At 62.2% G+C, this 277,343-nt stretch overlaps 1 protein-coding gene and 1 long non-coding RNA gene across 3 annotated transcripts; one reads left to right on the forward strand and one right to left on the reverse strand.

Moving 5' to 3' along the window:
* Nucleotides 1–18,534: 18,534 nt before the first annotated feature.
* LOC140695932 (uncharacterized) lies at nt 18,535–24,867 on the reverse strand. The gene is made up of 2 exons (XR_012071781.1): nt 24,342–24,867; nt 18,535–19,582 (listed from the first exon to the last, which is right to left on the reverse strand). It is a non-coding gene; the product is annotated as an uncharacterized lncRNA (long non-coding RNA).
* A 35,553-nt stretch (nt 24,868–60,420) lies between these two features.
* COL5A1 (collagen type V alpha 1 chain) lies at nt 60,421–207,247 on the forward strand. 2 transcript variants are annotated; one of them, XM_072960518.1, is made up of 66 exons: nt 60,421–60,945; nt 97,476–97,643; nt 103,399–103,612; nt 104,569–104,731; nt 123,642–123,773; nt 124,849–124,986; nt 125,551–125,802; nt 126,747–126,914; nt 127,062–127,118; nt 131,525–131,566; nt 131,742–131,804; nt 138,595–138,669; nt 139,450–139,542; nt 140,932–140,988; nt 141,747–141,800; nt 142,116–142,169; nt 144,424–144,477; nt 145,807–145,860; nt 146,982–147,035; nt 148,640–148,684; nt 150,160–150,213; nt 150,780–150,824; nt 151,158–151,211; nt 151,412–151,456; nt 152,277–152,330; nt 156,200–156,244; nt 156,561–156,614; nt 158,988–159,032; nt 160,887–160,940; nt 162,993–163,100; nt 163,740–163,793; nt 165,698–165,751; nt 170,862–170,906; nt 171,038–171,091; nt 172,114–172,158; nt 172,630–172,683; nt 173,668–173,721; nt 176,137–176,190; nt 176,877–176,984; nt 178,155–178,244; nt 178,337–178,390; nt 179,648–179,755; nt 182,001–182,108; nt 183,033–183,086; nt 184,117–184,170; nt 184,262–184,369; nt 185,217–185,270; nt 185,371–185,478; nt 186,496–186,549; nt 187,278–187,385; nt 187,919–187,972; nt 188,216–188,269; nt 189,065–189,118; nt 189,693–189,746; nt 190,562–190,669; nt 190,791–190,844; nt 190,938–190,991; nt 191,333–191,440; nt 192,586–192,639; nt 193,494–193,529; nt 193,857–193,910; nt 195,069–195,327; nt 196,194–196,306; nt 199,076–199,144; nt 202,695–202,928; nt 206,535–207,247. In XM_072960518.1, exons 1-66 carry the CDS (start codon nt 60,819–60,821, stop codon nt 206,679–206,681), a joined length of 5,550 nt encoding a protein of 1,849 aa, XP_072816619.1. In that variant the 5' UTR covers nt 60,421–60,818; the 3' UTR covers nt 206,682–207,247. The 2 variants fall into 2 exon arrangements, with proteins under 2 accessions (XP_072816619.1, XP_072816621.1); XM_072960520.1 differs by lacking the exon at nt 199,076–199,144 and adding an exon at nt 199,206–199,274.
* The last annotated feature ends 70,096 nt before the right edge of the window (nt 207,248–277,343 follow it).

A 277,343-nucleotide genomic window follows, 5' to 3' on the forward strand; every position in this document is an offset into this window, starting at 1 on the left:
CAGGTTTCTCCTTCAAACAGCAAGCTAATTTTCTTCTCTTTTTACAGAAAGGCCTGGGGATGGGGGAGGGTGTAGCTCAGTGGTAGAGTGTGTGCTTAGCATGCCCAAGGTCCTGGGTTCAATCCCCAGTACCTCCTTAAACAAAATAAATGTTACTGGTGGCTGGGGCTCTGGAGATAGGTGAAGGGGCTGTGGTAGGAGGGGCCCACGGGTTTCCAGGGGGGCGGTCACATCTGCAGCAGCCGGGACCTGGATGCCAACGCCTGGCCACATACTCCATGGTCATTCACTGAGCAATGCTTTTTTGGTTTCTGCACTTTTCTGTAATGCACATCCCATTAAAAAAAAAGTTTCAAAGAACTTCCAGGGTACATTTTACTAAAATTCATTGTTCTGAGCTGGAAAGTCTAAACTGGGGAACATCTGGATTTTCCAGTTCTCAGGAAATTACAGGCCGAGCTCGGGACACCAAGGACACGGCCGCCACATGCAGCAAAGACGGAGCGGAGAGGGAAAGCGTTTCTCCCAGGCCTGGCCCAGCGGCGGGGCCGTTTCTTTTCCTGGAAAAGTCCCCGAAGATTATTTTTAGTGTCTGAAACTCATCTTTCTCTCCTAAATTTGAACTAAATGTTGCAAGGAAGCATGTGTGGGTCCCATCCCCCGCCCCAGGACTGAGGCTCAGCTGAAGTCACGGAGCAGCGTCTGTGGCCTCCGCCAGCGAGAAGTCAGACTCCCTCGTGCTTTCAGCTGGTTGAAATTTCCTTCTGATGAACCAGTGCTGCGGTGGTTTGGCCCGATGTCAGAGCCCAGACACACGGCCAGCGCAGTCCCACGCCCCTTCTGCCTCTGGGAGGCTTTCAAGCGGAACGACCCCGAGGTTCGACCTGTGGGGACCCTCCTGCGGGCAGCAGCTCGGAGGCTGGGCAGTCCACACCTTCTCGGGTTGCAGGGAGAGCGGTCCAGCCCATCCATCACGTTCCCCGCAGACCGGGAAGAGGTCTGGCTGACGGAGCAAAGAGCACCGTGCGCTCCTTCTGGTGGGCTCTGCATTCTTTCCTAGTGAAGTATTGTGCATGGAAAACCAGAATATATGGGCAGCATTCTTCCTATAAACAGAGCAATTGTACATTGTGGAGGAATTGCTTAGCGATGACTGGGGAGGTTGCCATGGTTACCCTTCCCCCGCCCATGCGGTCCTGGCGGCTGCCTACGTGGAACTGGGCAGTTCGGTACCCGACCCACATGTGGCTGCAGAAGCCCCGCCGTCTTGCAATTCCGTTTCCGGCGGGGACCTCGCGAGAGCAGGGCCGTCATTCTGTGCCCACATGTTTTTGACTTTCCTCGGCCACAGGAAGTCCCATGTGGACATCCAGGAGGTGAGCGGGACCGAGGTGGGTGCTCAAGGGGAGCAGCCCCCCCGCCCTCAGCCTCTGAGGCCCCGCCCCATGGGGCTCTGGGACCCCCTGTTTGAAAGCTGCAGACCCTGGGCATCCGCACAGAGGCCCCCCGTGCCCCAGGCTGCACTTGAGATGGTCCACCTCCGGCCCGTCTAGATCCACGCAGGCCGGAGCCCACTCCAGCCTGAGGCTGCTGGTGTGGACACGGAACCGCTTCTCCCCAGTCTTCAGGAGAACCCCAGGTGTTTTCCTGGAGGAATCTGGGCCTGGCTCTCTCCCTTTCTGCAAATCCCAGGCCAGAATCCCACATGCACACGGGGAGCCAGCCCTCGTTTACGTGCAGCTAACGCCCCAGCCCCCTCCGGAAGGGAGTCAACAGTCAACCCCATGATTTTTTGGTGCCACTAATTAAACACACACTCACCCCGGGACAGGCTCCCGCTGCCGTCCTGCCCCTGCCTGCTGGAGGGAGGGTCGGGGGACTCTCAGGGACAGCGGGTCACCAAGCGCCCCACACCTCTCCGCCAGTGCAGGGGCAGGCGGAGCCCCGGGCCCCCCCGCCCCACGTCTGGTCGTGGAACCACCGGGGCCGGGGCCGCGCTTCTTCCTGGAGGGTGGAATCTCTGGAAGCCTCGGAAAGGCAGAATTATGTGCAGATGGTTTGGGGGAGCTTTTGGGAGCAAGGCCTGAAATAGCGAGGAGCACGGGCCTGGGCAGAGGGCGGGCTGGGCTGTGATGCTTCCGGATGGCGCTCTGCAGCGGGACGGCAGCCGAGGGGAGGCCCCGAGCCTCTGTACTCTGTGTGATGAGTCAGGGGACGCAGGGGGCCCGGGGAGGGGTGACCTTGCACAGCGGTCTCCTCTGGTCCAGAGCAGCTGCCGGGGAGATGCAGCTGCAGCTGCAGCACGGGGTTGAGCACCAGGCTTGAGGTCCAGCGTCCACTCCAGTCACCCTGGGGCCGCAATGCCTGCTCACTTCACGAGATCCACACCCCACCTGGAAAATCAGCTCCTCCCGGGCTGGGGGTGAGCCCCTTCCCGGGGACACTTGACAGAACAGTTCGGGGGCCAGCACGGCATGCATCCCCCTCATCCCACTGCCGCTCATAGAACAGGAACCTGCTGGTCACCGCTCTGTCTCCCCACCTCCCAACCTTGATCCCTCCCAGCCTTGACTACAGCCCCGGCCCAGGCGTAGGTCTGGAGGGGATCCCCCGAGGGCCCAGAGCCCAGGTCACCACACACACACACACACACACACACACACACACACACGGTGGGGGTGTGCCCGGAGCTGGCTCATCCTGGGTCCCTCCCTGCCCCCACTGTGGGACCGTGCACTCCAGGCCTCCCTGGCCCCCCCGCGGGGCCGTGAGTCCTGGTTAACAGGCCAGTCACCTGCTGGTGGGACCACTTCCCTCCCGACCTGCGGCTCTCTGGGTGCACGGAGCCTGGCGTTACCAGGAGGTGGTCGACGGGGACGTTGTGGGGAGCTCTTACTGCCCCTGGAGAAAGTTTCTCTCTGGGACCCTGGAGTTAACGTGCCTAGGAAGACAAGCTCCCCACTTAATCCCTGGGAGTGCTGGTGGCAGGGACCCCACCGCACTCCCCTTGGCTCTTAGACTTGTGTTGGCCATCTTGGGAACAGGTCGCTGGCCAGGGTGTCTGCTGTATCCTGGAGGGGCCCGTCCTCACGCTCGCAAGGTGTCATCTCCAAGCTGTCCCCTCGGCTGCATCTTGAAAAGGCCCCTCCGTGGCTCCACCAGGCCGCCGCTCCGGGGCGCCGTGGCGTGGGCTCCGGCAGAGTGCCGGAGCCGCGGACTGGCCTGCCGGAGCTGACGGCGCGCCCTCCCGGCTCTGAGTCAGAGACAGCGCGCTGGGAGCTTGCAATCCAGCGAGGTGGGAATAGTTATGCCGTGGAAATCAGCAAAGGCTTCGGGGGGGCTGTCCTGCCTCCAGTGCCCCGAGCTGGTTGTTGACCACTTGCTGGCACAGAACTCCAGCGCCCACGATCTCGCTCCCTGCGCTGGGCGTGCGCATGCACGCGTGCGTGGATGTGTGCACCATATACATGTACGTTACTGTCTTCCGCCCTCACTGCAGCCCCGTATGTGATACAGGCATCCTGTCCCTCTACTGACGGGGACAGCCGGGTGCAGAGAGCCCAAGGGACTCCCCAGGGTCACGCAGGAGCCAGGTGTGTCCGACTCCCCACTGTGCCTTCTTAGAGCCCCTCTGCCCTGGGTGTGTCGGCTCTGCCCCCCACCGGCCGAGACCCAGTCTGTCGCTGGTGCTCACTCACTCCCGGCCGCGGGGGCAGTGGCGTCCATTCTTCCGTAAGTCCCTCCTTGCCGGACGGTTCTGCCGGCCTCTCCGAGGGTGAGTGACGGCAAGCAGAGCCTCCAAACTGCTTGGGCGCCCACTGACTTCCCCGGGCAGCGGAATCCGTGGAATCCCCGAGTGTCCCAGGCCAGCCCCGTAGGAGGGAGCCCGGGCCCTACCGAGCGTTTCTGCCCGGGAGTCCCGCCCGCCCGGCCGGCAGGAGCCACTGTGCCGGCCGGGGCTGGGGTGGGCACGGCGCGCAGAGGACGGGGCTCTGGTCCCCGAGAGGAACTGAGGGCCGTCGCTGAGAGTCCTTGGGGGTGGGTTGCAGGAGAAAGCCGGACTCCCAGGCCTGTATGGTGCTGAAACCAATAGGAGTTCGTAGTACACACACTTAGCAAGCCAGGGACACCAAAACTAATTCTCAAAATATTTCGTAAAAAGCACTGAGGTAGTCACTGGGGAGAAAGTGAAGGTTTTATTGGACTTCTTCCCCTTATGTTAGTGTACGTGATTGTTTTGTTTAGAACTGCAGCCTGGGGCCGGGGGCAGAGGCGGGCGGGCGCTGCCCTCTGCAGCGCCGGGCCCCTGAAGGCCTTGCTCAGGCCGTGGGGGCTGGCCTGGGCTGCCAGAGCTGGGGGGCTCCCTCTGACTCTCCCGGGGGCCTCGTGGGGACCCCCCTGAGCGGGCCTCGGGACAGTGTCCACGGGGGCTCTGGCCCAGTGTCTCCTCTGCCTCTTGCTGCTTGTCGGAAGTTTGGAATATTCATTTAAAGTGCCTGGGCCAAGTTCATGCTCTGCCCACCACTAAAAAGGAAGATTTTTCTGTCTAATGACAATGACTTTCACTGTAAGCCACTGCCCTTCACCTCTGGTTTGTTTGGGGACCCTGCTTGGGGGCAGAAGGTCGTCCTGCTGGCTGGGGGTGGAGACCTCACTCCCTCACAGCCTCACATGTCCAGCCCCTTCTTGTGTCTTGGGGGCCCCAGGGCCCTGCACTCAGCATCGTGCACTCGACCAGCACTGCCCAGCCGCTCCGGGTTGGCCTGGTGCAGGCGCGGGGCGCCCAGGGAGGGCTGGGCCAGGGCCCCTGCTCAGCAGCATGGGCAGACGTGCAGGCTGCGGCTGCTGCCCGTGGGAGACCTCGCCCCCAGGCCCCTGGGGGTCATCTGTGCTTCTTCCCCAGAACTGGGACCCAGCCCACTGGCCACAGTTCCTGTGTGATTGACACCATAGGCCCCGCCTTCTTGGTGGGGGGTAGGGACCAGGGGAGCCCCCACATCACCAGCACTCACGTCTCTGCACCGAAGCTGGCTCCCTTCTCGTGGTGCTGCTGGCTGCCGGTCCGGCTCTCAGGCCCCAGGACCCCCAGGCCCAGCCTTCTCTGTGCTCACCCAGCCCTCCTCCCAGGGCCAGGGGCATCTTCGGGCTGTGCCCAACCAGACATGCGTGGTGAGGGGGGCAGGGCAGGGGCCGTGGCAACGGTCTGGTGATGGGCTAGACGCCCCGCCCAGGACCATCCCCGTCCATCTCCGTGTGGTCACCTCTGCCCAGCCGGGTCCCGCTCCATTCAGGTCCCACCAGCCTTGCTGCTTTGGCCTCCCCCAGAGCCCCTCCTTCCAGCTCCCTCCTGCCCGAGGGTCTGGACGACCGTAGCTTCGGGTCCCCTCTACTGCCGCCTCCGAGAGCTCAGGCAGGTCCCTGCCCTTCTCTGCTTCCCTTTCATCTCTGTGTGGAGCCACGGCAGAGAGAAGCACCCTCAACAGTCCCTCTCAGTTACAGGAGGTGGACTGCGGGCTGCGCTGAGAAGGGCTCCCGGCAGGCCCTCGTCCCAGGAGGGAGGGCGGTGGTGGGACCCGGAGGGAGCGGGGCCAGATCGGGGCGGCGCCCGCCCTGCGCTGTCCCAGGGCAGACAGCGCGCCATCGTCACCGGCCCCCTCTTGTTTCGGGGCTGAGGGATCCGCGGCCTGGGGAAGCTACGTTCCCGGGCACACAGCCACGGGCAGAGCTTGCTGTCAGGCTGGAGTGACGGTGGACGTGGGGCTCCATCGTCCAGAAGACGGAGGCTGGGTCACTGAGCTGGCAGGTCTTGGCTCTCCGCCCCTCACTCCAAGCGGAGGCCCCTGCAGGAGCCCCGGTGGCGGCAAGAGGGAGTGACTTTGTCCGGGACAGGGCAGGGAGGGCTGGTGCGCCCGTAGCCGCCAGGCTCTGTTGCATCAGCCTCCCCAGCCCCGCCCGCCGCTGCCCGGCTGGGAGGACTGCGTAGGGAGCGATGCCGTGCGGCCCCCGCGGCCCCGAAACGTAAACAGCCAGGTCAGATGGGGCCCTCTCCGCCTCAGCCCTGCTCCGCAGGCTCGGAAGGATATGTCCACCGTTCTTTAGATCCGGAACTTTCTTTTTCACACACGTTGCCTGTTCTGCATAAGAGGTTTCTCTTATTCATCGCTTGACACTCACAAGCCTGGGCACAGGCTGGGAACACAGAAAAGCCACTTCTGTGACTGGTTTACATCCCTCGTAGTGAGGAGTTGGGGCCCCAGAGACACCAGCTGGTGTCAGAGCCGAGGGAGAGCCCCTCGCATCCTGACTGATAGGAGCATGGAGTCTTGCTTGTCCCTCGTCTCAGGGAGCAGGCTCCTCCTGGAGATGGCCGGGGGCTCTGCACACTTCCTCTGACCCATGGTTGGTCTGGGGCCCCCCGCCCCCTCCCTCTACCCAAGTCTCTCTTAGACCCCCTCCCTGCCGACTCAGCCCCAGCCGAGAAGAGCTATAAATCAGCCTTCCTTCTAGGGCGATTAAAAAAAAATCACTCTATTAACAGTTGACTCACGGTCTAAAAATGTGCTGTGGCATAGCTGTGGCCACCGCGCCTGGTTTGGTGGGACCAGCCCCGAGCCTCACTCGGCCGGGCCCCTCCGGGCGGGACTGCCGTTTCCACGTGCACACCGCCGCCAGGGCCTTCCTGCCCACCCCCCACCCGTGCTGCTCCTTCTCCAACTTCAGCCCCGGGGTTTGGCCAGAGACCCCGGTAGAGGGGATGGAGGGAGGAAGCCATCTGGAGCTGAATCCGTGTTCAGACGAGAAAGGAAATTGCCCTGAGATGATTGAAATGGAAAGAAGGGGGGACACCTGGACGGCCGAGTTAAGTAGCTGGAGGCCCGGGGGGGGGCTGGGGTCTGTGCCCAGCAGGGCTCTGGGACCCCGCCTGGCCCGGCCACGCAGTCCTGGCGGACAGGGCTTGGGTGGGCCTCCCTGAGAGCAGTGGGCCGGGCAGCATGGGCAGGAGCCCCGGAGACGAGGAGTGGCCTCAAGGAGATGTGACCCGGGCATTCTCCCATGTGACCTGAGACAATCCACACTGCCTTGGAGGGACCACCAGCCACACGCTGGGCACCACTCCCAGCCTCTCAAGCACCGTCTCCTCGGGGATCCTCTGGGTGCTGTCTGTCCCGTTAGCAGATGAGGCAGCTGAGGGTCTGCTCCCGCCCGTGCCCGCACCCCTGCAGGCAAGCCTGCCTGGACCACGGCTTCCCTGGGGCAGGGCCGACCGGCCGCGCCTCAGGCGCTTGGTCAGCATTTGGAAGGATAAACGCTGAGCTTAAGAAGCTTCACATGTTAGACTCTGACTTTACTGAGGCCCCGACCAAGCACATCTCCCTGCGGCCGAGCCAGCCTGCAGTGTCTTCCCTTCAGGCAACGGGAAGTGACTGGTCAGGGGTGGGCAATGACGGGCACTGCCATCAAGCCGGGTGGGTCGACTTGGCAGGGACGACGGCTGCCCTGGCTGTGCTCGGCGACCGGGCCTTCAGCGGCTGTCCTGGAGCCTGGACAGTGTCGGGGTTAGGGACACAGGTCCCCCCAACACCTCCTCCTGGTTCTTCAGTGACGTCGCTGCTGCTCAGAAGCACAGGCAGCTGCTGTCCGACCCGGAGCAGCAGGAGCAGGGGCGCTGCCCTGAGGGCACCGCCATGGCCTGTGGGAGGAGCGCCGCCCCAGCCACGGCTCTCGTCACCAGACCTGCACACAATGGATGTTTCTGGAATGCCTACGGCCTGCCAGGCGTGGTGCCGGCCGGCGGACCTGGCAAGTGGGGACCAGGCTCCACGCTGGGTTGAGAGAGAGCGCGGAGGCAGAGCCCCCCGCCCCGCGGTGCCCCTGGGTTCTCAGGCGGCTCTTAGCGAGCTCCCCTGGGAGCCGGGCCATGACAGTGAAGATGGCACTCCTGGCCCGCAGGACTTGGCAGGCACACAGAGGGGCCGCGTCCGTGTGAGCTTTTCCTTCGGCCCCCTGGTGCCCCCAGAACCAGCTCAGCCAGGTGCATGGTCAGAGCCTTCAGGGAATTTCCCACACATCCCTGGAAGTTTCTAGGTCCCTCTGTCGCCACCAAAAAAAAAGCACGTTGCAAATGCACCTGGTGACAATGGTGACACCTCTCTTCGCATGCCTCTGATGAGATCTCGTGCTGAGAATGTCTCTGTCTCCTTACACTTTCTTGCTGAAAGCCGCTGCAGGCAGAGGAGAGTCGGGGGGTTGGCAGGTGGGGAGGGGCATTTTATTTCCCTACAAACAGACAGAGTGCTCCAGCCGCAGAGGGGCACCAACCCACCTGGGGGGCTCGGATGGTGGTGGATCTTGAGGGAGACACAGAGTGCGCTGGGCCCCGCAGGCCTGAGGGGGAGAGCCAGGTGTGGGAAGGTGGAGCGGGCACTGCAGGTGGCCAGGTGAGCAGATGCACTGGGGGTGGAAGGGGTTCGGGGGGCTCGAGACAGATGTGCAAGTTGGGAGATGAGAGTTTAGGGTCTCAGGATGCAAAACGAGGTGTAAGGACTGAAGAGGGTAGCCCAGCCCAGCCCAGAGGAGGTGGGGAGCTGCGGCAGGTGGATGGTGGGGGTCTCAGACCTCGCCCTCAGAGAGATCTGGGTTTGAACCTGCCTTACTGTTACGTGGTCCCTGGGGTTCAGTTCTCACCTGAGACGGGGCAGACTCCTCCTCCTCGGCCTGGGGGTGGGGGCGGGTTGGGTGGCAGCAGTTCAGGTGTTACAGGGTCCTGTCCATGTGGACCCCAGGGGTCTGCTTTGGGGAGCTGTCTGTGAGCAAGGAGCACGGCCCTGGCAGAGCCCTGGACTGAGCATGGATCAGGAACCAGCAGACAGACTCTGGAGGCGCCCAGGTGGTCACCTGGTAGGTTACAGGTGAGCCCGTCTCCGTTCGTGGCAGGGCAGACATCATGGATCCATCCCAGCTCATTCCTGCCCAATCGAGGCCGACCTTGCTCTGTTCTCCTGTCAGCCTCGTGGAGCCACCCCAAGGGCACACACGGTGGCATCCACTGGCCGTCCTGGCTGTGGGCTCAGCTGGGACGGGCTGAGCAGAGAGCAGGCACACATGCTGTGTGACCTTCGTCTTCTGAGGACAAGCTGTGGAATTGTGTGCTTGGGGCAGGGATCAGAAGAGGCCTGGGACCAGGGCATCTGGAGAGCAGACGTGAAGGCAGAGCTCATTCGCATGCTGGGCTGGCGGCTCCCACGAGGCCCCAGGAGCTGGCCCAGGCTGGGGTGGGGCTCAGGGTGGGGCTCCAGTTACCCAGAGGAGCTCGGAGGGTTGGTGTCCCCAGGTGGTGAGCCCCCCATGGGGAGGGTGTCTAGCAGCTGCAAGGGCTCCTGCACAGTCAGGGGGCCCTCAGATGCTCTGAGGACAAGAAAACCAGGCCCTCAGGACGGCGCCGGACGTGCATTTAGGTGGAGAGGAGGACTCAGGGCTGAGTCCATGCCATTCACCATGCTGTGTGGTCTTGGGCAGGTTGCTTGCCTTCTCTGGGCCAATGCTCCTCTGGGATGAATCTGCCATGTCCCTTGGTGATCGCTGTCACATGCACGCTGCTCTCTAGGCTAACATTGTTAAAACCGCACAGAGGAAGGGACGGCCGGGGGCGGGGATGTGGCGTCCGGAGGTGGAAATGGGCTGGAAGACATCGAAGAGGACGGTTGAAATCTCGGGAACTTCCTCTCTCAGTCATAGCCCTGGTCAGGGTGGGGAGGGCTTTCCAAAGCCTTTGATAAATCACTTACCACGTCCTGGAAGGAAGGCGCTGAGAACCAGCTGGGCCTGCAGATGGACTCAACCCCGCTGGGTTCAGACGGGAAAGTGAGACTCAGAGATGGCAGGGTCTTCCCTGGGGCCCCAGGAGGCTGCCAGGTGGGGGCTCTGATTCCAAAGAAGTAGGTGGCGGGCTTCTCCCTGCGCCCGGCTGCCGTCTCGCTGGCTGTTTCTGCTCAGTGCTCTTCCCTCAGAGAGCCTTCAGTCTCAAGTCAGAACCGGAGGTCTGTGCCAGCAGACTGGTGGTCAGTGGGAGTGTTTTTGGAGCACCTGCTGTGTGCCAGGCCATGTCTGGAACTTGGGAGACACTGGAGTCAGCCCAGCAGAGGCCATGCTCTCTGAGGGGCCCGTCCACCCGCCTGAAGGGGTCCGCGACCTCACACGGTCAGGGTCCAGGGAACCGTGAAACGTGGCCATCGGCAGAGATGCTCACTCCTCACCGAGTCCTCCCGGCAGCTCGGGCCGCCCGGACCGCCCAGTGCTATGGATGGGGAAACAGGCCCACGGGGGACGGCCACCTCCTTGGCGAGCGAGGGGCCCAGTACTTTTGAATCTAGGTTTGCCCAAGGCCCCGGCGCCTGCTCTGTGCCACTGGGCTAGGCGCCCACAGCGGAGGTGGACTCTCCCCCAACTTGCAGGGGCTCCCTGGGGCTGGACTTGGGGTGCCACCTCTCCCTGATGGTGGCTGGACGGCCTGTGGGAGAGCACTCCCGCGGCCTGCAGCCGGCTGGGGGCTGCCGGGACCACGTCAGCCCTGTGCCTGCAGGGCCTCTGGCCCAGGCCTGGCTGCTGCTATACATTTTGTGTCTGCCGGAGCTGTGCTCTGCAGATTCACGCCAGCACACTGGGGCTCAGGAGCCCCCGGGGGGATGTTCTAATCGGCAGGAAGTGAGCTGGAGCTGGGCTGCGCTCCTCACGCACTGTGACTGCGAGACCCGGCCCAGCCAGCCCACTTCCCGGAGCAGACACTTGGCCTGCAGATGTGTGTGGAAGACGAAGCCGGGGCCCGCGTGTGGGAGGGCTGAGCCTGGCAAAGGGCAGAGGCTTCTTCTCTTTCAGATCCCAGAGCCAGCCTGCTCCCAAGCTGTCATGGGGCAAGTCTCCCGCCGCCATATGCGGTCAGGTCCCCAACGTGTCAGTCTGTGCAACTCTCCCAGGTGAGGGCGATGATTTCAAGGCCTCTGTGTGGTTTGCAAGGACATGTTGGAAAAGATGAAAGGTTAGAAATGTTTGCAGCGTCCCCTGTAACGTGGCTCCTCTGCCCCTCTCAGCCTGGCCCCCCTCCACCCCAGCCAAGGTCCTCCTGCAAAGAGCCGGTCTCTGGGTGATGGAGTTTTAATAAAGCCGGGGCCGGGAGCCCAGCAGGCAAGGCCCCAGCGAAGGCATCAGACCTCGCACCAGTCTTAGCCGTGTGACCCTGGGCAGCCGCAGGCCCTCTTAACTTTGACCCCCTGGCTGAGATGGTGGGTTACTGCAGCCTGTAGGTGGAGTCCGTGTTCACAGGATGTGCCCCCGCCCCCCACCCCAAATCCCAATATGGCTTCAGTAGGACCGGGACAAGGGGTTGCAGCTTTGGGTCAAGCGCCAGTCTCACCTCCCAGGGGACCTCAGTGGTGGTGGCAGGTTGCTGAGATCCGAGGACAGAAACATGGAAGGACCCTTGGAGATCCTGGGGGGCCTCTGGCAGCGGCAGGGCTGTGGGGTGCAAGGGCAGGGTTGTGGGTACAGGGGCGGTGTTGTGGGTGCAAGGGCAGGGTTGTGGGTACAGGGGCGGGGCTGTGGGCATAGGGGCGGGTCTATGGGCCCAGGGGTGGGGCTGTGGGTGCAGGGGTGGGGCTGTGGGTACAGGAGCGGCAAAGGTGGATGATGTGGTTGTGACCTTGACAATGTAGCAACGGCTGTTCGGGTCAAACGTGTCGCAGACACTGTCCTAGCGCGTCCTGTGTGTTCTCTCTGGACTCGGGACAGCCCACCAGGTCGCTGTATTATTATCTTCCTTTTGCAGCTGGAGAAACTGAGGCACAGAGGCACTGAAGCCGCTCACTGCAGTCCCACGGCTGGTAAATGGTGGCGAATGGATTCAAGTCCGGAGCCCTGGCCTCTGTGCTTTCACCCGGAGGCTGGGTGCCCGGCTGCGGAGGCCTGGCGGAGAGCTGGCTTACATGGAACTTTGGGTCTTTCTGCTTTTTTTGTTTAGTGAGAGGTATGGGTTGGAGTTGGCTGTCTTTTGCTGTTGTTGCTTGCTTGCTTGCAGTGGATACAACTGTTCCAGCACCAGCTGTGAAACCGCCTTTATGTTATTGCCAAGTATCCGTTGACTAGCACCAGCGAACAATGAAGTACTCAGGGTCAACTTAGCAAAGCACGTGTGGGGTCTTCACGGAAAAAGCACAAAATGTGTTGAAAAAAGAGGAAGAAACTCTATCTGGAGACAAAAGACAAGCCACAGACGGGGGGAGGGGGGAAATATTTGCAAATCTTACACCTGATAAGGACTTGTATTTTGAATGCAATCAGAATCCTTCAAACTCGGGAGGAAGAAAACCACCCGATTTAAAAATGGGCGCAAGAGCTGAACAAACAAGGAGTATGAAAAGGCGTGGAGCCGTGCGCTCGTTTCTTGCCGGTGGGAGCGCAGAAGGGCGCAGCCGCTTTGGAAGACAGTCGGCAGTTTCTTCCACAGTAAAACGGAGACCAAACGCGGGGGCCGGAATCGCACACGTACGTGGCTACCTAAGTGAATCGAGAACTCGTGCTCATAGAAGAGCCTGCAGGGGAGTGTTCAGAGCAGCGGGATTTGGAATCGCCGAAACCTGGAAGTGACCACGGTGACCTTGTGGGACTTCGGGACAGCAGCACATTGTCGAGCAATGAAAAGGAAAGGGCTGCTAATTCTTGCAGCATCGCAGGGGAGGCTTAAATGCATTCTGCTAAGTGAAGGAAGCCAGAGCAGAAAGGCTGCACACTGCAGGATTCCATTGATATGACGTTCTGGAAAAGGCAGGACTGTAAAGATAGGAAACAGATCAGCGGTTGCCAGGGGCTGGGTGTGGGGGTGGGGGGTGGAGAGGCACAGGGGAATTTCTGGGCTGGCGGGGTCGATCTGTTTGGCACTGGGTGGTGGATGCATGACACTATGCATTTGTCAAAACCTACACAAGCTTGACAGCACATGGAGTGAACTTTAATGCTTAAACTTTTAAGAAATCAACCAAGAGCTGAGGGGATCCCGGGATGGAATGTGACTGTGACGAAAGACTCTAACTGTGTTGCAGGCACATGATGTAACTCTCTGAAAGGAACTCAGTAACTGTGGGAGATGGTATTTTGGTTAGAAATGGTAAGAGTAAAGCTGAAAGGAACGGTACGCAAATGCTGTGCTGGTTGGTAAAGTTGTTTCCTGTGGGGGTCTGGGTTAGCCGTTCTGAGGTCGCAGTCCTTGCACCCTGGGAGGGAGCAGATAAATGGCCACAGGGTGAGCAGTGCAATCTAGGCTTCTCGCTGCTGGCGGGGGGTTACAGACAAGCAAAGGGGAGCGCTCCAGCGGACCACGTGGCACTGGATTAAAGTCGGAGACGTAAGAATGAACTTGTGTTAGCGTAACAGAGGTGGTCAGACACAGAAATAATTACAGATAAGTTTGCACACACGGCTCAGAGAGCACACGTAGACCCCCTGGCTCTTCTGCTGGGAAGAGTGAGAAGCAGTGACGCCCAGCCGCACTGAGCACCTGGCGCCCGCGTCCTGGTTTCTAACACCATCCTCCAGTGAAAAGAGCCAGGGCTCCTTGGGGACATGGCTGGTTCTAGGGCTGGGGCAGGAAACACACATGAGGAGCCTGGAGCATCCTGTAAGGACAGAAGATCGGGGTGTGCTCAGAAAAAAGGGGGTCACAGGAGTCACCCTGACCAAGGTGCCAACGGCCAAAGCTGCAATGACTTGAGTAACAACAGACATGCAATTGGAGCAGAACGCCGGTGGTAGCACGCACACCCACGGCTGCACACCGACACACACGTGCGATTGACTAAGGAATAAACCAGGAGAAGAGACGACTTTCCTGCGCAGGATTCCAAACCCTCGTGTGTGCCCTGCTCTCTCTCCCACCGCCCTGAGAGGGCTGCACGTGGCGCCTGCCGTGCGAAGGGGCGCCTCACCGGGCCAAGCCTGGCAGGCGCGCCCTTAGCCGGGCGCCACCGGCAGCGGAGACTGACGTCACGCGGACGCCTTGCACCCCTGGGGGCCGGGTGAGAGGGCGCCTCACCTCTGGGTCCTCCCCACAGAACCCACCACCCCAGTCTAGCCATGAGAAGAACCCGAGGCGGATCTCAGTCCGGGAGCTGCCCCCACAGTACCTGCCTGGACCCTCCCCCCGCCCCAAGCCGCCAAGTTCATCAAAAATAAGGACCGTCTGAGAAACGGGCTCAGCCCGGAGGAAGCCGGGGAGACATGACTAAATGCACTGTGTGTCCTGGATGGGATCCTGGAACAGAAGGAGGACACGAGGGGAAGCTCAGTGAGCTCAGAACAAGATGCAGCTTCGTCAGAGTGTCCCAACCAGCGTAGTTACAGACGTTCCAATGTTGTCTCTTCGTTTGGGCAAACGTGCCGTGGAAACGTCACATGCTGACGGTGGGGGACCTGGGTGCCGGTCTCTGGGAACGCTTTGGACTGTCTCTGCACTTTTCTGTAAATTCAGAGCTGTTCCAAAATTCGTAGCGCATTTCCACAGAGCAGGTGTGTGCGTCTGTGGCTCTCTCTCTGGGTTCTCTTGCTCCACAGAACCCTGTGTCTGCCCTTTTTCTGTAAGCAGGTCTGTGGCTCTGTAACGTGTCTTCAAATTGGGCAGCGCGTGCCCTGCAGGAGAGCAGGACCAGGATCGTCTCCAGGTCCCCGGAGCCCAGGGCGCGTGGAGAGGCACAGGCCCGCGCGTCTGCCTGCCGGCTGTAGAGACAGAGTGCCTGGGTTTGTTAGCTGTGTGACCTTGGGTAATTCACTTAACCTCTCTGTGCCGGTGTTTTTGTCTGTCCAGAGGGAAGGTCACTGTGCCCTCCCTCAAGGCGAGCCGGCGCTGTGTGGGCGCTGGGGACGGCACCTGCGTGGGGTCGGGGCCTGACACGCAGCTTTTGATGGCCCGGCGTCCACTTCAAAGTCGTCCACCTCCAGCAGACGCCTTCCCAGCTACACAGCGGCCCCCTCATCTGCTCTCCTGTTAGGAGATCCCAGGCGACCTTGAGTGACCCTGCCTTTCCTTCCTGAACCTCAATTCCCACTCTGAGGTTTAAAAATCGCCAATAAAGAGTGTCCCCGGGAAGCCCTAGGCACTGCACCCTGGACCCCAAAAAACGCAGAACCCCCAGTCCACAGTCTCTCTCCCTGTGACCCTGCCGTGTGGCTGTGGCCGCCATGGCCCCCAGGACCTGTGAGTGACAGATCCTGTTTTCTCAGGGTCCCTGAAGGTTCTTGCCGACGTGTGTCTTGCAGTCGGGTGCAGCCGCAACGCAGGCTCCGGTGGGGAGATGTCTGCAGAAGCCCATGAGCAGGAGGGGCCCAGCGGGCCTCCCCTGGCCAGCAGCCCCTCCCTGGCCAGCAGCGTCACCACCACACCAATAAGCGGAGGCCGACCCAGACCAGCCTGGCGCACAGGCATCAGCCGCTCTTACTCAACATTCGGTGTGTGATGAAGGTGCATGGAGGAATGAGTGGACGTGGGGCAGCACCTGACTCCTGCTTCGTCAGAGCCACTCACTCACCAGAGGCCCTGGCCATCAAGTGAGAGTCGGGGGAGCTGGCCGGCCAGGCTCACCGCCCGGGAGGCGCTCTGGTCCCCGCCCGTGGTCATGGACGGTGTGGTGCGTTCACCCCGTCAGCTCACGGACTGTGGAAGGCAGGGGGCAGGGGCCAGACCTTGGGGTTGCGCTCAGCCGCACCTGGGGGGATGGCAGCTGTCCTCTGGCTCCGTGACCTCATCACACAGGGAAGACAGGGGCTGTTACGTCCCAGCCTTGCTGTGGTCACGGACATGACAGTGGTAGCAGTAAAACCAGGATGAGAAGGGAGGAGCCGTGGAGCAACAGTGTGCTTCTGGATGCGAGCGGCGGGGCCGTTATTCAGCGCTCTTTACTACTCATCACGCCCGTGGAAACCAGCTGTGAGATGCTGTGGAAACCAAAACCACAGTGAGGCACCGCGGCGTCCCGCCAGCCAGACGAAGAGGGGAGCGCCCGCCAGTATCACGGGCTGGCGAGAACGCAAAGCTCCGAGACGTTTAGCCCCTGCCGGTCAGAGCGGGAACGCGACACAGGGGAGGCGTGGGTAGACATGCCCCTCCGGCGGAAAATGGTGAAGTGTGGTGTGTGCACGTGGAGGAATCGCAGACAGCACAACAAGCCAGGGACAGCAAGCAGGGGACCCACAAAACCCACACACGTCCACACACGGACACACTGCGCTCCACGAAGCAACACAGATACACCCAAGGCATCATTTTGGGAGCGGGGGGGCCGAGACATGAAAGGACACTTACTGCATGATTCCATTTATATAACATTAAAACCCAGACAAAACTAAAGTATACCGTTAGGGCTGCATAATTAGACGGGGAAGCGCAGCAGGGAAAGCAAGAGGCAATTACCGCGGACGTCAGGGCGGTGGCCCCCCCGGGGCCCGGGCGGCGGCGGGCATCTGGCTGTCGGCTGCCGTGCGTCCCGACCGGGCTTGTGGGGACACAGCCATCTGCTGTGTGATAATTTATATGCTTTCTTGTACCTTACATTTCGCATTAAAATAATCAAAAGAGAACTAAGCTATGCGGAGACCCGAAGCAATCTGAGTGACCTCGAAAAAATCTCTTAACAAATAATTCAGGGAGGCCTCGGGGACCTCTTTCCACAAGGCATCCTGGCATGTAAGAAAGGGTGAGCTTTGGGAATGAGATGGAAGAGGGTTTGAACCCTGGTGCTGCTACTCATTAGCTATAAGGCCCCCAGGAACCTCAGTTTACCAATCCATGAAGTGGGAATGAAAGTCCACACCTGAAAGGGCAGATGCCCTCCACCTGGTGCAGAGTCAGCCCAAGCCAGTGACTTCCGGGTGGCTGGCGCTGACACTGTGACCAGGGTCCAGGGTGGCCACTACCCCTTCCTTCCTTCTGCACATTGATGCCACTGCCCTGTCGAGGGTTGAGGTTCCTATCCCCTCCCCCGAGCCTGGGCAGGTCCTGTGAGCACACTGACTGATAAAACGTGGCAGAAGTGATGTCCAAGACCTTGTGCATTCTTGCTGAAGTCCACACAGGGGGGCTTCCCAGGGGCCTGGTTACCTTGCGGCTGCAAAGCCAGCTCATGGGGAAGTGGGTCCCTGGTCCATGTGGCGCCAGGCGTCCCCAGGGGCCTCTGGGAGCAGGTGCACCGAGGACCAATCGGAATAGGAACATTCCGGCTGAGCATGCAGCCTGAGACGCTGGTCCCAGCTGGGTCTGTCCTGAGCCTGACTCGTTTCCAGGTGTTTGTGAGCACAGGCGCGGGGCACACGGCTGCCGCAGCCCTGAGGGTGCGGTGTGAGCACGCCCTCCACCCCTCCCCTCGCAGAGTTTACCCGTGTGGAAGAGCTCGGGTGAGCGCCACAGACGCAGGCTGGGGCCGGCCCTTATCCCAGGTCTGGGGGACATGCCGGAGGAGCCACTGTCCTCACGGCCCAGCAGGGAGACGGGCAGAGGGACCAAGGGGGAGGATTATAGACTCACAACCGGACACCTCCACCTTTGCCAGCCTGTGGGTGGGGTCAGCAGGAAGCAAACCCCATGACCTTGCGCCCACTGCTCACATGCGAAGTCCGGCCCCTCCCCACGTAAATCGGCACCATCTGTCCAGAAGGAAATTTGGCACGTTTTCCCGAACCTGGAGCGGCACGCTGTATGACCAGCAAGCCCGCTTCCCAGGCCCAGCCAGGCCCTCTCCCATGTCTTCCAAGACCCAGGTGTGGAAACCCCCATTGTGACCAGTCCGCAGTGCAGACCCCTCTAGCTGAGCACTCGTCCGCAGGAAGCGGCTTCAGTGACTTCGGGTGCGGCCCCGGATGAAATGCTGAACAGCCTAGGGGAGAAAAAGAGCGAGGCAGGGCCCCCCTCACGGGAGGGCCCTCAGCGTCCTGCAGACGCCCTGCGTCGTCGCCTACTGTTTCCACTCATTGGGGTGCCCGTACGATGTCAACGAGGCCTGCGTTGGTTTCAGTGGCACTGGGTAAGCTGAGCCCACGATGTGCACAGCTGAGTAAGGGCCGGGGCACGGCACCCCCAGAAGCTGGAAGAAGGCAGTCGAGTTATTTGCACTTTAAACTGCCAAGTCTTATAAAGTGAGAGCAAAAAAGAGAGAGAAGGGGGTGTTGCTGTAGTGGCGGAGGGGCCGGCCCGTGGGTCAGCGCTGGGGCCCCGAGGCCGAGCCGCTCACACAGGGAGCCTCGCCAGGTGGCCCAGGGATGAGCTATCCCGGGGGGCATGGCCAGCAGACGGGGCTGAGATAACTTATCGGGGAAGAGAAGACATAAAGTCGGGTTTGACGTCACGTTGCTTGCAAATGATAGATCCCAGGTGGGCTAGGGGCCTGATGTGGGGGGCCTGTCTGCTTTCCCACAAGAGTCGGAAGGGTGCTGTCTTGAATGGTCTCGGGGTGGGGAAAGATTTCTTAAGCAAGACGCAAAAAAGATGCACAGACCGAGAAAGGCTTATAATGAAAAATCTCTGGTTTATAAAGATTTATAAGGTTAATAATTTTAAAATCTCTGATCATAAAAAAGAATACCATGGACAGAGCGAAAGGCAAGCCATTTCCATCATCTGTGCAGTAAAGACCGGAGTCCGGAGCCCGTGGGTAACGTCCGTGTCTCAGGAAGAAAAAGGCCCTCTTCCTTCAAAACCAGGGAAAGCCGCGAAATGTGTGAACAGGACGTTCGCGGCGGCGGAGATCAGCGTGGATAAACCGACAAGCAAGCAAGTCAGTTCATTCCGCGAAGGAAGCTCGGCCTCCGCCTAGTGGGGCCCCGTAAGGCCCAAGCCTGCGACTCCCGGCGGGGTGCCGTCTCAGCGGGTCCCCACGGCGGCACGCGGGCGCTCTCTTGTGGTCCCGGCAATCAGGGAGGGCGGAGCTCTGCCTCCGTGAGCCCCCACCGTGTTCCCCGTGGTCGCCAGGGTTCACGTCTGGAGGTGCCACTCCCTGGTGAGGCCGTGACCCAGCCCTGACGGCGGGGCTGGCCTTGGGAGCGATGTGGCCGTACCCGGTGGACTTAAAGAGGCGCGTCTCCAGCCCGCCCGTCCTTCTGAGAGCAGGTGAGCCGGGCAGCCGCTGTGGGACAGTGTGGCCGACCCTCACGCAATCAGACAGGGCTACGGCGTGGCCCAGCAGTTCCGCCCGACAAGGAGACACGCCGTCATCACTCACGCTGCCTGGGAATGCTCTGCGTTACCTGCGACAGCCGGGCTGCAGGGACAGTCCAGAGACCCGCCAGTTGTCGCGTGTGTGAGTGAAGTGCGCTATTCCCAGACGACGGAACATCGCTTGACCGTCAAAAGGAATAAAGAACTAACACGCTGCCACCCGGGGGTTCCGGAAAACGTGCTTCACGACAGCAGCCGGCGCAGCAGTCCGTGTGTCACATGACTCCATCTGCACGAACGTGCAGGGTGAGGAAGTCCGTAGAGACAGAGAGTCGCTTGGTGGCTGCTCGGGGCTGGGGGCTGGGGGGATAGCCGTCGGGCTCTGAGCTTCCTCGGGTGCTGAAAATAGTATAAAATTGTGGCGATGTTCACACATGTCTGTAAATACACTAGAAGCCATTGAACTGTACACTTTAAATGTGACTCATGTGGTCTGTGAATCATAGCTCAACGAAGCATTTAAAAAAAGTAAGTGGCAGGCATGTCACTAGGAAGGTGGGTAGATGTAATTTTCAGCTTCACCCCCACCCCAGCCCCTCTATCAAACGCTTTACGAGAACAGGTTTTCAGGACTCTCCTGCTGGATTCCACTGAAACCACCAAAGAAGCCACTAGTGTGGCTTTTAAAGCCGAGGGCTCCGTGGTCACGGCCGACTCGGCCAGGCTGCTGGGAGGCCTGGGCGGAGCCGCGGCGTCTGCGGGAGCCCCGGCCCGCGGAGGCTCTGGGCTGGCCCGGGCTGGGCCCCAGACGGGCGCGTGAGGGAAGGTGCGGGTGCCTCGCCGCCTCTCTGTTTTCTCCATTAGCACGTCTTGCAGGGACTCCCCTCCTCCACCTTTCCTCACCCCGACATGTCTCTGTGGGAGTCCCATTGCCTGGAATGTGGCTTCAAAAGCTGTTTCCAGCCACCGTCCGTCTCCCTTCTGGGCAGGGCCGCTCCAGGCAGCTTCCGCCCCAATTGGGTCCAGCTGGGCCCTGGCTGTGCTGCGTCCCACAGCCCTCAGCCGCCCCTGAGTCAAACGTCTCTGGTGCAGAGGAAGAGCTCTGGGCTGGGAGCCGGGGCTCTGCACGGTGGCCCAGCTGTGCTGGAGATCATCGTGCGACCTCAGCCGGAGCCCTCTTCTGGGGCTCAGTGTCCTTCCGTGTTCACGAAGGATCCGGCCGGAGGGTGGCAGGGCCAGCCCTGACAGCTCCCACAGGCCGTGGCTGTGGTCTGGGGAGCCACGTGGTGCCTGAGTCGTGTTTCCTGGCACCAGAGATAGACTCCTGTGTTCACCCCCAGATATCTGGGGGCTGGGTTGCAGGACCCTTGGCCTGGGGTTGATGCGGGGGGGGCCACAGCCCAGCTCCGCTTCAGGTCAAAGGACTGAGCGAGGATGGGACAAGAGCCAGGCCCTCGGTGGCCCTGGACTGCCCGTTTCCCAAATCAAGCATTTTCTTGTATTTTGTGACCCCCTAATATGCCTGTGACCCCATGGATGTAGCCCCAGCCAACTCTAAGCCTGGGGAGTGGGTTTAGTCTGTTTGATTAAAATTTAAATAAATAAAACTAAACACACACACGCAGAGAGTCTCCAACAGTCTCGTTTGTAACTACTGGTTCCAAATGCTCAGCCTATGGCTCTTTTTCTTTTGGGGAACCCTGAACAAGATCAAATTTAGAAACCACAGCTGACTGTACCCAGCTGAGGTTGCTAATTCCAACACTGACCCTGAAGTCACAAGGTCGGTGGCCACCAGACTGGGTTGCTTCCGCGTGTCCGCTGAGTCCGTGCCTGGCTCCTGCACAGACACGCGAGGCGCGGGCTGTCTGAAGGCGTCACAGAGGATCGCACGCTTCTCAAGAAAAAAGTTCACTTTTGAAACGTTAGTCTGTAGGAAATTCATGAAGAATGTTGGCAAAAGACCAAACGAAATGAACGAAAAACAGTCTGAAGGAGGAGATTAATTCAAAGAAGATACACGAGGAAAGGTGAAGATGGCTGAGGAACAGAGGCGTCACTCGGGGGAATGCCGCAGCGTCACCGTCTAGGTGCACGGCAAGGTGACCGGGACGCCCCTGTCCCTAGATTACATTCTTGGATTAAAGGTGTGTCTCCCAACAGGAAAAATGCTCACCAAAAATGAAATCCAAGACTCTGTAAATAAAGTCCTCCCTGAAAGTAATACATTGCATTTTCCAAAAGAGAGAAAAGAATAGAACAGACGAAGACTACTGATAGAGGAGGAAACACAAAATGAAGGGACCTCCAGTCGGGATGGTGGCGCGGAGCTGGCGGCCCCCAGCACCCCGCCCAGGGTCTGCGCGTGGGCGTGTCCAAGCAGCCAGTCACCGTGAGCCATGCGGGGGATGCTCAGAGTGATAGGGAGCGTGTCTTGGTCCTTAAGGAGCTTCTGCGCGTCAAGGAGACGGCGAGGACGCCTGCCGGTGACACCAGTCTCACATGGACTTCCTACGACTTGGAGCGTCCGGAGCTATCAGGCCTCAGAGCCACCCAGCCCGTGTCCTGAGTGTGGGAGCCATTTCCACAGGTCCACGCGAACAAACCACACAAGGACAGCACGCCAAGTTTTTCACAAAGTGCCATTTATCCCGTGTCCGGCCGTGTCCTGTATTGTGAGGTCACATCCTTCCTGCTGCCGTGAAATGGAAGTGACACTAAGTGGTTAAAAGCTGGCAACTGCTGGGTCGCCTTCTGATTTAAAAAAAAAAAGTTCATGGATTGATAACACTTCTAAACGTAACAGCCCCGAAGCTGGCGGGGCGAGCGCCAAGGTGCTGGGGAAGGGGCAGGGACTCGCCAGGGGCAGGAGGGTGCTGAGGGCACAGCTGGGATGGTGGGGCTCCCGGCCTGCTCCTGGCTCCTCCCTGACTCCTTCTGAGCTGGGGCGTGGGGCCCAGTGGTCCCAGAAGGTGTTAGCTCTCAGCCTGTGATGCTATATCTTTGGGGCCGTCCACACAGTTAGCAGGTGGGGGCTGCCTGGAGAGGAGCCCCTGGGCCGTGCCCTCCTCATGGTCCAGTTCCCTCCTGGCTGCTTCCACTGCTGTGGACGGACCGTGGCCTCGACCCCCACAACACTTAGGATGCTGGCCAGCACGTGGAGAGGCTGGCTGCAGAGGTGGCCCGCGGTTGGTGGAAACGCATCACTCACTTGAATTAATTAGACTGGCCAGCCTGGCTTCTGCAGCGGTCTGAATAAACGGGCTGGTATGAGCGCCGCTTTCTGGCTTGGCCTGCACACCGGCACTTTGGAAAGGTGCGTGTCGGTTACTGCAAGTCCTCTCCGGAGGTCCTTAAGGGGCCAGGCCAACTAAACAGGGTGGGTGTGTTCCTTGCTTCTGTGCAAACAGTCAGGAGAGGCTTGGAGAGCGTGTCAGTGTTTGCGCAGACCTTCCGAAGGCTGCTTGGCGGCGCTGCCGGTGCCATGAGCTGCCCACGAGGAAGCGGTTTGTTCAGAAAAGGCCCCAGGTTTGCAGCATCAGAGTCAGTGTTGTCCAAGTGAGTGGGTGTTTGTGGGTTTTGTTTTACTTAATAGGGCCCCGAGGGGATGAGAGCTGCAGTAAAGCGTCAGGATTAAAAGAAACGGCCTTGGAACCAGAAACACAGCCTCTGAGTGACCTGGGGGCTCGCATGTGACAGGGAGCAGCAGGGCCTGGGCGAGGGCGGCTGGGCCCCGTGGTGCGGGAGCTGCTGTGCGGGCACGGCTGCCGTGGTGCTCTCTCCCTCCCGCGCGGGCGGCCGTCCACCAAGCACCAGGAGCCGTGGACAGTCACCTGCCCGCTTCTGCAGGGCCGGGGACGAGGGTCAGGCCAGCGAGGTGACTGGGACGCAAGCCTGAAGGAGGCGCTCACTCCCGGGGTAGCTGTGGCACCTGAGTTTCGGGCTGAAGCTGGAGAAAGATGGCTCTGGCTGCTGCTGGAGGAAGGGCCGGGGGCGCTCGTGCCTGCAGCTGGGGAGGCAGGCAGGGCCGGAAGCCACTGCGCGGCCCAGGACCGACACAGACATCAGAGGGTCGATGGGGCAATGCATGGTTTGGGGTGGTGTGGACAAGGGGGCGGCGGAGATGAGGGTGACCCTGGGCTTCGGCTCGGGCGATGGAGAAGACAGAGGGCCGTTCACAGAGGCAGAGCCTGCAGGAGCAAACAACGCGGACGGGGAGCCTCGGGGCACGGACGGGGCAGTGAAAGGTGGGGCTGTGGCCCTGCAGGTGCCGAGCCCAGGAGGGGCTGGAAGGGCGTGGAGGTGGGGACCCAGCACTGTGCGTGGCCCTGGGAGGTCTCAGGGCAGAAGACCACCCAAGACCAGGCTCTGAGGGCGCCCGAGGAGGGTCTGGGAGCAGAAAGAGCAGTTCATTTCAAGGACCAGGAGTGGCCCACGGTGTTGCGTCCTCCGAAGGGTGACCCAGAACCCCGGGCCAGACAAGCACCCGTCTGCCCGTACCAATCACATTTACAACTTTCGTGGCATCCTGGGGGCCCTGCTGGCTCAGGAGAGCCTGTCCCTTCCTGGGGGAGTGTCGATTCCTGGAGCCGGCAAAGAATCCCCTGCAAACACGCCTTTCACACACAGAGCAACAGTCCAGAGCCCACCCCGGCCCGTCTCTGACTCTCATACCAGCCCTGCCCTAAGCCCTGGCCAGGAGCCCCACGACCAGACACCCTGCAGTCCAGATTCCGCTGAGGAACTTGCACCTGCCGGCGCTAAGCCTGCCGGGCGGCACCTCCCCTGCCTGGCTAGCTCCTCCTGAGAAGCCGCAGTGGGGCTGCTGGGCCCCGGTGCTTCCCCGCGTGGCCCTGCGCGGCCCCTCCCCTCAAAGACTGTGCCCGATAAACTCTTCAGTGTCGCTGATCTCCCGGCGTCCTCAGTCGGCTCCTCTAGAACGTACCTCCCAGGAACACTCGCAAGACGCACCCGGGTTCCCCGTCCTGGGTGCCTGAGCCGGGTCCCCAACCCTGGCCCTCACGGACGTGCGGCCCGGAGCCCCGGCCAGGAGCCCTTCAGCACCCCGCACAGAGCACGTCCGCGGTGCGAGCGCGCGGTCCTCCCGGCCGCAGGGCCTCCCCTCCCGCAGCCCTGCAGGGGGTGCCCAGACACTTACTGAGTCTTCCCTGGGTTTTCCTTAGTCTTTTGGCCAAAAAAAATGCCCCAGGATAATGAAGAAATCTATTTACAGCAGCGATGCTTAGTCCAGCACCTTCTGGAGTGAGTTAGCCGCAGGAGAACCTCTGCGTGGGCTTTTCTCGACATGGGAGCGCGCTCTGGGCGGGCACCGAGGAGGCTCCCGAGGCCCTTCAGCCTGAACCCCGGCAGGGCCTGTCCTCCTCCTGCCCTGGGCTGCGGCCCCACAGAGCCGCCAGGAGGCCCGCGTCGCGGGCAGGCGGCCTGAGGGGGCGCGTCCGGGCCCCTGTGACCGTGACCGCGCCCGCGCCGGCGGGCCATCCGCGTTCTGAGAGCGGGCTATTTATATCTGCGCCTCAGCCAGGGCCCGCAAGACACCGGGCTGGCGGGCCTCCCCGGCCCCTCATGTGTGGCCAACTTCGAATAGACTCGGGTTCCTAGAACAAAACAAAACTTTCTTCACTTCAGATGTGCGCTAACTTCAGCTGGCCCTCAGCCCCGGGCCATGTGCCTCCCCACCCCCACCCAGGCCCCCTCTGGCGGGAGGGAGCAGAGGCCCTGAGCCCGGCCTCCGTGGGCCCGTGTCACAATGGCCCCACATCTGCTCTGACTCACTGTGCAAACATCCTCGGCCCACCAGCCTCGCTGCCCCCTCCCACCTGGCCACGAGGCCCCAGGGGTTCCCAGGCCCTGGCCTCAGGTTCTCAATGGGGGCCACTGGCACCCCCCGTGGACAGGGCTGTGTGAGGCACCGGGCCAGCGGGCCGACTGGCTCTGGAAGCCCCTCCTGGGCAGACTGAAGTCCACCCGGGGACCAGGTTCTCGGGAAGGAAGTGGGTCGCTTTACATCCGTTCTCAGGGCTGAGGCCTGGCTGGGGTGGACGTCCACATTCAAGTCAAGCCTCGTCCTCGTCTTCCTCCTCCGTATGCCCTCCTGGGGATGTGCCCCCACCTCCCTCCTTCACCTGGCTGGTCCCTTCTCACCGGGGACCACTGTCCGAGACCCTCACCGTCTGCTCCCTGCAACCCTATGCCTCCCCTGTGCTAACCCGGGGCAGCTCTGTGGTCAGTGGTCAGTGCTCGCCGTCCGCCGTCCGCCATCCACTGCCGAGCTCAGGCCCCACCCTCCGCCCATGCCCGGCGCACAGACGCTGTTGGATGAATGACTCGGCCAGACTCTCTGATAACCTGCCGGCCTCTCCCACGCCCTGGTTTCCTCTGTGCCCGGCTCAGGGGAGTGGGCGTCTTGGGCAGGGACTGTCTCTCCTTCCCCTTCCCTGCTGTCTCCCTCCCTCCTTCCCTCCCTCCCTTCCTTCCCTCCTCTCTGTCTGTCTGTCCGTCTCTCTTTTTAGGTTGGCTTCCCTAGTGCTTAGGATGAAGTTAACATACAAAACATGCTCCATCAGTGTTTATAGAATGACTGGGTGAATGAAGGCTTCGCAGGAGCCCCGGTGAGGACGCAGTCTTGCATTCAGCAAATATTCCAGAAGCATCTCCTGAGTGCCAGGCGCACACATGCTGTGTGCTGTGCTCGGGACACATGAGGCTGTACCCCACTGGGCAGCACTTGAGGACGCTCCCCATGCAGGACTGGCACAGGGTGACATTTCCTGCCCCACAGGAGGCGTGAAGGTGTCACCTGTCCAGTCCAGCCAGGTGGTGCCCGCAGAGACCCCATCTGTCGGGCCACGGGGTCCCTCGTAAAGGCCAGCAGGACGGCAGGGCACGGAGTAAGCTGGAGGTTCTGCCCTCTAGTGACCCAGCCCTGGCCCTGGGGAGTCACGAGGCTCACCCACCGTGCATGTGGGGTGGGGAGGGAGAAGCACTGACGGGTCCGTCTCAGCAGGTGCTCCGTGTAGGACCCTGGGAACCATCACCCTCAGTCTTCCCGTGAGGGCCCCGCCCTGCCCCCAGGAGGCCCCCACTTCAGCCAGTGCTCCCAGGAAGGACCTGTCGAATGGATCGATCCACTGAGGCCCTGCCCTTGGCCACCAAATGCCGCGCATGCCCAGGACTCAGGTCTATGCCCCCACCCCACCCCGTTCTAGCCGCATCACCCACCTCGGGCGGCCTGGGGACCACAGGCACTGGGGGAGAGCAAGCGCCTGCCTCTCCTCCACCCGTAGCCCGTTTGACTCTCTGTCACCATCCTGAACTCAGGGTCGATGTCACTTTCCAAGAATCCTTTCTCACCCCTGCCAGCCAGGCTAGTCATGCATCTTGGGGCGCCTCACCTCCTGACCGTGAATGAACGATTGTTCCGAGCCTGCTGGGTGCCCAGCACAGAGGTTCCCAGGACTAGCGCGTACCTGTCTCATCCAGCTTTGTGCAAAGGACCTGGTGAGGTGTCTGTCCCCCCAGAGGGCACAGGGTGGGGACTTCCGGGGGGCCTGGACCTAAGTGAGACCCCTGGGAGCGGCAGAGGAGGCAGAGAAGACGGTGCCCAGCCTCACATCCCTGAGTGGCCACGTGCTGGCCACCTGACCTGTGCTCGGGACACATGAGGCGTGTCCGCTCTGGGGCTCCGTTCCACCATCCATCCAGTGCAGGCCGCATCAGGACCAGACTGGCTGGTCCGCGTGTGGCGGTGCTAGAGCCCAGTGACTCAGTCACACGGGCGTCTGGGCGTTTTGTAGACGTGATGGAAGTTCAGAATCGGTTGACTTGCAATGAGGGCGAGCACCCTTGATAACCTGGGAGGGCCGGACTCCGCCAGAGCAGGGCTGAGGCTCCCCTGAAGAAGCACAGGTCCTGCCCCAGAGTGGACAGCTGGCCCCCGGCAGCCGGCCCTGTGGCTTTCCGGCTTGTGCAGCCAGTTCCCCGAGTCCAGGAGCCAGCGGCTCGTGCGAGGTAAATCCATCTGCACCTCCTAGTGCTGTCGCTGTGGCTGATGCTGACTGGCGGGTGCACGACGTGCCGCTCCATCCCCGCCCACAGCGGGTGCTCGCTGGGAGCTGCCCCTGCCGTGTACCAGGTCTGCATCGCATGAGGCAGGTGGCCTGATGCTCAGGGGCCTCACTGAGTGACAGTGGTGCATGTGCGGTCACCCACTGGCCCAGCGCTTGTTGATGAAATGCTCTGGCCCCCGGGGCGCCGCTGGCCCCAGGTCTCAGCAGATCGAGACCGCAGGACCCAGGCCTGATCTCTGGCTTTGGAGCCAAACGTGCCTGGAGTTTTGGATGCTATTGTCTGAGTGTGGTCTGGCCTCAGCCTCAGTGCTGCCCACCTGCAAACCAAGGACAGCAGTGTCCGCCAGATGGGCTCGCAGAGAGGACAAACGCAGATGGTGGACCTAGGAGTGGGTGAAGTTGTCCCGAGCCCATGTTCCGGGGGAGGTTTGTCTTCTCCAGGGCTCCTGGGCTTCACTGCTTTAACATTTGAATGTGTCACCTGTTTGTTAAGGGGACCCCCGGTGGCAGGGGGAAAACCCAAATGCAGGGCTCCAGTGACCAGCGGATGCCAGACTCAGGTTCAGTGTGGATGGCTGTGCAGGTTGTGCACTGCTCAACTCCAGGCATCTGTCCACAGACCAGGATGTGGCTGGTGCCCCCTCGAGGTGTGCGGTGGCAGTCCGCAGCTCTTACACAGCTGGGTGTTAGGTGTGGTTCCACCATTTCCACCGAGGAGCACCGGGGAGCCAAAGACGGTGCTTTGAGCTGAATGTCTATGTCGCTTCGGTTTCACATGTGGAAGCCCTAACCTCCAATGTGATGGCATGTGGGGGCGGGGGCCCTTGGAAGGCGAGGAGCGTCAGCTGCGGTCATGGGGGGGAGCCCCAGGATGGGATTGGTGTCCTTCTAAGAAGGGGAAGAGAGACTGGAGCTAGTCCTCTCCGCCGTGTGACTGAGGAGTGACACAGGTAGCAGGCGGCCGTACGTGAGCCGGGAGGAGAGCCCTCACCAGCCGACAGGTCTGCCGGCATTTTGGCCTGGGGTGTCCGGCTCCCGGGCGGGGGGACGACACGCCCGCTGTCTCGCCCGCCATTGCCCTGGCTTCCCCCCGGCAGCCTGAGCTGACTAGTCAGACAGTTACGAGGGGTCTGCCCACGCCTCGGCTCCACCTCAGCGGCTGAAGAAGCCACATGCTGGTTCTACAGTCCCTCCCCCTTTTCCCAGAGGGCTGAGATTTAAAGGGAACTTTCTAGACTAAAAGTCAGGAAGCTGGACAGAGCCTGGGCCGGCCACTCCCCTTGGTAAAGGAAGCCTAGAGTCCCGTCCGCGGCCCTCCCTGGGCCAAGGCAGCGTGCCTATAACTTGGAGGGGTTGGGACAGCCTCTGAGTGGCAGAGAACCCAGCTCGGACGCCCCTGTTCTGTCTTCCAGGCTGCCCCTGCCCTCCGCCCCATGCTGGGCTCTCCGGGGTCGGGGCAGGCCCAGAACACGCTCCTCCCCGCCCGCGGCCGGTGAGCTCCCAGCCTGGCTTCAGAGGGCGGAGAAGGAGAGGGAGCCTGTGATTTACTGATCTGCGCCTTTGTGAAAACACAAATCCGGAGTGATTTTCTCTTTCCTCCCCCCGTCTTCAAACTTTCTGCCTTGAAAACCTATTCAAACCAAACCGGGATCAAAAGGCATGCCCCTTTCCTGGTCTTTACTCCCGTTTGACACCAGCCTCCCTGTGCCTGCCCGCCCCCTTGTAAGCAGGGCACACGACACACACGTCTCCATCCCCGAGTGCTGGTGGGGACGCGGCTGCGGTGAGGCTCCGACAGATCGCTGGTTAGAAAAAGCCACCTTTGGGGCAGAAACTTGGATCAGGGCCACGTTCCGCCCTAACGCAGGGACACGTATGCGTTTGGTGTCTCCTGTGCCAAAGCTGGTCCCGGTGGGGGGGACCGGCCGGTGCGTGCTCGCCGGGATCTGGGGCACGTCCTCTGAGTCACGGCCCACGCGGGTGGTGAGCAGCCCGCAGGTCCCCCCCAGGCCAATTTGGAGAGCAGCGCTCGAACACGCCGACCTGGAAGAGGGAAGTTCTGTTCCGTCTGCCTGCGCCCAGGCTGGCTGCTCCAGCGGGTCTGCAATTGTCATTAGCTCACTGTCGCCAGCGGCCACTGCCAGCTTGTTACCGGGGCTGCTGGATGGGAAAGTACCCGTTTTCCATGAGCAGGGAGGTCTCTGGGCTCCGAGCGGGCGCTGATCCTGGGGCGCCCGACTGGTCACTGCAGGGGTCTGGGTGCTCTGTTCCAGGGGTGGGTGAGCTCCCTGGGGTAGCTTGTCCCGTCCTGCTCCTGCGGGAAAGACGGTGTCATTCTTTTCTAAAACACTTAAAACACGTGGATTCTTCAGCTACAACAAGCTGGCTGCTGGGGCTCCAAGTTACATCATCTGTTGTTGTCTGGGCTTAGGAGGGAGGGAGGGAGGAGAGGGACACAGAGACACAGACAGAGACACAGAGTGAGAGATGGGGAGGGCGACACAGAGACACAGACAGAGACAGAGACACAGAGGGAGAGACAGAGCTAGAGAGACAAGGGAAGAAACAGAGAGGGGGGATGGGACTGGAAGGCCCGGCTGCCCCAGCTCGGTTGACTTAGACTCACATTCCACTGTGGGGTTTTCTCTGGAAACCAGACTCTCCAACTTGAGTTCTGTTGCATCCTGGGCTTCAGATAAAAACAAGCTGACTTTTAAAGATCAAAAGCAACCAGGATTTAGACAATCAGACAGTCCTGCCTTGACTGGGTTGGAACATTCTTTCCTTCCACGGGCTTGTCCGCTGGTGAGCCCCAAGCAGAGGAGGGTCCCTGACCCACGTCGGCTGAAGGGAGTTGGGAAGTCGCCAGAAGGACCGCTGTTTGGCTGCACCGGCTGCATCCTCCCCTGCCCTTGCAATCATGCTCCTCTGGAAACGCCTACCACCTGAATACCCTCGGGCACCGTGGCCCCCGAGCCCTGCCAGGGGGTCTGCAGTGGAAGGAGCAGCATCAGCCATCACCCGGGCTAGCAGCCTGGCTGCCAGCTGGTGACGGGGCTGCGGGTCTGCTTGCTCCGGGACCGCTGCTCCTCTTGCCAGCCCTGGACGGGAGGGCAGTCATCCAGTGCTCACCTGGGCCAGCTCCCTCCATGTCTGGGTGGAGGGATGGCCCTTCCTCCCCCTTCGGACTGAGCACGGCCACGAGACTCAGTCCAGCAGGTGAAACACCAGTGGAGGTGACAGTTCTCACCTCTGAGCGGAGGCACCTGGAGGGTGTCTGGTCATCCCCCAGCCACGGAACCGCTGATGACAGGCCAGCGCCTGGGTCACCGAGTACACGTGTCAGGAGGTACGCGTAGCCTGAGGGAGAAATACTCTCTTGTTGTTTTAAACCGCAAAGATGTTGGGGGAAGTTTGTTTCTCAGCATAGCCAATCCTGTGCTAACAGATACAAGAAGGAAATATTCCCTTCTTACTAAAAAGGAGTGAGATGTCTTGAGGAAGGCGGTGGAACTGCTCAAGCTCATGGACTCCACTGACAGTTCCAGGCCATCTGTCCCAAGGCTGACCCTTGGCCCAGAGCAGGACCCTGGTTGCTAGGTGGGGCAGGGGTCCGATTTGCTCTCCAATTCCTGTGGAAATTACTCAAGACCCCTTCTTATGACTCCATCTTCATGGGATGGGGAGAAAGGAGCAGCAGCCAAGCTGGTCTCAGGATGTCTCTGCAACACAAACTGCCCACCGGGCCAGCATCCCAGTGGACCTGGAAGGCCGAGGGCCTGACCCTGAATTCCGAGCCTGGCCGTTGTGAGACGTGAGACGGCGGCGGAAAGGCACCCTCCCAGAGGGAGCCTTTCCTTCCAGAAAAATGGCCCTGACGGGGGCCCCGCAGCTGTGCAGGGCGCCCAACGGGGAGACTCCCCGAGGGAAGGTCGCGGTGAGGCCTGGCAGATCCGTTCCGTGTGAATTCTTGTGCCTTTGGTTCCAAAACTGAAAAAAAGCACACACTCCCTCAGAAGGACTTTCAGGAGTAAACTGAGGAGGGAGATTTCTAGAGTCGGTGCCTGTCAGTGGCTTGTGCCGTGTAGGGCTCTGGGGAGGGGGCACGGAGTCCTTTCCTCTCTTTGGGCCTCCGTTTCTCTGTTTATAAAAGGGAGACGGGCCTTCCGTCCTTGAGGGCCGCCTCACCCCACAGCTGGACTACCGGGGCGCCACTACTTGGTAAGGAGACGCTCCCGTCCCCCGCCCTGGTCTCTCACCAGTGTTCCGGTTGTTCGGGGCGATGATTCACTGTAGGGTTTTGTGTGCTTGCTTAAGGAAAGATTTTACTCTGGGAGCTCCGGTGCACCCCTGGAAATCATTTGCGGCACCCCAGAGGATTGTGGAACCAGGAGCCCACGGCTGTGCTTGTGGTTTGGGACAGTTAAGCAGACGAATCCAGTTTCTGGGACAGCTGACCTATGACTAAATGTTACCCGTAGCTTGACAGACCCTGACCCCCAGCCCCAGACAGAGCAGATGGGGGCCCAGCACAGCCCCCCTCGGCCGGCCACCACGCTGGGGTGGCCCCAAGCCTTCGTCAGCTTCGATTCTGCAACTTTTTCCAAACCCAAAGCATGATTCACATCCCAGACCCATCTGTGGAATTTCTGAAAGCCGAGAGCTGAAGAGTCCTTCCGAGAGGCTCCCCGGCTCCCACCTTCAGTGGCAGCCTCGAGAAGGAAGCTGGGAAAACACGCAGCGCATTCTTCCTGCATGAAGCACCGTCCCCATCGGGGAGGCAGTGATGCCAAGAGCCTGGGTCACTCCTGGCGTCTCAGCTGGCTCTCTGTAAATCTGCCTGGACTGACTTTATTGGACAAGCCCAGTAGTGATCTGAAGCCGCAGGACAGCTCACACTCCATAATCCTGCCGTTTGCTGACGAAGACCACGGGCTATCTGTCTCTGCTTCCTGTAACTGTCACTCTGTCTTCTTGGAGAAGGCAGGCCAGCCGGAGTGGAGGTGGGCGGAGGGCGGGGAGAGGTCCCCTCCCTTTCTAGCTGAGGACACGTTGCCGCCCCCCTGCAGGGCAGTCCCCTGGGAAGACTCACGCTGCTGACCCCACGTCCTGGCAGGGCTGGTAAAGCGACGAAAAGCTCCTGCCCGTTAATTGCCGCTGAGTTTCCCCGGGCCGATGGAAACACGCCATTTGCTGCTGCGCTTTTGTCTGGAGTGGGTCTCACCCCGGCCCCAGAGCGGAGCGATGAGACAGGAAGGCCACCGAGGAGCAGCAGTCTCCATGGGCCCCGGGGCCGTCGGGGGAGCAACAAGGCAGCCATTGTGCAGCCCACAAAGGGCCACGGGAGAGGGCCCAGTCAGAGGGAGGCCGTGCGGAGGAGCGTCCCCGTGGGGACCTGCGCGGCGCTGGGACCTGCCCCGGGCTGAGTGCTAAGGGGCATTGTGGGCACTTTCCCTGTGGCTAAATGGTCCCCCAGACCTGATTTCCCCCCTTTATGTTGTGTTTGTTTTTTTTTTTAGTTAATAAGCTTTATTTTTCAAAGCAGCTTTAGGGTCACAGCAAAACGGAGTGGGAAGCACAGAGATTTCCCACACTCCCTCTGCCGCCCACACCCCACTTACCTCCCACTACCACCGTCTCCCACCAGCAGGGCATCTGTTACAGCTGATGCGCCGCCTCGGACACGTCGTTATCCCGGAAGCCCACAGTTTACATTAAGGCCGCTCTCAGTGCTGTACGGTCACGGACTTGGGCAAACACACAGCGGCACAGATCCGCCATCAGGGCCTCGTACGGAGCAACGTCCCTGTCCTGCAAGTCCTCCTTGCTCGTCTCTCCATGCCCCTCCCCCCCGCCCCCACCCCCAGCAGCCACTGACTTCTCTTACCGCCTCTGTGTGCTGCCTCTTCCAGAACATCCGAGTCGGAATCGCACAGTGGGGAGTCTTTTCAGATGCCTTCTTTCACTCGATAATATGCATTTAAGGTTCCTGCGTGTCTTTAGTGCAGAGTATTATTTTGTGATCTGGATGGACCACCGTTTACTAATCCTTCACCCTCTGAAGGATGTTTTGGTTGCTTTCTGCGCCTCGGCAGTTATGAATAGAGGTGCTGTCGACGCCCGTGTGCAGGTTTCTGCGTGGACGTGAGTTTTCAGTTCGTTTGGATGAACAGCGACGGGCCTGACTGCTGGCTCACATGGTAAGAGTGTGTGTCCTCCTGCGAAGCCACCACGCTGCCTTCCAAAGTGGCTCCGCCACCTTGCACCCAGGCCAGCAGTGAGGGGGGTCCTGCTGCTGCACGTCCTCGCGGCGCTGGGCGCTGCCAGGGCCTCCGTTTGGCCGATGGGCCGCGGTGTCCCGTCTCACCGCTGTTTCAGCCGCGTTCCCCTGGCGACGTGGGAGGTGCAGCGGTCCCCACGTGCTCACTCGCCGTCCCGGTGTCTTTGGTGAGCAGACGGCGCACGGCTTTTCCCCATTTTGAATCAGGTTGTTCATTTTCTAATTGTGGAGTTTCAAGAGCTCTTTGTACATTTTGGACAACGGTCCTTTATCAGGTGTGTCTGTCAAAGCTTCCCCAGGCCGCAGCCCGGCTTCTCATTCTTGCCACAGGGAGCAGGTTTTAAATGTTAACAGAAGTCTAGCTTGTCGATGACTCCTTCCTGGCTTGTGACTTTGGTGTCGCGCCGGAAAAGTCATCTCTGTCCTCAAGGTCGTCTAGGTTTTCTCCTGTGTTATCATCCAGGGGGATTATAATTTTCATTTTACATTTAAGCCTATAATCTACTTTGAGTTAGTTTTCATAAAAGTCTGTGTTCACATTTTATTTTTGCACACGGAAGTCCAGTTGTTCCAGTGCTGTTTGCTGTAGAGAATATCTCAGTCTGTTGTGCTGTCTTTCTGATTTTGTCCAAAGTCTTATTTTTAATTTTATTTAGTTTTAATTGTTATTGAAGTATATTTAATATCTTGGAATAACCTACAATGGAAAAGAATATGAAAAGGAATGTATGTATGTACGTGCATGGCTGAAACACAATGCTGTACACCAGAAACTGACCACCTTGTAAACTGACCACACCTCAAAATTGTCTTATAAATGTTGGAAGGTACTAATGCCAAGCTTAGAGGCTGGCGCTTAAAAAGTGCTTGAGCAATTTGTGTTGCAAATTGAAAATATGATATGAATAGTAGTGTCTAATGAAAATGTTGGTGAATGGAAAGGAATGACATGTTAATGAAAGAAGCAGCCAAGAATTACAGATATTAAGGGTTCCCTTAAAAAGCCTTATTTTTAATGCTTGATTCATCATGTGTCATACCCTGTGGATACACCGTAACACGTTGGCCCAGGCTCTGTCTGGGAGGTTGGTTTTTGTGCGCTGTGTCATTCTGCTAGTAACAGACACGCCGTCGTGAGTTCACCTGGATCTGTCGCCCTTGGGGTACAGTTCTACAAGGGGGCTGCTGGGCCAAAGGGTGGGGGTACTTTGGTAGCCCTTGATACATAATGCCAAACTGTCCTCAGAAATTGCAATTCAATTTGCCATCAGGATAGGAAATGTCCATCCGCCCGACGCTTGTCAGCCCCGAGGGTCATCACTGAGAAATTCTCCCTGAGTCTGGACCCGGTGCGCTGTTCATGTGCACTTCTGTGACCACTAGTGACCTTGAATGTGTATTTCAAGAGTTTATTGAGCATTTTGGGGTTAAATTTTCAGTTCACATCAACCTCTGCTTTATTAACTTGTAATCGTTCTTTAAAGGCAAAGAACAAGAATCTTTGTCTTGTGTAATTTCCACATTTCTCCCCTTCGCCTTGGCCTTTAACTATGACTCATCATGTTTTTTCACTAAGAGATGCTTAAAAATATTTTTTAATGTCTTTTTCCTTTGGTTTTCACACATACAAATATTTTTCCCACCTGGAGTTTGTATAAATATTGTCCTCTACCTAAAAAAATTTGATCAATTAATTTTTATTTTATTTATTTTTTGCAGGGAAGGTGATTAGGTTTGTTTGTTCATTTGTCTGTTTATTTTTAACAGAGGTACTGGGGGTTGAACCCTGGACCTCTTGCGTGCTAAGCATGTGCTGTACCACTGAGCTATAACCTCCCCGCACCCCGTCCTCTACTTTTAATATTGTTTTATGTTTTCACTTTTTACATTGACTCTTTAATTCATCTGGACTCTGTCTGGGTATAAGATGGAACTTTAGCTGCCCTTTTTTCTAAATGACTCACTGACTATTCAACTATTGGCTCCTTGTTGAAGAATTCCATCTCCACTTATTTGAAAAGCTACTCTTACGGAGTCTGTTGCTAGACCTTTCATTCATTATTACTGATCTCTAGTTGTGATGTGAGCTGGTGCCAAGTATTTATATTATTGAGGAGAAATTGGCTCACATGATATGGAGGAAAAGAAGTTCCAGGATCTGCCTTCAGGCTGGAGAACCGGGGAAGCCAGTGTTGTAGTTCAGTCCGAGTCCAACAGCCTGAGAACTGGGGAGGATTGGGAGGGGCAGCAGTGTGAAGCCCACTCTGAGTTTCAAGGCCCAAGAACCAGGAATGCTGATGTCCAAGGGCAGGAGAAGATGGATGATATGGCTCAAGCTGAGAGTAAATTCTCCCTCCTCCATCTTTTTCTTCTATTCAAGGCCCTCGATGGATTGAGAGATGCCCACATGCACTGGGGAGGGCCATCTTCTTTACTCAGTCTACAAGTTTAAATGCTAATCTCTCCCAGACACACCCAGAAGTCATATTTTAATAGCTCTCTGGGAATCCCTTAGACACATGCAATGGTCAAGCTGACACGTTCAGTTAACCACTGCGATGTGGGACAGTGTGTGTCACGAGTCTCCACTATTTTTCCCACAATGCCTTGGCTACTATTCTCCATCATTTCTTTGAGATTACTTGTGGAATCACTTTGTCAAAATGTTCTCCTGGCAAGAACGAAGGGATTCTCTGAGGCAAAATAACTCAGTACAAGTGGACGTCTATGCACTAGAATGGTCCTTCACCACAATGATCTTAGGTGAACGTCAACTTCTGTGTTCATGGACTTCCGGGGGCAGGGGACAGTGAAAGGCCACATCCCGTCCAATGAGGAGATTCTAACAGTCTATTGCTGTGACTTCAAAGAACTCACAGCTGTGTTATTAGATGTACCCTCAACATGCCCCCAGGCAGCCAGGAAAACTGTCTATAAAGAATTTGGCACCGAGTAAAGAAAAGAATTCTCCCTGAGAATTTATAATCCCAAGCAGCCCACACATGGTTTACAGCCCAAACCATGGGTGCTCCAAAGAGTTCTAGCCTGAAAATTTAGTTTAGAGTGATCACGAGGTGAGTGGTTGGGGGTAAGTGGTCATGGGCTGGCAGCACTGTGATGGACCTGACAGAAGAGAATATAAACCCCTTCTGGGGAAACTTACCTTCCAATCAAGCCTCAGAGAATCTCCCAAATAAAAGCACTTCCTGGGGTTTGAGTCCACAGCCAAAACCCCATTACACACGGGGAACAGGGATCCATGCACAAGACCTAAAGGGAAAACAAAAAGCAAAGTGCCTCAGCTGGAGGAATCAGCACACTGGCCCTCACATATTGGAATTATTCAAAAATGATATATACAAGTGTGTTTAATGTGTTTAAAGAAATAAAGAAAAGATTGAAATATGGGTAAGGAACAAGAGAGCATTAAAAGAAATGAGCCAAATACAATCATTGAAAATGAAAATTATTTCAACCGAAATTAAAAGCTCAATGGATGGATTTAGCCATATCCCTTTACTTAGACACAATTAAAGAGAGAATTGATAAACTGGGAGATAGAGATGTAGAAATTACACCGAATGCAGCACGAAGAGAAAAAGAGCAGAAGGTACAACGAGAAATAAGAATTGCGGGACTAGAGTGAGGTTTAACTCCATTATAATCATAGGGAAAAAAGGCAACAGTGGGCGAAATAATGTCCATGAACTTCAAGAACTGATGAAAGACACCAGTCTTCACGTTCGTCAAGCCCATCAAATCCAAATCAGGACACGTGAAAACCTCTCTGTACTCGGAGGCATATGAGTGAAAACGCAGAGCCCTAAAGAACAAGAGAATATACTAAAAGTACCAAAGAGAAAAGACAAAATTTCCACAAAGGAATGACAGGTGGACTGACACCCACTTTGTCAACATAGACAGTGGACGCCAGAAGAGAATGGAATTGTTCTTTCATGGCAAACATGCAACCATTTACCTTGAATGTACACACCCCAAGGAAACACCTTTCAAAAATACTGGAAAAATAAAAATGTCTTTATTAGCAAACTTTTCCTAGAGGAAATTCTAGAGGATGTATGTCAGGCAGAAAGCAATTTCAGGTCAGAGATGAGAATCAAAGAGAAGTGATGGCTAAAGACAGTGGTACATATGTGGCAAACTAGACATTGACTGTGAAAAAAAATTTATCAAGCTAAAAAAATACAATAACAGAAAAGTCAGGAAGGAAAGGCTTGCATTAAGGTGTTTTAAACGTTTATTGTTTGGGAGTAGGGTAAATATATTGACTGACATTAAATTTTGCTAAGTTCAACGTATGTGTTGCCTTTAATAATATAAACACTATGTATAACTATAAAGGGAAAATTGGAATTAAAAATTCAATCAAGTAGAAGAGAAGAGAAAAAGAAACATGAAAGCAAGATAAATAAAAAATACAAAATACATGATGAAAATAAATCAATATTTCCACAAATCCACACATTAAAATGAATGTATATAGACTAAAAGCTCCATTAAAAGACAAAAACTGCCCAATTGTACTTTAAAAAAATTCAATTATAACCCGTTTAAAAGAAAAATATCTGAAACCTGAGGCTACAGAGAGGTGGAAGGTAAAGGATGAAAGTTAGTAGACCGAGGACATGGTAACAAAAAACGACTTATATTCATATCTGATAAGTAGACTTTAGGACAAAAACATCTTTACTAGAGTAACTCCCCCTCCAAACGCAAGGACTTCGTCAGTTTGACTCCGCTTACACCCCCGTGACCCGTGCGCCGTTGCTGCCTTGTGCTGTGCTTCCGCCTGCGTCACAGCACCAAGAAGACACTGTTGCCTCAGATAATCAGTGTTCGTTGCTGGCTGTCCACGTGTTGCCGTTCTGTGGCTCCACCTGGGACTACGCGCCACCTGGACCGTTAGCCTCCTTTTTTGTAGCATGAAAGCATCTTTATTTCATCTCAGCTTGTGAAAGACATTCTCACTGGCTGTAGAATTCTGCATTGGCCCCTTTTTTCTTTAAGTGCGTGGAAGACGTCATTGCAGTGTCTTTTGGTCTCCATGGTTTTGTTGAAAAGTCAGTCATCGCGCTTGCTGTTGCTCCTTTGAAGATAATGTGCTTCCTCGCTCCCCCCCTCCTCCACCTCCCCCCAGGCTGTTTTTAAGATTTTATTTATGATTTTTAGCATCTAGACTGTGATGTGCTTCAAAGACTGTAATCAATCAAAGATACACACTGCAGTTTCTGAAGTATTCATTTAACTGAAAGATTGATACAGGATGAAAATGGACTCACAAATTTATTTTTTGTCTTTTTAAAAAATGTAAATGAAAGCGCAAAGGGCCTAGAATAAATGGTCCAAGCAATTGTTGAGAAGAAGAAAGTGTTGGAGAGTTTTCACTCCTGAATTTCCAGACTCATCGAAAAGCTAACAGCCCTTGGGGCAGTGTGACTTTGGTGTAAGAACACACGTGGCCATAGAACAAAACGGACAATCCAGAAGTAGGTTCACAAAGGCACCAAGTGAATTCAGTTGGGAAGATTGAATTCTGTTCAGTAAACGGCGTGGAAGTAAATGGCTATTGATACAAACAAACAAAACCAAACCGAACCTTGACTCCCACTGCACCACCTGAACAGAAGTTATTTCGACATGGATTACAAAGCTGGGGTGAAAGCTAGAACCAGGAAGCCTCTAAAAGGGGGCGCCAGGGCCATCTTCATGACCTAGGTGTAAACAGCAGGACGCAGACAAGACACCGTAGGCACTGACCGTAGAGCTACTCATTGCTGTGTCAGATTTAATCAAAACTTAAAACCTCCCACGTTCAAAAGCTGCTAGGAAAGTGTAAAGGTGATTGACAGACAGAAAGAAACAGATCCATGTTAGGTGTACCTGCAAAGAATTCAGACCAGAATATACAAAGGACTATACAGCTCATGAATAAACAGATAGAAAACTCAAGTTCAAAAACTGACGAAACAATGAACAAAACTTCCTAATTAAAAAAAAATACATGGTACACAAAGCTTTACAGAAGCTTTATTCATAGGAGCCCCAAACTGGAAGCAGTACCCACAAATGCCCACCAAAGGGGGACGAGATACACACACGGGGGCACGTCCACAAACAGAAGGCCCCCAGGAATTAGAGGAAGGAGAAGCCGATCTGCTCACACACAGCGACGCGGCAGGATTTCAGAACTCTCCTCGGCAAGAGAAGTCAGACGCAAGCGCTCACACACTGCATCCTCTCGTCTATTTGTAGTACAGGAAAAGGCAAGACCGATCTTCGGTGATCGACTGGCGGTAGCAGTTACCTCCGGGGACGGGTGTTGCCTGGAGAGCTGCGACGGAGCCTTCGGGGGTGACGGAAAGGGCGCACGTTTGATCTGGGCAGTGGTCACAGGGGTGTGAACGTGTAACATGCGTTGAGAGGTGCGCTGAAAGTTTCCGCATAACTGCATGTTAATAAAACACCAGTCAAATTCACCATTAATAGTCATGCTTAAAATGTAAAGTACTTGGAAATGAATCTCACAAAGTATGAGGAACGCTTTTGGTGGACAAAACTACACATTTTATTAAGAGGCTTTGAAGAAAATCTAAACAAACGGAGAGACAGTCACGTTCGGCAATGACGGCGCATCACGTCGGTTCTTCCCAAATTCATCTGTCGATAATGCAATTCCAGCACGGCTCTTAATGTGCGTGTGTGTGTGCGCGCGCAACTTAAAAAGCTTCATATTTGAATATTTACGTAGAAGATCAAAGAATCGTACGTAACAGAGGCGCTCCTGGTAAAGAACAGCGTTGTGGAAGAATTTAGCCTTCCAGACCCGAAGGAGTGTTATGAAACTGAAGTACTTGGGTCTTGTAATGTTGCAGGAGCAAACAAAGTGGCCAACGGCACAGAACCGAGGTCTCACGGCCTACCGGGAGGTATTTTTTAATTGAAGGACGGTCAGTTACAATGTGTCAGTTTCTGGTGCACAGCACAATGTCCCAGTCATGCGTAGACATACATATATTTGTTTTCATATTATTTCTTATTACACGTTATTATAAGATATTGAATATAGTTCCCGTGCTGTACAGAAGAAACTGTTTTTTGTCCAGTTTTCTATACAGAGATTAACCTCTGCAAATCGCAAACTCCCAGGCGTATCCCTTCCCACCCCCCTACCCACAAGTATTTGGAACCTTGATTTGTGGACAAGACAGCATTTCAGATCGATAGAGCAAAGAATGGATTTTTATGTGAATTATTAAAGGGTGGCTGATCATCCAGACAAAAATTAGTTAAGTAAACTGGACCCTGTCTACCTCCTACTACTTAGAAAAATTAATTACAGGTTGATTAAAGATCTTAATTAAAAGGCGAAAGTGTACAAGCCTTAGAAAATAGTACAGGGGCGATGTGTAAGACTTCAGGACAGGAAATTTCATACACACGGTGAGAGGAGTGAATCCCGTGTGGGTAAAGCTGGATTTCACTGCCTGCCCCGCAGTTCAGAACTTTCGTTCATTAAACAGAGCACAGAGGGAAGAAGCTGTATTTGTAACCCATCTCATCAAAAAAAAGCATTTCTATAAATCAATAGAAAGACCAAAAAATATAGAAAAACAGTCAAAAGACTTGAAATACGCTCTTTACAACGCAGGACACTCGAATGGTCAGTTGGCACATGAAAAGACACTCAGCAGTGCCAGTCACGGGGCAGCGATGCAGACCAAGCCCGAAATGCTACCCGCTCTCACACGTGCCGTGTCGGTAACGTCAAAGTGAGAAAATCCACATGTGGTGAGCATGTGAAGCAGCAACATTCTTATAACTGCTCCTTGGAATATAAGTATATACTTATATATTTATAAATAAATATAAGTGCTTTGGGACACGCTAAGCGTTACCAGGCCAAGCTGAGTGGGCACTGCCCTACGGCCCAGCCATCGGGTCAGGTGCGCACCGAAGGACGGGCCGGCAGGGTGTTTCCAGGATGCACACCTGTGGGTGCCCACGGAGCAGTGTTTGCGGTGACAGATTACAAAAAATCATCCAGATCTCCATCAACGGTGGAACAGGTATCATTCACACAGTGGAGAACAGGACGAGAGCAAGGACGGAGGAACCGAGGCTGCATCCGACACCATCCACGAATCTCAGAAATAAAATGTTGGCCAAAGACGCAGCAGGGAGAGAAACATGCAGAGCAGGGCTCCATTTGTAGCCATTTCAACAGTGCGCAAATCGAGCCACGTGGCGACAGAGAACGTGGGTGAAGCCCTACAGAAACCATTCAAGGGTGCGGGTCCCTCGGACGGGGCAGCCGGCGGTGGAGGGCAGGAGGCTTGAAGGGTGACGTGGCCACGCTGGCCTGGCTGCAGTCCCTCGGGTCTTTGGGGACGTGTGAGCTCCCTCCCACGCCGTGGCCCTATCCCCGGGCCCCACGAGGGGATTGTCCTTACTTGCAACAAATCACAGAGATTCCCATCTTCTTCCGTGTAACTGGGGTGGGAAGGGCCGTGTTCTGCCAGAGTGAGGGTGGTCCTGGGAAAGTTCTCAGCTCTGGAAACAGTCCTCAGAGAGGCAGGCGTGTAAGGAGGCTTGGTGTTGCCTGGGGCCGAGGATGGCGGCGCAGAGAAATGGCAAGAGGCCAGGCCTCGGAGGTGCCCCAGTGCCACGGAGCCGCGTCGCCCAGCCCTCCTCTGTGCCCCGAGACCCCACCTCCCCGCCCCGGGCCCTGGCGCCCTGTGCTGCAGACAGGCCCCCGGAGCTGAGAGCAGAGCGCCTTCTCACGCAGGGGGCCCGCCCCTTCCTCCTGCCGGCTTCGCGGCCTTCTGGGTTCCAGGCCCCTGTCGGCTGTCTGCGTGTCCGGTCTCCTCTGCCCCAGAGACCTCGTCTCTAGCTCCTGGCTAGATCTGGGGACGCAGGCCCCACTCCCTGACCCTGCGGTCACCAGAGGGCCAGGCGGGGTGTCCCGGGGAAGGTGGCGCTGCGGGGCTGCCTGCGAAGCCCCCGCTCCCTCAGCCCTGCGCCGCTCGGGCCGTTTCCCGTCCTCCTCTCCAACTTAGAGCCAGTGGCTGTTACGAGCTTCCTGCAGGCCGGCACATGTGGACCGTCAGGGCTGGCTCCCCGCCTGATGCTCAGCCCAGCTGCTCCGAAGCCCTCCTTGGCTCGGCTCGGCCCTGTTCTCTTGGTTCTCCGGCCAGAAAGCGGATTTGCTGGTTTCCATTTCCTCCAGTTCATCGGCGTTTGTTTGTCCGAAGGCTGCTTCACTTCCCCTCCTTGGGACTCGCCGACGTGCCCAGCCTGCCTGACCACCCCGGGGACCAGGGTGGACGTGGAGGCCACGTGACTCCCAGGCAGGGACCCAGCCCCTGGCCCACCTCGCTCTGCACGCAGCTCGGGCCGATCTGGGCAGCGCGAGGTACCCGCGGGAGCCCTGGTCAGACAGGCAGTGGGGGTGGGTCCTGGACCCGGGAAGGATGCTCCTGTGTCCTTCATAAGGGCCTGGGGGAGAAAGCACGGGAAAGTGTGCTGTGCGGGAGGCAGAAATCGGGAGCAGGGAGGCCGGCCCTCGGCCCTGCGCTCCCACCCCCCGTCCCCTCTGTGTCCCGGCCCAGGGTGTGAGCGTGCGCTCGGGCTGGTCTGCTGACCGCCCTGCCCTGGGGGCTCGCCCCTCTTTCCACTGGGGTCCAAGGATGTGGTGACCAGCCTCGGCCATCAGTCCGCGGTCAGCGGCAGAGTTGGGGCTCACCTTGGTCTCCCCGGGCACCCATCTTCATGGCAAGCCTGTTTCCACGTCTCTCTCCTCGAGGGTGAGGCTGCACTGTGCCCACCGGGAACCCTAGATGGGGAGGCAGCGCCTTGGATTCCCAGCACTGGAGACCGAGCCGGGTCAGGGTGGGAGAGGATGCGGGCGCCAGGCTGGCGGGGGCTCTGTCCTGCAGGGGGGCCCCAAGGGACACGCAGGAATGCAGCGGTGACAGCGTTTGTGGTGCCCAGGCAACTGGCTTGGACAGGACGCAGCAGCATCCGTGTGGGTCTGAGGGTGGCCTCCTCCGTGTCGCCCAAATGCGGTCCACCTGGGTGGGACCAGCAGCCCCCCGGCTGCGCCTCCGCTGGATGAGGGTGGAGGGAATGCCCGTCTGGAAAGCTACACTATGAGCAGTGCGCCATCCCCCGACCTTGTCAAGAATCACCCCGAGACTTGCGGGATTAGGAGAAGTGCCGCCTCGCGCAGCCCGGACCAGGGCTGAGCCTCCCTGGGGAGGGCGGAGGGGCCCGAGACAAGGTGCGCCCTGGAGGGGCGCCCGGTGCTAGTTCAGCAGGGGCTGTGGGCGCTGGCGTCATCCTCACGCACGGGCTCATGCAGGGGCAGGGTGTGAACTTGTGCCAATATGGCAACTGAACCCTGTGATCTGGCCCCATCACCCCTTTCACAGTGGAGAGAAAGCCCAGGGCGAGTGACTGGCGAGCCCAGGGTGCCAGGCCTGACTTGCGGCCAGACGGCACTGTCAGCGGGTGCCTGTCTGTGTGTGGCACCCCCACGTGTGTTCCTGTGGCCCCCAGGCTTCTCCAGAGAGATGGGCATTGGGTGAGCTGGTGTCTTTATGGTGCATCCAGCTCTTCACACCGTCGGGAGATCCTTGGCAAGAGGCCCCGTGTCCTGTCTGTGTAGGACCCAGAGTGGGTGCGGGACACCCTGTGGACCCTGCGGGGTGGGGTTGGGCGCAGCAGCCACGGCACCCCGGGTCCCTGCGCCCCGCCTGTTCTGGCCGGCAGGGCTCGCCCACAGCTGCCTGGGCGTCCCCTGAGGCTGCTGGCCCACACAGCTCCTGGCTCCACCCTCGCCCACAGCCGACGTGTCCTGCCCTCGGACGAGGCCCCGGCTGCTGCCTGGGATCCTAATTGCGTCCCTGGTCAGCAACCCCAGGTGGGGGGCTGGCAGTTGTGGTTCTTGGCCCTCCCTCCGCTGACCGTCAAGTACCGGTTGGGAAGGGAGATTACGGACGGGGCAAAATTGCTGTCTTGCACAGGCCCCGGGGAGCCATAAACAGAGCAGCCTGCCCTGGCGGGGAGACTCCTCCTGGGGTGGGGTGCTTCAGATCAGTGTCGGGCTGTGCACAGACCCTGCCGGAGGCTCCTGCCCCCCGTGACGGAAGTGTCGCTCCTCCCCCAGACCTGCGGAGTAGCCCGGCTTCTGATAGACCAAGCGCCCCCAGGCCTCCCTGCCACCGCCGGTGACTTCTCTCACGGTGGGATTAACCCGGGCCAGTAAGTGTTCCAGCCTCTCCCGTTAACGTCAGTCCCTCCCACTGGCCACCAGATGCTCCCTCCCTTTCCAGGAAGAGTATGGTATTTCCAGCTCCGAGTGGGTCCCCGCAGAGGCCGAATGGGCCGAGCCCCGCCCTGGGTGGGGTGTGCCACCCCAAGGCAGGCCGCAGCCGCAGGACCGGGGGGCCCGCCCCCGCCCCCGCCGGGTTGAGGACAGGTTATGTGCTTGTGCTGCCCACGGGCAAATGAAGGTTTTCCCAATTTTTTAATGGTTAGTATTTTTTAAAAAGGGAGAAGACTGTTTTTTGACATACAAAAATGACACAAAATTCAAACATCAGGGTCCACAAACCAAGTTTCGCTGGAGCACAGCGACACGCACCATCGCTCGCCGTCCGTGGCTGTTTCCACGCTACAGTCACAAGCCGAGTGGTGGCCACAGAGCCCTCTAGCCTGCAAAGCCGACAGTGTTCACCGTCTAACCCTTTGCAGGACAAGTGCCTGCTCTCGGAACCACCGGGGGCTGCGGGCTCTGTGGGCACCTGCCAAGGGCACTGGTCACTCTCCCCAGGGTAACGCCTGGGCACGTGGGACACGGCCGAGCCCACGGCCTGGGGGTGTGGCTCGTCAGACAGGCCAGCCGAGGACCCCAAACCCGTGCATATCAGTAGTCTTCAACCAGGGCAGTTTTGCTCCCAGTGGACATGCGACAAGGCCTGCAGATGCTTTTTTTTTTTTTTTTTAACTGCAAACGGGAGACACCACTGGCTTTAGTGGGTCGAGGCCAGGGATGTTGCTAAACTTTCTGCAGAGCCCAGTACGGCTGCAGCAGACAGTTTTCTGGCCCTAAATGTTGATAGAGCTGAGGCTGTGAGATCTGCTATGAAGAAACCTGATTCCAGTCTGTGTATGCGTCCAGACCAGGCCTACTTGAGTGAGGAGGGGTCAAGGCGGGGCTGGACGGGGCAGAGGTGGGGACAGCCGGACGGGGAAGGAGGCAGACTCCGCCAGCCAGCCTTCCGAGGAGGCGCTCCGCAGCCCTGCCCCAGCCTGTGCCTGACCCTGCGGAGCGGGCTGGAAAGGAAGCTGGCCGGGGCTTTGGGTTCATTTTGATGACGGGGAGGAACAGAAACCACATCCACGATGGCGATCGAGGCCCGTCGTGGTTAACAGCCCACGCCCACTGTGGTGCCCTCGCCCTCTCCAGCCACGCCACACCGATGCCCACGCACGTCCCTGGGAGGCCCTCCACACTTCACTTGCTACTGGAGCTTCCGTGGTCCTTATTCTTCCGAAAGCCTCCCTCCGTCCCTCCGTCCTCCCTCTCCCTCCCCCCAGAACTGGCCTCGGTCCCCTCTGGGCAGGCTTCCAAGATGGAGATCTTGGGGTGCGCTGCAGGGAGCTGCTGACCGAGCCCCTCGGAGCAGGGCTGGTGCCCTGTCTGTCCCACTCTGCAGGGCAGTGTCTAGCGCCAGACCTGGCCCAGGCCCATGAGCCTCAGCTCTCTGGTGACTGAGTGGGGACCCTGAGCGACTGGACGTCACATGGAATCAGCGTGTGGTCACATGAGAGCAGCTGGCTTGGGACAGGAGGCCGCCATGGGCTCCAGGTAATGGAGGACAGTTCCTTGGCGATGGCCGGCCAGTGGCGGGAGGAAGGGCAGGGCTGCCCCGGACATCAGAGCTGTCCTCTGGGTCACACTGATGAATTTCCCAGAGCTCGAGTGAATCCGGCGCAGACTTGACAAGCTGTGAATGGACAGAAATAAGCATCAGTTGTGTGGCAACCAAGGGCCGGGCTCCAGCCAGCACGACATAATTCATTTCCAAGAAGCTAGCGCGCAGCGTCCCTGCCCGCGCTCTCTCCTCTCGAGGGCTGTTTCCGTTACAGCGTTCCTGGGGGCGGAGGCTGCGTTTCAGAGGATTGGACTCGCACGCGCGCTCTGGGACAGTTGCTGTCCTCAAGGCCCTGGTTTTCACATGGGGTGACCCGTTTCATCAGGCCATGTGCCCAGAGCGCAGCGCGCTGCAATCTGGAGAGGCCAGCGCAGCCGAGGGTGTGCGCCCTGACGCCCAGCAGACGTGGAGGCCTCGGCGGTGCGGGTGGGAAGGGTCTGAGCCTCCGGGGACTGCTCGGCTGGTGGGGGGGGATGAGCGCCCCCGGAGCAGAAGCCCACGGCGGGAGGCCTCTCACTCCCTAGGGGCTTTGCAAGAAGCTGCACTCAGCTGCCTCGTGGGCACAGAGGATGTCCATTGGTCAGTATGTCACGTGTCAGAATCACCCGGCAGCTTCTCCTGTGTGCACATCCGGGGCTCCTCGCAGCAGCACCTCCGGGGGTGGAGCACAGGGATGTGCATTTTTAACCCACATCCCAGCTGACTGTGGGCCCGACGAGGTTCTGGACCAATGCTGTGCAAAGCCCGAAGGAGTTCTGTTGCCTGGTGGAAACGTCCTGTGTCTGTGTTGTGTAATTTGTCGGCACTTGTCACTTGTGGCCATCGGATGCTTGAAATGGACCAGTGCAACTGACAAGCTGAATTTAAAATTTTAATTCTAATGAATTTTATTTTATTTTTTGAAAATTTTGATGAAATTTAAGTTGCTATATAAATGGCCACGTGTGGCTAGTGGCTACCATGCTGTACAGAGCTGCAGGCCCGCAGTCACAGCGCAGCCCTCAGCAAGGGTCAGGCGTGAATTTTACAGCTGAGTTTGCGGGGCACACCCTCCGCACTGGGCACGGGAGGAGCTCGCCATGTGAGTTATTCCATTTCATCATCGCCAGAGCCCAGGAGAAGGAAGCTTAAGTTCAGAGGGGCCGGCAAGCTGCTCGGGGTCAGGAGACCCACCAGAATTTCCACGCAGGGGTTGGTCAGTCTGTTTCTCAAACTGTTTGGAGATTTTCTCTGTGATAGAGGAATGACGGAGTAGGCTATTTTATGTGTGGGCATTCAGATTCTCTCAGAGAGAGTCTTTCTTCAGAACTAGAAATAAAAAGAAAGAAAAAGGAGAAGAAGAAGAAGAAGAAAACAACCTCTCCAGACCCAATGAAGAAGAATGGAACAAAGCGTCCTCTGGCCATCTGGTCTACCTTGTAAAGCCGCCCCGCACAAAGGGACTGCTGACTTTCTAGAAGCCTCCACGATGCTCCAGAAGCCCTGGAGCAGCCGCCACCTGGTCTCAGAGAGGCCGGCACAAGCCTCGTCTCCGGCGTTCTGCTCGACTTGACTCTAGTCCCGCTGCCTACGTGACCCTGAGCCTGCCTCTCCCAGCTCAGGGCCCACCTGCCTGAGGTCTGCAGGCTCCTCAGTCACCAGCCGGCCTGCCAGTGAGGCTGGCACGTGAGACGTGTCTGTGGATGTCCCCCCACTCCAGCCGTTGGAAACAGTGCTCTGCAGCGGACGGGGGCCGACCCAGTGCCTCCAGTGGCCCCCCCCCGTCCCCCCAGCACGACCGCCCGTCACTGAGGGTGACCGAGACCTTCCTGCCGCCTGCCTCCCGCAGCCTGGGGCTCGTGCACGTGAGGCAGAGTCTTTCTGGAGCAGTAAGTCTCATTCCGAAAAACAGGAGGGTGGTTCAGCCATTTGGATTAGGCAAACGGGTGGGCCCGACAGGCCCTCCTGCCTCTAAAGCCGGCACTTTCTCGAACAGACCCGGCAGCCTCTAGAGTGACACCTCCGTGGGCGCTTGCACACAAGTCTTGTCTACACCTTCCCTCCGAGCAAGCAGCATGGCTTCCCCTGACCCTGGCTCGGGCCGGCAGCTGGTCTCGGCGCCGGAGGGAGCCATCGCGCGGCCTCAGCCGCAGGGGTGCCCCGGCACGGGACGGAGCCCGAGAGCGCAGCGGGGAGACCTGGCCCACGTTCCAGCCTGGATGCCCCGTCCCTGCTCCAAGCCTCGGGTTCATCTACGAAGCAGCGGTGAGGGCATCCGGGAACCAGAATTTTTGCAAGAGTAAAAGGCGGTTTTGTGTCTTGGGGACCTACTCCACGGAGCCTGGCAGGCACCGGACGCTCAGTTCTTGGGACCTGCTGTTTCTACAGTGCCACCGTTTCTGTGTCTCAGAAGTGGCCATTCTACACGGGACAAAGGCCGAGCCGGTGGCCAGGAGCCCAGCGCTCCCACTCGGGCTTTGCCACACACTGCGCTGCAGTCTGGGCCAAGCCCCGCCTTTCGCCGTCTCCCTGCGGGTGTGGCGCAGAAGTAACGATGTGCTTGGAAGCGTCGCACGAGCTGCAGACAACCAGCCGGCAGAACGGATTTACTGCTCACTGCCCAGTACCCACCTTTCCCGGACTCCACCGTGAGGCTGATGTCCGGCCGTGTGCAGCCCACTGGTTCCCCCAAAAGGCTGTTAGCCAGCCCAGTTTTATTTCTGCTGTGATTGCTCTAATTTGTCGAACAAGTGAACAAAGCAGGACAGTGTGCTTTGTGTCCAGGATGTTCAGCTGATGGTCTGAAAGAAAGCCAATTAGTTCCAGGGCCAGCAAATGTGGCCCCAGCCCCCACCAGGGTGGGAGGTGGGGAGCCTCGTTGTCCCCAGGTGCCTGAGCTGGGGGCTGTGACGGAGAAACAGTCCTCCTCGGGTGCTGGCTGAGCGACAGAGTTGGTACCCAGCTCACCTCCAAGAGCCCGCCCGGCCCCGAAGCTGCATGACCTGACGCAGCCGTGCACGGGATTCTTGCTGCAGACCAGGCCTGTGCAAAGAGCGGCGCGTGTCTCCCTTTCCTGGAGGACGACTGGTGCTGAAGCCAGGAGGACTTGGCTGCGCCTGGCGAGTGGGTGCGCGAGGGGCTCGTTCACGCTGAAAATGGGCTGAGGTTTGAGGGGCCCTCAGGCCGGAAAAGTTCTGGGACGGCTCCCTGTGGCCCTAAGACCCACGTGGAGTGAAATCTCCACCCAGTGGCGTTTCTGCTGTGCTCTGGGCCCGTGTGGGATAACCCCTCTTCCACAGGACAGTCCTTCAAACATCTGAAGACAGCTGCTTGAGAAAGACAGCTTCTTAGGAAAGCAGACGGCCGCCCCACAGGAAATCTGAGCTTTTAAAATGGATAAGGGGGAGCATCTCCCTCCCGTCCTCCCCTGAGGGCCTGAGTCCTCGCTGGAAGTTTTCAGAGGAAGATGGCGGCCACCAAGTGGGCCTCAAGGAAGTGGCTTGAGGCCAGGCGGCCTCGAAGGGTGCAACCAGAGGCCTGCAGGTAAATATTTAATGACGAACTCTGTAAGGGAAAGGCCTGGCTCTGTGGAGTCTGCCAGTTTCCATGGTGTGAGTCCCTCCCACCACGGCTGACTTTGGGAGTCACGCGGCTGGCCTCTGTGCGCAGGTACCAGCCAGCTCCAGCCTCCACGGGGACTCTGCTGACACCTCGCAAGCGGACAGGCCCCAGGGACACAGTCAGCATCGAGCGCAGGCTGTCCAGGTGTGCAGAGGTGGAAGAGGGGCAGCCGGGTGGCCTGGTCCCTGGACTGTGGGGCAGGGGCTCCTATCAGCCCGGGAACACTTCCAGTGTCGAGGCCTCTGAGTACCCGAGGTCTGCATGCCAGCCAGCCTGGAAACATGCCCCCAAGGCCCCCCGCCCCGCTTTGGCTCTCTCCGGTCTAGCCTTATGTCTGACTGACATTAGTGGACGCACACCAAGCACTTCTGTGCGCCAGGCCACGGGGGGGGGGTGTTCTGTCTCACCCAGTCCTCACAAGAGCCCGTGGGGCTCCCACGATACAGATGAGGAAACTGAGGCACAGAGAGGCTGGGTAACTTGGCCAAGGCACACAGTCAGCTCACGGGGAGCCGGTCTGCCCTCGGTGCCTCCCCCTCATGGGTCGGGGACAAGTCAGCACCTGTCCCTGGGGTCAGCGCAGGGAGGGGGCAGCAGAGTGGCCGGTGGCACTGGGAGTCCACAGCAGAGGGTGGTCAGCACAAGGCCCCCTGCAGGGAGGGGCCCGTGCCAGGGAAGGGGGGGGAGATGGAGCCGAGGTCCCTTCTCCCCTGGATGCCCTCCCCCACCCCCCCACCCCCTACCGTGCACAAAATTCGCAGCTGTCCTGCCCGGGGTGGGAAGCCAGGCCGCGGCTGCCGAGACCTGCAGGAGTGGAAAATCTGCAGCCTTGGTTCTGCTGGTTCCCATTAAAACAAATCTCCTTGTTGACAAAAATAAAAGAGAGCCCAGTCGACGCCAGCAGGCACCGTCGGCGCGCTGCTTTTAATTCTCCCGCAAGGACTGGGCTCCGCGCTCCAAACTGGCACAGGCCCACGGGCTTCAAAGGGGAGATTCCTGACCGGGCAGGGGCCCTGGCGGGGTGCCCTGGAGCATGGAAGTGCCCCCCCCACCGGGGGGAGCGGCCCGGAGATGCCCGAGCCCAGGGTCTCATTAGCGCCGAACACATTCTGTCTCCCTATGCTTGGCACGGATTCTGGGTTCTTCTCAGCTGAGAGGTGGGACTTGAGTGCAGAATGGATGGTCCTGGCAAGCTCGGCGCAGAGCCAGTGTCTTTTGGGCTCGGGCAGCTTGGTGAGTCTCAAGTGCCACCGGAAGGCCGGGCGCCTGGGCAGGTGGGCCCCCTCCACGTCACCCCCAGTTCTGGTGGGGATCAGCTGGCCTTTGCATCTTGAGCTTGGGGTCTCTGAAGGGGACCTGGAGAGCCTGCCTCGCCCGGTTCACTCGCTTCCTGCATCTGCCATAACAAAGCACCACAGGTGGGAAGCGGGACATCCAGTGGGTGCCTAGAACCAGAGAAATGGGGCTCTCCGTTCTGGGGAGCTTCTGGAGGCCAGGAGTCTGCAACCAAGGTGTGGGCAGGCCGTGCTCCTCTGGCAGCTCCAGGGCAGGGTCCCTCCTGCCTCTTCCAGCTGCTGGTGGCTCCAGGCATCCCTGGGCTCGTGGCCACAGCACTGTGGTCTCTGCCTCCGTGGGCACCTGGCCTCCGCTCTTCACCAGTGTCCCCCCTCCTTGTGTCTCTTATAAGGACACTTGTCATTGGATTTAAGACCCACTCTCTGCCTCCCAGAGCCCATCCTCTTCTCCCTGGACTCCGGCCTGGGGCAGCAGTCGGCTCGCAGGCCCCACAGCAGGTTTAGGAATGGCCCAGGGCTGGCCCAGTCCTGGCGCCTTCTCCAAGACCCACCCCATTGGCCCAGCAAGGGGACAGGTGTCCAGGGGCCAAGTCACCGGGTCACATCAGCTCAGGAGCCTAGGCTCAAGCCAGACCTGCCACCGGGTGTGCCCCCCGGCCCCAGTCCCCCCACCGGTGCCCGTGCTCTGGGCCCACCTGCCTGGCCTGGAGGCCCCAGAAGACCAGCGTCTTCGTGTCCTGTGGTCGTCACAACAAATGACCCCAGAGCAGACGATGAAAACACAGCGACTCATTCTCTCCCAGTTTTGGAGACCAGGAGTCCGGGATCAAGGTGTCCGCAGGGCCGAGCTCCTTCCGGAGGCTCCAGCGGAGGGCTCTTCCTTGTCTCTTCCGGCCCCACTGGCTCCAGGTGTTTCTGGGCACGTGGCCACTTCACCCCGGCCCCTGCCTCGTCTTCCTACGGTCTTCTTGCCTGTGTATCTGTTTTCAGTCTCCCTCGGTCTTCCTCTTCTAAGAGCACTTTTGATGGCCTTTAGGGCTGACCCACTCTGGTCTCCTTATCTCAAGGTCCTTCACTTAAGCACATTCGCACAGACCCTCTTCCCAAATAAGGTCACGTTCGTAGGTTCTGAGGATCAGAGTGTGGGCCCGTCTCTGGGAGCCATTGTCAGCCTCCCACAGCCAGCCCTGCCCGGAGTCCCCAGCATCAGCTCTGCACCCCCTCCGTCCCGGTGCCGTGACGCCTCATCAGGCCCCAAGCGTCAGGATGGGTCTGATCAGCACTGTGTCTGCTGGAAGACGCAGGGAAGGAGGGTGCACCCCGGGCTGGACGGGCCTGGACGGGAGCCTGGCTCCTCCCCTCAGGGGCTGGACATCCCGGGACCCCCTTCTCAGTGCTCCGAGCCTGCATGCTTACCTGCAGACGGGGGATGCTCTTTGTGCCGCGGAGCGTGTGAGGGTTAAAGGCCTTGCAGGCTGGCGCAGCTGCCGTGTCTGTTCCGCCAGCATCACTGCCCCCACCACGCTCCCTCTCCACCGCCCCCCACCCCCAAGCCACTTGCAGCCCGGCGGCCGCTCCACTCAGGGACTGAGCTCAAAGCTTCTGAGGCACAAGTGAGCTTGGAGTCCGGGTTGAAGTCCACTTCGGGGGAGACTCGTTTTAAATTCTATATTCCCTTCTAGTTCCTCTTATGGAAGAAAATCTAATCTGGGAGCTGTTTCCATGAAAACCATTGGTTTAACAGTAAAAATGAGAACAAGTAGGACCAGCCCGCACTGGAAAAGCCAGCAGCCCAGACGGCGTGTGGCTCCCGGGCAGCGGCTGCTGCTGCAGGACCCCACGGGCGGCCCTCATCCTCTCCCGGCTCAGCCCTGCCAGGGGGGAAACTGCTGAACCAATGCGGGGAGCGGCCCCGGTTCTGTGCGCTGCCTCCGTGCTTGGACCACGCTGGCGCCGCTCGGCCTAGCGGGTGGGGACCTGAAACTCCAGGCCCTGAAGGCCCAGTTTCCTGGGCCCAGGAATGCGGTGGGTAGGATGGTGCCCGTGAATGTGACCTCACTTGCGACAAAAGCCTTTGCAGATGCACTGAATTGAAGTTAAGAGTCTTGAGATGAGGGGATCGTTCTGGAGTTCCCAGGTGGTGCCGAAATGCCACCACCAGTGTCCTTCTAAGAGAGAGACAGACAGAGGTTAAAGAGCAGACACACAGGAGAAGCCACCTGAAGATGGCGGCAGAAACCGGGGCAATGCGACCACAGCCAAGGATGAGCTGGGGCCGGCAGGTGCGGGAAGAGCCTGGACCAGCCCCTCCGCTAGGAGCCGCAGGGGAGGGCGTCCTCGCCGACCCCGGGTTGGGCTCCGGCCTCTGGAACTGGGAGCGGCTACGTTTCTGTCGTTTTCCACCTGGTCTGTGGTTGTTCATCACAGCAGCCCTAGGACACTGACACAGGGACCAAGGTGACGTCGATGGCCACGGGACAGGGGCCCCTTAAGCATGAAGCATGGCTGCTTGGAGGGACGGGCAGGTCCGTTTGCCCTGCCTGGACACTGTCCCACCCAGAACCTCACCACCACCCTGACGAGGAACTGAAGGTCTTGCCCTGTATTAGCATCTACTTTGCTTTCCAGGCACCCCCGCGGCCACTAAGCGTGCAAGTGCGCAGCCCACCCGAAGCCGGTGCTGCCCACCAGTGGGGGAGGAAGCTCAGGTGTGCGGCTGCCGCAGGGGCTGGGCCGAGAGGAGGGACCACCCAGCTCCCAGTCCCCGCGCACACGTCCTCCAGGTTTGGTGCTGCCCTCAGTTCCCGCGTGTGGCGTCGGTGGGAGGATGGGACGAGGTCACGTGTCCCCGGCCAGGACTCTTTAACCAGCAGGCAGCCCCGCTTCCTGCAGAGCGTCTGCCATCTGATCCCTTAGTGGCGGCGGTGCCGTGCCGCGAGCGCTGTCCGGCAGAGACGCAGCAGGACGTGGGGGCCTGCACGCCCCTCTCCCGGGGCTCTCACCTCTGAGAGCGGCCTTTGACTCCTCCCGAGACCCCGCCAGCGAAGTGTCCAGGGCCAGGCAAATGGGGTCCTGGAGGTGGCCGTGAAGGGGGCACCAGAAGGAGATGCCCGCATCGAGAACACACAGCTGGCGCCTGAGGTCCTGGTGGGATGAGGGCCCGGTGCGGCGGCGACCCTCCCTGGGCCTCAGTTCCCCATCTGCGGACGGGCAGGGAGGCGGCACCTCCCTCACGTGGGTGCCGGGGGCTCCTGTGCGAGGCGGCACCGGGTGTGAGCTCTGCAGCGGACAGCGTCCACGACAAGGACGCGTGACGGGCAGGTCAGCGCCCCGGCTGGGCCCTGGGCTCCCGGCAAGCCCCCCCAGTGCCTCCCCAGTCTCACCTCTGCCCCCGCTCTGGCCTCATCGTCCCTGTCCTGACCTGGCTCCCCCGCATCTGCTCTTGCCTCTCCGAGCAGATCTCCTCTCTGCAGCCAGAGATCTTTCCAGAACTCAGCTCTGAGGAACCTTCTCCTCTTAAAACTCTGCATGTGCCCCGTTTCTCCTTGGGAAGACTCCAGGCCCCCTGCCTGGACAAGGAGCCCCCCAGCCCTCGGCCTCCCCCGCTCTCCGCCCCACCCACAGCCCCGAAGTGCAGCCCACAAGTCTCCCTCTGGGCTCTGGCCTGGGCTGTGCGTTCCCGCTGTTGGTGGGGACGACCGGGGGACGAGGCCCTGAGAGGCGGCACCAGGCCCTGAGCGACTCCTCCGGGACTTTGAGGTCTGAGTTCCCGCGTCAGCTCCTCGGGGAGCCCCCCACCCCCCGGAGGTCGAGTCCTTGGATGCCTGTCCACAGCAGCCTCTGCCTCTCCACCAGGGCACCTGCTCCGAGCCCCCGAGCCCCAGACCCCAAGCCTCTGCTGCCCGCAGGGAGAATGGCCCTGGAGACGGTGTCTGGCCAGGCTCCTGATTCTGAGCCCCAGGGCCTGCACACAGGGGCTCATGGGGAGGGCTCAGGGAGTAAGCTCTTCCTGTGGAGGGTGACAAGCCCAGGCAGGGGTCCACGCAGCTGTGGCCAAGGCCCTTCAGAGCCGTTTTGCATCTATGTGGCCAGAGCTCGGACGTGGGGCCAGGCCCCCAGTGCCTCCACTCACTGGTCCACACCTTCGCCCCTCTGAGGTCTGTTCCCCGACCCCGAAGCCCAGGGAAGCAGGGTGGTGGGAGCCTCTCCTAAGCACAGTCCCCGCGCCATCCCCCAAACAATTACACGGCCTGCAGAGGGGTCTCTCCTGGCCCATTTTATAGACGGGAAGCTGGGGTCCGAGGCAGCTTTGCCCACCCGGAGGGCCCTTTGCGCCGGGCTCCATGGACACCTCTGCCCGCGCCTCCAAGGTGGGGTCCTGTGCGGGCCGTCGAGGAAGACGCCACCGATGCCTACTTCGTCGGCGCTGGCACGGGCAGCCGAGAAATGCCCTGGGGAGCAGGGGAGCAGCCCCTGGCCTCTGGGCAGCTCTCACCTGCACAGACGATGCTTTATGAGAATCAGTGGAGGTTTTTCCAGCCGACGTCTTCCTGAGCTGCGGGCTCAACGCTTGTCTGTAAAACACCTCCGGGGGGGGGGGTGACTTGCCCAGCGGGTCCCAGAGAGGGAGGTGTGGGGACACCTGTCGCGTGAACAATCACAAACTCGCTCTGTGTGTTCTAAGTCCGACTGGTGTCTGACATGGGCTGTTTCGCCTGGAAATTCCATTATCTTGAAAAGTTTACTTGGCCCCGATAGGAACAGGGAGGGCATGGCGTGGAAGCAGCCGGGCTGCACGGAGCGGGGAGAGGGCCAGCCACCGAGCGGCTGCCAGGCCTGATTCACCCGCCAGGTCTGCGTCTTGGCCGATCCTGGGCGATCTGCAGCAGGCAGGCTGTGCTGTGCTGTCCTGTCCTGTCCCTGCACTCGATGTGGGGGGCGGGCTTGGCCATTGAGAAACCTGCCTGCTGGCCCCCGACGACCTCTGCAGCTACAAGAGCTCCAGCCGCCGGCAGACTCGAGGCTCTGGTCTGTGTGCTGCCCGCGGCTGACTGCCGCCTGGGGTGCAGGTGCCGTCTCGGCGGCCTCCAGGCCTGGATGTGAGCTCCGGGCGGAAGAGCTCCTTTGCTGGACTCTGCATTGGCTGGCGGTGGGTGGGTGGAGGGGAAGCCCTCATTTGTTGGCGTTTGGAAGTTTTGACATGGTGGAGGGCAGCTTCATGGGTACCATTTGAGAAAGCCTGGAGCCCTGGAGTTCAAGTGACAACCAGGGCCAGAGCACACGCTCCTGGCTCCCTGTGCCGGCTCTTCCCCGCACAGCCCACATGCTCTCTCGTTCACCCAGCAGAGCTTGATTGAGCACAGACTGGGGGCCGGTCGTGGGATGCGGAGATCAGGTCCCCGTGCAGGGAGGCACCTGTGTAACCACGTGGCCTTCCGGGCCCGGCTCTGCCCTCTGTGCTTTGCTGTGCCTGCCGGCCCCCGTGCTTGTCACAGAGACTGTGGGCATTCCCCTGTGCACCCTGGGGACTCAGGCTGGGGACACTGGTTCACAGGACGGTAAGGGCGAGTGGCTGCAGGGAGGGAGGAGACCCCGGACCGAGCCTCTGCAGGGGCGGCTGTGTCTCAGCTGCGTCCTGCCCCCGGACCCCCCTCCCCTGCCCAGCGTGGACAGCGTCACAGAACAGACAGACCACTCTGCCTGCCAAAGGAGCGAGGTTGTCAGCTGGGCTGGAGGAACCGTCAGGTGAGATGCCATCTGAGGGCTCCCGCTGGGTGGGGTCCCCACCCCCACGGGCATCAGAATGCCCCTACTGTTCCGGAGAACAGCGTGCCTCCATCCCTGGGGTTCTCCAAAAGGCCTGCAGACTGGGGCTGCCAGGGCGTTGGGGGCTGAGCTATGCCCCCCCAAATTCACATACTGAACCCTGACCCCCAGCACTTCAGGCACGATTGTCTTTGATGAAAGGCCTTTACAGGGAAGATAAAGGTTAAGGAAGCCCCTGCATTTTAGGCTGGTTGTCCTTCCTGAACGTTAGGACGGAGTCACGCAAACGGCAGACGCGGGGATCAGACGGCCGTCTTCACACCCGGGGGCCGCCTCGGGAGAAGCAGCGCTGCCCGCGGCTTCCAGTCCCCAGGACGAGAGGGGGCGGCTCACTAGGCCGCCCGGCCTGGGGCGCCTTGTCAGAGCCCCGGGCAACCTGCTGTCCCGGGAGGCCTGGCGTCTCAGGTGTTGCCCTTGGCCGCCGGCCGGCCCACCTGGGCTCCCCCACAACTGTGTCAAAGTGGAGGTGGTGGAGCTCATGCCTCGTCCGAGGCGGGGGGAGCGCCCTGCTGGCCGGGTGGACAGGCAGCAGCCCTGGCTGCTGAGGCCTCAGCCCGCAGGGGGCGGTGGGCAGGGCCGAGGGCGGGAAGGCAGAAGTGGGGGCTCCTGGAGCCGGCAGGGCGGCCCTCCAGTGATGGACAGCGTCCCTCCTCCTGGAGAGCGGGCTCACATGGGGTTGAGGCCCGAGGCAGGAGCTGCTCCCCGGCCATGCGCACCACCTCGCTTGATCCAGTAAAATCCCTCCCCTCGGGACAGGAGGACCTGGGGCTCCAAGCGCTGAGACTTCCTGCTCCAGGCCCACAGCAGGGTGTGGCTGAGCCGGACTTGAACCCAGAGCTCCTCCTCATTGGTGAGGGGAGCCGTGACAGGGGTCCCTACTGTTATGTGCGACCTGATGCAAGTCCGTCTCTCAACTGGGAGGCACGGCCAAGGGCAGCCTGAGCACCTGCGGTGCTGGCCAGTGCCCCGGCTGCGCCCTCTAGAGTCTGGATCATGGTTACCCTCCTATGGTCCCGGGCAGAGGGGTCTGGCTGCTCAGGTTGGGGGTTTCTCTCTGAGTCTCCTGGTGGGACAGACCCCAGGTGTGCATGAGCTGGAAGGCCAAGCCACGGCGTTCCCGGCTCTCAGGAGGGGATGAGGTGCAGCCACCCAGTCCGCTCGCAGCCAGGAGGCCAAAGCCTTCTCGTCACTGTGAAGTCAGCTCTCCAAGGGACACTGGGAGCTCTTGAGGGACCAGCTGTGTTGAGCCAAGCGGAAGTTCAGATGCCCACTGTGAGCCCAGGTGTCGGGAGGGTGGGCTAGCCAGCACACAGGCACGTGTGAGGACGGTGCAGTTATCAGGGATGAGGGACGCAGCTCTGGTGATATTTCCAGTAAGGCACAATGCCTGAAGCATACAGGTACCATTTGAATTTTAGTTTTTAAAACATTTTTTGGCTTTTTTTTTGATTTGTTTGTTTTTTGGGGAAGTAATTAGGTTTATTTATTTATTTTTAATGGAGTTACCGGGGATTGAACCCAGGACCGGCTGCATGCTCGGCACGCACCCTACCACTGGGCTGTGCCCTCCCCCACAGAGGCATGTGTGACTGTCACTGAAGGTGCACCCCACGTCCTTGGGGAGAGCTGGAGCTCTGAAAGCTGTGCTGTCTTCTGCTGCCTAGACCCCTGACCTACGGTGGCCCCCAAGACTTCAGGAGAAGCTGGCCTTCCCAGTGTGGGGCGGGGCTGGGGGCTCAGGGAGAGTCCAATAGAACTTCTCTCTCACTGAGACATAGGACAGTAAAGGGCCAGCTCTCCAGCTGAACCAGCTCACACGACTCACAAGTCATACACGTTCCCCGGATCGTACGTGGGGTTTTACAGGGAGCAAAAACAACAGCAACGAGGAACCGTGAAAGCCAGAGGAGCATTTCTGCTGCACTTCATGTGTCTCGTCCTTTTCCGGTGCAATATTTAACACCTCGAAGAGCACACGGGGCAAACAGGGGGCCTGAGGGCCAGAAGCGCCCCAGCGCCCCACCACCCAGCTCAGGGGGCAGCATGGGGCCATCTCAGCAAACCTCCCCTCTACCCCCTCCCCTCCCTTCCTGTTCCCAGGGTGACAGGAATCAAAGGGCATCTGGGGAATTTCAGCCCGGTCTGGAGGGGTAACGGGAGACAGGGAGCATGGGGGTCCCCGACGTGCTTCGGTACCACCGGCTGAGTTATTTCCTCGAAGGGGATGGGGATGGCTTAGGGCTTGGAGGCCTCCTGATCCACCTCCATTGCTCTTTAAAGCTAGCCCTACTGCTCTTCCCAGAAGGGTTCTGAGCAGGGGGGCTTTCTGAGCTTGGGGAGCCTCATGGAGGGAGCTCCCACCTGCCACCAGAGCCTGGCAGGCTCCTGCTCCAGGGGGACCTCGCCAAGGCTCAAAGAAGTGGAGGCAGAAAGGCAGCTCCCAGAGGCTGTCCCAGGGCAGGGGCCCTAACCCCTCATCCTCTGCCTGCTGTCACCTCCCAGAGGGGTGTCTTCTTTGCTTTCCTTTTCGATGCAAAGGGGTCAGCAGACAGTAGGAGGAAGCGAGGGGGGAGGGGCTGCCGGCTAACTTCGCCTGATTAATATCCCAGATGTGTGGCATCCGAGCTCCCTGGGGACCTCCTGGGAGCCTAGACCTCAGCTGGGGCAGGAGAAGCTGGGGGGCGGTGGAGGGCGGGTCGGCTGTCGGGGTGGACATGTCTGCCACAGCCTTGGGCGCCCCGATCTGGCTGGATTGGAAGTTCAGCCTCCACCCAGAAGAGGAGCTCTGTACTCTTGCAAGTGAAAGAAAAAGTTAGGCGGGGGGAACTGCAACTTTTCTAGCCCCAAACGGTGGCAATCAGGGCCCCTCCACGCTGCTTCTCGGGCTCGGCCGGGTGCAGGCACCTGGGGCGGGGAGCGTGGGGGTCCCGAGTGGGCTGCGGGGCTCCGACCGCGCGCACTCGCCGAAAGAGCGGGGACGCCGCGCGCGCCCTGAGTCAGCTCCCGCCCCGGGCCGGCCCCTTCCCTGCTGCCACTCGCCCGCTGTCCCCACCCCCTCGCCCGCGGCGCCCAGTGGGAGGCGGGGGCCGGCCTGGCCGAGCCCAGCGCCCGCTCTGATTTGCTGCGGCCGTGGGGGAGCGACAGCCTCCGCGGGTGCCTTCCAGGGGAGAGGGAGGGAGGGAAAGGGGGAGAGTGCTCGGCGCCCAAGGCGAGGTCCGCACTCCTCGTCCCCGCGGCCGGCGCAGGACCTCACTCGGGCGGAGCGCCCACGGGGAGCGAGTCGCGGGGCGGCGGCGGCGAGGAGCAGGCGAGCAGGAGTTGGAGGAGGCGGGGAGGCCAGGGCGAGCCAGCCGAGCGGGGCCCGGGCCGCCCCGCGGGCCAGGGTCGAGCCCTCCGCCCGTGGGCGAGCCCGCCAGCCGACCCTCCCGAGAGCCACCGCCACAAAGAGAACGGGCCAGCGCCTGCTCCCATGACTTGCTAAAGTTGTGCCGGCCCCGCTGAGTCCGCTGCCCCGGCCGTGCCCCGCGCCCCGCGCGTCCCCGCGCGCCCGCCCCGCGCCCCGCGCCCCGCGCCCCGCGCCCCGCCGGCATGGACGTCCACACCCGCTGGAAAGCGCGCAGCGCGCTCCGCCCGGGCGCCCCGCTGCTGTCCCCGCCGGTGCTGCTGCTGCTGCTGCTGCTGCTGCTGCTGTGGGCGCCGCCTCCGAGCCGCGCAGGTACGGGTGGGCTCCGGGCGCTCGGGCGCTCGGGCGCGGCGGGCCGGGGGCCGGGGCGGCGGGGCGGCGGGCCCGGGCGCGCGGCCAGCGCGGCTGTCATCCCCGGGCGCCGCCGGCCTCTTTTGCGCCTGCACAACCTTCCCCCTTTGGCTGTGGAATGCGCGGGCCGAGACTCCAAATGCCATTAGCTGGGGGCCCCGGGGAGGGAGACACGCCGATACGGTACCCCGTGCGCCGGCGGGGCTGTCGGGGAGCCGAGGAAGGGCTCCGTGTTGGATCAGCCAGAGGGGCTGTCCACCCGGCAGGCAAACTTTTGTCCCCAAACTTGGCGTTCTCTGTCCCGCATCACCAGAGCGCTGCTCTGGCCCCGCTGCAGAGCTTCGTCTCCTGAAACCCGGGAAGGGTCGCCCCCTAGAGTCACAGAGGGGTCAGTTCTCCCCCGGCCTCCTGGGATGAGGGGCCATTGAGGGGCATCCCAGGAGCCGGGCCCCCAGCCCTGGACTTCTCCCGAGCATCCTCTCCCACTGCCTCCAGACTCTGCTGCCTCTCTTCCCAGGGAACAGGGCTTCCTGCAGTCCCTGCCACCTAAGTACTCAGTGAGACATACTGAGGGGCCCCAGGGGGTGGTAGAGCAGCCCTGCTCTTACGCCCACCTCCTGACCTCCTGGAAGGCAGTTTTTCTTGGGTTTGCCACCCAGAGACGGGATTCATGAAGGAAAGCGGGGAGATGGTCCTGGAGTCTGGGCAGTGCAGGGTTCAGATGATGTGCAGATGTGGGACCCCTCCTGCCAGAAGCCTGCCCTTAGAAGGAGCCGTCTCCAGCGGGCGGCCTCCACCAGGCGTGCCGGCACTGACAGCGGCCTGCCTGGGTGCCTGCAGCCCTGACTCGGTCCCCCACGGGGACCTCCTACGCCATCCCCTTTTGTGGTCGCCTGTGGGATGCGTCTTCATACACCCTCAGTCGCTGGCGCTCGAGGCCCCAGAGGTCCCCTGAGTCCCCATTAACAGGTGGGGAGATGAGGCTCAGAGCCACAGTGCGGGCAGAGGGATGGGGCAGTGGCTCCGTGCACAGCTGTCCACTGAGAAGGCACTGCTTCCCCATCCTCCCCCTTCTCTCCTCCGCTTCATACTTGAGGACGTGTGGGAAGCATCACTTCCCATGTTCCACTTGCCAGTTGAGCTAGTCCCTCTCTTCCTGGCTCTGCGAGTGCTTGGTGGGCCGAAGCGGGTGAACAGGAGTCGGAGTGTCTGGCCAATCAGGGGCTGGGGGAGGGGAGGAGAGAGTGGCATGGCCCTGGGGACCTGGGGTCTTTATCCCTAGCTGCCACCATCGTGCCCGTGGGCCCCAGGCTAACCGAGCCTTGTGTTTTTCCCGGGGTCACTGAAGCTGGGGACAATAGTAGACTCCAGGAAAGTGGTGTGGCTCAGGGTGGGCGAGGTGGTCAGGGGACCCCATGTTGGCCCAGGGACACAGCCCTGTCCCAGCTCCTCTGCTGGGCTTTCCTTCAGGAACTCAGGTAGGAATTCGTCCGGGGCTGGGTGCAGGCGGGGGAGCACACAGCGTGCGTTTGCCTGGGTTTGGGGTCGGCTGTCTGCCCCACCCCCCATCGCTGTCCCCCGTCCACCCCCACTTTCTCTCCCTGACTGAGCGTGGCACGGGGTAGCTGCCTGGACCGTGGCTGTGGAGTTGAACATGTTGCTTTTGTCCAGAAGATGTTGAGAGCCTGTGAAAAAGCCCCTTCTCTGGGTGGGTTTCACAGAGCTCCTCCGCCCTCCCAGGGTGGGACCTGTTTTGAAGTCATCCTCAGTGCTAGGCCAGCGGGAGCGGCTGTCCGCGGAGATGCAGGGGAGGCCGTCCTCCAGCAACTCGCTCCTCTCCATTTTGGGACTCGCCAGATGTTTCCCGAGTTCTCCCTGAACACGGCTCTTTTTCCTACCTGCTTCTTGGCCAAGTGTGTGAAGGAGTGAGAAGGAAGGTTGCATTTGGGGCCGCCTCACATTGTAACGGGCAAAGGGGAGTATGTGAAATGAAACATGACCCCAATATTTGGAAATTGAGGTCATCTCCTTGGCGTGTCATTGGTTGGCGCTGGTCACGTGACTGCCTTCTGCAATGATTTGGTGGGAAGAGTTGTCCAAGTTCTGTGGGGCTTGACAGGCAGCAAATGGTTAAGTTCCCTCTGACTCAATCAAGTTGGCTGGAAAGACAGCCTTTTCCATCTCCTCCTCCCACCCCCCTCCCGTAAAGGCACAGCCAGTGGGAGGGGCTGAGAAGCCAAGCTAGCTCCCCCAGGCCTCTCCCTCCTCTGGTCCAGACTTCGGTGGCTGGAGGCCTCGGAGCTGCCGTCACTGCCCAGCGCTGTGACCGCCGGCAGTGGCCGCGGGCGGGTGGGCCTTCCCCGTGTGGAGGCACGAAGTCCCCTCTCTGACGATGTCGCTCCAGGGCTGTTTCTGGGGTGCCAGCCAGAGCCTGCCCGTTACGCGCCCGGCGGAGTTTCTGGACTCTCACCACGGCCCGCCCTTAGCCGAGCACAGCTGATGCCCGCCTGCCCCGCCCTTGCCTTCTGGCTGTCTGGCCCTGTCCCCGGTCTCTGCCTCCTCCCCGGGTCACAGACATTGCTGGGTGGAGCCGAGGGGTGTGGGGGACAGACGCCCGCTGCCCCCGCCCCTCATTTACTGAGTGACAGTGAGCACAGGCCAGCTCTGAGCCCCCAAGGGTCGAGGTGCGCCACCCACAGCCCACGGCTCCGTCGCTGCGCCCTGGAGCCCGGATTTGCAGCAGGGGGCAGGGCGGGGTCCCAGCAGCTGGGAGATGGCACATGTGGTGGGTGCCCATAGGAATGGCCTGTTCTTAGCCATGTGCCCACACTGTCTCACTGGACCCTCACCCCGACCTGCAAGGTGAGGGGGGCTGGTGCTCTGAGCGGCCCAGGGAGCCGGGGGCTGGGACCCCGGATTCTGGGCACTTGGGTCCTGGGTGAACTCCATCTGTCTTTCCCCATCATTTACCAGCCCCCCTCCCCCACCAAGAGGCCCGCTGCCTGGAGCTGCGTTCGGCCTGGGGCTCAGCCCAGATGCAGCCCAGGGACAAGAGGGGCGGTCCATTTGGCCAGCAGAGTGTTTCTGTTTCCCTCGTGTCCCCCCTCCCTCCTTCCCTTGTCTGTTCCTCTCCTCCCTACTCCGTTTTTATCTGAAAGTCATCAACTTGCAACTGCAACGTGGCCTGCTGTCTCCACTTCTTCTTTTACCAGGCCCATGCTCACCTGCAGGACCTGCTGGCCTCCCGAGGCTTGCCTGCACTGGGCCGGTTGTGGGGAGGCAGAGGTGAAGGTGGCGGCCCTGGCCCCAGGGGCCGGCAGGCTGGTGGGAGGCACACACGTAGCCACTGTTCATTTCACTGTTCGTCCTCTGGCTGAACGTCGTTGAGGACAGTCGGAGGGTGGCCCCACTGGGGAGATCTGGGGCGGCTTCTTGGAGGAGGTGATGCTGAACTTGGCCTTTCCCCTCTTCCTCCCTTCCTTTTGTCCCAGAAGCACCCCAGAGTGCCTCCTTAGCAAGTGCCCTCATCATCCACCTCTGGCTTTGGTCTCGTCCGGGCCTCCTTCCTGGCAGGACATCCCCAGCCCCGCTCCACTGTTCTCCTGGGGCCACTTCCCTTGGCTGGAAAGCCCCTCATTAACTCGGTTGGCGGGGCGCCCCCGGCACTGCCTGGCCCGGGAGTGCTGTGCCAGCAAAAGTGGCCGCTGTGAGAATGAGGGGGCCTCTGAGGGGACAGGAGGGAGGCCGGGGCCTTCCTTAACTCTCTCTGGGCCCCGCACGGAGATGTTCTGACGGGCGCCGCCTGCCCAGGCCTGGGGGGTCCTGGCCACGTTGGGTCCCCATGCTGGGCGCAAGCAGCCAGCCGTGGGAGGGGCCAGTCCTTGGCGGTCAGATTGTTGAACCCAAGGCAGCGGGGATGGTTGGGAGGCCAGTGTGAGCTGAGTTCCTCTGCCCCTGAGGCCAGTCACCGTGCCTCGGCCTTCCCTGCCGGAAAACCTCTTTCTTGCTCTGAGGGTGGTTGTGGAGACCGGCTGAGTCAGTCCACGGGAACAGCGTGTTGCTGAGACACGGGAAACACCTGATGAATGGAGGGTCTTACGTCTGCTGTCTTGGGGGGCGGTGTTTACAGAAGGGAAAAGCACTGTTGCCACAATTCTTCTGTATTTAAAAAAGGCTTTAAAATTCCTCCCTTCTTTCTTTTTTAAACTGATGTATAGTCAGTTTACAGTGCACAGCGTCATGTTTCAGCCACATGCACACACATACATTCGCTCTCAGATGCTTCTCCACTGCAGTTACTGCGAGATGCTGAGTACTGTTCCCTGTGTTACGCAGTATGAAACTGCTGTTTGTCTGTTTTATACATAGTAGTTAGTGTCTGCAGATCTCAAACTCCCACTTTATTCTTTCCCACCTCCTTCCCCCAGTAACCATGAGTCTGTTCTCTATGTTGTGAGTCTGTTTCTGTTTCGTAGATGAGTTCACTCGTGTCTTTTTTTTTTAGAGATTTCACATATAAGTGATATTATATGGCATTTTTCTTTCTCTTTCTGACTTCACTTAGAATGGCAGTCTCCAGGTCCTTCCATGTTGCTGTAAATGGCATTACTTTGTTCTTTTTTATGGCTGAGTAGTATTCCATTGTATAAATACACCACAACTTCTTTATCCAGTCATCTGTCTGGACATCTAGGTTGCTTGTGTGTCTTGGCTGTTGTATGTAGTGCTGCTGTGGACACTGGGGTGCATGAGTCTTTCCACATTAGAGCTCCCTCCAGATACATGCCCAGGAGTGGGATTGCTGGGCCATAGCTACGATGCTCTTTGAATGCAAGTACTCCAGAGGGAGCCCAGTGTAGGGAGCATGTCTGTCCAAGGAGGCTCTGGGGCTGGTGAGATCCTTGGGGCTACATACGTGAAAATGCTTTACAAGCCCAGTCGAGGGTTGTGCACATGTGTCTGCGTGTATGTGTTGAAGCATGTGGGTGCATGTGACGTGCGGGTTTGTGTGGACCCACATGTGTGTTTGTGTTTGTGGGTGTACACAAATGTGCACACACACGTCCAGGCACAGGTACGTGTGTTTTCACCATCTGCCAAGGCAGGGCCTGATGTCTTGGCGGAACTCCTGGCGAGGCTGCGTCTCCCTCCTTATCGCACCCCACCCCTGCCAGATGGAAGAGGAGGAGATGGAAACGTGGCCGCGGAGCCAGCTGGGCGGCCGCGAGGCTGTGGGTCCAGCCCCGGGACAAGTGAGGTCCAGCGGGGTCTGAGAACCTGACGAGTCCTTTTTCACTCCTGGGAGGCAATGTTTTCTTAGAGCCTCTGCCTTTCCCTCTGTTTCTCCCCTCTAATCGGCTCATCTGATGTCTGCACTTGGCCAAATGTTAGTGTTAAGATTCTGGCCGGGCTCGTGGAGATACTGGTACCACCGGCAGAGCTGCTGGTGCCACAGGACGTGGCCTGGAGACACAGTGCGGGTGATCGTCCTGGGTGGGCAGCAGGAGCGGGATGGCCTGGGTTCACATCTCGGCTCCACTCCCACCAGCTGTGCAATTGGCCTCTTTCCCCATCTGTAAGAAGGGGTTTTGACTGTGGCTCCTGCAGGATTCTCAAGACTGTTCTGTGCACAGTGTGTACAAAGCACAGAGCAAGCCCCTCTCACTGTGTCACTGTTATGTCCCCCCCGGGCCCTGAGGCGGCAGGAGGCAGTGGGTTTGGGGCCCGGTGGGAGTTCCTGGCTCTGCTCACTGGCTGGCCTTATGAGTGGCTCCCTCTGTCCTGGGAATTTTCACACTGGTGCCTCCTCACGTGTAAGCAGCAGAGGTGACCCGGGCAGTGCCCATGGGTGGGTTTATCTGACCCCTTGCCTGAGCGTGGAACTTGCATCCTGGGGCAGTCATGGGACGTTTCATGGTCAGCACACCCCTCCCTTTCCCCTTGGACCACTCTCTACTTCAAGGAGGAACTGGGGCCCAGTGATAGGAATGGATGTGCCTACATCCTGCCTCCAGGGCTGTGGTCTTCCCTCTGAGACAGGACCGTGAGCGATGGCTGACCATCTGAAGGGCGCATCCAGGATGGGTCCCCGCAGGGACTTTGCTAACTCAGACGCCATTACTTTCCCAGCCCGGCCCCAGGCGGCTGGAACGGGGTCCATAGAATGAGTAAATTCTTGGTCAGATGTGTGTGGCTTCGCGGTGGGCGCTGGGGCACTTCGTGTCACGTACATCCCACGGTCTGGGCCATCATCCTGTTAGCTTCGACTCACCCGCTGGCTTTTCAGGCAGATTCCCAACCTAAGGAATAGCCCGCACGAGGAGTAATGTCGCCACTCTTTGGTGACTCAGACCTAAGAAATGGGAACACAGTCTGACCTACTTTTCTCCAAATTTCGTTACACAGAGCTCCAGGGGTAGGCGCCCACCCTGTTTCCTGTGATGCTTCTGCGGGTGAAATGGGAGTTCCTTTGTTTTCTGTTTCCTAGGCCTGTGTCCTTTTGGGAGGAAACCCGTTCTTCTGTCCTGTTGTTTCCTGCCAGCACCTTTGCAATAGGGATTTTACTGGCCTCTTTGATTTTTTAAGTAAATGCCGAAAGTGACATTGAAATGTGTGTACGCAGTGGGAGTGATCTGACTGTAAAAACTCTGACCCTTGTGTTGGAAAAATAGCGATCTGTCAGTGCAGAAGAGCGAGCATTTCAACCTGAATGGAGGTGGGAAGCGACTGTCTTGCATTCTGCCGGCAGGGTGACGGGAGGGTGGCGGGCGAGGCGTTAGCGGGGATCTTCCCTGGGTGGCGGCGGGGGACCTCAGGGGAGGCTGGCCCCTGTGTGGAGGACTCGGGGCTGACTGGCTGTGTTTCGAGTGCTTGTGGACCTCTAACACGAGTCAGGCCTGTGCCAGGTATGGGCAGCAGGTGCACAGGTGAGCAGGGGGCGAGCACCCCTGCCCTGGGGGAGCTTCTGGTGCACTGCGGGAATCAGACTCCTGAACAGGTGATTGTATCTGGTGAAGTGCAAAGTGGGAGGTAGTGAAACACTCACCAGCCAATCAGAGGGAGGCACCCGCCAGCCCCTGGGCCACTGGCTAATCAGAGGGAGGCACCCGCCAGCCCCGGGGCCACTGGCCAATCAGAGGGAGGCACCCGCCAGCCCTTGGGCCACTGGCCAATCAGAGGGAGGCACCCGCCAGCCCCGGGGCCACTGGCCATTCAGAGGGAGGCACCCTCCAGTCCCTGCGCCACTGGTGAATCAGAAGGAGGCACTGACAGGTCCTGGGCCACTGGCCAATCAGAGGGAGGTACCCGCCAGACCCTGGGCCACTGGCTAATCAGAGGGAGGCACCCGCCAGCCCCGGGGCCACTGGCCAATCAGAGGGTGGAACCCGCCAGCCCTTGGGCCACTGGCCAATCAGAGGGAGGCACCCGCCAGCCCCTGGGCCACTGGCCAATCAGAGGGAGGCACCCGCCAGCCCCGGGGCCACTGGCCAATCAGAGGGTGGAACCCTCCAGCCCTTGGGCCACTGGCCAATCAGAGGGAGGCACCCGCCAGTCCCTGGGCCACTGGCTAATCAGAGGGAGGCACCCGCCAGCCCCCTGGGCCACTGGCCAATCAGAGGGAGGCACCCGCCAGCCCCTGGGCCACTGGCCAATCAGAGGGAGGCACCCGCCAGCCCCTGGGCCACTGGCTAATCAGAGGGAGGCACCCGCCAGCCCCCTGGGCCACTGGCCAATCAGAGGGAGGCACCCGCCAGCCCCTGGGCCACTGGCCAATCAGAGGGAGGCACCCGCCAGCCCCTGGGCCACTGGCCAATCAGAAGGAGGCACCCGCCAGCCCCTGGAAAACCAGCCAATCAGAGGGAGGCACCTGCTAGCCCAGTGGGGCTCTGGCCAGGCGGATACCAGCCTGTCTTGTCAGGGTCTGGCTTTTGGGGTCCCACCCCATGAGTTTGAAGGGAGGTGGCGCTTGTGGACGCAGGTGGCGCTTTCCCGTGTGTGCCCTTCCCCTGGTGCTGTTCATATGTAAGCAGACCCTGCTCTGGTCTTACCTGTGGAGTCCCCGTGACCCCCACACCTGCCGGGACAGGCGCGGAGGCGGCTCTGTGAGCCCAGCAGGCCCGAAGGAGTGACGGTCGCCCTCCGCCTCCCAGGCGAAGGCACACCGGTTACCGGCGTGTGTGCTGCTATTAGCTGCCGTTGTCACAGCCAGGCCGGGGCTCTGGCAGCTCCTGGCTCCTGTTCGCTGTGGGACAGCCCCGCGGCGGCAGGGTCCTTGTGCTTCAGGAAGAGGCCCCCGGCCGCCACCAGCCGTGAGTAGCCTCTGCCCCTCCGCCTGGATTCCTCCTCCTCCGTTTCTGACGCGTAAAGCTGGGAGTGCGGCGTAGGCTCAGCTTGCTGAACGTCGAGGCCTTCTTTGGGAGGACAGCTGTGAGCCAGTGGGCCCTGGGGCCCTGGACCACGTGGGTCAGTGCAGGAGCCTGTTGGGTGGCAGGTGTCCTGCACAGGGGAGGGTGCGGTGGGGAAAGAGCGGCCCTGAGCCCCAGGCTCAGTTTGTGAGGGCCCCGCTCGGGGGGCGGTGTCTGCTGGGGTGGAGTTTCTGGGACCCGTCTTTACAGTCACGTCTCTTCTTTTGCACTCTTCTTTTTCCTTTGGGGAGAATCTGAAACCTTTCCTTCTTTGAGGCTGTTCTGTGTCCTCCTGGGACAGGAGGTCGAGGAGGCAGCCTCCATTGTCAGTGTTCAGTCTAGAATTTGCTCTTCTAGGGGGAGAGGGTCCCTCGACCGGTTGCTTTCATGCAAAGAAGGAGGAAGGGGGCTGCATCTTCCGTAGCTCATGGACCAGAAAACGTTCACGTTGAGCAGGTGGGACGAAGAGCATGTTCTTGGATGGAAGTGCAGGGAACAGGGTTTCTAAGTGTAATTTTTTTTTAAATTGTAATAATTTTTTAAAATTTCATTTAAAAAATTGGGGGGGGGGAGGGAGATAATTAGGCTGATTTATTTATTTTTAGAGGAGGTGCTGGGGCTGGAACCTGGGCCCAGGTCCCTGTGCATGCCGGGCCTGTGCTCTGCCACTTGAGCTACACCCTCCCCCACAAGTGTAATTCTTTTCAAGGGAAAATTTGCTTATGTTATTTAGGTTCATACTTTAAATGATGGCTGTTTGGGGCCATGGCTCCGTTTCAGTGAACTCTGGGATCCTATGGAGATTCCGGGGCCCTCAGTGTGGTGGCGCCAGCGCTCCGCTCTGGAGGGCCTGAGGTGGTGGTGCAGGGCTCACACCTGGGCAGGGCGGTGGGGCGGCTTGGCCCTGTGATGCCAGGGTCTCCGGGGGGGGGGGGGGGGAGGAGCTGGCGCCAGCTGGCTGAGTGGAGGGGTGTGGGAGGGAGGCCAGCGATCTTGCAGGACCTCTTCTCTCACCTGAAACAGGTGGAGTGCAGGTATCAGCATAAATGATGGGGTAGGGGCACCTAAGGGGGAGAAGTGCCAGGAGGGAAGCGAGGGAGAGGTAGGTGCTCCCTGACCCCGGTGTCCTCCCCGCTGTCTTCACGGCGCCCCACCTCTGGAGGGGCAGTGGTGCTTCACCTGCCTTCCTGCCTGGAGGGCGGGCTCGCCCTTCCCCTAAGGAAGGACTGCTGTTCTGCAGTAGCGCAGAACAGAGATCAGAAGACTGCGGGGCGGGGAAGGTGACCCTCGAGAGGAGGGGACGACTCGCGCTCAGCTCCAGAGCGTTGTTGTTGTTGTGTTGTTGTCGTCGTCAGGGCACATTTCAAACACAGCACAGCAGATCCCCACGATCCACGCAGGTTTGACAAGGATCGGCCCTTGGCCAGCCCTTTCCTGTGGTCCAGCCCCCACCCGCCCCCGTCCACCCAGTCACCGTGAAGTTGGTCCCTGACGGCACGTCCCACACAACTCTCATCTGCGTTCACAGCGTGTTAAGCACGTGCACTTCTGTCTTTGTGGCACCATCAGTGCGGGAGGGCATCCCCACCTAAGGGACACAGAGGGGCTCAGCCAGTCCAGTACACTGAGTGGGGAGGGAAGGAGTTGGCGCCACTGACCCCCAGGCTCTCAGCCCCTCTGTGAGCTGGGAGGGCAGGGACCTTGCTTCCTCCTCGTCCCAATGTGCCTGGGCTCAGTACAGGTGCTAAGACACCTAGAAGTGACCATGCCGCAGTCCTCCATCTGTGAAAGGGGCACAGACTGCACCTGTCTCACCGGCCGCTGCGGGGAACGCAGGCATTCAGCACGTAGGTTGCTCAGGGCCCTCAGAGCACTCGCGCTGGGTCTTGGCTTCATGCTGCTGTGAGTTTCAGGCACGAGGTCAGTGTTCAGGCGCCGTGGCTCATCGAGGGGCCTCAGGAGAGAACTCAGAGACCACCCTCGGTCCTGTACAGACCTGAGGAAGACCCGGGCTGGGCTCCTGGTGCAGACTCTGGACTCTTCTGCCAGTTACAGCCACGGAAGGGGACACTCCTGAGGCGGGACACCCCGCTGTCTGCTGTTGGGAGGGGCCTGGATTCACTGTGTGAGCTGCCCCTGAGTGACTTGACCGCAGTGATGAGTCCCTCCTCCCGGGCTCAGAGCTGGGCAGCTCCTAGTCCCCGGGGTCTCAGGCCGCCACCGAGAGTAGGCCGGGCCAAGCAGCAGAGGGGACAACGTGGGTCCAGGCCTGGCTCAGCCTGGAGGCTGTGGGTGGGGACCAGAGGGAGCTTTCTGCTCAGGGTCACTTCAGCTGGAGCCCCCAGGAATGTCCCTGCTGGAGGGCTGGCCCCAGACAGCAGCTTTGCTGGCATTTTGCTGAGGGTGGAGTCCTCCAGTTCCAGGACCCTGGCCTGGGGCTACCTGGGAGCGTAGGGGGCTGGTGGCAGGTCCGGTGTCCTGCCAGGTGGGCTGTGAGGGGGCGCAGCAAGGGAGCCCTGAAGGCAAGTCGAGCGTCTTACCGGGAGGCCTCACTGAGCCAGGGGGCAGGCCTCTGGCCTTGGGGTCGTTTTGCGGACAAATAAATTCAGACCTGGAGGACTTCGAGGTCCCCAGGGGCACAGGCCCCTGAGAAGCGAGGGACCGGAGTCCGGTGCCCTGCGGTTGGAAGCCGCCGTTGGGGCTGTGTTTGAGCCGCGCAGACCTGTTCTGAGACCCGCGGCCGGAGGGGCGTTCAGATCTGTCTCAGGGTCCCTCCTGTCCAGGGCAGAGCTGGCGCCCCCTGTCTGCCGGGCACCCTGTTGGGGAGCTTCCCCTGTGCAGGTGGCGGTGCCCAGATGGAAAGCACTGCAGCCCAGCCTCCAGGGCCGTGGGTTTAGCTCTTGTGCCACCAAACGTGGGCTTGGGGGCTTCAAGCTTCCGTGCTCGAAGAACTAAATTGAAAGCTGCTCTTAAGTGGAGATGTTCACTCCATTTTTCCTGTTCATGCCCTCCCCATGGCTTCAGCGCTGCCAGGGCCGCGGTGGGGCAGAGGAGGTGCGGGGGGCCGCCCGTCCTCACACACCCTGCGGCGCCCTGGGCCCCGCAGCGGGGACGGGCTCCCACCTCCCCTTCCTGGCCGGGGCCTGCCCGATTACAAACAGCTGCTTGGCCCGCGAGCAGGATTCGCAGACACTGGGGAGGACTGTTGTCGAGGGCGGGAAGGCCCAGGGTGGCGTGGGGGGCTTCTGCACCCTGGAGAGCTGGGAGCTGCCGGGCGGGCCAGTTGGCTTGGCCGTCCTGCAGGCCCTCGGGTGCATCCATCACTCTGCGAGCGCATGGAGATGAGCCTAAAGGATCGTCGTCAGCCTTTGGACCTGGGGGGTCCAGGGGCTGCTGGTCCGAGTCAGCCCTGGGGTCCTGGCCCCTCGGAGGCCTCGCCTTAACCCAGAGAACTGAGTAGAAGGAGTACGTGACACAGGAGAGAGGAGTGTCTGCCTGAGAATTTTCTCCGAAGGCGAAGAGTCGGATTCTCTGGGATGTTTTCCTTTCTTTAACTTTATCCTGAGTGTCTTTTCACATTGTTTTATCCCTGATGGCATCTTTCCAGCGTCTGAGGCATCCCCATTTTGCAGGCAAGAAAACTGAGGCTCACGGAAGCCCCACAGCTGGCAAGTGGCAGAGTTAGAGCCTTTAAAATGGCATTTGAAGGCGGGGGGAGAGTGTAGCTCAGTGCTAGAGTGCCTGCTTAGCATGCATGAGGTCCTGGGTTCAACCCCCATGGATAAATAAATAAACCGAATTACCTCCTCCCACTTAAAAATAATAGCATTTGAGTTGTCAAAATTGGGTATCATCCAGCCTCCTGGGAACTGGGCCTTTGGATAGCAGACGTCACAGTGAGCTTTGGCCCCCTCAGAGGCCTGGCCTCTTTTGTCTCTTAGTGAGGAGGGTGGTGAAACCTGGTGGCCGCCCACACTTGTCCCCTGGGGTCCAGGCTGGGGGTGGGTGCCAGGCCTGGGTTCAGGGGGATGCAGCGCTGCATTCAGCCCCCACTTTGCAAAGCCACCCTGAGTCCTGGGCCCTCAGTGTCCTGCTCATGCTGCTCAGATGAGACCTACAGGATTAGATCTTGAGCCCTGCATTCAGCTGCCAGTGGCATGTTTGTATATGGGGTCGGCGGAGGGGGGCCCTTGTTCTGAGTCAGTTTTTCCATTTTAGGGGGAAGGAAAGAGTGATGGGGAGGATGCTAGCCAGGTAAGCCCTGCCTGTTTAATGTCAGTTCACACACGAAGAGGGAGACCCCTGGGACCCTGTGCCAGCAAACCAAATGTTGCAAGAGGTGCAGGTGGGGAACACTCAGACCACTCCCCCTCGGAGGGCAAGGTCGGGGTCGAGCAGTTGAGCAGATGTTCCCAGGGTGAGGCTGGTGTGGCTCAGCCATCACCTCTTCCGGGTCAGGGCAGCTGGACCAGGACAGCATCCACAGCTTTAAACCATCAGCGTTTCCAAAGGAGACAATCAACCGCCCTGAGGGGAGCCTGCCCAGCGGCCTGATTCCTGAGCGCGCCCTTGTCGGGAGCCCGACGCCGGCGAGTCGGCGGCCTGCCGGGGACCGGGCGCGAGAGGCCTGTTCTCGGTTTTCCCGTGGGGTGGCTCCTGAGTCTTCGAGGACTGTCAGCATCCTCAAGTTCTGCTCCTGGGAGGCCCACCTCTCCCACTGACCGGGCCGGGCAGGTTCTGCTGGGAAAAGTTGGGGAGTTGCAGGGAATAGGGCTCAGCCTGCAGAGGTGGTCCCGGACATTTCTAGGTGTAGGTCACGTCAGTTGGCCGAGGTCACGGGAAACAACGGGGAGGCAAGACCCTGGCTCACTGTTCGGACGTCATGTTTCAGGCCAAGTGTGGTGCGCCCCACCTAGAGGCCCGGGGCGGTACTGCAGCCCAGCTCTGCGGGACCGACACCCGGCGTGGCGGGGGCGGGGCTGCCACGCTCCGGTGCCGTGACCTCCAGAGCGTCCTTTGTCCCGTGCCTCAGCCTCTTCGCGTGCAGGACGGAGCCGAGGATGTCTTCCTTGCAGGTTTGGGTGGGGGCTGAAGAGGCACAGTTCAGACCTCCAGGCGGGCAGCGTCTCTCTGGATCTGCCGCTTCCCGCGGTGCCCGCTGCCGGTAGGGCGGGGCTCAACAGAGAGCCAGGGATGGAGCTGAGCGTGCTCGGTAAACCCGGAGGGCGTCGGCCCACGCGGTGTGAGCGGCTCTCCCAAGCAGAGTGGGCGGGCGTGCGGGGGCCGGGCTGCTCCGGGGGGGATGGGAGGACCTCGCCCTCTGGCAGAGGCAGGTGTCCTGGCCCTGGTGCCCCTGGAGAGGCCAGAGGGGAGAGGGGGCAGGGGCCTGCCAGGGTCGCTCTGGAGCGCGGTCAGGCGAGCGTGGGCGGACAGCCGGGGGGCGGGGGCGAGCCCCTCGGCGTTCGCCGGGTGCAGTCTGCGGGCTCGGGGCTCTGCTGGGTGGTCGCACGCCGACGTCAACCTCCAGGCTTCGCGGGCAGTCTGGGCCACCCCGACCCTTCGCGGACGCCCAAGCAGATGGCCTGTTTGCGGCAGGGTGCGCGGTGCGTGTCAGGTGCACCTAGGCGGGTTTGAGCCCCGTCCTGGGGTCTCCGGTCACACGGGCACTGATGCGCTGGCCGCGGCGCTGGCCGCCTCCTGCATGTTGCGTGCCTGACACCCACAGTTCTTTACTTTACCCAACACGCCCCTGAGGTCAGTCGCGTGAGGATTTGTCCCAGTGACTCAGCAGACAGGGAAGAGGCTTTGATTTGAGCGCGGCTCTGTGCGGCACCGCGGCTGCCCCCTCCGAGAACCCCACCCGCCCCGCCCTCTGGGTAGTTTGCCCCGCTGTCACCCTGCTCCTTATCTGTGATCGCTCCAGATGACTCTTCGCAGGCCCTTTCACGCCAGGCTCCTTTCATTCCAGGATCAACGTCTTACCCTGTAAATAACTTCCAGAAACTCTTGCAGCCATGTTTTGGAATTCTTTACATACTGCCGGTCTCGGCCTGTTCTTCTTCACTTCTGAGCCCTCACCTCGAATGGCTTCTGTTCTCCAGGACTTCCCGGGGGGTGACAGCATCACTCACGCTGCCCTGGGACGCCGCCTCCTGCTTCTCCACCGGGAGCGCGGACGCCGGCGTCGTGAGCACCACGTGCTCAGAGCTGCCCTCCCCGGGCCGGCTGTTCTGTCGCGTCTGCCTCTTGGTTTCCACGGTCTGCCTTCCTGTGCTGAACTTAAGCCTGGACGAAAAGCACTGGGCTCCCGCAGTATCTGGGAAGGCGTGTCTGCTTGATATCTCGGCAGAAAAAAAAAAAAAAGAAAGAGAAAGAGAAATGCTCTGAAGAGGGGTAGCCTGGCCTTCTCCCTGTCACTTGCTACGGTGCTGTCCGGTCTGATTTCTGCAGTAGTGGCTGCAGCCGTGAATCTCTGCCCCCCCAGGGGCCCCGACATCCTGCTGTGCTGAGCAGCCTCCCATCTCTGGGGTGTGTCAGCTGCACTTTTAGTGCACTTTTCTCTGACGACCCACTGCTCCCCTCATCCTACTGCCCAGATCCCGCCTTCCACGCTGACTTCCTAGCGTCCTGGGAGGCCCCGGGCTGGTACTGTCATGCTGGTGCCAGCAGGACAGATGCGGCCTGGTGCTGGCCGGGCACACAGCGTTTTCTGTCTGGGCCTTTCCAGGCTCCCTGATGGGCCGTTCCTATTCCTGGGCGGCGGGCAGAGGGGCCGCCAAGCAGCAGGGCGGCCCGGCTGGAGAACTCCCCGGCTCGGTCTCCCCCTTGTGTCCTCGCTGCCCGTGGGACCTCAGCTCCCCCCAGCCCTGTTCCCGGCCTCAGCTCTCCCTCCTCAGAGGGACAGGGAGATGTGGGCACCCGGCAGCCTGGGTGGCAGGAGCTAACGTGTGTGGAGCACCCGGGCTGCGGAGGCGATGCCCGGGGTCTGTTGTTAATCACGTCTTCCCTGGGCCACAGATTCTGTGACCACATCTGTGACTCGAAACTCTGGAACTGTTGGCGACGGAGGAGCTCGCTGCCTCGTGAACTGAGCCTTGTTTGTGCCCGTGCGCACCTCTGCGTGCCCTGCCTGCTGGGTTAGGCGCTTGGTGGGAAACGCACGTGAGACGCTGCCTCTGAATTACACCCCCCTAACGTTTTTGTGGGCGCCTGCAGGGCTGAAGGCAGCGTGTGTGGCTTTGCCAAGGGGGTGGTTGAAGAGATCGTCATCCCCAAATGCAATTCAGCAACTAATGAGCACCTGCTGTATGCACACTGCTGTGCCGGGGCCATTGGATGTGGCCGTGCTGGGAAGCCTCACACCCTGGGCCCGGCGGGAGGGGGCGCCCTTGCCCAACACGGGCTGAGCCCCTGGCCTTGGAAACCAGGGCTCCCCATCCTGGGGTCAGTGAGCCATGACCCCTGGCTGTTCCCAGGCTCAGCTAGCCTCACTTCCCTTGTGCTGCTCCGTTTACATGACAGTCCCCGAGGAAGGAAGAGTCGCGTCCTCTGAGTGCCGGACACTGGAGGTCAGAGGTCAGTCAGACCCACGCTGACGGCATGGGCGGGGCCGGGGCCAGGCTGGGCCCTGACTGTCCAGCTCTGTGTCCCTCTCCTTCAGTGTCTTCCTCCGCCTTTTCGCCTTTAACTCTCTATACGTATATATGTATATATACATATATGTACATACATATGTTTTAGTGAAAAACTTACATGTTCATTAGAGGCATTTTGGAAAATCAGATAAAATAGAAAGAAGAAAATAAGGATCACCCATAACGCCCAGACTCCAACTCCGCTGGCTCTGCGCACAGAGAACAAGGAGGGAAGAGACCTCCCGGCGTCTGACCTGGAAGCTCCCGGGGGCACGCTGGGCCAGGGGCGCTGCCCACACCGGCACCCCCTCCCTGCAGAGGGAGGCCTCGGAGCCCAGCTGGGGCGTCCTCACTTTGCGTGGTACGGAAGGCACTCTGTCCCCACCTGTGACAGCTGGCAAACAGCCTAATTTACTTCAAGAGCCTCCCATTGCTGGGCGTGGGGGCATTTCCCACTTTTTGATATTGTAGGTGGCTGTGCTTTCATGAAGCACACCGATTCGGGCTTCACCTGACCTGCTTCCACTGTGGGGGCTCACACATACCGTCCTGGGGGAGGAGAGTGTCCTAGGGGGATGGGTGAGCAGCAGAACCTCCCTTCCATGTGGGACATGAAGAGGGTGCAAAGCCATCACTCTGGCCTTTCAGTCACTTAGAGTTTGATAAAGGTGACCTTTCACATTGGCTGGAAAAGAAAGGATTAGTCATTGAAATGGGCTGGGATCATGAAGAAGCCATCTGGGAAAAAGAACTTGGATGCTGCCTCACCCTTGCACCAAAACGTATTCCAGATGGATCAGTGATTGTGAACGTTAAAAACAAAACCATCAAACCACTAGAAGAAAATATGGCAGACTGGGCTTTATGATCTCGGGATGAGAAGGTCTTTCTCAGTATGACATAAGCCGGAGAAGTTATAAAAGAAAAAAAAACTAACTCTGTAAGATCAAGACTTTTCTCTCTGGCCAGAACAACCCCCCAAACAACCCATCGCCATAAGAAAAGAGTAAGAAAATACGTGTCTCGCAGAAAAGGGGGTGTCACGCTGTTATATTCAAAGACTCCTGCAAATCAGTAAGAAACAGCCAGGACCCAAAGCAAAAAAAAAAAAGAAAAGTGGACAGAAGACACCAATGGTTCTCAGAAGGGCCCAGGGGCTGTTGGACGTGTGGGGCTGCGCTTGGCCTTACTCGCCGCGCTTACAGGAAGGGAGCGCCGGTGAAGCCCAGGGAGACCCGCTTCTCCTCCGGCCCCGCGGGCCAAGAGCAACCACGGGGAACGTGCACTGCTGGCTCTAGCAGGGGGTGGTGGGTGTCCTCCTGGGCTGTGCGTCTACAAAAGGCTTTTGCAGTGTCTGTCGGAATCTTAAAATGCACATACTCTGACCGGCGACTCCACAGCTGGGGGTGCCTCCTGTCGATACGCGCACACGAGTGTGCAGACACCGGTGCTTAGAGCAGCCATGGAGCCCTCCTGCAAGGGCAGAGGGCTGATATATCCAGGTGCACATCTGAGAGCTGTTCAGACAAGTGACTGAGCGGTTCTGGAAGAGAACACGGAGCAGCAGCTACGAGAGTGGGGTTTAAATGCCTTCACGCTTCCTGAAATGGATCAGTCTCCAAGACACACAAGTAAAGGAAGGCCACGCGAAGAATGTGCCGCTCAGGATGAATCCACCTCTGTCAAACAGACACCGAAATCCAGGCCTGCATATTTGCAGATGGCAAGGAAGGACACACTAAAATTGGGACTCGTGGTTTTTTTTAGAGGGGCATCTGAGTACGTGGGGGTGCGCTTCTCTCCAGCACCTTTTGAGTTGGGTGAGTGTGTTGTTAAAACAGGTGGGCTGGTTGGGTTGGTGGCCCTGGGTGCTGTGTGCCTCTCCTGCAGGTGGGCAGATGCTTTTGGCTGGAATGATTCGGTCAATTAAAAAGGTTTGTGATCCAAAAAAAGAAAAGAAAAGAAAAGAAATAAAACCTACTCAGGAAGGGGCAGACTGGATGGATTGAGCACGTAACATTCAGTGATCATTTGAAAATAGGAACACACACTTGCAGGTTTTCAGAACTGAAATCAACAACCCCCATCCACCCAGTCTATAGGTGGGGATAGGGAGGGCCCTAGAGTCACACAGCAGATGGAGGGCAGAGCCCTATAGGCACTGTCTGTCTTAACCCTCCATTCATTCATCCATCCATCCGGACATCTGTCCATCCAACCAAACGTCCACACATCCAACCGACCGTCCATTCATCTATCCAACCAACCATCCATCCATTCAAACATCCATCCATCCATCCATCCAGCCAGCCAGCCAGCCAGCCAGCCATCTGTCTATCCAACCAACCATCCATTCATCTATCCAACCGTCCATCCATCCATCCATCCATTCATACACCCACTGACCCACACCTTAAATCCACCCATTGATCCAGATCATAAATCCATCCACCCACCCACCCACTGATCCATCTATTCTTTCATCAGAGCTCTGGGGGGCCCCCTCCACGAAACCACTTTCCATTTTTGCATCAGATTGTATAGGACCATCCGAGACTTCCACTCTCTACACTAGAGCTCCCGAGGGCAGGGAACCACTGACTCACTTCGGAATCTGCCGTGCTTAGCATGGCACCGGGCACAGCTAGCTCCTCCTCAGGTTTATTGGCTTGAGTTGAGAGGCAGGATAAATCCCACTGCAGCAGCAGTGGGCAGTGCCGTCAGGGTAACAGTGGGGTGCTGACAGCTTTTTAAGAGTTCAGGAGAGATGGGAAGCCCATGGCTCTGGAGCAGCTGTGGGAGGTAAAGTGGGGCTCTCAGCAGAGGAGGGCATGGACAGGTGGGGAAGAGAAGGCCTCCATTTGGCAGTCAAAGATAAGATAAAGTCCACCTTGGGAACTGGGAGGCGGAGAGTCCACGTTTCAAGATATTTGGTCCTAGACTCAGAGATTAGACTAACGCTCCAAGTGTTTTTACTGACTTTCCTTGACTGTGAAAATAAAGCATACTCATTACAGCAAATTTGGGAAATATGAAAATGCCCTTTTCTTTCCTTTCTGTCTGGTCTGCTTGGGCTGCTGCAATAAAACACCCCAGATTGGGTGGCCTATGAACAACAGAAATTTATTTCTTGTCGTTCTGGTGGGTGGGACGTCCAAGGTCAAGCCACCAGCCTGGGTGGGGGAGGCCCCCTTTCTGGTCCATAGCTGGCGTTCCTTGCTGTGTTCTCACACGATGGAAGGGGCGGGAGAATTCTCTAGAACTGTCATTGTTGGGGCTCAGGATTTCGCTGTAGGGACTTTGGGGGGACACAGACTTGCCCCCCACCCCCCCCTTTGTGGCTGAGCGCACGTGTGGAAACAGTGCTGTGCGTCCGGACGCGCGGACACTTCCCGCGCCGCTCGCAGCAGGCCCTCTGCCGGCAGACTGGGGCTGCCGGCGTCCCGCTGGGGGCTTGTTCTGGGCTCGCTTTGCAGCCCCTCTCGCGTTGGGCCGGGGCTGTTGCCGGCTGCTCGGATTATAAATAACACCTGGATGAACATCTTTTGGTGAATCCTTTGTGCCTCTGTGACTGTTTCCTCAGGGTGGGTTCCTAGACGTTGAGTCACTGCGTCAGAGCAGGAAGGACTTCAAGCCCGTTTACTGCAGAATTGCATTCCCGCTAACCACGGGCAGCTCCTGCCCGGCTGCTGCGCCCTGGCAGCCTTATCCTCGGGAGCTAAACCCGGGTGGACCCACGGATAGCACCAGGACACCCACCCTGCCGTAGGCCGGTCACCCCCCTCTTCTGCTTCTGGGAGGCAGCGATACCTGGGAACTGACATGGCCATCGCTGGGCCTGTGACCCATCCCAGGTCACCTGGGCATTTAGGGTCGCCGACGTTTCCTCGTCTGGAGAGCGGAGTGGCACCTCCTACCCCATGGAGTTGCTGACAGGTGTTGGATTATTACTAAGAGTTTCAGCGCACATGCCTTCCAAGCTTTAGACGCTGCTTTCAGTCAGTCAGAACCATGAGGGCATCTTCTCGAACCTCACAGTCAACAGATGCTAATTGTCCCCCCCCCACCGTCTCCCGGGCCGTCTGTGCGTTTGCCGAGCCGCTGCCGTGGCTGGTTGAGTGGACAGTGCTGTCAGGGTCCTGCTGATGATTGGGTCTCATTCCCACCGAGGCGGTCACATTGGATGTGTGTGCTGGTGTCCGCACTGGAGGAGCGGGGAGGAGCGGGCTGGGCGGGGCTCGCGGCGGGGAGGACCACGGAGATGAGTGCTGGGCCCGGCCGGGCAGGGGAGAGGGAAGCGTGCTCTCACTTTCGGGCAGCAGTCTGCTCAGCTGCAGGGGTGGACGCGGGATTCTTGTCCGTGAATCTTCCAGTGGTGGACGTGGGCTCACGGGGGTCTATGCACATTTGTCCTTCACCTACGTCCAGGAGGGCTGAGGGTGTGAGCCTACCTGGAGAGCCCGCAGCTGTCCACCCGGGGCGGGGGGCCCTGAAGCTTGACTTCATTAAGCCAGAAAATCCAGCCGCGACTAGAGATGCAGACTTGTCGGTGATGGCTGTGGACGCTGGCTGTGAGTCTGGCTGCCTGAAGTGGTACCTTCTGGGCGGGGGGGAGCAGGACTTGGATAGAGTCATCACACACTTCTGTGTTCATGTGATGTCCATGCACCTGTTTTGAGTCCTATTTAGAGTCTTGAAAACTTTCATAGCTCATAGTGATTGAAAGATGCCTTCCGATCCTGGGGGACGCACCGTGCCATGTGGGAGTGACCGGTGCAGTGTTCTTTGACTGGAATCCCGTAATTGAATAACGTGATTTCAGAGTCCAATCTGTAGAACCACCGGGACACCAGCACCCTTCTGCACCTGTGCTCTGCCCGCAGCATCCTTAGGGGCTGAATGAGGATCGGCACCTTTGGGTGAGTGTCTGAAGGCCTTGACGGTCCAGACAGTGGCTTTATTTAAGTACCAGGAAATAATCCTGTAACTTTGTCGGCCACATTGTTTGCTTTGTGACATTTAATAGGTGTTAAAACCATCATCTGCCTCTAAAGCTGTCTTTTTTGAAAGAGAATTTCAAGGCGAATCCCAGCTGATGGCAGGGCAGGAAAACGAGGGGCCAGCAGATGCTGTTGCCTCTGTCCACCTGTCGGTCCAAAGGGCAGGGGCCTGACTGAGGGGGCCCCATGACAACGCCTGGTGTGGGGGTCCCACCTCAGATGTCAGACTCTGCCCAATGGAGACATTCCTGAGAAGTGCAAATGGTGTTTTGTCTTACAAAGACCAGTTAAAAGTACCCCGTTACCCAGGCAAAGGCCAGAGGATCTGTGACTCCTGCGTTTTTAGGAAGGCCTGGGAAGGGGCAGTTGTTTAGCTATGTAATGCCATTTCCTGCTGGACATTAATGGGCATTCATTATGCCATTAATTTGTTATAAAAGCAACATACGTCCACCATAAAATTGTTAAAAGCTACTAAAAAGTGTAAAGAAGGAAATAAAAGTTCATCAAAATCCCTTACTTTTTAAACCACAGTGCTGCTGCTCATGGTGCTGTGAAGGTTTCTGTTAAGTGCAGCCAAATAAATTACCAATTGAACATTTTGATGTATTTATTTTCCAGTACTTTTTTTGTGCCTGCTTTTATAAAATTAGGAAAACATACTACTGTGTAATTGTTTTAAACTAAAAATATGAGGAGCAAATCCCTGTAAATGGGGACTAAAAGGGAACTTCCTCCATCTGATAAAGGATGTCTTTGTAAAATCTACATACAGAGTGCATTTCCCGCTGAAGGTTAGGGAAAAAAGCAAAAATATCTGCTCTTACTACGCCTATTCAACATTGTGTGGCGATGCTAGCCAGTGCAATAAGGCAAGAAAAGGAACCAAAAGGCATGTAATTGGAAAGGAAGAAATAAAACTGTCTTTATTTGAAGAGCACATGATTTCTATGTTAAACATACTAGGAAATTTACACAAAAGTTTCTAGAACTAATGGGTATGTTTAGCATGGTCAAAGGAATCAAAACCAACATGCAAAAATCAGTTCTCTGTCTAGATAGTAGAAATGAACAATTAGAAATAGAAACGTAAATAGCCATTACAGGACCAGCAAAAATATGAAATACTTAGAGATGCATTTGACAAAATACCTGTGCACTGAAAGTGACAAAACATAACTTAGAGATATTAAAGAAGATGTGAAGAACTGGACAGATATACCATTCTCATGGACAAAAAGGTTTAGCATTGTTAAGATACCATTTTCTCCAGATTCAATGCAATACCATTTAAAATCCTAGCATGCGTTTTTAAGAAATATATTGACAAGATGACTCTGAAATTTGTCTGAAAATGCAAAGGACTTAAAATAACCAAACCAAAACAATGAGTATTGGAGGCCTCATACTCTGTGATTTTAGGACTTACGATAAAGCTACAGTGATCAAGGTGTTATGGGGTTGATGGAAGGATAGGCATGTAGACCAATGGAACAGCGTAGACTCACACATATATGATCGTTTGATGTTTGGCAAAAGCACTAAGAAAATTCAATGGTGAAAATAGTTTTTACCCATGAATGGTGCTGGAACACTGAGACATCCATTAGCAAAAATAAAAAATTTGCTTCCAATCATATGTGAAAAATAGGAGGTATCATAGACCCAAAGGTGAGCATTACTAGTATAACGGAGATCACCATTTTATGACCTTGAATTGGGCAAAAATTTCCTACAAAATCCACAAGAAACATGAGCCATAGGACAATGGATAGATTGGATTTCATCACGTTCAAAGCTTCTGCTCTCCAAAACACGCTGTTAAGAAAACAGGCAAGCCACAGATTGGGACAAAGGATTAGTAAGACACATCTCGTTTAAACACTTACATCTGGAACATACAGAGGAATATTATAACTCAAAGTGAGAAGGCAGGTGACCCAAGTTAAATCTGGGCAAAAGAGTTGAACAGACATGTCACCAAGTAAGCTGTGTGAGTGGCCAATGCACGTGTAGGGAGATGCTGGGCAACTGTCCTCAGCAGGGAACACAAATTAAAGCCGCAAGGAGAGCCAGCACACCCAGGAGTCTCGGCGAGGACTCAGGGAAGCTGTCCTCCGTCAGGGGCGGGAACGCGAACTGGTGCGGCCACTTTGGGAGACAGTTTGGCAGGTTTCCACACAGTTAATCGTACACTTTGCAGAGGACGCAGCATTCACACTCCTTGGGATCTGCCCGAGGGAAGTGAAAACGTGTGCGTAGACAGACATACGGGTGAATGTTCACATGCCGCTTTGTCCCGCCAACCTGGGGGTGACCCAAGGGTCCACCCGCTGGGGACGGATGAACAGACTGTGGCACGCCCATTCAGTGGGCTCCTGCTGGGCGGCAAGAGGCATGAATCCAGGAAACTGCCTGGGCACGGAAGCGTTGTGTTACGTGAAAAAGCAGACGTGAAAGGCTCTGTGTGATCCGGCTCTACTCACGTGGCATTCGAGAAGAGGCAGAACTAGAGAAACAGAAAAGAGACCAGCAGTTGCCAGAGGCCGGTGGCTGGGGAGAGGGACGTGAAAGTCCCCTCCTGTCCCTCTCCCCACCACCTGGCCAGCTGGATGGGAGACAAAGGAGGCTCCATTTACCTCGATTTGTTGAACTGCTAGTGACATAGCACATTATTTGCTTGTTTGCTCCCCTTTCCTCAGTTACGAGAGTCTCCTCTTTATGATCACAAGCATCTCCCGTTTATCACTTGCTGGAGTTTGTGGTCATCTATCGCCGTGTGACAACCACCCAAACCTCGCGTCTGAAGACCAAGCAGCCTTTCACCGCAGCAGCCTTAGCTCGCGGGTGCCTGTGCTTCTGGGCCGGGGCCTGGCGGAGCCCGTTTGTCTGCTTCCGTGATGTCAGACTGAGTGGCGCGGCTGGGGCTGGAGGGTCCACTTCGAGGGCGGTTTTCCCACACGGCCGGTGCGTGGGTCCTGGCTGTTGTCTGGGCGCTTGGCCGAGGCTGTTGGCTGGAGGCCTGGGTTTCTCTGCGTGGCGCCCCCCCAGGGGGCTGGTTGGCTTCCTCACAGCGTGGCGTCGGGTTCTCAGAAAGGGTACTCCAGGCACAGGGCTCGACCGTACCAGCTTCTTAAAGCCCAGACACAGAAGCCTGCGCGCATCCCTGCCGCCGCAGAGCCCGCCTCTTCATGGGCCCTTATGCTAAAGTGCTTGCGGCCATTTTAAAACTGCTGCACTGAAAAAGTGTTTTGGTATTTTTTTGTTAATAAAATTATGCAAGATTTTTTTAGCATTATGATACTTGGTTTTCTCTCTCTTTTTTTTTAACCTCCCTTAGCGGAGGCCCTGGGGATTGAACCCAGGACCCCGTGCACGCCAAGCACACGCTCTACCAGTGAGCTGTACCTGCCACCCCCACATTTTGCAAGTTCTATGTGGGTGTATCCTTACAGCATTTTTCAGAAGTGGAGGTGGGCAGAAGTGAGTAGACCCCCCTCGTCCCTCTGCCACCAGCCCCTTGCCCGAGGGGCCCCCCGCTGGGGGGCTGGTCTCGCGCTGGGCGCATTTACCTGGCATGCTCTCAGGTGGCACAGCCATCTCCGGTTTATTTTGGCGCACACGGGACGGTGCTGTGTGACTGCTCTGTGACTCGGTCTTTTCCCTAATGCCACGTCTCGGCTGCCTTTCAGTGTCAGGCCACCTAGACCAGCCCCCTCCTGCAGCCCCTGCAGAGTGTGTCGCAGACGAGCCTTGTTCCTTGAGCCCGCTCCTGACTGATGGGCACTTACCCGGTTTCCAGTTCTTTGCTGTTACAGGCGGCACTGCCTTGGGCGTCCCCGCACCTATTCCAGCCTCTCTGCGGGATGTAGCCCCGGGGGGAGGGGGTTGCCAGGTTAATGCCGTCCAGGCTGAGATGCTGCAGAACTGCCCCCTGCCCAAGGCTTCTCTCCCTCTGGCGTTTAACTTGAATGCCCAGGACGCACACCCCTTTGCGCGCTGCTTGGTTCCGTGCTGGGGGGGGCCTGTCTTTGCTCACTGCACGGAGCGTCTGCTCCAGGCTCAGCGCTCTCCTCCGCTGTGACGAAGGGGACACTGTCGTCCTCTCAGGGGATCACCGCCGGGAGACGGCAGGGCCGCAGAAGCGCCTCCTGCCAGTCCAGGCTGCGGGGGCAGCTGGAGTGACCCCGAGGCGGCGTGGCCCTCCCCGCGTGTGGTGGCCTCGTGTTCGCCTCCAGCCTCGTTAAGTAAAGGGGCTCCTGGCGACACCACTTTGACTTGTCATCGTAGCTCTTGAGGGAGGGAAGGCGCCGAGACCTGCGGTTCAGTGCCGCTGGCTCCCGCTGCCATTCCCGGCTTCCCAGGAGAGGCAGGGCCTGTTACTCTGCCCCGCTGATGGCAGGAAACCGAGGCCCAGGGTGGGGGAGCCACCGCGGGTTTGGGGTGTGCTGGCAGTGTCTCCATCGCACGTGTCACCGCCTGTAGTCCTGGGTCCCGAGGACCCCGCTAACCCCTGCGGGGAGCCCAGGGTCCTCCAGGGGGAAGGGGGTGCCGCCCAGCAGCAAACGCGCAGGTCAGTGCGGCCGGGGCCCCGCCTGGCCTCGCAGGGATGGCGGTGAGTCAGAAGCGGCGTGGCCTGCGCCGCGCGGGGTGCCGCAGGCCTTGTAGAGCCTTGCTGGGTGGACGGAGCCCGGGCAGCCCGGCCGGCTCAGTGGCTGGTGCTGCCGGCCCCTTTCCAGGTGCCGCCTGGGGGTCTGATGGCAGCTGGGGCTGTTTTGTGATTGGCCCGCCTCGCTCCCTAGCTCAGCTCCCTGGGTGCCGGGCCTGGGCGAGGCCCTGGATGCAGAGGGCCCTCTGCCAGTGTGACCCCAGCTGGCCTCACGGCGCCATCCCTACCCCCGGGCCTCCTGGGAGCAGGTGGGGCCGTGCGGAGCCTCCCCGCCCAAGCCGGCAACCCCAGCGCGCGGAGTCTGGTGCCTGGTGCCGTCCCCACTCTCTTCTCCAGAACGAGGTGATCCGTTATCTCAAGGGAGCTGCCCGAATCACCTGGTTCCCTGTCACGCCAGCGGGCTCGGCTCTGGGGCCGGCCCCTGCTAGCGCCCGCCCGCTCTGCCCTGCGCCGTCTTCGGCAGCTGGATGCGGGACTGATGACCACGGCCACGTCTGTTCTGCTCCTTGACGGATGCCAGGGGAGAGGGACATACATGTTCGTGTGTTTTCGTAAAAACAGAGGGAAGCAGGGATGGCAAGAGGAAGGAGGTGCCGCGTGGATGCAGGGAGAAGCCGGACACATCCTTACTTCTCAGGGGTCAGGTGGAAGGTTCCTCTTGTTCCTCGGCTGTGACATTTCCTCCCAGTTCTCAGAGTAGAGCCTTAGTGTCACCTGTCTTCCTGCTGGCTGCGGGAACGAGCCTCCTCTCCGTGGCCCAGCTCCACCCGCCGGGACATCCCGGTGTTGCCCTGCCGGGTGCTGGAGCGCCCGGGCCCGGACCACGAGGCTCCTCACGTGGCCCCAGACCACCCAGTGGGGCTCTGTCAGCCCCTCCCATCCCCTGCTGCGTGGCTCCTTCCCAGGTGCTCTGCAGTCACCTGTCCCCCGTGCGAGCCCCGTGGGCAGTGTGACTTACTTCCAAGTACCGGCGTGTGTTTGGAGGGGTGGCCAGGCTGGATCGTAGGTGCCTCTGGCTGGGTGGTTGGAACCCAGCAGAGACACGGCCGGCATCTGGGCTCACAGTGAGCTGATGTGGGGGTGCCGGGTGTCCGGACACTAGGGTCAGCCTCGACGAGAAGGGGAAGACGAATGGTCACAGCCCGGGGAGCAAGTTTCAGACCAAGTCCCATGTCTGAATGCATGGATGAGGGAATTGCCTCCTGGAGGCCCCTCCTTGGTGACATTGTGTTCATAAGCAGGTGGCGCCCCCACCCGCTGAAATTTCGCCATAAAATTTCCCACCAGCATCCATCAAAAGCTGCTCGGAGCTCTTAACTTTTGGGCCAGGAAAGGAGAGTTGTCAGGCTGGGAGAGGATGAAGAGGGATGGTCAACAGTGGTTTCAGTTCCCAGATCTGGCACCTTTTCCCAGCCCCCTGCGGTGGTGGGGGCTGGGCGGCAGGGCCTGGGGTCCCTTCTGCACTGCCTCACTCCCTGGAGGGCCTGGAACACTGAGCACATCTGGGCCATCGAGCACACACCACAGGTGACCCCCAGGCAGGCCCTTCGCTGAGGCGTGGGGCCAGAATGCACTTTGCTTCTGCTGTGGAATAAGACACAGGCATTGCACCGGCCTTCACCTCTGGCCCAGAAGGGAGAGGAGGGCCACCCAGGGCAGGGGAGTGGTCGGGAGAAGAGTAGGCATCTAAAGTCTTTGGGAAATTAAAGTTCATCAACTAAATCTTCAAGATATAGCATTCCTTCCTTCCTGTACTCACTCACTCACCCATCCATCCATCCATCCTCCCATCCACCCACCCACCCATCCATCCATCCTCCCATCCATCCATCCTCCCATCCATCCATCTATCCATCCATCCATCCTCCCATCCATCCATCCTCCCATCCATCCATCCATCCTCCCATCCACCCATCCATCCATCTATCCATCCATCCATCCTCCCATCCATCCATCCTCCCATCCACCCACCCATCCATCCTCCCATCCATCCATCCATCCTCCCATCCATCCATCCTCCCATCCACCCACCCATCCATCCTCCCATCCATCCATCCATCCTCCCATCCATCCATCCATCCATCCTCCCATCCATCCATCCTCCCACCCATCCATCCTCCCATCCATCCATCCATCCTCCCATCCACCCATCCATCCATCTATCCATCCATCCATCCTCCCATCCATCTATCCATCCTCCCATCCATCCATCCATCCTCCCATCCATTCATCCTCCCATCCATCCATCCACCCACCCATCCATCCATCCTCCCATCCACCCATCCATCCATCCATCCACCTATCCATCCATCCATCCTCCCATCCATCCATCCTCCCATCCATCCATCCATCCATCCTCCCATCCATCCATCCTCCCATCCATCCATCTATCCATCCATCCATCCTCCCATCCATCCATCCTCCCATCCACCCACCCATCCATCCTCCCATCCATCCATCCATCCTCCCATCCATCCATCCATCCATCCTCCCATCCATCCATCCTCCCACCCATCCATCCTCCCATCCATCCATCCATCCTCCCATCCACCCATCCATCCATCTATCCATCCATCCATCCATCCTCCCATCCATCTATCCATCCTCCCATCCATCCATCCATCCTCCCATCCATCCTCCCATCCATCCATCCATCCTCCCATCCACCCATCCATCCATCCATCCATCCATCCATCCTCCCATCCATCTATCCATCCTCCCATCCATCCATCCTCCCATCCATCCATCCTCCCACCCATCCATCCTCCCATCCATCCATCCATCCTCCCATCCACCCATCCATCCATCCATCCATCCATCCTCCCATCCATCTATCCATCCTCCCATCCATCCATCCTCCCATCCATCCATCCTCCCATCCACCCACCCATCCATCCTCCCATCCATCCATCCATCCTCCCATCCATCCATCCATCCTCCCATCCATCCATCGATCCATCCTCCCATCCATCCATCCTCCCACCCATCCATCCTCCCATCCATCCATCCATCCTCCCATCCACCCATCCATCCATCTATCCATCCATCCATCCTCCCATCCATCTATCCATCCTCCCATCCATCCATCCATCCTCCCATCCATTCATCCTCCCATCCATCCATCCACCCACCCATCCATCCATCCTCCCATCCACCCATCCATCCATCCATCCACCTATCCATCCATCCATCCTCCCATCCATCCATCCATCCTCCCATCCATCCATCCATCCTCACATCCACCCATCCATCCATCCAACCATCCAATCATCCATCTGTCCATCCATTCTTCCATTCATGCATCCAACCATCCATGGAATCATTCTTCATCCATCCTTCCTTTCGTTCACCCTCCCATTAATCATCTCTATCCTTCTATCCTTTCTTCTATCTGTTCAATCATCCATCCACCTTTCCATCCATCCATTCATCTGTCTGTCTATCCATCCTCCCACCCATCCATCCTTCTCCATCCATCCATCCATTCTTCTCCATCCATCCATCCATCTTTCTCCATGCATCCATCCATCCATCTATTCATTTGTCCGTCCATCCTTCCATCCATCTCTCTGTTCTTCCATTCTCTTCATCCCTGTGCCCATGTGTCCATCCTTCAGTGAGGGTTTGCTGAGCATCTCATGTGGTACTTTGAAGAGACATAGTGAAAACGAGAAGACTGTGTCTCCAGGACGCTTTCTCAGTTGACGTTCAGATCAGTCTGTGTGGGAAGTAAGAGAGGTGAGGCATCCTCTGCTCTGTCACTCTCCCACTCACCCGGTGCTTTGAGAGTCTCCCTAGTCTCTTGGCTCAGAGGCTGAGGATCTCCTCCCCCCAGGCCTTCCTGAGGTCCTGAACCTCCAGACGGAGCAGTTCCCCTCTGCCCTGCGGTGACCTCCCTCTGCCTCCGTGCACTCTCCTCGTCACTCCCTGGAAGGAGGGTGAGCTCTGCAGCTGGGTGCCTGGTGGGATCTCGGGGAGCTTCCTGCCTTCTCCTCCTCGTGTCGGGGAGGAGGGGGGACGCTGAGGCCAGACAGCTATTTGTATCTCAGTAGGGCCTTGGGCGACTCACCTAAACTCTCTCAGCCTGAGATTCCTCATCGACAGAGGAAGGAGTCTGCTTTGTGAGGTGTCTGGGTGAGTGTGGGGGGGGTAGTCAGGCAGACAGCCCAGGGTGTGTGGGCGCAGTGGGCGCCCTCCCCGAGGCTCGGTGCAGGTGAGCTGCCGTTGCCGCCCGCCAGCCGTGCCCCAGACTTGTGCAGCCCCCGTCCCGTCCCGGGGCTTCCTCCTTGCAGGGTGTCCCTTCCTTTTCATAGACAGTGACGGTTCCGAATGGAGCCCACTTTGCCCAGGGCCACAGGGCTCCCGAGGGGGTTTGGAATCAGCCACGTCCGCTACGCCTGAACCCTGGAGCTCTGCATTGCCCCTGGGGTGCAGGGGTTGGGTGGACAGCTGGTCTGGGAGACGGAGGCTTACGTGAGACAGTGTCGCCTCCTTTGGTAAAAATCTCTGCGGAAGCTGCATTGCTGGGTCCTCAGCCCTTCTTCAGAAACGGGAAAATGGGCCAGAGGCGAGTGACAGCAGTGTCACCGAGCACCGCGGGCCCGACCTGGGCTCACTGTGGCCATTCCTTGTCCCCAGGAAGCATTGAGACTGACAGGAGGTCAGGGTGGTGCAGAGGCGGGCGGGGTTCGGGCAGAGGCCGGGGGCTCCTCCCGAGCAGGCGCCTCAGGCTCGTCCCTGCATCCAGCCTTCCAGCCCCAGCGCAGGGCGGGCGCGCTGCCTGGCACCCCCCCCCCCCCGGGGCGCTGTTCTCGGGGACCCTGTAACGCGGGGCATTGGTGAGGGGGTGTCCGGGGAGAGCCGGAACCCCTGGGCAGGACTGGGGTCGGAGAGCTGGGGTGAAGGGCGGCCTGGGTGTTGGGCAGAGGGGTCGGAAGCTCTCGGGGAGGGAGGCACCGATGAGAGTTCAGGGCAGTGGTTTTCGGAGGCACAGAAGCCTGTGAGCCTGAGGACTTGCCCTGAGGTCACCTGCACCCCGTGACAGCCCTGGGTGAGCAGCAGCGGGGAGGGTCCAGGGTGGGAGGAGGGCGGCACACATTTTCCACCCCGGCCCCAGCGCTTTGTTCCGAGGCTGGGTCACTGGAGAGGAATTTCAGTCGGAGCCTCCCAAGCGGCCTGTTTGTTTTGCAGCCTGCTGGGCTGCCCTCTGGGAGGGGGGGGTCACGGGCTTCGTGCGTGTGCTTGGCGGGGAGGGATGGTGCCAGGGTGGGAGGCCTCAGCCGGGGCCAGGGGAGCCTCCGTGCTCCCCGCCCCCCTCGCCGTCTGCCCCTTGCTCCCGTGAGAGCCCTGCCTCTCTTCACTCCTGGAAGCGCGAGGTGGAAACCAGGAGGGGCAGTGGGAAGCGCAGGCGTGCTTCCAGGGGTCTGCGCCATGCGCCGTGCAAGCACGGGGCAGATGTGCCATTTGGTGGCAGTGACTGCGGGTGTCCACGGGGTGCCGGGGGTTCAGCAGGGACACTGCAGCCTGGGCCCCTGCCCTCCTGAGGTTCGCAGCCCAGGAAGGCAGACCCCTCTTACCCAGGGAATTAGCTGTGTTTACACTTAGAGAAGGCTGACACAGCAGGGTGGGGAGGGTCGGGGGCTGCAGTTTAAGGGCCACCACTGGCCCGGTGTTGCGTCTGCTTTTGCTGAGGGGAAGGAAGCTCGGGACTGGGGTGGATCAGAAGCTGCGGGCGGCTCTGCACCGGGGCCGTGTGATCCTGGGTGGCTACTCCCTCCTCCCCGCGGCTCTGCTTTCCCAGTAAAGGCCGCCAGCCAGCTGTTACTAGCGACCCTCCTGGCTCCAACTCATGCAGTCGTGAGGCGTCCGAAGGCTTTGGGCTTGGTGGGTGTTGGGAGGGCACTTCCGGTTTCTCTTGAACCGAGGGTGTTGACCCTGGCGTGAGCCAAAACCTTCCCTCCGCTCCCCCCACTGCCGGCTCCCCGGAGCGCCCGTCCGCTCCCTCTGCTCCAGGCGCCCCCAGACCCTGGCGGGACTCGGCCCTGGGCTGGGCGTCGGAGGGCTCGGCGCGGCAACGCCGGGAGGCGGCCCTGGGGGGACGGAATCCCACGCCCCAGGGCCGGGAGGCCTGCGGGGCCCCCACAGGGGTCGGCATTGTCCCTGCTGGGTGCTGGGGGCTCGGCCACCTGCCTTGCTTCACCCCGCGGTGCTGCCTGGAACCCGAGCGTGCTGTGCATGTGTCACAGGGCCCTCTGGACCAGCGACGGCAGGTGGGGGGCCGTCCAGGTGACCATGGGCGGGGCTCGGGGGCTGGAAGAAGAGGCCACCTCCGATGGGACTCCGTCACGAGTGGGATCCAAAGGCGCGTGGTGAGCAGGTGCTGGTGAAGCTCAGAGTCCTGCCGGGGCCCCTAGGGTGGGGGCAGTGAGCAGACACAGCCCGCGCAGGGCCGCCCTGGGCCGCCGGGCGGGCTTCACCAACAGCAAGTATTTAAGGACGTTTGTAGCTGGTTTGGTGAAAGGCAAAAACGGAAGTGGAATTCGAGCGAGAGTGGATGCCAGCCCAGAGCGCCTCGTGCAGGCCCTGACCCTCGGGTCCTCGGCCCCGTCCCTCCCCAGCAGGTGGAACGGCCGTGTGTCCCCTGCCTACAGCTGCTTAAGCCCGATGTGGTACCGTGACCGTAGGGCAGGCGCCGAGGTGAGGTAGGAGTTGTGCTGTTGCCGTTGCCCACCTGCCCCTGCCACCTGGCGTGTGTGAGAGCTGTGGTTCCCTCACTCAGTCACTCAGCAAACGTGGCTGAGTGCCCGGCGTGTGCACAGCTCCCGCACCGCTGACGACCAAGCCCCGCCCGCACTGGCGGCGCAGCCCCGCGTCCTGCTGCTGCCTGGTGCCCCCGCCGGGACCTCGGGGCTCAGGCGGGTCTGTGGCTGGGTCACTTCTGTTCTGAAGGCCCCGCACCGGTCTCGGGGGGCTGGGAAGGGCTGGGGAGATGAGGCGCTGACGTCAGCACTTGGCGAGAGCGCCCTGGCGGCCTTGGTCAGCAGCATCCTGATTCCATTGCAGCTCAGGGTGGTGACCCCAGGCCCTCGCCCTGCTTCCCCTCCTCCATCCCCTCCTGAGAGCAGACATTGTCGGCAGAGGTGCTTCCTTCCGTGAGGGGCTCCAGCTGCCAAGCGGGGGCTGCTGAGTCAGAGATGGGCCCTCAAGCCTGGGGATGCTGGCACCCCACCCCCGGGGGCCCCTTCTTTGCTCTGAGCACCTCTGGAGCGGTGTTCCCAGGCCAGCTGACCGCCAATTTAAATTCCTGCTGAAAGCAATTGCCTAATTCCATCTGCCCTCCTAGGTGCTGGCTGCCCGCGCCAGCCCCCACATCTCTGCTGGTTCCGGGGAGGGGAGTGGGGCATTGGGCAGGCGCAGCGATGCTGCCCGGCCGTGTCCCCAAGCTGGAGCCTTCTCAGCAGGGCTGTGTGCTGGCTTCCCAGGCTCACTGGCACGGTTTTAGTCCTGCCATCTCTGGTTCCACACACTGGGTCACAGGGGCCCACTGTGGTCAAGTCCATGGCTGCCCTGGGCACGTGGCGCACTGCGGTCATTCTGGATGGCTACTTTGGCGTCTCGTGTCCTGCCGCTGTGAAGTGAGGGCCGATGGGACCCCGGCTGCTGGGGCGCTCCAGTATTGTTATCCTGTGTCCAGAGGAGCACAGAACAGCTGGCTTTCAGGGCTGGTTGTGGAAACGCCTTTTGCAGGAGGCAGGGAGGTCGTCCTCGTGGGGTTGGTGGGGGCGTTGCCATTGGCAGCTGAAATGTTTGACTACTTAGCTGGTCAGTTGTAAAATTTGTCTCTGGTGCATCTGCTTCTTGATATTCACCATTAATGTAGGTGTTACTCATCTATCCATCCGTCTGTCTGTCCATCCAAACATCCATCCGTCCATCCGTCCATCCGTCTATCCAGCCATCTGTGCATCCATCTGTCCCTCCGTTTGTCCATCCATCCATCCTGCCCTCCTATATCTGAGCTCCGCCTTTGTGCCTCTGCTGTCCAGGCTCCTCATGCTGCCATCTTGGCACATGGCACCTGGAACTCAACTTTGTGTTTCCAAATCCTTTCTCAGGTGCCTCCTTTCTGCCTTAGAACTGACCTCCCCTGAGTCCATTCCTTTACAGGCCTGGAGGTATAACACCTGGTCATCTGCCCCGTCCCAGGCAGGCTCGGTGCAGAAGCAGAAAGGGAGGGGGCTGCCGCAGGGGAAGGAGACTGAGTGCAGGAATTGGGGCCCACCGCCGCTGGCCGCGCTGGAGGGGTGGGGTCACCAGGAGTGGCCCCCGGCCCGGTCCCAGGCCCCGGCACGTGGGCGCAGACCCTGCAGGCCCCTCACGCTCCGGCTCCACTCTGCGTGTGGAGCGCGCCCTGCCGCCTGAGCCCTTCCTGCAGAGGGATCTGGGAAACGTGGTTTTCGGCTCCCCGGGCTCCACGGAGCAGGAAGGCCCTGCAAGAGCATGGGTGAGCCGTGGCCTGGTGCCCGCACTCCTGGGGGCTCTGCTCCCACCACTGGGGCAGCCCTGGTCACAGCCAGGTCACGGCCGTGGCTCTCAGGCACGAGGGTCCGCTGGTCGGTGCGCAGGCCACACGGGCAGTGCCTTGTCTGTTCTCCCTGACTCGGCGGACACGCGACGTTCCGGGGTGCTCTCCGCTCGCAGGGAGGAGCCGGGAGCGGGGCTCGTGTGTCGGGCTCTGGGTCCAGGCAACTGTGCTGGGTCCAGGCCTGGGTCCAGACGCTACAGCGTCTTTCTCTGACCTCGAGAGAGGACGTGACCTCGAGACCTCTGTAGTGGGGGGACGCAGGCTTCAGCCCCACCGCCGGGGCGGTCTCCCAGCGGAGTTCCTGGGACAGAGGAGCTGAGACCCCGATTCCTCCTGAGCCTGCGTCGAAGCAGGGCGGTGGGGGGCGCAGGCCTGGAAGCCCCGGGAGGAGCCCACGGAGGCTGTGCCGCCAGAGGCCTCTCGGGCCCTCGCCACACCTTCTGTAAAGCAAAACTGCTGTTTTTAGCCCTGGCGCAGGGAGCCCCTGGCCGGCGGGAGGGGTGGCGCTGGGCCTGGGAAGGTCAGTGGCCTTTCAGCTCGTTGCCACAGAGCGCCATGAACATGGCCCGGAAGGCTTCTGGAGACCGGCCCTCCCGCCGGCGATGGGGAAAGCAGGCCTGCGTCTGGCGAGAGCATCGCGGCGGCTGGGCGTGAGCCCCAGGCGCCCAGCCGGCGGCTCTGGTGCCTCCCCTGGCCCAGCTGGCTTCAGAGACGAAGCCCAAAGATGAGCCACAGCTCGGCTGCGTCCCCAGGGCAGGTGAGCCAGCAGCTGGCACGGCCGCCCCTTCCCACGGGCCGCGTCCAGGCCCCGGGCTGTGCCGGCATCTGTTTCTGGTGTCAAGTGGACAGGCACCAGCCAGGCCTCTGGGGGCCGGTAGGGGGGTCGCCAGTGCCCAGCACTTCGGGGAGGACGCTGATGAGGGGTGCTGACCACCCTGTGTGGGGGCGGGGCTCTGGGTAGCAGCTTAGAACCTCTCGGGAAAAGTAGGCCACAAGGAGGCGGATGCCAGCCTGCACTGGAAGTGTCTTGGGTCCCCCCACGCCCCTCCCTCTGCGGGGGTGGGAAACCCTCACACGCTATGTTCTGGCCCCTTGATTAAAGTGGCAGAGGTCTGCAGCAAAGCCAGGCTGTGGAAGTGACACGGCTGGAGGCGGGGCACCTCAGAGCTCTGGAATCTGGGTGACAGGGTGCCTTGCAGGAAACTGGACAGGGGACGTGCTTTGTGATGGAGTGACAGGGCGCTCTGACTCCACGCTTGACCGACTTTCTCTGCCTGGACTCCCAGGTCGTCCTGTTGGCAGTGACATGGCAGGACTCTGCACACGAGGCCGGCTGTGATTGAGGGCGGTGGGTGTGTGGCCCCCAAGCCTGTGTCGTCCTGGGCTGGAGGCCTGGGGTCTCCGCGATGAGGGGGTGTGCACAGTCCCGTGAAGGCCACCTTTGGCATTTGGAGGGGGAACGGTTGAGCTCCCCAGAATGTCAGACTCTCCCCGTCCTCAGGGGCTGCTCCCCTTCTCTGGGGAGCCATGGATGGAGGTCAGGAACTTTCCAGAAGAGACGCAGGGGCTGCCCCTCCCTCGCTCTTGGTTCTGCCCCGTCTTGCCCTGTAGCTGTCTGTCTTCTGGGGGCAAGCGGAAGCTGGCTCTTCGTGTCAGCTGTGACGGGAGAATCACATTTAATCGGTGAGGATGAGACAGTGTGCCCGGTGGGGGCAGGCGCTCCGGCCGATACATAGCAGGCCCCCAGAGCTGTCGGTCACTCTGCTCCTCAAGGCCACCCTGGGCAGGGCTGCTTCTTCCATCCGTGGGGGACCTCGCACCGCCTTGCAGCTTGGGTTGAGGTGGGTTTTCTGTGACAATGACGAGAAGCGCTGTTGAGGAGCCCAGGGGCTGCGCGGCGTGTGCCAGCCGGGGCCACGGGAGGAGAGGACCGACTAAGTGTGAGCCGGGGGCGGGTGTGCCCAGGCGGCTGCTCGCAGGGACTGGGCCAGGACCCAGCTCTGCGGAGCTCGATGTGCATGTCAGCAAAGTGGGGCGTCCTGCCCCCTGCAGCCCTGGCTTCTGGGCTGGTCCCTCGGCGCCTGCTGAGGGTCAGAGGTTGTCGTGGTGCGGGTGGGGAGGGGGCTCCCAGTTCCCCTAGCCCTCGGCTGCGCCTCTCCTGCTCGTGGCTGACCCCCCACCTCCCCTCTGTCATTTCAGCTCAGCCAGCAGATCTCCTGAAGGTTCTAGATTTTCACAACCTGCCTGACGGCATAACCAAGACCACAGGCTTTTGTGCAACGCGGCGATCTTCCAAAGGCCCGGACGTGGCTTACAGAGTCACAAAGGACGCCCAGCTCAGCGCGCCCACCAAGCAGCTGTACCCTGGTAAGAGGCGTGCGTGTGTGCCCGGCGGGGGTGCCACTCCCCCTTCCCGTCCTCAGCCAGGGAGCAGAGCGGGGCCTGTGTGGTGGGAGAAACATGCTTGGGTTTCCGGGAGGCCCTTCAGATGAGCCCGGTTTGATCCCCGTGCAGTGGACGCACAGCCCCAGCGGCCACCACCCCCACCAGCAAAGTGGGAGTGGGGCCTCGTCTGTTCCCGCTGCTTCTCGGGCAGGTGTGTCTCCGGCTGGAGACGGGCTGCCGGGACTCCAGGTGCAGAAAGGCGATGCATGGGTCTCGGGTGACGAGGTGAAGAGAAAGCCCTGGTCACGGGGAAGGAAGCGCTTCCCGACAGACGCTAATTGGGGGCAAGGACATTAAGAGACACACGGATCGAACCTCAGGGCTCCCGGCGAGAGAGCGCAGGCTCTTAATGAGACTCAATTGCCAAGTGTCAGATCTCTGCCTTTAATTAAGTTCCCAGAGCGGGAAGCGACGTTAGCAGCTAGGAGACAGCACCGGAGCCAGCCCCGTCTCCGGCCGAGGGGCCGTGTGCGACCCCCCCACCCCCGGGCCGCCCTGCGCTGCGTCGGTGGGCCCGTGGTTTGTGACTTCTCCCCCGCCTCGCACGAGCTCCCCTTTCTGGTCCAGGTCAGGAGGGGGCCGGGGACCTCGGGCAGGCGAGCTCACCTCGTCCTGTGATTACCGGAAGGCTGCGCGCCGCCTTTCTGGTGACCGGGTGTGCCCCCGACGCTGAACCAGAACCGGGCAGTCCTTTGACAAGTGCTGGTGTCTCTGTCTTCTCAAGCCCCCACTGGCCCCGAGGACGCGCCCCTCAGGGGCTGCACCTTCTCTTCCCCTCGCCCCTTCACTCGTAACTCGTGCTTCACCCCAGCGACTTTCTCAGCCTCCCTGTAAGTCCCTGGGGACTTTCGAGAGTTTGGGAAGAGAGGCTGAGTCTGCTGTTTGCAGGAATGTCATGAGGGGTGGGTGCCGCCCCTCAGAGGTGCCGAGCCCCGGCTCCCCCTCTTAAAGAGCCCCCACCCCTGAGGGCCCGATGTTCCCCCACCAGACCACCTGCCTCATCACCACGGGCGGGGGTCACTGCCCGGGCTCCTGGGTCCACTTGGCACAAAGAACCGCAGGGACTTCATTTCCCCAGCGTCCAGAGGAGCGTTTCTTGGCCTTTCTGGAGCAAACGTGTCTTTCAGAGTCACCCAGAAGTTGCCTGCTGTCCTGCGCCGCGTCCCCAGTTTAGAATTCCTGTCCTGGAGGGACTGAGGGCCGGGTGCAGGGAAGGCTCCTGGGAGCGACGGCCCAGGGCCTCGGTGGCGGTGTCCTCTGGCACGGACACCGCTGCATGGTGTGTGCGCGGTGTGGCCACCCTCTGAGGCCGTCTGCGGGTACGGTGTCCCACCCCGGGGTCCGCTGGAGTCGGTTTGCTGACCGTTTCTTCTGACCCCTGCCACCCGGTTCAGGGTCACGGCCACCTCACTGGCGTCGGAGTCCTTGAACCTGCCCCCTTGTGTTATCTCACGATGAGAGAACACCAGAGGGTCTCAGAATACAGGCCAGTTACCGGAGATCTAGCCTGAACCCCTGAAGCAGCCAGACCTCGCTTCTCCCTCAGCGTCACGCCAGGAGCTGGATTAGACACGCAACGAGTTTAAAAGGCGCCGCAGGGCCTTCCGGCCGTAACTAACTTACGGAGCACACGGGGTCTGTACCTCGCGCTCGCCTCATTAATGCCAAATAAAACTGGGGCTTGATTCCGGGTGATTTTAGGGAGCTTCCGTGGGGTCCTTCCTGCAGGCCCAGTGCTGGGTCAGGGGCCCGTGACCGGACATCCCGCACGTCGTCAGCGTGGTGCGGCTCTGTGGCCCTCGGGCCTGATGGAGCGTGGCGGCCCCTCCGTCCTTTCTCTCGTGGGAGCCTCGGAGTGAGAACCCCCTGTCGTGCTTTTTGCCTGGAGGCCCACCTCCCGGGGACGGGTGGTGTCCGGCTGCGTTTTAGATGCCGTGTCCACTGGGCAGCTGCAGGGAAAGGGGCCGTGGGCCCAGGGGACCACAGCGAGGCCGGGGTCCCAGTGGCCTGAGTTAAGCATAACTGTTTTAAACGTCTCAGTGCAAACGGAGTCTCAACCCGGTGACTTCTCTCCGTAAGGAGAGGGGCCCCAGCGTCTTCCAGCCTCTCTGAGGACGCAGGTGCCCCAGCCCTGCAGGCCGAGGGGGTCTGGGCCATAAGTCAGGGCTCGGCGCCCGAGGCTGAGGGCTTGGGAGCCTTTGTGGGGACCTGCCCCCTTCCCCAGCCCAGGCCAGGCGCCAGCTGCCCCCTAGTGCCTACCACGCCGGCCCCCCCAGCTCGCGGGGCTCCGGCTCTGTGTGGGTTGCCTGCAGTCTGGGCCGTGTCTTGGCTGGGAAATCGGGGTTCCTTGGGCTGGGAGCCTTCAGAGGCCTCGCCCCCCCCCCCATCCCAGCAGGTGAAGCGGGGCCGTCCGGTGTACTCTGCGCTTGCCAGCCAGACGGAGACCACCTCCTCCCTGATTCATGTCTTCTGGTTTTAAGGTTTGATGCTGAGTTTTGGGTGTGAGCGCGGTGGTCCAGTGCTGCGGGCGCACAGGCGGCTCAGCTGTGTGCACCTGCTCTCCCCATTCTCGCTGTCGGGGGTTGTTCCAGGCTGCTGCCTGTGGCCCCCGCGCTGCCCAGCGGGCCCTCGCTGGTCACCTGTTTTACGTGTTAATCCCAAACTCTTGCCCCTCCCCCATCCCGATTCTAAGAGGATTTTCCAGTCTTGCTTAGAGCCCGTGTCCAGGTTCTGAGGTCATTGGGACTGGGAGCTGGGTTCTGAGTCGCTGGCCTTTCCCGGGGGTTGGCGCCGGGCGGCCCGGCACCGTGAAGGCCAAGCTGGGAGGATGGAAGCAGAAGCCAGGCCCGTGATGCTTTGCGGGGAGTGGGCGCCACCAACAAACCAGAGAGGGTCTCACTGCTTGCCTTGGAGGGGTTCCCGGGCCTTGTCACCACCTGCCTGACGTGGGGGCAAGGACGTCACACCAGGGTGAGACCGGCTGAGGCCCTGGAAGAAGACGTTAAGGGCCCTCCTTGAATACAGCAGGCAAGTGTGTCACGTGAGGCCACCTGACATCCCGGGGACTCCCCGGCCCCTGGTGGGGTGCCCCCACGTCCACTGAACCAGTGTGGCCGCCTGCCGTCACCCAGGTCCAAGCCGTCCCCTCTAAAGACACCCAGACAGGGCAGTGTCCCAGTGACCACTCAGCCCCCTCCTCTGTCCTCCTGCCCAGAACTGGGGTCCTCGCCCCATTGTGCTCCCTCCTGAGGCTCCGGTCCTGCTCAGGGTCCGAGGCGGGGCAGGCATAGTGGCGTTCTCTCTCCCAACTCCCGCCGTGGGCGGGGCTGCGGAGTCTGCCTCCGTCCAGCAGGACATCTCGCCCCAAACCGTGGGCTGAGTAGAATTCAGTTTAATAGCAAATGCATTTATTAAACTCCCACTGTCTACCTACACGGCCGCAGTGCCTTTGGGCCTCAGCCCAAGTGACAAGGAAATGATCTAAGGACGTAAGCGGGCCTCTTGCCCAGCGCGCCCCTCAACTTCGACTTCTCTGAGAAATAAAATACGACACGTCCGACAGCAGGCGAGCTTCCGCAGACAGCGGGGATTGTGAAGCGTGTCGGCGCCCGGCCCGGTCAGGACTAGAGTGGACCATCGGAAGTGGCAGGGAATCTGCCGTCGTTTTGCCAGGAGAGAGATGGTCGTGAAGTGCCATCTACCCTTCCGGGCTGCCTGGGCTGAGACTGTGTCCCCGCAGCAGTTGAAGCACGGGGCAGCAGACGTGGGCAGTGACCTCTGGGATCCTTCGGGTCAAACGCCAGCTGGGCCCTCAGTGCCCGCTCACCCCCAGGACTGAAGGGGCCATGAGGTCCTGGCGCTGGCCTGGCCGGGGTCTCCCCCGGGGCTGCATGCAGAGCCCCTCCCTGCCCACGGCTGTTCACGAAGGCCGGGGTCCTCGATTTCCCTCACTTCCCATGTTTGGAGGACAGTGTGGAGGGACAGCTGAGTGATACTAGTGGCCTCAGCAGCCCCCTTTCCAAATGGCGTCCGTCTGTGGATGGGCGGTCTGAGCGGGTTCCTCAGTGGAGCTGGCCTTTCCTCAGAGAGATGGCCACGCTGATCACCATCACCTGCCAGTTGGAGCTGTCCCTCTGCTCCGGGACTGGGGACCTCGAGCCGGGCCCCCTGTGGGGGAGGGCCGGGCCGCAGAGCTGAGCACAGCAAACAGATTACAACATCCAGCTCCTCAGCGCGGTGCTGGAGCCTGGGCTGCGAGCCCTGGGCCTTTCGGAGTCCTCACCTTGGCCAGGGCTTGGGGTCCTCGGGACGGGTTCCCACCGGCCTTCGTCACGGCCTTGAGACCTCGCACAACTCTGTTGGGCCCCAGCGGGTTTCTCGGCTGCGGGCCCTCTGGCCGTCGCCCTAGCAAGACCCCTCTGCCCGGGTCTTCCGGGGCCGCAGGGGGTTTCTCCTCCGCTCGCGGGCCTTGGCAGCCGCTCCCCCCAGGGGGCACCGGCAGCATCCCCCATCCAGGGACCAGAAGCAGAGGCCGGCTGCCCGGCCGCACGGCGGCTCCGCCAGCAGAGGGCACCCACGGATAATGACCTCCCTGCGGGAAGCTGAGCCAGCCCCTGCTCTGCTGCCCCGAGGGGCCCCGAAGGCCTTCCAGGCCTCCTGGTTGACCTTGTGACCTTGGTCTGACGGAGTGGGGGCTCTGGCGTGGGCTCTGCCTCGCCCAGGACCAGCAGCTGGGCTCCAGCCCTTCCCCAGCCACGTGTCCCCGTTGCGGCCCCTCGGGGCCGGCTCCCTCTGCCGGGTTCTGAGATGCCCGGTGATGATCCACTGAGATGATCCACTCGCCAGCGCTCAGCCCGGCCCTCGCTCTCAGCACAACTGCAGATTTCAGCCGGAGAGAGAGCCACTGACGCCACCACCAGGGTCGATGGACGGGAGGAGGGGCCGGGTTTCCGGTCACGCCGCGGACCAAGGGCGCGGGGGCTGTTTGTGGGTGTGGAGTGCCCTGGGTTACAGCAGGCCTGGCGCCCTCGGCCGGGCCAGCTTGGGTCTGGCTTTTAACACGCACCTTCAGACCGTTTCCAGCCTGTGTTGTAAGGCGCTTTCCCTGCCCCAGACGTACCAGTGTTTGGTTTTCCTTTTTAAGTTTGAATTGACGTCTTTTGATTTATTTTCTTTTTCTCTGGTTTGCATATCAGCCGCGAAATGTCAAAAAGCGTGGTTCTAGCCATGACCCCCCCTTGCCTTCCTTCCCCGTCTCCTGCTCCTCTCTCCCTCCAGAGGGCGCCAGAGGAGTCACACTCTGCCAGGCACAGCTGTAGGCACGGCAGAAACAGCCCCTGCCCAGAGGAAGCTCACGTTCTGGAAAGTTCTCATTAGAATTTATGCATAGATGTATGGAGATGTGGGAACTGCAAAGATAGCACTGAAGGCTCACAGCTGGAAGGATCAGTCAGGTCGGCATTTGAATTGAGCCTCAAAGCGGGTAGGTTTGGCCATGTGGTGATAGGGGAAGGCTGCAGGAACAGTTTGATCAAGGGGAGATGTGCAGCATTTGTGTGGGTACCACCATACACAGCAAAGGTTGCCAGGTCCCTGAGCTGGTTCGTTTGCAGAGAGCCATGGCTGGGCGTGGTTGGGAACTTCCTGACTGTCTTCTTGTCTCTGCCCTCTGTTCCAGCATCTGCATTTCCTGAAGATTTCTCCATTCTAACCACTGTGAAAGCCAAGAAAGGCAGCCAGGCCTTTCTGGTCTCCATTTACAACGAGCAAGGCATCCAGCAGATTGGCCTGGAGCTGGGCCGCTCTCCGGTCTTCCTCTACGAGGACCACACAGGGAAGCCGGGGCCAGAGGACTACCCCCTCTTCAGAGGCATCAATCTGTCGGATGGCAAGTAAGTGGCATCACTCAGCACACCTCTCCCGCTGGGGGTCAGGGGAGGCCATAAAGCTCCCTGGCCAAACCGAGGGCATCATAGCAGGATGGTGCCGGCACGCCCACAGGTGGGCGCCAGGCAGAGAGAGAGCCAGGCTGGGGGTCCTGGGAGCTGCGTCTTGGTCTTGGGTCACCCTCTGTGGCTCTGGGGAACCTTTCTTCTCCCCGACTTCCATGTCCCCTTTGTAAACTGCACTGAACTACATCAGATGCTGGCCTCTTAGTGTCCAAGGGGACAAGGGAGATTGTGTAGTTCCACCCAGACTGTCCTGAAAGGATTTAAAACTGTACCCTTAAGGATACAGACACAGGTGTGGGAGTGAGTGACTTTAAAAAACAAAACCCAAAAAAGCCAAGTCTTTCCAGAATTCTCTGTTGGCTGCACCCCTAAACCCTGGTAGCTTGGAAGTCACCTCTTCTGTGGCTGACACGTCTGAGGCCACGTGTCGTGATCCTTGAAGACCCCAGGTTGTGATTCCCGCGTTTCTCATCGAGAGTTTCACGGAGGCCCGTCAATTCCACCATTTCCCATCAGACTCAGCTTCTCTGACAGCCTGCAGTTTGCTGTCGGAGAAGCCGAGCAGCACAAGGGTGCACCACCAGGCCTCCCCGCCTCTGACCCGCTGACCAGCCCACGCCCGGTTTCACGGCTCTGCTTGGGGCTGGACGGCTGGCCTCGCCCCAGACGTGAGACACCTGGGGCCTGAGTGCGGGGGTCTCACGTGCACGCGGTGTGGACCCGTGCCCAAGCCTACCTGACTGCAGGGAGTCGGCGCGGAGCAGTTGGCCCCCGCCACGCTGCGGGAAGCAGGACTCCTTCCCAGGTCTGCAGGGCTTTGGCAGCAGGGTCCCTCATGCCGCTATTTTGTGACACGAGCCGTCCTTCACCTGCACGGGCTGTCCGTTTCTTTGCAGGTGGCACAGAATCGCTCTCAGCATCCACAAGAAGAATGTCACGTTGATCCTGGACTGTAAAAAGAAGACCACCAAATTCCTAGACCGTAGCGACCACCCCATGATTGACGTCAACGGCATCATCGTGTTCGGCACGCGGATTCTGGATGAGGAAGTGTTTGAGGTACGTGGGGGACAGGCAGCCCCACGCCACCCCGGGACGGATGCCGGCGCGTGGTCGCCGTCAGCAGGCCCGTCCTCTCCTCGGTGACCTGGGGCCAGCCAAGCCGGGGGCCCCGGGGAAGGAAAGCTGCTTCTATTTAACGGTAGGAGGAGTATCTGCCAGTGGAAACAGGTGGTCGAACGGGCTGTCGGGCTTTGAGCACGTGGGGAGAATGAAGTTTGGGCCTCATCTCTCTACTGGGTCCTACTGGGGCCACGTGGCAGGATTTGGCGAACTTCAGGGGCTGGCCGGGCTCAGGGCCAAACTCTCCATTCTCTCCTGTGCTGATCCCAGGCCTCGGGCAGGGTGTTCTGACCTTTCTAAGCCTCAGTATCTCCATCTGTGAAATGGGGTCATGAAGGCAGCTACTTTGAAGAACGTGGCAAAAATTACACGAGGTTGAATGCTTGTAATAAGTACTTGGCACGTGGCAGCCAGCTGTTCTTGATAAATCCACGTTGGAGCAGGTGGAAGGGCGGCCTGGAGCCCAGTAGGTCGGACGTGGAGCCTCAGGGAGAGACCAGAACAGCCGCCTCACGTGGAAGTGAGGGGGGTGGGGCAGCACGTGAAGGGGGGGGTCTGTGGTCCTGCTGATCTTGGCAGCCGTTCTGCGGAGCAGGCGTCCGGGACGGCTGGGTGCCTCGATCCGGCTGGCACTGTCAGACTTGCCCAGAGACGGGATGAACTGCAGGATGGCCAGGCTGGCGCGGCTTCTGGGGGGGGGGGTCTCATGAACTGGGACTGGGCTTTTGCTGGTGTAGACATCTTGCTGGCAGGAGGATCCAGGTAAAGCAGGTGGTGTGGGGAGCTTCAAGACTCACCTGTAAAACATGGGTGCCAAGACTCTACACTGAGAGACAGTGGGGCTCACCTGGGCTCACCGGGCTCAGCTGGGACGCGCTGGGCTTGGGCGCCCGGAAGCCGGGGTCACTGCCGCTGCCTGTTCTGCTCGAGGTCTGAACGCGGAGGCGGGTGGGTGCGCCCAGGCGGGCCGTGCGCGGGGTTTGATTTCACGGGTTGTGCGGCAGCTTTTCTGTGCGGTCATCTCTTTCTAATGTCTAGCGCCTTTGGTGAGCGGAGAGGGTGTCTTACTGTAAAGATCCAGAAACAAGCGTTACCCATCTTAAAAAAAAATCAGGATCCTGAACGAAGAGCCAGAACAGCTGCTTTGCCGTGAGCACAGGCCTGTCGAGTCTCCGTCACTGGAGGGACGCGCCGGGGGCGGAGCCTGGCTCCGCCGCTCACATGCCGTGAGCTCCTGGGTGGCTGCCTCGCCTCCCCGGGAAGCTCGTGCGCACGAGGCGTGCGTGAGAACCGCCGCCTGTGCCTGGCCCGCAGCCAGCATCCCGTTGTGGTCACCCACGTTCAAGACCAGAGAAGGAAGCCCATTTGTCATTTTCAGGAAGAACGGGTCTTGAACCGGAGAGCGCCGGGTTTCCCCCTCTGCCTGGCCTTCCGGCACACAAGGTAGGTCCCGTTCTGAGGCTGAAGGCAGGCGGGCTTTGGACGGACTCAGTGGCCCAGGAAGATGTTCAGAACTCCGGGGAGCCCTTCTTCCTGGTCGTGGCTCTCAACTTGAGCGGGAGTGGCCGCCGGGCACCAGACTTCTGTGAGCCGCAAGGCGTTCACGTTCTGGAGGCAGCATCTCCCTCGCTCCGGGCCTCCCTGGCTGTCAGATGTGCTCACGTTGGAAAATGTGCCGTCTTCCCTAAAGACCAATGGAAGGCGGCAATGCCTTCGGGTGCCCCTCCCAGCGCAAGGAGCAGGTTGGCTGGGTGTCCTCGTGTCCCCGCCACTCTGTCTCAGGCCGAGTGAGACGAGAGTTTTTATTTCTTTTGCTATTAAAGTGATGTAACTCTTCATGCTCCAGCAGATCCCAAGTACACACTTGCTGTTTTAACCACTTTGGTTCTTGGGAATTCCCGTCTCTTTAAAAGGAGGGGCCAGCACCGCTGAAAACTGTTTCCCCAGCAGCCACATCCTTCCCCTGGACGGACTTCCTCTCATTAAAAGCCAGTTTGTCCTGAAGTGAGGCAAGGGGAGCCGGAAGGATTCTGGGTACTTTGGTGCGGGGCCAAGTCGCCGCCGGCACATGCTGAGTGGTGTGTTTTGTGCGGTTTCCAAACAGGGATTTACCCAACTCTCGAGAGAAAGTAGGGGCCACCGGGGTTTTTCCTGGGGTGCGCGTGGCCCCACACAGGCCCCCTTTGTCCAAAGTGAAGTGCCACTGAGGGTAAGAGTCAGAGATGGAGGCCCTCAGGGCCAAGATAAATAAATGCTTCCTGCGGTGCAGCCCCGCGTGTGTGGCTGGGACGGGGGGCAGCGGCCCCGGGCTCCCTCGGCCTCACCAGCCCTGGTGTGAGCCTGATCCTGATGGCGCTGCCCTGCTGTAGGGACGTTGGACATCCAGTCCTTCCAGAGCCACCCGGGGAGGAAGTGGGGTGCACAGCCCAGTCCCCACAGCTGGTGGCCTGGAGCCCACACTGCATGTCTCCAAGCCCAGTGTCCTCATCTGTAAAACGGCGCAGCGGGGCCAGTGCCGTGGGTCGCGGGGCGGCCAGGTGGGGTCTGACCCCCGAGGGCCACAGCAAACCACACGGACCTGGTGGGCAGAGCCGTGGCCGTCCTGGCCCATGTCAGCGTCCACCTGCCAGCGACATCAGCCGTGGTAGTGGCCGTGACCGAGGGGTGCTCTCTCTCTCGTGCAGGGTCACGAGCTGTCCTTTATCTCTGCTTTTCCAGACTCACCTGGTGAGTTAGGTGCTGGGGCTCCCACCGCCTTAGAGACAGGACGCTGAGCTCAGACAATGGAGCCACCTGGGCTCACGGGCAACCCCCTGTGCCGAGAAGCCCAAAGGGAAAGGCCTGGCTGGGGGTCCTGCCGCCTTGGTCCCCAGAGGCGTGGCCCTGCTCTGGAGGGGGCGCCCTGAGGGGCTGCCCGAGGAGCTGCCGGTGGGGGGCGCCCACGGTGGTGTTCCCGGGGCGCTGCGTGTCCCGCGTCACCTTTTCTGGGATGCGCCTGTGTCTTGGGACTGTGAGCAGCTGGGGGCCCCAGGGCTTTGTCCTGCCCCGCCCAGGCTCTGCTGCTGGGGGAGGTCGGGGCCGAGCGTCAGGTCCTTACAGAGGTGCCTCGCACGCCTCCCTGCGTGGGCTTAGGAACGGGCGCTGTGTTTTCGGAAGCGCAGACAAGACTGCCTGGAGGGCCAGCGCGTCCGGCAGGACGTGGGGAGTGGCAAAGCTGGGTGGGAAGCCAGTCAGGGCCGCCAGCAGGGCCCCGTGACAACACACCTCCCGCACTCGGTAAGCCAGTGCCCGAGAGGCTGAGTCACCCACCGCAGGTCACCCAGCACAGCTGCAGCACAGCGGGGCTGGTCCCCAGGTCTGTGGTTGCTGAGGGCCGATGCCTGTCCTGATGTTGCGACGGAGGGTGGGTGTTACGGTCACAGCCTCCCTGGCACCTCTGTCCACCTGACCAAGGAAACAGGACCCCCCCCCCCCCAGGGCGCATCCCCTGAGGTCTGGTGGCGCTGGTGGGTGCCTGGCCTGGCTCTGGCCCTCGTCCTGCACTGGCCCTGAGGACACCGGAACCCCCTGGCGCCTTCCAGGAGGGGCCAGCACAAGCTGCTTGCCGGGGCCTGGCTGTCCGAGCTGGCCTTCCCTGTGTGCCTGGTGGCCTTGGCCAGCCCTGCACCCTCAATGGCCTGGGCTGTGAAATGTGGGGACGGCCTGGTGGGCCCCGCACATCCCTTGGCTCCTCCGTGGGTCTGGAGCTGGCCCGTGTCTGGTGTTCCCCATGCAGGGGTCTGGAGGGTGGGACGGTGGGGAGGGGCTCTGCGGTGGAGGGACCCTCCTCTGGGGCGAGCCTTAAACAGGAGCGGGCCTGGAGGCGGAGCCTGCCCCGGGGGGTGGGGAGCCCGTGAGCTCTGGGCCAAGATCCAGATCTGCTTTTCAGCTGTTGAACGTTCCAAGGGGCAGCAGACAAAACACTGCGAACTAGAGCGTTCCTCGCGGCACCCCCGGTGCTGGCAGGGAGGTGACGGCGCTGCCTGCGCCACCCAGCCCGGCTCCGTCTGCCCTCCCTCAGCCGTTTGGAGAGGCCCGGTGCCTTACCTGATCCCTGGGTCCCTTTTTCCGGGGGCCTGGCTTTCCCACTCACATGGCCTTGGAATTGAGCTTTCCTGGGGCAGGAGCGGGGCCACCGCCGGGGAGGCGGCCCGGGATTCCTCCTCTGCGACGTGAACGGGACCTGGCAGCAAGGTCTCGAAGGAGAGGGTGCCGTGAGCGGGTGTCAGGCCGAGGCTGTGACCTCTGACCCCGGACTCCTCCAGGAGCAGCCTGTCCCGGGCCCCCTGGGGTGCAGGACCCAGTCTGGTGAACGCGAGCTGACCAGCGCGCACCTGGGTGGCGAGGGGTGTGGTGTGGGGCTGCTGCGGGGCCGGGCTGTGTGGGCCCCCTGGGTCCCGCCACACTCGGGGACGCTTTGCTGGGCGCGCGCTCCTCCTGCGGGGGCTGAGGGCGGCTGGGCGCGCCTCGTTGGCGCTTTTCTCCATCTGTCCACTCCCCACGGCTTTGTCAGTCTGACCCCGTCTGTTGCTCCAGTGCCACCTCTGCAGCTTCTGGTCTGTGTGGGTGGCTGACGGGCCGCTGAGGACCACGTGCGGGAGTTGGAGGTGCGTTTCGATCTCCGGTTCAGGTCCAGGAAGGCCTGGACCCTTGCCTGGGGCAGATGGCTGGGAGCCTGCGGGGTGGGGCCAGTGGCCAGCGGGGCATCAGGGAGGGTGTGACCCTCAGCAGAGGCCGGCGGGGGCAGGGTGACGGTGGCGAGATTGCACAGTCTCGTGTTGATGTCTGAGCCAGGGGCTTTCGTCTGGAATCGCTCCTCAGGTGAGCAGGGGTTTCCGGGGGTGGGGAATGCCGGCCTGGGTCCCCCTGGGTGCTCGGGATCCCTGTGGAGTCAAGCAGCCAGGGTCAGGGGAGGGGTGTCTCCACCCGGGGCTTGGCGAGGAGGGGGCCGGAGAGACCCCACAGCGTCAGGCGGGCCCTGCTTCTGCCCGCGAGCTGCGGACCTGGGACCTCCCGCTGCCTGGCCCAGAGGGCTGCAGGCTGTTCCCTGGAGACCGGGAGCAGCAGGGCCCCTTCCCGCGGCTCACACGGGACTTTCTGCACTGTGGGTCCGGTGGGAGGCTGGGTGCCTGGTGGCCCGCAGGCCGCGGGAGGGCCCTGGGGCGCGCGCGCGACGCGTGACTTTGCAGGCGGTCCTGGCCACCTGGGGAGGGGGGGTGCTTCCTACCTTGGTTATTGTGACAGTAACGGTCCCGTGGCTGTGGGTACCGCCCTGCCTGCGGTGGGCAGGCTGGAGGGGGCGAGGGTCTGCAGGTGGACGAGGGGCTGGATTCCGTCCTCCCTGCAGACCGTGTGCAGGGCTGTGGCTGTGAGGCTGTGGGCGTGATGAGACCCCTCTGAGGTGGGGGGGCTCCCCAGGCCGGCGTCTGCAGGGAGAATCGCCCTGTGAACCCGTCCACCACCTCAGGAGGAGGTCTCTGGACGGGGTTGGCTCTCAAGGCTTGGTGTCCCCTGCCGAAGGCGCCCCGGGGTTGGAGGGGCCGGGAGGCGGGGCGTTCTGACGGCCCTGCAGAGCAGAGCGTTCGTCAGAGGCCTTTGATGGCTGCTGCCACCTTGATCTCCGAGGACATGGGAAGTCATGCCAGCCGGTTCCCGTCTGGGCCCCCGGTTTGTCTGGAAGCGCTCGGCACCAGGATGTTCAGGCACGTGTGAAGGCGGCACTGTTCGGTCTCTTCCACCTGACGAGTCTTCACGGGGCCTGGGAGACATGCATTGTATTGGCTCCGAGGAGCCCAGAGAGGTAGAGCCACCTGCCTAAGGTCACACAGCAGGGAAGTCAGTGCAGGGCTGGACTTCGGGCCCCAGTCTGGACCCTTCCCTGGATCAGGTGCAGGAGGGTATTGCTGGACCCCAGTGTCAGACTCCTGTCCCTGCCCCTTTAGGGGTCTCATCCTCCGTCATGACAGTCACTGCCCGCTCCCTCCCCTCTGGAGGGTGACCCTCCAGCCAGCGCCTGGTTCCCGGTCCTTCTTGAGTTCCAAGGACTACGAGTGTCCCCAGTTAAAGTGACCCCCTCCTTCCTGCCCCTCCCCCTAGGCCTGGCCCTGCTCACTTTCCATCTGGAATCACTGTTCTCTGGTCTCCGCTGCATTTTCCAGGCCCCTCCAGGTGGTGTCTGTCCAGCTGCGGCCAGTCCAGAGTCTGTCCACAAGCAGATCTCTCAGAAAGGTCTGGGGACAAGCAGGCAGCAGCCGGGACCCGAAGGCACTGAGGTGCCTCTGACCCACACCTCAGGCTTGGCTTCCACACGGCCTCCTCCAGAGCCCAGCCCTCTGCTTACAGAGCGTGCTTCTGGGAGCTGGTGTTTGAAGCCACTTTTCAGGAGTCGGGAGGGGCAGACTGTCTCCAGAAGCCAGCCGCTCTCGCCCCAGCCCTCTTGCGTCCAGCAGTGAGTGTTTGCAGTCGAGGTGGCCGGGACCACGGTCGTGCCACGGCTGGGACCACTCACGCCGCGGCCGGGACCAGTCATCAAGCTACGTGGCCTTGTGTTCACGATGCCCCTGTGCTTGAGGCGCTAGATCACAGCGCAAAGTCTGCTCAGAACGAGGGCGCTGGCATGGGGTGTGGGGACCAGCCCCGGCCTCTAAAATGAACCCCTCTCGGCCACTCCCCCTGCCCGGCCCCCTGGCAGGGATGCACGTGTTTTGCGTGTAAGCGAGAGGTCCCCCGCCGTGGCTGTGGACCTGCAGGAAGGTCCCCCGGGGGGCAGGGGTCTGCCTGTCACAGACGAAGCTGAATCGTTCTCCTGGTTGACAGAACAAGCAGCAGAAAGGTGTTTCAGGCTGGCACCGTGTTCTGGAACCAAGGAAGTGACATGCAGTGAGGATCAGTGTGAATTTCCGCCCTTGGGTTCAAAGTAGCCAACTGTGCAGATGCAGGGTGGGCGGGCGATGCGGCCGAAGGGCATCCCCGAGGGGGAGGTGCAGGGGTCCAGGCAGGCTGAGCCCGCCAGCGAGCTGGTGGGATGTGGCAGCATGAGGGGCGGAACAGAGGGCGGGATGCTGGAAGGAGGGCCGGACTGTGCCCAGCGAAGCTGAGGGAAGACCCGAGGTCTGAGCCTGGGCTGCGGGTGATGAGGGGTGCTGGGGGGTGCTGGCGCCGGAGGTGGAGCGTCTCGCCAGGGGGGACGATGGCGGATGAGGAGGTGGCGGAGTGAGGACCACGAACAGGATGTGAATGTGGCCTCCAGCATCCACCTCCTCCACCAGGCGCCCTCCGAGCCCACCGCCCAGGATGCCTGCCTTGACCTCCCCGGGCAGAGTTGTCACTCGGTCGTCTGGGCAGCTCTTGAGGAAGCAATGAGAACTTGAGGTCAGGGACACTGGTTTATTCACCTTTGTGTCCATAAAGTCATCACAGAGGTGTGAAGAATGCTGGTTAGATGAACAGTCAGAGCTGCCTGCCTTCAGAGGGAGAGGCTGGTGAGCTTTCGTGAGGGGTCAAGGGCTGACGGGGTGGTGTTGGTGAAGATGGCGGTTGTGGGGTGGAGGTGGCGGCGGCGGCGGCGGTGGTGGTGGTGGTGAGGTTAACGGTGGGGACGTAGCGATGGTGGTGGTGGGGACGGTGATGGTGACAGTGATGGTGGTGATGACAGTGGCTGCTTTGTCTCAGCCCCCTGGGTGCCAGGCCCACGAAGCATCCTGCTCAGACCATCACGCTGAGTCCTCAGGACCTCTCTTCAAGGTAGACCGTATCTTCTTTTGCAGACGCACACGCGGAGGCCTGGAGCGGTCACGCGATGTGTTTGAGGCCCCACGGCTGTTGGGGCCAGCGCGCAGGCGCCCGTGTCGCTGCCCCCGCGCAGCACCGCCCAGGCCTCCTTCCTCGGGGGGCCCGTCCCAGTGTGTGTCGCCTGTGCCCCTCGGTCAGCCCGGGGTCCGCAGGCTTGCTGCTCCCACGGTCCAGAGAGGAGGAGGATGGGACAGCTTCGCTCGTATGCCGCCCAGGCTGGGCTGGGCACCTCAGCATCTGGAGTGAGATATCGCGGGGCGCTCGGGTGACAGGGGCTGTTTGTGGGACCCACGCCCTTTATAGGGTCGTAGGCGCCATGAGCCAGCCTGGCCCCTGCCACTGGCTCTGCTGCCTTCGGTCTGGGGATGGGGGGTCCCCACTCCGAGTTCACTAAGCTGAGCCTTTAATCACTGCGGCCAGTTTCAGGGTCGGATGGGGCTGGGACGTGACCATCCCGCCTCCGCCCCTGCCCCCGGCCCTTTTGTAGAGACCCGGGGGGCACGCGCAGCCCGCACCGCGCAGGTGCGAGTAGGTTCCACCCCAGGCACTGAGGGGCGGCGCCTGGCTGGCGGCATGGGTGAGAACTGGACGGGAACCGGCGGTGGCCGCGTAGCAGGGGGATGCTCACAGACGTGGGCCGGCGAGGCAGGGCCTTGGGGGCAGGAGTACGCGGTTCCTAGCTGCGTGGAGATATTTCTTCAACACTCACCTGAATGATGTTAAGCTGTCTCTCACACCCTCCACGGGTGATCTGCAAATCACGGAGAGAATTGTTTAGACCCTCTCTGGTTTGGGGCCCTTTCTTTTCTGTTGTGAGTCATGATGGAGAATAGCTCAGCAAGATGTAAAATGTGCCCGGTCTGGGCCAGGGAAGACTGAACAGGAAAGGGGGAACCTTTTCTGTGCGAAGTCTCCTGGGACATCAAGAAAGTGTCTCGTAGAAGCCCCTCTGCCCCCTGCCCCCTGTCCCCCAGGCTGGCCCCGCCTGTCCAGCTCCACCCGGCTCCCCCAGGCAGGAAGGCAGCAGCGTGCCGGTCCCAGGCGCTCTGCACGCGTGTGCCCACTCCATGCCACTTGTTGGCATGTGCAGCCGTGGCACAGCGCCCATTCACAGGGCCGGGCAGGCTCCGCCCTCTAGCAGCCCCCAGGCTGGTGTTGCTTCCCCCTCCTTGTACAGACGAGGAGACGTTCTGGGAACACACTGAGGTTCCCTCGGCTGGGATGGAAGTGCAGGTGTGCGGGCTCCGCGCCCCCCCGCCAGCATCCTCCCCCAGCCGCACGCGGGCGGCCCGCCAGGTTGGCCCCGCGTGGGGCAGATTTGTGGCCAGAGCGGCTGGCATCAGGAAGGCCAGTGCTGCCCTCATTTTCGCCGTACAGACGGCACGCCCTCCCGCAGCCTTGGACAGGAAGCCCCCGTCCTCTCAGGTTACCTGCGTGTCTGCGTTTGCACGAGTGTGAAGTGCTCTGGCTAAAATTAGCTGCAGGATCCGCAGGCAGGGCCAAGTGCGCGGCGGGAGCCCCGGGCTGGTGGGGCGGGTCCAGGCAGGGCCGCGGGCGGGCGGGGGAGGCCTGCGCAGCTCGTGGGAGCCGGCGCGGGTTGAGAGGGAGCCGCCGCCAGCGCTCCAGGCTGGGAAGCACGAGCGAGGGCCCCCCTCGTTTGGGCAAAGACGTTTCCCGACTCCACAGCCCCCAGGGGCGCAAAGCTCTCCAACGAAAACTTCGCAATTTCCTCAGCTTGTGGCAGAAACACAGTCTGGATAAAATCTCTTAATTGGAGAAGGCAGAACGGGTTCCCTCAGCAAAACGCCCGGCTCAGCGAGGGCTGAGGACGCCTGTGCACTGCGCGTCCTGGTGGCTGCGTCCCCGCGGGCCGCCCGGCCTGACCCGGGCAGGAAGACGGGCCGCCCATTGCCACCCCGGGCGTTGGGGCCGTGCAGGCAGAGGCCACGGTGACCGCCAGGCTGGGCCGGTGCGGGAGCTGCCGGGGGCTCCGTCCAGCGTCACTGATGCGGTGGGGGCGGGAATGAGACGTGTGGGAGGAGAGAATGAGGGTGTCATCCGAGCGAGGGCTGCTGTTCGAGGCAGCGGCACCATGGGGCGGGCCGCGCCGGGCTGCCGAGGCTGGGGCCTTCAGAGCTAAACTGAGCGATTGGAGGGGCGGCCTGGGGTCGGAGGTGTGGACTTGGGGCCGCCTGTGTCCGTGAGGCAGCGGGGCACGCACCTGCCCATGGAGGGCTGCCTGGGAGAAGCGGCTGTGCCGTTTACAGGAGCTGGGAGCGCACTGCAGGCGCACCACTCCATCTCCAAGAAGCCCAGGCAGCTCTGGGTGGGGCCCACGGGGTGGTGCCTCGGGACCCCCACGCTGTGCCCTTGAGAGAGCGACCCCCTCCCGGAGCCTCAGTGAGTGTGTCTGTGAGGTGGGAGACGGGAAACAGGGCTCCAGCTCCCACACGGAGAGGCCAGAGGAGGCTGCTGGGAAGGTGAAAGGCCGACCAGTCAACATCCGTCGGGGCTGCGGGGCGGGGCGGGGCGGGGGCAGCCCCGGGACCTGGGGGCTGCTGCTGAGGAGGAGAGGGAGTCCCAGGCCCGCTGGTGCCAGCCCAGTGCCCTCAGTGGGTCAGCTGCCCGCGCTGGGCCGGGCCGCGCGTGACCTCGTGGGTCCTGACCTGCGGGGAAGCCAGAGGTGCACTGTCACGGGTGGCGTGCGCTCAGGGCCTCCCGGCTCCCGGAGAGAGGTGCTGCCAGCAGGCGGCCCGCGGGAACGTGCGGTCTGCATGCTCGGTCAGGAGCTCAGGTGCGGGTGCTCTCCTGGTGCCCCGGGCCCTGCGAGGCTCAGGGAGGGAGAGTGTCCGTGCAGGGAGGCGGGGTCCCGCCCCCATCACAGCAGATGAGGGGAAGCCAGGGGTTTCAGGGGGAGAGGAGAGGGCAGTGGGGGACCTCGGTGAGTGCCCGCCACCGTCGCGGACGAGGGGCCCGCAGGCCCTGGTCAAGCGTGAGAGCGGCGTGAATGCCGCGGGGGGAGGGGGGTACGTGGTGGGCCCTCTTGGTTCTGCATGGTTCTTCGACCTCACTGCCTCAGTTTCCCCATCTGTAAGATGGGGCTTGTGGTGGGGCTCAGGGAGGATGCACGGGGGGTGTCCAGCAATGGCCAGGCGCACAGTGGAGCCATCCCGGCATCACAAATCCTGGGACTCAGAGACCTGGGAGCTGACCCACTGCCGAGCCCAGGGGGACCCACCCCCTAACCTCAGGTTCCTAGTCTGTAAAATGAGACGATTTTACTACATCAAGGGTTTTGACTTTCTAAGAAAACCCTGGAAGCCCTTTCTTACGTAACATCTTCCGGGGCAGCCTGATGTGTAAAACCTGCTGAAGACCCCAGGTGCCTCCACGGAGCCCCTTTTGAGAAGCCCTGCCTGGGCTGAGCTGCGAGGGGCAGGGAGGCAGGATGCCAGGAGGTCCGGGGGCGCAGCGGAGCTGGGGCTGTCCCCTGGCGCTCCCTGGGCTCTGAGGGGCTGTGGCTGGGGGCCCCGCATGTCCCACCGGCAGCCCCTGCGAAGGCTCCGCGGGGAGGGGCTTCATGACGGGTCTCCCGCCTGGAGCTGGAGCTGGTTTCCCGTCACTGGAGGCATTGTGGAAAACTCTTGAAACACAGTCTTGAAGTTGTGACCATTCGTTTCACACTTGAAAGGCAACATGTACCGGCTTGTGGGCAGCTGTGGGGCTGACGCCTCCAAATTGGGTGGCGGCTGCCAGCAGATTCTGGGGTTGCCTCTGGCCTCAAGGATACGAAGCACCGCGGGAGAAGGGGACGGGGTCTCCACACGGGACGTGAGGTCCCGGCGGCCCCAGCCTGAGACGCAGGCTCGGACCCTGCAGTCCTGGCTTCCTTCCTGTCCCCATGGCGGGTCTGCTTTGGTTTTCCGAACTCCTGGCGGAGCCGTCTGCGTGGTCCAGCTGGGCGTGGAGGAGGGCGGAGAGCCGAGGCTCCCAGAGGCTGGTCCTGTCTGGGGCTGCCCGCTGGTGGCCGGTGGGCCTGGGACAGTCCCCCACGGGCCCCTCGCTCCAGAGGGAAAGTGGTTGGCTCTAGTGGGACATTCCAGGAGGGACAGAGGGCGTCCTGAGGCGTCACTGGGGGTGGAAGGGGGGCGCTCCCCTGGGGGGCTGCACTGGCCCAGATGTAAGCTGGGAGCTTGTCGGAGGACTAAGGGGGCGGCTCTCAGTCCTGGCTGTGCGCCACGACAACCAGAGCCTTACGGCTCCGAACCCCACGCACCCAGCAGCCCTTTAGGACAGAGTGTCTGAGGCGGCCCCTGCTGCGGGTGGGGCCGGAGGAGGCAGGACTTCCCTCTGCCCTGGAGGCCTCCGCGGGGCAGGTTTCGTGAAGGTCACGGGTTTCAGGGACGTGGGCGTCCTTGAGCGTGACGCCCCTGGACACCGGAGCCGCCCCCTGTCCCCGTGGCTGCCTGTGCCCCCCAGCACTCTATCAGTGCTTTTGGGGCCAGGAACTGTCCCATCTCTAGTCAGGATAGCGATCATCGGCCCGAGGGGAGAGGGCCTGGAACCCCCGGCCCAGGGCGGGGCCCCCGTGCTCCTGGCCTTGTGCTGGCCTGGTCCCCCCGTGTGGCCAGGGAGGGGCCGTCGGTGGCTTCCTTGGGCCGTGCGGGTGCGTTTGAGACCCGGCTCCTCCCCCCAGTCCTCGGTGGGGTCTGCTGCTGGGGGCTGTGGGGGCAGCGTCCTGGGCCCCCTCCCTGCCCTGCCCCCTGCACCCCCGGGAGGTGGCACCAAGGCAGCACCTGGCTGCACACGCACCCGTGGGCGGTTTGAAGACGGCAGCATCTGCTCCGTCTAGGAGTTTGGGGGCAGAGCTGGTGCCACTCCCGTGTCATCCCAGGGTCCTGCCCCGAAGCTCCCTGCTCCTGATGGGGTGCTCAGTGGTGTGAGCCCCCACCCCCTGTGCAGGAAAGAGGTAGTGGGTGGGCTGGACGGGGCTCCAGACGAGGACCCAGGGGCAGAGCTTCTGGGGGCTTCACGCCTGCGCCTCAGCCTCCCCTTCTCCACGACGGGCGGGGGGCCAGGGCCCCTGCCCTCTGAACAGAACAAATGGGCGTGTGTTTTTGGCGCCAAAACCCACCAGAGGACTTGGTGGGAAAAAGGATTTTGAACACGTGTGGGCATTTGCCGGGGAGGGTGGATGCTGGGAATGAGGGGCTCCACGCTTGCAGGGCCCTCGGCTGACCACGTGTTCGCTCCTGCACCTGGCGGGGCGGGCGGCCGGGCGGGAGCCAGGCCTGGCTGGGGCTGGTCTGCACCAACGTGCTCCCACCCCAGAGCCGGGGCTGAGTGGTGGGAGACCCCCCTGCTCGGGTTCGTGGGTGTGGACGCCCCGGTCTTCAGCCCTGCTCACCGCTGTGGGGCCTGAGTGCCACCTTGTGCGGGTCTGGGAGGCCCGGTGCCGGGCCGGGCGCCCTGGGAGACAGGGACACGGGGACACCGGCCACGTGCACGGCCGTGGACCTGGCTCTGCGGGGAGGCAGGCCCTTGGCCAGACCGCTGCGATCAGTGTGCCCGCAGCTCCATCGTGGGGATCCCCCAGGGGTCATGCTGCCCTCAGGGGCTCCGGCCTCCTTCCTTCCAGTCACTGCACGGAGGACGCGTGTTCAGACGTCAGGCTGCCAGTTGGAAGGAGAAAATGTTGTATCTGAGTGGGATGAAATTTGAACTAGAAGTCATGTTGTTTAGGGAAAACACGTGCTTTTGAGTCACCGGTTCTGGCGTGTGGTTCTGCTGGACAGTTTGAAGCAAGGGCGAGGGCCTGGTGCCCCTGACACCCGTGGGTGGGTGAGGGGAGAAGGGCGTGAATTTGCAGAGCAAAGCCTCCTGCCCAGTGCTGAGGGGTGTGGGGGGGCTCCTCGCCTGCTCTGCCGCCACGACGCCCTCCTCGCTGCAGTGGGGGTGGGCGGGGGCTAGGGCCCCAGCGGGCAGCACCCCCGCACGCCTGCTTGTCGCAGTGGCAGGAGGGCAGAGGGGCTGCTGCCGGGCTGGGCCTGGTGATGCTGACGGGGCGGTGTGTGTGCCGGCGGGAGGAGCTGTCCACTTCAGGGTCGCCTGCCTGGAGTAAGGCCGCCGGGGCGGTGGGGGGTGGGAGGGAGTTCCAAGCCCCTCTCTCATCATGGGGGATTTCAAACCCAGGTTGGGGGGCCACGTATTTGGAACCGTGCCTCAGGGACCAGGCAGGGGTGGGCCTCTTCTGGGCTCCAGGACTGCCACCCATCTCTGGATTGGTTTCCCACCGAGCCTTTGGGAAGCCGAGGAGGGCAAGGGTCTTGTCCCCAGAGCAGCGCACACGGCCGGCACCTTGTTTCACAGACCCAGAGGCCATCTCTGGACCCAAGCTTAGTGGCCTTGGGTGACATGTCCCCCAGCCCTGCCACAGTCTGGCGATGAGAGGCCACATCTGGCCCCTCTCGCACCTCTCTCTCCCCTCCCGGCCCAGCCCGGGATCTGGCCCAGGGAAAGGGCTCACGCACCTTCGGCAGATGGACAGGCAGGGCGGGTGCGCCTTCTTTGCCTGGGCCTGTGGTTCTGATGTGTGTTCTGGCTTCACTCATGGCCCTGCCCTGCAGGTGCCTACCTAATGTGCCTCGGCAGAGCCGGGGTGCAGGGTCAAGGGCAGCCTCAGGCTTCTGGCCAGAAGGGGGCGGTGGGACTGGTGGGGACATCAATGGAAACCTGACGAATTCACGGTCTGGGTACGACGGTGCCTTATGTGTGAGGCGCAAGGCAAGCCCGTGGTGTCGGGGCGGTCGTGGGCACCGCCAGGCAGTGGCTCTGGGCCATGGCTGCGTCCCTTGTGTGCGGTGCAGTGGCTTGCACTTCGTAGGTGCGCAGTAGTTGCTTTTGATGAGTGGATGGAAGGATGAGTGGGTCATGGGTAGATGGATGGAAGGACCATGGATGGATGTGTCACGGATGGATGGGCGGATGGAAGGATGGATGGTGGCCGGGTAGTGGGCGATTGTGCGTGGGTGGGTGGTTGAGAACAAGCTGGGCTCTTTGCCTGCGGTAAACACGCTCGTCCTTCCTCCCTCCTCGGGGGCTGACACCCGTTTCCTGTTGAGTCCCCCTCGGCCCCACGACCTCCCCTCACTGGCCCTTCCGCATGTGCCCTCTTGCCCCCTTTCCAGTGCCGCTGTCCGGACCAGTGGTCTCTGCCCTGCCGTCCTCACTCATGTGCTGCCAGCGACCCACTCTTCACCCCTTGGGACCTCAAAGCCTCTTAATGCCTTCAGATCCTGCCCCCACCCAGGACTTTTCCTGAGCACCCCTCCATTGATCACAAATCCTTAATGCTCCTTACGGAGCACCTTCTGTGTACACGGAGTCTTGCCAGGGGGACCCATAGCCCCCGGGACCGGGTGAGGTGGATATTAGCACCTTTATGCTCATTCGCAGCAGAAAGAGAAGGGCTCAGAGAGGTGAGCGGGCTGACGAGGGCCACACAGCCAGAAAGTGCTGTGCACAGCAGCTCCTCCCCGCACACCCCGGGGGTGGGGATTCCCTCTGTCCCTGGAGCTGGCTGACTGTCACCGTGTCCAGTGCTCTGAGCTGTCCCTCGTCCAAGTGCAGTGCCTGTCCTGCTCCGGCCAGACCTCAAGTCAGGGGTCTCCTGGAGGAGAGCGGCCCGCAGCGACGAGGAGCAGGTGCACACAGAGCCTCGCCCAGAAGCCGGTACCGGGCCGAGGGACGGAGGGCGGTGCGCGGGGACCCGGAGCGCACGGCGAGGGGCCCCTCAGGGCCCCCGGGGCTGCACGCCAGCACGCCGGGGGCTTTCTGGAGGAGGGGAAGCTGTGCTTGAGCCAAGGTCCAGAGAGGTCTCTCCACCCGAAGGAGCGAAGTTGCAGATGAGCCATGAGAATGTGCCGCCCTCTGGGTGCAGCCCTGGCACCTTGACCCCAGGACCCACTGGTGATGGCTTCGCAGTGGCCTCGGGCCCGTCCTTCACTGTCACACAGAACGGATTCTGGGGAAGACGCATGCACAGCAAGGAGCGCAGCCCTGGCATCGCCCCTGATGACCCTGCGTGGGCGCTGTCCCCAAGGACGGAGTCCAGCGTCCCCACATCCTTCCGTCTTCTTCCCCCAACAACGAGAGCTCGGCGGGTCGTGTGATGATGGGGCCCCGCTCTCCTGCCTGGTGACTGCCGCGCTGGCCTCTTAGGGCTTGGCTCCTCCAGCTGCAGAACGGGGATTAAGCAGGCGCAGTCTGCAGGGTCCTCTTGGGCGCAGAGAGCTTCTCTGCCCAGCGTCAGATTGACAGGAAACGCTGTCTAAACACGAGTCATTAACGCAGTTATTACCACTTCAACCAGTTTACTCCCGCAGGATGGGGTCGAAGCCCTGGGGGACGGCGGGTGCTTGGTGGGGTTTGTGGGACCTGTGCTGTCCCTTCCCTTGGAGCTGCCCTGTCGTTTTGCGTCGTCTCCCCATCGTGATGAGAACAGTGGAATAAAATGCATGCTCTCCTGAGCTGACAGTGGCGCTGTTGGCTGCCGGGAGGATGCCTGGAAAAGACCAGGAGGCTCGGTGGCTGGTGGGGTGATCCATGCACCTGCGGCAAGTGTCAGCCATGCATCCCCTTTCCTGGCTGAGTGATTCTAACCGTCGTGTGGACGAATGGCAGCTGGTCCCCATCCACGCGCCATTGGTGCGCGCTGGGCTGCTCCCACCCGTGGCTGTGGGGATGGGTTGGCTGTGAACGTGGGCGGCCATGGGCTGGAGCCCCTCCCGCAGCTCTCTCTGGGGTGAACTGATTTGGGCGAATTGTTCATGTACCTATCTGAGTCCTTGGTATTGAAATTTCTGGGTCGTAGGGAATTTTGCCTCCTGAAAAAATCTTCACTCCCCACCCCTGTGGTTGGGGCGGCAGAGAAGGAGGCAGGGTGCTTCCAAGCCCTTGGAGTTTAGGGCTGAGGAATTCACAGGTTGCATTGATCGCCTGCAGGAGACAAAAGATCTGAGCACTGGTCTGGCACCTGGCAGGCGCTCAAAAGGTGTCTGATGGATGGATGGATGAGTGTGTGTGTGGGTAGATGATTCGATGGATGGATGGGTGGTTGGATGGATGGTTGGGTGGATGGATGGATGGATGGTTGGATGGATGGATGGATGGATGGATGGATGGATGGATGGATGGATGGATGGGTGTGTGGGTGGGTGGATGGATGGATGTACGGATGGATGGTTGGATGGATGGATAGATGGATGGATGGATGAATGGATGAATGGATGGATGGTTGGGTGGATGGATGGATGGTTGGATGGATGGTTGGGTGGATGGATGGATGGATGTTGGATGGATGGATGGATGGATGGGTGTGTGGGTGGGTAGATGGATGGATGGATGGACGGATGGATGAGTGTGTGTGGGGGTGGGTAGATGGATGGATGGATGGGTGGTTGGATGGATGGTTGGGTGGGTAGATGGATGGATGGATGGACGGATGGATGGTTGGATGGATGGATGGATGGATGAATGGATGGATGGTTGGGTGGATGGATGGATGGTTGGATGGATGGTTGGGTGGATGGATGGATGGATGGTTGGATGGATGGTTGGGTGGATGGATGGATGGATGGTTGGATGGATGGATGGATGGATGGATGGATGGATGGATGAATGGATGAATGGATGGATGGTTGGGTGGATGGATGGATGGATGGGTGTGTGGGTGGGTAGATGGATGGATGGATGGACGGATGGATGAGTGTGTGTGTGGGTGGGTAGATGGATGGATGGATGGGTGGTTGGATGGATGGTTGGGTGGGTAGATGGATGGATGGATGGACGGATGGATGGTTGGATGGATGGATGGATGGATGAATGGATGGATGGTTGGGTGGATGGATGGATGGTTGGATGGATGGTTGGGTGGATGGATGGATGGATGGTTGGATGGATGGTTGGGTGGATGGATGGATGGATGGTTGGATGGATGGATGGATGGATGAATGGATGAATGGATGGATGGTTGGGTGGATGGATGGATGGATGGGTGTGTGGGTGGGTAGATGGATGGATGGATGGACGGATGGATGAGTGTGTGTGTGGGTGGGTAGATGGATGGATGGATGGGTGGTTGGATGGATGGTTGGGTGGGTAGATGGATGGATGGATGGACGGATGGATGGTTGGATGGATGGATGGATGGATGAATGGATGAATGGATGGATGGTTGGGTGGATGGATGGATGGTTGGATGGATGGTTGGGTGGATGGATGGATGGATGGTTGGATGGATGGTTGGTTGGATGGATGGATGGATGGTTGGATGGATGGATGGATGGATGGATGAATGGATGAATGGATGGATAGTTGGGTGGATGGATGGATGCATGGTTGGATGGCTGGCTAACTGGGTGAGCGGGTGGATGGACGGATGGATGGCTGGCTGGACAGGTGAACTGGTGGATGGTTGGATGAGTGTGTGGGTGGGTAGATGGATGGATGGGTGGTTGGATGGATGGTTGGGTGGGTAGATGGATGGATGGATGGACGGATGGATGGTTGGATGGATGGATGGATGGATGAATGGATGAATGGATGGATGGTTGGGTGGATGGATGGATGGTTGGATGGATGGTTGGGTGGATGGATGGATGGATGGTTGGATGGATGGTTGGGTGGATGGATGGTTGGATGGATGGATGGATGGATGGATGGATGAATGGATGAATGGATGGATGGTTGGGTGGATGGATGGATGCATGGTTGGATGGCTGGCTAACTGGGTGAGCGGATGGATGGACGGATGGATGGCTGGCTGGACAGGTGAACTGGTGGATGGTTGGATGAGTGTGTGGGTGGATGGATGGGTGGCTTGAGGGGCTTTTGGAAGCAGCAGCTCTCCCAGAGGAGGTCTGGCCCCAAGGACAAACTTTCAGGTGTCAGGCAGGTCTCCTGGGTCCCCACGTGGGTCCCTTCCGTGCCGCCTGCTCAGGGCTCTCATCCTCTTTAGGGAGATATCCAGCAGCTGCTCTTCGTCTCGGACCACCGGGCGGCTTACGATCACTGCACGCACTACAGCCCTGACTGTGACACCGCGGTCCCCGAAAAGCCCCAGTCCCAGGACCCCAACCCGGATGAATACGTGAGTCCTGGTGGGGGCCAGGGGCAGGCCCTCTTGCGGGGGTGGGGTGGGGGGAGGGGCACAGAAGCCGTGGGACCCCTGTTAACCCACTGGGTGAGAGTGTAATCGATCTGGGGACAAGGTGGGTTCCTGAGCCACCTTACAAAGGGTCCTGAGCCCTCAAAGTGACCGAGTCACAAAAGGCCCTTCACACAAGGTTCTGGGTGAAGAGAGAGGGCTCTCTTACCCTTAACACCTGCCCCAGGTGCTTGAGAGAGGGTGCCACAGGTGCCCTCGGGGCGCCGCCTCGGGGCTGCCAGGTCGGGGGGCTCGGGGCCGTCCGCGCAGAACGGCGGGCCCTCTGACCCCCAGAGGGACAGCCTCGGCCCGAGGGTTCCAGGAGTGTGCCCGACGCCTCCCTGCGGATGGGCGTGTCCAGGCTCAGCCTTCCATCCCCCGCCCCGCCCTCCAGCCGCGTCTCAGTTAATCCTGTCTGCAGCCCTTTGTGCCCGATGGGAAGCCTCCCCAGCCCCTGCCCAGTAGAATTCAGTCACTCATGTCTCCTCTGGCCTCCCTTCTTTCACGGCCAGTGGGAAGAGGAGTAGGCTGGCCCCAGGCGGCCGTGGAGCCCGGCCCAGCACTTCGTGCAGACCGGAGCGCGGGGCAGGGTTCCCGCCCCTGAGGCCTCCCGCTCCACCCCACCCCCACCCCCTCAGCTCCGAGGCTGCCTCTCCTGAGTGGTTCTGGGCAGGTCGGGGGCAACCCTGGGGCGGTGGCCTTGTGAGCAGAGCCCACCATTTGGCTGGTTCTCCTGGTCCTCAGGTCCCGGGGGTCAGAACAGCTGGACCTTTGGGGCCCATCTGTCGTTGAAGGGGACGTGGGTCCCTGTTACATCCCTGGGACTTCTCATGGGGCTGGCTCTGCCCCCCAGGAGCTGGAGGGGGAGGACCCTGTTCAGGGCCCGCGGGCCGTGTCTAGAGCTGGGCGTGACTTTCTGGCACCTGATCTTCGTGGCTGAGCCTGCGGGGAGGGAGAGGCCGTTTGCCTCTCGCGTGGGGGTCTCGCTCCTTCATCACGCGGCCCCGGTGACTTTCAGTACCCGGATGGAGAGGGCGAAGGAGACACCTACTACTACGAGTACCCCTACTACGAGGACACGGACGACGTGGGCAAGGAGCCCACCCCCACCGAGGCGCCGGTGGGAGCTACTCGCGAGACCACGGAGGTGGCCGAGGTCAGGCCGGGGGGCTGCTGGTCCCTGGGGGCGACAGCAGGGCAGGGGGAGGACAGGAGGCGCCTCGGCGAGCCTGGGGGGCTGTTGGGAGATGCGTGGAGCCTGGGAGGCGATGGGCGGGACTCGGCGGGGACGCAAGTGGCCGGGTGAGCGAGGTCGGGGGAGCGAGGGACCCTGGGTGCTTTGTGCTCTTGGGGAGCGCTGGGCAGCGGGCTTCCATGGTGCCGTGTGACACCCAGAGACAGGGATGTGAAGGAACACGGTCCCCTCCCTAGAGGGTGGAGAGGACACTGACCTGTATTGCTGAGAGTCTGGAATGCTCTTTTTAAGCAACTTTGAGACGCAGTTCACCCTGTCAAGTGTGTCGTTCTGGGACGTTAGTCCCTGCCCTGCACACCGCTGGGCGGGGCTGCCCCTCCCGGGCCCAGGCGGCCCCTGTGCTGGATCCACTGGGCTCAGCTGGCCGATGGGTCAGCCTCCACCTCTGGCCGCAGAGGAAACCTGAGACCCGGTTCCTGCTCACCGGCCGCCCCCCTCACCCTGCCTGTCTGCCCCGGCTCCCAGGAGCTGACCCAGCCCCCCACGGAAGCCTCTCCAGTGCCCGACACCAGCGAGGGGCCCGGGAGGGAGGAGGACCCCGGCATCGGGGACTACGACTACATGCCCAGCGAGGACTACTACACGCCCCCCCCTTACGAGGACCTCAACTACGGCGAAGGCATGGAGACCCCGGATGAGAACCCTGACCAGCTTCCCGACCTGGGCGCCCGGGCCGAAGTTCCCACCAGCACAGTCCTCACCTCCAACGCCTCCAACGTAATTGCTCCCCTGCCTGCCGGGCGGGCTTGCTCCGGGGGAGGGGGCTGGACCCCGAGGGCCCCCTTCTGTGCACCTCACCCTGCTGCCCCGGGGCGGCTGCTGTCCCCCGGCCCGCCACACCTGGCCCTGCAGCCCTGTGCAGCTGGGCCGCTCCAAGTGCCCCCCGGGAGGCCTGGGACTTGCAGGGTGGACCTCAGCGTGGTCAGCTTTTCATCTGCAAAGTGGGTGGAATGAGGCCGGCCCTCCGGGTCTCGGGGTTCAGGTGGAAGGGGGTGAGGACACGGGGGCTGCGGACAGTGGCCCTGTCAGGGCCCGGGATGGGGCAGGCTGCTCAGGGCTACGCCGTGGGGATGCGGACAAGCAGACGAGGCCTGAGGCCGGGGCGTGCTGGGCAGGACCGTGGGCTGTCCCGTCAGCCAGACCCGGCCTGAGAGCCCCGCCAGTGACTGGGAGAGCGCCGCCCCCTCTGGAAGTCAGTGGTCCCGTTCACAGCTGGCACTAGTGCCCGCTTCTCGGGGCGGTTGCCACATTTTCAGATGAGAGAGGTGAGCACAGCCCATGCTGTCTGGCGAGTGGTTCAGAATAGCCGCCACGTGATGCTGAAGTCTTGACGACCGCAGAGCAGACGCGCAGGGTTCTGATGGGTCCCGGCCCTTCTGTCAGTGGGCATGGGATTAGGGGCTCGTTACCCCGAGACCCTGGGCCCGGAGTCCCTTGGCAGCCCCACCTTCCCTGTTTCCGCCCCTGGGCAGCCCTGGTGTGCCGTGGGGTCGCGGGGCTCTGGAGTGAGTTCCCCATCAAGAGAGGGAGGAGACGCCCCCGACCCCAGGCGCCCCGCGTGCTGAGGTCTGGGAGCGCTGTCCTTGGAGTCCCGGGGTGGGGGCCTGTTTCTGTCCGTCACCTGGCATCCTCGGGTGACCCCTGCCGCCCTTCCCTCTCAGCCGGACCCGCCTCCGGAGGAAGGGGGGGACGACCTGGAGGGGGAGTTCACAGAGGAGACCATCAGGAACCTGGACGAGAACTACTACGACCCCTACTACGACCCCACCATCTCCCCGTCGGAGATCGGGCCCGGCATGCCCGCGAACCAGGACACCATCTACGAGGGCGTGAGTGGCTGGGGGTGCTGGGCCCGGCCGGCAGGGGCGCCTTCCACGCCCGGGGGGGACCCCCGCTCCGTCAGCTGTGCGGGTTTGGTGTAACCTGGACCGCCTCCCTTCTCTCCTTCTCCTCTCTCTGCACCTTACGGACCCCAGATCGGAGGGCCACGCGGCGAGAAAGGTCAAAAGGGAGAACCCGCCATCATCGAACCAGTAAGGGGCTTTCCTGTCACCTCCTGAGACGGGCGGGGTGTGGGTAGCAGCCCGGGGCACACGGCGGGTTAGGCAGGACGTGGCCAGACCCGTGGGACCCCGTGCCTCTCTGCCTGGGGCCACTGCCGGGAGCCACGCGACCACGAGCTGCCGCGTGCTGCCCCGGAAGGCCCCCGAGCAGGGGGACGCCTGGGCCTCGCCGGGGAGGAGGCGCCTGGGCTTTGGGCTGGTCAGGGCTCCGCGCTGCCCACACAGGATCCAGGCTTGTCGCTGTGCTCATCTCTCCTTGATAAAGACACTCAGCTCCGGAGAGGGAGGGGCCGTCCCGGGGGTCAGCGGGGACTAGCAGGCACTGCGGGCCTGGGCCGGCGCTGCCGCGCCACAGCGGGCGCGGGGCTCTAACCTCGCACGCGCCTCTCCAGGCGGGCCTGCAGCGTGCGGGGGAAGCTGCTGCCGCTGGTGAAACAGGGAAGCTGCGTGTCAGCCACATGCGCTGGCTGGTGGGCCCCGGGCCAGTGAACCGTCACGGCCGTGGGTCACGTCGTGACGTTGGAGTGGAGGGAGGAGGTCCCACGTGCCGCTCTGGGTGGGTGGGTGGGTGTTGGCGGGGGCCATGCTCCATGTTGGCACATCCTCTGCCCTCGGGGAGCCGTGCCTGAGGGCCGCCGAAGCCAGGGCCCTGACCCGGGTGGGCGAGGTGCCAGACCATCAGGCGGGCAGGGCCCCCGTGGCTGCACACGATGGACACGGCGTCGTGGGCCGGGAAGCAGCTCCGGACATGGGAGTTGGGAAGGGCTGGCTGCCAAGTCCCTCCCCTGCCACGTCCTCCAAGCGCCGAGGGGAGGAGGCCAGCGCCCTGCACCACACCGGTCACGAGACTGGGGCCAGGCTTCCAGTGGCTGAGCCCAGGCTGCGGCTGGAGACTCCAGGGCCCTTCTGATCTTGGGGCTCCTGGGATGCAGAGCTGAGGCAGGCCCCTCCTCTCGTGGATCTGGGGAGGGTCTCTCGGACCCTTTTCTCCCTTGGCACATGAGGCCAGTGGCTGGGGCAGACAGGACCAGGACTGGGTGACTGTCCCACTCCAGGCTCCCTCCAGGCCTGTCCCAGGGAGGGGCCCGTCCGCTCCCCCAGGGCTGCAGCCGCTGGGCACACACATCCTTTCCTTGGGTTGGGACCATCTCCTTTCCGTTGCTCCCTGGGGTCCAAGAGACACAGGGCTTGTCTGAGGCCAGGGGATGGGGGCGCAGGGCTTCCGCCAGCACCAGGTAGGCCCTCACTTGGCAACGTGAGGAGCCCTGGCACCAAGTCCAGGTTCAGAGAGAAGGGTGACCCTCGGGGCAGAGCACTGCAGCCGGAAGTCGGGGGAGCCCCCGAAGGGCTGGGCTGCCGAGACCCCTGCGGCCCTTGCAGCTGGGGGAGTGGTGAGGGGCCCGCCTCCAGCAGGGCTCCCCTGCGGCCAGCTGCGCGCACCTCCCGGGGAAGTCGCGACCGGCTTGGACGTTCCCGCAGGTGGCCTTGGTCCGCAGTGGACTGCCGCTGACTTGGGTGGCCTCTGTGGTGTCCCTGTCGCTTCAGTGAAAGGAGTATCTTGCCTGGCAAGAGCGAGCCCCACGGGCAGGCAGCAGCTGGGCTCTGCGGAGTCCTGGCTTTAGTCCCCGCTGTGCGAGGGCCGGGCCGGCACCTCGGTCCACACGAGCTTCCTGCTCGCACGTCCCCCCGACTGGGCTGACCCTGTGGGAGAGCCGTAGTGCCCCAGATCTGTGCAAGGGGCGGGGGGTGAGGCTGGTGCACGGGGTGTCCTGCTGCCAGGCTCTACCAGGCTCCACCGTGGAGCGTGGGCCAGGGGAGAGGGCTGAGAAAACAGAGGCGGTCCAACACAAACAGCATGTCTCCACAAGACTTGTTTCATTTTTTTTCGGGGAGGAATGGGCCATCTGGACGCAGCAAGGGAAGGATGCCCGCCCCCTCTGGCCCCGGCGTTCGCACCCCCCAGCCCCCAGCCTGCGGGGAGAGCCTGTGGGGCCGAGGCCGGTTCCCGCCGGAGAGCTCATGTAGACAGTTAGAATTTCTCAACCTGGAACCTCGCCAGCTGTCCTCGGAGTCTTAGCTCCCCATAGACACATGGCCGAGTCCTGGGAGGCGGCTGGCGGGGTCTCGCTGCTGACCATGCGGGCGTCCCGGCCCGTGGAGGCTGGAGGCTGTTTCCTCTCTCTGCCACTTGCCCCTGCGCCCTCCCTCGGGCCATGTGACTCACTGTCCAGGGAGCTCTCGGAAGTGGCCCTTCCTCTCCGTCCATGCCAGGGACTTCGGGCTGGTTCCCAGTCAGGTCCAGGGCCTGCTGTAACCGGCCCGCAGCACAGCGGCCCCTGAAAGGGACGGGGCCCCCGAGTCCATCGCAGGGAACAGCTGGTGAGCACCCACCACAGGCAGAAGATGGTCGTGTCTCCGTCCCCCGTGGTTCAGGGAGGGTCTTCTCGGTCTGTGCCGCTCAGCAGATGGACGGGCCTCCCGTAAGAGTTCAGTTCTCAGGCTGAGAGCTTGCTCCCTGGTGGGGCGTGGAGCCGGCTCCTGCAGGGGGCTTCCGCTCTCCGTGGCCTTGGGAGCCCTCCTCGGAGGGGCGGCGGCCCCGGGCCCCTTCCTGGCGATGGCCGAGCCTGGGAGAGCGCAGGCACCCCTCACCATGCTTGGCCATCCAGCAGCTCCCGGCCCTCCCTGAGCCGCCTGGAGTGGTCCGGGCTGGCGCTCCCGTGAGGGCCTGCCCGCCACGCCCCCGCCCCCGGACCGGCAGTCGGTGTGTCTGGGAGCACGGCTGCGGCGCCCCGGGCCCGACGGGGCCGGGGCGTTCTCCCCTAATCCCTCCTCGGCTTCTGAGCCCCCGCCGTGGCCTTTGTCAGAGAGGGAAGCAGGAAAGCCAGGGTTTGCGAGGCCGCTCGGGTGAACTCCCTGTGTGCACCGCGCGTGCACACACGTCTCTCAGTGCACATCTGTGTGAACACAGGGCGCAGCCTCACAGCGACCGGGCAGCCCTGGTGGGAGGATGAGGGGCTCGGAGGGGCTCGCCGCCCCGGACCGTGCGCCCCCCCCACCCCGGCCTGGAGTCCACCCCCCGTGCCTCTCCTGGGCACATCCTCTTACTCCCCGGCAGCAACTCCAGGACTGGTCACTTGCAGGAAAAAGCCTGGGACAGAGCAGCAGGGGCCAGGCCCCGGGAGAAGCAGCCGAGCTTGCTTTGTTCTGGGGGGGGGGGGGGGCAGGAGGCAGTTCTGCCCCAGGGCCAGTCTGTCCAGCCCTCCCACGCCGCCCCAGCAGTCACAGGAACTCTGGGGAGGGGGGATCCACTGCGCCCACTGGCCCCACATGCAGCTGAAGCCACCTGGTCCTCAGACCCCCAGATACCATCCCCACTGTGTTCTGAGCATGCAGACCCCTGCAGCGGCAGGAGACCCTTTCCCTCCCTGGAAGGCCACGCATTGCCTCAGCCCCCCGAAGTGGGCGTGGAAGACGGGGTGCTGGGCCTGCCCAGCTCTGGCGTCGACGGGACAGGAGTAGAGAGAAGCGTCTTGCTGGGAAGGAGGCTGAAGTAGGGGCCTCCTAGTGGGGAGCCCCGGGCCAGGAGCCCTGACCTCAGAGAGCTGGACCCCCCCCCACTGCCCGCACAGACTCTGGGGCCCAGGTGGACGGGGCGGGGACGGGAGGCCTTGCCCCCATTTGGGGGGAAAGACAGTGAGGCCTGGGGGCCAGAGGCCGGGTGGACCTGGGCTCAGCCAGGTGAGGGGCTGGGGGAGGAGGGCACTGGGTGTCCAGTGGACTCTGCGGCGTTTCCCGCTTGCGCCGCTGCTGGGCGGCGGGGAGCACCCCTTGGAGGGCGCAGGGCCGGGAGCCCCCCGGGCAGCCCATCTGAGCAGCCGGCCTGATGGTTCTCGGGGCCGGAGGCCTCGGCCTGTGGTGTCTCTTTTCCCTCGTTCTCCCTGAACCCGCCGGGCAGTGGTCCTCCACCCTCGGTGGGCCCCGTCCTGGGGTCCACTGTTCCCTCAGGCAGCCGTCACCAGGGCCTGCCCGGGCGCTGCCTCCTTCCCCCAGGGAACAGGAGGGCCAGAGGTGCGGCTGGTGGTCCTGGTCCCCCCCCTCCCCTGAAGCTGCTCTTGAGGGAAGCCTGTTGGCTGCCGTCTGGGGCTTGGTGCTGCCCCGACACACTCAGGACGGCCACCGTGGCCACCCCAGCCCCCATCACAGAGACTGCTGCTTGGGTCCCCTGCCGGGGCGGTGGGTGTGGACCGGAGGCCCGAGTCTGTGTCCTGTGGCTGCTTGGCCTGGAGGCCATGCTCAGGGCTGGGGTGGGGTGGGGTCGGCCGGGGATGGAGGGAAGGGGTCCTGGGGCCTCAGACGCCCTCTCTGGTCTCTCCCAGGGCATGCTCTTGGAGGGGCCGCCCGGCCCGGAAGGCCCCGCCGTGAGTATGGTGTTCTGTTCCCCCTACGAATCCTGGGAGGCGTGTAGGGGCTGGGAAAAGCGGGTGCGGATGCCTCGGGGCGGGCCCTTTCCCGGCCCCGCCTCGCCCCCCCTGGCCGGGCGGGAACTGTTCCGCGGCTGCATCTTTGACTGTCTGGTTTTGTGTTTCCTTCTAGGGTCTCCCAGGACCTCCAGGAACGATGGGTCCCACTGGCCAAGTGGGGGACCCGGGAGAACGGGTAAGGGCTGCTCAGTCCCCGACCACGGGCCCTGTGGGCAGGTCCCGGCGCCCTCCCTGCCCCGGGCCGGCCTGTCCTCGCACGTGCGGATCCCGCGGCACGCTGCCTGCCTTCCTCAAGTGGCCGCGGCGTCAGGCCTCCCGCCACCCGCTGCCTGCGCGCGCTCCCTTCGGGCCTTTAGGGGAGCGGGGCCGCTGCCTGGCTCTGAGCTGGGGCAGGCGACGCCTGCAGGAGGGAGGCCCCGCCGGGCCGTGTGTCCCGCGGAGGCTGCCGGGTCAGCGCAAAGGGGCGGCCCTGCGGCCGTGCATCCGCGTGGCCGGAGCAACAGCTGCAGCGGCCAGAGGGCTCCGGTGCGTCTCGGGATCTGCACCAGTCCTCCCTCAGTGTGAGAGCTTCGTTGGCCTTGAGTCCCCTTCGCTCCAGTCTCCTTGCTGGAAATCAAGCCACAGACGCAAGAGGGCTTGCTCGGGGTCAAAGGGCCCATCCTGGGGTCGCGCTGCTCACAGGGACCGGAGATGCCTGCTGAGCCCAGGACCCGCGATTTCGTTCTGACACCCAGTGGGCATCTCGGGTACTGCACCTGTGGGTCCTTGACTTTCTTCCTTTTTCTCTGTTTTCCCTGCTGGTCTCCTGAACGTTGGTGCGAGCACAGCCAGGCTAGGGGCTGATGACCGGGCGGCTGAGCCGTAGAAGAGAGGCCCTGGGAGCGCGTGTGCGTCCTAACGGGCGTTTATCCCCAGGGCCTGGTACACTGGCCAGAGCGAGGAAGGGCCTCGCGGTTCGGGGCGGACGATGGCGGGGTCTGGTCCGGAGGAGAGGCGGCGGGTAGGGTCTGCTTGCGAGGGCACTTGGCTGTCAGGCGCTGGGGGCTGCGGCAATGTGAAGTGACCGCGCAGACAAAGCAGGTCGGGCATGACCTGCGAAAGCAGCCGGGTCAGACGGCAGCAGGCGGGATTCCTGCCACGTTGCTTCCCTGTGGCCAGCGGTGGCCCTGGGGGCGAGTAGGTGGCCCCGCTCCGTGGCGGGGGTGCTGGGCTGGCTCTGACCCGCTCGGGCAGCACGCTGTCTCCACCCCCGCCACCCAGTCAAGATTCCAGGCGAGCCAGGCAGCCGCTGCCCTCCCCCTACCCAGGGACGAGCACCATCTGAGTTCTGTCCTGGGGGCTGCAGTGCCTGATGCAGCTGGATCTGTGTCAGGTCAGGTGACGGCCCACAGAGCCATCTTCAGAGGGACCCATGCGTGGGGGCTGCACGGCAGCGCAGACCTCCTCCCTCTTAGACGAAGGCTAGGATGCTGTCCACAGTGGGCATGGTACTGACTGGCATCTCCGGTCAGCCGCTGTGGTGCTCCCAGTGTCAGTCCGTCCGTCCATCTGTCCGTCCAGCATGCAGATGTTCACTGAGTGTCCACAGTGCTGGGCGCTGGGTCTCAGTGCCCGTGAACCAGAGGGGCTCCCCTCCCTCCTTGGTCCCTGCCTCTGGACTGAGCCTGACGGTGCCCCTGCTGGTGCTCTGCGCCCTGCGGCCTGGCTGTTGGAGGAGCCACGACACCCGGGAGTGTCATTTTGGTGCCTTTACAGCTGGTCTCTCTTAAACCCAAGCTGGGGTCCAGGAGACAGGGACCAAGGAGGGGCAGGCAGAGGACCCACCTGCTCTGGGGCCCTTGGTCTCTGATGCTGCAGCCCACTGACCGTCCTGGGGAGAGAGGCTGGTTCTGGGAGCTGAGCACTGCCCCCCTCGCCACGAGCCCTGCTTAACTGGCCTTGTCCAGGAATTGTCCCTGCTCACGGCTCAGCAGCCTCTCAATGCCCAGATCTCCTGGTTGTGTGCTCATGAGCTGTGAAAGAACACTGGACACAGAGTCAGGAGCAGGCTGACCTCAGAATCCCTCTGTACGAGAGGAAAAAACTTTTCCTCTACCCTCTTATGTTTGGTGCATGGGGCGTGCCGATTAAACTGACCAAAGACATTAAAAAGGTAAAATATTTTATTAATATTCTAAATTTTACATGCATGGGGGCTTCACGAAGTAAAAACCCAGAGAAATAGTGAGGCTTGGGAACTTATGCACCGTTTTAACAAAGAGCAATAAATTATGGAGACACAACTACAAAATAGACGGGAGAAACTAACGTAAGACGAGGGTCATTCCAGCAAGGTCCGCCCAGGCGGGCTCGTCTCGGTGCCCGCTGTCCGTCTCCAGGGAGACGGTCACTGCCCTCACCGGGTTCAGGTGGGAGTGGTGGAGACTCCGAGCCACCGTCACAAAGGGAAGCGTACGTCCTGCTCTTAGGCTGATGGGGGGAGGGCAGGGGACTTTTCCCGCATCTGTTGATCCTCTGTTGCCTCCAGCTCGGAATAATTTTCCCCATGCCAAAGTGGCATGTTTGGGGTGGCATATTCTGGTCCCCGTCGCCTGCTTGGCCTCACGTGCCTGTGTGCATGTGGGAGCTGCTCCCTGGGTGATCCGGCCAATCCCCACCCCCCGCCCGCCCGCCTGCCCCACCGCCCTGGGACTCTGCAGCCCCTCTCACTGCTCCTGCCTGACTGCTGCTTGCTGCCTCGCCCTCACCGTGCGAGCTGTCTCCTCACTGGGTGCTGCGTCCCTTGGACGTAGGACCCCCCCCCCGGACTTTTCCTTGTGCCCCCGTCCCCGTGCTGTGCACCCAGCGGGCAGGTGGCTGTGAGCCTGCCTGCATCCCTGTCCCCACAGCATCGCGCTGGGGCAGGAACCAGCCTGCTCCAGCCCAGCCTCATGCCCCCAGGCCCCCCTTCTCCTGGCTGCACCCCTTGGACCCGTCCTCTATGCCGCGTCTTAGCAGCTGGCGCCTCAGACCCCTTCTTGCCGCTTGCTTCCTGGTGCTGGTTGAGCAGTAGTCGGGTTGGTTGGGCCCGAATGGAAGGAAGCCCCTCCCCCACTCCTACAGGCCAGCTGTTCCTGAAGCCCCAGGGGTTCCACGGGTGGGCTTCCGTGACCCTCCACGACCAGCATGGGGGCCCTTGCCCGCGGGGCTGCCTCCCTCCCTGCAGAATCGGGGGCCCTTGTGCCCTCGGGGAAGGGAGGTGTGCACGCAGCCCGGCAGTAACGCTGCCCCCCGGGCACCACCTCTCCTGCCCCTTCTCCCAGTCAGCAGCCCCTCGACCTCGTGTTCCATGGGTTGGGCGTCTTGCAGGGTTTTGCGATTTTGCTTGAGTGCCTCGTCTGCGCCTTAAAAGGCTTGTATGAACCCCCGCGATCACACCCACTGAAAGCGTGAGTCCCAGGGGTCCCTGCGGCTTCCACTCCCGGCCGACTTGTTTACACCAGGGCCTGAGGAGTGGACACAGGCCAGGTCCCTTGCAGTCTGACAAAGAGGCAGAGTCCACTGAGGCCCAAAGGGAGCTTTTCGCTTTGCAAAGGCCATGGCGAGTGGCCGCCCGCAAGCCCCAGGGCATGTCATTCTACCGCCTCCCGCCTCCTGGGGCAGGACGTGGGGCTCTGCTCGCCCGGTGGCCCTGTGTGCTCAGGACACCTCGTATGGGACCATCTAACCTGGGACACCTGCTTACTCACGCGTTCCGTGCAGCCAGGTGTCTGTGATGTCCCGGCTACAAGCCGTGGTGCCACGGGCCTTCCTCATGTGTGTGGCGGGGCCGTGTCCTCTCTGTGGCCTGGGCACCCCTCTCCGGTGATCCTGGGGTCTCCTGAGTCGTTTGTTCACCCCTCGAGCCCCCTGGGAGCCGGAAGGACGCTTTTCACATCAGGGGCCACACGGCGGGGGTCCTCCTGAGAGGACTGGCAGTAGACGCAGGCCCCGGTGCACCTCAGTGCCTCCCTCCAGGCCTGTTGGCTTTCCCGGCTCTGGAAGCAGCAGTGATTTCCCAGCCCCTCCTGCCTCAGGGCCGCCCGAGGCCAGTGGGCCGGGCGGGGTGTGCAGGGGACGGTGCCGGCTCCCCCAGGGCTCCGGCCCCGGCCGTAGGTGGAGCCCCTGCCCCGGCTTTCAGATCTAGAGCAGGAAGTGGTCGCTGAGAGCTTTGCTGGCTGCTCCGGGGCTGCCATTGCACCGGAGCTGGCCGGAAACCCGCCATGGGCGTGCGGAGGGTCTGAGCATCCACGCACCTTGCTGTCCTTTCCTGGTCTCTCTGAGCAAGAGCAGAAATGTCTCAGCATGAAGACCCTCCCCTACCCCGGGTCTTCTGAGCTCCCCCGGCCCTGCTGCCTGTACGAGAAGCAGCTGGGCTCTGCTTGCTGGCGGTGAGCCCGCGCGTCCCCGGGTGCTGCACCCCAGCCTCCTGGGCAGCCTTGGGGCTGAGTCTGCAGCCGCAGCCGATGGCCGCTTTCAAAGGGTCCGAGCTCTCTGTCCCTCCATCTCCGTGCCGAGGCCGCCGGGGCAGCCTCGGGGACACCCTCCGCTGAGCAGCAGCTGTCGCTTGGTGTGGAAGGGCTGCCTTGTTCCTTGCCGAGTCTCCACGTGTCCCAGTTCTGCGGGGCCTGCGCTTTACAACATTTCCCTTTGACCAAGTGAGGGCGCTGGTCTGGGGGCCAGCCGATCAGATAATAAGGAAAACACACGGAGGCCGGGAGACTTGTCTTATTTCGCCTGGAATCCAGGGCCGGAGCCACGTCAGGGTGCCACGAGGCCCACAGCCTGCCGGAGCGTCCCCGGATGCCCGGCATAGGCTGTGCGCAGCGCGAGCCACGCCGTCAGGGCACATTCAGTGTCCTGGGAGGGGGGAGGCGGCTGTGTCCAGCGGACAGAGTCTTTAAGTTTCAGACCTCGGTGCTTGGCAACGGTTTGCGGACATACTTTTTTCCAGCAGTGGGGAATACGGGTGCAGGTGAGGGGCCCCGCAGGACTCACATCAGATTTTAAACCGTTGGAAGGCTTCGCCGGTGGCTTTCGTCCCACCAGCCACCGCTTTCTTGCAGGACTCCTGCGTTCTCCTTGCTCATCTTCTTGCATGCCCTTGGGGATCGTTCACATAGGCTGGAACGTTCCAGTGTGAGGGTGAAATTCTTCCTGCAGCCCCTGAGGTTGAATCCCCCCACCCCATGGCTTAGAAAGACCAGGAGGAGGAAGTTGAAGGTGTAAACATGGACAAGGGGCTGCCCCAGGGTCTTCCTGGCTTCCACTGCTACAAACACACGCACACACATGCACGCGCCACGTGGGCACCACATGGATGGCATCTCCCTGGGAGACATGGACCCTAAGCTTTGAATTGGGGATCTGATTTGGGATCAACTCGGAAGCAGAGAGCCCAGCTGTGAGCAGCAGCCGGCACTGGATTTCCAAGAGGAAATCTCGGCAGCAAAAATGTTCTAGACTTTTCTTTTTTAAGCAAATGTTATCTTCTGAGAATCTTTTCCAAAATGGCAGGCAGGATGATTTGGCTGGTCCATAACAATTAAGAAAAAGGGGGGAACTCCTTTGACCCAGAGGTTCTGCTTCTGGGGGCCCACCTAAGACAGGTGCCAGAAAGTCACGGCAGCCTGCGTCCTGATGAAAACTGGAGAGGACCCAAACGTGCGTCTGTGGAGGACAGATTAAATAAACGATGAGTCTGCGATGTGTGGGAACCTCTCCGGCCGTCAAAGAGGACGAGCCACGCTCACGAGTCGGCAGTGACGTGCAGCAGAGAGAAGTGACAAACTGCAGAGCAACGTGCACAGGACGATTTCACCAAAAACAAGGCAAACCACCTCCCGGCCACGCACCTGCAGACGCGCAAACGTGCTGGGTGTCGCGTGTCCGGTGCGCACGCTCCCAGCCTCCCCTGGGCGCTCATGGAGCCTTAGCCCTGGTTACTGTGCACTTCACGAGAACAGGCGTCAATCCTGGAAGAGAAGTAACTACTGAAGAAGGGCGGGCAGGCGTTCTGCTCGGGGTGAGCCTCCCGGGCCCTTGGCCGCCAGGCCGGGGGTCGGAAGTCGGTCTGCGTCGGGGCCGGGAGCCTCGCGGCGCGGTGGTGCCTGCGCGCTTGGTGCGAGGGCTGGACTGGCCGCCTCGGACGGGACCTGACGCGGGTCTCTCATTGGGATGGAGCTGAACGCCACCTGCCTGCAAACAAGCCTCCTCCCCGTGAGCGGGCTGGGACTCTGCCTGCTGAGTGAAAACCTGAGTGATAAACTTCTTTTCCGTCTTTCTTTTTTGTAAATAAGCCACGTTACATCAGTTTTATCTTCACGTGGGCCCGACGAGGGCCGGAATCTGGAGAACCTGCCGAGGCGGGGGTGTCGGGGACCAGATTAGCTGGAGCCGTGGCGTTGCCTGTGCACATCGGGTTCTTGGGTTGCTCCAGGGGCCTGTGTCCCGTGCGTGGTCCTCCTGGTGACTCCGGTCCCTCGTGTCTGTCCAAGCAAGTGGACCCTTCTTGCCTGGCATCGGCTCCACCCGCAGAGCAGGGGCGAGTGAGGGGCCCCTCAGCGACCGTGGACGAGCCAGGCCCCTGAGCAGCCAGTGCAGGTGTCCTGGGCTGCCCGCCCGGTTGGTGGGGTCCCGGGCAGAGATGTTCCCGGGATCGCGGACGCCCCGCCCCCCCGCCTTCCGCAGCGGGGCCTCTGCCTCCGGATCGCTGTCTCCCGCCTTTCCGACTCTCTGATTCCTCTGAATCTGGCTCAGACCTGCCTCCAGCCACAGTGAAGCCCCACGCTGGGCTGGGGCTCTGGCCATTCCGTGCTCGGGTCCCGCATGGTTCTGTGCTTGTCTGCTGTGCTTCCTGGGGGCCTTGGCCCTGACACCCCCATTTCGCACAGCCCGGTCTCCTTCCCTGTGCGCTGACCCAGCTCCCTCGGCCCCTCTGTCCGCAGGGTCCCCCTGGACGCCCAGGCCTTCCTGGGGCTGACGGGCTGCCCGGCCCTCCTGGAACCATGCTCATGCTGCCTGTGAGTCCTCACTGAGGGGGGGCTGGGGGGGCTTGAGGCCCAGTGTGTGATGGGGGTGGGGCCCTGGGCTGTTCCCAGGGGGAGCAGTTGCCTGGCCACAGACTAGCCCCAGCCCAGCCAGGCGTCTCGGGGAAGTGGGGTCCTCGGGAGTGTTGTGTTGACATGGCAGAGTGGACCCCGGGGTCAGGGTCAGGGACACCTCTGCTGGTGTCCAGAGCCGGCCTCTCTGCGAGGGAGTGGAAGCGGCTCTGGGAGACACTGTGTGGCATCCGCTCCGTTGTCGCTCACCCACTCTCTCCACTTGGGCCCAGGTGCCGGCAGGGCCCTTCTTGAACTTGACCTGCCCGTGACCTTGTGGGTCTGCCGAGGAGTCAGGGCACCTTCCTTACCTGGAGGGGAGTGTGTGGAGGGCTGGTCTGGACGTCGCTCCTCTGGCCGATGTCAGTGTCTCTGGGAGGCTGGGCGCAGGCGTTAGCACGGGGCCCTTGGCTTTTCCTTGTAACAGAGCCATGGGGACTCGGGGTGAGACTCCGCAGATGCCAGAAACAGCCTCTCTGCTGTGGGGAGCGTCTCCGGGTGGCCCCAGGGCTGACGTCGGCAGCCGGAGCTGGGGCGGCTCTGTGCTGGCAGAGGCGGGCGGTCTGGGGCTGGAAGCTGCCCGAGCAGACCCTCCAAGGCTCCACTGTCACCAAAGAGGCCAGTGGGCACCGCCTCAGCCCTGGGGTCAGGCGTGGGCACCCACACCGGCGCAGCCTCGTGACCCCCGTCTTACACCCACAGTTCCGGTTCTCAGGGGGCGGCGATGCCGGTTCCAAAGGACCCATGGTCTCAGCCCAGGAATCCCAAGCTCAAGCCATCCTCCAGCAGGCCCGGGTGAGTGGTGCCGGGTCCCGGGGGGGAGGGGGCAGGGCCCAGCCCGGCCTGGTGAGCGGGAGCCCCACTTGGAGGGAGGGAACATCTCTTCCCAGCTTGGGTGTGTCCCCTGTCGGGGAGTCAGGAGCCTGTGGCGGGTCCGGTCATCCGTGTGCATTTGGGGGGCCCAGGAGACCACCAGCAAAGGTGGGGGAGGCTTCTCAGGGGCCCCTTGTCCACACTGAGGGTCCAGGTTCCTGTATAAGGACACAACAGCTGCGCTGAGTGAGGGGCTCCCGGGCCCCCGGCCCCTGCTGAGCCCAGCTCCAGCCGTCTGCTGCCCGCCCGGCTGTGGGGATGGAGAGAGAAAGCCTGCGTCCTCCTGTGATGGGCTGGGCCGAGCCCGAGCCCCTGGGAGAGAGCCCGCGCGGGGTGGGGGCGGGTCCCGGGACCTCGCGCCTCCTTGCGGCTCTGCTCCTGCCGCTGCGCTGCTAGTGAAATGCGGGTTTCACTGGCGAGGCCCAGACTGCTGATCGCCGGGACGAGAGCCGCTGCTGCCCGGCGGGGAGGTCGTCCTCCGTGGTCCCTGGTCTGGGCCATATCGACGTGGCTCTGGCGCGGTGGATGGACGCTGGTGATCAGAGCGTGTGGCTGATTAACCACAGGGCAGCGGGCACTGAGTCGTTGTCCCGGAGCAAATGGGCGTGTGACCCAGTCAGCACACAAGCCCCTCGCCTCGGCCTTGTCGATCGCCGGCCGACCCGGCTGGCCTTTGCGTCTGTGTGTGTTTCGGTGAAAGCCACGTGGGCAGTGGGCTCAAAATCTTCCAAAATTAAAATGGCATTGTGCAGGGGAGACGGGGTCGCACAGCGGGAGCGGAAGAGGCCCTTTAAGAAAGCAGGTTGGGCTGCGCCGCAGGCTGGGAGCGCAGAGGCGGGAGGCGCCGGGCCAGGGTCGGGGGGGTCCCAGGGCGTGGCGGCTGCCTTGACTGGTGCCGACTTAGTTCACCCCTGGAGGGCTGCCAAAGACCCCCAACCGCAGGAAGCGCCCCTTGTGGGCATGTTGTCACTCAGTATGAGTGCCCCCAGCCCAGAAAGGGGGCTGCATTTCCAGGCCCTCCCTGTGCTGGGCGGGCTGGGGACGAGCAAGCCCGTTGGCAAGGGGTCCTGAGCACCTGTCCCCAAAGCGGGGAGGGGCACGCGCCTGGCTTCTGCTCCACCTCTGCCGTTCCTTTCGGGGTTGGCCCTCGGAGCCCCGGAGGGGCGGAGGTGATGGGTCTGGGGTCCATCTGACCTCCTCCTCTGGAGGCTCCTGTCCTCGGCCTCGTGCATCACACCGTCCTGCCTGGCTGGTCTCACCTGTGGGGCGGTAAACCCGCTGCTTCTCAGTGTGTCCCGTTTCCTCTTGCAGCTGGCGTTGAGGGGACCAGCTGGCCCGATGGGCCTCACCGGGAGACCTGGCCCCATGGTGAGCTGTCATGGGGGAGCGCTGGGGGTGGCGTGGGGGGGTGGGGGTGTGCCGCTCGCCATCCCCAGCCCGGTGGGCCCCCAGCCCACCCGGGACGGAGCACACACTCTGTCTCTCTGGCACCTCAGGGTGGGAGGGCCCCGAGTGGGTGGGGCCTGGGGGTTGTGAGTTTGCTCCCTGACCCGGGGGCTCCAGACCTCTTCCTTCGGAGCCGTAGGCGCCCTGTGCAGTGAAGCCCATGTCAGCATGGGGCGGAGCCCGGTTCCAGCCCCACCGCCGGCCCTGCTGTACAGACCGGCACACTCGGGCCTGCCAACAGGGTCCCCGGGGCTACATGTGGCCCCTGCCCCGTTCCCCAGGGGCGGGCTTGGCCCCATCTCCCAGGTCTGCGTCCCCCCTTCCCCCCGCCATTGGTGCTGGGCCCGGGTGGGGATGTCCACTCACGGCCCTGGGCTGCGGCTGTGACAGACCGTGCTCGATCCCCCGGAGAGGAGCGAGTGCGTCCTGGGCGTGGGGCCCTGCGCACACGCTGTCTGGGGCTTTCTTCAAAACTGGGAAGAGATGCGTGCCAGGAAGGTTCCTGCTCGCCCTCGGGTTCCGTTTGAGGTGGCAGGCCGGCTGCGCGGGCTGAGTGCTCTGCTGGCTCAGGGGCTCTGCCCGCCAGGCCGTCCTGTGTCCTGCCCGCTGCCCAGCCTTTCCCCGGCCAGCCCTGCAGCCCGTGCCCACCGAGCACTCCCTAACCAGACGTGTCTCCCCAGGGCCCTCCCGGGAGCGGAGGTCTGAAGGGCGAGCCGGGAGACATGGGGCCTCAGGTACGTCCCCCCCACTCCTCGCTGGGAAGGGTGCACCGGAAGGCCGTGCCCAGAGGCTGCGTTTCTTCAGGGACGTTAGTGGGGGCTGCCGCCCATCAGTGCAGAGCCAGACGTGGAATAGCACTGGTGTCCACAGGCACGAGCTGGCTGCGTCCCGTCTCCGCCCTCACACAGGGCAGCGGATGCCACACCATGTCCCTGGCAGCTGGGACGGCGAGCTGCGGGCCGGGGGGACCAGCATGGGGACAAGGCTTTCCTTTTTCCCTCTGAGAAACCCGGATGTGCTACTGACCTTTGCCCTCTGATTCCGGACAGGGTCCCCGAGGTGTGCAGGGTCCGCCCGGCCCGGCAGGAAAGCCTGGAAGAAGGGTGAGTGTTTCGTGGCTCCGTGACGGGGCTGGGCCGTGGATGGGCGGAATCTGCAGCGTGTGTGCCCCGCTAACGACGCCTCGTGCAGGCCAGGCTCAGGCTAGCTGCTCCCCGCCCTTCAAAGGGTGTGTCTGTCTCCAGGGCTGGGTGGGTCCCCCGCCCCTGTCCCCAGCCTCTGTCCTGAGCCTGTGAGCTTAGTTTCACAGACATTTTTAATTAAAGCGATTTCCCAGGCCCTTTGGGAGCAGGTGTGGAAAAGACACAGTTATCAGTGACCTGTGTTTCTTTGGGGCAACCTCATTTCTCCAGAAATGGCTTCGGTTTGGGGGGAAATGGCTGGACTGCCGCTCAGGCCCCTGCACCTCGGTCTTAGCCTCCTGGAGCCTCCGTTTGGGATGTAATCCTAGTGGGTGGAATGGCTTGCTTCCAGGCAGCCCCGGCTACTGACGGAGGGCGTGCATTTATAACCTAATGCGAACGCGCGTGCGCCCTCCAGACGTGCTCGGGAGGTCCCAGCTAACCCACAGTCAGACTAACAAGCGGAGGTTTTCAGTGAGTGACGTGTTTCCACTGAGTGAGCGAGACACTTGCCCTCGTGTTGCGTCTGTGCCTGTACGAAGCTCTGCAGGGAACGCTGGCCGCTCAGCTGCCGCCTCCTGGTCTAGCTTCAGAGCATGCAAGGCGGAACACGGGCGATTCCTCAGTGGTGACGGGGCCTCCGTCCGGGAGTCAGTCGTCCTTATGAGGGAGGCGGTGGAGTGCGCCGCCGTCAGGCACGGCTGCCTCACGTTGCCCCTCATGGCCGCAGGGCCGCAGGCTGCAGAGGGAACCAGGCAGGAGGCAGAGGGCGCGCCGGACGACTCTGGAAAGGCCACCGAGGCCGAAGCGCAGTGATTCCTGCTGGACGGCTGTTTGTCCTGGGTCTGGTCCTGAAAGGGCTTTCTTTCGCTGAGCCTTCTGTGCAGCCCTGTAGGCAGTTACTGCCTAGTTTCGCTGGGAACGGCTTCTCAGCCAGCAGCAGAGCCCAGTGGCGTCAGGGCCGTGGACACGCACGTGTCTGAGGAGCTGAGTCTCCCCCCGAGGCCCGCTGGAGGAGGGGGCGGCGGGAGGGGGCTGGGGGCCGCCCGGCGGGCCGCGCTCTTCAGCTCTCTGCTCAGTGGCTGCGCGGAGCCGTCGGCGTGAGACGCACCCGGACGGATGGCCCGCGGGGTCGTGCCGTGAAATCGGGCCGACTCTTGTGACCAAGCCCCCTGATTTCTGGATGTGTTTGGAAATCTGAGGCGAGGCTCCCGCTGGTCTGCACTTCGCCGGAGCTGCACTGCTTGGGTGCTTTTCCCGAGATGACTGTTCACTCCTGGCGGCTCCTCGTGACCTTTGCCCTGGGTGCACGGCCGCCTCCTGGGGGTCTCTCCCGCCTCTGGCTCCCGGCGCTGCCCTCACTGTCCTGGTACTTCGAGGCCTCTCTGTCCGCTGGCGTGTCCCCGGTGAGGCCTCTGTGATCGGGTGTGTGTGGCCTGGAGCAGAGTGGAGCTGTCCCTCTGGCCGGCTTTGTCCGCGAGTGGACATCTGCCTGAGCCCCTGGTCCCGTCCAGGTGGCCTCACACCTGGCAGGCTCTCCCTGGTGGACCCTGCTGGGTCCGGCCCTGTCCTTCAGCCCGAGGGCCAGGCAGCTGGGGACTTGCTGCTGTGGCTGGAAATAGTGGCCATGGGAGTGGCCACCAGGCATGGAGGGTCCTGCTCACAGTCCAGACCCTGCCTTTGGGAGGCTGTGTGGCTTCCGAGACACAGGCCACCCCTCTGGGCCTCCGTTCCCTCCCCATCAGTTGGACTAACCAGATGCTCTGTCGCGCCTTGTGGTCCTCCGGCCTCGCACGTGACGTCCGGCTGGTGGACGGGACACGTGCTGCGTGTGATGTCAGGGATGGGCTCTCGCCTGGGTTGTAAAGCAGAGTCCCGCGGACCCACACCGCCCTGGTCGCCCTCCGCCATGTGCCGTCCACATCGCACCATCACCTCCCAACACGGAGGGCGAGCGGCGTTCCCCCAGCTCCGCAGTTCAGGGCGGAGAGGCCTGGAAAGACCAGGACCACGTGTGAGGCTCACGGCAGCCCTGGGCCCTGGACCTGGCTCCCCTGGACTGGCCGGACCCACGGGGCTGTGGAGCCCTCTGCTTGCTTTCACAGGAAGCCGTGCTCAGAGGTCTCAGTGAGCTGGCCGTTCCTTTGCAATGACCGTTTGCCCTGCTCTGTTTCAGGGCCGAGCTGGCAGCGACGGAGCAAGAGGGATGCCCGGGCAGACGGGCCCCAAGGTAGGCTGCTGCTGGCCACCTCCCAGTGCCGGCACCGCGGTCAGCGTGGTCACTGTCGTCAACACGTGGTCACGGGACGAACATGCCGTGATGACGAGTGATGACGTGGGGAATCTGCGCTCGTCGGGGGAGGGCCTGGGGGAGGGTCAGCTTGGACCAGTCCGACGGGCGCGTTGCCATGAAGACGGGGCTGGGGCGAACTTCCCGAGCGGCTCCTGTGTGCAGTGGACACGGAGCTCAGGTGTGCGCGCGCGTAGAGCCTGTCCGGTGCACCTGCCGGCGCCCAGCGAGACCCCGCCCCCGGCTGCCGTGCTTCTGTGTGGCCATCCCTCCGGGGCCGAGTCTGGGATGAAACATCCCCCACTCTCGGCCCACCCTTCTTCACAGCCCTCGAAGGGCCTGTCCACGGCCGCGTGCGGTGCTGGAGCCCGTGGTGGGGACAGCAGTGTTCCCTGCAGGGGAGTGGGTTGGGGGCCCCCACCTGCCAGGGGTGCACTATACCTGCTCACCTGGAAACTGGCGTGGCAGAGCCCTCTGGTGCTCCCGTGAGTCCTGAGCTGACAAGAGGCCCTGGTCTTCAGGGACCTGCACTGACAGAGGAGAAAACTCCTGAGTCTGTCCCCGCTGATTATGGTCTTTCAATGACAAACCTACTGCAGCCTGAACTGGCCTGCTCCTGACTTCACCCCACATAGCTTGCAACATCCACGAGGCTGGGCACTGGGCCTGGGCTCCAGGAGGCAGCCTGGGGGCGGAAGGAGGGCTGGCAGAGCGCCCGAGGGCCAGCGGTGCTGGGCCACGTGCCAGATGCAGACAAGCACCTGCTCGGTACAAGCAGCGCTCCAGGCCCCGAGGGCTTCATGATGAGCAAGACAGGTTGACAGCAAGCATGCACGTGTGCGCACACAGACACATGCACACGCAGACATGTGCACACAGAGACACATATGCGTGCACATACTTGTGCAGACGCACAGAGACACGTGCACACACGTGCACACAGACACGTGTGTGCACACACGTATGCATGCACACAGAGACATGTGCACACACTCAATAGCCGTCACCCGAAACACTGCGGTCTCAGCACATCCAGGCCTGCTGTCTGTGGCTCTGGGACAGAAGCCACCCCTCTGTCTGCAGCCTCTGCTGGCGTTTGGGGGAAAAGGGATGGGAATACGGACCCAAGGGCAGGGAATGTGCCATGAGGGGGTGACCAGCAGCATCACCGTGGGGCCCGGGTTCACAGACGCTGCCTGGACGGCAGCCCAAGGCGAGGCAGCTGGCTGCATGCAGCATGGGCTGAGCTGCCCTCTATCCTCCTTGCAGGGTGACCGTGGCTTCGACGGCCTGGCTGGACTGCCCGGGGAGAAGGGCCACCGGGTGAGTGTCTCAGGTCCTGTCTGGAGGAGTTTCTCGGGTGGCCCTTCTGGGCAGCCTTAGGGCTCCTGTGGTGTTGGGTCTCTGCTAAACCAGCCTCCTGGGGGTGAGAGAGTGGACGTGGACCCGGGCGAGATGCCCCTAGGGGTGGAAGGTCAGCCCGGTCCGAGCTGATTTCTCACCTGCAGCCAGTCCGTCCATCGATGGGACACGGCAAGGGATGAGGTGCCCCCTGGGGAAACCTGCCCTGTTAGGGGACCCCCCCACACCTTAGGAAACCCAATGACTGCCATGTTGGGAGCCGCCGAGGACCTCTCACCCTCTAAAGGGGTGAAGACAGCAGGCAGGGCGGTCCCACGTGGCCGCCCTGAGGACGGGGCCGGGGTGTGCGCTGCGGCCCGGGTGGGGCTGCCTGCTGTCTCGCCCGGTTTGTGGGGTCGCCACGGGAGGCTCTGCGCAGCTCCTCGGGCGTTTCCCCCCTTACCTTTGGTGGAGACGGTGCCTCTTCCATGTTTCGGCACGTCTTGAACCCGGGGGCACACACACGTGCACACACATGTGCACACATGCGCACGCACACGGGCCTGTCGACGTTGTCAGCAGGGCTCAGCGGCGCATCGTGATGCACTGGGAAGTGCCTGTTGTGATTTGGCCAAAGCTGCTTCGCCGCGTTCTCAGCGGCCACATGGAAACCAGGGGCAGCACAGACCCCTCTCAGGGCCCGTCTGTTTCCCTGGCCGCTGAGCACGTACTGAGCACCGACTGTGTGCCAGGCCTGAGGCTGCAGGGCAGTGGCCGTTTCAGGGATGGCGCTGGGCTGGGGTGCGCCCCTGTTTCACGGAGAAGTTGGCAGATTGGTGTCCGAGGGCGCCCGCGTGTCCCCGGGTGCTGGTCTAGCAAACCCACCTGCAGAACACCTAGTCCCCGGGGGTGAGTCCTTGCAGCCACCTGTGCGCCCCATCACGTCAGCCGGCCCCGCCTCCGAAGGGTCCTCTGTGGCTCCGGGAAAGCCCTGGGAGGTGGCGTTGGGTTTCCAGTCTCGAAGGCAGAGAAGGATGAAGTGGGGGCTTGAGACCCACGCGTGCCTTCCTGGGCGGCTAACACTGACCTGCGTGGCTTCCTAGGGTGACCCCGGTCCTTCTGGCCCGCCGGGACTTCCAGGAGACGACGGAGAAAGGGTAAGTGTCTCGCTGTGTGTTGGCCACACCTGCCGCCCGACTCCTCAGTGAAAACTCCGCAAGATGCTGGGGGCAGCGACTGGCGGCCCGGGTGCGGAGAGTGGGCGGGGAAGAGGGCCCAGGGAGGGAGCCGCGGGAGTGGAGAGGCAGACGTTGACCTTGGCTGGCGTGCGGCGTCTGGGGGCGCTCTCCCCTGCCACGGGTCTCGGAAAGAGCTCCCGCAGCTCCAGGGGACGGGTGCCCCGGACAGCGCTCGGAAGGGGGCCAGGGAGCTGCTGAGCTCATGTCCCAGGGGCTGGGCTCAGGGGCTTGGTGGGGGGAGTGAGGTGGAGACAGCCCAGAAGACAACTGCCTTTGGCCCCGGAGCTGGGGGCAGAGCGAGGGGGCGGCCACCGTCTGAGGCCGGGGCCTGGGCTGGAGGCGGGCGCTCGGACGCGCTCTGCCCTGAGTCCCGATCTTCTCAGGTGAGTCTTGGTGGCGGCCGCGGGCTGAGCGCTGTCTGTAGGCTAAGTCGCAGCTGCCGCGCAGCAGAGAAGCGCGCAGTGTGGCTGTTGAAGCCCCTCCCGCTGAGCGCCCCAGCCTCTCAGACAACAGGGCGCTAGGTGTGCTTTAAGGAGAGGTGTAAGAGCGCTGGTGACCGGGGAGGAGAAGCGTCCGTCCCGACAGCTCTCGGGTGGCGCTGTCAGGGCACCGTCTCCCGTCCAGGCCTCAGCAGGGTGAGGGAGGAGAGAGGGGCCCTCTAGATGTCTGTGCTCCTGGGCCCAGAGGAGGCGTGTGCGCCTGCTGCACGGGCAGGCTCTGTGTGCACACCGCCGTTGGGGGGGGTGCCTGTGTGTGCATGCTCGTGCGTCTCTGTGTGTGCACACGGGCACGCGCGGCTCTGAGTGTGCGTGCGTGGGCGGTGGAGGGAGGGAGGGGCCGTGCCCTGACGGGGATGCAGTGGATGCACAGGCAGCTCCTGGGTGGCCCGGCCAAGCCAGGCAGCACTGCCTTCTAGAGCTGGAGGGAAAAGGCTCCTCTTGGGTCACTCCCCCAGCTGTGTCTAGGGCCCTGTGAGACGTTCTGTCTACCTGTTCGGCCTCATATCAGCTGTCGTCCGCTATCAGCTGTCTGTCTGTCTGTTCGACTGTCTATCTGTCCGACCGTCCATCTGTCCGTCCGTCTGTCCTTCTGTCTCTCTGTCTGCCTGTCCATCCGTTCATCTGTCTGTCCGTTCATCTATCCGTCTGTCCGTCCGTCTATCTCCTGGTCGACCGTCTGTCTCTGGCTGTCCTGTCACCCAGCACCTCTGTCTGGTCCTGTCTCCCTGTCACTCACCTCTGTCTTTCTCTGTCAGGGAACCAGGGATTGTTTCTGCCCAGCTTCCCCCTCACTGGAGCTGTGGTTTGGGGGCTCCTGAGTGTCTGGAGCCCCCAGACCCCCCTTTCCCCCGCAGCCCCCTGAGTGGGGACATTCTGGGCTCTTCCTGCTGGCCTGGGGACGGGTCACTCTGGACATGCTGCGGCTGCCCCCGGCTGGGGATCCCACGCAGATGAGGGAGAACCCTGTCTCTGCTGTCCAGGCTTTGCGGCTTGTCCCTGAATCCCTGCCTCTTTCTCCCCCAGGGTGACGACGGAGAAGCCGGGCCCCGAGGGCTGCCTGGGGAGCCCGTAAGTCTGCTGCCGAGATTCTGTTTCCTTGTTGGTGCTCGGGCCAGAATCGAGGGTTGGCTGGAGCCTAGATTGGAGAGGGGCTCAGCCTTGAGACAGACAAGTCTGGGGGCCTCCTGGGGGCGAAAGGGGGAGCACATGGGGAGGCAGAGGGACAACTCTGGGGCACCAGCCTGAGCCTTCACCGGGGGGTGAGCCCTGAGGCTCTACTGGGGCTCCAGGGTGCAGACGTGGTGGGTGTCCAGGGGCAGTCACAGGGCTGTCCCACCTTCTGACGACTACACTTTGCAAAGCCGGGGTCCTCCAGCAGCGTGCCCCTGCCCGGACGTCTGAAAGCTCTTCCCTGGGCTGACTTCTGTTTAGGGCCAGGGCAGATTTCCTCAGGACATTCATTGCTTTTCACTTACTACTTTCGAAATGTCTCGTTTTTGGTACCCACGTCAGCGCGGCCTGCGCAGCTGGAGATGTTAGTTGAGGAGGAGCATTGCAGACGCTGCAGGCAGGAGAGCCGGGGTCGCACTGCACGCCCACTTGGGACTGAATTACCCCCAGGCGTCTGATGAGCCGCTAAGGAGAAGCCGTCAGCGCGGCCCTCTCCCTGACGCGCGACCAGGCGATGCCTTTGGGGTTGCTAACTCCTGAGAAACGTCTGCGTGACTAGGTGTTAAAATAACAGATGAAACATTTAAGTGGCAATGAGTGGGGGAAGGGTTTCTCTTCTACTGGGTCCGAAAAGGTTGTGTCAAAAAACAGCACTGGAAACCACCAGGCCTGGTCACGGGCCCCGCCGTCCCCCGCAGGCGGGCTGGGTGGGAGGGGTCAGGAGGGGGCCCCCCGTGGCCGGCAGTGACCACTGGGTCACCTGTCACATCTTGGGAACCGACCTGGGATGGCGCTGCCTTGGGGCTGGACCCCCGACCTGCGCATGTGGGCACTTCCCACACGCGTGCACCTCCCGGCTGGGAGCAGCCACTGGGCTCCGGGCCGTAGTCCTCGTCTGGGAAAAGATCTGAGCTTCCAGCTCCATCTGCACGATGCGCCCCTCAGAGCGCTAACGCCTCCTGGCTCGGTCCTCCCTGCGTCCTCTGGTGTCAGAGATGCACTGGGATCACTGCTCGGAGGGGCAGAGAAGGAGCTGGACAGACTTCTCCCCGCAGCGCCTGGAACTGGCCTTGGCCGGCAGAGCTGCCTGCCCTGCGCTCGCTCCCTCTCCCCGAGGGCCCCCGCCCTCCCCTGTCGGAGCCCATCAGTTCTAGGCACCCTGCCTCCGATTCAGGAGCCTAGGCGGGGAACGGGGGTGGGGTGAGGAGAGGAAGCAGGCGAGCAGGGGGCGCCATCCACGCGCCCCGGGAGACTCGCGTCAGCAGCGCAGGCCCTGGGGAGGGCCCGAGCGGGGCTGCAGGGCTTGCTGGGGGCAGCGCAGGGCTGGGATTCCTCCGCGTCTGATTCCTCCCCTCTGCTCTTTCCTCCTGCAGGGGCCGCGTGGTCTGCTGGGGCCGAAGGGGCCCCCCGGCCCTCCTGGACCTCCTGTAAGTCCTTTGTGTGTCTGTCCCAACACACCCTCGTGACCCTGCCGCCCAGCCTGCGGCCCGCCCGGGGCCTGGACCGCGCCGACCGCTGTGCACCCCGCGAGCGCTAGCGTGAGGTGCCGAGGGGCTCTGAGGCTGGCCCGCAGGCGGAGGCCCCGCGGGCGTGGGCCTGCAGGTGGAGGCACGAGGCCGGGGGGCTTACTGTCCTTTCCCGCGGGCTGCCAGCCCTCCCCGCACGCGGAGCGCGCTGTCACGAGCGGTGACCAGGATGCCCGTGCTCCCCCTTGAGAGCACTTCCGGCAGCGTCTGTGAGCCTCGGAGGAGGAGGCAGGAGCCTGTGGTGCTGGCGGGGCCCCGTCCGAGGTGGCAGCTGCCCCACACGGCTCTGGGGCCTGGCCGCCCTGTGAACCCCCAGCTGCTCAGGGGTTTATCTGAGAGCAGGCCTCTCCCCTTCCCCGGAGGACGTGCTGCCTTCTGGCCTGTGGGCAGGGGCCACGCCGTGTTGAGCGGGGACTTCCTGTCGAGCTTTGTTGATTCTCAGTCTCTTTTGTTTCAACGTCACCCAGGGTGTGACAGGGATGGACGGCCAGCCAGGCCCGAAAGGCAACGTGGTAAGTCTGGGGGTCCGGGGCCCCGGCGCCCAGCTGCGTGGTGCTGTCTCCCCTGGGCTTGGCCCCAGCCCTGAGAGGCAGCAGCAGTGCCGCCAAGCCCAGATGGCAAGCGGGGGAGGGTGCAGGCCCCCAGGTGTGATGGCCTGTGGTCCTGCTCGCTGCGGCCGAAGCCTGCCCGGGCCAGCGCCCACCGGGAGAGAGGGCTCTGGGCCGGGTCTGTTACGGGCCCAGGAGACCTGGCCCCCACGATGATCTAGGCGTTTTCTGCTGAGTAGAACATTTCCTGGTCGTTCCTCAGAACCCGCTTCAGTGCCTTGTTTGTGTTTCCTGTAGGGTCCCCAGGGGGAGCCCGGGCCCCCAGGACAGCAGGGTAATCCGGGTGCCCAGGTGAGTGAGCCAGGCGGGCTCCCGGGTCGCAGGAGGTGCGGGTCTGCGGTCCGGGGCCCTGGGCACTGCCCCCTGCGGCCAGTCGGCCCGGAGGGTCAGCGCCCCGATGAGGGGAGGGTTGGGGGAAGATGGACAGGTGGCAGGGAGGGGTTCTGAGTCAACCAGTTCCCTGACCTTTCCTGTCACTCTTCCCCTCCCAGGGTCTTCCAGGCCCCCAGGGTGCAATCGGTCCTCCCGGAGAAAAGGTAGGTGGGCTGAGCCGGGCATGGGGCGCCTCCGCCTGCCTGCAGGGTGCCTCCCACCCCTGGGAGCATGAGGCCTGGGGTGTCAGGCCCGGGGCGCTGGTCCCCACCAGCTCGTGCTGTGCATCTGTCCTGCCCCAGAGGTGGGGCTGCTCGGCTCCCTGAGCAGGCACGCCGAGGGCACGCCCGTGGACCCCTCCCGCCCTCCTTCTCTAGCTGTGTCTAGGAGTTCCAGATTCAGAGACAAGAGCAGACAGGGGTGCTCAGTTAGATCTGAACTCTGTTCTTTGTCAGAAACTCACATTGAACTGGGCGTCTCGTTTTGTTGTCCTTTGTTTCGCTCCGTCTCGTTTTTGCTAAATTCGGCAACCCTAAATACATCCTCGTCACCCCCAAGTCCAAATGCTGAGGAGAGAACCAGATCCCGGGGGCTCTCGCAGGACGTGGGGCTCACCAGGGCACCAGGTGCCCCATTAACTCGGCACCTCAGGGGACCAGCAAAACGACTTGCCCAGGGGCGGTCCTCAGTCCATCGCAGCGCCCGGGGTTTGAGAACCACTTCTGTCCTCACTTGGCGGTGGTTTTGTTCCAAAATCAAAGCCCAAAGGCTCTGGAAATGGCAAAGGGTGGAGGCCCACGTCCTGGGGCACCGCAGGCGGCAGGAGGCGTCGCAGCCAGTGGGAGCGGGTTCCTCTGAGCATTCTTTTCAGCAAAGGCTCTTTGAGCAGGAATGTTGAAGAGTAGCTCCGGGGCCATGCAGAGAGGGTGGGTAGCCGAGGGGACCCCCATGGCGTCTGCTCACAGAGTGTCTGGTTTGTTCTAGGGTCCCCTGGGTAAGCCAGGTCTCCCAGGAATGCCCGGTGCTGACGGACCCCCGGTGAGTGCCCCTGCCCACCCACTTACGCCCAGGGAAGCCGGGCAGACACCTGCCCCTTGCTCTCGAGATGCGCACATGCACCCGGCCCCTGCCCATCCGCTGCGACCCCATCGGTGACGATGGCTCTGGTCGGGAGCCTGCTTGCTCAGTCATGGCTAGGTTTTGGACACGCTTCCGTGATGCATTTCAGTCACAGGGTGGTGCCTGCGTGAGGAGGCACTCGCGTCATCTGTCAGCGCTCAGCATGGGAACCAGCCTCACACGTGAAACTACACGGGGGGCCGGGGGGGCTCCCAGCCTCCGTGTGTATCGCCAGCACCGCGTGTATTTTTAGCGGTCACGCGCCGAGAGGGGTGTGAGTCACCAGCGCGCTTGCTGTGTGTGGGCCCACAGCTGTGGCGCCAAAGCAGGTGCCGTCCCAGAAGGAGGGTGTGGGTGACGGATCCACTCTGTGGCCAAGCGGCGTGGAGGGCGGGGGCGGGAGTGACGAACGCCGGGGTGGGGGGTGCGCCCGCGCGTGCACTGATCTGCACCTCCGCCGCCCCCTGTGTGAGCTCCTGGCGGGTTTTTTGTCTTTCGGTTATTTTTAGAGACTCCAAGGCGATGCCAGAGAGAGGGTGACATGAGCTAAATTGATTATTTCCGCACAGCTATTTTGCTCTTTTAATAACCTGTTGAAAACTAAGCGAGAGCGTTGAACATATCGACGGCTGACTGGTGGCTGTGTGGCCTAGGAGGGTCGGCTTCCATTTTCGTGGTTGGGAACGCTGAGGCCCCAGGGGTCACGGGGCACCGGCTGTCCTGTCTTTCCGTGAACTGGCAGGTGACAGTCACGCTCCTGCTTGAACTGCTGCGGGGGCCTCGGTCTCCCGGACCTTCTGGGAGTTTGGATACAAAGAGATGACTGTTGTGTGACACGTCAGCCACCTTCTTCCACTTAAATTTACACCAGTTACATTTTCCAAGTATAAAATAACGCATCTTGTCATGGAAAATTAGGAAGTAAGAGAAACAGCAACAAGATGAAAACCAGCTCTGGTCCCATCCCGTGGGGGAGCCCTTTGAGTAGGTGGTGTAGGGCCTCCGTGTCCTGGAGATCTGTCCCTCTTCTGCAAGACGTAGTGCCAGTGGGGTGTCTCCTGCGGGTCGTGGGGTCAGGGCTGGCGGGGCTCTGCAGGAAGGAGGGGTGCCCGCCCAGCCCCCACCTCCCTGGGATTCAGCCCAGATCCCGTCCCTGAGGTCCCTGAAGAGTCACCAGTTTCCTTTCAGAGTCTGTTGGGAAGGAGGAGCCTGGCCGCGAGCCAGTAGGTGCCCCTTACAGATTCTCCATTTCTCTTTCCCCGACTGTCACACGTACGAATCTGAGAGCTCAGAGTGAGTGTGGCCGAGCTGGGCCAACACTGAAGATGCTTACAGCAGAAGACCAAGAAGGGCCGTGGCCTGGGAGAGGCAGGGTGCCGGTCCTAGGGGAGTCAGGATGGAGGGGAAGACGTGGAATCCGCTCCCTGGGGCCGCGCAGTGCTGGTCAGCCCTAGAGAGAGGGTGTTTTCCCCTCATGTTGGTCTGGTTTTGCTCTTTGTTTGGGCTGAAGAAAGGAAGGAAGCTAGATTTCAAGGGCTTTGAGAAGGGCAAGGGGATTCAGCGCCGACTGGATGCGCTGGGAAGCACCGCTGAGTCATCCCGGCCCCCACGGCAGGACCTGGGCGACAGTCATGGTTCCCGGGAATGTTACAGGGCCAGGAAGGAGCAGATTCCCACAGACAGTGAGTGACATGAGAAAACACTCAGGACAGAATAGTAAATTCGAAATGCTCCTGCGCTGCCAGGGCGGCACAACACGCTCCGCGAAGCCAGGCGGGCGGAGAGCCATCCTGCCGGCGCCGCCAGCCGGGAGGTGATGGAGGGTTTTAATTTTCTCTCCACTCGCCTCATCGTCTCCCCTGAACGAGTGTTACTTTTTTAATCAGGAAAACTTCAAATGCAAAGAATTTAAGCTGTATTATTTTTCCATTTGTCTCCCACGAACATCTATTCTTTTTTTAATCAGAAAAATATCAACTATAAATAATTGAAGCTTTATTACTTTTCCGTCATAAAGCCAGGCTCATTAGCAAATCCTGGGGAAGAGCCAGCCGGCAGGCGGAGGGCGGGGACGCTGGCCTCTCGTGGGGGTGGGGGGCGCGCCTTACTTGAGTCCGTTTCCTCCCCATCTTTTTCTGCTCCAGCGCTGAGGCTGTGGGCGTTGGGCTCCCCCCTCCCCGCAAAGTTCCTGTCCCTGTTCGCACAACTTAAATGCATCTGGAGAGGTTTGGCCTCGATTCGGCCGCAGCCGTCAGGACGGGGACTGGCCCTTCTTCTCCCCTCCCTCCTGCCACGCGGTGGTCAGGCCTGCTGTTGTCTGCACCACGCGGTGAGGACGTCCACGTGGAGGGGTCAGCCCCCAGGGTGTCCCTGAGGCTTGCTCATCCCCTCCGTTCAGGAGAAAAGTTCTAGGTGATGGAAACAGTGTTAAGAGGCCCACAGAGAGCCCACGTGGCAGAGCGGGCAGGACTCCTCTCCCTCCCGGCCGCCCTGAGTCAGGATCCTCTCCTGGGCACCGACGGGGGGGCCCGCCCTGCCAGTGCGGGGTGCTGGCACCCACCATGGCCTCCTTCTGAAGGCAGCTGGCGGGCCGCGTGTCCCCTCCAGGCGCAGGCAGCAGGCAAGCTCCAACCGGGGCCTGCTTATGCTCGGGGGCTCCCCGAGGGCACCCCACCCTGCAGGGGGACTTCTCGACCCCCCCACTCGCGTTGCCACTACGGGAGGCTATTTGCCACGGCAGCAAATCCAGTCCGCGACTAATGACTACTGAGAAGCACGCACACAAATCAGCTATTCCACTCGGCAAAACGCGGGCCTCCCCCACACTGCTGTGCTCTGCAGGTGGAGTCCTAGAGCTTTTGAACGATCAGGCCGAAGGGCAGCCAACCCGCCCTCTCATTGTACAGTGAAGCATTAGAGGCCCAGAGAGGGCAGGTGACGCACCCAAGGTCACACAGCGGGTCGGGAGCGGAGTCAGGCCACGGTCGCCGCCCTGCCGGCATCCGCTCTGCACCACGCGGCCTCTCTTTACGGGAATCCTCGGCAGAGGAGTTGTTTTCCCAGACCGCGAATGCTTGCGTTTCTGCTTGTATCATCTGTGTTTGGCTCATGAACTCAAGGGCGCTGAACCTGGTGACCAGACTGGGTCAGGAAGTCAGAAGAAGTCAAGTTGCTGAGAGAGGAATTGGTTGGGGCCGGGCGGACGGGGCAGTGACCAGGGGGCCGTGGCCGGTTCCCCGGGCTCAGCTCTGCGTCTGTGAGTGGGCTGTGCGTCCCCCCTCGCCCCGCTTCTCTCTCCGCCTGTGTTGCCTGGGAGGGGGACTTGAAGCACCTGCACAAAGACCCAAGATGCGCTGGGGCCCAGCGGGTCTGCTCCCACCTCACTGTGCCTTGTTTGGCCCTGGATTCGGACTTGCCGGGTGCTCGTGAGCCAGCAAACACCCCCTGGTCCCCGTCCCCCCACCGCCCCAGGGCAGGCTGGGCCCTGGGCGGCACTGGTGCGCGGGGCGCCTAGAGCCCGTTGGTGGGCCTCTAACACATTCCCCTCTGCTGTTGCCGGGGCCTGGCCTGGTCCCCATCTTAAAGATGAAGCAGCCGAGGGTCGGGGCTGGAGGGCTCATCAGGGCCCCAGGCTGGGGGTGACTGAGCCGCTGGGGGAAGGGCGGGGAGGAGACTGGAGAGACCAGCTCAGATGCCCAGTTTTAGGAGGGGGGCTGCAGCGGGGCCGCAGGGGCAGGCTTGCTTCCTCGGTGACCGTGGGTTAACACCCGCCTTCTCTTTCCTGACAGGGGCACCCTGGCAAAGAAGGCCCTCCAGGAGAGAAGGGAAGCCAGGTGGGTGCTGGCCACAGCCTCGACCCCCGGTGTCGCCGGCAGGATGGGCAGGAGCTGGGCCCCTCGGCTCCGGGACACCTCGTTCAGGAGGAGGTTCCTCCCCCGTCCTCAGTCTTCATGAGCCACCTGTGGGCCCGCCTTCCCAGGGGGCTGGGCACAGCACAGCTCCTTCTGCGGGTCCGACCTGGAACATCCGCTCCGGGTGCTGGGGGCGGGCAGTTTTCTGGCTTGGGCCGGAGGGACCCAGGAATGGCCTGGATCTGACCCTGCACCATCCACCTGAGACGTGGCTAACAGCCTCCCCCTCTGGTTTCAGGGTCCTCCCGGCCCCCAAGGCCCGATCGGCTACCCTGGTCCCCGTGGAGTCAAGGTGAGATTCTCACAGCCTTGGGTCTTCCTGGAGGTCAAGTTTGGGCCTGGCACGGCTCTGCTGACTTCCGGGATTTGCTCTGTGCTCCCACCTCCCTCCCGCCCACGCTGGAGCAGCCCTGTCCTCCCAGCCCCGTGCATGGGAGGTTGGGTCCCTGGACGGTGGGCCTGAGCTGTGCGGGAGGGGCCGGTGGGGCCAGGAGGGGCTGCGGTGGAGCTGGGGACGCTCCCCAGTGCAGTGGGACCGCGTGGGCGACGTGACAGTGCCCGCCTGCAGGACAGGGCGGCACCCTTCTGCCCATGCTACTTTATTGTCACCACTGGTCAAGCGTCCGCTGCTCCCCGAGTCCCTCCAAGGCAGCAGGCGAAGAGCTAGGCGCCCTTCCCCGGGAAGCTGGGAATCGTTTGCTTCCACTGGGCCGTTGCGCATCCAGACGGAGAGTCTGCCCCACCGCTCACAGCCGAGCAGGCTGGGTTCTTGGAGGAGTTCGTGGGGGGTGCCCCTTTATTCGCAGTTGTGTTGAGAGGCTCCTGGAACCTCGTTAATGGGCAGAGCAATGTCCCAAACACAGCTCTGTCTGCTCCCCCGAGCCAGCTGGGCGTCCCTTGAGCTGTGCAGCTGAGTCCTCAGTGACGCTGCTCTCGAGACGTTTACACGGAGGGGAGGTACCCGGGGGTGCCCAGAAGCGCTCTTCTGTCTCGGGCGGGGATGTTTCAGGGTCTTCCACCTCCGACTTGCCACGCACAGAAAAGCCAGAGGGGGCCCTTTCCTTTATAACGACTGTAACTTGACGTGAAGGCTCACATAAGCGTGCGTGTATAAAAGCGTCTAGTTTACCCCGGGGGGTTGGCATGAGCACAGCCGTCCGCTCCTGAACCCCCGCCTACGTGGTTTCCGGTCCTTTGTACTTTCAAGCGTTTTTGCACATCTGGGGCACGCGGCTGCGCTGCGGTGTGGAGGGCGGAAAGCCAAGACCTCGGTTTTTAGTAACTTACCCCAAATTGCCCTTAAACTGATGCCTCAGTCAGGACTCAAACCCGGACTTGCTTATTCCTAACCAAGTGCCCCACCCTGACGCCACGGGGCCCCGATTTCCATTTCCCCGCATTGGGATGTCCCAAGGTCAAGGACAGAGGGGCCCCGGGTCGGGAGCCTTGGCTGGCGGCCTTCCCTGACGCAGGCTTTGCCCTCCCCGCCGCCCGGAGAGCTTACAATGGCGGTGATTCCGCAGCAGGGCTGGGTACCGAGCGCCACGCATGTTTACTTTACAAATTCCTGGAGCACAGAGAGCCCCCTGCAGCCACCATACATGGCCAAGTGCACGACGCGGCTTCCGTGAGCTGGAGCGGCGTCAGCTCCGAGACGCTGGCGGAGAATGCTCTTATCCTGTCAGTCTGATTAGAATTCGCCCTTGACACGAGCAATCCCGTTAGGCGGGGAAGCAGAGGGCGGAGGGAGCAGCAGGGCTGAACGCCATCTTCACTGGAGAAACAGGCTCTCGTCCCCTGTGCACTTGGAGACGTCGGCGGAGGCCACACCCTGATGGGCCGCAGGGGCAGCGATGGGGGGGGCGGGAGGCCCCGCCGTCACCAGAGACCGAGGTCCGTGGTGAGGGAGGCCTCGGCCTCCACCACCGGTGTCCTGCCTTCTGAGAAAGGAGCCCCTCTGTGCTCTGCGATTTCTCTGATCTTTAAGCATCCTCAGGGCGGCTCTGCAGGAAGCTAGGGGGTGTGCTGTCAACCCCTGCCCAGGGACTGGTGCTCCCTGGCCGGGCCAGGCGCTGGCACAGGGGTGAACCGGCTTGTCCTGCCCCGACGGTTCTCGGTCAGCAGGGAGCTGAGGCCCGTCCTGAGCAGCTGATGCAATGATGGCGGCGCTGGTGGTTGGTGCGGTGCCGTAGTAACTGACAGCACTGTGCCGTGTCGTCACGTGTGAACAATAATCGGGGAGAAGGGAGGTGCTGTCAGGAGCACGTGCTGTGTGCCAGCCACCGTCCCCAGGGCCTTGCCGGTGTTCCTCTCCCACCAGCCGTGACAAGAAGAGGGTGGTCATCACCCCCACTTCCCAAGTGAGCAGAAGTCTGCCAGAGGCCGCAGAACCGGTCTGCCTGACTCCAGAGCCCGAGCTCAGGCTGCGAGTCCCCAGACCTGGGAGAGACGGGACGTTTCCGGAGGAGGGCAGCGTGTCCGTGGGGGACACCCCACACACCCCCAGAGCTCTCCCTCTGAGATCCGAGATCCGGGACACAGGGAGGGAGCTTCTCTGGGAGGGGCGGTTAGGCGTGGTGCTCAGCCTTCCTTGGTGCCGGGGCCAGGCCCGTGTCTGGTGAGGCTCGCATTTATCTCTGCTGACCGCTCCTCTCTGTTTGCACAGGGGGCAGATGGCATCCGAGGTCTGAAGGGCACCAAGGGTGAGAAGGTGAGTGTCCCTCCTTCCCGCAGGGGCTGAGCCCGGAGTGGAGTTATGCCTGCTGGCCCCATGGGTGACAGCTCTCTGTTAACACCAGCTGAGGCCAGTGCCACCTCTGCTATTGAGGGGATGGGTACCACCCTGTGGGACAGACTACTCGTAGAAATCAAAGCACTGAGTGGGGGAGGACAGACGCTGGGAGCCATGGGTTCTGGGCTCTGCACCCCCCACCCAAGGCCAAGGCCCTGGCCCAGCTCAGCGTGCAGCCCCCACTCTGTGCAGACACCAGAGGGAGAGAGGGTACCCTCGCTCCCTCCCCACCAGCCACTCACAGGGCAGCTGGAGAACAGGTCCATTGAGTTGTTCGGGGTGGGGAGGGAGGGTCCTGAGGGCAAAGGGACCCTGGGTGCCGTCAGGACCACCAGCTGTATCAGGCGTGGACCCTTCCCTGTGGAATTTGTCATAGAGTGGCCACGCCGGACCAGGAGACACCAAAGCTGGACTGTCTTTGTGCCCCGGTCTCTGCTCTCCGCTGCTGCTTTATAAAAAAAGCAGGCGCTGTCTCGCATCCCTCTGGAGGGCGTCCAGAGCAAGGCAGACCCCCCAGCCAGCTTCTGAGTGACCCTCCTCGTTCCGGGGACCCCGGAAGCACTGGGCCTGAGGGCACGTCCACCTTGAGCACGCTGCTTCCTAAACGGAGCCCCTCGGGGTGGGAGACAAGCACGCTCCCTTCAGAGCAGGTGTGGTCCCCCTGGTAGGGTTATTTGCAGGCCCCTGCATCCCTGAATTCCTGTCCCACGGATCCCAGGACCTTTGTCCTGCGGAAGGTGGCTTCCCAGAGCCCCAGGCCTGCACACTGACCTCGTCATATTGTCCCTGAGCGGCGGACTGGGCTGCTGGACGGAATCCTGGTTGGGTTGCCAGGGGGACGCCTCTCAGTTTGTGGTTACTGTTCCGCGCAGAAGGCAGCCTGAGGCCATCCCAGGGGCCGGGGGTGGGGAACCATCTCCCTGGACTTGGGCCTTGTTTTGGCCACGGCCGATGAGCTGCGGGCACTGAGCGCCATGGATGAGGACAAGGGACCTGGCGCTGGCTGGGGAGGACCGAATTCACAGCGTCCCAGAAAGCTGCCCTGAGCTCCTGGCTGGTCCTGACGCTTCCGGCCTGGCTGGAAGAGGTCAGAGCACAGGGCCTGGAGGCTGAGAGGCTGGCACAGGCCTGGGCCCCTCCCCGGAGCCGAGCCGGCCAGTGCGAAGCCTCCGAGGGGGTCTTTGTCTGATTTTCTGGCTGGGGAAGTCCAGCCTGGGGACACGAGTGACCGCAGGCCACTGACATTTTGAATCCCCAAATTCACAAAAAGCACAAACGTGTGCAGCTTCCCCACGGAACGTGGGACTGCGCGGCCCAGAGCCGTGGGCCGCCTGCTTGGCCCCGGCCCAGCCCGGCCAGCAGGCCGGCGGTGCCCGTCCCTTCACGCTGCGAGGCCACCACAGCAGTCTGGCTCCTCTCGGGGGCTCTTCCGTCCAGCTCCCCCTCCCCAAGCGTTCGCGCGCCATCTGTTACTGGGCCTGCGGTGACGGGCGACGAGGCAAAGTTGCTCCAAGCAGCAGAGGCTGGAGGCCGGGTGCTGGGCCACCTCTGCCCGGCCGTGCAGAGCTTGCACTCAGGCCCGGCGAGTCCCGACAGCCAGGGCCACTACCCCTGCCTCCTCCGGAGGTGCAGCCGTCTGCGTCCGTCCACGCACGCCAGGGTCCACAGGAATGAGCCTCGCGAGGGCCCGGGACCCCGGGCATGCAGAGCCCTCGGCCCAGCGTGTCAGGCTCCGGGTGGGGGAGCTGAGGCTCTCTCTCTGGTCCCGTGTAGGGTGAAGACGGCTTTCCCGGCTTCAAAGGAGACATGGGCATCAAGGGTGACCGGGTGAGTTGGGGGAGGCGGGCGGGGGGAGCCGGCTGGGGCGCGGGGTGGGGCCGGCGCGGGCGGTGGGGGGCTGGGGGGCGGGGCTGGCAGGGGCGGTGGGGGGCGGGGGGGGGCGCGGGGGCGGGACCAACGGGGGCGTGGGGACTGCGGCATGGAAGGCCCTGCGCGGGGGCCACGGGGTAGCTTCCCGGAACAGAGGTGATGCCCCCTGGAGGTCCCTGGGCGCAGGTGGGCATGTTGTGAGCTGGGCGGTTGGCCTCTGGTGGTGTGCTCCTGCTAACAAAGTCAGCTGTGGTCACCTGGCCCCTCCGCCCCGTCCTTCCCTGCACAGGTGGCTCAGTGGGGGCTTTCTGTTTTCCTGGCCGCTACCCTGGTTTGTGGAGAAATTCTTTTGTCTCACAGAGGATGACTGGTGCCTGGGAGAGATGAAGGGGCTGCAGAAATGACCCACCTCCCCAGGGAGCGTGGCAGCCTGCCCAAGGCCGCCAGCTGGTCACTGGCAGGGCCACCTGGGGGCCTGGGGTCCCTGCCCAGCCCTCGGAGCGTCTGGCCCCCAAGCATCCGTCAGCTCCTGTTTCAGACCCCGCACAGCCCCGTGCTCTGGGACCTGCTGCTGGCTTATCTGAAGTCGCAACCACCGACTTGCTGCTTTAGTGCACATTTCTCTCGGCTCCAGAGGAGCTGCTGGGCGCTGCCGCCGGGTGGGGCGGGCCCACGCGGCAGGGGCCCGCAGGAAGCCGGTGGAGGTGTTTCCATATAAGTCAGGGGGGTGACGCAGAACACTTGAGAAGTTGGTTGGCGGGCCAGCCGCCTGCCGCCGCGGCGCACTGGGATGTGGAGTCCAGGGAGATGGAAAGGGACTCCCGCGCCGCCGGGGGCGCAGCTGTGGCGGCAGCTGCTCGCGCACCTGGACGGATGCTGGCGGCTGGAACCCGCTTGTCGCGCTGCTGCCCTGATTGTGCCCCCAGAGCAGGTCTGCTGGCGCCTTTTCAGGACATACCAGAAGCAGACATGTGGAGCTTTGTCCCACGCTGGAAAGGCAGAAGGGATCTGCGCCTCTAAATAAATAAAAGAGAGGGAGTGGTGTCCCAGTTTCGTTGCTGCTAAAGGCAGCCTTTCTAGAGCTTTCTCTGCGGTGAGGACGCCCACGTCTCAGGGGCCTCCTTCTGTCTGGCTGGTGAAAGCCCCTTTTATCCTTTCTTTCTGACAACTCGATGCACACACTGGGGCCATTTGAGGAGGGAGCCTTTTCAAAAGCCATCCCACAGTCGCTGGGGGAGCAAGTGTTCTCTGTCTCGACTTCCTCCGGAGGAGCTCCTGCCACTCATTTCCCAAGTGCTCAGTGGAAGTGGGAAGGGCTCGTTTGTTGAATGAGAAAAGCGCCTCTTAGGGACAGAGCGCTCGACCCGCAGACAAGTCGGAGCGGAAGGTTAAGGGACGCACGTTTCTGCTGGGGGGGTGGCGGGAGGGGGTGGCACAGCTGTCCCGCAGCTGCTCCTGGAACCCAGTGACCAGAGGAGGGCTGTCAGTCGGCAGAGAGGGCGGGGGTGGGGCACTGCTGCCCCCCCCCGCCCCCAAGGCCTCCTCTCTGGGCCCAGCCTTCCCTCCTGTCACTGCGGAGGTTGGATGAGGCGGTGTTTAGGCCTCGTGAGTCTCCTGGGTGCCGTGATGCCCCGGCTGCGGCCCCACCAGGCCTCATGGTCAGCTTTGATCCCTCCTGGGGCCCCGGGGGAGGAAGGTGGTCCCCCAGAGCACGGCGGTCCTGCTCTACCGGGAAGTGGCAGCTCAAAGCTGCGACCACCACCAGTGACTTCAGCCAAGGGGAGCTCGACTTGGAGAAGGCAGTCGGGAAGAGGAGAGTGTGACCTCGAGGGCGGCGGCTGCTCAGCAGAGCCCTGGTCTTGTCGGTGACACAGTGATGCTCTGTCTGCGTGGCAGGCTAGCAGCCCTGCGCACCCAGGCCTGGGGTCCGGCCCGACTCCCAGGCGGTGGGGTCAGTCCCACGGGGTGGAGACTGGGGGGTCCCCCTCACCTTCTCTTTCTGACCTGCAGGGGGAGATCGGCCCACCTGGTCCCAGGGGGGAAGACGGCCCTGAAGGCCCCAAGGGCCGTGGAGGTCCGAACGGTGACCCGGGCCCTCTGGGGCCCCCCGGGGAGAAGGTACGTGACTGCAGAACCCAGCACTTCCCGGGACGGGCATCCAGACGGTGACCCCGTCAGGCTGGTCCCAAGGTGGGGACTGGTGTGAGTCCTGACGCGCTTCCCGTCCCATTGGTCCTCCGGGCACTCTTGGCACCAAGTCCACTCCTGGAAGAGTCTCCTCCTCCCCCGCTGCTCACAAAGCTAGGGGCCGAGCCCGGCAGCCACGGGGCCGTCCTCCCACCAGCAGCAGCTCTCACACCTGTAGAAGGCTGCCCCGCCCTCGTCCTGGTCCCCACCCCCACTCTGGGCACCCCCAGCCCCGCACCACGCCGGCTCTCAGTGGCCCAGGCCCCGCCCCGCCCCGAGGCTGGAGCCCTTTCACAGAAGGACTGAGCGATGCCTCGCAGATGAGCACTTCCTTTTCATTCGGGCATTTGCTTCCCCCACCTTTGCTCCAGTGGCGATGTCCGTCCGCGTTCTTCTCAGAGCCTTTGCTTCAGACCAGACAAGGATTTTCGGGAGATGCCCTCCCGGAAGGACAGGCAGGGGTCCCCCGGAAACTGCACCCTCGTGCGGTGCCCCCGGCACGCGCTGGCGGCCTCTCTGCTCTGAGAAGTACCGCGCTGGCCGGGTGACACACCGCCTCTGTTTCCCCAGGGAAAACTCGGCGTCCCAGGGTTACCGGGTTACCCAGGACGACAAGGGCCGAAGGTAAGGTCCCACCGCGTCGGGTTTGACCAGCGACCCCTCCCCACCCCTCGCGCTGCCTCCCATTCACCATCTAGGCTGGCTGCTGTGACAAAGTAGGTGCCGCAGTTGCTGCCCCGCACACAGCCTTCTGCGCTAATGTGGCTGAGTCGGCAGGAGGCACATGGACAACTGGTCACGCCTTTCAGGGAAGGGGCCAGGCCCGCTGAGCCGTGGGGTGCGCATCTCAGGGTCCCCCCAGCCTCTGGCCCTGGGCGGGGGGCTTCATGCACTGGTTTCTCCACACCCACAGCCCCCGGACCTCTTTGCAGCTCTGATGCACTCTGGAGGTTCGAAGGTTACTTGCTCACAACTGAGTGTAAAGGAAAGACGAGGCCTCTCATAAGAAGCCGTGTTCTGCTTTAAGTGGAACAGCTCCTTAAGGCTTTGCGAATCATTTAGAGCATCGGGTTTTTTTCCCACCTTTTATTGTTCATGGTTCTTCCTTGAAGAATAACCAGCCGCCTGCACTGAAAATGTAATTCACAGCAGCAGAGAGCTGCTGTCTGTCTCGGGTTGTGCGGCGCACCCTGCCGGCCTCCGGCCTCGGGCCTCCGGGCTCCTGGCCGTGAGCGGAGGCCGGGGCCTGTGCGCTGGGCGGCCCCGCTCAGCGCGTCGTGCTCCCACCCGTCCCTCCTGGGGGTGCGGAGGCCCACACTCGGCGGGTGAGCCCACAGCCCGCACACAGGGGAGACAATTTGCTGTGAAGCGGGAGTTTTGCTCCGATTCTGACCGCGGTATGCTGAGCGTGGCGGCGACGTGGCCCCAGCCACACCGCTGTCCACTGTATTTGGATGAAGAGAGGCTGACAGACATGTTCTCCTGTGACTCACATGTCCCTTTGGGAGGGGGAGGGAACATAGGTCAAGTTCAGGCAGCTTCTTGGAAGGACGAGGGCAGTGCTGTGAGGCTGCCGGGGCAGTCTGGGAGGTCTTTGGTGGGGACCGGAGGCAGCAGGCCCGCATGGGGAGTGCCGGGCGCCTGAGCTGAGCGCCCAGGCGTTCCCGCCATGAAGCTGCGGTCTCCTGTTTGGATTGGCAGGATGGCCAAACTCAGCCCCCACAAGAAGTTCAAGGTTGGGATATTGGTAAACTTTTCGTGGCCTAAGCCCACGTCCAGGTCAGGATTTTAAGTCGCTCAGACCAGAGGCCTGAAGACAGTAAGCTCCTCCGGGGGCAGGTGACACGCTCCAGACAGCGTCCCGGGGCGCTCACGTAGGACGTGTTTGGATATTCGCCCCGCCAGAGCCTTCAGGGCGTCTCGGCCTGTGTGCGCCTTGCAGAGCCCTGGAGTCAGCGAGGCGGGTGACACCACGCTCAGCGTGCCCGTCTGTGCTCACTGCCGGCTCTGTGAGCGCTGTGCTTTATTTAGAAGTGTTCTTGGGTGGCAACGAAACATGCAACAAGGCGCAGAAAACAAAGGTCGTAAATGTGAGATTCACACGTCATCTCGGTCAGTCTCAGTAGCACACATTCCATTTTCTTCCAAAACACAGTGTTCTGTTCTGCAGACACGAGTGTGCGGAGGGGGGGAGGTGAGAGGGAGAACGGGAAGCAAGGCGGAGGTCCGGTTCTGGTGCTCAGACTCGGAGCCTGTGGACGCTGGGGGAACACTTACTGAGTAGATGGGTGGGTGGCTGGGTGGCTGGATGGATATGATGGGCAGGTGGATGGATGTTTGGATGGATGGGCATATAGGTGGGTGGATGAAGGTGAGTGATGGGTGGATGGGTGGGTGGTGGGTAGAGGGTAGGACTTGTGTCCGAGGCTGTGAACTCTTAACAGCCTCCCCCTCCGACTGGCATAGGCAGTGCAGCCCACCCTCCCAGTCAGGCCCTCATGCATCTTCCCTAATTAACTCTCTTCCAGGGTTCCATCGGCTTTCCTGGATTTCCTGGCGCCAATGGAGAGAAGGGCGGCAGGGTAAGGACGGCCTGGGCTCCGCTCGGCGGCGTCTTCTGCCGCCTCGGTACTTAGCGGGTCTCTTGCCAATACATCGTGTTTATTTCTCACCCACTTTGCTCCCAAAACTGCTTCCGGAGCGGCTGACCTTAAGCCTTTAGCACCGAGCAGTGGTCACTCTGGGCGCACTGAGCTGGGGGGCAGAAGCCAGAGAGGACGCAGGGCTTTCGCACACCCACCGCGAGCCCAGCGGCTCCTCCAGGTCGTTCGCGAGACCCAGACTCTCCTCTTTCTGCCCAAGTGACTTTTCCTCTAGGCGGGTTTTAAAGGAAGGAGGAAAAGGAGTTTCACCCTGTGTCTCACGGACCAAATTCAAGACGTATCGCTGGTCCGAACTCAAGACACTCCCCGTCGTCCTGGGGCACCTGCCAGGTGCACACGCTTTGCCTCTAACCAATGTTGTCGTCGTGAATAAAGCTGATCTGAGGACCAGGCTGGGGGACCCGTGCCCCCCACCCCTTCTGAGTCCCTGCCAGCCCAGGCCTTGCCGCGGGAGCCTCGCTGGACGCTGCTGAGGGAAATCACGGGAGGCTGTCCGAGCGCTGCCGCTCGGTAAACAGGATGGAAAGGGTCACCTTGGGCCTCTGGGCTCTGAGCCGACCTCGTCCACCGGCGTGTCTGCAGTGGGACCCTGGACCGCGGGAGAACTGTGGCTCCTGCACGTGCCCGGTCCGTTCCCCTCGGCCCCGAGCTGGCTGTCCCAGCACGGACGGACGGGCCGCGCCTCCTCAGGGCGCCCACTCCAAAATGATGTTACCACGGCTAAGCCGAGACAGCGCGGTGTCTTGAAAACAGGGAGGAAGACTCCAGGCCATCCAGAAATCTCCGTAAACAAGCGTGCCTGCCAGAGTCGGACGAGAGAAGGGTGGGGACTTCTCTGAGTGCAGGTCGCCTGCGTGAACACAGGGAGACCAGTGTGTGTGTACCTGTACCTGTATCTGGACGTGTCTGCATGCGATTACTCACGCCTGTGTCGTCTGTGTCATGCCTGTGTCAGTACTGGTGTCCTCCTCCATCTGTCTGTCCTCTACCGCCCACCTGTCTGTCTGCTCTCTCTGTATCTGTACCTGTCCCCGTGTCTGCCTGTCCGTCCGACCAGACATCTGTCTGTCTGTCTGGTTCCTCCTTGCAGGGACAGTCTGACTGGTGCTTTGGGGAAAGGCTGCCACTCGTGAGAAGGGGTCCAGGGTCTGGTACACGTGGAAATGCAGGGAAACAGGGCGGACACCCCTGTGCTGGTGGGGAGCCCAGGGCCTTCCACACCGCGTTGCCGTGGTCGTGATGGTCAACAGGGGGTCATGGGACATGGCCACAGCCCCTTTCCCCTGAGGAGCTGGCCCCGGACAGAGGCCATCAGGGTCTTGCGGAGCAGCGGAGGCCTGGCTGTGGCCTGGGGGGCCAGCACCCTGGTCCCAGCTCTGCTCCCCTCTCCTGCCCTCCTGCGTCTCAGCCTCCCTGCCCCCGAGCTGAGCAGTTGGACAGGTGCCTGGGGGCCCTGCCCCCACGGGCCACTGCTCCAGCGTCAGCGCTGTGGGTCACCAGGGGCACCGCCGAGAACGGGTGGCTGGAAAGCAGGAGGGCCTGGAACCAGGAGGCTCGCCCTGCCCTGCAGTCCCCAGGGACGTTGGTCCCAGGGGCGTGGTTAAGTCTGGACACGCCCAGGAAACGTCTGCTTTGGGATTTGCAGAGATTTTTGAGCTGCACGTGGCCGTGTCATGGATGCAGTGGCCACGACAGTGGGTATGGCCGCTGGCGTTTAGCGGGAAGAGAGATGGCAAAACTCGCCCACTCTCGGAGAAGGGAGTGGTGGGCGGTGGCCCATGTGACCACAGTGCTGTCCACTCCTTGTGGGAGAAACGCCTGGGGCGCCTTGCAGGTGCTGGGGGCGCAGAAGCCGGCGGAGGACGGGGAACCCAGGGAGCAGTGGCTGGTCTGGTCCCTGGGGGGGTCCGAGGTCACCCGCTCACAGCGAGCAAGTTAGAGCTGCAGCTTTACGTGCATGTGCTGACAGACGGACGAGACCCCAGGCTGAGACCCTGACCCACCCATTACTTGGCTGAGGGCTCCCCACATCCCTGCACCCAGCAGGGGACCCTGGAGGTCCAAGCTCAGCACCTGCGGCACGTCTGCCCGCCCTCCCCTCCCGAGCGGCAGGCACCTTTATTCTGGAACCCTCCCCACGGAGGGAAGGAGGAGGTCAGCTCAGCCTTCCTGTCCTGGACCCCAGATCCCCCCTGAGTTCTCTGCAGACGCCTCCCCTCCAGGCTGTCTGCTCAGGAGCAGCTCGCGTCTGGGCTCGGAGGCCCGAGTGGGCGAGGACCCTGAGGAATTGGGGGCTGTGTCCTGGGACGGTGACCCCGCAGTCCTGCCTGCCCGGTGGTTTTGAACTTCGGCGTCGACGCCGGCCCTGCTCTCTCGTCCTTGGCAAACCGACTTGTAGGCTCATTCATGTCACTGTCCTTCTGTTCATTCAAGCACGTTCATCTCACACCTGCTCGGCACCCACTCCGGAGGCTCTGCTAGCCCTAGGGACGTTCAGGGGAAGCCCAGCCCCGCCTCGGGGCTCACCTTGCAGGCACAGAGATGGCGGGGGGACACGGCAGAAAGTGAAGCTGTGTTGAAGTGGGCGGCGGTGTGGGCAGGACGGGCAGGGAGGGGTTCACAGAAGGCTGGCTTTAGGAAAGGGTCAGGGCCGGCCTGGAGGAGGAGGCCTGGGAGGGGCAGGGGTGGAGGGCAACACCCCGGTGTGGAGGTGGAGGCAGTGGAGGGGCCGTGTCCCCCGGATTCACAGCATCCCTGGGGAGCACCTGACCAAAGGTGCCGGCCATGTTTGAAGCCTCAGCTGAGAATGCCGAATGGGACCTGCTGCTGTTTGGATGGCAACGTGGGAACGGCGAGGCAGGTGGTGAGACGAGACACAGGAGTTCTGGGCCCCGGGGCTGGGGATCCCCGATCCTGCTCCACTGACTGGGATCAGGAAGGCTCAGGGGCTGACCACTGAGGGGCCCAGAGCGTGGAGGTCAGACTCCAGCCTCCCGTGCCTGGGGGCCCTGCATCCCCATCTTCAGGGGACTCTTGGACAAAGGCTGGAGATGACGAACAGAAGCGAAGTCCAGTCAAGACCAGCCGGGCCCCCTGCCCAGCTCCCCTGGGAGCCCCTCGCCCCCGCTGGCACCATCAGGGAAGCCAGTCGCCTCTGCTTTGTGATCTGCCCGGCGCGGTCGCTCTTCCGCCCCAGCGCTCGGAGGAGCCCCCCAGGGGTGCGCTGGCATGGCCTTCCCCACCTCCCCTTGGCTTTGGGCTTCAGAGGGACTGGGGTCGTTTGGAGAGAGCGCACTCACTTCTACAGCAAGCGCCCCTAAAGCCCGCGTGATGCCCCGTCCCCGGGGACCCTGCCGCCCGGAGAGGGCGCCCCGCGGCAGCACTCACAGCGGAGGAGGAAGGACGGGAGCATCTCACTGGAGCCAGAGCCGAACCTGGCAGTCAGGGGAGGCCTCCTGGGGGCGGTCACAGTCCTGTCACGTGAGCAAAGTGATGCTCCGTCACTGTCACTGGCCTGCACCACAGGCCAAGGTGGGGTCCCGGCCAGCTCTGCCCAGGAAGAGCCAGCCCCGTAGAAACACCACTGGCAACCGGAGGCCCCTCCCGCCAGCGCTGGGCCCCTCGGCCCGAGAGCGAGGCCAGCGCTGAGGCGGCCGGGCACCCCCGAGGGGCTGCGAGGACAGGCACTCACAGGGGACTCGCTGAGCAGGCTGTGGAGGGGCGTCTTCTGCTCAACAGCATCAAGTCACCACGACGCGAAACTCGGCTCGTTTACAAGGAACGGGACCACAAGGCGCCCCCTGGGGGCCAGACGGAGCCGGGGGCCGAGGCGCTCGTTCACCCCCCGGCGGCGCCAGCGCACAGCTAGTTGAGGTCGGAGCCAAGAGCGCTCTGGCTGCGGGAGCAGAGCCGCGACCCAGGTCATGGCGTGTGACGGGGGCTGGGCGTGAGGCAGAGGGCCAGCTGGGCCGTCCGCAAGCACCGGCAGCTCACCCGGGTGGCCTGGTGTCTGCACTGCTGAAAGCTTGTCATCTGAAGAAAGCAGATGTTTCATTAATTTTTGTATGCAAATATTTATTCGAGGCCAAAAGATATTGCCACGTAATTAAAGCAGGGAGACTGGAGTGCATTGTTAACGTGAGTGCAGCGTAATTACCTCGTCATCATAAACGGTTTTATTAAATCCGTTTCAAAATGGATGACTCTTGAAAGCAGCTTTGATTTTGGCGGCCAGTGAATGAAAGATGGTGAGAGGAAATGTGTCAGGTGGCCTCCGTCACCACAGATCCATCTCGGGCTTTATCGTTAGAAACCAGGAGAAAAAAAAAATTCCGGGAGATGAATTGAGACGTGGTGGAGATGGAGCAGCCGTGCTCCATCCACGACTCCTGTCCTGTGTGCTGCAGGTGAACTGCGTTTACCTCTCTGCTTTGGAGAAAAAAATGTTTTCCCTGGTTTGGAAAATGCAAAACAACAACAGGAAAGAAAGAGTCTAAACTCTATTAGAAGGGAAGCAAATGAGTCTGGGACGTATGATTTATGTATTAAATTGCACGTTTGCTTGTCTGCGCGGCCCTGTTGAAAATTTAATGGCTAATATCCGTAACTGTAGCAGAAGTAAATTATGCATGAAAGGGGTTGCTTTTCTTCTCTTTTCTGGCAGTAATGGTTCCCTCCACCCACCCCCCCGCCCCCTGCTGAGAGCGTGGGGAGAGAGGCGAAGATGGGGGAGGAGGGCGGGGTGCTTTTAGGAAAGGAAACCAGATAAGGGTGGTGAACATCTGTCAGGCAGCAGAGAGAAAACTGGATTTCGACAGGCCTTGCCCAGAAACAGAGCTGTGTGGGTTGGGTGTGTGTGCAGTGTGTGCCTTCACCCTGAAAAAGTCTCCCGTGAAAACGAAGATAAGGAGGGTGGTGCTTCCTGGCTCTGACTTCCAGCTGTCTCTGTCGCCCGGGAGAGGGGCCGCCACCCAGGCAGTGACACGTGTGTCTGGCGTGGCTGACCAACACCCTCCTTCTCTGATTTCAGGGCACACCTGGGAAGCCGGGACCACGGGGACAGCGAGGCCCAACGGTAACCCTGGGCCCTAGGACCACCTTCCGGGATGGAGCGCGTCCCGGGGGCGGTGTCGGGTGGGACGGGGGCAGGAGGCATCCAGGACTCTGAGGATCTGTGCTGACCTGTCTTCTCCCCCACTTGTGCAGGGCCCACGAGGGGAAAGAGGCCCCCGCGGCATCACTGGGAAGCCTGGCCCCAAGGTGCGTGCTCAGGGCCCCCTGCGGAACCAGCGTGAACCAGTCACACCCGGCGCCTGCGGGTGTCCGTGGCCTTTTCCGCTAGAACAAAAAAGAAACAAAGACATTGTCTTGGGGGAATTGGAGAGGGAGCTGGTCCCTTCGAACAGCCCCTGGAAGAGTTAGGTCAGGTTGCATCGGGGCCGTGGCCTCACCGCCAGGCAGGGGCTGCACGGGGCCACCCGCGGTGGAACGCCGGGGCCGGAGCCTGTGGCTGGAGGAGGCCGGGCCCCGCCGGGCTTCTCGCAGGGAGGCCTCACTGCTTTCCTTGGAAAGGGGCTCAGAAGCTGCCGAGACGCCTTTGCCAGAAATCCAAAGAAAGCTCTTTCTGCCCTTCTGAGAGCCTGGGCCTGCCTCCCACACCCCCCTCCAGGGGCCTCGACACCAACTCACCCGGTTGTCAGGAAGGGGACCTCGGCCAGGCGGGCACGTCCTAGCCCGGCCCAGCCTCTCCTGTCCCGGGCGTGATTCCAAAGTGCATTCCGGCCGGAAGGTGGGCCCGCTGGCTGGCTGGCCGAGGTGCCGAGCCCACAGGCCTACTGCCCCGGGGCTCGGCACACCCTTCCATGATTCGCTCTGGGGCGCAGTCACGCTCCCGAGGGGGACGTCGGGCTCAGCTGTGAGCTCACAGCTGTTGTCCCGTGTCGGGGGGGGGCCTGGGCTGGGGGCCGGGGTCCTGTCTTCTCAGGAGTCTTGGTTGCAGCTCCTGGTTGGAGCACGGCCTTTGCGCCACAGCATGGCCATGTTCTCCTCTTGGAAATGTCACAGCCCTGGTGACACCAGCTCAGGCGAGGGGACAGGTGGCCTTTGGGACCACAGAGCAGCCCCCAGCGCTCTGCTCTTCACTGAGAATCGGGTGGGGTGACCTGCAGGGCGCCCACACGCCAGATGTGACCCGAGATTCCAGTGACAGCACAGGCCAGAGTCTGCTCACCGAAAGCAGTGATAACAAAAATAACAATGTGAGCTTTGCTTGCTCTTCCCAGGGCAACTCTGGAGGTGATGGCCCGGCCGGCCCTCCGGGCGAACGGGTAAGCACGGAGCCCGGCAGGCGTGGACATCGCCGGGAGAGCGGCCTGCGCTAAGCATGCCCTCAGCGCTTCTTCCGGGGGTGGGCGGTAGGGTCAGGAGGCGGCCTTTGACCCTGCTGGAGGAGGGGTTCCTAAAATCGAAGGGTGGGTCGGAGGTGGCCTTCCCGGGGGTGAAGGCTTCTGCTGGCTGGAGACGTGGACCCCGTCCGCGTGGCGCTGGGCTTGGGGTTTGGGGTGGTGGCTAAGATGTCAGGAAACCGGTCCCGGGTTCCATGCTGCCCCCGGGACCCCCTGATTGGACCTCCTTTCACATCGGGGAGGGCAGGGGCTGGAAAAAACAGGGAAAATTCACGGGGAGCAGAAAGAAATTGTGTCCGTGCTCAGAGAGCCAGCAGGGGCCGGGGGAGCTGCTGGGCCCCACGTGCTGGGGAGGAGACGTCTGACCTCATACCGGCCGTTCTCTGTCCCCAGGGACCCAACGGACCCCAAGGACCCACAGGGTTCCCTGGACCGAAGGGCCCCCCGGTGAGTAACACGTCTTCCCTGGGGGGCTGGCGGGGTTTGCTGGAGACGCCGGTCCTTCCCCGGGGCCGCAGGCAGGTGGGTGGGGCACCGCCAAGACGGAGCTGCTCTGGGGGCGCAGCCCCCCTCCCGTCTAGACCGTCGTGCCTTCTAGTTGGTGCTGTGTTAGTGTCTTAGGGCTCTTACAACAAAGGGCCACAAACCTGGCCACTTAAGACCACAGAAGTGTGTCCTCTCATGGTCTGGAGGCCAAAGTCCAAACCCAGGTGCCGGCAGGTCGCTCCCTCGCGAGGGCGCTCGGGGAGCATCGGCCCAGGCCTCTCCCGGCTCCGCCGGCTGCCGGCCGTCCTTGGCTTGGACATACTCCACGCCCAGCCCCGTCTGCACCTTTCTGTGGCCTCCTCCTGTCTCTCCGTGTCTTCAAATTCTCCACCTCGGTCCACTGCTCGCTGGATCAGGGCCCACCCTGAGCAGGTCTGGCCTCACCTTGACCTGATCACGTCTGCAGAGACCCGGTTTCCAAATGAGGCCACGGTCAAAGCTTCCCGGGGCTGGGGGCTCATGCTGTTTTGGGTGGGGACGCAGTTCAACCCACGATGGCACAGCACAGCTCCTCTAAGGAGGGGGACCCCTGACAGTGGGAGTCCCTGCTGGCGGGCCTTGCCCAGGGGCCGGGCTAGGAAGGCGGGGTTCTGAGCCAGACGGGCCCGAGCCCGGTGCCTCCCTTGGCTGGGCCTCAGGGAGCTGACTGGCCTCTCCCGGCCTCAGCCTGCCCCCGTGGGGGATGGCGGTGACAGCGGTGTGACCCCAGGCTGGTTGTGGGGCTTCGGGAAGACGAAGGGGGACTTGGTCCTGTGACTTTGAAATGAAATGGTCGTCATTACCTTTGAGACGAAGCGGTGACCTCTGTTGCCTGGTGTGGCACTGAGTCCCGAAGGCACGTGCTTCTTAGGGCAGAATGAGACTTCTTTCCTTCACTCTCTTCAGGGCCCCCCAGGCAAGGATGGGCTCCCAGGACACCCTGGACAGAGGGGCGAGACGGTGAGTGTGGGCGGGGCTGGGAGGCGCGGGGGCCTGCGGGAGGGGGTGAGGCCTGTCTGGGGACGCACAGCGGCAGTGCCTCTGACATCTCCGTGTGCAAAGGCACGGGCTGGCATCAGAGTCGTCCTGGCAACTTAGGTCCACGGTCACACGTGAAGCCGTCGCGACACAAGCAAACCCTAGCGCGGCCAGCCTTTCCTCCCCCAGGAGAATTTGGAGCGTGCCCCCTGCTTGCGTCGTGTGCATCCAGATTGGAAGAGTGGCCAGGAGGGCCTCCGTGCCCAGTGGTGTTGCTCGGTTATTTCGTGCCTCGCACTGGCCCCAGCCCTGGCTGTCAGGTCCTCCCAGCCCCAGAGGCTGACAGTTCGGGGCCTGCAGTGTCTCCTTTTCTAGTCAAGACGGGTGAGCTTGCCCTGGCCTGTGGCCGAGCCCGTCACGGCCTTGTCGGCTGGACTTTAAGGACTCCCACATTTCCAGTCAGAAGAAAGATCATTTATTGGAAGTGATCGTTTCCGGGTCCCACGAGCCGGTTGGGGTCCAGCCCAGCTTCACACGGTGTCCGCTCCAGGCCTGTTCCCTGGAAGGGTGTGGTCACACCTGTGACCGCGAGGCACCAGGCTCCAGATGGGTGGGGACGCACTGTGACCTCCTTGTCACCAGACTGGTGGAGGGTGACAAGGTCTCTGAAGGGCTCTCCCAGGGAGAGCAGCTCCCTCGTGAAGGGGGTTTGGGATGCCGTGTGGCACCTGCTTGGAAAACCCCTGTCTGTTTTTGGCTCATGTGGTGAAACCCGTCACAGCTGCGCCTCCCGGTGCCCCGCACGGCCCGCGGCCGCCGACAGCGGGGCTGGCTCTGACCTTCTGTTTATCCCGCCGGAGCCCTGCGTGCTCCTGTCGGTGCCCTGTGGGGAGCCGAGGGGAGGGCTGTGCACAGGGCGTGCTCTCCTCCCGCTGACGATGCTGGGAGGGGCCGGCAGGACCACCACCCCGCTTGTTTTCGCTGGGGAAGGAGAGCAGCTGGTCCCCGGTGCCCCGTAGACGCGGGCTCGCACCGCCAGGCCCACCCGGAATGGCGCGTCCCCCGCGGCCATCGCAGACCCTTCCAGACAGGTCTTCCCTGAGGTGCCGCCCTGCGCTTTCTTCAGAGAATGAGAGTGGGAGGGGTCGTTGCGTCTCCTTAGTGCAAGCCCCGAGCCCGCGCCCCACGGTGGGCTGGGGACGAAGCCGTCCTCAGCCACTCTGGATGGCCGCCCGGGGGGGCCTTTCTTACCTGACACTCGGCCCACCGAGCAGCAGTGCCCCCGACCTGTCCGCCACCCCTCGTTTCTGACCTTGGAACTGCTGCCATGGAGAGTGCTCCGTTAAAAATGGCCCATTGTGGAGCGGGAAGGGTGCGGCTCGGTGGTGGAGCGCGTGCTCAGCACGCCGGGGTCCTGGCTTCCACCCCCAGTACCTCCCCTTAAAAGACAGGACGTAAACCTAATAACCCACCCCCTCAGAAAACGGCCGCTGCAGCCCACTGCACGCAACTCAGCTGGGCCCGCGGGGGGCTCCTGGAGCCCGCAGAGAAGCCGGTCCACGGTGGGCTCACACTCGCCAGTGACTGAGCGTGGCGTGTCGGACGCCTGCCTGTGGGCCGCCGAGCGCCGATCCAGAGCCGCCCCCGCGCATCAGCCACGCGGCTGCCCACTGCCAGCTTGGCCGTGGCCTTAAACGGGCCACCTTCCTCTCCAGGCTGTAGCGTTTCCACCAAAAGCCTCCCGAGCGTAGCACCTGTGCGTCTTCCCCAGCGTCTTGCGGCCCCGCAGGTGGCCTCTGGCCGGCACGCACCGTGCTCCGTGGACGTGCCGGAAATCGCACGTGCCTTGCCGTGCGCTTAGCTCTCTCCCCTGGAGGCGGGCGTGTGGCGCGGCCCGTCTGCTGCACACGCATCAGGGCCCAGCATCCGCAGCAGGACAAGCGATTGCTGCTGAATCGAGCCCATAAAACCTCCTGCTGCCGTGGCCTGAGAGCGGCAGGTCCTCGCCGCGTCCTGACTCCAGTCAACACAGAGGGAAGGGCTGGCCAGACCGGCGGCCGTGCGCCGGGGGCCTTGGCGACACAGGCAGGAGGACTCCACAGAGTCGCTGCCGAAATGCAGCCCGCGGCTGCGAGGTGGCACCGGGTCGGCCCGGAGAACGGCCGCTCAGAGACATCGTGAAGAGGAACGGTTTTAGGGTGTTTCTCAGCACACAGCAGGGCAGCGGGAGGCAGCCAGTGAGACTGGCTCGTCTGGCCTCGTTACCTTTACGAAATTCACGCAAAAACAGGACGAGAGAGGTGGCCGTCCGCGGTGAAGGCGGGACCAGCCACCGTCTGGGGACGGGGTGGGGCTGGGGGGCTAGCCTCCTGCTGAGACCCCACCCTCTCTTCACAGGGTTTCCAAGGCAAGACCGGCCCTCCAGGCCCCCCAGGAGTGGTCGGCCCTCAGGTGAGATGCAGCGCCCCAGTGTCAAAGGTCATCCTGTGCCCCCGCCCACGGGGGGAGGGCCGTGCTGGGGTGCAGGCCTCCCCCCTCTCGTGGTGTGGGCGCAGCCGACGAGCGTCAGAGGGGCTGCAGTGCTTGTTCAGCTTGGTGGCCTGGGAGCTGTGCTCCGCGCGGGGACCAGGGGCCGGGAGTGATGCAGGCGTCGCCACGCAAAGCCAGCAGGCAGAGCCACGGGCGCCGAGTCCCAGTGCCCGGGGCCTGGTGTTCTAAGTGCTGACGCGTCCACGCGAGGCCGGGCCTGCAGGCTCAGAGCCGCAGAACGGGGCGAGGTCGCCTTGCTGCTCAGAGTTCACGCCTAACAGGGCAATAAATAAGATATTGGCCCCCTGAGCCACGGCTGCAGGAGACGTGGGCTGGCTCCCCGCCGCCCCTGAGGGGGACGGGGCCGCCCCTCTCTGCGCTGGATTCCCCGTGAATCCCCGCTTCCCTGGGGAGGAAGCACAGGACCGCCCACTCAAGTGCTTTGACCGTTTTCTTTCTGGATTTTTACTGGAAGGAGAAACTTGCCAAGGACCGTGGAGGGCTGGTGGGCTCTGTGGCCAGGGCCGTCCTCACGCTTAGGAAGAGAAGCTCGCTCCCTGGCGTGGTCCTTGAACCTGTTGCGTGGCTGACACAGATCTTCCCCACAGGGTCCCACGGGAGAAACTGGTCCGATGGGTGAGCGTGGCCACCCCGGGCCCCCGGGCCCCCCCGGTGAACAGGGGCTCCCGGGCCTCGCCGGAAAAGAGGGGACGAAGGTGAGTCCCTGGGAGTCCATGCCGGGCAGACTTTCCTGAGGACAGAGCGGCCCTTGGCTGTGTCTTTCTCCTGCTTTTTTCTGATGGACGGCCAGCTCCTCAGGCAGGTGCTCTTTGTGCTGACCCACTGCCCAAACCAGGAACCTGGCTCCCCTCTTGCTCGCTTTGAAGGAAGACCGAAGCTGACCTGCTGCAGGGATGTGCGTGACAGGGGCAGGGGCCCGGCGTCTGCCCGGGCCGCCCATCCCCAGAAATGGATAAAACTGCCTGACGCTTCATGTGTCTAAACCAAATGTAGCAGAAGGAGACCCTCTTAAAAACTCCCCACCGTGCGAGGTGAATGGAAAGTGGGCGTGTTTCTCCCCACCTCCCAGCGCCGGCTCGGCGTCCCGTCTGTTCCTCTGTCGCCAGCCTGGGCGCCCCAGAGTGGTGCTTGGGACTGCCTGTGTTTTAGGGTAAAAATGAACAGTCCTGCCCTATTCAGCTGTTCCGTGAGAGACATAGGAAGTGCAAACTCTCCAGCCCTTTGTAGGACCACGTCCAAGAAAGTAAACTTGAAAAGTAATCAAGAAATCCGGAAAGAAGGACACATGTGTGTCAACATACGTGCAGGCAAATTGTGCTCGAGTACACGTGTGTATAATTCATAGACAGCTGCCCGGCCGTGAAGAGAGCTCTCTGAGGTTGGAAAGGAGGCCAAAGGCGTGCTGGTTTGGAGACCCCATGCTCCCATGTTGGACCCCAGAGAAAATTCTGGAAGATGTCAAAGCTTTAGTAAAGGTCTCCAAGGCTGTGGTCACGCATTCCTTCACCTGGGCCCGGTCTTAGGAGGAACCCCAGATACGTGAAAAGCAGCCGCCTGGCCCTCAGCCCCTGCTCAGCCCACTGTGGCCCCAAAGGACGTGGTGGGAGGGGGACTCCGAGGAGCCCAGGTGGAGCCCGTCCCCACACCACACCCAGAAGCGACCCACCCACCTGCCCCAGCGTGTGAGCTGGGCTGCACTCCGGCTGCCAACCAAGTGATCAAGTCAAGCCTGAGAGATTCCTTCAAAGCCAAGAGCCCCTGCACCCCAGGTCTCAGGCGGGTCTGGCCGACAAGGCCCCGCCCAGCTCCCCGTCCACCCAGGTCCCGGGCATCACTCAGAAACTGATCTCCGGCTCTGATTTCAGGGTGATCCAGGCCCCGCCGGCCTTCCTGGGAAAGACGGACCCCCAGGGTTACGTGGCTTCCCTGGGGACCGAGGGCTTCCTGGCCCAGTGGTGAGTGAGGGGTCGGCCTGGGGGGAGTTGGACACCGCCCAGCCCGGGGACCTCTCCGCGCAGTGCCCTGCTCACATCTTGTTGCCTTGCAGGGGGCGCTGGGACTGAAAGGCAGCGAGGGCCCCCCTGGTCCGCCAGGCCCCGCGGTGAGTGTGCTGGCCCAGCCCCAAGCCCCCTCCACCCCTCTCCCGCAAAGCTGCCATGCGGGGGAGACGGCTCCAAGGCCCGGGAGCAAGCACGCCCGCGCTAGTCCCACGTGGGCCCTGGGAAGGCCGTGGTGCACAAGGTGGGCTCGGGCGGGACGTGGACAGTGTGCCCCGAGCTGGCAGCCGGGTGACGGGGCGCGCTGTCCGAGGAAAGGTGGAGAGCCGGGCGGTTTGGAGGGAGGGCTGAGAGGGCCCACGGAGCCTCCTGGAGGAGCTGGGAGCAGCTGACGCACTGAATCGGGGTCTGGGCCCGGAGCGGCTGGGACGGGCAGACACAGAGCCCGGTGGCCTTGAGTCGGCTGCCACACGCCCGGGCTGCCCAAGGCTGAGGTGGGCCAGCGCAGGTGGCAGGTCCGCCCCAGGGCTGTGCCGCCGTTAACCTATGGTCCCTCCCAACCTGGAGGTCCAGCTCCCAGAGGCCTGAGGGTCAGTGTTGCCAGCCCCTTGGCTGCAGTCTAGGGCCATTAGGGGCCGGGGAGGCTCTGCCCACCCTCAAGAGCACGTCCACAGACCCCTGTCCTTGCCTGACACCTGCTTTGCTTCCCCCTGCCCTTCTCACGGAGCCACCCGACAGCCCCCACTCACCTGCACAGATGTGGGGGCTCAGGAGCTGCTCCCCACCCCGGCTGAGGTCATGAAATGACACCCCTGTTCCCCTAACTGAGTGAGACCATTTGAGAGGGAGGACGGTGGGAAAGTCAGGTGCAACGGAAAATGTCACCTTCCCTTCTAATGAGGGCCAGGCCAGACAACACCCGGGCAGCAGCGGCCCCTCGACGCTGACCCCTAGAATGAACCCGGGTGCCCACCTGTCAGCCCTGCTCCTGCGCCGGCACCTCCCCTGTGAAACACACAGCGTGGAGGAGCAGGGCGGAAAGTGAGCGCTCGGGGCAGGCTGGCTTCAGAGGGGACCGTGGTGCCAGGCCCCCTGGAGAGGTCGTTCCAGGCCAGCACTTGGGGGAGGTGCCCTCAGACACCCTGTGGGGGGCAGGTAGTGCTTGGAATTGCAGGACAGAGAGCTGGGGGGGCCAGAAACCCAGAGCTTCAAATGGTAGACCAAATAGTTAGTGCTTGCCAGGGGCCCTAGGGAGCTATTGTGGGTTCTAGAGTGAGAGTCGCACCAGGTGCTGCTTTAAGACGTCATGTCCACGCAGTTTGAGAGCCTTTCAAGCAACCTGCTTTCTTGCCTCATCCCAGGGATCTCCGGGGGAGAGAGGTCCAGCGGGTGCTGCTGGGCCCATCGGAATTCCAGGGAGACCTGGGCCCCAGGGGCCTCCAGGGCCAGCTGGGGAGAAAGGAGCTCCTGTAAGTACCGCCTCGGAGGCACAGGGGCCTCCCCGTGTCCAGACTTGTCCCTGCCCCTGTGCTGTCCCCCCAGCCCTGGGCCTTTCCCTGGGGGTTTGCAGGACGGGGGAGAGGGGCGTCTGTGGCGTGTGCCCAGGTGTGCTGACCGAGAGCCAAGGGCGGATCCTGGTGGTGGCCAGGTTCTTTCTGGGAGTCACCTGAGCTGGAGGGTGCTGGGGGCATCCAGGCAAGGCTCAGCCTGTCACCCACACGTCTGTGCCCCTGCACGTGCAGGCTCAGGGAGGGCTGGAGACAGGTGTCCACACGTGGCCTTGGCCACCGCCCAGGCTCTGGGTGCCACGCGTGGATGGGCCACAGCCACCTGCCACGTGCACAGGTCGCGCACACACACACTGGGCTGGGCCACGGCTGGTCTGCGTGTGAGAAAGGTGGATATTCGGGATGGTGCTTCCTTTGTGGGCCTGGGGGCAGATGTGGAGCAAAGAAGGGACACGAAGGGAAGACAGGCACCTTCCTCCTGGACCCCTGACAGCCCACCTCCCAGTGAGCCCTGAGTCTGATCGCCCCAGCGCGGAGCCTTCGTGAGACCTCAGGGCGGGCGGGCCGGTCTGGAGTCCCGGTTTCCATGAAGGAGATTAAAGAGCTCCTTCTTGTCTAGACTCCCCCTGGGAGGCCGACCACCAGCTCCTCTCCTGGGCTCCCTTCCCTGAGTAACTCACAAACGCCCCTTCCTGCCCTGACTCTCAGCCCAGCCACGTTTGACCTCAGCCACACGATTTTGCAAATTCCCACCGGCCCCCGTATTCCCTTGGCTGTGGAGACAAATTCCAGCTCAAGCTGCCCTTCCGAACTCTGAACACCTCACGAGCCCCAGGTCCAGGCGGGGACGGGCGGCACGGACCGCCTCCCGGTGACTTAGGGTGTCTGCGCTGACTGGTTTCTGTTAGAAAGACGTGGCTCCCGTGCGTGTTTCCCTGACCACGGCTCACGGGTGGCAAGGGGGCTGGCTGCCTTCCCAGGCGGAGACCTCCCCGTTGGAGCCACGCTGGGAACGTGGGCGCCGTGGAGAGTGTGTTCAGGGTGCAGTTGTTACCCTCCGTCCTGGAGCTCGGAGCCCGAGACTGAGATGGCGGGGGCCTGCTCCTCCTGCAGGTTCTGGGGACAGTTGGTCCCAGGCCTCCCCGAGATCCTGGGGTGACAGCCCGGGTGCCCCATGGCCACGTCACCCCATCTCTGCTGACAGGAGTCAGGCTTCACATAAAAAGAAAAAACCCGATCTGATCGTCTGATCATTCCCATGAGGGCATTCGCGTTCTGCACCCGAAGCCTGACTCCTGTCGGGCACCAGTGCCGCTGGCGCGCACGCAAATCCGGGTGGAAACGACTGGTTCGTTGTTCCGAGGGGGGGACACAGAAGCCCCTCAGAGCTGCACCGCCCAGCGAGGCGCCCGTCGCTGTCGCAGAACAGCCGCAGGGGACGAAAAGGCCGAGCAGAGGTCAGGCGTCCCGGCGGGAGGGAAGGGTCCCGCCAGCCAGGGGCAGTCTGCGCTTCTTCCGCGTTCCCTGGGGGAGGACTTTGCTCAGCGGGCACTAAGCCGAGGAGGGGAAGGGACTGCAGGAGGGGAGGGGGGCCTGCGGGGTGCCGGCTGCGGTGCCTGTGGCACGTCCCGACCCATGTCCCCTCCCCAGCGTCCGCTGTGGGGAGAGAGGCCCAGCCCGGGTGAGAAGGTTCCAGGTGCTCACAGGGCAATAAAATTGAGCAAGGCAAGGACTTAGTAAGGACCGTCTGAGATCGCCCCGGAGTGACTATGAAGACAATAAACCAAAACTGTGAGGAAGGAAGATGGGGCCGTGTGTGTGCTCCAGGCCCCGGGTTCCCGCCGGGAGGGCGTCTGCAGAGAGCCCAAGCCCTGCCGGCCACTGGCGTGGGCCACCCCGCACGCAGGCCCAGGCACCTAGTTGGCCAGGTTTGGATCCAAGCTCTATTGTGCACGGACGTGCCTCAGTTTCCCCATCTTGCGAGGATGGGCACGGATTAAACGCAGTGATGCAGGGGAAGTGGAGCACAATGCTGGACCCAGAGCTTCCCTCGGCGCCCCCGGCGGAGGTCCCTTAGGACACAGTGATGGTCCCTCCCCGGGGACTGCCCACTTCCTGCCCATGGGCCTCTGTGGGGTGAGGAGCTGGCTGCAGGATGCTCCCACGGCAGAGCCGCCTCTGACCAGGGATCTCCTCTCCCCTCTAGGGTGAGAAAGGTCCGCAAGGCCCGGCCGGCCGAGACGGTCTGCAGGGTCCCGTGGGGCTCCCCGGCCCAGCCGGCCCCGTTGGCCCCCCTGGAGAAGACGGAGACAAGGTAAGAAGACACGGGCAGTCCTCCACCCTTGAGCCCTGCCCAGCCGCGCGCCCGGATCGGCGGGTCAGAGCCGGCGCAGGGCCGTCCCTCGGGGCCGCAGGCGACCCATGCTGCCCACCCTGCGCCTGCCTTAGGGGGCTACCTTGGAAGATCTCACAGGTGTGGTGCTAAATGGGGTCCCTGACGCGCTCCAGGGGGCACAGACGCTGCCCTTCCCTCGTGTGGTTTTGCTGTTGCCAGAGACACGGGCCGTGGCCGTCGGAGCAAAGGAAAATGCTCCAGATCATCTCAGAGCCCGCGCCCCCGGGTCTCGGTTTCATGAGGTTTCACTCAGTCTGTCCTGTTAAACACCTTCGCTTGCATTGCCCCGGCTCCCGCTCGTGGAGCACGTGCTGCCTCACCCTGGCGCTGCTGCCGCGTGGCTTGCATTTCATCCTTGGTTTAATGAAGACAGCAAAACATAGCTCTTCAGCTTAACTCTGCGTTTATGAGACGCTCTGGTGACATTTCCGACCCTGTCACCTCTGCATCGGTGGCGCCCTGCCCCTCGGGGTGGGAGACAGCCCAGCACGACGGGAGCCCCGGGGAGGGCTTGCGGCGTCCCTGGGAGTTAGTGGTCGAGGTGTCTAACGTGACACCGTCGCGGCATCCAGTTTGACAAACAGTGAATATTTTCATCGCGGTTTCTACCCCACTTCCCGATCGACAAAAGCCTGTGCAGGGAACGATCCAGGCCTCGTGCCTTCCAGCTGTCTTACTACGAAGGAAATCAAGTTAGTATGTGGAAGCGTTCCTCCTTAGGACAGTTACAGGGGCCCCTGGGGAGGAGATGATTCTCAGTCTCCAGAAAAGTTAATCATGAGGAGCAGCTAACATGCGAGCGGTTACTGGGCCGTCTGACGGATTTTTCGCGTCTTCCCGCAGGGAGAGATCGGGGAGCCGGGACAGAAGGGGAGCAAGGGGGACAAAGGCGAACAGGTAAGGGCCATTCATGCCGCGTGCAGGGCCGCCGGCAGGTGCCATGTGCGGGCCACGTGCCGGGCGTGGTGCCCACTCAACGCTGACATTAACGACAGTTGTAATATGTCCACGTTCACACCCGTAACCGAAGGACACAGGCGCCACGCTTTCCTTCCCTGTTGCAGTCTCGTGTGCGTGCGTGTGTGCACAGGTGTGTGGGGTGCACCTGGATGTACATCGTGCGTGTCTGTGAGCGGGTCCCTTGTGAACAGCCGAGGAGGAAGCACCCGCAGGCTTTGGGAAGTGATGCAGCACGTCTGTCCTGGAGGAGTTCTGTTCCACAGGCATCACCGCCCTTGGAGGCCGCGGGCTGCAGAATGTTCCGACAGAGGCAGCCCCCTGACCAAATGCTTCTTACTTTTCCCTTTAAAAAAAGAAATCTGCTCAGAAGTTGAGTGCGTGCTTGCAAAAGCCCCGTCACCTGGCTGCCGGCTCCTCCCATGGCCGTGGTACAAGGCCTGTGGGCCTTTTCGCTGGCGTGTCTGTCCCAGGCAGGCAGTGGCCGTGTCCCTGTGTGGCCTGCCGCCCGGTCCCAGCCAGGTTCCCCCAACAGAGGTGCGTCCCTCTCTCGGGCGCTGCCTGTGCCGACAGTGGCGTGTGTTTGAGGACACACGCTGGTGCAGGCATGGACTTTGGAGTCAGGCTCTCACTCGGCCACCAACGAGCCACGTGATCCTGGTCCTCTGCGGCCCGTGTCCTGGGCGCGTGGTGGGGGCTGAGATGAGGCATGATGGCCTCTGGAGGGACGATGGTGTGGCCGCCCCACCACCCCGACAGGGCGATCGCGGTTGAACCAAGAGCCTCGCGCGGTCCAGAGCCTGCAACACAGTGCAGCTGGCGCTGGGCATTGGCCTGCCCTCCCGGGACAGGAGGCTCGCACGTGGCGCGGCCCTGACGACCTCGGACGCGTGGCCCCTGCGCTCGCCGGCCCTCTGCCTGGGCCTCAGCTCGGATTCGGGAAGCAACTGTCTCTGTCCTCTTCCCACAGGGTCCCCCTGGGCCTACGGGACCTCAAGGCCCCATCGGACAGCCAGGCCCCTCCGTGAGTATCCGTGGTTTAGGACCCTCCGAAAGCCCCCACCCTTCCGCTGCCGTGGCCCGGTCCTTACCCACGCTCTGCGATCTCCCTGCAGGGAGCTGACGGCGAGCCAGGTCCTCGCGGCCAGCAGGGCCTTTTTGGGCAGAAAGGTGACGAAGGTCCGAGAGGTTTTCCTGGGCCCCCCGGACCCGTGGGGCTGCAGGTAACGCAGAGTCTGCATGGTGGCCGGGGCCTCTGGAGCTGCTTCCTGCACCTTTGCTATGCCCTCCCCGCCCCCCCGCCCCCTTCCATCCTGTCTTTCTGAAAATGAGGAAGCTCAGGCGAGGCTGCAGGAACTCCCCTTCAGTCGGCAGAGCTGCGAATTCCCGCAGTTCCAGACGTGCCCCCATCCACCTCTCTTAGCCAGCGACTGGTTCCCTGCTCACTGCAGACACGTTGGAAGCTACGGATAAATTGTTAGAAAGGAGACAAGAGGGCTTCCCCGAGCACGGCAGGAATGACCCCCAAGCGCTGGACACGTACACTCCACACCTCCTAGACACGTCTGCTCACACACACGCACGCGCACATGCGTGGTTCTGTTTGGTTTTTGCAAACTCAGAATCCCGTTGCACGTGTAGACAGTTTGGACGCAGCTCCTCCCGCTTCATTTTACGTTTCACACGGTGTCAGGCGCCACTCAGCGTTCTCCGAGCTCGTCACCTCTCAGGTGTTCTGCAGACGTGACCCTCCGTCCTGCGTTGCACCCAGCAGGTGGTGGTGCCGCCATCGCTCAGCATCGTCCTGCTGCTGGCCCGCTGGGGCTTGTTTTATGGGACACGGCGGCCGTCAACGGCTCGCGCGTGAATCTCTGCGCGCTTCCCTGGTCGCGTCCTCGGGTGATTCTGGGGCTTGGGCCCCCGGGGCCATCCGCATACGCGGCCGTATGTCTAAAAGCACATTCCTGAGGCTTTTGGAGCTTGGGGTCGTGCTGGGGGGGCAGCGACAGTCGCGTGCGTGTCGGGTGGAGCCGCACCGGCCACTGCGTGTCTGATGAACCGTGTTCGCAGGGCCTGCCGGGACCCCCAGGAGAGAAGGGCGAGACGGGAGATGTGGGCCAGATGGTAAGTGTGAGCAGCTCCTGGGGGCCTGGCCGTGGCGGCTGATGTCTCTTCTGCTCAAAGCCTGCATTTCCTTTGCGCTCAATGGCTGTCCTTCTCCTAGGGCCCGCCAGGTCCCCCCGGCCCCCGGGGACCCTCCGGATCTCCAGGCGCTGACGGGCCACAAGGTCCCCCCGGTGGGATAGGCAACCCCGGTGCCGTGGGAGAGAAGGTGACTCCCGCCCGTGACTGTGTCCGATGTGCTTGTGTGTGTGTGTGCGTGCACGCACGGACCCGGGTGTGTGTCCGCTGCGTACATGGGGGCCTGCAGGTGCACGCCCAGGCTGCTCCTCCCAGATGCGTTTTGAAACTCGGAAAATCCACGCGGTGGAACTGTGCAGCCCTGCCCTGCACCCGTGACAGCCTTGTACAGAATTTCCAAACGTCCCAACCACCAGCGAAGGCCCTGCCGCCGCCTCCGAGAGTCAGCTCTGGGAGACGTGGTTGTCTGTCCCTTTTTGTCCTCAAACCCTGTCTTCTCAGAGCCCCGGGTCCTCTTCATCTGACTGGATTAATTTTAGGGCCTGAGTGCCCTAGACGGCTAATGACCCCTTATGTGCATGCGCACGTGTGTGCAAGGCTGAACGCGCTGTGTGCCGTGGGCGTGCCAGTGCCGGAGGCTGACTCCATCTGCCCAGGACTTTGCGCTGCTTCTGAAGCAGGGTCCCAGCTCCCTGGGGTCAGAGGGAGGAGGCGGGTGTGCTGCCCGCTGCCCGCTCTCCCGGGACGCCGTTCCCTTTCTTTCTGGAGTCAGGCCCATCAATGGCAAGAAGCCTTCCATCGCTGCTCAGTTATTACGACAATCACAGAGCAACACCCCTGCTAAGACCGCACGTTCACGCTGTGCGGCCTCCTGCCCGCGCCCCCCGACCGGCCGCAGGGCGAGCCCAGCTCCTGCCCCCCCACAGCCGGCCCTCCCGCTCCGTCCCTCCTGCCTGCTGACCCGAGGACGCTGTGCTGCTTTCTGTCCTCGGGAAAGCCAGCTTCGGCACCACGTGCCCCCTCTGTGCGTCCGTCACATGCCTGCGTGTGTCACTGTGCCTCTCCTCCAGTCCTGGGAGCCGCCAGAGGACGGTGACCACCGTCTCGTCCCCCGCCCCAGCCCAGTGTCAGGGACGATTTAGTAAATGCTTGAGGCTGGGACCACCGTTCCCATCCCTGCCCTAATCACCAAGTGTTTCCCCCTTAGGGTGAGCCTGGCGAGGCTGGAGAACCTGGCCTTCCTGGAGAAGGGGGCCCCCCGGTGAGTGGGCGGGCTTCGGGGGAGGGCGGATGGAACATGGACGGGTGCTGGGGGGCAGCTCCTCTCTGCCTCAGTTTTCTCCACTCACGGAATGGGAGTCCCGTCTCCTCTTGTGCCTGCCTCATGGGAGTCCTGCGAAAGAGAGGGAGTGTGGTGAAGAGTGAATGTGTGTGTGTGCATACGGGTGTGTAAGTGGGCACGTGTGTGCAGTGTGTGCGTGCATGTGGGGTAAGTGTGGGTGTGCATGCGCATGTGTGCACAGATATGACTGATGGGCACCCAGGACCGCTGGCCGTGAGCCGCCCACTGCCCCTTCCTCCATGGTGCTGCAGGCCCTCTCGCAGGCTCCCAGTAGTGTGGGGCCCCTGGGGTCACCCTGACAGTCCAGGCCTGGACCATTCAGACCGCAGGTCAGGCGACAGAGGCGGCTGGTGGACAGAGTTCTCCTGGGCTTCCCGCTGCCGCCTCCACCTGAGGACCGTGGGGTGGGTTGGCGGCCTGGGTCCCTGCAGCCCCTCGGGGGCCACGCTGTCCGCTGTCAAGTCAGGAATCAGTCCTTCCCACCTCGAAGCCGAGTCTCGGCCTCAGATTCCTGGGGAAACAGGGCCCAGCCACAGTCAGGGCGCGCCCGCTCCACGTGATGCCGGCGAGGGCACACGCGGGCCAGCTCCTGGCTCTGGCCGGTGCGAGGCCAGCTCTGGTAATGTGGTCCTGGCCTCTCCCTGCAGGGACCCAAGGGTGAAAGGGGAGAGAAGGGCGAGTCGGGCCCTTCTGGTGCTGCTGGGCCCCCCGGACCCAAGGGCCCTCCCGGAGACGACGGTCCCAAAGGCAGCCCCGTGAGTACCCGCGAGAGGCCGTGGGCCCCGAGGCCAGGCGGCAGCCCCTCCCACTGGGGCGTCCCACTCGCGGGCAGCGCGCCAAAGCTTCCCGGCCACAGTGTGTCTTGGGGTGTAGGGGTTCCCACACCAGCTGCTGAACCAGAACAGTAGAGGTGGGAAAGGGGAGACGCCTCGGAGGCCGTGTGTGCGGAGCGGGCCGTTTGCTGGGTGGAACGGGCTCCGTGTGGCCCCCCTCCTGCCCTGGCTTTGCGTCTGGAGCGTCTTTGGAGCCGCACGTGCTAGAAGTTAAAGGCCCAGGCTCCAGCGTCACCCGGGGTCTCCGGGAGCAGAGGTCTGGGCGAGAGGGCGGCCCTGCCGTGCCCGCTCCCGGGCTCGAGTGGATCAGATGAGACGACGATCTGGGCAGGGCTTCCTGGTGCGAAGGCACGAGGTGTCGGCTGGCGGGGCTCCGGGTGTGGAGGCCGGGGCTGGGGTGCTCGCTGCAGACGGGGTCCTGAGGGCCCCGCCGGGCCTCTCCTCCTCTGTTTCAGGGCCCAGTTGGTTTTCCTGGAGATCCCGGTCCCCCCGGAGAGCCTGGCCCTGCGGTAGGTGCTCGAGGCGCAGAGCCCTGGGTGCCCGCGGCCCGCCGCCCTCCCTGTGGGCCCACGTTCTTGGGGCGTGGCTGCTCTCCGCAGTGGCACCCACGCTCTGATGATGGGAAGTCGAAATACGCTTCCCGCTTCTGAGCTCCCTGGGAGCCGGGGGTGATTTTCGGGTCGGGACTAGGGATGCACTGGGTATGGGTACCTGAACTCAGGTGCAGGCGGAACTTGCTTTTGTCCCCACAGGGTCAAGACGGTCCCCCAGGTGACAAAGGAGACGACGGGGAACCCGGGCAAACGGTGAGTCTGCCGGTGACCTCTCAGGACCTTAAGGCAGCCTCTTGGGGAGGTGTTGGGTCTTGAGACTTGTTCATTTCTCAGAAAAACCCAAACCCAGTTGCCTTAGAATAGTGACGCTCCAGCCCCACGGGGGCCGTGAGCTCCCTCCGGAGACCGTGGAGAGCTGGGGACCGTCCTCCCAGAAGGGAAGATACAGCCCCAGTCCCACCAGTGGCTCTGCACCCAGAGCCCCGCGCCCCCCCCAGAACCCCCCAGGAACGTCAGGATCCCGTCTCTGCCTGTCCGGGTCGGACGCCCTCCCGAAGAGCGCTTTTCACACCAGCCCCTGGCGCCGAGCTCACACTCCTCGTTGCCTCTCACCTGGCGTCGAGGTTTTCAAACCCTGCTTCAAGCTTCAAAGCTGAGGGACGCCGGCCCTGGGGCCAGGTGCCCTGGAGGGACGCCCACTGTCCCACCACTTCCCGGCTGGGGCGACACCCAACCTCCCCATCCTCGGGGTCTAGAAGGGGTGCCGGCAGGTGTGGTGGGGAAGTTCTCCCAAATCAGCGGAACTGCAGGTGGAGGCGGGTCCCACACGCAGCCCGAGCGCTGAGGGCAGAGGTCAGAGCAGGGACTTCCAGGGCCACCTCCACTCCAGACTAGTTCTGCAGAAGGAGAGAGGCAGCTTCGGGGCTGGCCAAGGATGCATGAGACTGAAAGCCCCATGCGTTTGCTCCGCCTCGGACCAGCCCACGGCGGCCACGTCTGAGTCTGACGGGCCCTGCGCCTAACGCTCTGCTCTTCCTCTGGCACCAGGGATCCCCGGGCCCCACTGGTGAGCCAGGCCCATCTGGGCCACCAGGAAAAAGGGTAAGCGGTTCTGCAAGGCGCCCTGGCCCCTCACCCTCCCGTGTGCGCGTGCCCCCCACCGCCCCAGTGTGGACCCCGGTGCCCCGTGCGGCCCCGATGAGGAGGTGCTTCTGTGTGAAGCGTGTTCCCCGCTCAGCCTCCTGCCACGTCCTCCAGGCTCAGGCCTGCCGGGCCGACGCGCCACTGCTTCTGGGACGGGCCGACAGCTGACGCCCTCAGTGAGCCCATCCTGGGAGGGAAGCACCCACGGCGCAGGAAAAGCGCCTGCCGCCGGGCCCAGCCCGGGAAAGTCAGAGCAAGCCAGGAGGCCTCCCGCGCGTGGAGTAGTCTGTCCTTTCGCTGGTGCTTGGGGCGCCCAGGAAGGGAGGCCCCACACTCGGCGGCTGGAGGGGCCCCACCCCCACCTCCTGACGGACCCAGAGGCCTTTTCTGGAGCCGGAGTACCTGGGGCTCCTTCTAAGGATCTGGGAGGACCCCCACGCCCTCACCCTGCCCCCCGGCTGCCCGCCCCCACCCCGCACTCACCCCCTCACTCAGCTTCTGGGAGCCCACTTGTCACTCTTGCTCCTTCCAGGGTCCCCCCGGCCCCGCGGGCCCCGAAGGCCGGCAGGGAGAGAAAGGAGCCAAGGTGAGTGCTTTTCGGGCGGTGACTATGACCGTGACCATGCATAGACCTTCCAGAGAGCGCCACGGGCACTCTGGCCACACGGGTGCAAGTGGACATGGTGCAAACGCACAAAGCCGCTGAGGCGGAGGGGGCTGGCGGGCCCCCCGAGGGAGGCCCACTGTCGCTGCCGACCTGGGCGGGGGGGGGTCTGTCCTCTCCGAGGGAGGTGGCCTGGCTGGGCCTCTGGCTCGGGGGCCTCTGACCCCACAGGCCTGAGTTGGGGAGGCCAGGGCTGAGTGCTCTCGGGCCTGGTGCTGACCTGCTCAGTCCCCCACTGCCCCGCCTGTGACGCGGTGACTGTGACAGGGCCCCCCGCGGGGCTGAGGACCGGGCGGGTGCGTGTGTGGTGTGGTGGGCATGCAGCCCAGCACCCAGAGCCCTCGCGGCCGCGCTCCCGGGAGGTGCTGGGTGGGCCACCGTGGCCCCGCTGCCTCCTCTGGGAGGTGCCCCAGTGTTGACTGAGACGCAGGGGAACTCGCCCAGCCCCACCGCTGCTCAGGGCAGGTGGCCGTGTGCACCGCGAGCTGTGCGCCGGCCGTAACCGCCGCAGTGGCCGTGGTGGCTGGGAGCCCAGGTGACCGAGGACGCTAGTAAGATTGAGGACTGGCCAGCGCAGCCTCTGGAAGGAGCCCTGGGAACGGGGGCCAGCCCTGGATTTCCGGGGCGTCTGGGCTTCTCTCCAAGGCTGCTCGGGGCTTCTGAGAGGTGGTCCTGGACTGGGGTGACCAGAGCCTCAAGCATCAGGGCCCCTCCCTGTCCCCTTTGCTGTCCTGCAGGGAGAAGCTGGCTTGGAAGGTCCTCCTGGGAAGACTGGCCCCATTGGTCCCCAGGGGGCCCCCGGGAAGCCCGGGCCTGACGGTCTGCGTGGGATCCCCGGGCCTGTGGTGAGTGGACCCGGGAGACGGGGCAGGCGGGTGGGTGTGGCCGCTGCGCAAGGAGGCGCGAGGGGCAGGGCGCGGGGACGGGCTGGAGCGGAGCTCACATGGAGGGCCCACTGTGTTTCAGGGTGAACAAGGCCTCCCCGGAGCCCCAGGCCCCGACGGCCCCCCTGGCCCCATGGTGAGTCACCGGTGCCCCCGAGGAGCCCCCGGCAGTGGAGGCGGAGGGCAGAACTGGGGATGAGGACTCTGATCCCGCTGCCTCCCCCCGCAGGGACCCCCAGGACTCCCCGGCCTCAAAGGAGATTCTGGACCCAAAGGCGAGAAGGTGAGATGGGGCCCCGGTGCCTCTGCAGTTGGAAATCGGGCCCCTCAGGTACCCGCGGCTCAAACACAGCGAGGTGCTGCGCATCCCCCACATCTGTCACGAGCTCAGGGCGGGGCCCGAGGGGCCGTGACGCAAGGGAAACAGACCCACGCGGTTCGGAGACCCGGTCGCTGCCCTCGGTTGGAGGCCCGAGACGCCCCGTGGACAGGACCTGCCCTGGCTCGCTGAGGTGGCGGCGAGCGACTCGAGGGCTCTAGGCAGGAACGAGCTGCCACACCTGCGGGCCCACGTGGTTGGACATGAGGTGCTGTCACTGCAAATACCCTTTCCTTTCCCCACAGGGTCATCCAGGCCTGATCGGACTGATTGGACCTCCGGGCGAGCAGGGAGAAAAGGGTGACCGTGGGCTCCCCGGCCCTCAGGGCTCCTCTGGCCCGAAGGGAGAACAGGTACGTGGGGCGCTGGCTCTGCGTCCCAAGACCCGAGGCCCGTTAGAGCCGGAAGGACAGCCCCGTGTCCAGATCGGGTTGGAACAGCTGAGGGGACGGGCTTGCCCAGGTGCACGGGGAGCTGCGGCAGAACCGGAGCCCAGCCTGGACCCTGACTGGTGCTCCTGGCCCTGGTGGCCTCCCCCAGCTCCGTGTAAGGCCCTCTGACCCAGCTGATTGCCCAGGAGGTCATCGGGGACACTTGGCCACGTTTGCCGAGAACGTGCTGGACCGTCACTCCTCCCTGCCCTCACTCCCACCTTGACCCAGGTGTGCACACCTGGCCCTAGAGTTCCCTGGGAACCCCTGCAGCTAACTGGAACCCGGGGAGCCACAGCAAGGAAAACCTTAGGCTGCGAGTCCCGCCCTGCCCGCACCTGGGGTCCGCTGAGTGGACTCCGTGGCCAGGGAGGGCGGGGTGTGCATGGAGGCAGGAGGGGGGCGTGGCAGGCCAGCCTTTGCCTTCCCCGCGTCAGGGCCAAGGGGCCTCATTCCAGCATGTGAATCACCGCTTCCCAAGCCAGGTGTGACGGGCCCACACGTGCCCCCGAGCTGTGCCCCCTGCGGCCCAGCCTGACTGAAAGAGGCCACGCTGGAGGGCGCAGAGCCTGTGAGACGAGGGTGGGGGGAGGTTGTGGAAGGGCGTCCTTAGGAACCCCAGCCTCATCAACCGCGGTCTCCCCGTGGCCCTGAAAACTGGATCAGAGGCTGCAAACTCCGAGTGTGGGAAAAGCCACCGGGAGGCTGGACAGAAGAGCCAGGACCTCAGGAGCCTCGCTGCCCCCCTCCTGGGGCTCGCGCTGGTGGGGAGACCCACACCGTGAGCAGAGAGCAGCCCGCGGGGACCAGGCAGGGACGGGGCCTCTGCTTCACACTAGAGTGTTAGCAGGGCTGCTTCTCGCTCCTTCGCCGCCCTGCGGCCCTGCGGACGCGGGGGATCCTCCCAGGCCGGCCAGGCAGCAGTGCCGGGGGCTGCTCAGCCTCACAGCGGGCGTCCAGGCCCCGAAAGGAGCAGCCCTCGCCTGCGCGGCCCGCGCTGGGGGAGGAGGCCACCCGGCACCGAGGCTGGCCTGCACGCTCACAGCTGTGCTTTCTGCTCCTTTCAGGGCATCACTGGTCCCTCCGGCCCCATCGGCCCCCCGGGCCCCCCTGGCTTGCCGGTGTGTATCTGGGAGCGCGGGGCGGCATCCTGAGTTGTTCCAGGGAGAGCGGGGTTGGGGAGGCGCTTGGTGTGCGGCGGGAGGACGGGAGAGTCGGGCCCTCCCAGGGTTGGGCCTCAGCCGGTGGGCCTTGGGGCCCCGGTGACACGCTCATTAACTCACATTCAGGTTCCGCGTGACGGAAGCAAGGAAGTGGGGTCTCTGGTTTCAGGTTGGGGAGGTGATGGGGGAGCCTTTATCTCTAGGCACTTCAGGGAGCGTGAGCATCCGTTCTAGGCTTTTGAGGAGTGGCTGCCTCCCCTGCCCTCCCCATCAGCACGAGCAGGGCCAGGCTGGCCCCGACAGGAGGAGCAGGGGTCAGGTCTTCTAGGCACCCAGCCTGGGGCCTCCCCCATGTACTCCAAAAACATCCCCACAGCCTTGCCCGAAACCAGTCAACCCACGAGCCCCAGCTGGGCCTGGGCCTGGGTCCACGTGGCCAAGGTGGCCCCAGCTGCTCCGACACTGGCCCCTGCTGCGGGCTGCCAGGAGAGGGCTGGAGGGGGCTCCGTGCCAGGGCCTCTGAGGCCAGCACGCCCTCGCGGCCCCCTGACACTGGCTGCCTGAGCTGTGATTTCCCTGCTGGGGAGGGTGGGAGGCTGACCCGGGGTGCACGGGACCCTGCTGGTCTCTGTGTGGGTGAGCGCCAGCTGCCCCCCCACCTCCCCAGTCAGAGCCTGGACCCCTGGACGGGGGGCGTGGGCACGAGGAGGGGGTGAAGCCAGACCGGGCCTCTGTGGGGCTGTGGGTCACAGGCGGGTGTCTGGAAGTGAAGAGGCCGCCTGCCGTCTGATGCTCTGCCCCTCTCTCTGCAGGGCCCTCCTGGTCCAAAAGGTGCTAAGGGCTCCTCGGTGAGTGGCGTCTCCCCTGGCCGGCCCAGGCCCCCCGGGAGAGGGATGTGCACCCCCTCGGAGGAGAGCCCCCCCCGGCTCACGGGGCCCAGCCCTTCCCCCTCCTCTGCCCCAAGCTCGCCTCCAGCCTGAGCCGGGGAGACTCCCAGCCTCACAGGGAGGGCTCTGCCTCCTCAGCTCGGGGCGTCTGGTCCCTGCACGTGGGACTGGGGAGGGGCCCAGCTCGTCAGATGTGTCCCCCCGCCTTCTCCCCCTGTTTCCGGGCATCGTTCTGCAGCTCGGGGTGGGCACCATGGTCAGGGCCGGTTCTCCTCTCTTCTCCCCTAGGGTCCAACTGGCCCAAAGGGTGAGGCAGGCCACCCAGGACCCCCCGGCCCGCCGGTGAGTAGCCCTTAAAGACTTGAGAGTGGGGTGGGGGTTCCCCTAATGCCAGGGGCTCACAGGAGGCGTCTGCTTGCGTGGCTCCGCCTGAAGTGCTGTGGAACCTGCGGGTGTGTGGCTGGCAGGGTCTGCCTCTGGGTAGATCCAGGGACACAAGTCGGCCCAGGCGTCTCCCCCTCGGGGGGTCTGGCTGGGGAGGGAGGGGGAGGGGGCACTAACGTGTGTGTATGCACGTGTATTTCTGTGTGCATGTGTGCGTGCGTGCGTGTATGCACGTGAGCGTATTTTGTGCCTGCGTGTTTGTGTGCATGTGTGAAGTGTGCACGCATGTGTATGCATGCATGTGTATGTGTATGTATCTGTGAGCATGTATGTGTGCTTGCTTGTGTGTGTGAATATGTGCATGTGTGCGCACACGTGTGGGTGTGCATGTGGGGGCATGCATGTGTGTGCATTGTGTGACACGTGTATCTGTGTATGCACGCATGCACGTGTGTGCATCTGCGGACATAGATGTGTGTGCGTGTGCTGTGCACGTGTGTGCATGTATGTGTGTTGTGCGTGTGCATGTGCATGCACTGTGGGGCAGGGCAGTACTAGACAAGGCCCCAAGGTGCAGGGTGGAGCCCGGGACAAGCAGGGGTGTGCTGAGCGCTCTGCAGGACACCCAGCTTTGGCAGCGCTGCCTCACCACTCCCATCTCCATCCTCGGCCGGGGCCTCCTGACACAGCCCAAGGAAATGAAGTCTCCTCGAATCAGCAGGCAGTACTTTGGCCCGCTGTGCGCAACCCCAGGCTGTGCTGCAGAGGCGGGAGGAGACCCAGGCACTTGGAGTCTGGCTGAGGATAGAGGGCGAGGACACCAGGCCAAGACCATGAGCTGGAGCGTGTCTCTCTCAAGAGAAGGACAGGCGGGCGAGGCTGGGCAGTGTGGGAGCTGGGCCCCGGGGTGCAGGTTGGAAGAGAGAGTGCTCAGTGCCGGTGAGCCTGGCCTCGGGGATGGGCGTGAAATGTTCCAGCGCCAGGAAAGAGGGAAGGAAACTGTACTACGATGGACAGGTGCCTGCAGCCCCGGCGCCGGGCCCCAGGGAGCCCTGCTCCTGCCCCGGGACCCCTCTCGTCCTCTCCCACCCATCACGGCCCCTCTTCTGCACCCAGGGCCCCCCAGGCGAGGTCATCCAGCCCCTGCCGATCCAGGCGTCCAGGACCCGGCGGCACATCGACGCCAGCCAGCTGATGGATGACGGGGAGGGCGTGGAGAGCTACATGGACTACGCGGACGGCATGGAGGAGGTGTTCGGCTCCCTCAACTCCCTGAAGCTGGAGATCGAGCAGATGAAGCGGCCCCTGGGCACGCAGCAGAACCCCGCGCGCACCTGCAAGGACCTGCAGCTCTGTCACCCCGACTTCCCAGACGGTAGGGGCCTGGGACAAACGGAGGGGCCGGCGTGGTGGGAGGGATCAGGCACTTCACTCAGCCTCGGCGTCCCCATGTGCGGTGGGGCACAGGGGCGTCTCCCCCTCGTCACCCGAGGAGGCACTGCGGTGGGAGGGAAGGCCGTCTGGGGGCCCGGGGAGAGAGGTCAGGGCTGCGAGGCCGCCCGGAGCCGGGGTCTAGGCTGCCCTTAGCCGTGGTCTGGCGGGGAACCTGCCCGAAGCCGGAGCCCTGTGTCCCCACCTAGAAAATGGGAGTGAGACACGTCCCTATCTGGGGGCGTGCATGGGGGGCGTCAGATGCCCCGGGCCGGGCCTGGCCGAGCGCTGGCCGCAGCAGCCGTCGGGGTTAACGCTCGTCCTGGTCCTTGATGTCGTCCTCGGGAGGCACCGTGTAGGCCCCAGAATGTCAACAAAGGCGACCTGTCCACCCTCACCACTAGTAACCAAGCACCGCCTGCCGTGGGAAGTAAAGCCACGCTCGCTCGCTGCTTCTCCCCAGGGGGCGAACGTCTCCCCTGCGAGGTCTGAGGCGTGTCCCTGGTTCCAGTTGACCCTGAGCCCAAGTGCTTGACCCTCCAGGAGTTGGCCCAGATCACCTCTGGGTTCCCGTCCACCCGCCAGCAGGCCAAGCCCCGCTTCCCGGTTCCCCAGAGCACGTGTCCCCAGGTCCCGCGCCCCGGCTGTGCTCTTGGTGATGAGTCTGTCCCCGCCTGGCTGTGGGGCCCTGAGACAGGCCCCGGAAAGGTGTGCGCTGTAACTGCTGAGCCGAGACGTCGCAGCCGCTTCCGGAACCACCCGGGGAGCGGCTCTGACGGGCCCGCCGCCCTCCCTGTCTCTGCCATGCAGGGGAGTACTGGGTGGACCCCAACCAAGGCTGCTCCCGGGATTCTTTCAAAGTCTACTGCAACTTCACAGGCGGGGGTGCCACGTGCATCTTCCCCGACAAGAAGTCCGAGGGGGTGAGTACCCGCCGCCGCGCCGCCTCCCCTCCCGGCCGGGCCAGGCCAGGCCCTGCTGCGCCACGTGCGTGCGGCTTTTAGAATGAAAACCAGAAACTGGCCAGCTCCCAAATCAAGCCTTATTCCCCCCAGAAGTAGACTTGGATTTGCTTCAAAAAGAAGTTTCTAGCGATGGGATGGGCTTCGTGCGTCCTTGGCTTGCGGAAGGTCAGAGGGGCACGTTGCTCACGGGTGCCTTCCACCCACCCCCAGTGCTGGGGTCTCAACCACCGGGGTCAAAGCCTTAGCAAGGTGACCCTGCGGTTCTGACCTCAGGCCCACCTGAGCCCCACGGAAGAACTTCCGGGGCAAAAGTGACCCAAGTGCGTCTTTTAGAAGCTGGTGTTTGCGGAATTCTTAGGGTCAGCTGCCTTCCGTGCTAGCTGGTCCTGAGTTGCTGTGCATTCCTTTAAAGTCTGTTCAGGAGAAATTGTTGGTTTTCGAGATTCTGATCCGTTGAGATTCTGTGGCACGTCAGTTTAACAGTCACCTCCGTGGTCCTTCAGCGGCGTCACCTCTGGTGGGGTCTCGGTGTGCGTGGGTGGGTGTGAACCAGTGTGCACGGATGGGGCGTGAGGGTGGCGCGTGGATGGGTGTGCCCGGGAGGCGTGCACTGCTTTCTCTCACACACGTGTCTGGGACCAAAGCCACTCTGGCCCAGGACAGGTGAGGCGCCGAGGTCTCCACCTGGGAAGGGCAAGGCTTCGGCCACAGTGCCCTCTGCCTCCGCCTGAACACACCGTCCCCCGTGATGTCCCGAGCCCCAGGCCGAGGGCAGCGCTTCCTCTAGAGGAAGAGTGGCTACGTCCTCCTGGGCACAGTCCCCTGTCCCTGAGTGTCACTGTCACGGCGGGGCCCGCTGGACCCCCGTGAGCCGGAAGGAGCCGGGGCTCTGCGCTGACGGGGCCAGTTCGGGGACCCCTGTTTTATGTTCACGCTCCCCCAACCTGGAATTTGAAATCCTCGGGAACCTGCAGTTCTGGCAGCAAAATCCGTGGGTTTCAAAAGAAAACCCGAACCTCAGGACCCCTGCGCCTGACGGGGGCGCAGGCGGAAACTTGGGTGGAAACTCAGGAATCTCGCAGCCTACTTGCGGCTGTTCGTCTTCTGCCAGCGGCCTCGATGCTGGAGGACTGTTAGGGCCGCCCACCCCGGAGCCCTGGCAGGTGGTGGGGCAGGGCGGACAGCGGGCTTGGGGCACTGCGTGACCCCCACTGCCCCTCGTGCTTCCTTGCCCGCGTGCTGCCCAGCAGGGGTCCACGGGGCCTTGGGCTCAGGCCGTGGTGGCTCAGCCTCGTGCAGGCTGAGACCCTCTGCCCGGTCGCCCGGGCTGCAGGACAGTGGGACAGGTGGGGGCGGAGGGCAGAAGTCTGGGACGAGGCCTGCGCCTGCCCACACCTCTGGCCCTGCTCCCTGGAGGCCGCCCTGAGCTTTCTGGGCTCGGTGCTGACAGCGGCAGGTGCAGAGCCAGAGCGAGAGGGTCCTGAGCACGGGGAGCAGGCCGGGCATGCTCCTCCTCCAGCCGGGCCCCTTTTCGGGCTCCCCTGCATGAGGCCAGCTCAGAGGAGGAGCCAGGGGATGGGGACCAGGACCCGGGGCCCACGGAGATGACCCGAGGGACGCTGGCCACAGGCTGGACCAGTGGGCACTTGTGTTCTGCTCCGGGTCTCTGCACCTGCAGCGAGCAAACCACGGGCGGTGGCGGCATGTTCCACTCTGCGGGAGGGGTCGTTCCTTCACCCATTGCTTCCACGGCACTCCCGAGGCCCCGCTGGGAGCTAGGCCGGCCTGTGGGCGCTGCGGCCCTGCCCTCTGCGGAGCAAACGCCAGGCGGGAGCCCCTCCCTCCCAGGAAGGGCCGGACGCTCGGCTTCCTGCTGCCGCCTCGGGGAAGCTCTCTGGACCGCGGGTCCCCCTAGTGCTCACGGGGACCCCCCTCCCAGGCCACTCTCCCCAGGGAGAATGCCCCACCACACACTCACCAACACTCACACGCCCGCCCTCTGTACACACAGCACATGCAGAGACACACACCACACCCACACTGAACACACACAGATACACACACCCCCCAAACACCGCACGCCACACTCATCCCAGGTACACACGCACCACACCGCGCACACATATCGCGTATGCACCCGCCATACAGAGACACACACACGCATACCTCACGCCCAGCTGGACCCCAAGAGGGCCCCTGCCCACTCTGTCCCGGGTAGAGGACCTGAAGATGGAGCCACGCCCCTCGGGTCAGACAGGATGCCCACCCATCTTCCCTTGGCCCAGCGGGAAGTGTCCGTATCACCCTCAGTGTCTTCATGGAGGAGAGTGGGAACCACTCACTCAGCCCGCCTTTGTTCACGCCATGAGCATTCCCCGCAGTGGCGGCGTGCCAGGCTCTGTACTGGGTGCTGGAGACTCAAAACTGTGGAGACGCAGACTCTGATCGTGCACATGAAGCAGATGGCGGCCCCCGGGAGCACCAGGCTCCCCTGTCCCGATCACGGTCTGGGCTCCGCTGTAGGGCGAGCGGCCCTGCTCTGGGGGAGCCAGGGCGCCTCCGGGAGCCTCCCGGGCCGGCCCGCCGTCTCGGCATCTCCAGGAAGGCAGGACGCAGGCCCGCTCGGCGGGGAGAAGGCGTGTTCGCAGATGGGGGAGCGTGTCTCCAGGAGGCAGAAGTAACCCTGTCGTTCTGTTTCTCTCCCTCCCCGCCCCCCTCAATGTTTAGGCCAGAATCACTTCTTGGCCCAAAGAAAACCCAGGTTCCTGGTTCAGTGAATTCAAGCGTGGCAAACTGGTAAGACAGCCCCCGACTCCTGTGCGGTGTCGTTTAAACCCACCCGTTTCGTATCTTGCAGAGTAAAATGGCCCGCTGGCCCAAAGAGCAGCCCTCCACCTGGTACAGTCAGTACAAGCGGGGGTCCCTGGTAAGTGGCCACGGGGCTGCCTGCTTGCGGCACGGCCTGGCTCGGCTCTGCATGGGACTAACCTCCCTGCCCAGCGCCACTCCCGCTCTCGCCGCCAGCCAGACTGCTGCCCGGCCGTGACCGCCAGACTCAGGCCGGCGCCCCTCCCGCCACCCAGCGAGGGTCCAGGTTAGCGGGGAGCAGCCGGGTGCAGGTGGAGGACATGAGGGTGGCATGCAGGGCGCCAGCGCCGCAGCTGGGCGCTGCGGGAGTTGAGACCAAAGATGCCAGGAGTGGAGGGTTGATTTTGCTAGGTCCCAGGGGACAGCTCCGGTGACGTGGGTCCTGGACCATTAAACCATCCGGTACTTCCTAGGACCCGCCCACCAGCGCCCCGCCCCGGCGGGGCCGTCCCGTTGCAGTCGGCTCGGGGCTTCTCCGCTGCGTCCACCCCACTGTGCTGGTCCCTGTGTTAGCTTCTGGGGAGCCAGTCTTGAGTCGTCCCAGAGGGGAAAAGCAACTGGTGTTCCTTGAAGGAACCGAACGTGGTGCTTTTCCCGACGGTACAGAGCCCGAGGCCGGCTTGAGCCCGATCACGGGAGGCTGGCGGCTGCTTCTGCGGAGCAGAGCGTTTCCCGAACACCTCCAGAGTCGGGTGTGGGCCCTGTCCTGGAATAAAGTGCAGAGTTCTGTGCTCCCTTCCCGGCAAGTGAAAGGCCTAGGCTCCAGACGCGGCCACGCAGCAGATGTCACGGAGCTCCCTGTTTCCCGTGTGCCCCCCTCGGGCTTGTTGTCCCACCTGGAAGGACGTCCTTGTTCACTTGGAAGCCAGCTCTTGGGTCTCAGGACTTCCGAGCTGGCCCTCTGCCCTGAGCCGGCCTCCCCGCGTGGGGAGCGGACACGTTTCCCTGCACCCTGGGACCCCGAGCAGGACCTTCCAGCTCACCGGCCTCTGCCTGCCGCACCCCGAGGACCTCTGGTTCTGAGACCCGGGGGCGCTCCGAGCTCATTGTTAATGCCTCACGTGCTCTGTGCCACCTTCCCAGTCACCCCAGTTCTTCCCAGACACTGAAGGCTCACGCTCGCCTCGCCGCGTCTGGGCACTGCCTCTTGCCCTGTGTCTGGACCGCGGGCCCCCTCGCCTCCTCTCTCTCCTGCCGTTTCTCCTCCCCTTCACCTCCTTGGCGCTCTCCTCAGAAAGGAGCAGCTGGCACACAGAAGGACCTCATGTGGATGCCCATTCGGGGGGGGCAGTGACCAGTGCAAATTGAGTCAGTGGACAGAGTGCGAGGGTAGGGGACGCAGGGCTCAGGAGGAAAGGGGTCCTTTCCACAGCCGTGGAGGTTGCCTTCTCCAGACAGGGCCCCCCACCGCCCGCACCCACCTACCTGGCTCCGAGGGAGCGGTGACAGGACCGCCGCTTTCGGCCACCAGCCCAGAGCCCGCCTCCTCCTTTCGTCCTTTGTTTCGCACAGTTGGCCGAGGACGGAGGTGCAGGGAATTTCCTGGGGAGATAGCGGCTCACCTTTTGCACTTCCCCACTGCATCATTTCCGGCTCCCCTGACTCTCGGAGTGGACGGGGTGTAGATGCCAGCTCCCTCCCTGGTGAAACAGGTGCTTTTCTGGGCTGGCTGCCCTGGGCGTCCCCCATGGAGATGGTCCTGCAGAGCCCCTTCCCCACCGGGAGGCCAGGGCTCACGCCGGGGCTCTGGGATCCAACACGGAGCAGAGGCTCCACCATGCCAGCCCCCCGGGTACCCGCCCGGCACTGGTGGCTTCAGGTCCTTCTGTGTCCAGTGCACCACCCGTCCCCCCGCCCCCCGGCCTTTCTCTGCGCATGAGTCCCTCCTCCAGTCAGTCACCGTCCGTCCAAGAGGAACCCTGACGGCCCGGACTGCGGTTGGTATAACTCTCTCTCCTCAGAGCCCAGCTGGAAGTCAGTGTCCGGTGGCCGCGCAGGGAGCTGGCCGGCGCTCTGTGCCCTCCCCACCCCGCAGGGAGGGAGGGGGCTCAGGCCCCGCCCACCGCATGCAGCTCTAGTTGCATATGTATCTCTCTAAATAAGTGGACAGCGTCAATTTAAATTCTCCCTGGTGTGTTTAGCATGGCTGCATTTTGGGGTGGGGGGCAGGGTCCGAGACACAGCGGCCAGCGATCCCATGGGCACTGTCAGGAGGGGACCCGCGCCCCCTCCTCTGCTGGGGAGACACAGTGGGCCAGGCTTGCTCTGCTGGGTTTGTGAGGAGGGCCTGGGGGGAGATCAGATGCTCCCCGTCCCCGCTCCCTGGCGTGGCCAGCAGCTCAGAAAGACACAGAAACAGATCCACCTCAGCCCAGCGTCCGTCCAGCGGCCGCGCTGAGAAGGCACTTGAGAAGCAGCTTGTCCGCTCCCGGGTGTCCCGTGCGGCTTTGCGGGCAGAGGCCAGAGGGGGGGCCTTGCAGTGAGGGTCCTGTCACCGGGCGCCCCGGCTGCCCGCTCAGCGTGGGCCAGGCTGACCACCCGAGGCCCCAGGCCCCAGGCTGACCACCCCAGGCCCCAGGCCGACTGCCCCAGGTTGACCACCCCAGGCCCTTGGCCCCAGGCCCCAGGCTGACCACCCCAGGCCCCAGGCCCCAGGAAGGCCTGCTCTGCTCCCACCTCGAGTCCTCGCCCAGGAAGGGCAGGGGTGGCCTCTCCCCTGTGCCTCCGGGAGGGTGCCCACTCCCCCCAGTCCTCTGGCTCTTGGCCATGTGGCCTGTGACCCTCTCACAGGCTGGCCTTCCTCGCTGCAGGCCAAGCACCCCTGCCTCACGCCCAGCTGGCCTGTTGCTCCCTGAGGCCTCCTGCCCTTTCTGTCTCCAGTTCTCACGGCCCTAGCCAGGTCCTTGTGCATCACGGATGCTCAGCCAATGGCTTTCATTTACTAGTGTGACCTAAGGAGCTCCTTGCTTCGGCCGGCCTTGGGGCCCAGCGACAGGGATGTACTGCCAGGCCCTTCCCCCAGGCGCCCGGTCCAGGCTCACCAGGGGCCTCCAAGTCAGGAGGCCAGCGCCGCTGTGAAGGGCCTTAGCTGGTAGGAAAGGTGGACACTGAGCCAGGCCAAGGTTGAGGAGGGCACCTAACCCTGGCAGGCTTCCTGGAGTAGGAAGCACATGAGCTGAGCCCTGGAGGGTGAGTGGAGACCAGCCAGGCAGAGAGGAGTGGGAGGGTTATTTAGGTCCCTGAAAGAAATGAGGCGTGGTTCCCTCTGTCCCAGGGAACTCCCGAGAGAGCCAGCGCGGGCTGGCCTGGGGGCTGGGCTTGCCACACATTTCCAGGCATTGCCCTTGGCAAGGCTGACCGTCCAGAGGCCACAGTGCATGACCAAAGTGCACGGAGCCCGGGCAGTGAGGACGAGGGGCCTTGCCGCTGCGGCAGGTGCGTCCCGCACTGCTGAGTGCCCCTCCCTGTGCCCTGACAGCTCTCCTATGTGGACGCCGAGGGCAACCCCGTGGGCGTGGTCCAGATGACTTTCCTGCGGCTGCTGAGTGCCTCCGCCCACCAGAACATCACCTACCACTGCTACCAGTCGGTGGCCTGGCAGGACGCCGCCACGGGCAGCTACGACAAGGCCATGCGCCTCCTGGGCTCCAATGACGAGGAGATGTCCTACGACAACAGCCCCCACGTCCGTGCCCTGGTGGACGGCTGCGCTGTGAGTGTCGCCCGGGCGGGGCGGGCGCCGGCCGCTCAGTCTGCACGGCTTCCGGGCTGCGCTGGGGCGCGGTGGGGCCCCTCGGCGAGCGTTGGGGGTCTTCCCGCGGTGCTGGGCTCCGGAGGGCAAACTGAGGCCTGATGGCAAAGCCCCGCGGCGGGGCGGTTCCGCGAAGCGGGCTCGGTCAGGCGGGGCAGCGGGAGGGTGGGGCCGCGGCGTCGCCGCGGAGCAGGACTCGGCTGGACCAGGTTCACGCTCGCCTTCTCCGTGGATGGCCCCTGGGGCCAGGCTGGACTTCGCAGCCCTTTTCCCCCTAAGGATCTAGTTACAGCCCCTCAAGGCGTCCTTGGGGTTAGAGGTGCGTGTGCACGAGACAAGCATGAGGCCAGGGCACCCAGCAGAACGGCCTTCTTGAAAGCTCAGCCTCCCTCCCTGCTCCCCGGCCCCGGGCCTGGAGTGGGTCAGTCCTTCGGACGTGGTGGTGCCACGTGCAGACCTTGTCCCTGCGCACGGTCAGAACGATGCACTTCCTGGGGAAAGGGGTCCAGGGGCACCCGGAGCTCCGGCCGTCCAGCGTCTGTTCACGCTCCTGACGCGAACCCCGGGCTGCTTCCAGAAGGTCGCAGGGCACCACATGAAACTGTCCCTCCGTGCCTGCCTCCTGCAAAGGAACATGATCATAGCGCCTGCTTCCAGGGCTGTTCCGGGAGGAGCGTGCCTAAAAGGAGCTCACAGCCGTCCTTGCTGCCACAAGCCCTAGAAGAGCCCCCGTTCCTGTGACTGTGTTTAGAGACGGGCTCACTAGCAGAGGCAGTCAAAGTGGAGGCTGAAGAGAAATGGCGCCTCTCGTGGAGGAGAGGCTGGCCCTTGGGGACGGAGCCTGGACTGGGGCTTTGAGCTTCCTGGTGTCCACGGCAGAAAGGGAAACACTCTGGTTGGCCCAGGACACAGCATCTGGTAAAGGGGCAGGTTGGTTTTCCAGAAGAGGGGACCCTTCCCTGGAAGAGAAGGCTGGAAAAATGCATCTTATGAAGGACCCTCTGGGGTGAGAGGGCAGGCCGCCCCGGCTTCCTAATCCAGCTCAGAAAGCCTCCTCTAGTCTTTTTCAGTTGAAGTCTAGTCAATTTGCCATATTGTGTCAATCCTAGCGCACAGCACGATGGGCTCCCCACTCCTTAGAGCTTCCTGGGAAGATCTGGGGGCCCCCATTCCTCTCTCTTGGAGCCCCTTGCCCAGAAATTTCCAGCAATGCTGTCTGACTCAGAACCTGACCTCCTGGCTCTGCGAAGTTCCCAACAAGGTCCAGCTTGGACCAAAGTCCTCTCCCTCTGGCCCAGCGTCTCCTGGTGACGTGGGGATACTGACAGTATCAGGGGCCACGGCCCACTGGTTGGGCCTTTCAGGACGTCACCAGCCTCCATGCACCAAACGCCACTAAGAGCCCTGCCCACTCCTGGGTGAGAACCACTGATCAGGGTCTTCGCTTTATTTTGTGGATGCAGTGACCTGCCAGGGTCGTCAGGCTGTGGCAGAGCTGAGTCTCCTAACCTCGCTGCAGCATTCTTCCCACCATAGTCCCTTCCTGGCACAGCTGCACCTTGACTGCCTCCCTCTACGGGGAGCTCACTACCTCCACGGGCCACCCAGGCCCTGGTTGTGAATTCTCGGTGTTAGGAAGCTCTCCTGAGAACTGAGCCAGACTCTGCCTGTCCATCATTCCCACCGGTACGTCCCCATTCTGCTCCCTGAAGTCACACAGAGGAAGCCTGGTTCCAGACGGCAGTTTCTCAGCCTTGCAGGCCAGGTGACCCCTGTGTGTGTGGCAGGGGTATGAGGGATCCCCTGCGCTGTAGGACGCTGAGCAGAATTCCTGGACTTGGCCTGCTGGATCTTCCACCTGCTCAGTTGTGACAACCAGAAGTTCCTCCAGACATTGCCACATGCAGCCCCAGGGTCCAGGTTGCCCCTGACGGGGAGCGGCCATTCTGCAGGAAGGACAGTCAAAGATTTGGGGGAAGCTCCGAGGGCCGGAAGTGCCTGGCTCCTTCATCTCCACTGCTTTATCTGGAGAAGCCAGCCCTGCTGCCCAGGGGCCCCCAGGGCTGAGGTGCATATGAGACCCTGGCCTCAAGCTTCTTATAGAAAACTGACAAGGCAGATCCAGTTAGCTGCCCCAGCGCGGGGTCCTGGTGGTCCTTTCTGAGCTCTGTGCTGGTCCTCTGGGCATCTCCGATGCAGGACAAGGCCAGTCATCATGGAACATCCAGACTTGGCCCTCGGCCCAGGGGAGGACCGCTCCCTCCTCGGAACACTTTCACTTCTGGAGAGAAAAGAGTCTTGTCTTGGAGAAGGTGGAGCAGTAGTGACTCCAAACCCCGCTGATGGCGGGAACGGGACCAGCGGGGGGTGCGGGGAGGGGGGCTCGGCCAGGCAGCGCGGAGGCGGCCTCGGGGTGCTTCCGGGGAACAGCCTGGAGTGGCCAGTGTTCTGCTCGCCCCAAGCCCACCCCCAAAAGTTCAGCCACAGCTGGAAAAGCCCTGCCGCTCCCAGGCGATCGTGCAGGAGGCCGGCGCCCTCTCCGCATGCTGGTGGCAGGGAGGCCCGCCTGCCTGGAGGCCGGCCTGATTCACGCTAACAAGCGCCAAGGGTTGGGATTAGGACGCCGCCGGGGTGGGGGTGGGGGCTGTGTCGTGTGATGGACGGGCTGCCGCGGGGACAGGCCCTGCGGGGAGGCACAGATCACCGGGCAGGAGGCCGGAGGAGCCACACCACAGAAACCCCCGGGGGGCCGTTGCGGCCTGTGGTGGTTACTCATGCCCCAGGAATAAGGGGGGCCTGGGGCAGCTGCGTGCTGGCCGCCTGCTCACACACGGGCCCTGTAAGCGCTCGGGTGACTGGGCCCCCATCAATTGCAGAGAAACCACCCCACCAGCTCGGTGAGTGTGGGTGGCCCTCCGAGCAGCATTGACTTGCACCCTCGCTCCCTGACGCTGGGAGACAGGCCGGCAGGGGAGGGGTCGCCGCTCCTGGGGCCGACTCTCCCAGTCAGAAGCTGAGGCTCATGTCACTCCCAGGTTGCGCTGCCCGTGAACTCGGATGCTCCAGGGGCTAAGCGGGCTGGGCAGCATGGGGTGCCGACTTCTTCCAGCAGGCGCTCCTCCCCCGAGCCCCCCGTTCCCCGGGCCTCAGTCCGCCCTGCGCTCCTCTGTGGTGGGTGAGCCTGTGAACTTGGAGTCCTCTCTTCCAAGTGCGGCCCAGCCTGCTGGCGCCCCGGGAGGGCCAGCCATTGTTCCTGCTGTCTTGGAGTTCTTCCCTTTTGAACCCGGAACCCCTGGTTCCGGGGGCAGATCCCTGTGGAGCAGTGGGAGGAGGGGGCCCAGCTGGCGGGGGCGCGTTGCCTAGCCTGCCCACACCCCTCCCGGACTGCGGGGGCTCAGACGGTGTGTCTTGGGGTGAGCTGCCTGCTCCCCGTGCCATCAAGGACAGGGCGAGCCCGCCGCCCCGTGGCCCCCCGTGCCGGGGTGGGCTCTCGGGGCCAGGGTGGGTGTGACGGGCGGTCCGTTAACCCTGAGCCCCAGCTGATCGGCACCCCTCTCTCCACCCCAGACAAAGAAAGGCTATCAGAAGACGGTTCTGGAGATCGACACCCCCAAGGTGGAGCAAGTGCCCATCGTGGACATCATGTTCAATGACTTTGGTGACGCGTCACAGAAATTTGGATTCGAAGTGGGGCCGGCTTGCTTCCTGGGCTAGGAGCGGGAGCCCGCCCCCAGAGCAACCTCGTGACCTCAGTGCGCCGCCTGTGGGTGTCCTGGACAGTGAAGGCCCCTCGTCCCCCCCACCCCCGACCTCGTCTGCGCCCCGGCCTCGCGCCGGGCCCGCCCCTCACCCAGAGAGAGCAAAGGGAAAGAGCCGCGTCCCCACCCCGGAGCCGAATCACATGACCTAGACGTCCCACAGCCGCCGCCGCTTCCTCCGGCCCTTCCCTCTGCGCTGCGCTCCCCGGGGAAGGGGTCGGCCATGCGTCCTGCCCCGGCCCGGGATCTCTTCCCGGAGAGCCCACGGGGTGCGGGAGGGGCTGCAGTGTTTGGAGATCACGGCGTTTTTTTTTTTTAATTCAACTTGAAGATGTGCGTTTCCCCTGACCTTCAAAAGTCGTCCGAGGCCGGCCTTGCAAAGGTCACCCCGCCCTCCAGAGCCTCCGTCTTAACAAGATCCATTCACGGGCCAAATGTCATTCCGCACGTGCCTTTCAGATGGATTAAAGGTGCTTTTGTTTTTGTGAGTTTTAAGTAAATATTTGTATTGTATTTTCGTAACGTTCAGTGTCCCTGACTTTCAATCACGCACGGGAACCCAGCTGCAGTCCCACTGGGAGAATTGGACAAGCAGGCGGGGCGTCCACTCTGGGATGCAGTGCACAGCCCGTCTGCTTGGGGGTGGGGCATAAACGGGAAGTTTGCCAGGGCAGCAGGGACTCACCCCAGCCCTGAAAAGGCAGGCGCCAGTGCCCTTTCAGACACATTTTTGATTAGCTCTGGATTTTTGTTTTAAAGGGGAGAAAAAAAAGGATCCTATACATTGCCTTTCCCACGTACGCTTAGAGGAAAACACAGACTTAAATTCATTGCAACTGCTTCCTTGTTCCATTTTCCTTCCTGCAGAGCCAGGGCAGGGAGACCCCATTTCCTGTAGATGATGATTTAATGATAATTGGTGCTGATTTTTACGCTCCTCTTTTGTGGTGCTATCTGTTGAGATCTCCTTGAAGGCGGCACGGGGGGCACCTGGCCGAGCCGTGCCCCGTTCTCCTGTCTTCCCCGCTCCTGGCTCTCGCCCCCACCACCCGGGGTTTTGCCAAGGCTGCTGAGAAGGACGCAGGTCCGCTCGCTCTCCTCCCCGATAGCGGTGACGCTGCCCCGGGCCCAGGCCCAGGATCAGGCTGCGCTTCTGTGATTTGACAACACACACGCACGCGCCCCCACAGACGCTCTCCGTGTGGTCCGCGTGTGACGAACGTTTGTGGTGCTAATATCTGTGTTTGTTCCGAGAACTGAATTGAAGCTGCGTGGGGCGTCTCAGCTGGGCTGCCGTCGGCGTCTCGGCAGACAGACAAATGTGCAATGAACTCTGAGTCCCTCCGGGGCTGCCAGCGGTGCCTCGTCCCCACCAAAGCAATTTGGAGTTTTCCATCTGCAAATGTCCCCAGGCGCAGGTCTCAGCTGCGAGGAAGCTCGGGGCTGGCCGGCCCGTCCTGCCCCCTCCTCCTGGAGCAAGGACCGGGACCTGCAGGCCGGCGAGGAAAGGCGATCCCTTTACTGTGAAAAGCTGCCCTCGTGCAATGCCCTTTCCTTCCATGACGGGAGAAGCCAGACAGGCCCTCGGGAGGAGCCGTGATGGGTCCCGGTTCCGGTGCTGCCCTCGCCCGCCCTGCCCCGTCGGAACGTGGCTCCAGCCTGGGAAGCCCCAGCAAAGCACCCCGGGAGCAAGGGAGCACCGCCCGCGAGGCCTCCCCGAGGGCCGGAGACCCAGGCTCGCTCTCGCCGAAGAGAAGTCTGGCTTCGAGGTTCTCCCAGATCCTGGACGCCAGCGTCTGCCGACGGCCTTCTCCCTCATCCCTTCAAAAGAAAAGCCATATCAGAGCGGTGCCGGCCCGCGGCCTGCGGGCTCTGTCTAGGTCATGTGATTCCGTTCTGGTTTCTCGTCCCGCCCGAGTTCTCCTTTTGTTCTGTCAATCTTTTCCTTCCGTTGGTCCCTTTGAAGCCGTTGTGATTTGTACTGAAGTCAAAATGTGTCCCATTCTCCCCAGAACACTTGGCTATTGTGTATTGCAATAAAATTGCTTCTTATATTTGCAGAAATCCTTTTGGCGTAATTTTATTTTTTCCCCCTTAATCTATATAATCGGACACGTGGACAAAAAGTAAAAGCAGACAGTAAAAAGAAAGCCCACGGGGAAGATTTAAGACACTAGGCCCTTCAGAACAGAATGTCAGGTGACACGCCGTGCGTCCCCGGAAACTCCAGCAGACGTGTTCACACATTTTAACTGTAATGCCCGGGAAGGGTGTTCTTACGAGATTTTAAAGCTTTGTAACAGAGGAATAATTGTCACTGCTTTTCAATAAATCCAGTCTCCTGTTTCCACTGTCAACAGATGTGATTGACTGTCTTCTTAAGTGTGACCAAGGCCTTCCCCTGCTCAGACTGACATGTGGCCCCAGGCTCAGCGACAGTAGGAAAACTCTCAGGTCCTGGCAATGGTCACAGGAAGAGGAAAGGCGGCCCTGCCCAGGCCGCGGGAGCTCTTCCTCGGAGGAGGGGGCAGTGGGCCTCCCGCGGACAGAGCTGTTCCCTGGGGCGCCCTCGGGATGTGGTCAAGCACCAGGCCTCCAGGCTTCCTGGAGCATCCACAGCCTTGAGCATCCAGACCTCCGGGGTGTGTGGGGCGCACCTCGCCCTGGGCAGTCGGCGTCCTGGGGCCGGCCGCAGGTCCCCGCGTCCCCCGCTCTGCTGTCCAGCTTCATAGTGGGGTCATACTGCCCAGCCCCCGGGGCCAGAGTGGGGTGCGTGGCTCGTCCTGGCCACTGACCCTGAGCAGAAGCGCCGGCAAGTCTGATGTAGTGGTTCCCTCTCTTGTCACCAGCCATGAGCCTCCCCGGCAGGTTCCCAGAGGGAGCTGTCCCTGGCCAACCTGCCGTGCGCTTGCAGCAGGAGCCAGACACACATTGTCATGTTCAGCCCCTGACAGTGGGGACTGTTGTTGCTGCAGCAACACCTAGACTCCATGGCTCTAAAGCACGGTCCGGGGGCCAGCGGCAGCCGCGTCGTCTCCTTGCTAGCAGCGCAGCCTCCCAGGGCCCGGAGGCAGGCCTTCTGCACCAGACGCTTCGCAAGAGGCTGCGTTATCTGTGTGCTGACAAGGCCGCTGGGTGATTCCGGCGCTCACCTGGGTTGGGGATCCACTGGCCTGCACGGCCCTGGAGTAACAGGAACGGGAAGCCAGAGTGGGGAATTCCCTTCACAGCAGCAGCACGAGTTGGCGGGTCCTGCTGTCGGGTGTGGAGGCAGGGACTGTGCTCAGCGGGCGGAAGGCTCCCTGTCTCCAGGGACAGAACCCACGTGGTCAGATTGCTGTCTGCTGCCGGCGAGGGCTTGCGGGCAGTCACAGCGTGTGACCTGGGGAGAGGTCGCAACGAGGCCGGTGCCGCAGGCTGGGCGCGCTCGCCCGCGCTTGTCTTGAAAGGATGCAGGACGCGCAGACTCGAGGATTTTCAGAGCCGGAAAAGACAACTTCCTCAGCAGCCACTGAGACGCTAAAGACGAAACTGAGAAACGCTTTGCGGGACCAACGCCGAGTAAGCGCGTCCATCACAGGCGGGAGCAGCGCGTCTGCGGTGGAAGCCTCGGCGCCGTCACAGCACCCACAGGTGGCTCCGGAAACAGCTGGCCCTCCCGCCAAGCCGGCCAGGTCTGCAGCTGCCGCAGGGAAGCCAAGACGGGGCCCGCGGGGAGGGTGGGAGCCACGGGCCAGGCGCTGGCCCTGGGGGCCGGCTGGAGCTGCTCGCCTGCAGGAGGGAGGAGTCCTACTCGGAGCCACCAGCCTGGCCTGAGTCGGCCATCGAGACTTACAGTGACTCGCAGGCCGCCGGGGCCGCACGGGCCCTCCGGTGCCCCACAGTCTGGGTGAGGGACACCCGGGAAGGCCAGGGGCCGCCTCCCCTCACTGGAGGCAGGTGAACCTGAAAGGTGAGGGGCTGAGCCTGGGAAGAGGAGAGGGAGGAGGGTAGCAATTGAGACCGTCGGGTCCTGTGTGAGACCCCTCTGGGGCGAGGCCGACAGAGCCCCCGCTTCTCTGCGCCTCTTCCCTGACCCTGGAAACCTAGCTATGGAAGCTCCTGCCCGTGGCGGGGCTGGAGGATGAGAGCGCGCGGGTGCTGGTGCAGCCCGGAGCCTGGACTCAGAGAGCGCTCCCACGGGCGCATCCCTGGGGGTGGGAGCAGCAAAGCCGGACCACGCGGGTACCGCTCTCCCAGCACAGGGCCCCTCCCCTGCACCCACCATCACGTCCCCAGCAATTCACCCGCAGGAGCTCGCGGAGCACCCGTGGCCGCCCACACTGGGCTGGGTCTTCTGGAGATGCAGGCTGAGTCATGACACCGGCCTTTGCTTCCCAACTGGGAGAGGTGGGGGCAATGGAAATGATGGTGCCGGCGTGGGTCTCGACTGCAAAGGGGCTGAGCAGCCTCAGTGCCCGGCACCTGCCTCGGGAGCCCTGGAGGGATGGGCCGCGGGGCCCCGGCAGGAGCTGGGTCCTGGCCGGCCGCCTGCTCTTCAGCATCCCCAGGGGCTGCGTTAGTCTTTGCTGAATGAGGCAAAATATCTGTCCCCACAAAAAGGAAAGCAGGTCGTTGTTCACTGTCTGGAGCCGGAATTGATTCAAGCTTCCCGTGTTGGAAGAGACACTTCTGTGCCCCGCGTCTCAGCGCTGCTGCCCCGTGCCCTAGGGCGTCCTCGGAGAGGGAGGAAGGATGGAGGGCAAGGGCGAGTACACCCGCTCGGCCTGGGCAGGGGGCTTTGCTGCAGAGCTGCGGCCCCTCGCGCCAGGGGTCAGGGCGAACGTCTTTCCACATCTGCCAGGGCTCCTGACCTCCAAGAGCTGAGCGTGACCGCAGCCTGCCTCGGGCAGCGCCTCCATTTGGGTGGCGAGTGGGCGTGGAGACACCTGCCCGTCTCCGCCAACCTGCCTGGTTGGGGCCCAGGGGGGCTGGGATTGTACTGACTTCTTGGTCCAGGACAGGCTGGCGGCTGGGCAGGGCCTGAGCCTGGGAAAGCCAGCTCATCTCCTCCTGCGGGGGGACCCCCGCCCTCCTCCGGGTAAGGAGGGAGGAGGGGGCAGTGGCAGCTCAGGGAGCCTTCCCTCGGGGGAGGACTCCTGCAGGAACCGCGCTCCCCCACCCGCCTCCCTTGCCCCGCCCGCCTCTCCCACCCCCTGAAGGTTCTGCCACTGCGCATTCATTCATTCGATGGCAGCTTATCGAGGGCCTGCCCTTTGCCAGGCACCGACACCCAAAGCAGGGCGACAAGCACCACAGGTGGGTATGATTTAGCTGTGTTGACTCAAAAACGCGGTGGAGTGGAAATGGGAGCAAGGGAAAAGCAGGCCTGGCGACGGGTCAGGACTCCGAGTGCACAGCCCACCAGCGCCCAGGGCGCACGTAGGAGGGAGGCAGGCCGACCTGGAGCTGGAGGACGTTCGTCTGGACGTCCCCCAAGACGTGGTCTGGGTGGAGGGGCCGGCAGGACGCACCGGGAGCCCCAGCCAGGACAACATCCTTTCCGGTAACCCCCAGGAGCAAATCCTTCAACAGACCCACAAGCACAAAATATTCTGCCGCCCACCGCTCCCCCCGCAGCTGACAAACGGCTCTCCCGCAGACTCGGGAGAGCCCGTCCCAGGCGTGTGCTGGGGGCGACGTGCTCGGCAGCACGAGGACTTGCTGCGCCTTGGACTTTCTCAGGTTCGAAACTCCTAGACGGGGAGGCCTCGGTGGGCCGGGCTGTTTAAAAGACCCTAATTACGGGAGACAGACCAAGCGAGGATGCCACGTTCAGCGTTTGTGCTGTGTGTGGCCCCGTAACAAACTCCGCCTAAACGCAGAGGGAGGCAGCGCCCCGTGTCCTCTCACCCTTCCGCGGGGCAGCAGCCTGGGCACAGCTGGCTCGGCCCGCACCTCCGGACTGCTAACAAACCGCGGGCCGGGACCCGCGCCTGTGACTGAGTCTCAGCCGGAGGCTCGACCGGGGGAAGATTCCACGAGATGCGTGTTTATGGGACCTGAATGCAAACCCTGGGTGTGCTCCTCAGGCACGCGTTAGCCCCGCAGGCTGCGGACAGGGCGGCGGGGAGATGTCCAGCTGCCTGGTTTCTTCATCTGTCACACCCAGGCCGGGGGGCCAGATGTGACCAGGCCCGAGGGGCCTTCTGTGCAGGAGCGTCAGCACCCAGCTGCGTGGCAGCTCGCTTCCCGGCACCAGCCACACCTGTGCACCCGCTGTGTGCTGGACAAGCGATCTCAGGACCCTGGGCACGGCCCCTCTGATGTGACTCGGGGAGCAACTGCCAAGGGCCCAGCCCCCGCGAGGGGCGCAGCCCTGGGCCGGCCAGTGAGCGGACAAAGGGATAGGAGGACACCCTGTTCACAATGAGCTCAGGTCCACTGGCAGGGACTGGACTCCCAGCCAATACGCTGGGAACCACCCAGAGGTGACAGACCCATAGGCGGAGGGGCGTTTGGCCCAGGATGGGCTGGAGTGTGCGGGAGGAGGTGTGGCCGAGCCTCAGACCGGAGGGCGGAATTCAGGGATGCACAGGAGACGCCTTTGGAATTCCTCAGGCATGACTCTGTGATGCCAGTCAGTCTGTCTGTCTGCCTGCCTGCCAAAAGATGGGAATGCTTGTCAGTAGAACGGGCCCTTTGCCCTTGAAGGCTGGACGCTGGAGCTGGTTCTCTGACATCCGGAAGATGAGAAAGAAAGATGATTGGGGAGGGGCCATGGCTTGGCAGAAGGAGCCTCATTTTCCACGGCTGCAGCCAAGGCAGCAGGGGTAGGGGCATAGCATCAGGCCAGCTCGATCCAGCCCCCACCTTGGCCACGGCAGATGCTACAGGGATGTGAACACGGAGGGGATGCAGCCCCTGCCCTCGGGGGCCCACCATGTGGGGGAGACCCTCGTGCACATGGGAGTGGGGCTGTGGGGTGTTGGCTGCTTGTCCCCCAGCCCCACTGCCCATCGGGCACCCACAGGCCACGGTGAGGGGGCACAGACTCGTGGAGAGGGGTGGGGTCCCTGCAGACGGCCGCCATCAGAGGCTTCACGGGGCCGAGGACATATAGCAAGAGGGAACAGAGGGAGGATAGAAACCAAACAGCGCGATGGGAGACCCAGCACAGCCGCGCCAGCCGTCACACTGCACGCGATCGGCGGAGCCAGGCAGCGGGGGTGAGGACGCAGGAGTCAGGACGTGCAGCTGGTGGGAGACACCACGTCGGAACAAGCAGGTTGGAAGGGAAGAACGAAAACACTCAAACCAACAGGAGCCGTGACGCAGGCGCTTTCTGGAGCCTCGGTCCGGGGTCCTGCGTTCTCAGCAGCGCCTGCAGGAGCTCCCTGGTCCCACAACCAGGCTGGTTCCCAGTGACCCTGGCGGGTGGACGGCCCAGGCCGCGGGCTGGCGGACGGCGGGGGCGAGCGGGGCGCCTCACCCCAGCCCGAGGCACCCCCACGGGGCCCTCCGCACTCTTCCCCCGCCCCCACCCCAGGGGCTGGGACGAGGGTCCCCTCAGGACCGCAGCCTGTCTGAAGGTAACAGACACACGCCACAGGCATGGGGCCCCGGAGGCCCTGCTGGGCGGGGAGGTGCCGGCGGGAGCGGCCGGGGTGGACAGTTACCACCACCGTGTACGAGGTCGCGGGGTCTCAGGCTGTACCTGCGTCAGTGTGAGTGACCGCCAGTGGTAACTCTGCTTCCACTTCCTGTCTCAAGTTACATCAAACCTCACGTTCTGTTGGGGCCGTGCCATCGCTCATCTGATCATTGTCTGTCTTCTCTCAATAGAGCAGCTTCCAAGCGTCTTGGGACCACCTTCTCTGTCCCCCCGCGTCACAGGCCCAGACCGGCGCCCGGCACATCGCACAGGCGCTCACTGAACATCCCTCTTCTGTCTGCTGCGGGGCCAGCAGAACTGGGAGCCAAATTCCTGTGCCCTGGCCCAGGGACTGCCTTTGGAGCACCAGGGCTGCAGAGTTCTGAAGTTCTGGAGCAGGAACAGCCCCCGAGGGCAAGGCAGCCAGTCCGTACAGGGACAGGAGTGTGAGGGAGGGGACGGCGTGTCCCGGGGCCCGGCCAGAGCCGGGACGGCCCCGCCACGTGAGGGTCCTTGGCTTCCCGCAGGAAGGCGTCCGGGAGCCAGCCGCAGTCGAGTGGGGGTGGATTTACTCAGAGACACACGCTCCACAGACAGAGCGCAGCCTCCCAGAGACCAGAGAGGGGGCCGTGCCGAGCGGGGGCTGGCGTTTACGGGCTGAGGACCATCGTAGGCTGACAGGTGCGGGGGCGGGGATTCCCAGGAATCGGGCCTTTCCTGGTCAGCCCGCCCGGGGCGTCCTGGCGCCTGTGAGGGCCCTCCCCCTGCTGATGTAGTGCAGTGAGCGCATCGTGCAGCTCAAGGTCACAGGGAGTCGACTCTCCCGCCACCTTGGTGCTAATGGCTGGGCCATCCCTTGGCTGGCTGTGCCCTGCCCCCTCCCTCTGTCTCGCCGTGACCAGACTTTAGTCTTTGATCACTGCCCTGGGATCAACCCTTCTCTTGCTGTGTGAGCAGGCCTTCAGCCCCAGGGGCGCCTCCCAGGGGGCTGGGATTGTCTCGTTCCTGTGCAGGGGCCAGGAAAGGGGCTTCTAAGCCACTCACGGTGCAGGTGGAGACGTGTCCGGGGAGCTGGAGGGCAGGTGTGGGAGTTGGGACGGGGAGGAGGGTGGGAGGGGCACGAGGACCCCGCGAGCCACCGGGGAGCCCTCATCCTGGCTCACCACCCTGGGCAGCCTCTGTCCTTCTCTGGGCTCAGCTGCCCACCCCTGGCTAGAGAAGCCCCCGAGGCTCCCCCGCTGAGCAGTGCCTGCTCCGTGAGCGTGAGCGTGAGCCCGTCTCTCCTCGCGGAGCTCCGTCGCTAGCTTTGGTTTCCCTTCTTGTGCAGAGATTACTCAGTGTGCTACCACCTTTTAAAATTAATCCGTATGCAATTTGTTCAATTTATTAAAATTGTAAATTCAGAAGTCCACTGGTTCCTTAAGCTTTCAAGCTGCGCTTATAAACCGTATGCTACACGTAACAGGCACTTACTTTCGGGCCAGGCATGAGGGCCCAGGCACATTTTAATAAACTTTGCAGAGGCTTACAGATAATTTTTGCTTCACTCATTGACTCAGTTAACAGCTTTAAACATTTTAATTGCATTTTCAACTTGGATATATACAAATTTGTGTTTGCCCAGGTTGTCTGCCTTTGACGAGAGCTTCCGAGTCTAAGCTAATTTTTAGAAATCTGCTAATGTAAACGTGCGAACGTGATGGCTCGGGGGTCTCTGAACAACAAACTGTAAACGCGGCAAGATTCCCACGTAAAATCGTCCCGTTGCTCAAGGTCACATTTTCAACTAGATTATCAGGTTGTTACTCCAAGGCCAGACTCTCTTAAATTATGCCAACTCCCAAGTTAACAAATTGACATCAATTTTTATGCTGAAATAGTAACACCGTGCATGTCAGCTTCTCACCTGCCCGCACTGGGCGAGACGCTCACAGCCCGCCAAGAGGGCAGTCCCGACGCACGTGGCCCGGGTGCGGAGGGCCCCTCCAGCCCCGGCTCTGCGGGGCCTCCCTGCGGTGTGTCCTGCCCCCGCCCAGGGGAGGCCACGTCCCGGGTTCCCCGTGCCTGTCCGGGCAGCGGGACGCCCCCCTCCAAACACAGCACTTGGGCGCGTTGAGCAGAGCTGACGCTGAGCTGCGGGAGTGCCTAGTGCTCCGCAAGGTGACCATTTTGAGCTGTGGGTACTCGACAAGCAGCAGACGCAGGGAGAGGCTTTCTCTGAGCTCCCTCCATCTGCCTGAAGACAGATCCTCACGCCTGCTAAAACAACGCAGCCTAAGGGCTGAGGGTGTTTCGTCTGCAGGGCTCAAGCCCAGGAGACGCCTCTCAGGTGGCCCCGAGGGACCGCTCCCAAGAGGCAGGGGAGGAGCCAGGATGCACAGGAGGCTTTGCCACGAAGGCCAGGGAGTCGGAGCGTGAACAGACGGGTGTTAATTAAAGACCGGGGGCCCCAGGTTCAGGAACTGAGGGCTTGTCTGTGTGCGGGAAGGGGCAAAGGCCTGGGCCACTGAAGTCCCTCCTCTGATCCGCCCCTGCGCCGCCCAGGGCCGCGCCCGGTGCCTTCCCACCCTGAGCCCCCAGGGGGCGCCGAGGGGGGCTGCAGGGGCCGGGCTGCCTGCTCGTCTGCGTCCTGGGCTCCCTCCCCTCACTCGGGGCGGCTGCAATCTCTTCATTCCCGTCTGAAGGGAGTCGGGTTGTCGGCCCGTCCCCGGACTTTCATCCACCAGGAAGACTGACTCGTCACGACACAGGAGACGAGAGGCGGCACTGCGACGGGCAGGCCCCACAAAGGCCCCACGCCGCCGCCGCCGCCGCCCCCCCAACAGGAGGCCTGCCCGCCCTCCCCGCCGAGAAGGTGCTGAGACCCGGATTCTCAGCCCCCGGGGGCCACTCGTTCCCCCGTGACTCCGCTGGCGTGGACCAAGGTGGACGTGCGAGGAAGCTTCTCTGCGCGTTTCGCTGGCTGCTCTGCCTTGGTTTACGGGGGCACAGCTGAGAACGCAGGGCGGAGGGAGAGCTACTCTTCCTCCCCTGAGAGCAAGCATCTCTGAGCAGCTGCCATAGTCCCGGGCCTCACGCCCCTGGACACTGGTGTGGTCTCCGATGGACCCTCGATGCTCACGTGACTTTCATGACTTGGGGTCCTGATGCCAACGCCACAGCCGGACAGGGGCTGCCGGGGGTGGGGTGGGGCCCGGACCTGCCACCTCCATCTCTACTGGGACTCCAGGTAACAGCTGGTTCCAGGATCTGACTCTTCCTTAAGAAGTATGGGAAAATCACCCAGCCTGGTCCCTCCTGGGGCAGGGGTCAGTGGCCTCCGGGGGTCAGTTTAATGCCCCTCCCCGACCCCAGCCCCACCTCCATGCCCCACAGGCCGGAGCAGCTGCAATCTGACACACTACTGGTCTTTCCTCAAAGTCCCAGGGCGCCACCCCTTTGGGATGCCCTGGCCTGGCTCCCGCACTCCTCTCCCCACCAGAAGCCAGCTGCCCAGCCCGATCCAGGTAAATCCTCACCACACACATCCCTGTCCCAGGCCTCAGAGTCCTCCTCCACCCGTGCAGGTGTCTCTGTTCTCCCCCTCACCCCCCGCTGCCCCTGCCCTGCCCGGGGCTCCTGGCCTGGCCTCCGCTTCCCGGCTTCCCTTCCCAGGACCTGGGACCTGTGAAGAGCTGCTCACCAGGGGACACTTCCTGAGTGGCTGGCACGCCATCTACCTGCCCGGCTGCTGTCCCCTGACCGTGCTGTGACATGGACACGGACGGCGGGGGGTGGACCATGAGTGGGGGGTCCCCGAGACGGCCGTGTGGTCCTGGGCCAGAGGGGGCCGGGCCAGGAAGTCTCACCCACCGGCTTCTCCACCTGCGGGGAGATCACGTGCGGCCGAGGCCCCTGGGGCCGGGGGGGCAGCAGGGCCCCGTGTCCCCAGCCCCCTCCCTCCCGCCCAGGATTTCCAGCAGAGCCCCAGCCGGGGTCTGTGGTCCTGGGGGCCTGGAACCCACCTGCCCTGCCCTTAGACCTGGGCCATTGCGCACAGAGGAGCCGGCTCCTCAGTGCCCCCCGGGGCCCCCCTGACAGCGGACAGTGTCACAGCTGCGCCAACCATAGTCCCTCAGAACACGAGGGTCAGAGCGTGAGGACCCTGGGGTGAAGACTTCGTCCAGCCACGGTGCCACTGGCGTCTTAGAACCCAGGACAGGAGGGACTGGGCCACTGCCGCTTGGGCCCCACCCCAGCCCTGATTCCACGTCCCACCAGGTCTTCCCTTAGAGGCTGAGGCTCAGGGAAGAGAGATTTGCCTCCAGCCCCTGTCCCCTGTCAGCCCCCAAGAACACAACTCTGCACAGCCCCGGGGGGAAGACGGCGGGGGCGCCGGCCTGTGACGGGTCCTGGGCAGGCAGCAAAACCGCCTGGCTCCTCCCCTCCAGGGCCCCACACCCGACGCCTGAGCCGCCCCGTCGAGTGCGTGCTGGGCCTCCCCGGGTAAAGGAAAGACTAAGGCGGCCCCCCTGCGTGGGCCGTGAGCCCTCCGCAGGCCAGTCCCGGAAAGCGCGTGCTTTGGAGGTAGTGTGACGTGTCCGTCAAATGAATACGCGAGAGGAATTTCAGGTGTGGCGGGAGGACCCGTGGGAAGTGGGCTTCGTCCATCCCTCGTATAACCGGGACCCTCTACATGAACTTGCAGAAAGTTCCCCTGGAAGCCAAGTTCAGACATTGCTTAGGAGTTTACCCAGATTCCCATCTCCCACGCCTGGAGGCAGAGGCGCCTCTGCTGGGCCCTGAAAACCTCCTTCCGACAGGCACCAGTGAGCTCCGGGTAGGCCTCATGGAATTGGAGGGAAACCGCCAACTTGTCAAGTAGCAGGCGTTCAAGATGGCGAGCGAGGCGGAGACGCGCAGGCTGGTCCTGGGGCCTTTGTCCGGGGCGGGGCAGGCGAGGTCTGCACGGGGCACGGTGGCCTGGGCTGCGGTGCGGCTCCGGGCCCGGGGAGCAGAGGGAGCCCGCTCAGGGTCCCGGCTCTGCCTCTTCTGAGATGGTGGCGGGCACGGAGCACCGCCAGCGCCTGAATCCACATGAGGAGGTGACACGGTGTACTCCCAAGTGCACCCATGAGGGTGATGCGCAAAGCCCAGCAGGCGGGGGCGTTACTGTTTATCACCAGCCCTGATGAAGACGTGGAAGGTTGGCAAGTCGGCACGCCCCCCTGAAGGCTCCCTCCTCCGGCCCTGGGGCTCTGTCTGAGGAGCGGACGAGCTCCTGGGCCACAGTGGCCCCCATCCGAGTGGAAGGGTGCCCTTAGCCGGCAGCGGCAGACCGATGAGGGGGTCCCAGGGCGACTGTGTCAGCAGAGGGTGTTCACTGGGGTCGTGGGGGTGGCAGCCCTGGACATGACAGCCCTGCCCTGGACCCAGCACCCAGGACTTCCTAGCCCTGAGTGCCTGTGGGGCCGCTTTTCCTTCTGAGCAGGCGATTCCCTGATGTCCCACAACAACCACGCCTTCTCCACCAAAGACAAAGACACAGACAAAAGTGATGTGAACTGTGCGGAGCAGCACCTGGGGCCTGGGGGGACCACAGCCGTCACGAGTCAGCACCTGGGGCCTGGGGGGACCACGGCCGCCACGTGTCAGCACCGGGGGCCTGGGGGGACAACAGTTGTCACGTGTCGAGCCTGAACGGCCGCTACCTTGCGGAACCCCACAAGACTTTGCAAACGACGTCAACTGGAGGTCGGGGAAAGGGCCCAACCACAGCTACAAGTGGTAGGAGGTGAAGGTGCGGGCCACCTAGGCTGGCCAGGGCCAGTGGGGGCAGCTGGTCCAGAGCCCTCCCCAGGAAGGGACCGCGGGGCGCTGCACCACCATCCCCGTGGGAGCGGAAGAGTTGAGCCCTGTTCCCTGGCGTGCCCTCCCTTCCTGGAGGGCGCGCGTCTCACCCCGGAGCCCGTCCCCCCTTGCTCCTCGTGCTGGCGCTCAGCCAGGGCAGGACAGAGCGGGGCGGGCCTGGGGAGCAGGTGCAGGGGAGGACGGCCCTTCCTGCCCCCGGAACCTGAGAGCGGGGCCAAAGCACGCCCCTCCAGGGCCCGGGGGGGCCCCACGGCGGAACAGTCGTCTTTGTCCTTTTGCGGACCTGGGGCGATGACAGTGCCCGGATGGGTGTGGGAGCTCGTCACTGAGCGTGTGCGTCGCTCCTCCCACTCCGGCCCTGGGTTTGATGCGCAAACTTCTAGGGCAGCAAAGAGCCCACGACACCCCAGGGCCCACAGTCGGGGGTGATCAGGTGCGGGGGCTCCCCCATGTGCCGCCCCCCCCCGCCCGCTGCACCTCCCTTTCACAGAGGCCGCGCCTCCAGCGGAGGAGACAGTGCCCACCGGCGCAGCTGGGAAGGCAGCCGGAGCTTCAGCCCGCGCCTCGACCTTTCAGGCCTGAAGGATTCTCCTGGAAGGACCCTCCCCTCCAGAAACCTTGATTTCTTAAGTGCTGCGCTGTTACCGTAGGGGCAGAGCTGCACCGCCGGCCTCGGAGGCGTGCTCAGCGCGGCCGGCCTGAAACTGCTTCAGCGGTAGCTTAGAACCTGCGTAACCGGGAGCTGGGCTAGGAGCTTTTTCTTTTTCAAACGATTTTGTTAAGTATTTAATTTGAGCCTTGCTGTAATTTATTTATAAATACTCCTTTGCTTTCAGGACTTGCCAAGACTTATTTTTTAAGTGTTTATAGAAATGCGGCCAAAGGTCACTGGGGCAGCAAGGGGCTGGTGGAACCAACCGCCTGCGGCAATGAAGCCCCTTGTATTACACGTGCACGTGCATCGGACACACGCGGGGGCCACCGGAGGACAGACGACCTTGGTGGGGGGAGTCCGTGGGCGTGGGCGTCGCCCGCCCCTCCCCAGCTGGCCCAGACCTCCTCCCAGCAGCCTCTGCCTGCTTGCAGGACTGCCCTCCACGGCCCAGGCGCCTTCCCCCAGGCTGGGCCATGGCTGCTCTGTCGAGGGTGTTGGGAGCTGGGGCACAGGACAGGAGGACACAAGGCAGGAGGGCGGCACCCCCTGGAGAGGGCAGGGCCCCAGCGAAGGCTCTGCTTCCTCGTGCCCAGGGTGTGCCCTGTGGGGTCAGAGCCGGAGCCAGCCTGTCAGCCTCCTTTGTGTCAGAGCCCACGAGGGATGCTGGCTCCCTCCGTCTCTCTCCTGGCCTGAGGAGCGTCACCCTCTCCCTCCAAGAAAGCTGAAGTTTGGGAGCTGTGGCTGGCCCCAGACCCTGGAACCAACATGACACTCTTGCCCCAGCCCACCACAACCCACTTATCTCAGTCCCTTCCCCTCCTCTTCACCACGAGGTTACAAGCTGTCCCAACGATCCAACGCCTTGAGGGCGATTTACAAGAAAAGGACTTGGAAGGGGCCACCTGGTCACCTTCAGGCTCAGTTGGGTCCAGGTGGAGCACGAGGCTGCTCACCAGAAATGGGACACTTGTTTTGCTTTTTGGCTGCATTAATGAAGGCATAGCGTCTAGAATGAGGGAGGGGAGAGCCATGCTCCTCTCTGCACAGGCCAAACCACACCTGTGCCCTGGGGTCTGAGTTTTGCACTTTGTAGCACTAAGGAGGGGGCACGCCTAGGAATGGGAGCAAAGAGCTGGAAATGACACTGGGAGAAGTGGCTGAAAGTGGGAGAGTCCAGCCCGCTTCAGAGGGGGAGCTGTGTGTGTGGGACAGTGACCCCATCCCCGGAGGACTGTGGTTGCCCGAGGACCTCAGGCTCAGCCCCCCATCCTTTCATCCCTCTGCACACAAGGTGCCTTCTGCCCTAAGTTTTTTGTCCTCTCCCAGCCCCCATGATCAGGAAGAGCAGGGGGCCCCTTGTCCTGGTCACCCTGGGTCCTCCAGGTTTCAGCACCAAACTTCCCACGTCCTGGGAAACCCCTCAGTCCTGGACAAACCAGGATGGTTGATCACCCCGAGAGGAGGCTCAGTGGCCATTAAGACTGCAGCCTGGGGGGGGGTGTAGCTCAGTGGTAGAGCACGTGCTTAGTGTGCATGAGGTCCGGGGCTCAATCCCCAGTACCTCCAACAAGAAACAATTGTAACCCAGTCATTAGCAACGGAGGAAAACCCCAAACCTGGACCCTCTCTTCTCAAGGCCGGGCGGGGGGGGGGGTTCTTTTCTTAGTTAATGAAGAAAGACAAAGCCGAGCTCTGACCCCACCCCCCACCTCGCAGAGTGCCTACCGGCTGCAGAGCCCCCTCTGGTGCGCAGGTGAGTTTATTCCCACCGTGAAGGAGGGCCCGGTCTGGCCGGGGGAACGAGGCGTCTCCCCGTGGTGCCCCTCACACGTCGTCAGCGAAAGGCTCGTGCAGACGGGCGCCCTGTGTTTCTTCTAGACCCGGCCTGAGGTTCAGGTCCTTCAAGGAGTCAGGACTCTGTCACCTCCCGCTGCCTGCCCGGCCTGGCTGGCTTCCACGTGTAAGTGCAAACACGGACGGAGCGGCTCTGTTAGTTAGTCAGTCTGTTACTGAGGTACACATTTGGTTCACAACTTTGTGCCAGTTCCTGGTGCGCAGCACAGCGATTCAGTTGTACGCGTGTGTATTCTTTCCCGTTACAGGTTATTCCCAGGTGTGGGATGCAGTTCCCTGTGCTGCGCAGCAGGACCTTGCCGTCCGCCCGTTTTACGTGTCGTAGTTCGTCTCTGCTCATCCAAGCTCCTAACTCATTCCTCTTCCTCTCCCCCCTCAGTTGTAAGTTTGTTCTCTGTGTCTGTGAGTCTGTTTCTGTTTTATAAATAAGTTCACTTGCGCCAAGTTTTAGACTCCACGTATGTATGATCTCACACGGTGTTTGTCTTTCTCTGTCTGGCTCACTTCACTTAGTGTGACCATCTCTGGGTCCACCCAGTTGCTGCAAGTGGCATTACTTTATTCTTTCTTATGGCTGAGGAGTATTCCATTGTATGTATGTATAGCCAGACCTTCTTTATCCCGTCATCTGTCTGGACTCTGAGGTTTCTTCCATGTCTTGGCCATTGTAAACAGTGCTGCTGTGAACACTGGGGTGCACGTGTCTTTTCAGATTAGAGTTCCCTCCGGATGTATGCCCGGGAGCGGGGCTGCCGGACCACAGGGTGAGTCTGTGTTCAGCTGTTGCAGGATTCTCCACGCTGTTTTCTGTAACGGCTGCACCCGTACGGATGGCAGATTGACAGAGGTCACGCAGCCCCTTGTGGGACTGGCCCCTGAAACCCTGGCACCTTCTCCCAGCGCAGAGCCCCCAGGCCCCCGGCCCACCCACGTGTGCCCTGCGCTGCAGTGTGACGGCAGCTTGTCCCAGCAGCTGTCGCACACCGCCGTCCGATGCAGAACTGGCGTCAGAGGGGCAGTGCCACTGCGGCAAGGGCGAACCCCACGGCACCAGCCTGGCAGCCGGAGCGGGCGCTGGAGCGCCAGCGAGTTTTGCTTGCTCAGGGCGCTGCTCCTGGTGACTGGGAAGGCGGGTCCCCAGAGCACGCTCCGCAGGCCCGGGGAGAGAGCCCGCAAATGCGCGCCTTCAGCGGCGTGTGTCTGTCGGTGCTGGCTGTCGGGGGGGGGGGGGCGTCACAAGGAGAGGAGCTTAGGGAAGAGCTGAGCCACCTGCAGGCAGGAAACAGTGAGCCCGGGAGTCTGAGGTCGTACGAGGCTGGAAAACCCCTGGGCATTTCCGGACGCCAAACAGCAAGAGGCGGAACTTTCTTCTAAAGCCGTCGAGTTCCAAAGACCGGCGAAGTATTTTCTGGAACAGAGCGACTCAGCCTTGGAAATAGGACAGATCCTTTCTGCCCGAGCTGGAGGCTCTAGGCAGGCCTCCCTGACTTGACGGATGCAGGGAGACGTGGAGGTAAAGTGGTACGAAGCGCAGTGCGCGCCGTATCGCCGACAGGCGGAGCCGGACGGCTGGGGGTCTGCTTCCCAGGTCCCCGCGGGGCGGACCCGCCACCCACTCTCCGCACGGCTGTGACAAGCTCCTACGGTACCGCGGCCCTGAGATACGAAGGCTGCGTGGTAAATGGTCAGCGGTCGCTTACCTTTACAAAGAGGAGGCTTCCGTGAGGCACGGGGTGTGGGGAGGGGCCGAGGACACCCGCGCTCTCGTGCTCCCCCCAAACGCCCACCCCGGGCTTCCAGCCCACGTCGCCTCCTGCCAGTTTCCCCCAGTTTCTTCAGCCCACCTTGAGCTGCTCGCCGTGCTCGGCATTGTCACAGTGACTAATCAGACATACGCGTGGGGGCGGCCAGTTATCTGATTCCTGGAGCTGCACAGGAGGCTGCAAACCCCGCCCGCCCACCCCAGTATGTGGCAGAAGTCCCAGCCGGGAAGCCAGGAGAGCCAGGAGCCATCTGGAAGCGTCCATCTGTCCCAAGGGAGCGACCCCCCCCCCCAGAATCCTGCGCCTGCCACGATGACAGGGCTGTTCTAAATTGTACTTGGGGTTGAAATATAAATCGTCAAATCTCAGAACTGGAACCACGGCGCAGCTGGCCCGGCTCAGGCTTTCGCGCAGAGCAAGAACCAGCACCTGCACAGCCCCGGACGGCCGCCCGTCCTGGCTCCTCTTAACGACAAGGATGCTCACGGCCGCCGTGGACAACTGACCAGCGCAGCGGGGCAGGTGCCCAACCTCAGCAGCGCCCCCTCGTGGAGCTCAGCCCCACGTCTCCGCAGAGCTCCTCCTCGGAGTGGGCCGAGAGCCCGCGCGGCTGGACGGCCAGGCTGCCTGCCCGCTAGCCCCAGAAAGGCCTATGTCAGCAGGTGGCCGAGACGGGGCCCAGGACGGAAGGCATCTTCAGAAAACAAAGCCACACCAAGCAAAGGCCGTGCCGATGTGACCCTGTGCAGCCCTCGGTGCACAAGCAGGGAGCTAAGTGGAACCTTCTGAGTCTGAGACGCTCAGGCGTCCTGAGCGGTCTGGGCGACTTCTGGCCCCTCAGCTGATAACCCGTCTGGCTCTGCAGCTCCTGCGTCCCTGGGATGGCACCGAAACGTGCCCCCTGCAGCCCTGCTGTCTCCTTCCCGCAAGCTCTGCTCTGAGGTCACCCAACTGCACCCTCAGCCCTGAAACGAGCGCCACAGCGGCTTCCGGGCCAGGATGTCCCCGAACCACCTGCGGGAGCACTTCCAGTGTAGACGCGGGGGCCTGTCCCTGACCCACGAAACCAAAATCTCAGTGGGCGACGCCTAGAAACTGTGGGTTTTGGAGCCTCCTGTTGACTCTGACGATGAGCCGTGGAGCGTGTCAAGCGGGCAGAGGTGGCAGCTGAGCCCGCCCGCCCCACGCCCAGGCTTCCAGGGGCCGCAGTCCCCCGTCCGCTCCTCGGCCACTGCTCAGGGCACAGGCAGGAGCGACCCGGTCAAAGGGGAGCCAAGAAGCACCGCATCAGGGTCCAGTCAGCACGGCGACCGGCTACACACCTGAACTCGCTTCGTGGCGAGGGGGCCTGTGACTCCAGCCTTTCGTGTGCAGCGTCTACGCTAAAGACGCGTGCGCCCTCTGTGGATTGCCGTGCTTGTGGGAAAGCACTTCTACGAGACCCCACAGACAGAGCAAGCCGTGGAGGCAGGTGTGTCCGAACTGCAAAGTCCTGGGCAGGAGACAGCGGTCAGAAGAGAGGTGCTTAGGAGGACGGTCATCTCTGCAAACGAATGCTAAGTCAGCTCTTAAGAAAGGCCAAGTGTGCCAACTCTGGGGGCGAGGGAAAGTGGCACCATCGCAGGCCAGAGCTCCTGGCTCTCGCTCCCGGGAGCGACGGTGCAGGCCGCGGGCGCCGGACTCCCTCCGGGGGCGGGCGCACGGCACGCAGCGCTCAGGGGCGCTCTCGCTCAGCACGGGGGCCGCGGCCGCTCGGCGCGCAGGAGCGAGACCCGGTGGCCGCGGTGGGCGGGCAGCCGGAGCCGCGGGCGTCCTCGCCGGGCTCGCTGGCCGGCCCCGGGAGGGTGGCGGCGGTGCGGGAGTCCGGGCAGCTTGGCAGAGGAAAGGGTTGCATCACCGAACTGGAATAGAGGTAAACAGAAAATACCCAGACGGGGTGTGGAGGGGGGAGAGGAAAGGATAAAAACAGAAAATGGCGTCAGAGACGTGGGACCCGGGGGCAACCTGCTCCCGTGCGTAACAGGGCTTTGAAAGAGGTGAGAGAACGGACAGGTTCAAAGACGCTCTCACCCAGGCGCATCACAGCAACCACCGCGGCAGAGGGACATCCGATGCAAAGCCGAGGGGAAGCCGTGCACCCTTCAGAGGAGCGGATTTTCTGCTGAAATCGTGGAATCTGGAAGCCCTGGACATGCGTGCTGGAAGTGCTGACAGAGACTGTCGCCAGCCTAGCATGTTTATGCCCCGTGAAAACGCTTTGAAGGTGACGTGAAATAAAGACGTTTCCAAACACAAAAATGGACAGAACTCATCACCGACAGACCCGAGAGAAAAATAATTATGAAATGAAAGCGGGGCTCCGGGCAGCGGGGAAGTGGTCCCAGGCTGGGGAAGAGATGGAAGCAGGACCGGGGGTCCCGTGAAGAGTGAGAACGAGCTGCGCTGAGAAGCGCGTGGGCGCAGCAGGCTCGGGAGAGCGGTGTCCCGCCTGGTGACGTGCGTGCGGACACAGGGGCACAGGGGCAGGGGGGCACTGAGCTGACAGGGGCTGATAGACCTTCCTGGTCGAGAAGGCCCCGTTTCTCTCGGGCCGTAAGAAGACAGGGGTGGATGGGGCGGATGAGCACACAGGGCTAGGGGAAGGGTGTCCACTTCACCAACCCACAGGGGGGAGGCGGGACAGTAAACACAGTCATGGACAGGACACAGGGCGAGGAGAGCAGGGCTGGGCGCACACGCGCCCTCGCTGACGCCTGGCAGGGAGCCCCGCCTCCCCTCCTGCTCGGGGGAGCCTGCGCCCGGATGCTTGGAGGAGCCCCCCATCTGAGCTCCCCCAGCCGCCAGGGCGCACCTGTTCCAGCCAGCACTGAGCTGCGGTGATCTGAGTTGGCGAGGCGCTGGCCTTTGGGAAAAAGTTTGCTTTTCACAATTGATGCCTGGCTTCTGGAAGCTACAGAGGCAGAGCCTCAGCTCCTCCCAGCCTCTTACGTTTGGCTGGCAGAGCCCTTTCCACGTAAGCCCTGTGGATCTTAGCAGCGGCCTTTGAAAACCACACATCTAACTCGTTAAACCTTCAGCACTTTGAATTGCAAAAGTAAGTGCAATATATTCAAATTGCTTCTCAGCCGTTTCGATGGTCGGATGGACAAAACCTTCTTGGTATGAGTTAGCTTTTAGCAATCTAGTGGTTTCACTGAGAAATGCGACAGGCCCAGAATTTCTTACATGTTCCAGTGCTGCACCTGAACGCACTAAGCTTTCCAGGTAACGTCGCAAGACCAAGTCAACCAGTTAACGACATATTTAAATCGGATTCAAGAGCCTTTGTGTGCAACAGGCCAAATTCCTCACACGTCGTAAGGCTATGAGATACCAGACCTGTCTGGATTTCTTCACGTGGAAGTCGTAAGTCTGTGGCTTTGCCATTTCAGACGTACAAGTCCTCCTGGGTTTATAAGGTGCCTACCTACTGAGGAAGGACGGTGCAGTTCCGACGAGCAGAATTTACTTCTGACGAGAGACTGTGGCGGGGGCGTGGTGGGGTCTGGCCGGCCCCAGGTGGGCTGAGGGAGCCTCTCCTCAGTTACTGAGTCAACGGCCGTGGGCGTCAGGAAAAGATGTGTGCAGCCCGCGTCTCTGGATCCAGGACATGCACTTTCTTTAAAAGTAGTTATAAAATTGTGAACGTAACCTGCACACGGTGTATAAAATGAAAAGTACACCACAGGTATTTTTGTCACCACGCGCCCAGCATGCTTGTCACCGCCACCCAGGAGAAGAAATGGGACGTGACTGGACCCCCAAAGTCCATCCCTTCTGGGTCGCCACCCTGCCCCACCCCAAATGCAATCGCTTTCTTGTTTTCCTGGTACCCGTTTACCACCTTCGTAGGCATCCCAAATACTGCAGGTCATTTTCAGTCTGAGAACAATTTCGCATGAAGTGACGCCAAGAGCATACACTCCCTGAACGCAGCCCCCGCCCCAGCTGCTGCGCTGGCGTCCGCCAGCCTGGGTGTGGCCGTTCTAGTGACGGGGGACAGACCTGACTCCACGCTGGACCCGCTCCTTCTGCTTTAACCTTTGTGCGCTATTGCTTGTTAATCTTTAAAAGGGTGTTGCCTCTAAGCTTAAATTACACACAACGACCCATCTCTGGGACCCCTGCCCCCAGGCAAAGAGCATTAAGCTAAAATGCCTTCGTTTCGCTCACAGGAAGCCTCCTGAGCAGGCCCGCCTGGGACTGACTGCGGGGAGGAGGCAGTCGGCACAGGCCCTCCGGAGGGCGACGGACACAGGGATGTTTGACTTTACTCCCTCCCCTTTCAGTGTAAAAGAAACCCGAATTCTACCTCAGGCAAGATGGCTCTTTGGGACACGAGTCCACCATCTTCTCGGTCTGCTGGCTTTCCGAATAAAGTCGCTAGTCCTTGTCCCAACAATGTGTCTCTTGATTTGTTGCCATGCAGTGAGCAGCGCGAGCCTGGCCTTGGCAGCACTGGTGCATGGCTGTCTTTGCGTTGCTCTCCGTCCTCTTCCTGGTGGGCGCTTGGGTGGGGCCAGCATGCGTCTGCTGTGAGGAGCTTGGCTGTAGCTACTCTCAGCCCTGCCCCCGGGCACTGGCAGTGATTTCTACATCAGGCGGCTACGGGAATGCGTCTCTTCGCCCTGGAAGTTAACGCCAAACTCTTTTCCAGGTCGGGAGCAGCCGTTCCGTGGCCGCCGGCATACGTGAACCCCCCCAGGAGGACCAGCATCACCGACACCGGGCGTTGTTGGTCCTTCCGGCTCTGGGGTCCTGGTGAGCGAGCAGCAGCACCCCATGCTGGTTGCAGCGTGCGCTCCCCTGAGAGCCAACAGAGACGCTTCAACACGTACGCTGCCCTGTGGGGGTCGTCTGCTGGGAAGCGTCTCTTTCGAACCTCTTGCCCACTTCTAATGAGCCATTATAATTTTTTTGGGATGTGTAGTTCTTTAAATACGCTGGACATGAGACCACACTTTTTTTGAAAAAAGAAAAAATAGGTTGTGGTAGGTGAAAACGTTCCCCTGGTCAAAGATTTCCTGCCGACTTCCCAGAACCGGTGAGGACGCCGCCTTCTGTGGCGAGAGGGACTTGGAAATGTGGTTAAAGTGAGGATCTGGAGGTGCGCGGCGGTGGGGGGGGTCCTGGGTTCCCCAGGTGGGGCCAGTCGAATCACACAAGTCCTTCGGAGCGAGGACCTCTCCTGGCTATCCTCGGGGGCAGGCGCAACCACGGGTGCAGGTCAGAGAGATGCACTGTTGCTGGCTTCGAGGGTGGAGGAAGGGGTTACGAGGCAAGGAACCCCAGGGGCTTCCAGAGGCCAGAAAAGGCGAGAAAACAGGTTCTCCCCGAGAACCTGGGCCTGGGACACTCGGCCCTCCAGCTGCGTGCACACCTGCCGTCCACACCAGGTTGGGGTCCCAAACCCCGCAAGGGAGGCCACCACATTGGCGGGAGAGGTGCCAGGCGCACGGGGGCCCCAGTTTTCAGGTGAGACTGCAGAAACACATAAGGTTTAGAACCGCTGCCGACGGCCTCATGAAGGGGGTCAGGATCCAGGACCAGGAAGCACATGGTCTATGAAAATACGCCCCGATGTCAGCCGGTAAAGGAATGGGGACCAGCCCCTCCTCTGGGGCCTGCAGACCCCAGGTGGGCCCTGGGAGCTGCCCCAGATGCTGGCTCTGAGCGAGGCGGTGACCCTAGCTCCTGACCTGAGACCCACAGGAGGCACTGCCCACTCTGGCCTATTGTGAGGAGAGCCAGCGCTCAGTGACCCCCGCCCTGGTCCGAGCACACGCCCTTCGTCCATCGGCACCCACCTCTGCCTCCGGCCCCGCGGCTCCAGGCAGTCCCGGGCGGCCTCGGAGGACGGAGCGCTTGTCAGAGCATCTGGACCCAACACCTTCGCCTCTGCAGAGAAGCACGAGGTGCCAGTCAGGGCGCTCTTCCCGGGCCTGAGGGCTCGGCTGAGGGGCTCTGCCAAGTGGCCAGTGTCCCTGTCGCAGTTGGAGGGCCAGCCTGGCAGTGGGCTTTCCCACCTGTGTTTGAAAGTAGTCAGGTGAGGAGGCGACACAGGGCAGAGCCCTGGCCTTGGAGTCCGCCTTGCCCGAGGGCCGCCCCCCGTACTGTGTGTCCTTGGGCAAATCACTCAACCTCTCTGAGCTCTGCCCCTTGGGCTCCCAAGTGAGGACAGGACTAGGGCTGTGGGGAGATTTAGATTTAGATAACACAAACTTTAAAAGTCTAGTACAATTCGTTTCAAAAGAGTTTCCTAAACAGTGGGTACTTTCAATAAATGGTAACAATAAATATTTATAAGAAACTTGGGGAATTGGAGTCAACATAACATTTTCACCCCAGACCTTGGGCCTGTGACCAGAGTTCCTGAGCAGGAAGGGGTCCATGTAGTTCCCCTGGAGAGGGGACACATTTGACCCCAGGGCACAGAACAAGTTCTAGGAGAACTGGGACCAGACAGGCATTTCCTTCTGTGGAAAAAATCGATTTTGTTGATTTCAAAAGTAAAACATCCTCACATGAGGCGACGTAGAGACCGCGGGGTCGGCCACGCCGTCACCAGAGACGCCAGCCGCGGCGTCTTGGGTGCGTCTCTTGCCTGGCCTTCTGGGATTCCCTCCCCCGAGGGCGGGCTGGAGGGCACCGATCCTTCCGTAAATATGTCCTCAACCTGGGGGCACGAGGGGCTGGTCTGTCCTCATGGTCAGTCCCTCTCCAGTGTGGCCCCTCCGCCTGTGTGGGATCCGGAGGGAGGCCACGCTCCCTTGAGACCCCGATTCTACAGATTCAGGTTTCTGTGCTCACGGACCCCAGGTAAGCATGGGAGCCCCTGTACTGAACACTCTAAGGGCGTCTTTCCAGAAAGCCCCTGAGCAGAGGAGAAAAGGAGGGGCGTTCCCCCTCCTCAGAGGCCGAGCTGAGAGCCGGCTGGGACGCTCCGCGGGGCCGCCGCGGGCTTGAGAAGCAGACGGACCTGGGAGTAAGCCCCGCCCCTCCCCCTCAGACCTGTGTGACCTGTGTGACCTTGGGCCTGGCCTCCCCGGCCTGGAGGGTGAAGCGGAGATGTTGAGAGTCTTCGGAAGAAGATGCATGGAGAGAGTTTAACCTGGGATGCTATCCTCGGTCAATGAGTGGCCAGTTACTAGCTTCCAGGGACAGGAAACGCAGGTCCGTCTCACCTGGACAGGTGTGGGCAGCCTGGGCAGCCGGGGTCCTGAAGCACAGGAACCAGAGGAGCTGGCCAGCGGGCCCGGGGCCACGGCTACCCGCTCAGCTGCGTGTCCTCTGGTCTTCGACCTCGCTCCTGCAGGCAGAGGAAGCCACCCTAGTCTGTGCCCACTGGGACGCCCACTTCCTGCAAGCACTTGGATTAACCCAACAGGAGGTGCCAAACGCTCCTTCCAGCTGGGCCCCGTCGGGCTGCCCGCTGAATCAGGCTCACTTCCCCTGGCAGGAGGGCCCCCAGGACCCCTCTGTGGGAAAGTGTCGGCCTTGTCTGTGGCCTCAGGAAAGCCCAGCCCGCACACCCCTTCCTGTCACCCAGCCAGACCCAGACGCCGCCCTGCGCCTCGACGGGGCATAAGGAAGGGTTGGCTAAAGACAGCTCCCTCCCTCCTCTGAGTTCCAGAATACACCAATGACTGAGGCAGCCACTGGGCACTTACCACAAAGGAAGGGAGAAAGTTCCGAGCCCTGATGTGCCAGATACGACTCACGCCAGCCGCTAGCGCTCGGATTTCCCAGGTGGAAAACTGACGTCACATAGCGAGAACGGGCTAGGCGTCATCTCAGGCCTAACGCTCTGGGGATCACCAGGTCTGTTCACCGCAGCTGAAGATGAGGCTGCGCCCCGTCCCCCCACATCCCAGAGGCTGTGCTTCACACCGTGTGCTGCGAAGCTTGCACTCAGCCTGAACACGAGGTGGGCGTTTTCTGAAGGGCTTCTGCAGACGCGTAGAAGTGCTCACTAAGGAGAGTCAGGTGGTGACCCCATGGGAGGAGCTGAGAGTAAACTGTCCCGTGGTTTGAGAATTCTCCAGGCTGGTCTGCGTGGGCTGGCCTTCCACCCGCACTAACCACCCGAGTACGAAAGAAGTGGGGCATGGCCAGACCAGAGGGCTAGCACAAGAGGGGACACGGAACCTCAGGTCCACCTCTGTGGGCACTGGAGTGACTCCAGACTTTGCAAATTTCTGTGCAGTGGCTCCAGCCCACTGAGACCGAGGGCGCAGACAAGCTGGACTGCCTTGGGTGCCATTCTGCCTCCCTGAGCTGCTGGATGGGGTGGCCTGTCCCCGCAGGACAGGTCCGGGTTCCATCTGTCGGGCAGGGGAGAGAGGCAGCAGCTCTCTGCCCTTCAGCCCCACCTGCGACCATGCCCGTTCCGTGCCAGGACGCCTCCACTTCTCTGCTTCGTGACACAGTGACTGCAGGCGAGGTGTCGACAGCACGGTCAGCCAGCACCGTAACGCCCCTAGGCGTCCGTGGGCCTGTCTGTCAAGTTCAGACGTCTGAAAGTTGGGTCAGTACAAGTCCTTTGACTTCTGGCCGCGGTTGGGTGTTTGGGGCCATCTGTTCTCATAAGGACTAACCGACAAACCATGACCAAAGTGATTTGCTTGAAGGCACAGCCAAGTCAACCATGTAGAAAAAGGCTTCTTTCTACGCTCTTGGAGAGACAGAACCTGGAGGGGGAAGCCAACACGCGGGGCCTCTTTAATGCCGGTCCCCGAAAGACGGCTGAGAAACCAGCCGGCCACCTCGCCAGCTTTGCAGAGCTAAAGGTCAGGTGCGGGGGTCGAAGGTCTGTCAGGGGAGCGGGTTTGGGTAGAATCCAGGAGGGGTCCCCCTGGGAATAAGGGTGAGCCATCGCTGGCCAGCCTTAGCGTGGACTGCAAGCTGGTTTTGAGACGTCTGAGTGCCCAAGAGAAAGCGTCAGCTCCTGAGGTTCTGTTAAGGTCCTTCGAGATCGCCCGTGTCCCCTGCCCTCAGCTAAACCGACGCTAACCTTCTCTGAAGGAGAAGCGCATCCTCCCAGGACTCACGTGATTTCTGCAGACGCGCACGTTGCTCACGTTAAGTGTCAGCGCGCTGGGAGGCAACCAGGTCCGCGAGGGTAGAAGACGCCCCGTGCAAGAACAAACGGAAAGAGCTGGCTGTAGAAACAGACGCCGAAACCGGAGGGGCTGGAACGACAACACAGGTGCTGGTGCAGACGGAAACGCAGCCTCGGGGGTGAGGAGCCAGCAGCGACGCTCAGAAGCACCGCCTGTGGTCAGAACTGTGCCGCGCGAGCGGCACGGTCCGCGCCGGAAGGAAGGGAAAAGAGCTGCAGAAGAGCCGGGAAGAGGGGAGGGCACAGCTCGGGGGCAAAGCGCATGCGGGGCGCGCACAAGGTGCGGGCTCAATCCCCAGCGCCCCTGTTAGTAAGTAAGTTAGTAAGTGAGTAAATAAACTTAATTACCTCCCCCTCCCCCGAAAGAGCCGTGAGATGAGGCTTTAAGAGGAGAGAGAGCTGAAAAGGCGGCACACCGCCGCTATAATTTTCAGAAGATACGTTTAATGTAGAAAATTCAAGAGAATCTGAAATTCAATTTTTAGAATGAACCAGCTTGCAAAGTCAATTCTGTCTCCAAAAGTTAGCCACAAAGAATCATGAACTGAAATGTTAAACTTTGCACTAGTGACGCCCAAGTCAAATAGCCGTGAGTAATCCGGCCAGCCGTGTGTGGGTCCTCCTCGCGGAAGCCTGTCCGGTGTGGATGAGAGACCCTCAGAAAGGTCAGAACGACCGGAGCGTATTCCACCCCCGTGGACTGGAGTGCTCGGTGCCGTGCACACCTTCACTTCCCTCTAACTGATCTGCAGATTCACCGCATTATCAACTAAGTGCCCAATTTACGGTGAAACTTGGCAAGGTGAATTTAGAATTTAACTGGGATGTTCTTGAGCCAGAACAAGGAGGACGTGCTCTACCTGATGTGAATAATTATCATAAAAATATGGTCACTAAGACAGCTTGGCACTAGCCGTATCAGCAGGCCTTTGCAGGAAACCCCTGTCGTCACTGACCCGGTACCAGGCGCCCCACCCGCTACTCACCTGCGGCCCTCGCTCACCTTTCAGGTCTTCTGGCCGCACAATACCTTGCCTGACCCGTTGGTTCTCTTCGTGGATCAAAGGAGTAGAAATGGAGAAGGAGAAGTTCACAGATGACCAGATCTCTCCCCGGCTTCCCCTCCTGTGATCCGCAAAAACCTGTGTGAACAAGTCAGCATCTAAAGAGATCACGAGGCGTCGACAAGCCTGCACGCGGTGGGCGGTGGCGGGGACTCCGGCCCCCACCCCAGCCATCAACTGAGATCACTTCCCTGGTCCCTTTGAAACTCCCCGGCTGAGCAGAACCATCTGGAGATAGCTTCGGGGACGCCGAGCCCACCGTCTCTCCAGATTGCTGGCATTCTGATTAAAAGCCAGCATCTCAAGTATTGGTTTTTGACCAGCGAGCAGCCAGACCCGAGTTTGGTAACAGCTCCAGGGTGCAGAGCGACCCAGCAGAGCGGACTGAAGAGTCGAGACACAGATTAGGCGTGCAGGGACCTTGAGGTCAGACAGCGGCGGCCCTACAGAGCAATGAGGAGGGAATGAACTGTCAGTCAGTGAGGTGAGCTGCTGGGGCCTCATGTGGAGAAACAGGAAGGGAGACTCCACCCTACTACACCCTACTACACCCTACTACACAGCAGAAAAATAGTGGGAGAGTTAGAGGCCAAACGGGAAGGCGGAGCAGCAGACGGCCTGGGAGGACAGCCTCCGGGGGCGAAAAGCGCTGGGCGGGTGAAAGGCCTGACCACCGGCATTAAGAGGGAGAGCTCTGGGTTCTCCCACGGCACCCAGACACACCCAGGAGCAGGGACGAGGTGCCTGCAACACACGGAAGTGACGGAATGCTTGTATCCGGAGTAAGTAGAAAACGGGTGTGAAGCAGTAGTCCTGCGGAAAGCGGGGCAGTGACTTGCCCGACACTCCCCAGAGAGGACGCTAAACGCCCGATAGAAGAATGAAGAGGGGCTCGACCTCATCGGGGATCAGGGAAATGCAAGTGCAGACCCCATGAGACACCACTGCCCGCGCAGTCCGGTGAGGCCGCAGCAGGCGGAGGGGACCGTCACCTGGCACCTCCGCGCGGGCGCCCGGGCCCGCCCTGGGCCCGGCAGTGCCTCCTGCTGTCACACAGGTGCCTGCTCACCGACCTCCGTCCTGCCCGCTGCGGTGTGTGCCCAGGCTTAGAAGACACACACAGGACACCACCCCGCTCAAACTGCAGCAACCAAACGCCCACCAGAGCCGGGCAGACGCGGTCCCCGGCATGCGCGCGCCGGGGGAGCCTCCAGAGCGGCGATGCAGACACCCCCCTCCCTGCAAAGCCAGCTGGGGGTTTGCACGTGAGGTGCTGAGCAGAGGAAGCCAGCTTCCGGGGGAACGCTGTTCAACCGTGTTTGCACTTAAAATTCAAAAGTGAGCAAGGCCGCACAGACATGTCTGGGGATGCGGGCCGAGTGGAAATGTGGACGAAAGAGCCAGGGTGTCCCCAGGCGGGATGGCAGCCCCTCGGGAGGGCGCGGGGCCTGGCGCTGGGCTCCGGCTTCGCGGGGCTGGTGCGCTGGAGGTTTCGTGTGCTCTGGGGCAGAGGTGGTGTATTTCGCCGTAAAAAGGAAGCTTAAATGAAATGAAACGGGGCGTGCAGACGCCACAGCCACCCTGCAATGGCTCCTGCTGCAGTGCGGCTGTCCCCGGAAGCGCCGGGATTTGCCAGGGCCCCTTGTCGCGCCCCGTCCCTGGGAGGCCGCGGGCACCTCCCAGGGCTGCAGTGCTGCATCTGAAGGGAGGTGTCCCCGGCGGGGGCTCCCGCGCACCGGGAGTGGCACAGCGGGGCCCTCCTCGGGGTTTGTACAAGACTCCACAGATGCAGGAGGGACGACAGTGGCGCTCGCCCTCCAAGTGTCCCCAGCAAGGTCCTGGCTCGGGTTGCGGGGTGAAGACCACACCAGCCCCGGGTTCGGGATGTCTGGGTTAGGGCGGGTCCTCGGGTGGGGCTGGAACATAGCTTAGGGCTGGCGGATACAGCAAAGTGAGGACTTTGAGATGAGGGGGTTCCAATCAAACTGCTGACTTCTGTTGATGAGTTGAGGGTCTCTGGGGGAAGTGCCTGCCTTGAGTATGCGTCATTACGCACTTGCACCTTCCACATGCCTGAGCCAGAGTCTCCGGGAACAGCCGGACACCTGGCAGCACAAGTGCCTCCCTGCCCCACCTACGGCGACCTGCTGCCCCTTCCGCCGGGGCCGGCCTGCAGCGTCCGGCTCCCTCCCAGCAGCGGGGCGCGTCCCCGGGCTCGCGCTGCACCTACCCCTTTGTTGCCACCCCCTTCCTTCCTGCCCCTGCGAGGACCCGTGTCTGGAGGGCTGTGGGAAGGGCAGCCATGCTCCCGGCTGGACCTGGCGGGTTCAGCACCCCGTACGCCGGGGATTCCCCTGAGGCATCTCTGGCTGTGACAACCGTCTACACCGGGAGCCCTTTGGCTGGCGGAGAGGCTGCCTGCCAGGCCCAGCCCAGTTCAGCGCCCAGCACCCTGACTTCTATTCGGGGCCAAGGAGGAAGCAGGGCTTGCCTTGGACGTGCCCCAGGCAGCACCACACAGGCCTGGGTTCTCCTGACCCAGGCTGTGTGGCCTTGGGCCAGTCACTTGACCTCTCTGTCTTCTTGGTCAAGTGATTTGGGATAACAGGGTGGGTTTACGGGCCCGTGAAGGGAGGATAGTAAGTGGGAGGCATGGGTCAGGGGCAGACCAAGAGGTCAGACCGTGGACATGGGCATCACCTGCCCCTCCACAGCTGGCCCGGACTTCCGCCCAGCATCCTCTCTGCCTGCTTTCAGGACCGCCCTCCACGGCCTGGCCACCTGGCCCCACCTGTGCCAGGCCTCAGTTTCCGTTGGGTGTTTCACAGTCTGGGAGGAGGAGCCCGCTGGCTGGTGGCTGCTGTAACCCCGTACCGAACCGCCCCCCACCCACAGCTTCGCTACCTGCCCCGCCCCCCCGGAGCCAGGCTGGGCCCTGGGTGCTCCACCGAGGGTGTCGGGAGCTGTGTCCCTGGGGACAGAGGACGGGAGGACACAGGGCAGGAGCGCGGCAGCCCCCGGAGCGGGCGGGGCTCACTGGGCATAGAGCCTGCAGCCTGTGACGTTTTTCGGGGCCAACCAGAATGTTCTTGATTTCTTTTAAAATCGGAAGGAAAAAACTGAGTAAAATTTGACCCAGTTTATATTTGTCTTTGAAACTCCATGGTTGTAGAATATAATTTTTAATACCTTCCATGGAGGAAGGGGCCCAGGAAGGCAGCAGGACCGCAAGGAGGAGACTCCCCCAGGACCCCGCGGCACATCTTGAGAAAAGCTGAGGTGAGCTTTGGCGCTGCCGCCCGGCGGTCAGCTGTCAGAGGAGGTTTTTCTCTCCCCCGCCCCGCCACTCACAGGCCTAAAACTTCCCCTTTCCCACCCAACACGGGGCCCTACAGCAGGTTTTCTCAGCCTCGGTGTTAGCGACACTTTGGCCCGGACAGCCCTCGCCGCGGGGACCACCCTGCGCACTGCCGGCTGGTAGCGGCATCCCGGCCTCTACCCGCTGGATGCCAGCGGCACCCTCTCCCTGAGCCGCGGCAGCCGGAGGTGTCCTCGCCGCTTCTGCCGCACGTCCCCTTGGGGGTGGGGGCAGGTGACTCTGGGAGCACGACCTCTTCAGTGTCCCAGACCCTCAGGGTGCCCTGATGTCTTGGCCAATACCTGAGAATTGTACCTACTGCAAGCCCCGCCCCCTGCCTCCCTGGGTCCTGGCCAGGGTGCCATTTAACAGCGTTCTCGGAAAGTGTGTTTTGTGTGTGTGTGTTTAACGTGCGTAGACGGCATTGGGCCTCGTTCTGAATTCCACTTTCTCCACTCGGCGGGCACCGCGGGCGCCTGTGGCTCTCCAGAGCACGCCTCTTACTATTTGTCTGCCTTTCGTGCGCTGCTTTCGACTGCCAAGTCTTCCCCAAAGGTGTGCCGACATCATTTTGGACCTGTCCACGTGCCCAGCGCAGTGGCCAGGTGGCCTCTGCCACCGCCGCCACCAATGCCGCACGCGGTGCAGTGTCCCCAGGTCCTGTGCTCTAAGGAGTGCGATTTCCAGGTCGCGCGGGCTACGGATCCTTAACTCGGCGGCAGGACACGGGCCGGCCCTTCAGAACGGCCGCGCCCCCGGAGGGGCCACGCTGGCTCCTCCCCTCCCCGGCTCTGCACCGTCCAGCTCTCTGACCGTGCCCCGTGCTGGAGCCTCGAAGCTTCCCTCTCCCATCCCCTGCGCCCGTTTCTTCTTTGCTGTTATGGTTGCTGCCTTCTCGCGTCCTCTCCAGACATGGTTGCTGCCTTCTCGCGTCCTCTCCAGACAGCGATCGCCTGTTGTTTAAGACCCCGCAAACACCTCCTCCTGCTCCATCAGCTCTCCCATCACCTTTGCCCTTAGACTTTTGTGAGCTTGTAATTTTCGCTTTTAAAGTTTCATTTACAAAGCCTCCCCCTCCCGCAAAGTCCCAGAGATCATCTCCTGCCGCTGTTCACCCACTGTGCTCCTCCACCCCAGGGATGCTTAACTACCCTCCAGCTCGTGGGCCCATTCCTGGAACTGCCTACCAAGCCACCGTCCTGTCCCACGGGGTCAGTGGCGCCACCTTTGGTCAGCTGAGCCTACGTGTGGTCGGTTGGCTGTGTCCCTGAACTCCGGGTGCCAGCCCGCAGCTCTGTGCCGCGACCGCGCGGTACTCATTCGCACCTTTGCAGAAAGTCTTTCGATCTCCAAGGACAGTCCACACTCTTTACTCTTCCACAGTCCGTATGGCACCGCCACATAAGTCTCAGATGGCTTTTGAGTCCTGCCAGAAAACGTTTTGATTGGGCCTGCACTGAAACTACAGGTTAATCTGTAGGCAGCTGGCGTCTTTACGACAATAGCTCTTCCCATCAGAAAGCACGGCGTCACTGTGCTCAGACCGTATCGCTTTCACGTTCGGCTCGGGTTAACTCCTAGACGCTTTACGGTTTCTCTTCCTATTGTGAATGGCACCTTTTAAAAATCGTATTTCCTAGTTGATCATTACCAGTGAAATGAATGTTACTGACTTTGTAGGCTCAGTATGTCCAACCGACAGTCCCAGTACATCTGCTGATTCCATCGGCTTTTTTCTAGAGAGATGATTTAATGAGGAAAACCTTTAATGACCCACTAAAAAGGGAGCTGAGAAAAACCAGTTTCCTTTTTTCCTCGAATGAGAAGAACTCATTCTCTCTTACACACACACACTCTGTGCACACAGGCATGCAAGCGTGCACACACACGTGCTCATATATACTCATGTACACACGCAGGCACGCACACATGGACGCTCTCACACACGCACGCACACACGCTCACATACACCCATGCACCCACACATACATGCCCACACACGTACGCGCATGCACATGCACACGCATGCCCACACATACATGCCCACACGCGCACGCACATGCCCACGCGTGCCCACGCATACATGCCCACACGTGCACGCACACACACTCACATACACCCATGCACCCACACATACATGCCCACACGCGCACGCACATGCACACGCGTGCCCACACATACATGCCCACACGCGTACACACATGCACATGCATGCCCACAAATGCACACACGCGTGCCCACACGTGCATGCACACGCACACACGTGCCCACACATACATGCCCACACACGCACGCACATGCCCACGCATGCCCACGCATACATGCCCACACGTGCATGCACACATGCTCACATACACCCATGCACCCACACATACATGCCCACACGCGTACGCGCACGCACATGCACACGCGTGCCCACACATACATGCCCACACGCGCACGCACATGCACACACGTGCCCACACATACATGCCCACACACGCACACACACATGCTCACATACACCCATGCACCCACACATACATGCCCACAGTGCACGCACATGCACATGCGTGTCCACACATACATGCCACACGCGTACGCACATGCACATGCGTGCCCACACGTGCACACATACACACGTGCCCACACGTGCACGCACATGCACACACGTGCCCACACATACATGCCCACATGCGCACACACAGGCACACGCATGCCCACGTGCAAGAACAGCCCCTCTCCTCTCTCCTGCACAGTCCTGGGGTCCTGCTTGGCACCAGGGCACGCGCTCTGTCAGCGGCACACGCCGGGACCCAGGTGGGCTCCTACCCTCCAGGAGCTCAGCTCTGGCCGGGGAAACACAACACGTGTTCAAAGAGTCATGGGAGCAAAGGCATGAATTCTGCCTTGCGTTTCTGCCAGCCTCAGCGGCCGTCACCTCCTCTCTCTTCCTGGGGAGGTGAGAGTGGGCACCCACCACGTGTGAGAGGCGGGAGCGGACGTCCTTGGAGGGCAGGGGTCCCTCTTGCGATAAGCCCTCCCACCTGGGTCCTCCTGGCTGAGGTGCCCCAGGCAGCCCAGGCCAGCAAAGACACGCGCTCCCGCCCTGGCTCCAGCCTAAGCTGCAGCCTCAGGGACGCCCCAGCCCTCTAGAGCCTCGGTTCCCCTGTTCACCGTGGGGCGTTTGGACTAGGGGTGCTTTCCGACTCTTTCCTGCTGAGGCTGGGACCTGCCCCCCCCCCGCTGGCTCCCCCGAGATTCCGGTGTCCCTGGACCTCCTCCAGCAGAGCCCCGCACCGTCCCCGTGACACGCCCACTGCTGGGGCCTCATAGAAGAGGCCAGTCCCCTGGCTCTTGTGTCTGGGCTCTGCTTGGGGTAAAGAAGCCTAAATTCTGTAGGAATTGGGTCCAGCCTATGGGGGTTCGCCTCCGTGGCGGTTTGAGGCAACGTGGAACGAAGCTCAGGAGGTGGGATGTGAAACGGGGCAGCCGCTGGGGAACCTGCTCGTGGCTCCTGGAACCCAGAGCAACCGCACCCCCGGCGAGCCCGCTCCCAGGGACATCCCCGGGCGGGTGTACCTGGATGTTCCTGAACGTACCTGAACAGCGGACGTGCCCCCGAAAGCCTGCATGCTCGTGTCCGGCATCGCGGCTCACGACAGCCGAGGTGGAGGCAGCCCAAACGTCCACGGGTTGATAAGTGAACAAACATTGTGCTCCATCCACACGAGGGGTGTTACTCGAGCATCAAGGGGAACGAGGTTCTGACTCACGATACAACACGGACGAGCCTTCAGAACGTGCCGAGGGAAGGAGCCAGTCACGAGACCACGGCTGCCTGGCCCCACTGGTACCGAACGTCCGGAACAGGCGGCTCCCTGGAGTCGGAAAGTATGTCTGGCAGCTGGGGGAGGGGCCCGGGGGCGACCGCTGGGGTGGTGCAAAGCTCTAAACCGGGAATGTGCCCCGCTCGGCAGATACGCTAAGAGCGTCGAGCTGCGCGTGCTGCGTGAGTGACTGTTACAAGCTGTGGACCAGAGCGAGAGGGGATCGCCGTCCGAAGTGAAGCAAAACCGCGATGCTGCGTACACGTGGAATCTAAGAGGGAAAGACACGAATGAACATATTCACAAAGCCGGCAGGCTCACAGGCACGGAGAGCAGCCCTGCGGTCGCCGGTGCGGGGGGGCGGGGAGGGGTAGGTCGGGGGTCCGGGGTTCGCAGGCAACACGTGTGAAAGAGATGAACAGCAAGGTCTCACTGCAGAGCGCGGGAACCATATTCAGTGCCTTATAACGGCCTGAAATGAAGGACGGTGTGGAGAGGAGCGCGTGCAGGCATGACTGAATCACCACGCTGGGCACCGGAAACTAACACAATGCTGCAAACAACCACACTTTGACTAAGAGAAGGGTCAGCTCTGGGAGGACGGTGACGGTGGCCGGGAGTGCTGGCACACAGGCCCCAGAGCTGGGGGCGGCCCCAAGGCCCTAGACGGGAGGGACCCTCCCGCCCGGGGCTGCGGGCTGCGGGCTGCGGAGAGACCCTGGCCTGCTGGCCTCCGCTCCCCCTGCCTGTTGCTCCTGCCTTGTCTCCGGTCCAGCCCTGCCGGCCTCTTCCTACCTCCCCCGAGGCTGGCAGCCACACCGGGCTTTCCACGGCTCCCCCTCCTGCGACCGAGGATCCCGAGGGGCTCAGCCACCTGCCCCCACCCGGCGCCTGGAGGTCAGGGCGGCGGGAGGCAGGGCGGCCGGGCTCCGGCAGGAAGCGGTCCTCACCCTCGGGCCAGCTTAATTTCCCAGAGATAATAACGCCAGCCTGAGCGTCTGCCGGGCACCTGAAGACAGACGACCCGTGTTTGCAGAGTAATAGCTTGTGTCAGAGCAAATTGGAATTTATATCTCAGGAGGCAGATAATCCTCTTCAGAGCCCTCAGCGTGCTCGGGACCGGAGACGTTTGCACCGCGACGCCGGCGGGGGACGCCGGGGGGCGGCTCCATGGGAGACCCTGCCCGCCCGGGGCCCGTGTTTCACATCCTAATTGAGCTACAAACCCGAGCACACCGCGGGGAAGACAGGTCTCGCTGTGTCCTCCTTGCGATTTGCTTGGGTGGAGGCCATTCTCACCCTCAGGAAACTCAGGGAAGACAAATCAGGAAGCAGGGATTTTGTGTGTGTGTGTTGTTTTGTTTTGTGTGGTGTGGTGGCTGGTCGTTTTTGAGGGCATTTGTAAAGCTTGTGGACAGACGAGAACACTCCAGGAGCGCATTCTCACCCCGTTAAATAGCTCCTGAACCCCACCCTCCCCTGCGCTGTGTTCGCAGGGACCAGAGCACAGGCCGCTTTGCTCTCTGCTTGAGCGGCGGCGAGCTGGCCGGGGACGGTCACATAAAACGCGTGGAGCGAACAGCAGAGGCCAAAGCCGCGGTGACCGCAGGCGCTGCCCGCTCCGAAGAGCTGCTCCCAGAGCCTTGTGCAAATACATTTACTCTGCGTAGGCGAATGGGACGAGGCTGCCCGCAACATTCGTTCATCACAGCGGATTTAATTTTTAGACTTTCATTAGGGCAGGATTAACCTTGCTGAAGGGTATTGAGATGTGGGTGGAATGAATAAAACTGATTCCGGAGACACGCTGCCATGGGAGAAGCGCCGGGTGGAATTAGGCATTTACCGCACGCAAGTACCTTCTCCTTGGCACCCACGTGGTCTCTTGCCTGGGCTCTTTCTCTCCTTCAACAGAGACGAGCTCTCTGGAAGGCAGAGAGAACGTGGCCACAGCCACAGATAAGTCACCGCCATCCTGCTCTGTGGCTGGGGAGGCGAGAACATGACCCGGCAACGCCAGGTGAAGAATTCCAGGGAAGCCTCTGATTGGCTGGCCGCCGGCCAATCACGACGGAGGGAAGTCGGGCGGAGGTGCCGTGTACAGACAACGTGGCCGCCTCTGGGGGCTCTTGACCAACTGGTCCCGTCTGCCGAAGGCTGTCCCAGTTTCAGCAGTGGCAGTCCGTGTCCCATCTGGCAATCAAGACGGCGGGTCTCTCTAAACGCAAGAATCCATCTAGAAATTTCCAAACTCATTTAGTGAGTTCTGTAGCACGTCATAACCTGTTTCACAAGCATTTCATGTGGGCAGCTTCTGCACAGACTGTGTCCAACGGGACAGCAAGCAAGAGCTGAAGCCAGGTCAGGTGTGTCTCGGGGGTCTCGCCCCTCGGCCGAAGGCAAACCCCAGCCGCCTCGGGTTAAACGGGACCCGCCATGGGGAGCTTCTGTGACCCCCAGCCTCTCGCGGGAGGCAGATTCCTCTTCCAAGCGTTGCCAGCCCGGAGCTGTGCAGCTGTGACTTGGGGTCAGTCAGGCGTGAGTATCAGACATAACTGGCTCCCTACCTGCAAGTCCTCCCGAGAGAGGCACCGATCAAGCCGCCATGAGAGCTCCCGCTCCCGACAGAGGGGTCCTGGGCCACAACTGTTGGGCATCTAGGTGTTCCAGTTTCCCTTCAAGCAAGAGGATCAAGGCCCCTGGCCCCTCCATGACCTGCTCAGACGGCCAGGAGAGGGCATTTGGGCCGCCCTGGTCCCTGTGAGCTTGCTGGTGGCGGAGTGGCCCTGGGACCTCAGGTCACCTGGGCTCAGACACAGTGGGGGAGATGCTGCAGAGGAGGGGGGCACACAGCTTTTAGCACCATCCACGTGCAAGTTTCCACCATCTCTGTTGTCCAGAAAACCCAAGAGCATGCGACAACAGTAGGTGGCATTCGCTGTGTGCTGGCTGGGGTGGCACTGAGCTGCAGCTTTGCAAGGGGGAGAGTCTGGCCTTTTCCTGGACAGCCACTGTCCCCTGATGTCCCTCCCACCACTGGCATCCTTGAGGGGTCCTTCCTCCAACCTGCTTCCTCCAATCAAGTCTCTCTGGTTCCACTCACCTAAAAGGGTGCAAAAGGTCACCTAACCAAAATAGTTCACACCTCCTTGTAAAGACCACGGGGCTTAACCTTTCAGAGGGAGGCTTGCCCCTTCCGTCTGAGCATGCGTCACCTGGACCTGGACTGCTGAATCCGGGAGGTGACTCATCAGATCGGGGCATCTCCCTGACCCTAGGACAGTGCCCCCAGCCCCGCAGGCTGCAGGAGGGCCCACAAGGGGCTTCGGGCTTCTGGAATGCCGCCAGGCCCTCTCCTCCAGAGGGATCCGGTTTGGGGTGGGAGTGGTCCCTCGGTGCTCCGAGGGCAGGCTGCCGTCAGTGGGAGAGCAGGTGGCGCTGCGCCACCCTGGAGCTGACAGTGATGGACGTGGTTGGATCAGGGACCAGACAGCAAGGAGCTGAGGCCCCCACTGCTCAGTTCAGCCTCTCTGCCCTGCTCCACGGAGGCAGCTCCAGACCTCGGGCTTCTCCAGCTGCCGGACGTCTGCATGGGTCCAGGGAGGTCACATGGGCTTCGGCTTCGGCGGGCTTGGGGGTGGAAGGGGCGGGGCCTCATCTGGCGCACAGAGGTGGGACTGGGCGCTGGGCTTTGTCACCAGGCGAAGGGGGGGCACTCCTATGGGAGCTCGCTGTAGAGGGCGTCGCTCACCTTTCGGAGGACTGTATCACCACCCCCACTTTCCAGGTGAGAACACTGAGGCTCTCTTCGGGGAGGCTGCGTGCCCATCACCGGAAGTGGAGTCTCCGTGGGGCTCCTGGAGCCCGAGCTGGGCCCGGGTCATGCGACCTGCCCCTGTGGTGTCCACCTGCTTCCTGGGCGGCATCTTCTCAAGTCCCGTCTGATCTTAAGACGAGTTTAAATTCACCTTTTTAATAAACAGGAGGACATGACACCTTGGAGGGGAAAGGGGTCCCTGGAAGTGTTTGCTGGTGTTGAGGGCGTCCACTAAGGGTGGACTCGTCCTGTCTGCCGGTCACGGGGAGGCACCTGCTCTTTTGTGGGTGACCCTTCGATGAAGGACTTGGCCGGCGTCTGCCCACAGCCAGCCCCCAGCCAGGAGAGAGCAGGTGCTCGGCGGTTATGGCCTCAGGAAGGGGCAACGGGGCAAGTCCCCACCCCAAGCCTCTCCCGTGACCAGGGTCTTGCCCCCAAGGACTTGCTGGAGAGACTTAACTGGGACTCAGCGCAGGAAACAGACCCGGAGGCGTCCATGCTGACACCCTCCGCGATTTGGGACAGGCTCTCTGAGGGCCAGGGACACTGTTCAGCCGGCTCCGGAGGGCACCGGACCGGTCGTCTTTGCATCACAAATGAAGAGCCGCTCCCACCTTCGCGGGCCTGCGCTCCAGGAGCCTCCGCCGCCAGCCTCCGCCCGGGCTGCTCGCTGCCCGTCATCGTACAAAACGCTGCGGGGGCCTTTCCGCGGCTGCAGGGACAGCTCTGATTCCCTGCCGAGGGCTTGCACCGCGGGGCCCTGACGGGAGCCGCGCCCCGGAGAGGAGCGCGGGCAACAGGCGGTCTGTTGACTGCAGGTAATTAAGTCGCCGCGTGGCTGTGGAGCACAAATTATATGATGATTAATCCCCAGCACAGCGAGGGCATTTTTCATCTTCAAAGCGCTCCTTTCTTGCTCATTATTCATCTCAGCTCCAGGGAGAGAAGTGCTGGTTCTCTTCTCAGCAGCAGGGAAGCCGAGTCAGCCGTGCCCACCCCGCCCGCCGCCTCGGCACCCAGGGCAGACAGCCCCAACGGCCAGCTCGGGCGGCCACGGAGCTCCGCGTGCGTCTCCAGCCTCGCCAGGACACGGATGCCGGAGTCAGCACAGACGTGACTTTAAATAACAAGAAAGCCGCCCGGCCCCCGGCCCGCCCTGCCGTGACAGCCGGTGCCTTTGCGACGCCTTTGTTCTTATTTTCGTCTTGCACCTGCCTCTCCGGCGCGCAGCCTCCCCGGAAGGCCGCCGGCCTTGCCGTTCTCGGAGCGAGCAGTTTAAAGGGAGGTGCTGTTTCGCTCTCCAATGCCTTCCTTCCCACTTGGGACCAACTGCTCTAAGTACAGCCACGCCCTCTCTTGTATGCACATTGTTGTGAGTGTTTGAGGCTGTAAATAACGTTCCCTCGGTGCTCAGGACAGAATCATTATTTCCCCCCAGTTCCTGGGACGGGTGATAAATTAAACGTTTGTTCTGCTCCCCACCCCACTCACGGCTGGCAGGGAAGGCAGGCGACGCGCTGCACCTGTCAGGGAGGGTGAGGGGCTGCACCGAGGCCCGGAGAGGACCCAGGCCTGGCTGGGCTGGGCGCTGGGAGGCGCCCCCAGCGTGCGGTGGGGGGCGTCGTCCTGACTCAGTGCTCCTCCTGGCTTCTTCCTTCGCGCGATCTTCCAAGTGTAGGCGCTTATCCTGGGGGCTCAGAGGTCAGGATGCCCCCGCGCTGGTTCTTTTACACGGGGAGGGGCAGGAACCTGAGGCAGATGGCTGATTTCTGGAGCAAGCACTGCCTCTCCGTCTCTTCTCCACCTGCCAGCCTCCCACCCCGTCTGCGGGGGTCAGACCCGCACAGCCCTCAGGCGGCCTCGCCCAGAACCTGAGACTCGGTGTTTCTCCCGGGGTGCTGGCATGGCTCCGGCAGGCGGGAGCAGTCCTTCCTGGTGGAAGCGGAGGCCGTGGGCAGACAGGGCCCATGGAGGCTGCCTGACCATTTCCCGGGAACAGGAGCCGCGGTTCCGCGGCCACGACTGGGCCGGCAGGAGGGGCCCGTGGGGTCTGACCTCTGCGACAGCTGCAGCGCCAGTGATGGACGTGGCGGGCGCCGGCCCGTCGCGCCCTGGGCTCCCGTGGGGGCCCCTGTGTGGCAGCCGGTCCTCGGGCCCTTCTTGCCTCGATTTGAAGACAGCCCTCTGCTCTGAGACCCCCTGCCGCCTTTTTGACGTTAAGATGTCCTTGGTGAAGTAGAGGACAGTGTGGAGACACTGCCTTAGACTCTTCCTTGGGCTTTGGTCTGCGTCCGCTCAGCAGCAGTGGACGTGCTGGGTGCTGACGGGTCGGGACCGAAGCCGGCTTCCTCCCCGCCCTCACCTGCCCGTCGCTCCGGGTGCCACGGCTGGGGAGCTCGGCTCGGCGGCACCGGCCCCGCGCGCCCCGCCGTGCTTCTCTGCTGGCCCTGCACCCTCCTCCAAGGGATGTCAGGCGCCGCACACACAGGCACACACTTGCGGGAGCACACACGCATGCTCACCCCTCGCTCAGACACAGACACACGTGCTGACAGACTCGTTCCCGTGCACACCGTTCGCAGACACGCACGCACTCCCGCACATGTGTGTGCGCTCACACACGCTCACAGCCCTCTGACGCACACACAGGACACACACCCACACGCCCCGCCCGCTGCCGGGGTCTCTCCCCTCCCGGACCCCCACACCAGCCGGACGTCTCCTTCAGGCAGGCGGTGGGCAGAGCCAGGGAGAACCCGGGGTTCCCTCCCAGGCGCAGCCTCATGCCCACGTGCCCGGGGCAGCTGAGAAGCCCGAGCCTGGCGGGGACATGGGCTCCGTGCTCCCTGGGGGGCGGGCGCCCTGGCAGGTCGGTGCAGAGCATCCGCCCACGCTCGGCACAGGCTTGGCTATCTGTCTCCCCGGGCACGGGGACGGGCAGGCTGTGTCCCCTGTGCTGATGACCGCCCACGCGCCTGCGGCCTTCAGAACGGCCCGCCCTGTCCGGCACCCGCCTCAGCAGCCCGGGAGGCAGGCCACGGGTCACAGGCTGACGGCTGAGCAGCGTGAGCTCTGGACCGGGGAAGAGCCAGCGCTCGCAGTACTGGGCAGCCGCCGGCCTGCACCAGAGTCCCTGCAGATTTCTTCCATTCAGACACCAGAGGCCCCCAGAAGGCCGGCGTCTCGGGGCAGGGGCTGCAGGGCAGAGGGCTTTGGCTCCCGTGGAACGTGCCAGAAGACTCTTCCTACTGCACCAGCACCTGCGGCTGACCGGCTTTCTCAGGCAGCTCCTGGAAAAACAGTGCGTCTGCCCAGCAGGGTGCGGCTCCGGACCCCCTAACCGGGACTCCGGCGCCAGACGAGCCACCCTGGCTGGCCTTCGTCCCCACGGCCAGGAGAGCTGCCCTGCTCTGTCACCCCTGGCTGGGTCTCTTGGTCAGCAGGGGGTACAGGTGACCAACGACTGCGTTTCACAGAGGAGGCTAAGGCATTCATTGGGCCAGGGACAGGGGCCACGGAGCCACCGTGTGGCCTCAGGTCAGTCCGCCACCCATCTGCTGCTGCTGGCCTGAGCCCTTCCCAGGAAGGCAGCCATGGGGGTCACATCCCAGCCCCACGGGCTCCCCTGGGAACTTCCTCACCTCTCCAGCCCAGGCCCTCGGCCTCGGGGAGCCCATCACTGACCGCAGACGGGCAGCGTCTGCCCACTGGGGCCCGCTCACCCACTGAACCCACTCGGGTCCAGGCACATGGTGGGTCCTGGCCTCGGACTCTTGTAAACATGCCAGGTGCTATTCACTGAGGTCACATTCCAAGTTAATGGTGGCCAGGTGCGTGACAGGGCACCATTCTTGACCAGAGCCCCCTCCCCTGTAAAGGTGGGATGTGGGGACAGACACTGTCGCATGTGCAGAGCCTGGAGGGGCACCGTGCCCGGCAGACTGCGAGGCGGTCAGCTCCGAGGCGGGTGGCTTGATCCTGGGGATTTGCTCAAAGCTTTCTCATTTGATCAGCCCTGCCTGTTCCATATGGGAAGCTCGGGTGGATGCAGGAAAATCAAAGAATCCCATTAAGAACTAGCCAGAAACAGCCACTGCTGGAGCCCCCCGATGCCCCCAGTCTCTTCCCGCGCTGCCCTGGGCCGGCCGCCGGCACGTGGCCTGGGTTCTAAGACACAGGGCAGAGCCTCCCCTGGCCACCCTCTGCTTCTCGGCCGGGCTCTGGGCCCGCACCCTGGCCCAGCACTGCCACAGGTGCCCCTGGCGTGGGCTGACCCTTGCGCCTTCATACAGGCAGAGACCCCAGCTCACCCTTCGAGCACCTTGTCCAAGGCCGCATCCCACCCACCCGGCTGGGACCAGACCTTCTGCGGAGCCTGGAGGCAGGGCTTCTCAGCCTGGGGCCCAGCGGTTGGCAGGTGAGCCGTGGGCTACGCTTGGGGAGGAGGCCTCCCCGGAGCCCGGGAGCGCAGAGGGGAGGGAGTGAGGCCAGGCTCCGGCCTCGGCTGTGGCGCCAAGGGGTGCACCCCGCCAGCCCGGCTCACACGCAGCGGCAGGAGCTGTTGCTGGCTGTGCCCCTGGGATAGAGCCGCGTGCTCAGAGCATCCTCTGCCTGTGAAAAGGGAGGCAAATGGTGTCACCACAGCTGACGGCACCTCCACGCCACCCTGCCTCCCGCCACCGCTGCCACCAAGGCCGACGGCACGCCCTGCAGTGACAGGTCCCCCTGCAATCCACCAATGTCCAGCTGTCGGAGGCCCCACAGCACGCCGTGGGGGAAGGCAGCGGGCGCAACACGAAATCTCGCTTCTCCGATGGCCCCGGAGGAGGCCGGGAGCTCAGGAACCGAAGGCCTTGCTGAGGAGGACACAGAGCGGCTGGGGAGGCTGGCCTGCGGGGAGCAGCCGGGCGCCAGGGCGGGGTCTGGGCCACCCCCGTCCACCGTGGTCCCTGGTCAGGAGGAGGCGCCCAGACGTCTGGGCGAGCAGCTGGCAGCTCTCCGAGGCCGTTTCCCTGCGCGTCCGGAACTGATGGGCACCATCCTCTTTCTCCCTCCTCACCTTCCAGGACTCAGGGCTGGAACGGTGACCGAGGACAAGGAGTGACAGGCAGCGGCCACCCCCGGGGCTTTGGGAGCGCTGGGCCAGCTGCCATCTCCCCACCGAGAGGGTTTTCTCTCCCCCTGCTGCCGGTCACTCCAGGGGGAGCGGCGGTTTCCTTCTCTGACCGATGGACCTCTGCGCTCTGTGCGACCGTTCCGTACGCTGGACACGGGCTGCCCTCCTTTCTCTCGTTCCCCGTGGCTCCGGGCTGAGAGGCTTGCTGTTGGGAGCTGGGGTCACGGGGCTGCACCCCACAGACGACCAACTGCCCCCCAGCAGCCGGGGTGCGGCCTGGAACCCTCAGCCCTGGCTCAGCACAGGGACAGGTAGCCCGCAGGTGACCACAGCGCCGTGCTGCCCCTGGGGTCCTGGACCCACCCGTCTCCCCGGACGGACCGTGGGCCCCTCCCCACCCCGCCCCCTCCTCTCTCTGCCCCACTCCCTGGGTATCTGAACACACTCATGCTTATCGGTGTGTGCGTTGATCGCTTGCTCATTGCCTCCCCGTCCGCAGGAGAATGAGTGTGGAGTCCCGTCCACCCAGTTCCCGGTCCTTGGAAAGCACCGCATAGACGTTCATGGAAGAAATGAGTGCGCAGGTTGGCACTGGAGAGACAGCAGGGCCCAGAGAGGATGCGCCCCAAAGGCGTCCCTGTTGGGGGCGGGGGGGCAGACGTCCGCCAGGAGGGACAGAGCCAGGGCGGCGGGAAGACACGCACGGAGACAGCCAGGCAGTGCTGTTCGTGATGACCCCACCGCGCAGAGCCCCGAGAGTCCGCCCAGAGACCAGATAAACAAACTGCGGGGCAGCCGTGCAGCGGGAACTCCCCACAAAGGAGGGGCGCCCTGGCAGCGCCGGCGAAGGCCCGGGACGCCCACGGGGCAGAGCGCACCGGCCACGGCACTCCCCTGCACTGCCATGCAAGCGGGTCTCAGAACGGGCGCAGCCAACAGTGGTGGCCGCAGGCACACGGAGGCACCGCGGGCGGGGGACCGGAAGGGGCTCCAGGGGACTTTCTGGGGCGACGGAAGTTTTCTGTAGTTTGGGGCTGGAGTGGTGGTCACCTGGGTATCTACAATTGTCAAGTATTTTTAATTAAAACTGTGCTTTTTGGTGTGTAAATTTTTCTCAAATAACGAATGAAGGAGCACAGAGCGCACTTGAACATAAACTCCAGCTGCGCTCTGGCTCGCCCGCCGGCAGGACCCCGGCACGAGGGCGGAGGGGTGCCTGGGTCGACGTGGTCACCCTCACGTTCCACTGGTCACCTCGGATTCCGGCCCTGTAAGTGTGAGTCCTTTCCGGTCACCGTCGTTTTCCACGCAGCTTTCCTAAGATACCATTCATGTGCCATGAAGTCAACCCACTTCAAGTGTGCGAATTCAGGGTGCTCACCGAGCCGTGCAGCCGTCAGCACGGTCTAGTTCTGGAGCGTTTTCATCACCCCCAAAGGGACCCTGTGCCCTCAGCCGAACTTCCCCGTCCCCGGGTGCTGGTCCGCCGGCTTACTGGCTCTCAGACTTGCCTGTTCTGGACGCTCCACCGTAACAGACTCACGGCACACAAGCGCGTGTGGCCGGCTTCCCCCAGCGTCAGTGTCCCCGGCCCACCGCGGTGCAGTGCGTGGCAGTGTCCGTTTCTCCCCCTTACAGAGCAGTATTCCATCAGATGCACTGACCACTTCTGTTTATCCGTCAGTTGATGGAATCGGGGCTGTTTCCTCGTCTGTCTGCAGTGGGCGCTGCTGCTGCCCTGTCGGCTCACTGAGGACCTCAGCCCCTGCGCTGAACCCGCCGTGTGACTCTCCAGGCCGGACCATGGCGGATTACAGCAGCCCCCGCCTGGGGCTCCCAGGGAAGCCGCCCCCCCCCGCACCACACTGGGTGACGGCCGTGCACCGGGCTCTCTGGGCAGCTGCAGGCAGGGACCCAGGTCCCGGTCACCCTCCTGCCTCGTGTCTGTGTCCCGGGCCCCGTGGCTCAGCCCTGAGTCCCCTCACCTGACACCCGGGGAGGCCTCCCCTTCAGGCCTGTCTGTGCAGACTTCCCTGCGGGAGGGCACCCTGCAGGCACGCCCCCCACCTCTGACCCAGCACCGGAGCCCCTTCCTCCATGGCCAGCCCACTCCCCACCCCAACCCCAGGGTCCGTGACACTGCCGGGCCTTTGGCTGGGGCCCCGCACATCTGCGCCCACCCAGCGGACCCCCGACGGGGCAGCGGTTCACGGGGCGGTGAGACGGGGCGTGGGCGTCTGTCCAGTTTTCTCTGCTTGCTTCCGCCCTCGCGGGCGGCGCCGAAGGCTGACCTCTCCCCCTCCCGTCCTGTCGCTCTCATCCGCTGCCCTGATGCCCTCCCAGCTCAGCCACACTCCCGACACCTGCGCGTTTCGGGGACACCGCCGGGTCAGGGGCAGCGGGGTCGCACGGCACCACGCCGCGCTGCTCGCCTGCGTCTTCCCAACCGCGAAAGGCGCGGGGCCTCTCCCCGGGCGCTCGGCAGCCGCTTGTGACCGTTGCTCGGAGAAGTGTCCTCCGCCCTTTAAGAAGTCGGGTCACTTCTCTTCTGCTATGATTGGGAGTCAGAGTCGTTTCTGGCGTCTAGACTCGAGCCCCTTGTCAGATACACCACCCGCACATGTTCCCTCCCGTTCTGTGGGTTTCTCTTCGCTCTGTGTCTCTGATGCACCAAGTTTTTAATTTGAATAAAGTCCAACTGATGTATCTTTCCTTTTGTTCCTCGTGCTTTTGACGTCAGAGCAAAGACACTAGTGCCCAGTCTGGGCTCACAGAGATGCCGGCCTGTGTTTCTTCCAGCAGGTTCACAGACACCGAGGTCTCGGCACGTTTTGAGACGGTTTTAACGTGCAGGTGATTTCTGTGCACACAGGGGCTCCCAGTGGCCCCAGCGCAGCTCGTTGGAGAGACTGTCCTTTCCCACCGCTTTGCCTCCGGACCCTCATGTGACCCCTGTCGACCACCAGCGCGAGGGTTCGCTTCCGACGCTCCGTCCCGTTCTGTTGATCTGAGCGTCTGTCCGTGGCGCCGGAACCACACTGGCTTTGAGGTAGATTCTGAGACCAGGACATGGGAGTCCTGCAACCCGGTGCTTCTTTATCAAGGTGGTTTGCACTTTTCTGCTTTCCTTGTATGTCCGCATGCATTTTAGCGTCCGGTTGTCTGTTTCCACACAAAAAAGCCAGCTAAGGGTTTGATGGGGGGCACACCGAGTCTGCAGACAAGCTTGCGGAGCATCGCCGTCTTAGCGTAAGTCTGGCGTCAGGAGCACGGGGTGCTTTTCCATTTACTTGTAACTCCCGTCAGCAGCGTTCCGTGGTCTTCCGTGCACAACCCAGCACTTCTTCTGCGAGAGGCACCCTAGCTGCCCCACTCCTTAGGTTGCTGTTAGAAATGGAACTGACTCCTTGTTTTCGCTTCTGGGTTGTTTGTTACAAGCATGTGGAAGTATAATTGATTTTTGCACGTTGATTTTTCCTCCCGCCCCGTGGCTGAGCTCTCTCTTGGTCAGGAGAGCTCTCGGTGCTGCATCACTGTGGGCTCCTTGTGACTGTCTGTGTACAAGGGTCAGGTCATCTGCCAGCAGAGACAGTTGACTTTTTCCTTTCCTTTCTGGATGCCTTTGATTTCTTTTTCTTACCTAGTTGCTTAGGCTGGAAGCTTCAGTGCGAAGTTTTATAGAAGTGGTGAGAGTGGACGTCCTTGTCTTAGTCCTCATTTTAGGGAAAAGCATCCAGCCTTTCTGCCTGAAGTATAATGTTCTCTGTGGGCACAGTGGTTATTTTTAAATGGTGCCAAAGCAAAGTCTTCCTTCACTGTGCCCACAGATCCTTCAGCAACGAGTGTCCAGAACCCTTTGTTCTTTCTCTGCTTCCTCATGCTTGCCACCACCCTGCTCTGTCCTTACTGCCTCAAGGTTTCAAATTAAAGCCACCAGCTGCTTCCTACAGTACTCCTGACCTTTCAGCTAAAGTTGCAACCACAGGACACCCTGAGCACTTGGTGCCTGAGCCCTCAAGGCAGACTGACTGACTGGGGTTCTCCAGTCCACGAACTGGGGCTCTCCTTGGGGGAGCAAAGGAGAGCCACGGGAATGCTGACAACAGGCATTCAGACAGCACCTCCTTCTGGATTCGCAGCTGTCACGGATCCTATAGGAGTGCACCGTTGGGTGGGCGGATGCATAAAGGTGGAGTATGCGTTCTTATTGCAGGGAAAGTGTAAATCTGGCAGCAACACTGACCCCGGCAGAGTCGTCATTAAATCCATGCAAAGCTCATTTCCTCTGCGATTATCTGTCAAGCCCCTACCATGTCAGGCGCTGGGGGAACCGGGTGAGGGGGCTGGACAGGAGCCCTGCCCTCTGGCACGTAGGCCTCGTGGGCTCCGAGGCTTGCGCCCGGGGAGGCCGCGCTCTGCACCGGTCGTCGAGGGGGGGGGGCGGGGCTGGCTTCTCCCGGCCGAGTGAGGATGGCCGAGGGCTTGCCATCCAAGGGACCTGCCGTGTGTCCGTGCCTTAGCGAGCCCTGGACCTCTGACCTCGGGGAAGGCAGCTGGCAGAGTGAGGGAGAAAGGAGCATCATGCTGTGATGTGACCCTGGGCCTGGGGCTGGAGCGGGGTCATCCCTGGAGCAAGGCTGGTGGGCACCAGGGCTGTGGATCCAAGCTCCAGCCTCTGCCACCTGGAAGTGACCATGTCAGAGGCAGGTGAGGACTAAACATGGTTCCTTAACCTTAAACACATATTCTTCTCTGTCAATCTGGTCTTAAAACCAGACTCCAGATTCACACCATCCTATTAATTACAGAGTTTCACGTGCAGCCGAGTGACGGAGGTGCACACAGGCTGATAAATCACGAATGGCAATTGATTCTGGATGCAGGGCAAGTGAGGTTTCTTGGTGCCTGTGGCCCATGCAGAAGGCAGGGATGACCGGTGGGTGTGGCACCTGCAGAATGACTCCTCTCCCCGCCCGGGCCGCTCCAAAACCGGCTGTGTGCTGTGTCCGTGGGCATGGCCCCAAGGCAGTGCCGCGGTCCCCGCCCCTCTGGGTCATCCGGCCGCTGCAGTCCGACAGGACAGCCGTGTCCAGCCAGACGGGGCTGCCGTGTGCTTCTGTGCCACCCTCATTTGTCCCCACGTGGTCTGTGCCGTGGAAGGAGCTACCGGGATGGAGGCGTGTTTTGAGCCAGGGACACCAGAACAACTGTGCTTGGAACATCCAAGCGTCTCCTGAGCAGGAAGCTGGGAGGTGGCGGGGGCAGCCCAGGAGGGCCTGATGGGGGGTGTTGCCCACACTGTGGGCCCCATGAAGGAAGACCCCCCGCCCCAGCCTGTGTCCCACATCCCCCAACTCAGACATCCTCCGCCCGTCTCCCCTTCACTGTGTCAACAGCAGGGAGAAATGTTTTCTGAGATCCTTTTCTCCTAAAGTCTCAAAAAATCAACATGAACGACGAAAATCCACCGGGTTCCCTGGAGGTGCCATTTCTCTGGCATTGGATTCAATTTTAAAATGTGGCTGCAGTCAGCTTTTGTATCTTTCTGTGTGTCTGTGTCCCTGCACGTGTGCACTTCTGTCTGGCGGTGTGTCTGTGTGTGTGCGTGTGTGCGAGCATGCGTGTGCCAGCGTGTGTGTGTACGAGCTTGTGTGTGTGCCTACACGCATGTGTACACAAGCCCAGCCCGCGCGGTCTTGCTTTGATGAGCTGAGGACCGCAGAGCCTCTTCCTCTCCCCTGGTACAGGGGGCTTAATCTGCACGTTCTAAAGGGCAGAGCCAATTTCTACGAATTTCACGTGGTGTCCTTGTGCGAGCCTTTCAGCGCAAAGCCTGGCTGGCCTCAGACATTGTCACCATTATCCGGGGACGGCTGAACACCACAGAGAGCTCCTTTCTTTTCCTGTGGGCCCGGGGGCCTAGGGCTTCACTGCTACAGGGGCGAGGTCTGTATGAGGCTTTGATCAGAAAGGCAGAGCCATCGGAGATGTATTTAAAGGATTTATTATAGGAATTTGCCCCGACGCAATTGTGGGAGGCCTTTAGTTCGTGTGTTCTAAAGGGCAGAGCCAATTTCTATGAATTTCATGGGGTGTCCTTGCGTGATTCTTTCAGTGGAAAGCCGGGCTGGCCTCATTCTGCGGGAGGCTCTCGTTTCTGTGTCCGCCAGTGGCGCCCGAGTCAGCGGGCAGCCTGTCGGGGAGGGGAGATGGATGTGGAATGCAAAGTCGGGGAGCAGGGCCATCCTGCTGGGGTGAGTGGAACCTCCAGGGTGGCCAGGCTACTGCTTCTGGCTTCAACGCCAAGGGTCCTGCGGGAGCGGCTGGGGCCCTTCGCCGGGACTGGAGCACACCCCTGGCCCCGGGGTCGGGGCCTACGGAAGAGCGGGCAGGTGCTGACGCCACCGCCCAGGCCCGCAAGGTGCACCCGCAGACACGAGGGAGCGAGCGCCTCCTGGTGGCCGCGGCCTTCGGCAGAAGCCCTGCGACCCGGGCGGGACCACCCCCGGGTCAGGCCAGCCCAGGGCTATGCGGGCCGGGAACCTGGCAGCAGCGCGGCGCAGGCGGCTGAGCAGCAGAAGCCCAGCCCAGTCCACCCCGCCGACCTGGCGTCGCAGGAAGCGCATTTAAACAGACCCAGAGTCCATGCGCACCCCTAACACGACGCTGCCTCCCTCACGAAGCTGAAGGCACACTAAGCGTCTTCCCAAAGCGGGCTCGGGGGCCCTTCCCCACCTCCGGGTGCTGCTCGCTCCCACTCCCGCTGAGTCACGCCCCGTGTGTGTCCTGTGACTTGGGGTGCCCCAGGTGTATTAGTCACTAATGCTGCGTAACTCCTCACCCCGAAACTCAGAGGCGTCACCCGTCCCCCTGAGGACAGGAATCTGGGCGTGGCTTGCCGGGGGCCCCCGCCCAAGGTCCCGCAGCGCTGCCCGCGGATCCAGCGGGTGCCATGTCTGGCCTGCAGGCCGGACGGGGTTGGTGGGGGTGGTCCCCCACGCTCACCCGCACGGCTGTCGGCTTGGGTGGCCGGACCCTCGCCACACAAGCCTCCAGCGGGGCAGCTCCCCACGGCGGAGCAGCAAGGGCCCCTCGGCAGCACGGAGGCAGGAAGGCGGAAGCCTCTGTCCTTTTGTCAGCAGAACCTTGGGAGCTAGCGCACATCACTTTTGCCAGATCCCACCCACTGGTCAGAAGCGAGTCAGTAGTGCGGCCCGCATGCAAAGGGAGGGCATGACACAAGGCCGTGAACACGGAGAGGAGAGGAGAGGACCACCCTAGAGGCCCCCCCACCCCCCGTCCGACTGAGACAGTTACCCGCCTCGGCTAGAAACAGAGAAGCGGGAGCCAGGGGCGGGAGGGCGGCGGGCTAACAGACACACAGCGCGACCTATCTAGGTTAGCCGCAAATTCGCGACCTTGCCCCTCCCCATCCGCACTGCACGTGTCCCGAGAGGGTGCTCGCCCCAGCCCGCGCGCACACCTCTGCCCTCAGCACGCACCTCAGGCGGCTGCTCCTCGCTGACGCCTGACCCACTTCCTCGCCCCCAGGTGTCGGCACCGGGACACTGCCCGTGTGTGGGGACGGTCATCCCCCACTGCGGCTGCGGTGCTTTGACCCGAGCAGGCAGGTGCCTGGGAGCCGCGTGATCGAATTTCTAGAGCCTTGTTGCTGCCCTGCGGCCTTCCGGATGGAGGAAGCCCCGGCCCCAGGCTGAGGGAGGCTCTGGAGCTGGGTCAGCAGAGGGTTCTGACCCACAGCCTCCCAGCTCCTCTGGTGCCGGGGTCACCTCGGGAAGTGTCCCTCTGGGGGGCAGCTCCGGCTCCAGGTGAAGGCTGTGGCCACTTGTCCTGGCCCCAGGGCCACTCCCACCGCCCCCTCTGACTTCCGCAGGGTTGACGGGGATCCATCCAGCCGTTCCTTCCATCTTACAACCATTCCTTGAGCAAATATGGATCTGGGGCTGACTCCTCGAAAGCCGACCATGAACAAGACAGGCAGAGTGACTGCGTGATAGGGCCAAGTCCACGCGGAGGTAGAGGCACCCAAACACTTAGGGCAGACGTCCACTCCGCAGGCGGCGAAGTCCGCAGGAAGCCTCGTGGGCCAGAAGGGCCTCTCTGATGGGCATGGGGAGGTGCTTTCCAAGGCAGGGCCAAGGTGGGGCGTCAAGCGTGGGCTGAGCGGCCCCAGGCTTGCATTTCTGCATTCTGGCAGCCGGAGGGGAACGTGGGGAGGGGGAGCAGGCCGGCCACCTGGAACCGTCCACATGGTAGGGACGGCGGGGGCGGGGCTGGCCAGCCCTCTCGCCCCGCCAACCCAGGAGTGACCGTGCTGACCTCCCTGCTCACACGAGAGCCTGCGAAGCCCCGTTTTCTAGATCCTCCGAGATGTTCGTCCACGAGGGGGGCGGGGCGGGGCCTGGGGACCAGGGAGGGTGCGTCTGAGGCAGACGGCCCAAGGACGCCAGTGGGGCACCTGGGTGAGGACTGCAGGACCCTCAGATGGGATGTGTCCCCCGCCTCCGGCCAGGCCCGCACCAGACTCTCCAGCCAAAGTCGCTTCGTTGGGGAGACGTGAGAGGCAAAGCGCAGGCAAGAGGCCCTGGCCCCCGGACACTCTGCTTCTGGGCGCGGCCCCAGGGAGAGCAAGCAATGCCCCAGGGGTCTTACAGGGGCTCTGAGAGCCCGAGGAGAGGGGCTACTCGGCCTGCGCGGAGCCAATTGAGAACCAATATGCTCCCTCCCGGGGATGTGCTGTGCGGGAAGAGGCGTGATTAAGGCCCGAGCAGCTGTCGGAGGCGTGTGCAGCCCAGGAAGCCAGGGTTCTAACTAGTAATTAGGCCCTCTCTGCAGAGCCACGCCAAGCAGACAAGGACACCCTGACCTGAGTCCCGAGAGGTAAGGGGACGCAGCCTGATTTTCAGAAACAGTAACGGCTTCTGTCAAAGCTGCTTGGATGAAAGGACGGCGGGAGGCTCGGACAGGAGGAGGGCCCAGGTCTCTGCTCCCGAACCCGCCAGGGCCTGGAGCCGCAGAGTTGGTGGCTTTTCTGGGGTGAGCACACGGCCAGCACAGTGACGAGCTGTCTGGAAGGGGCGCAGAGCATTGCAAAGACCTCCCTGGTCCACAGGACAGGCGAGCTGGGAGACAGGGCCGGCGGCATGCCCGCCCGACTCCAGGGAAGGGAGAGATCCTGGGCCAGCAGCCCCGACGCTGGGCGGCCCCCCAGAACCCCAGGGGTGAGCTGCCCTGCCCTGTGTCACCAAATCTTAGAACTTTGCAGCTGGCCTGCCCTGGGGACCAACTTCCCCTACAGGAAAAAGAACGTGGGGCGAGAGGAAGGCCGTGTCCCAGGTCCCGCCGCGTCCCCGGGACACACCCGCCATGTGAGTGCCCCTGGACTCCCACGGGAAGCAGCTCATCAGTGAGCCACAGCTGAGTGGAAGGGGGCTCACTCAGAGATGCACGCTCTGTACATGGGGTGCAGGCCGGCTCACTCAGCCGGGGCACCGCCGGGAGGCGCGGGGAGACTGGATTTATGGGCTTGGTAGCTTCAGATGCTGACAAGTGGGGGTTATCGAAGCTGCTATGGGGAGGAGTGGGGAGTCCCAGGGATGGGGCCGCCCCTGCCCCTGCGCCGTTTCCAGTCAGCCCGGCGTGGCCCTGGCCCCGGAGGGGACCCGTTAGCAGCTGCTGTGTTTCAGCAAGCCTGTGCCGGAGCGCAAGGGTACTGGGCGTGGAACCTTCCACCCCCTTCGGGCCGATGGCTGTCATTCCTTTAATGGCTGCGCCCTGCCCCCTCCCTCCTGCCTCACCCCAGCCTCCTGGTTCCCAAAGAGGGTAGCTGAGGCCAAGAGCAGCGTGAGTGGGTCGCGCAGGGGCTGGTGGCCGAGCCGGGACGAGGGCCTGGGGCTGCTGGTTCTCTGTCTGAGACTCCCATGAGGTGCTAACAGTCGTGAGCGCTTACTGACAAAGACACGGAGTGAGTTCCTTCCAAGGGACTTCTGTGGCTTTTAAAAAGCCCGAAGTCACGATGTCTGGAACCCAGTCTAGAGGACGCTGGCTGCAGTATCCCGAGGGGGCGCCCTCACTTCCGCTACCGCCCCGCCCACAGACCCCCAGCGCCACCACTCCCCCCGCCCCCGGCCCCGGCTCTCCCAGCTCCCTCTGCCCGGCGGGGTGATGGTTCCTGGGCAATAAGGCCTTCCCCAGCTGGGCTGCAAGCACCTGGTGTTGCTGACAGTGACAGCGGTGGCCGGTGTCTGGGTCCTTGTCCCGCCCCAGAAGGAATTCAGAGGCAAGGCTCGGCGGTTAAGAAAGTAAAAGGATTATTAAGGGATGGACGGCACACTCTCGGGGGAGCGGCTGCCCTGAGCTTCTTTGGCAAGTTGGTACACAGGGTGTAAAATGAATGGGCGGAATATTCACTGGGGAGGGAATGGCTTGGGGTCGGTTCCCTGACTTTCTTCCCAACACCCTCTTCCCAAAGGGAGGAGGGATTTCTGTCCTCATTCAGTCTGGGTCGGAAGTGCCGTGGCGTCGGTGCGTGCCGGGTGCCTGCGAGCTGCAAGGCTGGTTTTATTGAGATGAGGGTGTAATGAGCAAAAGGTCACATTCGGATCCTGGAGATTCCTACCTTTTCTCGCCTTCCTTTGTTGGCTCCGGCCAGTCTTCACCCCAAAGCTATGGCCAGTTACCAGCCCAGGGGTTCCTGCTTTCCCTTCTCTGCCCAGGGACCCCGGTGCTCACATGACGTGTGGTTTCCTGTGTGTGGCCGGGGCCCCTCCTTTCTGCCCATTCCTGCCGCTTGGGCCGCGTCCTCCCTTCTCCGTCACACCCAGCTGTCTGCTCTGACGCAGGACAGGTCGCGTGTAGCTGTTTTGCCTCCACCTCGGCCGGGCCCCCTGCCCATCACGTGGTCGTCAGGTTCCCAGGCACGGAGCGGGAGACCGGGGCCCGGAGAAGTTACCACTCTGCCTCCACCCCGCAGACGTGGCTCAGCTCGGACTCAGCTCACGGTCCCTCTGACTCTGACATGTGATGGTGACCATGACCGTGAACAGGCCCCACGAACCGGGGGATGCTGGCTACCCGCACGAGTATGCTGCAGACTCACACCCACGGTGTCCACACACACACTCACACACGTTCACACACACACACACACACACACTCACATCTGCGGGCGCCTCTTCCCAACAGCTCATCCTGGGGCGTAACTGCTCCCCAAGGTGCCAGAAATAAAGTGAAGAACTTCCCGTGAGCGGCTGCGATGCTGAAGAGACCTGTTCCAAATGGGGAGAGTTGGCCGCCCAGGGCCTCCGCCCTCGCTGTTGAAGTGGAATCTGCTGACGCACCAGAGGAACAGAAATAAAACGACTGCAAGTGAGAACGAGAGCAGGTAACGAGCACACGGCAGCAGCTGCACCGCGGCGGCAGCCAGGGGGCGGCGCGCGGGTGATGCTGGGCGGGGGCTCGGCCACACGGTGGCTTCACGGGGCCTTGGGACAGGCACCTCCTGGGACCCTCCGAGGCACCGGCCACAGCCGTCTTTGAGGCCTCAGACCCACGTCAGCCAGTCTGAGACAGGACAACGTGGGGGAGGGCGCGGCGTGTCCCAGGGCCCGGCCCCGCCACGTGAGGGTCCTTGGCTTCCCGCAGGAAGGCGTCCAGGAGCCAGCCGCAGTCCAGTGGGGGTGGATTTACTCAGAGACACACGCTCCACAGACAAAGCGCAGCCTCCCAGAGACCAGAGAGGGGTCCGTGCAGAGCGGGGGCTGGCGTTTATGGGCTGAGGACCGTTGTAGGCTGACAGGTGCGGGGGCGGGGATCCCCAGGAGTCGGGCTGCCGCCGCCCATGTCCTGGCCTCTCCTGGTCGGCCCGGGCCGTCCTGGCGCCCGTGGGGGCCTGTCCCACGCTGACGTAGTGCAGTGAGCGCATCGTGCAGCTCAGGGTCACAGGGAGTCGCCGCTCCCGTTGCTGTGTCACTCCCTGAGTGGCTGTGCCCTGCCCCTCCCGCCTGTCTCCAGGCCACCACCAGCACGCGCTGCAGAGCGCTCGGGGCTGGGTGGCTCGGTTGTTGTAACAGACCGGGCGGCTCAAACAACAGGCTTTTGGGGCCTCGCATCCTGGAGGCTGGATGTCCAGGACCCAGGTGACGGCGGCCTGTCTCCTGGGCTTGCAGACGGCCGCCTTCTCCCTGTGTCCTCGCGTGCTCGCCCCTCTGCGCCCGTCTGTGTCCACGTCTCCCCCCCTTGGTAGACGACAGCAGTCAGGCCGGATCAGGCCCCACGCTAATGGCCTTTAAGTCAATGACCTCTGTAAAGACCCTGCCTCCTGACGCAGGCACTTCCTGAGGTCCTGGGGGTCGGGACTGCAGCCCATGAAGTTTAGGGGGACACGGCTCAGCCCCACTGCTCCCCTCACCCTGCCTTTCCTCGGCCCCCCAGTCCTCTCACTCACGTGATAACCGTCACCCACGCCTCTTGCGTGTGGCGCTGGACGGGCAGCCGTGGCCCGCAGGTGCCCCGCCTCTGGTGGACGTGAGGGCGGAGGACGGCTGCGCCACAGCAGGGTCGGAGCCAGCCCGCCCCGTCGGCCATGCAGCCCTGGGGTGCCACCCCTTCGGGACTGGCCTGTAGCGAGCTCTTTGAATGTTCGTTAATTCAGGATTGCATCCCTGGGCAGCTGCTAGCAGGACCAGTCTGCCCCTCGGGCAGTTCACAGGCACCAGGACAAAGGGGGCAGCTCCAAGACCTGAGAGCAAGGTGGGTGCCGAGCCCCGGGGAGCAGAGCTGGCAGCCGCCCTTGCTGCCCCAGAGCCTCGGGGGAGGACACATGCTGCACGTGGAGGGTGATCTACAGCATGTGCCCTTGGACCCAGCACCCAGCCCCTCGAAGGGCATCTCAGGAGATTGTCGGACGAAGGCACAAGGGTGTGATGGGGGACAACCCCCAAATTCTGGGGGCTTCTCCCAACACAAAATCCACGCAGCCTCTCAGGGACCCAGGCCTCCGGCCTCAGGGCTCCACCCTCCTTGGTACAGCCAGCAAGAGAGGGCGGGGGCCGCCCGTGGGCTTATGGCTGACCTGGAAGTGGAACGCATCGCCTCACCCCCGCCCCGAGTCCGGCTGGCCAGACTCCTGCACGCCGTCACACCCGACCCAAGGATGCCGGGGAGGTGGTTGCATGTGCCCTGGAGGAGGAGCGCACGGGTAGAGGACCAGCCACCCCTGACGTGACAGTCACGTGAAGTCTGTCTAGACTAATTTGACGTTAACCCCAACTGGAGCGTCCAGTGAACCATGCATCTAGTGGCGGCATCAGACGCTCATCCGACATCCATTTACTCCTCAGTCTCCAGGACCCCACCCTGTGGGAGACACAACCCAAGCCCTAAAAGTGTAGGTGTTTACACCCACAAGCATAAGTAGCATGCAGAGATACAGGAGGAGCTTCACAAAAACATACGTGCATCTACATTTCCTTTGGCAACTGTCCCTTCGAGAGATGGAGCTCATCTCCGTCCCCTCGACGCAGGCTGGCCTTGGGGACCAGTGGTCTAAGGAGCTGAACGTGGATGATGTGATGGAGAGGACTCCTGAGACGTGGCTGGAAATGGAGTTGCAGCCTCCTCCTTTTTAAAAGAAAAATATATATATATATTATTTAAGTCCGTTTACTTACACGTTGTGTTGATTTCTAGTGCACAGCAAAGTGATTCAGTTCCACGTGCAGATACACACTACACATATGTTATTTTTCGTATTTTTCCCTTGTGGTTATTGTAGGACTTTCAGTGTGGCTCCCTGTGCTCTGCAGCAGGACCGTGCTGTTTATCTGTCTTATGTACAGTAGTTTGTGTCTGCAAATCCCAAGCTACTGACTCATCCCTCCCCACCCCTTCTCCCCGGTGGCAACCGGGAGCTTATTTTCCATGTCTGTGAGTGGGTTTCTGTTTTGTACATAGATTCAGTTGTGTCATATTTTAGATTCCACATGTAAGTGATACTTGCCTTTCTCTGCCTGGCTTACCTCACTTATGTGACAATCTCTCGGTCCATCCACGTTGTGGCAAATGGCATTATTTTGCTGACTTTTATGGCTGAGGAGTATCCCGTTGTGTGTATATAACCAGACCTTCTTTACCCAGCCGTCTGTCGGCGGACATGTAGGCGCCCCCACGCCTCGGCTGCTGCAAATCATGCTGCACTGGTTCCTTTTTTGCATCTCCTCCTTGATTCCTCTCTTGGACCGTTCATGCTTGGGAGGCCACCTGCCCTGGGCTGAGTTCAGCTGAACAGCCCTACTGAGAGGCCCCCGCCACGTGGTGCGCCATCTTGGAAGCGGCTTCCCAGCCCTGGCCAGGCCTTCGCATGGTGCAGCCCGGCTGCCACCTTGACTGCAGCCTCGGGAGAGACAGGAGGCAGAAGCCTTCCTTTAAGCTGCTGTTGAATTCATGTCCCACAGAAACTGCGAGATGGGGGATGTCTGTCGTTAGAGCCTCCACATTTTGGGGTAACTTGTTACACAGCAGTAGGTGACTAACACCATCTTTGCAAAGTGAAGGGCCAAGACTCTGACTCTGCCGTGCCCTCTCTCGCCTCTGTGTCCACACAGAGCAGAATTCTGAGAACCCCCTGGCTGGACTCAGGGAGTCAACTGACCAGCTGGGTGTAAAACCCAGCCACAGTCTCGCAGGGCCTCTCGGGGCAGGTCTGTGGCACCAGGGTCTCCCCAGCTCTCCAGCCGGCACCTTCCGAGGCCCTCAGTCTGATCATGGGTCTCGGGGAATCATCGTAGCTATGGCTTCTCACGTCTGAGCCAGCGAGAGCCCTCAACACATCCTCACGGGACAAGCAGAGAAACGCAGGTATGAAGGCGCCCCTCTGTTCTGTAAGCTTCTATGACTAATACGCATGACCTTTAAAACTGGGGCAACAAAGTATCTAAAAGCGAGTGGGCTGATCCAGCGATGCCACACGAGCAGGAGACTCTGTGGCATGGCAGCTCCAAGCACTGGCTCCCAGGAGCCGCCTGGAGAGCCGGGCCCTGTCCGTGCCGCCAGCTCCTCCCCGACCCCCGCTGACTCCCGGCATGCAGCTTGTTTTCCTGCAGTCCTTAGGGGGGTCGGAAATTGGCTCAAGAGCCAGTGAGTCCATGTGGACTGGGAACGGCTAAAACGCTGTTAATGGAGCTGGATGGAGACTGTCCGCCCATCCCTGGACCGTCCCCCCTGCTAATGGGCCTTTCTGGAAAGGCCACTCAGGGCTGGTCCCGATGCCCCATGATGGGCCAGTCAGGTGCTTAATGGCCTGAGGCCACAGTGTGTTTAAGAACCACTTTCCCAGACTCGTTTCCCTTGCTGGCCTGCCTGGTCCACGGCCTTGCTCTGAGGGGTGGAGGGAAGGAGGCGGGCAGAAGCACCCTGTGGCGGCCTGGAGCCTGATCAGCCTGCCCCACTCACCTGCCACGGCCCTGAGCAGGGACAGTGGCGGTGCAGGGCAGGGCGGGCAGCGTCACCAGGGACCTGGGCTGGTCACTGCCCGGGAAGAACCCCAGGCCCACCTTTCACGTCCTGATCTCTTCGTCCTCCGAGACATGAGGCTGTGGGCTCTGGAGACGCCCTGTGAGGGATGGTCCAGGGGCCGGCTTGGGGGCCAGACACAGCGACGTGAAAACGATAGATGCACCCCCAGGTGCTCCCCAGCTTTGGGTGGGGCTGGAGGGGGTGGCGGCGAAGGAGCCCAGCCCAGGGAGAACGGTGACTTTGAGGGGAAAGCGTCGCCATGCTGCCCCCATCACTGCCCCTCCTGGGGCGGAGCCGGTGGAGGGACTGGGCGGCTGGTGTCCTGAGCCTGGGGTCCCTCCACGAGAGCACTGGGGGCAACACAGCCCTCTCGGAGCTGCCCGAGGACGGGAGGAGATGGCACTGAACACAGCAGAGCCCCTCCACCCAGGCTGGGCATCAGTTTAAAGAGACAGGCTGAAGCGCTGCTCAGCGGTGCTGACTGCGACCCCCGCCCCGACCCTGATGGGCACTCGGCCCCGCGCTCACCCCGGCGAGTCGGGCTGGAGGACTGGGCCGGCCTCCGAGCACCCGGCTCTCCAGCCCGGGGTTTCTCCACCACAGCGAGAAAGAGAACAACTCCCTCAATTTATAAAAAGCGTGTCCGTGGGCAGGAGGCGGCCAGGCGTGGGCAGCGCTGACAGCTCGTGGGACGAGGACCGGGAGGACGCGCGGCCCGCCCGCCGGACCCGCGCTCAAGGGCGCCCGACGCGCAGCCCCAGCACGACCGGCCGGTCCAGGGACCCCGTCGCCCGACTGACCGAGGCAGGAGGGGCTGCGGGGAGCCACATGCTTTTCCTAGCGCTGCCTCCTCCGTATTCCAGTTTTTCACAGGGCTAAATTCGGCTTCCTTTTCCTTAAAAAGTAAAAAAGGAGACGTACTTGGGCCAAGTCTCTGTTACGCACATTCTCTCATAGCCGACCTCAAAGCTGTGCTTCTCAAAAAGCAAACTGCTCTGCACAGGAGGTCGGTGATGAGAAAGGGGAAGCGAGGGCCGATTCCAGCACAGCCTCGGCGGCACGACTTGTCCCCCCGCCCCCGGGTCCCCCCGTGCGGGCACAAGGGACGCCGCCGCGTCCCAGCTCCAGCGCAGCGGCCCTGCCCGGTGCGGAGCCCGCCCTGCCCTCCCGCCCCAGCGCAGAGGCGAGGTCACCCTGCAGTTCGTCGCCACGTTTGATTCTGCGACGCGAAACGAGCTGGCATCCTGCCAGCCTAGCGGGCAGAAAGTGGGCCGGGCCCTCACCCACCGGCTTTCACTTGATAATTGTGCCAAATCAGACGCTTGCCGTCTGTCCTAGAGGGACATGAGGGCCACGTGGAGGTGAGCTGTGGGAAGCCAAGCCTCCAGCCACGCCAGAGGGCACTCCGGGCCTCTGGGGGCCTCCTGGGCCTGGACCGTGTCTGATGAGGAGGGCACGTGAGTTGGGACCCAGTCTGGGAAGGCAGTGGGAAATGATCGTCTCAGAGCCCCTGGGACTCAGTGTCTCGCTGACGTTGCCCAGCGCGGCCCAGAGAGGTAAGGCAATCTCCTAGAGGTCACACAGCAGCTGTGCAGTTGAGGGGAGGCCCGCTGCCAGGCCCCCGTCCCGCTCTTCCCAGTACATCTCAGCACCCTCTGGGTCCGGATGCAGAGACTAAAGGCACACGTGGGACCCGGGACAGAGTCCTCTGTCTCCCGCCTCGTCTGCAGGACCTGGAGGGCTCCGTCGTGTGAAAGGTCAGGCCTCAGCGCCTCTGCTGATGGCTGACTTTCAGTCGCCTCCCAGAGTTTCTGCATCTGTCAGAGGGGAGCTGGTGGCTGCCAGCGCGGGGTGAAATGTGGACGTGGAGATGCTTGGTGAGCCAGTGCGGCTGACACATTCTAAATCCTCCTGATTCTGAGCGTGGCCCAACTCCAGCACGGCTCTCCTGGGTGTAGACGTGGCCACTGCCACCCGCAGCTCTGCCCTCTGGTAAGGACAGAGGGGTGCAGGCGGGGTGTCAGCCTGGGACGGGCCTGAGGCAAAGCCGGGCCAGGCAGGGAGGCTGGGAGGGCCAGGCAGGGGGTTTGGATGCCTGGCTTGCCCGCCCAAAGGCCACCTTCTCCCAGGAGCCTGCCCGGACTCCCTGCGTGCTGGCCTCCCCACCAGCCTTCTTTCGCTCTCCTGGGGGCCTCCCCACACCTGTGAGTTGCAACCCCAGGACTTCGGACCGTCTCTCTGCCTGCTTCCTGCTTAGGCTCTGCTGCCCGGAGACTCTTGCCCTCGAGGGAGGCGGGGGTGGAGAGGGGAGGGCGGGGGCTGCCCTGCCTCCTGTGGTGCCTGCTTCTCCTGCTGCCACCAGTGTCCCGTGCAGGACCTGGTCCTCCCTGTGCTCAGGGCGCCTGGGCGTCTCCTGCAGGAGCCGGGGCTCCCGCGCCTGCTCTCCATTCCTGGTCCTCCTTAGCCACTTGACCGGGAGCCTGGGAGGGTGCAGGCTGGGTCTGATCCGTTCCCATGTTCATCCACTGATCACATGTGAATGAACGAACAGACGGACGGACGGACGGACGGACGGACGCCTCCGTGGCCGCCCGCCTTGGGCTCCCGCAGCCTGGAGCGCTCATTCGGTTCTGGAAGGAAGACCTCGAGGCACCTGGTAGGGCTGTCTCAGACCTTCAGCCTCCATCAATCTGCTTTTAATGATAAAGTGACATTGAACTACACCCAGTCTCTGCCTCATTAAATTGAAATTAAGTTGCTCACGGAGACGTTTAAGGTCGACTGAGTTCTTGGCAGCTGCAGGGCCGTGGACACTGGGCTAGGCCGAGAGGTCCAGTCCGGTGCCTTTGACCCTCAATTTGTAGCCTGAGCACTGCCTGCCCTTCCCCGACGCCCTCCGGATCTTCGGGGGGGACACGGGCCAGCCGCGACTCTCCGAGCAGCTCTGATGCCGACCCGGGCACAGGGGTGCGACCATTTATCACCCAATTAACAGTGTCAGCAGAGCCGTTATTTAAATGACCAGCCGCATGTGTAATCCATCTTTGATGAAACCATAATTGTGCTTCCCAGTCGATGAGCGCCCAGGCTCTCCTAAAACCTTCTTGGTATGAGTAATACATGGCGGTGGTCCCCCCAGGGCCGCGTGTCGGTGGGACAGGAACAGCACAGCTCGGACCGGGGAGGAGGGGCCCGTGAGCCGTGCCAGGGCCTGCCCGCCCAGCCCCGCGTCGTCGCAAGGGGCTAACGCCCCCCAGACAGACGTCCAGCCTCAGGAACGTGCGGCCACCTGGGCGAGGCGGGGAGGCACAGGGGCTGGACATCGGTGGGCTTGGGTGTCGGGTTCCAGCTGCATCTTTCCTCCCCGTGCAGCCCCCCCGGCCCGAGCCCCCCACCTGGGCTCCGCAGGAGGGAGGAAAGGACAGCATTCTCCCTGGACACCAGCAGCCCCGCCCCAGGCAGAGTCAGTCCTCCCCGTGCAAAGGTCCTGGGCCCCCCTGGGGATAAAGCTCAGCTCCAGAGCAAAGGGTGGGCCTGGCGGGCCCTGGGGGGCATCCAGAGGCCCGTTTTATGCTCCTTGGGAGGGAGGGCTGTCCTGGGACACTTTCCTGATCTTGGTCAACTCAGGGGCATGGCCAGGGGACAGGCACCCCGATGGCTGTGATTGTCTTGGAGTCCCTGAAATCTCAGGGTTTCTTCTCTGCTCTGTTCGTCCTGCTGAGACGTAAGGGGAGCAGGTGTGCAAAGTCCAGCCAGCGGCACAGCATCACCTTCCACTGAGCGGCAGTCTCGCGCCTGCGTCCTGCTCCGTGCGGTGGGGGCACCGAGGGGCTCCTCCCACCCCAGCCCCCGCGCTCCTTATACGCATCAGCCCCCAGCACGTAAGGAGGCACACCCACTGACCTCCTCATCTGGCTGTGAGCTTCCGGGGCTGGGGCGGGTGACGCCCAGGGCTGGAGGGCTCTGTGAACGCTTCGGGGACCAGACCCTTCGCAGGACCCTCCTGGCCAGAGGGCACCCACGCGGCCTGCTGAATGGCTTCTCCAGCTGCGCCCCAGGTCTGAGAGATGACCTGGAGAAGCGAGAGGGTTTCGCGCATCCAACCCCAGCTTCATCTGTCCAGCCCCTTGCCCCAGGCCCGCGTCCCACTCAGCCGAGACCCTCACGGGGTTCCCCGCACACATGGGTCTTCGGTGGGCATTTGTTTGAGTTGCCACGTGAAGGCAGGCTCGGGGGCCCCGGGCTAACCCGAGCCCGGCTCTCAGCCCCTCCCCGGGCAGGCGCTACCCTCTCTAACCCCCGCGTTGCCCCCACCTTCCTGCCCCCGTGGCCGGAGCGCCCCCTCCGCCGTCTGTCCGTCTCCCCCCATAGCCGCCACCACCACCGGCTGTGCAGTATGATGCGACCGTGCGTGTGAGCCCAGCACACCCTCCACCGCGTCCCAGACTCCCGTCACCTGGTGTCTCCCTGATTCTCACGCGCGTGCTTCCCCTCCCCCACGGGAGGATTCCGCTCGTCTCGTTGTTCTTACGCCTGAGCCCCCGGCAGGGGCTCGGCAGCGCGCACCAGCTGAGTCAGTTCTGCCACTGTTGACGGTGGGAGCGAAGGGGCTGCAGGTCCAGGCCGCGGGAGCAGCCCCTCCCCACCCGGGGCACCGGGGCTGGTGGGGTGGGGGTGCCCTGGTGCCCCGCCTCCTCCCCTGCCCCCGCCCTCTGGCCGGGCCGCTCCTCGCTTCCCACCGGGTGAATCCAGCGGCCGCTTGAACCCAGCGCTCTTCTCTCTGCCTGAGTCTGCAGGTGAACTGCTTGTAACTCACGCTCTAAAAACGCACATGTCATGAGTATCCCGTTGACTCGATCACGTCTGCTTGGACGCCGTCAGCTTCTATAACCCTAGGGGTCACAACTGAAAGCAAATAGCTGATGGTGGGATTCACGTAATGTCTGTCTCGCCCCGAGGGCAGCCGCCTGTCTGTCCGGTCACTGCTCCGCCCTCCTTGTCCGGCCACCGCCTGGCAGACTTACTCTCAGTGAATAAACACTCGCTGAGTGTGTGCCTCTAGCACAACCTCCTCTCGGCAGGAGCGATGCGACCAGCCCAGACGGAGCAACGGGCCAGACCCCTCCCCCTCCTGAAACAGCTGAAAGAAAAACAAAAAACGAGAACATTGGACAAAATACACCAAGCAACGACTCCTAAGAGTTTAGGCGTCAGACAAGATAAGAACGCACCCCGAAAGGCGTGGGGCAAAGGAGGAGAGCCCGGGCTGTTCCAGCGCGCACCCCCGGAGAGCGGCCAGGTTGTAGTCGGGACGGAGCCCAGGAGGCCCCGACGCAAAGGGATGTCCGAGTGGAGGAAGTGGAGCTGGCGCTCGGGGGGCTGCGGCAGCCGGAGCTTGCCAGAGAGAGCTGCGGAGAGCCCAGAAGTCAGCAGAGGGGCCACACGTCTTCGGCCAACCATCACACTGAGGCCGGGGCAGGTCCGCCCAAAAGGGTTCCAGGGAACAGTCCTGGGGACTCACGACGCCTGTTCCCACAGCCAGAGTGTACGCCGCCCCACGTCATCGGCGCCCAGTGGCGTCCTCGAAAGAGCGCCGAGCAGGAGCCGCAGCCTAGACGCCGCTCAGCTCCCACCCGAGGAAGCTACCCAAGAGGACAGACGTTCCCAGAGAAAGCTCGCGGGTACGGACGGGGTTACCCACAGTCCCGAGGGTTAGCAAGGCAAAGCGCGTGACATCCCGCCTCTAACCAAACTCCCCGGCGCCCAGAGGGCGAGAAGGTGCAGCCCGCGCTGAGGAGGGAGATCGAGCGATTGCGAGCGAGCCACAAATGGCACAGACGACAGAGTGGGTGGATGAGGACTGAGCAGGCTAATTGATCACCGTAGATTCAAGATGTTGCAGGAAGAATAAACGCAGCAAGTAGAGACGCGGAGGATACAGGAGGAGCCAAATCAAACTTCCGGACGTGGAGCCACGACGTCTGAGACGAAACACACACGGACAGAACTGACAGCAAGGCTGACGCTGAAGAATAAAAGTTTGCTGAAACCTAAGACAGAGAGACAGAAACTTCACAAAATAAACCACAGAAAAGGAAAAAGGCCGGAAAAATAAGTGAGGGCATGAGAGAACGGTGGGGCCGCTTCAAGCACCCTGACAAACATGGAACTGGAGTCCCTAACGGAGGGAGAGGACGCTCAGGGAGAAATATGGGAAGACATAAAAACAAACATTTTCTAAATTTGATAGAAACCGCGAATCCACAGCTCCAAGGCCCTCGGTGGATTTCAAGCACAGGAAACCACAAGCACGACGACGCCAAGGCTGAAAGCGACCCGGTTCCTCACGCCTGTGACCCAGAGAACGTCTTACAGGCAGTCAGAGCAAGAAGGGCACGCTACGCGCAAGAAGACGGAGAGGGGTGCCAGGCCCTCCGTGAAACAACGGCGCTGATGCAGAGCGGAGTGTTATTCTGCCCCTGATGGCAGAGGTTCCAAAACACAAGCGGAGGCTGGTGGAGCTGGAGGGAGCAGGTGGCTGGAGGCCGGGTGCTGACGGGCCCCCGAAGCTGGACAGCCGGGCCGTCCGGAAGGGCGTCCGAGGGGCGCACCTCCGGGTCCAGCACTGGGCCGCGGGGTTCTTTGAATTCGCCTTGACTGGGGACAGAGGGCCTCTGGCCGTCCGTCCTGGGGTTGAGCCAGGGCGAGACGGGGTGAGGGAGCAGGAAGGCTGGGCTTCCCTGCTGCGTGCTGACGCCTGCTTCCAGCTCTCGGTGTGCTGGGTTTTGAAGCGTGAGCCCACCCAGATCTGCTCGGGTCCTAGACCCCTGAAGGCCGTGTGCTCAGTGGGCGCGTGTGCAAGACGGGTTACCCACTGGGATGTCACAGGTTGGGAAAGGAGCCCCGAACTGGACATTCCACAAGAAGACGGTCGCTGCACTGCAGGCTGTTGGGATGGTTCAGCGAGACCGTGTGCATGAAGTGTCCACCGCAGTGGACGCTTGTGTGAGCGCCAGCAAGACCTCGCTTCACTTCTCTCTTCCGTTCATTTACTCTGCAAACGTCCTGCTGGGCGCTGGTAGGCGTGAAGTCCCCTCCACGCCGCGTCACAGCCTGGACAGCTCTGCTCTTCAAGGTAACCCTGGGGATCGCTCGTGCCCTTTGGCACCAACCACTGCCACGTGGGACGTGATTCCCGCCGCCATCTGGGGCCAAAGTGCTCTCCTGGGACTGCCACGTGGGGACCAGGAATTTTCATTTCTGAGCCCTGCTGGCCGGTGGCTTACCCCGCCAAAGCACAGGTGCCGAGCGTCTTCCGTTCCCCGACCACATGGTGAGGTCAGAGTCTCAGGAAGGTCCCATCTGATGCCAATAGTTTGTAACACTGAGGTTTTCCCAAGGGTGTTAAATTGCTTGCACAGAGAAACACAACTCCTCCACATAAAGGAGCCCGGACGCGGAGGGGAGGAATGTCCAGGGGCTGGCCCGTCCCAACCGGCTGGCGTGTGGGTGAGGCCGGCTGGAAACATCCGGCACCATCAACTGCCAGATGTCTGAGCTGCGCGCGCCGCCCAGGTGAGGCCAGGCCAGGCGGCGGAGTCACAGAGTCGCGAGCAAGTGAAACGGGGCCGATTCAAAGCCCGGCGGGAAGCCGCCTCTCCCAGGAGGTCCTGAGACAGCCCCCACGCCCTCGTCCCCCTCTCTCTGCGCCCCTCTGCCTCCTAACAACCAGGCTGCGAGTAATCCCGGGCTGGGGATTTACGCCGAGCGGGAACTCAGGCAGGAACGGCTCGCTCTCACTCGTCTTCCTTCCGACTGACACAGAGATCGCAGGCACGAGAGGAAAGGGCTGCATAGCTTTTGTTATAGGAATTCAGGGGTCACCATCCTCAGTGGTGACCTGCACTCACCACAGGGCCTTTGCACGTGAGGTCAGCGTGGAAGGAATCGGACCGTGCCGTGGGAAGCAGGCGGTCCCTTGTGTTCTGCTTCTAGCTTCCTTGGCGTGCGGGGCCCCGGCTCATATTCCTCCTGCTGTCAATACCAATTATTCTGGGACTTTGCTTCCACAATGGCGTTTCAACATCTTAATCAAATTATGCCGGGAGAGCTTCAGTGGAAACAGCCCTTGCTGGCAGAGCAATTGCAAAATGTTAGGAAAGAAATGACAGAGTAAGGCTCCCAGGAAAAGAACGAGACGACCTCAGGCAGAGGCCTTAGAGCAGGCGAGTCTCTGGAGGGTCCCAGCTTTCTCTGCTGGGGGAGAGGCGTCAGCCCCTGACCTGCGAAGTCGCAGGCGAGCGGAGATGGGAGGCGGGGAAGGGGTTGAGGTGCATGCAGGCCAGCGGGCAGGGAGGCTGTCACGCATTTGTCTCTCCCTCCGTCGCCGCCCGGGCAGCTCTGGGCGGCCTGGGCAGCAGGAACCTTGCCCTTCCCTGCAAGTGCCCGTGAGCTGCTACGGGTGCCACCCTCGGGCTCTGTCCACCATCCACCCCCCGGCCCCCGCCCAAGCCCGGAATACTGACAGTCGACATGGATGGGCAGTGAGGCTCCCTGTTGGCCTCACAGAGTCCAGGCCGACTGCACACGAAATAAAGCCACAGCGTCTCAGCACGGAAACGTGGGTTTTCTGTGATTTGGCCCCAATCTGGTTTCAGCCCCATGGAGTCACGAGCTGGCTGAGATGGTTGAGCCCTGACCCCCTGGGGTTGGACTGCTGGCCTCCTGCTCCCCAGCAGGGGGGCGAGAGCCCCAGGGCCCCAGCATCCGGGAGCTGGGCCGACCCCCCGCAGACCACCTGGGACCCAGGCAGGCCCTCTTCCATCCATGCCAGGAAGCAGGAGCGGTGTGGCTGCCTCCTTCCCCTGGAGCGTGGGTGCCCGCTTGCCTGGGGCTCGGGCTCAGGGCCCCAGCACCCTCCGCTTTTCCCATCCCGAGTTCCAGCTTCACAGAGGCTCTGCGGGCGTCTCCCCAGCCTGCAAGCACCCACCACCGAGCCACCAGCGACAGGGAGCTGGGCGGGAGGGCCGCGCTCTTAGAACTAACCGGGCGGGAGGTTAGACGCCTGGCAGACCTGGGGGAGATAAACAGTCGCTCCCTCTCCCTTCCCGTAGCGCTTTGATCTGGCAGAGCAGACCCGGCCCCCGGGACCAGAGCCTTGACGTTCCCGAGCACGTCAGCGCAGTGCAGGCATCTCAGCACAGCTTCAGGGGCAGACTGAGCGTCGCCAGGCCCGGACCGGGTCTGGGCTCAGCCCCGAGCCCGGCTTTCTCACGTGTTCAGGGGCTGAGAGGACCTGCCCACCACGTCGTGTGCAGCTCGTGACGGAGCCCGGGGGTCCCTCTCACCGATTCCCTCACTTCTCCGCCTCTGCTGCAGAAACGGGGGCTTCCCTGACTGTGGCTCCGAGCTGGGGGTGGCGCCGGGAGCTGGCGGTACCAGGCCGACCCCTGAGAGGAGCTGGAGGAGACGGGGGTGCCTCCCACCAACCACCTGACTCAGCTGCCGTCCCCACTCACATTTGTACTAAAGGGGTTTATGGATTTTGTCGTAATTTAATTTTAAGGCTTAATGCTTAATTAAATAGACTTACTAAGCCCTGCAGTGCACTTTTATACTCAGCCTAGAACCAGCCGTGACTGTCACAGAGGATTCCCGCCCGTCGAGCGGGTGACGAGAGACCACGCAGAGCAGCAAGCCCGTCGCTGGCCCGGGTCCCAGGGGCCCTCCTTTCCCTAACACAGGGGCCCAGACCTCTTAACATTTGAAACACCTGCCTGAGGGTGGGAAACAAAAGATCTGGTGTTTCAAGGGGTTTCCCGTGCGTGCTTGGGAGAAACCCAAGGCCCCGCGAGCCAGGAGCTGGAGAAGCCGCGGCACAGAGGAGGGAGCCAGCCTCCACCCTGCGGGGGGAGCTCTGGGCAGGCGGGGCCGCAGGTGGGCGGGTGAGCTCTCCCCTCCGCGCCTTCTCCTCCCGCGCCTGCCGCTGGGATGGGAGCCGAGGGCTGTGCTTCACGCAGCAGCTGTAGCCACCTGGGGGGCAGAGACCTGCTGGGCCTGACGGACCCTTGGCGGGTGACCCTGCCCTGGGACCTCCAGGAAGGGTGTCGCAGCCGGGCCATGGCAGCGCGGGCGGCTGGATGCAGGCGTCCTCGGCAAGACTTTATCCCCCAGTGACGTGAACGCTTTGTCCCTCTGCACTGGATACAGAGCACATCTGAAGGGGTCTCCAGTGAGTGTGGTCCTCCCACTGCCCAAGACGACTCTCAAAGGGCCTAGAATGTTCTCTGCCGTGAGGACCCACCCGCTGCTTGTTTTTCCATCCGTGCCCCCATTTCTGGGCACTTACCCTCTGCGGCGTGGCAGGACACAGGCCCTGGGGATGTGGACACGAACGCGGAAGCCCACGCCCTTGGCGCCTTCCCACCCACTCCTGGCTCAAATCGCCCTCTGCAGAGCCTGGGGCCAGGGAAGAGGGACAAGGGGTGGTCGCCGCACCCACCACCTGACTGGACCAGGCGCCGCATACGGGCCCCTTCCCCCCACCCAACGCCCAGCCCCGCTTCCCGGCGCACCTGCCGGCCCAGGCTCTGGTCGCCCACCTCGCACGGCCTGGGGCTGAGCGTCGCTCTCGGGGCCCAGCCTCACCTTGGACACCGTCTTGAACTGTCGCCTGCTGATCCCCAGGTGAGATCTCAGGCCCCCGAGAAGGAGCGGCCCCATTTCCTGGGTCCTTCCCTCCAGGCCGGCACTGGGCACTGGGAGGGCCCGGCTGCCGAGGCAGGAGGCGAGGCCCTCCCGTGTGGCCGTGAGCTGCCCCCCACCACGGGCCTCCTGAGGGGCCTTCCCCAAGGAGGCCGGGGAGGGGGTGGGTGGAGGCTGGAAAGGAGCCCTTTTACAGGGTCTCCCCAGGTGGGCTTTGTGCTCTGAACGTGGGCGTCTGCCAGGCCTTCCGAGAGCGGGGCCCTCTCTGGACCTCAGCCTCCATCGTGGGCAAAATCGCAGG

Source organism: Vicugna pacos, chromosome 4 (assembly GCF_048564905.1).
Source record: "Vicugna pacos chromosome 4, VicPac4, whole genome shotgun sequence".
NCBI lineage: Eukaryota > Metazoa > Chordata > Mammalia > Artiodactyla > Camelidae > Vicugna > Vicugna pacos.

Bases quoted from the DNA above. Each gene is read 5' to 3' on its own strand.
- COL5A1 (XM_072960518.1), top strand. From the start codon at position 60,819: ATGGACGTCCACACCCGCTGGAAAGCGCGCAGCGCGCTCCGCCCGGGC. The intron at 183,087-184,116 runs GTAAGGGCCATT...CTCTTCCCACAG, and splicing joins AGGGGGACAAAGGCGAACAG to GGTCCCCCTGGGCCTACGGG. The intron at 192,640-193,493 runs GTGTGTATCTGG...CTCTCTCTGCAG, and splicing joins CGGGCCCCCCTGGCTTGCCG to GGCCCTCCTGGTCCAAAAGG.